At 43.4% G+C, this 288358-nt stretch overlaps 1 protein-coding gene and 1 long non-coding RNA gene across 2 annotated transcripts; one reads left to right on the top strand and one right to left on the bottom strand.

Moving 5' to 3' along the window:
- Positions 1–59224: 59224 nt before the first annotated feature.
- On the bottom strand, positions 59225–212487 carry LOC121157504. Its single transcript, XR_005884034.1, has 4 exons — positions 212445–212487; positions 128534–128637; positions 103677–103773; positions 59225–59292 (listed from the first exon to the last, which is right to left on the bottom strand). It is a non-coding gene; the product is annotated as an uncharacterized LOC121157504 (long non-coding RNA).
- Positions 168219–287950, top strand: SPTLC3 (serine palmitoyltransferase long chain base subunit 3). The gene is made up of 12 exons (XM_040981834.1): positions 168219–168335; positions 195825–196007; positions 209683–209837; positions 210374–210522; positions 228633–228757; positions 229735–229828; positions 243043–243148; positions 249621–249840; positions 257392–257518; positions 277290–277425; positions 283294–283423; positions 287746–287950. The coding sequence occupies exons 1-12, from the start codon at positions 168219–168221 to the stop codon at positions 287857–287859; spliced, it is 1656 nt and encodes a 551-aa protein (XP_040837768.1). The 3' UTR covers positions 287860–287950.
- Positions 287951–288358: the final 408 nt, after the last annotated feature.

Genomic DNA, 288358 nt, shown 5'->3' with positions numbered 1-288358 from the left:
CCAACTACAGAGTTTTCTCCCTGTAAATCTGCGTCTTCTTCCATGAAAACTGCTTTGATTCCAAGTCTCTCCCCTGAGGCTAGAGCCAGTCCAAGTCCCAGCATGGTTCTCCTTCCTTAGCAGGGTCTGAATAAACAGATCATAGGCCCAGAACGATACTTATGGCCATTATCAGCAATTTCTTCATTTAGGTGCCCATGTTATCAGGGTTAAAAACCCACCATTTGGCAGCCAATTATGGCCTAAGCCCACACCTGGGAGCCACTCTGGAGTGCCTGGCTAGAATCCTGGTATTCTGCATTTCCATCAGCTTCCTAAAGCTCAAGCAGCAGGTGATGGCTCAAGCACTTGAGTCAGGGCACTCACATGAGAGACCCAAAAGTTGCTCCAGGCTCCTGACTTTATCACTCCCCAGTCCCAACTGTTGTGGGCACCTGGAAAATGAACCTGTACATGGAAGATCTGTCTTTTTCTGTGTGTCTCTGCCTTTCAAGCATATTTTTAAAATTAAGGAAAATAGTCATTCCTCAAGAAAGATAATATTCTGTTAAGAACAGAATAAGTTAGGAATTCTGGATCGTTAGCTCTTGAATTTTTTTTTCATTTTTTCAATGCTATGATAAGAAGTGACGCAACTGGCAGCATTTAGAGCTTCAATCTGATGTGATGCCATTGCTGCAAGTAGCAGCTTACCCTGCTGCACTACAACACCAGCTTTGCCCTTGAATTTTGTAGAAATGTAATTGAAATGTCTTTTTTTTTAGATTATCCATTTCTTTGAAAGGCAGAATTAAACACAGAGAGAGAAATCTTCCATCTGCTGGTTCACTCATCAAATGCCTGCAATAGCTAGGACTGGGCCAAGAAAAACAACAAGTCAGGAAGTCTACCCAGGTCTCCCATATGGGCGACAGGGTACCAAATCCCACTGTTTTCCCAGGCAAATTAGCAGGGAGCCAGATGGGAAGTGGAGCAGCCAAGACACAATCCAGTGTCCATGTCAATGTCAGTATTACAGGAAGCAACTGGACCTTGCTGTGTCGCAATACCAGTTCCAAACTTACGCTTTAGTGGTATTGAAACGCAATAGAAATCCAGGAAGGATTCATTCATTTGGGTTTATCCTCCACACTTGGGAACCAGATTTGTAACAACTGCTTGAAATGAGACCACATATTCCCCACCATGCTACCCCAGAGAGCAACGTCCTCCCCCAGAACATCCTGAGCATGTAGCAGCAGACCGGGCAGCGATAAACATTCCTTAGGTAGGTGTCCAGCTTTCAAATAAAGATATAATTAAAACCACAGAGGAGGAGAAAACAAAGTTGTTCATAAACCGAAGGGATGTTTAGCTGACGTTCAGCCTCACGTCTCACAAAGAACAGGATATAGCTCCATGCACGGGCCTTGCCATAGAGAAAGAGCAATACGGCACTAATATAAAAGCTGTTTCTTAAAATACTGTTGTGTCAAGTATACTTTTCCAGCAACATGTTTGCTAATTAGACAAGCTTATGCAATCTTCATAGGAATGGAACACAGGGTTCCATTAACTCCACTCTGCTATCCAATAGAACCAGCTTAGGTCTGTCCAAAATAATCATGAACTAAACACAAAGGACCCTTGACATAGCTAAAAGCCAGAATTCCATGTGATTTAATCAAGTTCATTTCACATTTATGGCTAAGGGCTGGGAAGACTGGCTGTGCTCTCCAAGAAGGTTCTGAAAACCTTTTGATTTTTGCCTGTGGAAAACAAAGCAAAATGCAAAAGTTGCCTGAGATGCCATCACCAGAAAAGTGAAAATTTTTATTAGTTCAACTCTAGTTTCAACATCCCTTTCACCGTCAAGAGGTTTTGTAAATGAGGACTTACAGAAATGTTTTCTACTAGAATGTTCCAATTTTTAAAGGATTTTTAAAAAAGAAGTATTCATGAGGGCACAGTGTGGTAGCCTACTGGATAACTCTTTACCTTGCACTCCCAGGATCCTATATGAGTGCTGGGGTTTGTGTCCCAGCTGCCCTACTTCCCATCCAGCTCCCTGCTTGTGACCTGGGAACGCAGTCGAGGACAAAGCCCAAAGTCTTAGGATACTTCACCACACAGGAAACTCAGAAGAAGCTCCTGGCTCCCGACTTCAGATTGGCTCAGCTCTGGCCATTGTAGCCACTGGGGAAGTGAATCAGTAAACAGAAGATCTTTCTGTCCCTCTGTCAACCTGACTTTCCAATAAAAATAAAATACATTTTTAAAATATATATTGACATGACAGAGACAGAACTCCCATGCCATGATTCACTTCCCCAAATGCCTCCAATGGCCAGGAATGAGTCAGGCCAAAGCTTAGATCCAGAAACTAAAATCCAGGTCTTCCCCATCACTGGCGGGGACCCAATCAGTTGCCCTGTCATCTGCCACCTCTCAGCCTAGGTACTGGCATGCTACTGAAACCAGGAGCAGGAAGTAAGAATCAAATTCAGGCACTTAAGTGCATCTTAAATGATGTTTTAACAAATCCACAACGAGCCACCCTTTCCAGTGCTCAGTGTCGCTTTTCACCTCTTAGATGATTGTAGATTATGATGCTGCAACTGTTGAATCCATTAGAGCTTGGGGGCTGGGGGTGGGAAAGGCGGCTGTGAGCACACTGCCTGTGAGAGAACATGAGGACTTCAAGTGTCACGCTGTCTTTGGCTCCTTATTAGTTCGCCATGAATCATCAACCACCTAGCTCCTCTTTTCTTAACCCTGTTCAGCAGCATGATTTGTCCACACTTACTTATTAAGGATATTACATTATTAGCATCTTGTTCATCGACAGTCTGTCTCCAGAAGTGACAGAAAAACAATATAATTCATTGTCCTGCGTAAATATCTAAAGGCAGGGAAAGCAAGTACCACACGGAGCTTTTTGAAATTCACAAATGAGGCAGGATGAAATCTCTGCAGAATTTATAAAGTCTGTGTGAAGCCTTGATCATGATGTGTTACAATGCCCATCCCCACTCTCCCATCCATGGTGATGCCCGCAATATTTACTGAGCTGAGCTAACACACAGCTCGCAATTCTAAACTGACAAATCTAAGAGCATAAATTTTGGATGCTTTCTGCAGAACAGCAAGGCTGAGGACAGACTGTACATTCAGAATATTACAGATTGTCCTAATTCATGCCATTTCCACACACTTTTTTTCCCCCTTTTGAGGCTTGTGGGGCATATTTCAAACAAATATCAGTGCTTTGCGTTTATGCCATGTAGTAAAGAATACCCGCGCCCGTCTGGAGGAGAATATCTGTTTCCCAAATCATCTCAGTGATGCGGAGAAAATGGATTCTATTTTGAGTTCAGATATAAAAGTAGCCTCACAAGCAAGCATTTAAATCTGCTCATTTGGGGATTTTCTTGGGGACATCACTCTGTTTATTATGAAAGATGGCTCTAGCCACAGGTGCACATGATGTGATAAAGCATGAAAGGACAGAACTAGAGCTGCTCCCAAATATCCCCCTCCCTCACCAACGGCTTTGCCTCCCTGACACCTACCGGAGTCTCTGACATTTAATTAGGCTTCCCTGTTAGGGAAGCCGTAACAGGATGTCAACGTCCCTGGGAATTACGATCTATTTTTCATGGAAATAGCTTAAATTAGCTGGAGATTAGCCATCCTTTAAAGAAGTCAGGAAGGAGCAGAACACAGGCAAGCAGCCTGGCAAGACACATTCATTGGACATACAGAGTGTGCAAGGAAGAACAGCTACGTGGCCTTCTTGCTCATGGCACCTGCAAGAGCAACCAAAATACTCCTCTCCTCCAAGTCCAATGTATCTCAGGCTCCTTGTCAACATTTTCAGCTGCCACAACTGACCAGTAGGATGGATGTGTAGTTGAAAACACACCTCCAGCCAACAGGAAACATCAGAAAAATGACCAAAGGGCTAACAAGAACGAGCTTGGAGTAAAATAAAAGAATAGACAAGATTTGGGACTGGGTTTACAAGCTAGCCTTGCTTCTTACTGACTGGTCTGTGCCAAGAGCAGCAGGGATCCTGCTGGATGGAAAGTGGGCATTGTTGCCTGGTACTCTGCTGGTTCTTTAGTGCACCAGAAACCTTGAGTTCTAGGTTCATACTTGTAGAGTTCGAATCTTGACAGAACAAAAATCTGGATATTCAACCAATCTTAGTCCCTCCTTTGCAAAGCAAGGTTCATAATTATCACAATCTGACCAGCTGACTGCAGGAACAAATGAGACACAGGATCTGTCGTCAAACCTTAGGTTGCTCTTGACATGTGATTGGCACTCTATAACATACGACTATGCAGCAATCCTTCTTAAATTATACATGCAAATGCTTCCTGAACCTTTCCCTTTCCTGTATTCTCTCATGATGCCTTCAGGGCAGAGATTCTTTCCTTGCCACTGCAAGTGGGTGTAAGAACTCCGAGCCTACTGCGTACCTTGTCTCCTAGTTTTTTCTGTCCTAGAGATAAGTCGAGTGTGACTGCTCATGGGAGAGCTGAGAGGCTTCTAAGGGTCCTCTGCTAAGAAAAGTGTTGGAAGATTGGGTGCATTCAAAGCAGGTAGCAGTGGTACAAATTTCACTGGGAAGATCCAGAACCATGGGTAGAGAGAACGAGGCTAGGTTTTAGTGCTCAAGAAAAGGAGGGGAAACTTGGATTCATTCCATGGGAAATGGTAGCACGGAGAGATGTGCCCCCAGCCTTTTCTCCACTTCTGTGAACCAATAAAACAGAACAGGAAGAACCTGGATGTGACAGTGGAGTACAACCATGGATACAACCATTAAAACCACCACCAGAAACATAATACAAGATACATATATAAAGTCTATCTACCTGAATCTAATAACATTTCACTCAACTTATTCAAATCACCAGTTTAACTTGTCATCAATTGTATCATCCTCTGAAACTCACCATGTATGTTAACCTAAAAGCACATCTCAATTTGAGCAGACCACATCTTAAGAGCTCAGCAGCCATATGTCACCAGCAGTGCCGGTGTCATAATGTAGGTCACTATTTTTTAAAAACCACCCAGAAACAATGAGATTGTCACCTCCATTTTACACATAGGGTAGTGCATAATTTGATTTGTAATTAATACAGAAAACCAGTTCTGGCTCTCTCTAGCTTCTGAGTGATCTTTTCAACCTGCAGTAATTACTAGCTTTCTCTGTGAGAGTACATGAGGAAGGTAGGCCTTCCTCAGATAGTGAGGTCAGTGAAAATAGGGAAGTGTTATTATACTGTACAAACAGCCCCACATCAGCACTACACAAATTTTATCTTCCGCTCGGAGTAGTGCTTACTTTTTAAAAGTAACCTACTAAGCACTGATGTGATTCAAAATGCTTAGATGGGGAACAAGACAGTAGTAGTCTGCTTTCTCAAGCCAAGCAGGAATGTCCCAGGCTGTATATAGGGAGGATATTGAACTAGGCAGGACTCCAAAGGAGCAAAGATTGGAAATGGCTTCTCAGCATCCAACAAGGGAGTAAATACACCTGAACATGAATTCCAGATGTACAGTGGCTACATTTTGATAGGGTAAAATTAAAAACTGGACCAGCCCTTGAGATGTCATCTATGCTTCTATACATTTAGCATTGCTCTCTTGTTAATTTGTATTCTACTTGGAACCAGGTGCAGGTTCAAGAAAAAAAACAAAGTCCCATGATCACATAACTTGCAAGCTTTTGAGGATTAGGAATCCTTTCAAAAGAATATCATTAATGCAGAGTGATATAAATTATTTCTAATGCATATATTCAGCAGGAACTCAAAGCTAGAAAAACGGTCTATTATTCAATCAGAAAAAGGCAGGAGGAGGGGACGGCACAGTGGTACAGCAAGGCAATCCAACACCGTGTGTAGCCAACATCCCAAATTCGTGTTGGTTGGTGTGCTGGCTGCCCTGCTTCCAATTCAGCTCTTTGTTTACAGCCTGGACAAGCATCTGAGGATGGGACAAGTCATTGGAACCCTGAATCCACATGCGAGGCCCACAAAAACGGTCTGGCTACCAGCTTTGGGTCATCTTATCTCTAGCCATTGTAGCCATTGGGATGGAAAACCTCTCCCTCTTCCTCTCTCTTTTTAAGATTTGTCTCACAATAAAAAGAAACAAATCTTTAAAAAAAGAAAAGAACAGAGGGGATTGACACCGTGGAATAGCTAATAAAACCACTGCCTGCAGTGCCAGTATCCCATGTAGGTGTTGGTTCAGGCAATCCACTTGTGATCTAGCTCCCTGCTAATGTACCTTTGAAAGCCATGGAGTCTGGTCCAAGTCTTCAGGCTCCTACAGCCACATAAGAGACCTGGATGGATAAAGCTCCTGGTTCCTGGCTTTGGACTGGCCCAGCTCCAGCTGTTGCAGCTATTTGGGGGGTGAACCAGAAGATGGATTCTCGGTCTCAATCTCCTATCCCTCCCTCCTCCACTGCTCCCAATCAAATTCTGCCACTCTAACAAATAAATAAATCTTTAAAATAAAAAGAAAAACAGGACCCAGTGCTATGGCAAATGGGTAAAAGACTTCAACACGTTATGTTTGAGAATATATAGATAGCAAGGAGGAAGCAAGTGTCTGGCCTAGCAGTGTAGTGCCTAGACTCAAGTCTTACTCCAGCTTCCTGGCATGCTGATGGCTCAGGTAACTGAATTCCTGCTGCCCACGTGGGAGGCCTAGACTAAGTCTCAATTGAGCTCTTCACTCCTAGCTTTGGCCTGGCCAAACTCAGCAATTGTGGGCATTTGCAGAAATGGGCCACTGGATGGAAATGTTCATAGCCACTCATTCACTCCTCTGTCTCCCTCCGGCCCTAATAAATAACCTAAAACTAAAATAGCCATCAAATAATCTGATGGGCCATGACCAACAAAATCATGCCTAAAAACTTTCAAAGAGGCTTTCTGGATAATAACTAAAACCTGGAAATTACCCAAGCATCTATCAGTGACAGAACGGATTACAAATAATGGTGAATTCACAGAATAGAATGGAGAAGAAATGAGAGTGAATGAGCTGCTCCATGCACGACACAAACACATATTAGCCAGAAAAGCCAGAAATATTTTATAATAATAGTAACATAAAGTTATAAAGCAAGTGGAAGTCTTCCATGGCATTGGAAGTCAGGTTTCTGATTAGTCAGAGGGAACGGGTAGGTGACTAGGGAACACTTATAGTCGCTAGAAGCAAGCATCCGGTGGGAATGTTGAGGAGGTTGCAATACTATTTCCTTTACCAAAGTGTGATTACAAGAGAGCATTTTTTCTGAAAATGTACCACATTACACATTCCTAAGTGTCTTCTATGCTTATTAAACTTTAGTGAAAGACTTGAGAAAACGGGGGGGGAAAATTCTTACCAAAGTGAAGACTTACCTTTGCTAGTAGATTTGGGAAATCTGAATGACAGTATTTCCCACCCTACCACCTAATAAATGACTCCAGATAATCTAATGCCTCTGTCGACAAGCACCATGGTTTAGGAAAAACCTGTCCTGGTGCGGTCCCGATGTAATAGAGTAGTGGTTAAAGTCCTCGCTTTGAATGAGCCAGGATCCCATATGGGCGCCAGTTCTAATCCCAGCAGTACCACTTCCCACCCACTCCCCTGCTTGTGGCCTGGGAATGCAGTCAAGGATGGCCCAAAAGCCTTGGGACCCTGCACCCGTGTGGGAGACCCAGTTCTGGGTCCTGGCTTCAGGTTGGCTCAACTCCAGCTGTTGTGGCCACTTGGGGAGTGAACCATTAGACAGAAGATCTTCCTCTCTCTCTCTCTCCTCTCTGTATATCTGACTTTCTAATAAAAATAAATAAATCTTAACAAAATAACCTGTCTTGGTGGTACAAGTACAATTTGTTGAACATTTTACAGCAAAAAGTATAGGGAGGACACCTAAGCCTCAAACTGCTGGTGAGTCAGTATCAGGGTGTTAATTGAATGTAATCTTTCCTTCCTTTTTCACAAACAAGAGCTCTCCCTAAAAAGTCCAAACAAAAGCATGTCCCAGACATTTTTGTACATGTACACACACACACAAAATTAGCTTCATCATCTCAAGCACTGTCTCAATCCATAGGTAGCACTATATATAACTGATGTTGATATATAATCATTAATATATCTTAATGTTCAGATGGCATTAGTAAAAGTGGCTGACTTCAGCTTTGGGTTTCCTGTAACCATAGCAATATTCTCACAATGTGTAAGCACAAATTGTGTTGTTGACAATAGCTAGAGGATCTTCTGTTTCAGGAAAGGTCTTTGGAGTGCTGAAACAACCCTCTGGGGTTAGCTCTGGTAGCCTGCAACAGTGACAAGGCCTGGATAAACGTCCTTCATAAAAGTAGGTCTAGGAGTAGGTTCTCAGCTGTACCATCACTACCATGATGGAATAAAATAGAAAATAAACTGGCTCTCCTTTCCCCAGTTCCTGTCTCCATGGCCCCAGCATCTGGATCATTTCTCCCTCCATAGTATCACTGAATAATGAAAAACAAGTTAATTTTCAGTCCTCATTTTCAACTTTAAAAAGATAATGGAACAACATTAGTGTGTACTGAACCCTTCACATCAAAGTAGAACTGCTGGAATGTTTAGCACATCCCTGGTCATCCACAATGACCCAGCATAGTCTATCACAATCTCCCACAAGGTGTGGGTGGGTGGTTGAGTGGATGGCACTGACTGGCAGATCTCCTGGGTCACTAAGAGAATGTGGGCTGGTAGGCTTCATTAAGAATGACTGAGCAGGCTTTCTTCTTTCAATAAGGGGATGGAAATGTGAGAGCTGGAATCCAAGGCTGCAAAGTGTACCCCCTGGCATGGGTAAAAATGCAGGGTGAGTCTCAATATAACTATTGCTCTACACACAGCTCAGCCTGTCTGCCAGCAGCATGGAAACATTTTCTGCCATCCATGCAAAACCAACAAGGTGATCCTGTATGCTGAGCTGAAGGCCTCCTGGGATCAGTCATCACAGTCAGTGATGAGCCATTACCCTCATCTGCAACCCTGAAAAGCATAGCCCTAATGTTAGCAGAGCAGGTTAAGCTCTCCCAGCAGCAATGCCAGAATTCCATCTGAGCACAATGTTGAGGCTGCTTCACTTCCAGCCTAGTTGCCTCTGTGAAAACAACCAAAGACAACCTGAGTGCTTGGGCCCCTGACATCTGCATTGCAGGATGCAGGGGAGGTTTAGTCTCCTGTTTCTGGCCTGGCCCACCCGTGGCTATTGCATACATTTGGAGAATAAATCAAAGAATAAAATATTTTCTCTTTTTTCTTTTTTCCTTTTAAGATTTTATTTTTATTTGAAAAGCAGAGTCACAGGTAAAGAAGGAGAGAAAGATCTTCTATCTGCTGGTTCACTCTACAAATGGTTGCAAGGGCTCGGGCTGAACCAATCCAACAAGGAACTTCCTCAGGATCTCATACATGGGTGCATGGGCCCAGATACATCAGCCATTCTCCAGTGCTTATGCCAGCGCAGCAGCCAGGTCTTGAACCAGAACTCATAGGGGATGCTAATAACAAGAGTAGAAGCAGCCGGCTAGGTCATGGCGCCAATCCCTTTTTTTCCTGTTCTTCCTTTATTTCCTCCTCATTTTTCTTTCCTCTTCCTTTCTTTCCTCGTCCTTGCTTTCTCTCCTTTTCTATCTTATCTGCCTTTCAAGCAAATGATGTGAAATGGAGGAAGGAAGGGGAAGAAAGAGGGAGGGGATTCCAGTTCCAGCTGTTTTCCCAATTTCAGGTTCCTGCCTGTGTTCACTGCTGGAGGCCATAGTGCTGGCTCAAGCAGCCGCTAGCTAGCTTGTTACCAACTATAGCTTCTGAATTCAGTTCCCACCTCCTACCTTTGGTCTGGCCCAGTCTCAAGCACTGTCTGCATTTGCAGAGTAAACTAACAGGTAGCAAATCAATCCATCTGTCCATCAATCTCTCTGTCCCTCAAGTAAGCAAATTTTAAAACTCAAAACTTATATTGCCTCATTCTAAAACAAATATTGATCTACTTCCTATCTTACAGATTAATACACATTATCTAGAATTTTACACAAAACTGCAAATATTGTTAGTACATTGCAAGATTTGAACTGTTTTGTTCATCCAACCATAGTTTGCTTTTATTGCTCAAATTTCATTGTAAATACTGCTTTCTCCTCTTTCTCTTCTCTCTCTCTCTTTCTCTCTCTCTCTCTCTCACACACACACACTCCATCACAGAAGCAACTACTTTGAAAGAAAAGGTTCTGAGAACGAGAATGAATCATCTGAGAACACTATGAAGAGTCACTACCCATCAACAGTTTACATAGGAAAATATGTTTCTCTAAAAACTGGACACTGTTTCCAGCCAGAAAAAAAATTCTACAGCCTATGAAGAGTGAAATTTGTCAGGAAAATTAGTAAAATTAACCAGGGGCTTCTCTTTACAAAGGCATAAAACCAAGATTGGAGAAGGACAAATGGGAGAACATTCAGATCGCCATATGGATCTCGGGATACTGGGTGTTGATATCCAAAGTCCATCTTAGAACCCCGTTATTACTATCACCCCACTAATGTGGAATGACAACTACCAAGTACACAACCTGTTAGTGACAGTCTGAAGTTAAAAAGAACAATATGAAGTACTAGCTGGGAGAATAAGAGAAATCTCTGAATTGAATGAGAAATCCCAGAATTGTCTTAGAGGGGGAAAAAAAAAAAAGTTTTGTGATTAAATGCACCATGAGCTAGCTGTGATTAACAGCTTTCTAATTAGAAATTAAATTCAGTTCCATGAAAGATGAAGTCACATCTGCACATTTAGCCCATGTAAGTCACATTTCCTACATCAACGGGTTATGCACCTGAGTGGTTATATGAGAGTTTCAACACTGGCCAGTGCTAACAAAACTCATGAAAAACCACAGGGGAAATGGTGACAATAACAATGATTTTGAAATCTGTATGTGCATCATCTTTGCTTTCTAATAGTCTCAACCTATGCCTGACCTTCCTGTCTATCCTCAGAGCCCAGGATCATCCTTTCAAACCCCGAGGTCACGTCCTTCCTTGCTCAAAATCCTCCACTAAAGAAAGCACAGGTCCTTGCAAAAACACCTAGCCCTGTCTGACTGGCCACGCTGCTTCCTACTGCCCAGCTTTCTTGCTTTCACTAGAACCCACCTGGCACACTGCCTCTGCTGGGGATTCCTATAACAGCTACCCCCACCCCTGGCCCCTCACCCCCCACAGACATTTCCTCAAAGGCCCTCTCCTCAAAAAAGGAAGTGCAGCCACGGCATAGCCCTTCACCCCTAACACATTTAAAGTTTACTGCCAACACCCCAACATAGGCAGATGTCCTGCGAGTTCTGTATTTGTGCTTGTTTTCAGTCACCAGGTAGATTGGTGAAGACTGGCTGAACCACCAGCAACCATGAGATGGAAGAGGATTGTGAAACACCCTGTCAGGAAGATGAACTGCTCCATCCACCGCCTCCTCTACCTCTAAGAAGACTCGGTAGGTAGGTGAACTGCCATCACTCTGGGGAGTTCATGGATCCCCTTTGGGAGGGTCCAGAGCAAATACTACCCATAACACCCTCTGTATCCCACACCTACCCCAACATCCAGAGGGAAGCAGTTTCCACAGGGAATGATGCATTGCATCTTCTAACTCCCAGGGAGGGGCCTGTGCATAGTCCACTGTTGAACCGACTCTCCTTTTTCAATGTTTTCTAGATTCGCCAAACTCCTTTTCCCAAGGGGTTCCGGTCTTAGATACATCACTGCGTTTAATGGGGTCTCAGCAACATCATGGGAGCTCTGAATACGAACTACAGTGCTGCACATCTCTACTCCATTATACTTACCAGAGTTTAATTCTGTAAATAACACATTAATTTAAACTTGATGAGAGAATAACAGTGTAACTAACAAGACATCCATCAGCAAATACAGAAAAGCATGCACAAGGGCTGATGAAAAAAATCGTGCATGTTCAATTTCATCAGTGCCAACCATGTAACAGGGAATGAACACTTCGTATGTGGCTAATTATTGAAAATGCCAATCCTGTGAAGCAGGTGCTCCTGTCTGCTGTATTTTACCAACAAGGAAACTGAGGCACCGAAAAATTAGCCAAGTTAGCAAAATCGCACAACAGTGAGAGACATATTTTTATGGAATATGATAAACTAGGGGAAAGGTAAAAATTAAAAAAAAAGTTTAAAATGTTTAAAAAGTTAAAATTATTTAACAATCAGATGAGCGATACAAAGTAGTATAAAAACCAATTTATAGATCAAAACATAAAAGCATTTTATTCTAAAACCAACCTAAATTATACATATGACAATCCTGCTTATTAAGTGTTGGTTTGACAAAAGAATTCATCAAAACAATGCAATCGTTCCCAATTATTTATTAACTCCAGAAACTGTTATGCAATCTTCTGTGCAATACAGTCATCCCAACTGAGTCAATCTGACTGAAAGAGAACTGCATCAGATTAGTCCAACGCTCACATTATTAAATGAAGAGCAGGTCCTCAATGCCACGCATACTGCAGCAGGAGAGCTGGCTGTGCACTTTTACCTGCTTATACAGTACAGACCCAAGGAAGTGGCCCCTCAACCACCAGCAAACAAGCCTCTACCCGCCTCCTCCTTTCTGGTCTCCCAACCAAGCCAAAACAGGAGTGCTACACAACAGCGGCATGGTTTCTGTTGGGCCCTATACTGGAATGTACACCAACAAAGAACTTTAAAGATTTACATACAACTTTCTAATCACAGATGTTCTGGATATTAATGGAGGCAGATAAAATGGATCTCTGATCCACCTGAAAACATTCCAATGCTATTATATATGTGCTACTTTCATCAATAATCGTTTATATGTGAAATGTCCAATGAAGTAGAACTTTCATAAAGCCACCTTTGCAAAGTTACATGGTTATCTAGAGAAAAACAGATTGGCAAAAAAAAAAAAAAAGGTTAGCCTTATCTTTAATACCAACTAGGAGGAAAAGTGGGATTCAGGAAGGGTAAAGGTGGGAAATAACACTGTGGTCTTCAAATCACGAGAAATATATTCCCTGTCTACAAGTTAGGAAAACTTAAACATATTTTAGGGAACACCTACCATTCGCCAGGCTGCAAGCAAGGTCATGAGCGTAAGATGTAAACACAAAAGACACATGTTTTAGCTGGAGATGTGTGTTTTAGCTGTGGCCAATAAAATGCTTTTTTTTAAACCTGTGGCCCTCAGGAGCAGGGCAAAATAAGGATGAGACTTCAGGAAACGGAGTATGAAACGAATACGCAGGGCGCTGCTGGCCGTCTAGACTTCTAACCCTATTTAAAAGGTCATGTGAGGTCACTGACAAACCTTCAAGAGTCAGGCCATCCAATGACGTTTACCTTTAAGAAGCAAAGCCAAACATCAACACTAGGCAAAAGGATTTGAAGGAAGCAGCCTACGCCATGCCAACCACATGGAGTTTTCCTATCTGCACAGGATTAACATAGAATGAAACACAGTTAATGCCAGCACTCCACTGGAAAGAAGTAATCCTACATAACTGGGAAATGATGGACAAGTCTCAACCTTAGAGTGCCAGGTGATAGAATCCCCCATGAAATTCTAACAAAGAACTGAAGCAGCAGCAGCCCAACACTGACCTTTCCCTTTATAATTAAAACATAACTTAAGGAAAAAAAGGGAGAGTCAAGTGTTGAGTTCTCTTTGGCCGGGTTAGTTACAAGAGTATGACTAATCACTCCATGGTGAACCACAAGAACCCTCCCAGCAGTGTCTCCACTTCAGCCTTCCCCTACCTCCCGGGATAGGCGAGACCTACATTCCCTGTGTTCTTACTGGTGCTATTTTCTGCAATTTCATCGGTGATCAAAGTTACTATGATCTTTTTTAGCAGATGTTTACTTTGCGTGTTTAAGGCTCTTTGGACCTAATTTCCAATTCTAACTTAACCAGCTACCATATGTTTCCCTTTTTTAGACTGAGTACTCTGATAAAGCATCTTATAAGACCTGGAGCTCATAACCCCTGAATTACAGCATACCAGGCTTCAGTAAGGGGTGCTCCCTTAGTGAGATGGAGATAATGTGCCTTTACCACACAGCTGACAGAGGATATTCTGTACTTGCTTCATAATGAGCGTCCTGCTTACTGCCCAGTGGCACCTGCAGCTCTGAGGAATGGTAAGTTCTATCAATTTACCTATACATGGATGTTCACCTCACATGTTCCCCTTTCATAAGGAACTCTGTATCCACTGCCATGCCATCTAGCTCCAACAAGCACATCAAGTAAAGGGCCATGACCAAACAGTCTTGTGTAATTTACGGAGTTCTCCCTTTTTCATTTTACGAGGTTTAAAAGAGATGAAAGCAATATAAACATGAAAGGTGCCAAGTAACCAGGAGGGCCGCTTGTTTACCCACCAGAGTTTCTAATAAGATGAATTTGAATGTAATCTCTGCAACAACTTGACCCAGCACTGTATGCACAGCAGCACCAGGAGGTGTCTAACTGTGCAGACAGCTGGATGACGGCCAGAGCAAAGGAGAGGTGCCCTCGAGCAAGATGCACTGCATCATTTTGGGGACCCAAAACAAAATGGCAGCTGGAAGTCCCTCTTCAGAACTGATTAAGAATTATAAGAGTAATTTAAGATCTATTTTATTTTATTTTAATTAAATATATTGAGAAGAGGAGAGACAGAGGAAAATCTTTCATCCGATGATTCACTCTACCAAGTAGCCACAATGGCTGGAGCTAAGCCAATCCAAAGCCAGGAACTTCCTCAGGGTCTCCAATGCAGGTGCAGGATCCCAAGGCCTTGGGCCATTCTTGACTGCTTTCCCAGGTCACAAGCAGAGAGCTGGATGGGAAGTGGGGCCACTGAGACATGAACCGGCATCCATATGGGATCCTGTCACATGTAAAGCAAGTGCTCCAGCCACTAGGCTACCATGCCTTAATGGAGTCCTAAATTTAAGCTCTTTTCTCTGTCTTTATATCTCAAATTGAAATAATAATAGACAAGTTGGGGCCGGTGCTGTGGAACAACCAAGCTCTGCCTGTAAGAACAGGGGCAAATACAACACAGTGCTCTGCAATATCTGAAGGCAAGAGGCTGAGACCCCCTCCACTGGGGGGTGGGCAGGGAAGGTCAGTCTTTTAACAGGCTGTTCTTCCGCAAAACATGTTATTTTCTTGGTGAACAAAAGCAGCAGAGATCAGATGCCTATTAGAAATGAAACTGAATTATGATCTTAAGCAACTTATTTCTCATAAAAAGTACAGAAGAATCAGCCAAGTGACTAAAGCTAAATCGGAGGTTGAGAAGAAGGAAAAGGTTGCAAATTGCAGGTTTTCCATTGAGACTAAGGCAGGCGAGAGGCCTGCCTAGAAACAGCTGGTTGCCATGGTAAAGGAGGGGAAAAAAAAAGCTTTTCTTCACATCTCTCTTCTGGTTTGCAAAAACAACAATGAGAATGAAGCCAACAAGGCAACTCCAAGGGAAATCATTGCTCCTGAAGCTCACGGGAAGCAGCAAGCATTGCTCCCTGAGAAGGGCTAGATGAGATGTCAGGGCTAGTAGAAGCAGCTGGGAAGAACACCACGCTGTGCAGAGCCACCAAAAATTGAAATAAAATTACAGCTGCGGCTTACTGAACCTGGACCCAATGAGCAGAGCTATGCCAGACACCTCCTGCACATGCCTTCACTGAACGTGGACATCCCCACAGCAAGCAGGCATGTCACCTAAGATCGTCATCATTTCGCAGAGGAACAAATTGAGGTTGGGAAGGTCACATAATTTGGCCAGAGGTATTGTTCTAAAGTGGTAGACTGCAGCTTTGAATCTTGAGAGGGTGTAGCCTGAGAAAGGAAACCTGAGCAATTGAATTAAGAGGAGGAGCAGGCTGCGGAAATTGTGGACTTTGCAGCAACAGTCAACATTAAATGTAAGATTCACCAGGAGATTCGAGTCTAATAGAAACAATAATTTTACATTAGTCCTTATACCTTAAGTTGCTTAGAGTTGATATTTTTAAAAAGAGATTTCTATTTTATTTAAAAAAAATTTACACATTTTCATTGGAAAGGCAGATCTAGAGAGGAGGAAATACAGACAAATCTTCTATCCACTGGTTCACTCCCCAGATGTGATCATTATTTCCTTGGTTGCACTAGAAATGTGCCTATATTTTTATTTATTTTCATTTTATTCCATCTGCTCCATCTACTGGCTCGCTCCAAGGATATTTGCAACAGCTGCAGCAGGGCAGACCAAAACCCAGAGCTGGGAACTCAACCTAAGTTCCAGAAGTGAGAGTAGGAAAGACTCGAGGCCTTGAGCTCTCATCTGCAGCCTCCCAGGGTGTGTGGAGGCAGGAGGCTGGAACTTGAGCTCAGGTGCACTGAAATGGCATCCAGGTATCCTAACTGCTGAGTCACAGGTTTGCACCTAGAAGGGAGTTTCACTTGGTAAAACTTATGTCTTGTATCACAAAATAAATTAATTGAAAGAAAAAAACACTGTCCGCTTTGCAACAAAATGGATAGGCAAACACTCCATCTAATAATGATTCAAATAGATGCTTAAGGCATTTCTTGTTTTTCATCCGTAAAGAGCCAATGCAAGAAGGCTTCCACCTGGGATAAAGGGTACAAAATAGCTGATGAAATCAATGAATGACTATGACGTTTCAGAAAATTAGTATCAAGGTGTGTGATGCTAAAATATTACGAATCTCTTATTTCTCCAATCTTAACACAGAATTCCAATAAACACAATCAGGGTTCCTAAACAGGCATCTGTATGCTAAAGATTAAAACCTCAGACAGTTCCTTCCTCACCAAAAACATGCGAGTATACCTACCTTTTTTTTTTTAAGATTCACATCTTATAGTAAAAAGAAATTGATTGACACTAAATATCCACTGAAAATTCTTTATTTTTGAGAAGAGTTTCAATGCATATTGATTTTGAATTCTGTATGACAACAGAAGTACCTTCTTTTATTTTGGATTTCTAGCCCATCCTAAAATAATGAGACAAAAAGATAAATATGACTCCTGACCATAGGATGCCAACAGGGAGCCTCTGTAGAAATCAGTGACTGTCCTAACTCCCCTAATGAAGTCCCATAGCGCCTGGCCATGGCAGCTGCCAGCCAGCGTTCAATGTGTTCCTTTAGCGCTGGCAAGTACACCAGACTCTCTCTACTGTTTCCCTGACCCATACTAGAATTTTGTACTTCACCCCCATGGGGCTGTGTTCTCAGGCAGCTTTCATAGTTGATAAAAGATCTCAAACTAATCCTTAAAATAAGTCAACTTTTGACAACAACAGCACAACGTGTCGCCTGCTCAGGGATGTTTGCATTTTGTGAAAGTGTTAGAAATCCCCCAATCTCACCTAGACAATGGCCAGTCACCATTTCATAAAAAATATTTCAGGAAATGTTTGGGATAAATTTTAATATCACAGTGACTCACTAGTGCTGGAAATTCAGGTACCTGGTCAAATCAGCTATGGAAGATAGTCTTCAAATGAATGCCATCCAAATTAGTACAAATCCACATAGAGCTAACTTCAACTCCAGTTCTTGAATTTGCAGAAAAGCTCACAGGCTCATCGACAAATTAAATGTTACAGGGAGCTTAGAGATACACTCTTGAATCTAATACCGGTAGATATTTCACAAAGTTTTACAATGGGAAAACAATATTCTCCTCAATAAATCAAAATTCAAAAATTAGGTTCCTATGTTCAAAGGAGAACAATGAAATCAAATATTCATCTTATACCAAAAGTAACCCAATTTGATTAAAATTTGCTGTGTAAGACTTGGAGCTATAAAGCTCCTAGAAGAAAAATGAAAATAAAAGTTTCTTGATTAGGCAATGAATTTTTGGATGTAACACCAAAGCACAGGCAACAAAGGCAAAACAAAGAAACAAGTGTGATCCTATCAAGCTAGAAATCTTCACGGCAAAGGAAGCAATTAACAAAATGAAAAGACAAGCTCTAAGTAAGGAAAAAACTTTACAAAAATAATTCCCAAAATATATGAAGAACTCTAACTCAGGGCACGGTGCTACAGGCTAGTGGCTGAACTCTCACCTTGCATGTACCAAGATCCCATATAGGCACTGGTTCATATCCTGGCAGTCCCACCTCCCATCCAATTTCCTGCTTATGGTCTAAGAAAGCAGTTAAGGACAGCCCAAGTCCTTGGGACTCTATACCCACATGGGATACCTAGAAGAAGCTCCTGGCTCAACTCTGGCTGTTGCAACCAGTTGGGGAATGAACCAGTGGGTGGAAGATCTTTCTCTGCTTCTTCTGTTCTCTGTAAACCTGACTTTCCAAATAAATATTTAAAGGAGGAGGAGAACTATAACTTAGCAGGAAAAAAAAAAGGGACAAAGGATCTCACAAATGGCCAGGACATATTTACCACGGTACTTGACATCACCAATATACCAGAACAAAGGAGGGATATCACGTCACACCTTTTTGGATAATAAGAGCTGACATGAGTTGGTGAAGATGTAGAGAAAAGGAAACCCTTGAATACTGTTAGTGAGAATGCAAACTGGTGCTACAGTACAGGGGCCATATTTGTGTATTCCCTAAGGGGGCCAGTTCAAGTCCCATCTGCTCCACTTCTGATCCAGCATCCTGCTAATTTGCCTTGGGAAGTAGTGGGATATGGCTTGAATACTTGAGTCCTTGCAATCCATGGGAGAGACTTGGGTAAAGTTTGCCCCCCCTGCTTTGGTCTTGTGCAGCACTGGCCACCAAAGCCATTTATGGAGTGAAGCAGTGAATGGGAGATCTTTGTCTCCCTAACTCTGTCTTTCAAATAAATAAATCAATCCTCTCTAAAATTACGGAAAATAGTAAAGAATTTCCTCAAAAGAATAGAACTACCACATGTTCTACAAATGCTGTTCCTGGGCATATATCCCAATAAAATGTGAAGAGATAGCCGCCCATCAATTAAAGAATGGATGCAAAGCGTGCAGTAGAACTCACTCCAGACAATATGGACAGAGCTGAAGAATGTTATGCCAAGTGAAATAAGCATAATACCACTTATTTGTGGAAACTCATAATGCCACAGTCACAAAAACAGTTGGACAACAGCTGCTGATTAATAGGGACTATTAATCAGAAAAAAAAAGGAAATGCTGGTGAAAGTGTACAAACTTCATTTTTAAAAGTTCTGAGTATCCAATTTACAGCATCACAAATCTCATGAATTGAACTGGATGTAGACCCCAAAACTAACACGTATTTTTAATCCTAACATCTTTGTTAGCAGTTAAGGGACTAATGCCAATACTGGATGGATTCATGTTAGGTACTGCTGCTCATATATGGCATTTGAAGGAAGTGATGCCAGTGGGAGGTATTTCAGTCACTGTGACCTGCTCTCAGCAGGTAGTTCTGACATGAGTTTGTCATCAAAGCCAAACGTGATTCCAAGCATATCTCTACCTTCTGGGTCACTGAGCAGTCCTATCCCGGGCCTGCCCAAACACTGCCAGCCCCCATCAGATGCCAGTCCAAATTGTGACACTGATCCTGAACTATGATCCTTCCAAATTGTAAGCAAAATAAAGCATACGCTCTAAGAGGCACTTGTCTGGTATTTTGGGTACAGTAACAAAATGCTTATGCCATGACTAAGGTTAATAACAGGGCCCAGCATGATAGCCTAGCAGCTAAAGTCCTTGTCCTGCAGGCACCTGGATCCCAGATGGGAGCTAGTTCATATTCCAGTGGCCCCACTTCCCTTCCAGCTCCCTGCTTGTGGCCTGGCAAAGCAGTGGAGGACAGCCCAAAGCCTTGGGACTATGCACCTGTGTGGAAGACCCAAAAGAGGCTCCTGGCTCCTGGCTTCAGATCAGCTCAGCTCCAACTGTTGCGGCTGCTCGGGCAGTGAATCAACAGACCAAGATTTTCCTCTTTGTATGTTACTTTCTAATAAAAATAAATTTTAAAAAGAAGAAAAAAGGTAACACTGGAGTGTTTACTTGAAATTTGCTAAGATATACAATATGTATTAAGTCTCTTAACTGCTGCCCTGACGCTCCCACAGTGGCAATTTTGGGCACATGACAGACATACGGTCTAACCTGTGGAAATCTTTTCATAACACGTTTATCAGCTCATGTTTCACACCTTGTTTTATCCATCAGATGTCAATGAAACTGGAAAAGAAAATCTCCATGCTCTACCTGGCTGGACTTCAACAAAATTTAGCTGAATTTTTTTTTGTTTTGTTATGTTTTGTTTGCTTTTTTTCCTACACTGGTTCATGGAGAAAAGACGAAATGGATTGCTTTCCTTTACATAAAAACTTTTCATATATTTGAGAATTATAGTCCTGGAAGGAAGGACAGAGACATTGATTTATTATCCAAATGAAATATTTACCTACAAGATACACTTCTGTGAAGTATATGCAGCAATCCAAATATATAAAGCTAATATTGTTTTAAATTAACTTGTACCACATATTTAATTGCTTATGCCTTTCCAGTAATTAGTTGGTAGTAATTATGTCTCCCCCCAAAATTTTTCCAATCTTCATTATACACTGTATTTCAAGAAACCGTTGCACATAATTAGCTTTCTTTTTCCAGTTCTACTTTAACAGCTTTTAAAGTTGATGGAAATGTAGCAAAAATCTTGCTTTGAATTCCAAAGAGTTGCTTAAGAGTTCTGGAGTCTCAGCTGCTTGACTTTGGCTCATAAATTTCACCTCCCTGAACTTCACTTTTTTTCTTGTCAAGATGGGAAATTTATTTAACCCGATGTAGCAGTTACTCTGGGCAAGGCACTGGTCAGACTGCTTTGCAGATGTGTATTTATTAAATCTTACAGAATCTGTGGAAGACAGCACTATTGTCAGAACTGTTTTCAGGTAAGAAAATGGCTAAGTAGCACCTCCCATGTCTTACTGTTGGCAGGCAACGGCCAGGATATGAACCCAGGAAGTGCAGGTAATCATGGTATTCCCGGTATTCGTAATCATGGTATTCCCGGTCATCTTTCCCAAGTTTGCCTCTTGGCCAATGCAGTTACAAAGGTCTACATGCTTAGGCAAGGATGAAATTATAGGAGAAAGGTGCTTTGCCTGAAACACAGAGGCCTTCAAGAATTCATCAGGGGGATTTTTTGGCACAGGCATGTCTGGCTTCCCTCAGAAGCAGGCCTTGAGAGAAGAATGCGATTCATTCAAAAGCAGATCACAATAAACCGCAGTAGAGTAGGGGAATAAAAAAGCATGGTGGGTAGAGTATGGAAATGAACCCCACATAGCTTACTGAGCAGGCTGTCACTCGGGCAACCAGGACTGTATCACAGAGCAGACCTTAGGAGCGTGGACAGATATGGGTCAGTCCGGGTGCATGCAGCGATCAAGGCAACCTCAAACATTCAACCACACCCCGTCCCCCGGTGCTTCTCATCATTTGAAGATACTTGTAGGTACTCCTGGAGGTATTAATTCCATAGCATGTTGAGCTGATGATTGCACTTTGACCCCTCCTCTGCTTCTGTGAGCAAAGGAAAGTTCCATGCCGACAAACAGGTACTGAGACTGAAGGGGCAGCACCTACTGAGGCACCTACTGAGGCACACAGGGAGGACTCTGGCAGCATGCATGTACAAGTGCAGGGTTGCAGCATCAGGTAACAAATCTACCTAGCAGACATTACATTTCATTCCCAGTACAAAATAGCGCAGGTCCTCCCCTAGGAAGGTACACTTTCTTCCCAGATTTTACACTCTTTCTAATGACGACATCACTTGTACCCACAAGTAGGTAGAGGAGTAATGAAGAGATTCTAGGGTTCACTCAGTCATTCAAATCTCTGTTGAGCACCTCTCTGCAGCAGGTATGCATTTATGTATGAAGGATCCATTAGTAGAAACAGAAGATTAAAAAGAAAGTAACCACATGGAGCCTACATTCATGTGGATGAACGCAGGCAAGAAAAAAAAAAACATACACATATATTAATTATAGGTTACAAATTGAGTGCTATGAGAAATCAGGGCACAATAAAGAGGCTGAAAAGTATCTTGGGGTCAATGTAATTTTTAATGTAACAGTATGTCTGGAATTGTAATGGCACGGACTTATATACCATTCAGAATGTCCACACCCTGTATCAGATTACTGATTCATGTCTTAACTACTTTCTAATTTTTACTTCCAATTTAGCTTCCTGCGAATGCAGTAAGCTGGGAGGCAGTAGATGATGGCCAATGTACTTGACTTTCCTATCACTCAAACTGAAAGCAGGTATGGAGTTCCCAGCTCCTGGCTTCAGGAGGAATGAAGCATCAGATAGAAGCTATCTCTTTCTTAGTATGTGTCAATATCTAGATAAATATAATGGTTAAGGATGGGCTCATAGATGGAGGTGATATTTACAAAGAGATTTAAAGAAAATGAAAGAGTCAACCATGCAGTGTCTGGAGAGAGACAGAAAAGCACTCAAGTCAGGTATCAGATGGGGGCTGGAGATGATTAAGCAGGTATGTGGCTACATGACTGAAAGGAAACAACTTCACAGGACCAGCACAATGAAGCTGGGTGAGGCCTAGTGGCTCAAAGAAAAATCAAGAGAGAAATAAAATTAGGCAGTATGTGGCATATATGCAAGGAAATCACCCTGTCTGCTGTGTTGAGAACAGAATGTAGGGATAGAAGAGAAAGTGGATCAGTCCATTCAGAGCCTTCTGTGCTCATCCAAGCAGGACAACAATGGTACCAAGTGACAGATGAGATGGGAATCAGCCTTGTTCTGATCACAGGCAGGGTTCCCCAAAACCTAGATATGACATACAAGACAGCCACTGAGTGTCATAGAACTAGAAACCTTAAGGCTGGCCCCAAACGTTATGGTACAGTGCAGTAATCTTTGTCCAGAAATCCAGAAATACAGTCACTTGCCCAGGAACACACACTTGACCTGGGAATAGATGCCAGGGTTTCTAGTTTCGCTGACTTTTGACACTAAATGATAGCCTTGTATTGATGAAATTCAAAACTTCAGGCCAGTCTCCCTGGAACTGAGTCAAGACTTAGCAAAGCGAAGGTCAAGATCAAGACTAAGACATGAGGAAGGGCCCAAAAGATATGGGTGTCTTATTAGACTCCACCCCTTCCTCTTCTCCATTGCGAGCAGTTACAGTTTTCTTGGTAACAGTACCAGCTCACAGACATGTTCCCACTAAGGTGTGAAAAACAAGCCCTCCTGTGAATGTACTAACCAATAACAACTCTTATTAAAACCTTGCAACTTTCTGATGATGGTAACACCGCATGTACTTCTGGAAAAGTCCCAGCTGCAATGCAAAACATATTCTGTTCCTTTCTCTGTCACTTTCACATTCCTCACAAATGTTCCTGCTCTTCTCCAGAGGTGTGTACAGTTTATATTTTTTGTGGTTTTTCTCCCTAGCAGCTAGTTTCAAATACCTCTTGGATAATCTCAAAACCCTGAAGGGGGAGGGAAAAAAAAACGAAGCCCAGGTCTCTCAGTCTCTTTCATCTCAGTCTGGACTCCTCACCAGCAACACTTCTATTTGTGTTCTATGGAAGAGATCGTGCAACAACACCCAAAGACCGAGAAAATGGCGTTCCAGACACACAGGGATAAATTAAAGCATACAGTCGGGACTGAAGCCAAGATCATTTGCAAGGAAAGTCTTCGTCTTTCCCCCATTTCCTACCACTGCCATGTTTCCCTTCTCCTTTCTTAGGAGATGTATTTAGTTAGTAGGAATGCAAACTAATCAAAGAACATATTGGTATATAGAATGCAATAGGTACAGGTGTGCCCAAAAATATCTGACTAGTTGAATTCTTCTCCATCTAGTAACAACCAGTTGGCATTCCCCAAACATGTATCCACCGGCTAGCTGGAGAAGCCTCCAGAATCCTGCTGGGAGACAGAAAGAAGCCTGCCTTGATTCAAGGCTACCTTTGTTCATTCCATAAAAGCTGCTCATTCAGAGATAACAGTTACTTTAATATTGGGTTCATCCATGCAAGTATTTGAATATCACACTTTATTCCAAAGACTAACTTCCAGCTTCCCACGCATACTCCCAATACTGATAACATAAATATCATCTTGAATTTAACAGATTTTTCTAATTATTCTTCCCTGTTGTTGCCTTGAGCTCTGATACCCTTGTCATCACATTCTTTTCCGGAAGCTAGGAAGTGGCCCAGCAGTGTCTTTCTCAAGTGATGAGATGCTAATATCTAGCTCTTCTAAGAACTGAAATTGTATTTGTTTTGCAAAACACAAATAGAAAGTTGCCTTTCCATCTGCCATCTTCACTTACTTGACACCCTGGACAGGGTTCCAGGAAGATTCTGTGGGTCACATTAACCACTGCTGTTGAGGGGTGAACTTGGGGACCAAGCAATGCCACCTCCATTTCACTAACGCTTGATTAAAATAAAGAAGTCCAAGGACATTCAGGTCTGTGTTAGAAAACAGGAGAAATATCAAGTCTCAACAAAGAAATGAATTCCCACAAGAGGAGTTTATGCATAAGTGGGAGCAGATTTTGTATTTCTAAGTGACATGTTTACAGGAAGATGAGATGCTCATGCCTACTTAACTACTTTTGGGTGGTTATTAATAATCCCCAAACATAATAAACTCACACAGCATATGTTTCTGTTAGAATGAAAGCAAGCCAGTGCTTCTTCATGCAGAGTAATACACAAAGCATATCTGGAACCATCTGGCATTGTGGGTAAGCAGCTGCCCTTGGACATGGAGGAGTAAGGGTGCTGCTTCATATTATAGAGCCACTACTCAGGAACCTGTCACTGAGGGCCCAGGCAGGAGAGTGAGACTTTGCAACAGCAAACTGAGACCCAGGGGAGAGCAGGTGAGCTCATTTTGGTCAGTTCCAACAAACAGGCTGAGTTGCACAATACACTTTCATTTTTTTTTAAACAATTTATTTATTTTTATTGGAGACATGAAAGATATTACACCTGTTGGTTTACTCCCCAAGTGGCCACAATGGCCGAAGCTGAGCCAATCTGAAGCCAGGAGCCTGGAGCTTCTTCTGGGTCTGCATGTGAATGTAGGATCCCAAGATTTTGGGGGCATCCTCTACACTTTTCCAGACCACAAGCAGGGAACTCATGCGAAATGGAGCAGCCAGGACATGAATTGACAGCCCGATGGGATCCTGGCACTTAAAGAGGGGAAGATTAACCAACTGAGCCATTGTGCCAGGCCTTTGAATTTCAGTAAGACAAATCTGTGCCTCAAGAAGGAAAAAGAGGGCAGTCTTGCCCTTTCAACAGACTATCCAGCTGCCCACACCCTGGCTGGACACCTTGCCCATACCTCCCCTTCTGTGATCATGCTTTAACGGGGCTTTGCTTTCCTTCAGAGAATCAGACTAGATATAAAGATGTTAACTTTGAAAACAGTGGCATATACGCTCATCCACTTCAAGCAAACAGTGGAACACTAGAAAAAAATAGGCATAAATTTGCTGACAATGACCCTTAGCCATGAGCCACCCTATGTCCTGCTCTACAAAATTTGGTCTGTTTAAGCAGCTTCATTGTATCCTGTCAGCCCATTAGCAATGCAGGATCTCAGGTCCACAATACATCTGCTGGACAAGGATGCGCAGTTTATTGGCGAGGTTTTATTAATTGATTGATTGATTGATTGGAAAGAAGGATATGCAGTTTAACAAGACTCCCGAAGATTCACATGTTAGTCAATGAAAAGCACAGCAAAGAGAAAATATAGATTTGTATATATTATCTATACTATATGTTATTTATATACTATGCAATATAGTGTATATTATATATGCTTTTATAAATATTTATATACATACACTGCCATAGAATGAGATTCCCATAGATATAACTGTAGGAGGACATTGTGGCCACAGAAAGTCAGCAAGCACAGGATTACTATTGATTGGATAATATTTGTATGAGAATGACCGAATGAATGGATACCTTTTGTATAACTAATTGGATATCATTTGTACGAGAACACTTGAGTGGACAACACGTGAATGAGAATACTTGGTGGAATATACAAAACAAAAGGAGTTCCAAACAAAAGTATAGAAACAGTTGATGGATTTTGTTGATAAGCTCAATACCTCCTCCCATATCCCATATGACCCTCAGTGTACAAAGTCTGATGCCACTAATCAACTTTGACTTTTGACCATCAGTCAGAGTCCACACGTGTTATTATCGGCTCTGTGCACCAAGTCCATCGCTGTGGGACAGCGACATGTAACAATCTCACACTCATTGTGAAGCATTTCTTCTCAATTTCTTCCTCTAAATGAGTACCACATAAACAAAAATCCAAATTAGACCCATCAGTAGGTCCAGGCTCACATCCTGATAGTTTTACTATAGTATCGAAAGTACAAACCCATTCCTATCCTTAAACATAGTAATTTAAGTGCACATTGTAGTGAATCTGGCTGGGCCATGGATATAGCTACGCATCTAGTTGGTCAAGTCAGGTCATGTGTGTGCTCCTTAGCCAGTGGGGTAGAGTGACACCCCCTGACTTTGGAGATATTCAAATATGATTTTTTTTTTCTTAAGGAAGAACCAACTGCTTTCACTTGAAAGAGCAGGAATGACTATCAGACAAACAGCAGCAAATGGCTAGACCATTCGCGGGAGGCAGATTGCTTGAACTATGGGTTATTCCTTGATAAAGGTGCCAGTCCTCACTGTTGTCCATGATGGAGACACAGTGGCCCCATTAATGACTATCCAGTGCTAGGCGAAGCCCAAACCATGTGTTGTGAATTCCAGAGACAGAAGTAACTTCTTTCTTAGACACATGGAAAGACTTTATGGGCTTCAAGAATGGCTGGGCTTCCATTACACAAAACAGACAGACATTAGCAGTTAACATATGGAGGCACAGACTAAATCTTAAACCAGGGGAGACTGCAGCCAGATATTACTTATGGGTGTGAACCTGTTAAAAATGGAGATGCAGAAAAACTAAATCAAGAACCTAGTATTGGCATAAATTCTTGGAGGATAAGAGTGTACAGGACATGAAAGCTATGATTTTAAGTACCTTTCAGATGAGGAAATTAAGATTCTGTAGCCCAAATATTTAGATTCAAACTAACCCTCATTGGTCTTCAGAGATCCGAAGCAATTGCAGAGGAATTATTAGTTAAGGACTGATTTCCATTCGGAGATAACGGGCAGTTGAGTAAAAAAATCAATACACAATGCATCTGTCTTAGAAAATTAAATATTTCAATAAATCTTAATTCTGCTTGACACAACTGAATCTCCTACTGGCATGGATTATATTTAAATAACTACTTATCAACAATAGGAAGAAAAACAGAAATTTGCAATGCCATGAAGTTAAATAATGCACTACTAGATATGATATGGCTTTTAGATAGATACATATGGCTTTTTCATTTAAGGGATGTACAGTAACTATATAATGGAGACTATCACATCCAGATGTGAGAATACAATGCAGCATGCGTCTCTACTTCCAGACAAAGATGGACTCCCAATGAAACTGTTTACTATATCTTAACAACAGGATGCTGGACTCTGTCTTTGTCCATGCCCACAATGATGGACATATGATTGTGTATGAAGAACTATACTGTAGTAATGATATAGGGGAATGGGCTAGGTGTGGTGGCCTTGCCTTCAACGAGCTGGGATCCCATGAGGACTCCAGTTCTTCTCCTGGCAGCCCCGCTTCCCACCCAGCTCTTTGCTTGTGGCCTGGGAAAGCAGTCAGGACGGTCTAAAGTCTTGGGACCTTGCACCCGCATGGGAGACCTGGAGGAAGTTCCTGGCTCCTGGCTTCGGATCAGCTCAGCACCGACCATTGCGGTCACTTGGGGAGTGAATCATAGGATGGTAGATCTTCCTCTCTGTCTCTCTGCTCTGTATATCTGCCTTTCCAATAAAAATAAATCTTAAAAAAAATGATATAGGGGAACTCAGAGAGGGGAGAGGGAACTGGGGAGGGGATAGGGGAAATCCCACGATCTATGAAACTGTATCATAAAATGATAGAAATAAAACATTAAAAATAAATAAATAACTACCTAGTTCTCTTCCTCATGGAATGTACCACAGTAATGTTATTTTGGTCCTAATAAAAACAATGTATACATACATATATACAATGCAGGGAGAAGATGGAAGAAATGAGCAGAAGGGAGGAGGGGAGAGAGGGAAGGGAGGAAAAAAAAATCAATCAGATGGGTAGGCATGGAAGAACAAGAGGGGTTGGACAGTGCCAAAGGTGAGCAGGAAAGTTATTTTTAAAGTCTAATGGTGCCCACCGCATTTTCTGTGAATTGACTGCCCGTCAGAGCAGACTTTAAACAGCCCTCAAACTTGTGAAGGCAGGTGTCACTCTGAGCTCCAGCCTCCTCTGTGTGTGAGCTTCATGCTCACTCACAGTTCTGATGGCGGTCTGCAGGGCAGCTGGGGCCTTTTTTGAAGGGCACCCTGGGAGAGAGTTTCCTAGGCAGGCGTGGGTGTGGGCTGTGAACCTGCAGGGGCTGCTTGGCCTCCTCTGAAAGGGGTCTGTTGATTCTTTGAGACTCTTTGATCACTCTGCTGCCTGGCTGGCCTTTGTTCCCCCTTAGGGAGCTGTGATCCTTGTCCCCAGCACAAGGTTCTCACCCCTGAATGAGCAGCGCTCCAAGCAGCACTAGCACCCTGAAATAATCTGTTTTCAGGCACTTGGAAACAAACACTGCCAAACAAAGGAGTCCAAGAATTTGAGGCCAATCCATTCCAGAAAGTGCTTTCAGACAGGCCCCACTGTATTCTTAGAGTGGCATCTCTTTCTTTTAATAACACCTACATTATTCCCAGTTCATTCAGAAATTAGTATCATCAGTACTGCCCCCAGTCACCAGCACATGCGTGTGTGTGTACTTGGGGCAAAATTTGTTTCGTACTTGAAGATTTGCCCTTGACCTTAAGTATCAATTTAGCACAAAAAAAGCCAGAGTATTCACAGACAGAAGATGAACAATAAAAAAAAAAAAAAACACACCTGATCAAAAACAAAACCATTGAAGACTAGCCATGTATGCATATCTGTGTCTGTATTTACGTGGATCATACGTGTGTGTGGTCATGTTTGAGGTACATGTGAGAACAGGAGGTCTTGATGTTGATATGTGGTATGCATGTGACCATGCTGCATTTATGTAAGTACAAATGCTTAAGGTTGTGTATTTGCGTGTGTGTCCATGACGTATATGTGTGAAGTTGAAGTGCATGACCTCATCGCTTCGCAGCCTGTTGGCTAAGATCAAGTGAAGAGCATGTATTAAGAAATAATATGTATGTATTTGTGTCTCTGTGTATGGAGTACTAGGAGATGTGTGTGTACATAGATTGGGTGCACAGCATGCATATGTGTGACATGCGGATTTTTGTACCTTCATATATGGATGCATGGATATAGTGTTTGGAAGACTGTAGGGAGTATGTGTGTGAAAACTCTGTATGGGGCCTGGAGTGGTAACCTAGTGGCTAAATCCTCACCTTGCAAGCACCAAGATCCCTGACAAGCACGGTTCATATCCTGACTACTCCGCTTTTCATCCAGCTCCCTGCTTGTGGCCCTGGGAAAGCAGTAGAAGATACCCAAAAGCCTTAGGATCCTGCACACGCATGGGAGACCCATCTTTATTTCTGTCTCTCCTTCCCTCTGTAAATCTGCCTTTCCAAAAAAAAAATAAATAAATATTTTTAAAAACTGCATATGTGCACTTGTTTACACTGAATTTCTTGATCATGTTCTGATTCAAGCATAAAACACTGTAACATTTTAAGAATATAAAAGGGACATTGGTCCATTCCATATTTAAAAAAAAAAATCTGTTTGAAGTAGCCTGAATATTTGTTTTCAAACACAAAGCAATTATTCTAGTTCATAGCCAAAGGGAGCCATCTTGGACTTTTGGGGAAATGTCCAAAATACTATTCCCTAAAAGCTATTTAAAATTGAAGTGGACATGCCATTTTTAGAGGCCCAAAGGGATGACAGAAGATTGTTGATGGTGTATTATTTTCAGGGGGAGAAAAACCATTAAAATGTTTCTGACTGTAGCAACAATAAAATACTAATGAACCAGAGGAACAGATGGAAATTGAAAAGCATGTGCAATGTCAAAACCAAAAACACAGTGATTTGTTAAATTACAAGGCTTATTCCCCAAGAGAGGAGCTGCAGTTCACTGATAACAACAGGATTAGGACTGTAACACAGCAACGCCATTTTCCACCTGAATCTTGCAAGACCTAATTAATGATACAGCTTTGGTTACTAGTTTAGAACCAAGCTTTGCTGTCCAAAGACCGAACTTTTACATTGTCAGAGGAACAGCATTTTCCTAATTGTCTGACCATTGCAGATAATGACAAAGACTACCATCAAGGGCCAGAAGGTAAATAAATACACACACCCCCTGGTAAATTCAGTTTGCTATTTTGACAACATAGAAAGACATTGCAGCTTTTTAAATCCTGAAGCCACCCAAGCTTCCTCAGTGAACAGAAGTGTGTTGTATGGAGTTGTAGCTTTAACTAGGATGTGTTAGAAGGGTGAGGGGCTCCTCAGAAGGACTTTGTAACCGTGCCAGCAGGTCTTATGGGCTACATCAGTGAAAGGGGAAAAAAATACTTTTCTCTAAACAAAATACCCCAGTCTACGTCTCACCAGTTCAGAAAACTCCTGAGTACAAACCAACAGGAAGTAATGTTCTGCCCATGATGGAAGAAAATCATCTCTGTACTGTTGAATTTTCCCCCCAGACTTATCAGAGAACTGGAAACTAAACTGAACCCTGGGAGCTCAGTGAAAACTACAGCAAAAGGCGCCTCCCCGTTTCCACTCCCACCTTACCCATCACACACCAGTACTTGTGCTTTCCTGATGGCAGAGAGAGAAAAAAAAAAAAAGCCCTTCCTCAGCTGGTGGCAGAATGAACCATGAACCCAGAGAGAGACCAGGAAACACCTTCCTGGCATCCTTTCCGATTATAGGAGTGCAAACTCCATGGACCAGCAAGTTGCCTTCACAGCATGTACCCCACAGAAACAAGATCCACGGGGGTTTTAGTAGGATGGCCCATTTTGTTTTTCACAGCGAAGAAACACAAAGGTATGTTCATATCTACCACTAGCGGAAGGACTGCATGATGAATGGAGCCAACTGTTTGAAAGACTTTACAGAAGGTAAACCCTATGAGTGGCACCAGAAGACTTTCAAAATACAGTGACCACGAAAAAAAAAATGAAACACTAAATAATATGTGGCTAGAATGTGGCATTTTTGAAATGAGTACCTGCACACCTGTATAAAACAATATTATGGTTTTTTAAATAGAATTATGAATATACAGAGAATAAACTGGAGTTAGTTCCACATTGAGATGATGTGGAAGAACTGGTGTGGAGGTGGTAGTCACGACAGATTCATCTCACTACGTAAGTCATCCTAGAATAGTTCTTCTGCTAAAACCGAAACTTATTTAGAGCCCTGTAAGGCTCTGAGACTTCCTGTATACTTCATTTGGTGTGAAGCAGGTAGATTCCTTACGTCCATTTCATAAACCAACAAACGGAGGCAAAACAAAGCCACCTTGCCAATACCCTCAGATTTTCTGGGAAAATTGCAGTCCTCAAGGAGACACAATTAGAGGCAAAGTGGGAAGATTAATGTTTGAAGATCATTCCTTAAAGACCCTGTGTCTTCTTACATTGGAGGGGGAAAAACTTTTGGACGTATACCAGAGAAAAACTCCTTACATTGAATTACTGATCCACCCTGTATGTCACAGCAAGTTTAATTCTCAATATTTAACCCAGAGAGATACGCATTCTTGAGCACCATGTGGAGTGCCCTGGGGTGGCCTGCAAAGAACTAGTGATAGCAACACTGGTAGTGATAGCAAACAAACAAAAAAACTGAATGGAACTTCCAGACTCCCACGGCTCTAGCATCTAAGAGAAGACAGGCAGTCCTCCAGTCTGTCAGGTCTAAACTCCCGGGGTCCATTTGATTTCTCCTTTTATTCCCAAACCACTGTGACTGATCAATAACTGATCAACATTTCCATCAAGCATGTTTCTCCATGCTAAAAGAATCAATAAGGACAGGAAAATAGAGGTGAAATAGATGAACGGGAACTTATCAGGGGAATTGGCTCACATGATTATAGACAGGATGAGCAGTGTCCTAACACGGATGAGTGTGCCTGCACGGTGGAGAGCCTGAGACACTGGTGTGGCTCCATTCAAATGCAACATCTTCAGAACCAGGGTAACCAGTGTCAGAATGCTCAGTAGGAAGCCAACAGTCCAGGAATCCAGGAAGCCAGAGGTGTAAGGTACGAGAAATTCAAGGTAAACGCAGCTGGAAATCCTACTTCTAAGGGCAAGAGAAAGACTCTACACCTCTTTTTTTTTTTTTTGCCAGAGTTCTCAGCCAGTGGGATATGCCCGCCATATTGAGGACAGACCCTCATTACTCATTCTGATTCACATCCCAACAGGCTCTGGAAACATCCTGACAAATCCACAAATAACATTTTATGGGATCACTGGATAGTCTCAGTCAAATTGACATCTAAAATTAACCAACACACAAAGTGTAGTGCAAGATGGGAAATATGCCATTCTCCAGTCTTTCACCTTGAGCTTGTCTGTGTGAATTCATTACCCGTGTGACCCTTCTGTTCAACACGCTTTAGCTGTGATATCAGCCAGGTCTTAAAACCTGCTAGCACAGTCGGATTTATCCTCCTGCACTTGTGTCATTGCTGTGAGAGTAACATGTTCTCAGGAACCACCTGTTTTTCATGCAGGGCTCTAAAGAAATTTGTATGTATATGTTAGAATACTACTAAGCCATAAAAAAAAGGAACTCCTAGCATTCACAACACATTGGATGGAACTGGAGGTCAGTATGGCAAGTGAAATAAGCCAGATTCAAAAAGAATAACAGTACATGCTGTTTCTTGTTTGTGGAATATATAGAGAATAAAAATTATGTGGCTGTCATATCACTTGGTATAGTTATAAATATTGTTTTACTGTCATGAAAATGTCAATAAACTTGTATTTTTTACATAAAAACCAATATCATGAATCCTTCCGATTGTGACAACATTGCTATTTATAAAAACAAAAACAGTGTATGCACATTTACTTTGTCTCCAATGGAAGTAAGGTGGCAAAGTGACAATGACATCTAAAACTAAAATCAAGATTTTAAAACAAAATAAGACAAGCAGGAAGCTGGATGGGAAGCAGAGCCACCAGGATTAGAACTAGTGCCCACATGGGACCACAGTGTGTGCAGAGTGAGGGCTTTAGCCATTAGCCTACCACATGAGGCACTTCTCTGGCCACTGCAGTCGTTTGGGGAATGAATCAGTGGATGGAGGATCTTCCCCTCTGTATATCTTTCCAGTAAAAATTATAATTAAAAAAAAAAGTGGAAGAGACAAAATTGACCTTCAGATTAGAGCCAAGTCCCATTAAACCCATCCAAAATCAGTCAAACCCTAAGTAGAGAAAAATGGCACAGCTAGAAGCCACTAAAGTGTATGTTTATTCTCTTTGCTTGTGTAATTGACAGCCGTTCAGAAAATACAATTTCTCTAAATGTCTCTGAAAGCTGCCCCTTCCCTGCGTGAGAGATATCTTAAGATTTCATACAGATACCCCAAGGAGTCCGAGCTCTCCCTGTTTGTAGCATCCTCTGAACTCCAGTCACTGACCAGTGCTGACACATGACTCGTCCTTCTGCTGCCTGTTTCTGCTATTGCCCTCCTACCACAAAGTCTTCAGTTATTTCATAATGTGAGATAGGAACTCCAAATTGCTTTAGTGCCAGAGTCTTGTGACATGTGCACTTTCCATCTTTCTGATATGTTCCTTCTTCCCACCATTTTTATGTCCTCTCCACGAGGCTAAACTGAAAACTGTAAATTCCATGCAACCTCACGTTCCTTCAAGTTTTCTCTTCCTGAGACATCCAGTCTTTGACAGGCATCTGATCCTTTCTTCCAACTATATATGCATAACCAACAGTCCTCTGTAGGTCTCCCGAGATCATCATATTGTTTTCTAAGTGCTCAGAAGGTCACTGTGTTTTCTGAACTGGAAATCTCCTAGCTGCTTATCTTCAGAAATTATTACAGACACATAGAACAGGCTACACTAGACTTGGCTATATTACAGAAAACAAAGGAGCCACTAAATGCCTGAATCCACTCTATGCCACAAATCTCTCATTGTACATGTAAGCCTTTGACATTCTCTGTAAAAAAAGAAACATAGGTTAATTCACTTTCCTGTCATGGGATGTGTCAGCAGGGGTTCCACATCCAAATTAGAGGGTCACTGACATCCAAATTAGAGGAAGCTTCATCCTGGCCCTTGTTTTCACAGTGAGGAAAAAAAAAAAGATGCAGGAACTGGGATTTGAATAAGGCAACTACTCCCAAATCAATGCTTTAATCATTATTGTGTATACCTATTTAATTAAACATGGTCAAAATCAGGTATAGAAAAGGGAATGCCACCTAATGAACAATGCACAAAGCATGTTTCATTTTTCACTTAAATATTATGGTGTTTCTGAGAGAACTACTAATATATTCACTATTTTGTTATAAAGGTCCATTGAAGTTAGCCATTTTTCCAAAGGTCACATAGCTGAAAATACTCATGAAACAGGAATCAAGACCAAGTGATATCATTTAGGATATTTTTAACAATTACCCAAAGAAACTTTTCTCAAAAGTTAAAGATAAGGGAATGCCAACAAGAATAACTAACGAAGGAAGGCACCTGCAAACTTCCTATTCCATTCACGTTAATTTTTGACAGTTTGCAAAACAAATGAAGATTCTGTTTGAACTATTTCAGTACTAAGAACTACGTAACAAGAACATACAGTTGACCCTAATTATTCTGATTCTGTATTTGCTAATTCACCTATTTACTAGGATATAGTAGCAATGCCCAAATCCACTCTCTTGGAACTTTACCAGTATTCATAGACATAAAAATCCAAAATGTGGTTATCTGACAAGTATCTTTCAAACTGAGGGCAAATAAATTCTGTTTTCTTATCTCATTTCAATATTATAAGCAAGTATCCTTTTCATGCACTTGGTGCCATGTTTCTCACTGTTTTTCTCTTCTTACTGGCAATTCTCTTTGTTTAAAATATCCCCAACCATGGCGTTAAATTACTAAGAGTTCCTAAATGCAAGAAGACTCGATGCATCTTGTGGAAAAGATGCAGTGGTGAGCAACATTTTGTTCAAGCATAATTTAATGCTGCTACTCATGGTAGCTGCAGCGTTCATTCAATATTAATGAGTCAATGATAGTGTACATCTAGAAAAAAGTAAAGTCTTCATGCTGCACGTGGGGCTGCTCCAGAAAGTGCCAAACTGATATCTGTTAGTATGTACTGAAGCTACAGAAAAGCAGCTCAATGTTTATATTCATAAGACCAATACCAATTAAATAAACAGTGGACAGCATTATTATGAGGAATTTTATGGCCATGATAAGCAGAGCTAGGAAAATGTCAGAACCCACTCAGCTGCTCCTGGCTGACTTGCATGTTTCAGAATGTGTTAGGGCTTCAATTAGCATGGGGGAGGGTTGTTTGGGCTTAGCCACAGCATCAGCTGGTAGAAGCTGGCACTGGGGCCTAGTTCTGCCAGGTCAAACCACAGAACTACCTGGAGAGAGCATAATCTGGGAGTGGGAGAGGCCTTGGAGAGAAATAGTGGGCTCCTCCCTCTTGGGTTACCGCTTCCACGGGAAGGCACGAAAACCAGGACAGGGGCTGGGGTGGAATGGGGTATGGGACAGACTGGACTACTGCTACACCTATTGGCAAACCAGGGTAGGGGGCAGACTTGGTGGGGGTTATTGTGGGTCACTCCAACTAGGCTGCATCTCCCACTGGTTTATGCAAGGGCCGAGTATGTGCTGGGCAGAACCAGGCTGGACTGCAACACCCACTGGTTCCAGTGGAAGTCTGGGCCGAAAACAAAACCAACCCAGTGATCACAATCACCAGCTGATCAGGGCGATGTACTATGCCGGGCCCTGTACTTGCTAGTACATACAAGAATCTGGTCTGAGAACACCTCAAAGTTTCTTTGGAGATCTCCCCAATTGAAATGCTGGACTCAGAACCCATACCAGAAAAAAAGACAGAACAGATCAATCAACCATCTCAGCTATATGTTGGCAGCGAAATCCTGGGCAAAAAGAGACTCTAAGATGGACTATGTCAATCAGTGGATTTTTCAAAACCACAAAGTGCTTGGAGTGGCAAGGTTGGCAGCGATTCCTAACTGGTGAACTATCAAAACCACTTGAGCAAGAACCTCGGAGCATGCCCTACATCCGGGACCTGGGGAGGGTGGGAAATTGGGTGGGCCTTTTCCCTTAATACCCCCCTTTAAACATGAAGGAAACAATGTGGAAATAATAGTATTACCCACTTTCCTATAGCCCTTGAACCTTTTTACCCCAATTAACTATATAAAGATTGTCAAAAATATAATTAAAAATTCTTTTTAAAAAAGTGTTAGGGCTTGAAAAATTATAAATTCGTGATTTCTGCAGCTCAAGAAACTGAACAAGAATTTTTCTTAAATATTTGCTATGTGTTATACAGAAAAATGGCTTTGAGGAAGAGCAGGTTTTGAATGATGAAGAGAGAAGCCTTTCTTATAAGAATGTCAAATAAAGCTGTCCATAAACAGGGATTTGTTGGGTCAAAATCTGGAGACTAAAGGCTCTAAGGATTTGAACCCAGCCCCATGTCAGGAACCGGCCCCACATCAGGAACCTGGCCCCATGCCTCAATTCAATGTCCATGGTGACTTACAGCTCATAACTACTAAGCAAGATGGGAGACATCTGCATGTGCATATAACAAATTCATATTAGAATGGAAAGAGGTAATCACTGCATTGCAAAAAAAAAAAACAGAACACAAAACTATGACATCCTTATTTAAAACCACTGTTTACAACGGTGACAAAAATACACACTTATGTAAGAGTTAAATTCCTTGCACCAAATGGAGTCTTTGGACTCCATTTTCCATGATTTTTCTCTTTTAGATTCTGTATGTTTGTGTGTGTACATATGTATGTGCGTAAAATCATCACCAATGAAAATGTCTTTTCAGGTATGAATTCAATATTACAAGTTAAAATTTCCCACTGCACTATGTGTTATCTTTGGACTTTTTTTTCTTTTTAAACTTTTAATTGCTTTTTCATTTCAAATGTATTTGTTAACTCAGCTAGCATGGGAATTTTGGCCAAGTCATAAATTACTTTAGCCATTTTTTTTTGAGATTTTAGAATGGTTAACTTTATACCTTTTTTTAATAAAACAGAGAATAATTTGGCATCGACTGCATCCCTACACAAATTATTTGGATGGGATAGTCAAGTCTCCAAGGGTAGCTGAACATTTATTATTTCCTAAAGGAGAAATTGGATTTTCTTCATCTACTGCAAAAAAAAATCTCATTGAGCTCTCCCAAAGAAATGATTAGCAAGCTTTTTTATAACATTGCAGTATGTGTGATACTAATATAAAAACAAGCATGTCCCTTTTTACAGAAATCCTATTTTCTTCTAATAATTTAAGAATTCTTTTTAAAAACTACCATGGAATATAAATTGAAAATTGAAAAGCATTAAGAAGAATGATAATTTCTATTTCAGTTCCATACACATTTCCCATCGTGAAGCAACTCGCTGGCAGCTTAAAGGGCTGTGCAGAAATCTAATTGTTCTACTTGATTGCAAATCATAGAACACACAAGGAGAAGACAAATCTATTTTGGCAAATGTATTATTAAAACCTTTTAAATGTGCTTGCACAGAGGAGATGAAAACTTTATATACCTGCATGGGAAGGAAAGGAGGAGAGAAAGCCTTTTACTCCACACACCCTGGATACCCTGGCTGGTAATTAGAACAGGACTGCCAGGTCAATGTCGTTATCTTGACATGCTTGGTAATCGGGTGCTAGAGAGGGAGGATAGATGAAACTTTGAGAACAAAGCCATCATTTGCATAAATGAAAAGCAAGGTACTCTTGGCCCATTTGTTGAGGCTTTGAGAACCGTTGTTTTAAAATACAAGATTCCAAAGCAAACCTGGGAGGAAATGTGAACTGTACTCACACAGCAGCCACTGCCAGTGCTTGCTTTCCAGCTGTCTAAAAACTCTCAGATAATCAAAGCCCACTTTGGATGCAGGTGCATGAGGTTAGAAGTCCTAGTGTTCCACAAATTAATGGCCAGCCTCTTTGGCTCAAGTGGCTGCTCTTTGCCTCCTAGCACTCCCCGGGGGGGGGCAGCTCTACATATCCACACACTTGACATCACATACTTTATTTGGCATCTTCCCCTCCCCACTCCCAAAATAATGCATCCTGGGGTTACCTAGCAAATAAACGGTTTATAACCACTTCCTTATCTCAGGTCTACTTCTGGCAAAATCAAAACCAAGCAAACCGATTTTCCACGTTCAATTCTATAAAAGCATAGGAGAAGTTTTTGTTTCATCTCTAGTTTCATCTCATTAGGCACACAGAAATTAAAAACTCAGAAACAGGGATCAAGAAATTTATCAATGAGGCAAGCAACTTGGGAATGCAGTGAACTCCCAGTTAAAGCACTTTGCTGCAGTTATGAGCTTCCGTCTTTCATTTCATAACGTGACCCTGAGTTTGCCAGGTCCTCTCTTGGGAATTATTAAAATACTAAGAATTAATCCTAGTATTTTACAGAGACAAAACGTACAGAATTTTAGAGAAAAAAAAACTACTAGGTTAAATCTACTAAACCCCAGTATGAGCACTTCAAGAAAAGTCCACTTTTTGAACACCCAAATATAGGTAATGAAATAATAAAATACAGGTTAAAAAAAATAAGATAGAAAGGACACACTGACTCACAGCTATCAGGATGAACAAGGGTGTTGTGCACAACCATGATGGATGCTGTGCAGCAAAGAGGGACAAGCGAACCTTTACCAGCCACCAGAATATGCACACACCACCCAATGATGCTTTCAACTTCATGTCAAATGTTACAAGCCAAAAGTCCCAGCAGAGGCTACACAAGCAGGCAAAACAATGCCATGACTTTTGTGATCATATTAGATTTTCATTTCTACGTGAGCTACTTTGCTCACCTGCTGCACTGCTAGGGTTTCCCTGGTAGTTACATATGCTTTAAAGCTAAATCACTCACCTTTTCTGGGAAGGGTGGTAACATGAATTAGTCAGCATCATGAGTTCAATATTAACACAGCCCATTACTGAAGTTCCTAGCTCTGGCAAGTACAGAAAACTCAGTGCATGGAAGACAGCCGACTCCCCAGCCACAGTGCTTGCCTCAGAATGCCACTCCTCTTTAATAATAATTTAAAAAAAAACCCAGTCTTATCCCTGCCCTTCTGGATTCCCCAGAAGATGTAGTAGGTCAATTATTATAAAGTTTTGGTCCTTCTTAGAAATCAGAGTAAAATGGGAAACTCCATTTCCCTAAGATGATTCCCATTTTCCCCAATATATTTTGGACAGACTGCCACTAGTTCAAAGCTCAGCTCTATCTTAAACTATTAATTGTAGTCAGGCTGTCTGAAGCAAAAGCCATATATATATATATGAACAGCCTTTGCCACCTCATAGGTTGCAATGAGTGTTAAATATTACGATAGCTTTGGTGCTTCCTGCATGCTGCAAGTGCTCAATTAAAGACACTTTTCTTGCTCTAAAAACACATACCCTTAATGTTTGTAAACAATGAACATTCTGAGGCCCAGGGCATCCTTTCTCACCTCCCCATCTCATGAATGCTTGCCATGTATATTGCATACACACACACACACACACACACACACTTTTCAAACAGCAGTGGAGACAGCAATACAACCCATCATTGGTAGACACAGAAAATAAGAACACTGTTTTATCAGGGATGGAAGACTCCACAATTCCCCAGCTATGTCCCCTAAGTTATCCTAAACCCTGCATGTAGTTTGAGACTGGACTACAAAAGCTGCCTTCACTCCTGCAAAACGTAGCATTTCCTCCTTCCTTTCTCCTCCTCGATTCTTACTCAATCTTGATGTCAGTTGCAAACTTCTCTTTCCTGTGCTAGCCTATGGGTCTTAAATTCAACCAAACAACGGCTGCGATTTTTCTTTAGCATCTTGGTTGTTTAACGTTATGCCATGAGAAAACAGGTGCACAGCAAACAGCAAGCTAAGTGTAAGGAACATCATGTCAATTGGAAAATACATTTGGGTTATCATATGGATGGTACCTTGTTTCCCTTAAGATGTAGAATTAAAAGAATGTGGAATTTTGCTCAAAGTCTTTTTATACATCTTATTGAAGCACAATAAATAAGCAGAAAAAATAAACAAATATATGGCTTGATGATTTTTTTTTACAAACAGAACAAAACTGGATAACAAGTCTCCATTCAAGAAGGGAATGCAAAAGATTTCTGTGTGTTCAACACAAGTGATCCCTAAGGGAAAACTGGTAAGACTCCTAATGGATTCTTTTTAATTCACTGTAAATTAAATCATCTACAATAAATGTTGTTCTGATTTCACTCACTGAGTATTTTGTTTGCAATAAAGATACTGATGTCATAGTTCATATGTTGTAATAATTTTGTATTTTTCTATGAGTATGCCACAATTATCCCTTCTATTGTTAAGGAGCATTTGTCTCCAAAAGGAGATACTTAATGAAAATTTATACCATGAAAATTCTGGTACATGCCTTGTGCTCTACACGTATGTTCTCCTAAGTATAAACTTCAGAGAAGAACTGCTGGTTCATACGGTTTCCATCTATTCCACTTTACTAGATTGCAAATGTAATTAGATTGTTAATGCTCCCATCATCATAGCATAAGAATTCTAACTGCTTCAAAACCCTCACCAACACAACATTAGTGTTAATTGTGGTGTTTAAGTTTTCTTTTGCCTTATTTACTTTTGTCGTTGTGTTAGACATGTATGTCTATCTCATGTTTTTAACATGTATTTTCTATGCCATTAATAATGTTGAGTATTTCGGGGCATTTTCATTAATTATTTGGGTATCTTTGTGGGCAATCGTGTCCAGGCCCTTGTCTGCTACCTGGCAGGCATGGCTCAGAGCTTACCTGCCTATGACCTAAGGCACAGCTTCCAGGTCTACATGGGGAGTGTGACCTCCAAGATGGTTAGAAGGTGAAGGGGAATACACGTGGAACATGACCTCTCACATGACCAGAAGGTCAAGGGAAATAGACGTGTCATATAGCCAATTACAGTGTTTTTGGTGGGTGGGGGCCGGCCAGAAGATGCCCTCCTGTCTTCCCCTTCCTTAAACTTTAAAACCCTGGAATTCGCATTGAGTAAATGGACATTCCTCACCAGCTTGTCCCTGGTGGTTCTTCAGTTGAAGAACACCGTCGCCTCACCTTTGGTGATCTCAGGGCCTGCTGGCAGGTTTCAACCCCGAGATACCCTTTTTTTTTTTTTTACAAAGTTCCTGGTCAAGAATTTCATGTTTTAAATTGATTTTGTTTTAATCTTTTCTTGATTTACTCAAAGATTTAAAATTTTACAGCATACAAACTTTGGATGGCTGTTGTCATGTTGTGCAATTATTTGGCTACTTGTCTGATTTTATGGTAATTAAAGGTATCTGCAGTTATTAATGACATCTGAAATGGACTCTAAACAATTTAATTTTACCCCAAAATCATAGCTTATGGTAATTTTAGAAGCGGTAGATGGAGATTCGAGAATGTATTTTGGTTTTATCACTAAACAGGTCTGACCACACTCTCCTTCAGTCATGATATTCCCAACTGCAAAGGGAAAAAATTGAATTTGAGATAGCCCTACTCCAGGAATCCATAAAACACTATAATGTAGGTCACTTGGAGAAACAGGATAAACAAGACAAACAGGATGAAAGGGATTCTATAAAACTTCACTCCCTCAAATGTGATAAGCCCTGCTCCTAAAGTTAAAACAAACTTTCCATTGACCTCTTTCTCAGATCTCAAAAACCATGAGACCAGTGTATCTACAAAGGAGGCAGGGACAATAAGGTAGCAACAGTTCTGTCTCTGTGAGCTATGGGCCAGATACACAAGGCTGGGATGAATTTGTTTTCCTTTTGACTTCTTCCACCTCGGGACTTTGTTCTCCAAAAGAGAAAACTAAAAAGGGATGCAGGAAGGGCAGTTGGTCTTTGTAAAGTCACATCCGTGGTAAGTTCATGCTTTTAACTCCATTTCTCAACAATTCACCTCATTTTTCAGGACCCTGTTTCATCATGTGGACCATCACTACAGGCAATCCAGCAAGCACTGTATCTACTTTCCTCTCTACTCCATCTGTTCATTTGCACTTTTACAAAACCATACCCTTCTCTTCCTCTTTGTCTTTAGTTATCGTTGCATAAGGACTCCCTAAAAGAAAACCCTAGCCATGTCCATTATTCTTGTAATTTTCTTAGCATTTATCCAGGAGGCATGTTGCAAACTTTTGTCTATTTCATGTTTGCCTTCTCACTCAAAATGCAATATGCAAGATATCCAGGATATGCTCAGTTGACTTACGTACTCTAGCATTTTAACCAAGCCAGAAACATTCCATGTACTTAAAAAATACTGGACGAATAGAAAGTAAATGTGATTTGCACTTTCTTGTTTTGCAAAGGTGCAAACAACTGGATTTCACAGATGACTATTATTGCATTCTTAACATTTTTCTTGAATTGTTTTTCAGCTTAAGATAGAAATTTTGTGTTGACCAGCTCTGTGTAATCCTCCCCCACCCCTGCCCTGGAAACTTTTTATTCCAAACAGCCTTTGGATCACAACTGACCAGAAAACAATGCCAAGAGCAACAATATTGTGATTTCTTGAGCGTGTGAATGCCTGCAATGGAGCCATGACTTTCATGGCTCACCAGTATTCCATACCCAAGACTATATTCCATTTAGCCTCCTTTCCACACACTTTCAACTCCATGCCCTGACTGCTGCAACTATCCCAAAATCTGCATTTTATTTCTTCCCTTTCTTCTTAGTGAGTTAGCACCAGCTTCCTAATGCTGAACCCATAACGGACCCAACTTGACTTTTTGTAAAGTTTTAGAAAGCAATTCCTAAAAAGCCTTCACAGCTTCAGTAAAATGAAAGCCATTACACAACAAAATAGACAAATAACTCTAAGATGAGTAAATAATAAATTAGACAACTCAAATTTAAGATCTTACATGCAACAAGAATGAACATAAGAGAATGAACAGAGGTTGAGCACAAAGGGAAAAGAGATAGGATACATGTATAACCAAGATCGAGTTTGTAACGAAACGAAACTATTAAAAATCCTATGTGTAGACATGTGGTACTGTGGATGAAGCTGCCACTTGGGATCCCCACATCTTGTTTCAGAGTTTCTGAGTCTATGTGTTAGATATTCTACTTCCCAGCTAATGCGTCCATGAGAGCAGCACGACATGACTCCAGTATTGGGACCCCACCACCTATGTGTGAGTGCTGAATGGATTTCCAAGCACCCAGCTTTCACATGGCCCAGCCCTGGCTTTGCTTTGTTTCACCAAAATGAATCAGTGCATGACAGATCTCACTCATCATGTCTCTCTCACTCAAAACAGCAAATTTACATTTTATAAATCAATGAGGAAAATGGAGCTTCCTAAAAATGAAAAATAGCTTTGAATAAACATCAAAAGAAAAAAACACACCAACAGATGTAGCTTCATTAATAATGAAGTAAATGCATGTTAACTCCTCAGTGAAATACCGCTGTATGTATATCAAACTATACTATACTATTTAGGAATTCTAGAGAAGTATAGAATAATTTTAATTTTCTTGCACTGCCAACCCGAAGCTTAAACCCATGGGTTCTTTCTGCTGATTTGTTTGAGAGATAAGTAAGGATAGAAAAAAAAAAAACAGATTTAGAGTGAGCTCCCATCCCCTTGGTCACACTTCATTGTCTGCCATGCTCAGATCTAGGCCAATGCCAGATCTGTAAGCCAGGAATTCAGTCCAGAAAAAGAAAGAAGGATACACACAGTTTATGAATTATTGATGGTGGTTCCTCACAACATTCTAGTGCAGAACAAGTTCTTACACTCTAGAATGATATTAACACCTAGTCTATGCCTATATATTTTACATTTTACAACATAAAAAGGCCATGTGCTATGCCTATCATATAATAACTGCTTACTAAATAGCAATTATACAATTACATAGTAATGGTCCTGTTATTTTTGTGACTCTGTGCTTTAGAAACGCCTTGTTTGGGGACCAGCATTAGAGCATAAGGGTTAGGCTACTGCCTGCAAGGCCAACAGAATCCCAGATGATCCACTTCCAACCCAGATGAAGCTGCAGGCTTTGGCCTGGCCCCGCCCATTGCAGCTAATTGGGGAGTGAACCAGAAGATAAAAGAGCTCTCTCGTGCTCTTCCACTCTTTCCTGCTTTAAATTTCAAGTAAAATAATCTGTTTTAAAGAGTTGCTTTAACCCCGAGGATTGTTTTAATTCTTGTCTCAAGGATGAGAAAAAGCATTCTCATTGTGTTCACAGTATGAATAACTAGGAAGGTCATGTCACTGGGCTCAAGCTTCATGCCTGTTGTCTAGGTTTCTTCCTACTGTATTGTTGAATCAAAGTACAAGCAGCCAAGAACCGAATTAACTGGGTGACTTGACACTAAATCTTCAGCCATGTGTGCACCTTGATATTCCCAAAGGTCAAAGGCAAATGTAGGCTTCCTATAAGCTGCAGAAAGCAAGACAACAAAACCACATACACAATCAAATGTACAAAATGTTATTACCCAAGTTTCATTTTTCCAAGATCTAGCCTGAATGGGTTAGCCTGTCAGTACTAACCTAGCATTGAAATTGGTCTCTCATTCTTCATGTCACTGTTGCCATCTATTCACCTACCAAAAGTAAACTTGGAATAATGAAATTCATCTATCTTGGATATTGAAACCAATTGTACCCAAGCTACCCAAAGCTAACCCAGCACAAACTATATTCTTCTCTTCACTGAAAATTAATACAAAACATTCTTCCATTATTTCACTCTGAAGAGTTACACTGCACCAACAAGGGAATGAAACCTATTCTCAGCCTACTCTGAGCAAAGACAATCTCTAGGACTATCGCATATGTCTTCTGACAGGGGGGCACCCATTGGGAAGATTACGTCTGTTATCAAGGAAAGCAACCGACTTTCCATTTACATTGGACTTTTATAATCTGATGTTGGGGAAAAGGTACATCTATCTAGTCTTTGTAAAGGGAAAAGGAAATTCTACAAATCTGTCCATTATACCTGCCGAGAATCTAAAGTGAGGTCAAGACAAAAGCAGATTACTTTTGATAGTGTTAATAGCAGTTGATTGCAAGCCTGCCAGCCCGATCTCCCTGTGCAGATTGGCTGAATGGCTTTGGGAGCTGGGCTATTCTTAGAGTAATGAGCAGGAGCCTTATCACACACCACAGGAAATTCAAAGATCCATGAGGCTTCAAAAGTCGTATGATACACTTCAGCAGAAATTAAAGTCAGGCTGGTTTTCATCACAAATACCTATCCAATGTGAGGGTTATAGAAGGAATCCTAAGAAGCACAGCTTGTAACTCCCCATATGGCATATTAACAGTATTCCAAAAAATCATTATGAAACTGTAGTTGTTTCCATATCTGTCACTCACCAAGGTGTATTAGCATAACTGAGTTGGTTAAAGTGCAGGCACCAGACACCGGATCTGACTTAAATATTGGAGTCTATACCAGGAAGACACTGGGGGCTAAAAAAATTAGTGGACATTATGATTTCTGAAGTGGTAGAAGCCAAGAAAATGACAAACAAAAAAGCCAGAGGCACAGCAACAGCATGTTGCCTGCCAAGCCCTAGTCAGGACATTATTATGTGTGACTACTTTTGCCATGCGTATTTTATTCTGTGCTCTTGGGTTACCCAAGATACAAATTCCTAGGAGAGACCATCTGATTGGCTCAGTTCAGATCACACATGGTATCTTTCCAAAAAAGGAAAAAGAAAAAAGAAAATTATATAGGAGACAAGGAGATGAACTGATTCTTCTAAGCTTCAATGGTGGACACCAAACAACTGGAATTATTCTTACCAAGACTGCACATTAACTTTTTCCAAAAAAAAAACTCTATTTTATGTCTGATTTAAACCCACAGGTGAAATTCCATCATAAAAACTCACTTTTTAATGCATACACATTCAGTGTTCTTATGTATGTCCCTCAGTTTTCAGTCCTACATTCTTCACTAATCAATGTGCTTTACTTTCACTTTTAAATAATAAATGTCTTAAGCGCAGATTGCATTTTTTCCTTCTTAAGGAGCCCAGAAGATGCCTGGCTTATTTTCTTCACATTTCTGGTACAAGAAATGCTAAGTCTTGTGGAACCTTTGTTTTGTGAACCTCATCATATGAGCACCTGCCAAACAGAATGGATATGGATGGGATGGGGAAGAGAGTGCGGTGGGGCTCAAGGACTGTTTGGGCCACCACCCAGTTTTCATGCACTTGAGCCCCTTGCCCTCTGCAAACCTCATGGCAGGCTCCTTCTTCCCAGTTCCTAAGTGGGAGAGATGTACAACTGAACCGATATTTAAGACACTGCATTAGGTACCATAACCTTAGCACCTTCTGTCCCATTGCCATCCGTTGGGCTTTTGCTCCCACTAAACGATTTTCTCATTCTTAAGGGCAAGTGACAAATTCTCATTTCACTTTGACCATGAGCCAATATTCTGTGCTGAGTACTGAGTGAAGTGTTTCAAAATAAATAATTACCACATTTAGTTCTCGCAGCTACAATACTAGGCAAGAACTGGTACCATTTGTGACTGCTTAGTAGCTCAGCCCACCTTTTCCCTCTTTTTCACTATTTGCCTTTCTGGAGATGTACAGGGTACAAGTTCAAAGAATAAAATCCAGAGTTAAGCATCTCTGTCTCCTATTTTATCAGATTCCTGCTATCTATATGAACTTGGGAAAGTTGCTCCACTTCCCTGTATGTTCATTTTGTCTTCTATAAACAGACGCAGTGATGGTTCTTACTTTGTAATGACACTGTAAGAACCGAAGGCAAAAGCACCAGAACAATTTCTGAAACGTGAGCTGTTGGGACACGTTCAAAGGGGCCATACAATCCTCCTTCTATCTACTCACTTCTTACCTTGCAGGGTCCCAAGTCTTTGGGCCATCCACGACTGCCCTCCCACACCACAAGCAGGGTACTGCATGGGAAGCAGGGCTGCCGGGATTAGAATTGGCACCCATATGGGATCCCAGTATATGCAAGGTGAAGACTTCAGCCACTAGGCTACCATGCCAGGCCCAATGTGAGATTTTTAAAAGAAAAAATAAGGAAACTCTTCAGATCACTCATGCATTCTTTCCTCACATATTTTTCTTCACTCTCCCTCATCAGGAGCTGTCAAGAGACTAGCAAGTTATTTTCTTATCAATTTGATGACTTAAGCCAGTTTCAATTATTTAATATTGTGAATTTGACTGCTTAGAATTTTTGTTCTTCATTTTAGCCATTTATATCTCATTTTCTTAATGAGAACATTTAGGAATTATAGCCTTATTGTCATAGTTAGTAATATTAAAATAAACGGCAAACAATGAATTGGTGAATTAACACACCTAATAATTGGATTGGAGAAATATAAAGATTCTGGATTCAGTGAACCAGCACCAGTCTAATTTAAATATCTAATTAAAAGTTATTTGGAGGCTAGGCATACACAAACTGCATTGCGGTATTCTATGACTGGGAAGAAAGTGTGGTAACAAGAAAAATTGGAATTGCATGAAGAAACGGGAATGAACTGTAATATTTAATCAGAATACTCAATTTTAATCAAGCACATCTAACTCTACATTCCATTACTCCTGCCTCAGAATATGCTGTCCCTGGTGCTGAAACTGTGGCTCACTGTTGTAACAGCAGAGCAACCAAGCTTCAAGCTAGGCAAGCAATGGTTTTTTTGTTGGCTGAAGTACTATTTATCCAAACTTGCCAGAGTGATGGAAGAAAAAAAAAGAGAAGGTTTGTGATCAGACACGTAGAGATTAGAGCTGATTTGACAGGAGCAAGCCCGTCAGTCGGCAAGCTGATTCATTTGAATGCTATTTATAGCAGAGGTCCATTTAGCACATTGTCAAGTACGACATTCTAAGAACGCAGCATGATCATTAGCACAGACAGCTAATGAACAATGACATATTTAGATTACCTACGTAGTGGTGATAGGGTATGTACAAGTAGGCAGGAAGAATTCTATCATCACGTGGAAGAAACACAAAATATCTCAAGTTCGAAAGTCAGCCTTGCTTTCAGAGGCTTATCAAACCTGGTGCTTTCAACTCGAAAGTGTTACCCTTTGCCTCTGTGTTCTCACCTGTAGGGAGAGTGAGTGAGTCTCTTAGTCCTGCAATATGGACTAAGAAGAACAACTGCACATACTTCACTGCCTCGTTGTGAGAATTAACAGGAGACTACGAGTTTAGAGAAGTAATGCAATTAGGACCAGCAGCCTGGAAAGCACCAAACTCTTAATATTACCAATGCTAATAAAAATTTTGATTATCGTTGATAAGCTTTTCCCAGCTAAGGATGTGTAGAGTCATCATTTGCATAAGGCTCTCCAAAGTAAACCCAAGCGCTAAGCTAAACCCGGTCAATAGTTTTAGTTAAAAAGTGGTTTCTCTTCTGGAGGGAAGGTATCATGGCTCCCTTCTCTTAAAGTGTTTCCTACATTTAAGATTAATAACAGTCTAATCTTCAAACAGCTCCTGCATTTTCCTTTGCTTACATTTTAATATCAATGCTTTGGCTCATTCATCCATTTATGCAGCCATTTTTTTAAAGATGTATTTTTATTATTTTTTTATTGGAAAGGCGGATATACAGAGAGGAGAGACAGAGAGGAAGATCTTCCGTCCGATGATTCACTCCCCAAGTGAGCGCAACGGGCCGATACTATGCCGATCCGAATCCAGGAGCCTCTTCCGGGTCCCCCACGTGGGTGCAGGTTCCCAAAGCTTTGGGCCGTCCTCGACTGCCCTCCCAGGCCACAGGCAGGGAGCTGGAAGGGAAGCGGGGCTGCCGGGATTAGAACCAGCGCCCATATGGGATCCCGGGCGTGCAAGGCGAGGACCTTTAACCACTTGCGCCACCGCGCCGGGCCCTATGCAGCCATTTTAACAAATTTCTTTCTTTACCAAGCTCCTTTCATGACCCAGGCACTGTGGGAAGCTCTTAGAGAAGCCAGTCAGGGAGCTTTTCAAATCCTCTGCCATGGATGGAAGGAGCTACACTCAATATGACTTATGCTATGCTTGCACACAGACACATGCACACGCACATTAAACAGGTTTGTTTAATTATCCCCATGTTACAGACAAGGAAACAGGCCCGGGAGACGAAGATCTTCATTGGGCATACTGCCTAGGACTCAATGCCAACGGTGCAAGTCCCATCTCTACTCAGCTTCATGGCCGGACACTACCTGTCAAGGTGATTCCTACCCTGTCTTCCCACTTTCCCTTTCTTGGAAGGGTGTCAAGAACATAACTCAGGGAAAGAGTGTAATTGAAGGACTAAGCCTTCCTAGGGAAGGGCACAGCCCCACCTTCCCCACTCTTCTTGCAGACATTGTGTCAATAGTGTGAACCAAGAAAAATCTCTGTGCTCAAAATGAGGTGAGCACAACAGATGAATTGACTGCTTATCTTTAGTTTTGCTTCCCTTCCTAATGAACAAATGAGTAAATCAATAAAATGCCAGGTGAAATGCACCACTTCCACTCCAATAAAACAGTTTTGTTTTTGTTTCTTTTCCCTAGAAAAATCTAAGCAAGCCAAACAACCAGAGGCTATTTTCACAGTTTAACATCTAACAAAACACAGCAGTGGTAATTAAAACAATCTGGGGCCAGGGAAAGATGGGAGGCAAATCTGTCACCATTGCGGTTATCAACAAAGGTTTAAAAAAAAGAATCCTGGGGAATGAAGCAGAAACATTGACAATTTGTTAGATCTAACCCCAGAGTGAATCACAGGGAAATAAAACAGCAGAGATTGTCGCTAGGGGAAATGTCAGCTTCGTGCAAAATGTCCATGGAACAACAACAACAAAAAAAATTAAAAGATGTGCTTGTGGCTTTCATCTTCTCCCAAGGCCAGGAAAGACCTGGATTCCCTTTGCACAAATGGGGATTGTCTCTCTCGAGTCATTTCCACAGATTAACTTTGGAAAGAGACTGTTCTGGTACATGGAACTAGTGTCTTTAAGGCTTAACTATGTCAGTTCCTATCCTGACTTGACCGTATTTTTGAGTTAACTTAAAATTAAGCTTTGAGTTAACTTATAATTAAGAATGCTGTAAGCCTTTCATGTTCAGTTGGTGCCCCTTTACTTGTTCCTCAGAACTTCCACCCACTGGCTGAATCCTTTCAATCCTCAACTAGTGTAACATTCCTTAGCATCTTCCACCTTACAACCAGCACCTCTGAGGGTGAAATCAGCAAGAACCACTCTACAAGACATTTGAACCCCTGGCTGTTTTTCTTGACCCATTTTGTACCAAGAAAAACCAAAAAGCTTTCCCAGTTTGAAACATGAAACCTGGAAGAGCTTTCCGGTGCTCTGGATCTCACATAAGGGATGTGTTACATTCACAATTTGATGAATTCTCACAAACAAGAAAACCACTCATTAAATTTAGGGCGGTTCTGCTAACCTCGTCTTTCTTGTCTTCTCTGCTGGTTAAGGGATGTCCAATTACACAATATCACAATGGCAGGAGGAGGAGCAACAACACTTTTATGCCACTGTAAGGGCTTACTGCTTAAGGAAAACACTGTCATTTTGATCCTTAAAACAACTCGTGTGAAAGCAATGGTTTCTCCAACCCCGAAAGCAAGGAAATGCTTTTAAACAGTGAAGGCATTCAATACTGAAAAACTAAAACTTCATTACTATTTAATAATACTGTTTAAACATTTTAGTAAATGCTTGATCTGTTAAGTTGCCATGACAAAAAAAAAGTGTAACAGAAGGTAGCTTTCTTGCACACTGAGCAGAGGTGTTCAAATATTTAGAAATTCACTGGGTTTTCTCAAGTTTGCCAGAAAAATGGAGAGTGGTAGATGACTCCTTTCTGTATCACCTTTGTTCCATTTTAACTTATAAAACACTGCAATTATAGTACCAAAAATACTAGCTTTAGAAACAACAAAAATTAAGAAAAGGGATGAAAAGGAAAATAAACATGCATTTTAGTGACTTCTTGTCTAGAAGTCACTGATATACCAAAAGAACCCTATTACAAGTAATTAAGAATAGTAGCAATAACAACAGTTGCATTAGTAATAGTAGTAGTCATATTGAATGAGGGGCTACCATGTGTTGTCATCAACTCAACATCACTCATTTGCAGAAGAGGAAAGTAAGGCTCAGAGGGTAGTCACTTGTCACAGCTACATAATTAGCAAGGATTAGAGCTGGTTTTAAGCAAAATCTGTCTAACCATGGAGCTAAAGTTTACTCCTTTAAAAAGCAAAATGCACATATTAGGCACAGTGTTTAAGATTCCACAATCCAATAACAGAGTGCTTAGGTGCAAGTTCCAGCTTTGTGCATTTCAATTCCAGCTTTGTGTTAGCCTGCATCTTTGCAATCAGTGCTTGCTGCTGGCATCCACATGGGAGACCCAAATTTAATGTCAGCTTGCTCGCATAAGGCTGGCTGGCTCCAGCCATTGTGGACATTTGGGGAGTAAGTTGGTAGATTAAAGGCCACCCTCCACCATAAAACAAACATGCATCAATAAATGCACTGCTTTCCAAAGTAAAATGGGATCTGTTATTGCCAGAAAGATGGATTAGACACATTGTTTCTTATTTCTGCTAGATATAAAACCCTGGAAGTTATGTATAATACAAACTAGTAAGGATTTTGCAAAGAGAAGAGAATACAAATAAACTATGGAACTCAAGGCCCCACAGAATAATGTTTCATAGCATATTCCCTGGATTTTCTTTTTGCCTTGTTATATTCCGCATGTGGAGCAGAAAATGTGACATGTAAACAACGCTGAACAGAAACCAAGAGAGTAAAGATCAAAAGGTAAAGCCACATCCATCTAATGAACCAAAAGATTAGAATAGAAAAGGAAAACTTTAAACAATAACCATACTATTATTACCAACCAACCCAGAAAAAACTAACAGCCTACCTATGGCAATAACTACATTAAATGTAAAGGATACAAATATATCAATTAAAAGATATTGATTAGAAGATGCATTTAAAGTATCTCCCAAATATGGTATGGGGAGGGAAAGGATATAACCGACCAGTTGAGACATTCTTGTATCCTAAATTGAAGTACCTGGCTTAAATTCAAGGCTGTAGCTTCCTGCTAATGCATACGTTGCAACAGTGGGGATGACTCCAGTGACTGGGTTCCTGTTAGTCACAAGGCAGGCCTGGATTAAGTTCCTAGCTTAAAGCCTTGATCTCAGTCCAGCCCCAACCACTGGAAGCACTGTGGGAGAAAAGCTTTCCGTCTAGCTCACTGACACTCAAATAATATTTTAAGTTTCTTAACTGTAAGCTATGCGTATTTTTTAAAGTCCTGTGCAAATAAAAGAATACAAGTATGGTAAATGCAAATGGGTGAAAAAAGATGTCAGATGCAAATAGTAAATAAAAAAAGAACCAAAGGATGGTTATATTAGTAACAGATAAAATACGCTTCAGAGAAATAGAAATTGCTAAGATCAACAGGGCCACTATCAATGACAGAAATGTGACCCAAGGAAACAGAGCGATATTATAAGTTTGTCACAAAAGATGAAAAACATTCAAGGCTCAAACTGATAAATGAAAAACAGACACACCCACAATCAAATCATAAAATACAGAAACAAATCCAATGTCCTCTACTTGGTAAACAAATACACTGTACCTACGCAATGATGGCTACTCATTAACAATGGAGATGGATTATTCATGCACATAACATCAATGAATATTCAGACTTATACTGAGTGAAAAAAAAAGCTAATTCCAAAGGGTTGGTTATATGCCACATGAGTCCATCTGTGTGACATTCTTCCAATGGTAAGTTACAGATTTTGAAAACAAAATAATCATTATCAAGAGGAAGGAAGAGACGGACCATAGGAGACCACAGATGTAAGATTATAAAAGGGCAAAACTGAGAACACTTTGCTGTTCTAAGTTCTCTGCATCTAGATTATATCAATATCTTGAATGTTATATTTTATTACAGTTTTGCAAGACATGGCCACTACAGAATTGGATAAAAGTGTTCTGTTACTTCTTTTAGAACACACATGCATCAACCCTTTTCTCAAACTAAAAAACAACTTTTACAAAATAGTCAGCATGGGCTTGGAGGTAATCCTATCACAAGCTGGCACAAGAGGCCACTCCTCCATAAGCTTCTCTGGTAAATAAGCAGGTAATCTGTCACCTGTACAGAGATCTTCCAGGAAACCCACACTCCTGTTTCCACTTACAAGCCCATAAAGCTTTGATTCAGCATTTTATTTGCACCTCTAGCTCTAAATATGAATACACATGTTAATTCACGTATATACATGCTAATGCACAGTCATCATTATTCCTATTTTCCACTGAATGTCTTTTTTTTTAAGATTGATTGATTGATGAACCAATGGGAAAGTCAGCTATAAAGAGGAAAAGACAGAGAAGGTGATCTTCCATTGGTTGGTTCAATCCTCAGATGGCCACAACAGCCAGAGCTAGCCCACGTCAAAACTAGAAGTCAGGAGCCCCTTCCAACCTGAAATACTGGTTGCAGGGGCCCACACACTTGAGCCTTCCTCTGCTGCTTTTTGCAGGGTATCGGTAGGAGTTTGATTGCAATCGGAGCAGCTGGGATTCGAGTATGCACCAATACGGAATGCTGACATCACAGACGATGGTTTTTAGCTGCTATACCACAATGCCAGACCCACTGAAAACTTAAAATCAGAATGATGGCATTGACAAACACTGGGTTACTATAGCAGTACATATGGCACAACAGATGGCTCACATGGCATTGATATTACTGCCAAAGCTCGTCTGCCTAGCGACCAGTCAGTAAACGTTACCAGTAAACATTGCCACATGAAAAAAAGTTTGAGTTATGAGAACTCAGTGCAAGAATGGCATCACACACAGTTTTACATGGAGGCATATTCTACAGCTTACAGACCCCAGAATCATGACCCTCAATAAACTGCTTTTGCTTTATTCAACGATCAAGAATTCTATCTAGATAATATTTACAACTGTGCTCTTACAAACACCATGAGGTCATCAGAATCATTGTACAAGCACACTAAGTAGAAGCACTACCAGTTGTACTGGTCATAGAAACGATCTCAATGTCGGGACTCTCACCTATGTTTGAAATATTGTCTATGAAGAGATGTAGAGCTTTCTCCGTGTTCTCTATTTTTGGTGCAATGCATGTTGAAATCCAGACAACTCCCATCAAATCTATAAGTGAATTTTTATTGGACAATCCTTCATGACATACTCTAAGTGTATTACTGCTTCAAAGTCCATCTTAGTTCAAGCCAGTCTTCTCTATCCTAGACCATTACAATAATCCAAACTGATCTTCAGTTCCAGTTCATCTTCTATGAGTTGTGCAAAAACCAGCACAGTGAGCCCTACGTCCCTACTTAGAGTCCTCTAACCGGCTCCTACCAACTTTATAAGAAAACCCCAAGTCCTCTCAAGGATTAACAGACCTATGTCAGCTGCAGATGCACTCTGCTCTCACCTATAGCCCTCTTTATAGCCATTTAGGGAGTGAACCATAGGATGGAAGAGCTCGTGCTGTCTCTGTCTCTCTCTTTCCTCTGCCTTTCAAATAATAAATATTTAGCACAAATCAATGAATATTAAGGGATTAAAAATGAAATATATTTCTTTGTAGCCAAATGGGCCCAACTGGAAACCAAAATGCTAAAGGAAGTGAACCAATCCCAAAAGGTCAGATAGCATATGTTTGCCTTAATATAATATGGTGTCAATTCCAAAAATTGTACCTGTGAATTATAACTTATCGCACTTGTCTGTACTACGTGCAATAAGATCTTGTGATGTAACCTATTAATTCATGAGACTGATCGCATATGATCACCTGAAATTGTTAATTATTATTACTACTATTCATGGGTAACAACGATTTAGTCTGTGCTAGAAAGCATTACTGAAGTCACTGTAAATTTCCATCATTGAATCTTTGGTTAAGCAGTCCATTCTAGAGATAAACTTCAATCAGGCAAGGGTCTGTTGGTCTTTCTTGCACTAACAGTTTCATCATACTCAAAAGGGTTAATGATTTATTGTCATTAGAGAACACATTTTCTCAAAGGGAAACTGAAAAGTGAGAATGTGAAAGGATGAAAGCAGCCATCCTTGCAGATTCTTGGCGTGCTTGTCAACTATTTTCACTTTAGAAATTGCCACAGGGAGAAAAATGTCAGGAATGTTTGTCTAATAAGTTGGAAATGTTAAGTGGAAAAAGCTATATGTAGACCAATAATTAGTGTGTCATCTAAAAATGATGCCTGCAGTGCTATCATTTGCCTGTGAGATGAATGGTCTTGCTCACCTCAATAAAGCCAACTGCATGGTAATTCAGGACTACCAGAATTCTGAGGAGTTCCTCACAGTGTTGGCGATCAAAGGGCTGTGCCTACCACCTGTCCAGTGTTGGTGATCAAAGGGCTGTGTCCACAACCTGTCCTGTACTTGGATGGCTCCAAGACAATTGTCATCTTGGCTACTCTGCCATGACAGTTGCATTTACAGCGGTTGAAGATCTCAAGTCATTTATGCACTTACTACTCAAAACTGTAATTGATCATCATTTACATGTCTTCTAAAACACCCTTTTTAATGAACCACGTAAGTCTCATTGGGATATACCCAGTATCTGGTATTCTGTAATAACGGCACAGAACTGATGCACACACATTTCTAGAATCCTGTCTGCCACCTCAAACCGTGGGGGGTATGGGAGGCCGCACCTCCACCAAGGCTTTATGTCTCTATAAATTTCTCTTAAAAACTCCTTTTAACTCCTATATATGTTCAGGGATCATACAGTCTTGTCTGCGATAATCCTCCCTCTGAATATTAATGAATTACACAAAATTACACAAGAAGTCAGTAAAAGTGAAGATAAGGGGATACTGTAGTGGGTAGATGGTGGACATCAGAAAAGAAATTTCTCAATTTAATATCTCATTGTGAAAAGTTATACAATCAGGACAGGCATTTGGAGCAGTGATTAAGATGTCATTTCAGATACGAGTTGAAGCAGCAACTATCAGAGAAGAAAGAAGTATAAAAATAATTTAAGTAAGTATCACACAATTTCCCACTGTGCTCCAAATTTCCAATCATGGGCTTGAAAATGACAGCAACTGTAAAGATGGAAACACTCCAGGTGTAACAGCAAAAACATCCCTGAAGTAAAGCAGCATCACAATGATAAAGGATTGTACACAGGTTTTCTTAAACAACCCGTTAGGCTGCAATCCTCATTGAATCTGAAAAAGTTTTTTTTTTTAAACCCGGAGAAGGAAATTAACTACAAAGAGAAATTTCTCCTGCTTATGTGCAACAGAAATTTAAATATCCTACAGATGGATTCCCTACTGGAGAACTGAAAGGTACAATTTACATATTTCTCCTAACTTTTTATAGCATAGAAGAGGAGACAGACAACTAAAAGGGTAATTAAAATACCATGTGATTAAAAAAAAATAATTCCAGAAATTTATCTAAATAAGAAAGGGAACACAAAAAAACCTCTTGAAGAAAAAATGGGAAGCATTCTCATCCACTTTATGGTAAGAAAAAAAAATGTGTAGTAAAAACCGTTTCCAAAGAAGAAACAAGGAATAAATCAGATAACATTAAGAATGAAAAATCTTCATTGTAAGACACAACAAAAAGAATGAAATGAGGCACAGAAACTGTATTCTAATAACATGTACAGAAAAAAAAAATCACTCCTACAAGTAATGCAAGAAAGGTACTCCAACAGACAACTTTGCAAGACACAAACTCATCCACAGAAGAGCTTTGCAAAAACATTTGTAAAGTACAACGAGGAAATGATAGCCACAGTGAACCACCACCACCACATGGCCATCAGAATAGGAAACTACTGATAACACTCCCTGTTGATAAGGACTGGAAATAATTAGGATCTATACGCAAGCCTAGAGAGGAAATTGGTTAGAAACTACTTTGGAAAATTTTTAATAATATCTGCTGAAGCCAAACATCTACCTATTTTGAATTCCAACATATGTACCCATGAAAAATGGAACTTTCACTGAAAGAAGGGGACAAAAGTTTCCACAGCACATTATGTGCAAAAAAATAAACTAAAAACATACATGTCCATCAATAGTAGAATAGATAAATAAACAGTGGTCTGCTCATACACAATACTACCAGTAACAAAAATAAAATGTCTGCTATGGACACAGCAGAAAAATATATCAGAAAAATCATACATAAAATTCTATATACTGCATGATTCCACATATATGAAGGTCTACAACAGGCAAAATTAAGTAAGACGACCACCTTAGACCTCAAAGAACTACACTGATTCCGAGGAAATAGAGTGGTTTGAGGAAGCTGCACCTGTCCCATCGTGGCCTGACAGGTGGTTATGTAGGCATACAGATTTCAGGATAAGTAAGCAGTGCCATTTCATCTGAGAATCTTCATGAATGGATATTACACTTACAGGAGATTTTAAAGGGTAACCCATCATGAGTGCTCCCCAAGAGTTCACGAAGGATCACATATGGGGAAGCCCAACATTGGTTTAGGTAACTGTAAGGATCTGCTTCACTAGGTGACTACACACAACCCAGAAGATGAGTAAGAGCATCCTCAATGCCAGTGAGAATGCTCCAGAACAAAAAAATGTGCATGTAAGAGAGACTTAGTACCTTCTAGGAAGGGTAACAAATTTTACACATAAAATCATACTGCTCCTGAATCAAAGATGAAACACAACTTTGCATTATGAGGGAAAAAAGAGCAATGAGGATGAAGCAGAGATAAGAAGATTCAGATTTTTAAAGGTGTCTTAAGCCTCATTAGGAAATTCAGACTTAGCCCTTGGGAACTAAAAAGGAGCCGTTTTCAGAGAAATGTGAGTCGTTTTGCACTTGCAACCACTGAATCTGCACTGAGTATTGAAAACAGAAGATGGGAGAAAGGCTGAAATCTCAATCAGGGAGACCAAAATAGAGGCTTTTAAAAATGGACATTTCCCAACAGTTCTTAGCAAACGATCGCGTATGTGCAAAGGAAAATGTCTGACATGACTTCCACCTCATTTTCTCAGGAAAGAACAATGGAGGAGGACAATCTTGGGGAGCAACACTGCTGCCCACGGGCCAGCCACAATGGATACTTCAGATGCCAACACCACAAGAGTCTAAATGTCTCGAATGGATTATTACTTTTCTACGTCTCTTAGCCTTTCATTTCCCATCAGCCACCTCATTTCAGGGGTTCAGTAGAGACTCACATGGTCATCCTTGCACATTCTCACTCCACACAGAAAACTGTCTCCACCTCTCATACTTGGGCACCTACTGAGACTCAGCAAAGTGTCTGATGCACAACAGGGCAGCATGGAGGTGAAACGCACCCCGCTTCCCTCCTTCCTGTAGGGTATCAAGGAAAGCTACTCTTCATGTTTCTTACGACAAGGTTTCCGTAGTTATCATGTTCACTCAGCATTGTTTCTTATTCCATGACTTACCTGGAGCTCTGTGAAGACCAGTCAAGAAGCCACACTCACTCATGTGCCGAAGCATTAAGGACCAGACATCTGTGAAGCAACTCTGAAAGAAAAGCCTTCAATGAGTCATGAGTCACCTCCATGAACTTCCCACAACCCTTGTTTTTTCTCAGTCTAGGCAACAAGTGACTGTCCTGGGCCTTAGCTGGTGGGGCTGATTTCCATGGCTCCCAAGGCCTGTTCCACTGATTTCTATAAGGGCCAGCTGTGTTCACACAGACAGATGGCATCATCATTTGTCCAACAGCATTGAAACAAACGCACTGACAGCTTCATCTCTGTCATGGACGCCCAAATGCAGACCCTGTCAAACAGTGGGGACATGTTGGCATCCCATGCTTAATGTCCCCACTAACCCACAGATACACAGTAGGGTGATGAATTCTGTGTCAGCTCATTTTATTTATCACCTCTAAGATGAACTGTTAAAGGACCACAATTGTCAAATTTCTCATATATCTGCCATGAACCAAAGAGTAAACAGAAGTCCACAACCAACTGACATTTGAGCATTTTCTTTCTGGAAGCTCGATAGCTGAAAGTTGTCATTCCTCTAATACAAAATCAAGTTTAAAACTAAACTAAATGTAAAACATACATTAAGAGCTAAATATCAGAATCATTGCAATGTTTGAGTATAGGGTGCTAAATGGAATAAGAGAAAAGATGTAATTACACATTAGCAGATCTAAAAACACTTAAAATAGGTCAAATCTGAAACCCTGAAATCTGATATTAAAATATATAATAAAAAAATGTTGAAATATGAGACTTTATATGAGCAGGTCCTCTAAAGCACAAAATTAAGGATTGTTATCAAAACCTATATTATGTTGATTTTCCTACCATTTTAATAGATCTACATGTGTGAGAGGGTTCATGAGATTCAGTCTTTTTAACTATATACAACCAATAAACCCATAGCAGAGTCAAAATTAGAAGCACTGAACCAATTTCATCTTAAAATCAGCAATTGGCGAGTTTCAGTGGAGGCTGTTAGAGGGCAAGACACAACACAAGCGGAGTCCCCAAGCAGCCAGCTATCAGAAGACAACTCACCCAAGGGAAAGCACGAAGTAGCTCAAGCTCTAACCCTTATATGAAGATGCCAAATCACAGACAGCATTCCCAGCAGGGTGTTTGAACAGTTCACGGATGGTGCATGTTGTATGCAAAAGTTAAGCCATAGCCGCCCCTTGAGTACAACACCTTAGAGTGTTGTGCTTACCTCTAGACTCTGTTCCAGATTCCTGCTCATTGGTACCAAGGGAAGCCCCAGGTGGTACCTGTCACCCACATAGGAGATCTTGTGCAGTTATGGGTCTGAATCTCTGGCTTCAGCCAGGTCCATGTCCAGCTGCTGCGGCCATTTGGAGATTCAATCTATAAATGGAAGTATTTTCTCTCTCCCTCTCCATGTGTATTTGTATGTGTGTGAGTGTGAGATAGTCTGACAGCTTTTTAAATACATAAATGTAAGGCTTTTGTTAAAGTTTACAGAGAAAGAATTAAATGATGCATTTCTTTTAGTGAAAAAGGAAATTGGAATCCATGCAACAAGGACTCTTAAAAATCCTCAAGACAAACATTACGGCACAGATTATTATGTACCCATTTTCGATGTCCACATTGCATATTGTAGGGCCAGTTCAAGTCCTAGCTACTCGATGTCCGATACTGTTTCCTGCTCAGGCACCCTGGCTCCTGTTACCCATTTGGGAGACCTGGATGGAATGCTGAGCTGTCAGCTTCAGCTTGTCCTAGCCCTGACTGCGGTGGGCATTTATGGAGTGAGCTCACAGATGCAAGTTTCTCACTCTCTTCACTTCCAATCGGTTAAAAACAAATGCACATTTTGAAAAGTTCATGATAATTCACACTATAAAAATTGTGCATGAAGATTTCAAACTTTTATAACAAATGTCTCCCTTAGTGTTCAAAGCTATCCTTTTAAATATAAATATTTCTACAAGCATTAATACAGCGGATTGCTAATGTAAATGAGCAGATTTCCTTCTTCCTCAACAGGCAGGAGAAGTGAATTACGACCCTTGCACACCAGTGGCGGGGTGGCAAAAATCCCTGTGGCAACCTCCAGTGAGTGATTCTGTGAAAGGGGAACTTGGATCTGAAAGAACAGCAATTCTGTGCCGACAAACTGGCTCTGGGCAGCCTTCTCCGGGGTGATAATAACCATAATCACCCTCATAATCATTAAAGCAGTTGATATTTATTGGGGACTTATTCTGCTCCAGACACTTAACCGAGAGGATGGTGCTGCCGAGGCCACAGGCAGGTCCCTTAGAGAAGCTTTCACTTTCAGCTGTGACCCCCCACTGGGGGTTCCTAAAGTTTCTAAGCAGGTATGTACACATGCCTATAGGGGTACACATACCCCTATAGAAAGGTAGACCAAATCTCCGCTCCATCAAATTGTCAGGACAAAATACATCATGGTGTGCATACTGGCATGAGTTTATGCTTCAAAATTCAGGTTCGCATGTAAAAAAAAAAAAAATCAGGCTGAACATACAAGCATGATTTCTGTTCTGGTGACCAAGTTTTTTTGAGCTTGGATCTCAGAGCAAGACTGTCTCAGACACCTCTCTGGCTTTATTTTCTTCAACTATAAAGGATACCAAGTGTCGTCATCAAAGTGTTATGGAAGCCTGCAAAGTGACTGTCATATGGTACCTGCAACATAAGGGCTGGCTCATTTATTTACATTATTATTATTATTATCCACAATGTTGGTGATGTCGGTCTCCGTAGAGCCCTGGCAGGGTTAGAGGCAGGGAGGGATAACAGGCACCAAAGTCTTGTAACAAGGCATTGCAGGAAAGGAGTATTGGTCATCTCCTCTGAGAAGCATACTAAAACATAGTTCAATATAATAGTGGTAAGAGGGGTGGGGCTGGCACAGTTGCACAGCAAGTTAATCCTCTACCTGCGGTGCTAACACTCCATATAGATGCATGTTCTTGTCCCAGCTTACCCACTTTCTGATCTAGGCCCCTGCTTTCTGTGGCCTGGGAAAGCAGGCAGGGGAAGGGGGAATTAGCTCAAGTCCTTGGGACTCTGCATCCATATGGGAGACCCAGAAGAAGCTCCTCACTCCTGGCTTCAGATGAACTCAGCTCCTCCCATTGCAGCCATTTGGGGAATGAGCCTGTGGATGGACGATTTTCTCTGTTGCTCCACCTCTGTGAATCTGCCTCTCAAATAAAATGTAGATTATCTTAAAAAGGCTTTAATGATCCAGTCAATAGAAGGTTAGATGAAGTTCTCATGGGACTGGATTAGTTATCACAAAATGTCAGAGGTTACACAAAGCAAAGCTGTCCTTTTTTCTGTTTTCTGAACCTGCCAGCTAACCCTTCCACTGTGCTACCACATCAAGACAAGGCAAAGGGCGCTCACCAAATTCAGCAGCCTGATCTAGAGTTTCCAGCATCTACAACCATGGGCCAAATAAGAGCCTTCCTTACTAACCACCCAGTCCATTAGAGCAATAGAAAACAGAGTCAGCCTTGGGCAGGGAGGTTTTTCAAACAGCCTCCCATTCTAGGAGCCACATGGGATCCAGGAACCCTTGTGACAGGTGGTTCACAAGCCCATCTTCTTCCCACATGTACAGTCTGGCCACTTTCTCTCCTAGGCCTCACAAAAGCTTTTCTAGAGGTTTAACCATAGACCTGCCTCACTCTTTTTCCCTCTCAGAAAAGATCATGCTTTTCCAGTCTAAAGATGGGAGCAAATATCAGATCATCTGTCTTTTTCCAGTTTGCAAATGTTCAATTTCCCTTAATAGTGTGGAGTTTGAAAACAAACACCTGGGTGATCCGAAGGTCATTTCTGCTTGCATGGCCTTGCCTTGGGGGCAGTACTGGAAGGAAATGAGAAAATGTGGAGAAAAAGAAGAGTATATCCATGTATTCCCTACATTCATGAGAGCATGTCTCTCAAGCATGTCGCTGGAAGCACCTGTAACTTGTTTTTTTTTTTTTAAAGATTTATTTTTATTATTTTTTCATTGGAAAGGTGGATGTACAGAGAGGAGAGACAGAGAGGAAGATCTTCCGTCCGATGATTCACTCCCCAAGTGAGCGCAACGGGCCGATACTATGCCGATCCAAAGCCAGGAGCCTCTTCCGGGTCTCCCACGCGGGTGCAGGTTCCCAAAGCTTTGGGCTGTCCTCGACTGCTTTCCCAGGCCACAGGCAGGGAGCTGGAAGGGAAGCGGGGCTGCCGGGATTAGAACCGGCGCCCATATGGGATCCCGGGCGTGCAAGGCGAGGACCTTTAACCACTTGCGCCACCGCGCCGGGCCCAGCACCTGTAACTTGTAATCAGCCAGGTTCGCGTCATCACACCTGAGGGTTTCCAAGCACCTCCCCCCACCACTGCTGCACTTCCATGCTGTATCCAAGCAGTGGCCCCTGCAGGGGGTCCAGCAAAGGAAAGCAGACATTGCTAGGTAGCAAGTGCTGAGTGGACAATGCCTCTTGTTTCCAATTCTGCTAAACGTTCACAGGTCAGGGACTCTCACCCAGTCTTGCTTCCAACCTTCCTCCCAACTACACACATAAGGAATAGACAATGACAACTTTTACTGCTGGACTCCAGGCAGGTGTGGGTGGTGCTGCTGCTTCTAATGGTAAATGCCAAGAAACCATTCTTTGCATCAGTCAAGAAGTGGCGTTCAAGCGACCCTATCGCCCTGTGATTTATTTCCTTTAAGATACCTCCATCGAGGTTCTGATGGAGGAGCCTGGGCAACTCCTCTGGCAGGACACAGACCCGACAGGTCAGCGCAAGAAACATGATAGGAAACAGCCCAGAAAAGGCCATGGAAAGCTACCCACTGGCATACACTTGGCAGACGTGGGGGCAAGACCAGGCTGAATCCACGTCATCCACTGGCAAATCCAGGCACCAGTGTGGGTTGACCCAGGTTCGGTCGCAACAAAGACTAGTGCACAATATGGAATGCCGAGGTGAGGTTGCCTGTACCAGAGGGGACCGCAGCGTCCAACCAGCCTGAGAACAAGAAAGGAAGTAGGCAGAGCCAGCAGGGGAATAAGGGAGGGTTCCTTTGCAGGATAGCTACTTCCGCAGGAGAGCATGGGCTGGGATGGGGGCAGACCAGACTAGGCAGAGCTACCACACCTGTGTGCCTCATGTGGACTAGATCAGGGAAGAGCCGGGCTCGGCGGATTATTCCTACTGGCGCAAACAGAATTAAAGTGGGCGAGGTTTGTTTGGGCAGCAGTTACTGGAATCTGGGAGTGGGAGAGGCCTGGGAGGGTAATAGTGGGCTCATCCCTCTTGGGTTACCACTTCCACGGGAGGACATAAAACTAAACAGTGGCTGGGGTGGAATGGGGTGTGGGACAGACTGGACTACTGCTACACTTACTGGCAAACCAGGGTAGGGGCGGTCCTGGTGGGGGTTATTGTGGGTCGCTCCAACTAGGCTGCAGCTCCCACTGGTTTAGGTGAGGGCCAAATATGTGCTGGGCAGAACCAGGCTGGACCGCAACACCCATTGGTTCCAGTGGAAGTCGGGAGTGAAAACAGAACCAACCCAGCAATTACAACCACCAGCTGATTGGAGCGATGGACGGTGCCTGGCCCTGTACTTGTTAGCACATACAAGAAGTTTCTTTGGAGATCTTCCTAATCTAAATGCTGGACTCAGAACCCTAACGAAGAAAAGAGAGAAGACAGAACAGGCCAACCAACCATCTCAGCTATGATGGACTATGTCAATCAGTGGATTTTTCAAAGACCTCATAGTGCTTGGAGTGGCAAGATTGACAGCGATTCATAACTGTTGCAATATCAAAACCACTCGAGCAAGAACCTCAGAGCATGCCCTACACCCGGCACTTGGGGAGGGTGGGAAATTGGGTGGGCCTTCTCCCTTAATACCCCCCTTTTAAACATGAAGGTAACAATATGGAAAACATACTAGTATTATCCACTTTCCTGTAGCCCTTGAACCTTCTTACTCTAACTAAGTATGTAAAGAATGTCAAAATAAATTTTATTAATAAAAAAAAGAAAAAAGAAAAAAAAGAAAGTGGATGCCAAAAAAAAAAAAGATACCTCCATCATGCTTGCATGCATGCATGTTCCTACAAACAGAGGCAGGGGGGATGTCTGCATCTGATGCTGCAGGCTGACACCCACCAGGTATGAGGTGGTTGGGGAGGAATGCTATTTGTAAAGAAGTAGAAAAGAAGGGCAAACTGGAACCCACAGGTGTCAAGTTCCTATTCCTCTGAGCTTAGTGCTAGGAAGGCTTGCAGAAATCTTTTACACGAAGCCAAATCCAGGCACTTCACCCCTGAAACTGAGCAATTAGAGGATTCTTGGATGAGGGCACAATTGCACACCTGATCACCTCACATTATCTGCTTCCTCACCCCCATACTCTACCTGTTAGGGCTCCCTCTGGGATGCATCTTTAACTTGAGCTGCACAGGCAAGGAAATCATGTGAGACAAAACTCAGTCTGACCAAGATGACAACTTACCAAACTACCATGGAGATGCCCATCGGGCCATACTTTCCAAAACATGAACTCTCTGACCAAGGCAAAAGCCAAGGTCCTTGGAAAGGAAACACTAGACCCGAGTGTGTGTGTGGGGCACATACACGTGTGTACATGTGAAGTACTGAGCAGCACTTTGCTGTCATCTGTGTAATTCACAAGAATCCTACCCGCATGAACTAGATCACACCCACTCTGTCTAAAGTAACTGATCAGAGAGTGAGAAAGCAGATTTGAATCCATACCCATTTCCATAGTCAAGAAACTGAACGTACTGCCACTTGCCACATAATCTTTCATTGCCTAAAGCCCAATGTGATGCATCATTGCCTGACTTATAACGTGTGCATGTGTGTGCTCGCTATGCATATATTGTGTGTATGTGTATACATATATATTCATACACATACATAAATATGCATATATACAGTAGACACACATATATTATAGGTATACAAACAAACCCAATGGAGAGTTTCAGAATTTCAGCTCACAACTCCACAGAAAGCCAGTCCCTCCCTCAGTCTCATTAGCTTTCAGTGTGCCCTGGATTTCGCTGCCATGTGGAAGACTCAAGGTAGCCAATTTCCTGAGGACTATGAAGGCTGTCTCCTCAGGGCCTTGGCAGCACACAATCGCTGTAGCCATACATGCTTAATAAAAGGATGATCTGAAGTGGCAGGGCCAGGCTGAAGACAGCAAGGGTCAGCCAAGGACTCAAGGATTAGCAGCAGGCTGAAGTGGATTCCCTGTGAGGAAGCAGAGAGAAGAAGGCACAGCAGTACCAGATTGTTGGCAAGAGCCCCGGGAAAAGTCAAGCCTCTCTTCCAGGCCCATCATCCACCAGTGCCTCCCGAAGTGGAAAGCAGTAGTCTCCAGGGGAAGTCATCTTTTCAGGACAGCTTTGCAGAGCGAGGGCAGTGCACAGGAAGGGTGCAGAGAAATGCAGGGAGCTTACAGGCCATCTCAAGGAACCCCGGATTCAGACGGCTGGAGGGCCCATTCCAGCCCCAGCAGCAGAGAAGCAGAAATAGGGGTAGAGTACATGGAAAGAACACTGCATGACACAAAAACCTTCCTCCAATAGCAACACAACATCCCAGTCCTATGCAATGCTGACAGAGGCTGAAGCTATGTCTGCACTTTAAATAATGACCCAAGATGGGTCGTCTTTATGCATGGGTCTAAACTTTATTCCTCCTCTTCTACTACAATATTGTAGAAACCCTCAGGGAAACCGCAGAGTCAGGAAATTCTTAGCTACTTCAATCACCTGCAAATCTCTAGGCAGATCCCTATCTATCCTGGGGTTGCCACATCCAAACCCACACCCAGTCTCTCTCTCTCTCTGTCTCTCTCTCCCTATCTCTCTCCCTATCTCTCTCTCCGTGTCTCTCTCTCCGTGTCTCTCTCTCTCCGTGTCTCTCTCTCTCCGTGTCTCTCTCTCTCCGTGTCTCTCTCTCCGTGTCTCTCTCTCCGTGTCTCTCTCTCCGTGTCTCTCTCTCCGTGTCTCTCTCTCCGTGTCTCTCTCCCCGTCTCCCCGTCTCTGTCTCTGTCTCCCTGTCTCTGTCTCCCTGTCTCTGTCTCCCTGTCTCTGTCCCCCTGTCTCTGTCCCCCTGTCTCTGTCCCCCTGTCTCTGTCCCCCTGTCTCTGTCTCTGTCTCTGTCTCTATCTCTCTGTCTCTATCTCTCTGTCTCTATCTCTCTGTCTCAACCTTGCTTTTAAGAATGCATAGCACTGTCGTCTATTACAATGTGGTTTCATGTGAACTGTTCATCTGCCCTGGCCTCCCAGAGAACATCCAGGGCAAAGAAGTGGGCAGAGAAGGCGGAGATCTCACATTTCACACAGTGGCCTAGATCTGCCCAAGCAAGAAGCTATTTCCCCCCAGGTACATGAATTGTTGAGAAACAACAAAAGCAATCTTTCCAATCCCGTGAGGGTGATAGGATAGAAAAATAAACAAAACACCAGGTGCTAATTAAAGAAACACATGTGCTTGTGGATACTGCAAAAATGGTTTGTGGAAAAACGGAAAAACAAGTTTATTTTTGGTGCAAAACTCTTGATACACTTTCCATAAACTTTTAGAAGTACGTGTGAGTGTGTGTTGCATGGATCAGAGATACAAAATACAGGTCCTAATTGAAAGTTTAGGTGTCAAACTTACTGCATGGGAAGAGCCATTTTTTACAACCTTTCCCTGGAGACAACTGATAGAAACAAATGGGGATGCTTCCCCCTAAGAGGGTCATTGTAAGACAGAAATGAGCCAGGAGGGAGAAGAAGGAACAGCAGCATTACCCTGCAGGACATGAAGGTGTACCCCACACTGATGTCACAGTACGATACTTACTGTTCTAAACTGCAGGGGCTAGCCAGTCCTCAGGCCTGGGTGTTACTTTCCTTACTTATTTCTCTGTTTCCTGTGCAAATGATGATTCTTCCATGGAAGAAGCATCACACCCAAACTCAGAACAAGCAAGACTAACTTTTCACTCTAATCTTGCCTTTTTCCCAACGTTTACTTTTTCAATTTTTTTTTCCTAGTTATCATAGGACCTTGCAATAAAAAATCTGCAATGTTGTCTTCCACCATTCTTCCTACCATCACAAATCTACACCGAGGCAACACAGCCTGCTGGGAGATGGGCTTGGTCCCAGCCTCTGACTCAATCCCATTTCTGCTACAGAGTAGGGCAGTGAAGTGTATCAGAGGCAGGACCAGCCTCCTTCACTGCATGCATACCTGCACTGCAGAACTGAAAGCTCCTTTAACTCCTGAAGACCTCAGCATACAGGACCCACTTCTGCACAGTCTCCCTGCCGACTCACTCTTATCACCCACTGGGGACATGTCCAAGCAATGGAAAGAAAGCCTAAATTTCCTTCTGGCCTGTGCTTCAGAACCTATACAGGAATCCTGTTATCCAATGTACTGACTGCAAAAAGAAAATATTATATGGTCATTATATTCTGTAGATTCATTCTTTCATCATGTCCAGCAGTTTTACGCCTATTGACATTTATGAGACTTCGGAATCTCCATAAGCCCTACTTTCTACATTGCTCAATGCTATTGTTTGAATGTAATTTGATGCTACAATTGATGCAGGATTTTAAATCACAAAATCCTAAGCTAATTATACAATCATGGTGTACAGAAGTGGGGCCCAATCAGAGGTTCTTAGGTCACTGGAGCTTGCCCTCAGAAAGTGCCTGAGAAGGTAATTACCAAGATGTGACTTGGGTCCAACCCCCTTTCTCTCTCTGCCTCCTTGCTTTCCTCCTTCCTCTCTCTAACCTTCGATCTGCATATGCTCACCCATTCCAACCAGAAGAACCACCCTAACTTGATCTTGACCCTTTAAAACTTTTATCTTTATGAAGATTGCGTGCTGTTATAAAGTTGCCATCACCAACAGCTGACTGATGCACTCTGACCCTTTCCTACTTTGCCACTCTCAATTCTGTAAGCACAATCTGATTATTTGGCCACATTTCCTCTTCAAAATCAGTTACAAACCCAACTCTTTCCTTTGCCTATGCACTCCGCTAAAGCTTCTGCACGGAGGACCTTGCAGAACACAAGGAAGGACGATGAATGATTTGTCATTGACCTCATGACACCAGAAGAGAAAATTGAGAAAAAAACCGAAGTGGAGAAAGATGAGGCAAACATGGTTTCAACTGGCAAGGCTACTTTAGGGAAACAGACTCATTTATTCTGCATGGGGTTAGGTCTTGTCTTCTAGTACACAATCAAGGCCACCTTCTGATCGAATCAATGGACACAAGCCCTTCTTAAAGACCTTGTGCAGGCCAAGGTCCTTCTACATAAACATTTTTAATTAATAGATGCCTTCATCAAACATAAGAATTAAGCATCAACACTCAGACTCTAAAATTAGATTGGTTATCTGCATCTTAATTTCCTTTTTCGACAGCACTAATTTATTCATTAGAAGCAAAGCTTACCTCTTTGCTGGGGATAGTACAATTGTGAAGCATCAGGAATATTGTCTCAGATGTATGACCTATGGGGTGAGGTAAGTACAGACATTGTACAACTCAGGAATGGTGCTGCAGGACAGCTTGTTAAGCTGCCACCTACAAGGCTTACATGCCATATGGGTGCCAGAGCAGGCCCAGCTGCTCCACTTGCAATACAGTTCCCTGCTAATGGCCTGGGAACAGCAGAAGAAAACGGCCCAAAGTGTTTGCGCCCCTACAACCCACGTGAGAGATCTCCTATCTTTGCCCTATCTCTCCCTCTCTTTCAAATAAATAAGTCATTTTTAAATTATTTTAAAATATTAATTCCTTCAAGTCCCTTTGAGAGTCTATACCATGCAGACTATATGTCAAGAATTGGTTCTGGAAGCTGATATGATAACTCAACAGGCTAATTTTCCACCTTGCATCCTATACGGGATCTGGTTCATATCCCAGCTGCTATATTTCTGATCCAACTCCCTCATAATGTCCTGGGAAAACATTCAGGGATGGCCCAAAGCCATGAATCTCTGCACTCCCATGAGAGACCCAGAAGAAGCTCCTGGCTCCTGGTCTCAGCTTGCCCCAGCCTGGGTTATTATGATCATCTGGGGGTTAAACCAGAAGATGAATGGAAGGCATTTCTCTAACTCTTTCCTCTCTCTGTGTAGCCATGACATTCAAACAGATAAGTCGCTAACCAAAAGTATTGAAAGAAAAGTGTAGGAATTTGGACTAGCCATCAGGACACCTGCATCTATACAGAAGTGCCAGAGTTCAACTCCTGAATCTGGCTCCTAAGTTCCAGTTTCCTACCAAAACAGAGGCTAGGAAGCATCACTGATGGCTCGGGTAATAGCAATAATGCCACCCTTGTGGAGCCGTGACCCTAGCTTCCAGCTCAACCCCTAAACAACCTGTCATGGGAGTTTGGGAAATGAAACAGTGGATGGACATTTACAAATATTGAAGAGGAGACAGAGACGCCTCTCCACATCCCCCATTCAAGTGTTTTTTGAACAAATACATAGAAACAAACAAAGGTGTGACCCAGGGTCTGCCATTCTTAGGCTCTCCATACTTCTACCTGCTTTGGTAGTCTCATTATTGACGCCCCTTGACTTTTAAATTCCCCATGCACACCCATCGCAATGCCTCCCTGCCGGTAAAGCACCAGCCTGGCACTTTTGAAACAAAACCAACTGCATCACATCCAAGGTTAAGACTTCATCAGTGGCTTCCAACCTTCTGAGTTGAACCAAATTCAAACTCTGTCAGGCATTGGAGAATGCGCACAGCAAAGCATCAGTTCCCTTGCTCAGGGGGTCTTCCGTTTGTTCCCCAGGCCCTCTATTCTCTCAGCTAAGACACAACAACTCTCTCCCTCCAACATTACACTTGCAGATAGTAGTCTCTGTGTGACATCATGGAGCATCTCAGATTTTTAAATGTTTTGCCACTTTCCAAAGGACCTTTTCAATCCCTTTTCATCCTGACGTGAACACATCAATGTCAGAGAACCGTCACAGAAGGAAGTGTGAGTGAGCTGTCAGGATCGCAAACATTGAAATGCTTGGGTGTCTTGGCAAGTGAAAACAAAAATAGCCAACAAATTATGGCGTTTTACCTTGAGGTGAGGGGTAATTATAACAAAAAGTATCATGGAAGGGACTGTGTATGGTGAATTAGAACTGCGAGATGTGCTAGGATCACAACTGCTTTGTGACGCTACAATTGAAGTATGAGCAAGGAGGCAAATGCATTAATCAAGTTCATCATTGTCACTTCCAAAGACCTGGTAGCCGACTTAAAACCCTTAACATCCCAGATAGGTCTTAGATCCCCCATGAGCATCATTGATGAACTTCTGGTAGCAGGCAATTAATCCTGGCTGAACGCATTCACCTCTGGCTTGAGTAACAGGGAAGGTGGTTTTCAGGCCCAGTGCTGAGAAGGGTAATAATATGGGAGGGAAGGTGAAAATCAAACATTCCATTCAAAAGGATTATGCCTCATAGGTCTGAAAGACAGCCAAATGGGAATATCAAGTAAGCAATTGAAAAGTAAAAACTGAAGCTCGGGGGGGGTCAATGTCACGATGCAATTCTTTTAGCCATATCTGCAGTGCTGCCAGCACTAGTTTGAGTTCTCAGTTGCCCAACTTGTGATCCTGTTCAATCATGGAAAAGCAGCAGAAGATGGTTCAATTCCTTTAGGCCTCTGCCATCACATGGAAGCCCAGGACAGATTTCTAGCCTCCTAGCTTTTACCCTGATCCAGCCGTGACTGTGGCCACCATTTGGGGAGTGAACAAGCACATGAAATGGAACAGCCAGAACTCAAAGTGGCACTTATAAGGGATGTTGGCATCCCAAGCAGCAGGTAAACCTGCTACGGTCACAAAAATGGCCCAAGCTAGTATCTTTAAATGCTCTGGAAGGCAGGAAGCAGAATGTTGAACTTTGAGAGCAGGAATTACCCTTCATAGGAAATGAAGTCTTCCTCTACAGTAATAAGAAGCAAAGCCTGATGTGCTAACAGATCACCCAGTGGGGACACTGGCTCACAGGAGCAGCCCTCGCAGAGAGTAAGCAGCAAAAGATAACCTCAACGTGACTCCAATGGCTGCAGTTCCCGAGACTTGGACCTCCAGCTAACACCATCAACATACTTTCCATAGCAAAAAGGTGCGAATTTGTCTGCAAACCAAGTCAATTCCTTGAGGAATAAATGAGGCTTTCTTCAACTTAGCATTCTGTACGTTACCCTGCATAGCATCCAGCTAGGAATAAATCCTCAATTTGTGCTTTTTGAGATCACAAAATTAAAAAAAAAATCACATAAAAATTCCTAGCATTATTGGCAGATTACACAGGACAAAAGAATATGATGTGGAAATTAGGAAAGCACAAATGAGTTAACCTAATACAGCACTTTCTTAATTTTAGGAAACAGTCTCCAAAAGCTAAATAAAAGCTCAGTTCCTCGAAGGATAGGATTGTTTGGTTACATTTGTGACTGGATAGAACCAGAGCTCACAGCTCAGTGCTTTTTTTGTTTCCTTGATTAATATACATGGAGCAAGCCAAAATGCAAAGCCATCATGTTTGCAGAAAATACATGTATGTTACAATAACTTCTTCCAGGGTTTGGCATGGTGGTGCTGGCTCCCAACACAAGAGTTTTCAGCTCAGGAGTGGATATGTCAGATGATGGTTTTATATCTCATACAGACTGACTCAACATGACCATTTGTTTCACATATATCACTCGGTTTATATTCTTAGGAAGTATTCCTGAGATTTATAGAAGAAGTTCATGCAAAATAAACAAAGCCAGGAGTAAGAGAAAGATTTAGGGAGAGGGTTGGAAGTAACTTTTTTAAAAAGAGAAATCAATCAAGCCCAGATAAACAATTTTAACAGTCTTAGAAAAGGAAAGAGAAGCCAGAGACTTCAAAGGAGCTTAGGGTAGTCACCGACTGCAAATATCACACCTTGTGCTTGCAGAGTAACTCAATATCCTCGGAGTCATCACTTTTCTCAAGATCTGAAAGCTCACTTCCTCCACTAGAACTGAACAATTCCCTGCTGTGGTTCCCTCGTCTCTGGACAATGATGGGTTCCAGCTCTCCCATGTTCTGGCATCATTGGGAGCCTGTTGTCACACGGGCTTCTAGGCTTGGAGGAACACCAAGAGCCACAGAATCCTCAGAGCGGATCACAGATGCTCCAGAGAATACTGTAAATGTTAGAATCTAGAACGTGCCTTGCAGAACGCACAAAAGCCCTAGTCTAACTTGTGTTTTAAAAAGAACGGAGCACAGAAGTAGGTCCAAGCTGAATGCTACATCAAAAAAGAAACCATTAACCCCAGCATGTTCTTTCGATATTTCTCAGCCTGTGTCTCAATTTTTTATTGGTAAGTAGGGATGATAATGACCATTTTGCTTGGTGCTTGGGTACCAAATTATGAGTGTAAAACACCTAGCACCATGATTGGCTTGAGTGACACAGCAGATGTTTAATAGACTCTGCTTCCCCCTTTTGCTCTTTCTTGTACCTGCAACATGTTTCACCTAATGCCAGAAACAGGTCTCCAAGAAAAAACCCAGTTTTTTTTTTTTTCCAATTTTAAGCAAACCAATAAAAGGAAAATTTCAGACTCCATATTTCCCATGAAGTATGTTTCTCTTTGTTCCAATCGCAAAATATGAAGTGGTTTAGGCACTCTTTATGTTGATTCCAAAATATGAAACTGCTTTCTCTTCATCTACCCTCACAGTTGTTCTCTCCTAGGAAATGCCAGAGCCTTGGGTAAAAGCTACAGGGTCGGTGCTAGGCTCGCAGCAGCGCCCTCTGTATGACCCTTTCTCAACAGCTGGAGGAAAGGTTATTCCTCCACAGATGCAAACTGAATTCCTTGCTCTCTGCAGCTAGCTCCCTGGGATCCAGAAGAAATTTTGGTCACACTTAGTAACCAGAAAGACCCACCAGAATCTTGACGATTTCTGTGTGCCCAGCTGGGACAGCAAAGCAAAACACATATTTTGCACCTATAAATCTTGCCAGAAAAGAAATGGCAAAGGATGCCAGAAAAACCAAGGATCTTTAAAATCTACAAGACACCAAAAGTCAAGTTCTGCTCCTTTCCACCTGCTGACTTCGCTCATACTGAGTACAGAACTGCAGAAGCCTTATTCACCATCTTTGCTTCTAAGTCCCAATCATCACTCGCCTACTTTTTTTAATCTTGAAAAACAGTATTTAATATCCCAAAGAATAAAATATTAATAAATGGTTATAGAGCTTAATCCAATTTGATCTTGCTTCCTAGAAAGAATCCCCAAACTTGCATTTCAGGAACCCAAGCACAGGAAATCCCCCAAGACAAGAATTAAAATGATTCATCATCATCCTGGTTGTACATTTTTTAAAAGCAGCAGCACAAGGATTTACCAAGGTTATTTAAGTTTCATGGAAGGCACAGTGGCTTCAGGTGTGTCTGCTATTCGTCCAATTTGAAAAAGGCTTAGATTTCAAAAAATGAAACTATGCAAATGACAAGTCAGTCATTTTGGGTAAGTGCTTCGGGCTTTAGATGTTACTATGGAAAATAAAGTAGAAATAAAACCGCTTTAGTACAGCCCCAGTAAGCTCAGTCTGTGGATAGCACATTAAATCCTGAATTACATACTCCACCAAACCCATCCTAATGAGCCGTCCAAGTCTCTGATGTATATAATATAACTTTTTAAAAATGCATGAACACGTATTCTACCCAGAGGTTCGGACGGCTCCTTTGGGTTATTTAAGTTTCAAAGGAGTCCATCAGTCTCCCAGGTATAACATCCTATGAATGCCTTAAAAATGAAAATTCAGAAATTAGAAGCTCAAAATACCTTGAAAGGAAAGCTATACATCAGCCAACAAAGCCGCACCATTCCAAGTCAAGGTTGATGAGGTCTCTGCTTCCTGAACTTGCTTGTCTTTGTCAGGTTGGGTGGCAAGCTTCACAACAGTGACTCTGTTTCCTCCATTCTCTGCAAACCTGGCATGCTTTGTTTATCATTAGCATCATCCAAGAAGCTCCACTGACTTCCACCTGGGTTGCTGTCATGGGGATGTTCCTGGAGGCTGGCTTGTGATGGCACAGACAAGAGCATGAGACAGGATGTTCAAAGCACCAGGATGTGGGTCCCTGGAGACTAGTCTACAAAGAAGGCTCGGGGGGCGGGGAGGCATGTGAGCCTCGGGAAGCTGCTCAATCTAGAAAGGAAATACTTGGGTGTGAGAAGAAGAAATCACGAGAGGTGCTTATGGACAAGAAGCTGCGGAACACCTTTCTTCTGGGAAGCACAGGAAACTAACAGTGCAAGCCTGAGAGAACCTGGGAGGAGGGAGCAGTGAAGCAGTGACGGAAGCAGGGGAAAGGGAGAAGTGTTGACCGGACACCCACTGGTTGAACCTGTTGATTCATTTAGCTCCTGTTGCAACACTGCCAGATAGAACGGGATGGTACACTTTCTACAGAGAAGGACACAGAAGTTTAGGAAGCTTCAGAAATGCTCCCGTAGATTCACAGCTCAGGAGGTGTGCGGTCAGAACTCGCACCCAGATTCTGACTCCAAAGCCACGAGCCTTCCACTGGATCCCTAGCTAGTGATGCAGTTCAGGGAGCGTCAGGCTGTAGACAGTTGTCTGCAGAAACCCAAAGGCACCAGCTCCAAGTCTGCCCAACTGTCCAAAAATCCTTTCAAAAGCCCATTTCCCAGAGTTGTTGGAAGGATGCAAAGAGTTCATACACATAAAGCCGACGACACCCACACTGGACACGCTGACAGCCTCTGCAGGGAAGCCATTTGTTAGGCTACTCTCCTGAGCATTCATTTCCCTGTACTTGCTTTGTAGGCTTTATGTTACAAGCTTAGAGCTCTGCGTATTTGACAACAAGAATTCGATGTTGTTTCAAGTTCTTGCAGAAGCTACTTTTTTCCCCCTCCAAAGGTAGAGAAACAACACATTAAAATGGGCTGCTTTTTGACTTGAACAAGTCAAGCTGGTGAGAAAATTGCAGATCGTGACCCAAATTTGATCAATAAGAACCCGGAAAGCCGGTTAATTTCAAAGGTTGAGGCCTAACACAGAGACGCCATTTGTCATCCCTGCATACGTTGGATCTGTAAAGAACTGATGTGAAGTAAATCAAGCTTTTAGAAAGAAGCGGGCAAAGAGCTCCCCTAATCCAATCCTGTCCCTGTCTGGCATGAGGGGACTTGATGACTCAGAAGAGGCACCCAATCTATCGAGGGGGTCATCAAGTCTGACTGCCCACCTCTAGGATTCAGACACAATGCACATCCCACCCTGCAATGTGGGAGCAGTGACGCAAGTTATGCTGTAACACACTGAGCCACCATGGCATTAACAGTAAGAGTGCAAGCTTTCCACACTAGCAGCTGATGGAACATTCAGTTCAAGTATATATCCATAGCCTTCAAGGCCACCTTCTCTAAGACTACTCAGAGAGCAAAAACAGAGCTAAACAGCTTTATCACAGCCTTGCTTCCATGTCCAATGAGAAAAGCTGAGACCCAGCAGCTGCCTCTCCACCAGCTAACAGGTGACTTTACCACAGCAGGATGGCTGGTCATGAAGGAAATGATGAGAGCAGCTCTTAGCTCACCACATGCTGTGCTACCGTCAGGGTACACTGGAGACTGGTTAGCTCCTAAACAACACAAGTGCGTTTGTCACAGTTTGGGGGAGATGGGAAAACCCAGAACTTGGTGCAGAAATTGCACAGGGGCTCTTCCTGCTGTGTTATACAATGATAGAAGGGCACGAGCAAGACAAAAACAAAGAGGGGGGATGACAAACTCACCCTAAAAGCAAACCCACTCTCTTTGCAACTAATGATAAAACATTAACCCTTTCATGAGAACGGAGTACCCAACGCCAAATCACCAGAAGCAGCTCCTGGCTGCCGGCTCTGGGTTTGCTCAGCTGCAGCAATTGTGGTTATCTGGGGAGTTAACTAGCAGATGGAAGACCTTTCTCTCCATCTGTCTTTCCAATAGAAATAAAATAAGTCTTTAAAAAATGAAGAAAAAAAAGACCACTTGGAATGTCCACAACGATGGGGAACCTACATCACAAGGTCTGGGTTCAAGCCCCAGTCCCGTCTTGAAGGTACTGTTTCAAGTCAGCAGATCCCAGATACACAGGGTGAGCTTCCAATTCCAGGTTTGGACCTACCCATCCCTGGCTCTGGTGGGCATCTGGGGGAGGGAACTAGTGGGTGACTAGGAGGTTCTCTTTTCATTTTTTAAGATATTCAGACACAGAAAAGCTCAGGCTATTATCCCACAAAAGGAGAAGGCCATTTGCCTTCACCAGCCCCCACCATCAGTGGAGTTACCTGACACTGACAGCAGAAGCAGTCTGTCCCTGGAGTTTGTCAGCTCATTATATGGGCTGTTGTCACCGGTGGCTCTTCATTGTCCTTCTGAACATCAAGTTCTTCAGGGTGTTCTTGGTGGCCACCCAGCCAGAATGGGCTCTTGGGTTCTGAGAAGTATGTTGAAGCAAAGATGAAAATTTGCCGCTGTTTTCCCCGAGGCTTGAGAGCCTATTCAAGAGGACAGAGCGACTTGACAGCCAGGGCCCCTGGAGTGACAGTCCAAGTAGTTCATGAGGTGGAAAAATCCAAGGAGAAAAAAAAAAAAAAACTACAAAGCTTCAGGAGGGATCAGAGAAGGCTGGACGACCGGCAGCAACTCGAGACGAAATGCTACAGCTGGCAGAAAGCCCCCGAGGGTTCACGTGGCCCTCAGCTTTCTACGGGCACTGACAAGTTCTCCCACCTGTGCTGCCTGCGTGGGTTCTGCCCTCAAGTAGAACTGCTTGGCCAAGCCTCAGATTGGATGATCTCAAAAGCATTCCATGCACCTGCAGCCACTTAGGAGGTGGGGGCCTGTTCGAGTGTTCTCCACTCCATTTGGATAGAGTTTTTTCTCTTTCCTCTCTGGGCTAACCCAATGCTGTCGGTCCAACACGAAGTGTTTGGAAGCACAGCCCAGTCTGGTTCAAACTCTAAAAGATTGAGTTAATTAACCTTTCACCAGCTGATTACTTTCAACCTTTTTGCTGGCACATGGGGGAAATGTGCTAGTGGTTGATAATTAAAGGTATTGAATACACCTTTATACTGCCTCAGATTCTTAAGACTCCTGAACGAAGTTGATTAAGAAGAAAAGGGGAAAGTTTCTGTAGGATTTTTTTTTTCTTCAAAATGACTAGGACAGATAGCAAAGAAGCCAGGAAATGGGAAGTCAAAACCATTGCATAATCTATACTTAACACCCTTATAGAATAGTAATAGCGAAGATTTGAAGGCCTATGGTATATGAGAGTCACAATAAAAGATTTATATGCACGCTCATTTACACTTTCAATTATCTGAGATACATGTGGCTTGCAATCCCATACTAGAGATTATAAAAGTAAACGTTTAGGGTTAGGGATTTTGTCTAGAAGTTAATATGTGAGTAGCTCAGAGTGCCCGGCTGTGAATTCTAATTCCAGCTTCTTGCTGACATACACGCTGGGAGGTTGCAATGATGGCCCAGGCACTTCAATTCCTGCCACCTATTTCAGAAACCCACACAGATCTCCTGGCTCTTGGCTCCTGCCTTTTGATTTTTGCTTTTTGCCTTTTGGCTCCAGCCTGATCCAGTCCCAGGTGCTGCAGGTGTTCCTAGATGGGAGTAAGCCGACAGGAGATCTGGAGCATTCTCCCTTGCTCTCACTCTCTTCCTCTCTCTACCCTTCAAATTAAAATCAATCAATGATTCATGTTTAGATACCCACATGAGGCTATCTGGGTTGAAAGTCAAGCTCCAGCTCCTGGCTGCAGTTTCCTGCTAACACAGACTCTGGGAGGCAGAAGTGATACCCAATTCATTACATTCCTGATACCCACAGTGGAGATTCAGGTAGAACGTCCAGCTTCAGGCTTCAGTCCTGACCCAACCCTAGGTAGTATAGATTTTTGGGTAGTGAAGCAGCAGATGGAAGCCTGCCTTTCTTTCCTTCTCTCTCTCTCTCTCTCTCTCTCTCTCTCTCTCTCTCTCTCTCTCTCTCACACACACACACACACACACACACACACACACACACACCTCATTGTTTTAATTCTTACAAATTTCAGAAGAAATATGTTTGGAAGTTAAGAAAATCATCCAAGATGACAAACTAGATACGTGCCCAAGGGAAGACTTAATGTGAGCAGTCTCCACAGGCAATGCATTTCATCTTAACTATGTTGACCTAAATGATGTAATCACAACGTCTAGAGTTGAAAAAAATCGGATAAACCCATGTGCAACTCCAAAATGCATCTTGCTTTCTGCAGAGGCTGTTCACTGATGCACAACATATTAAATACATATGACAACACTTAGTAGGCTGTGGAATCCAGATACTGCACCAGCAGGTCGAGCTCAGGGTTACTGATGAAGTTGAAGTTCTTAGGTGATCAAGGTTACAGGTTCCCTGCACTCAGCTGAGCTGGATGATCTGCTCACTGGCTCACCCACATGGCTGCCGAACGGCCTCAGCCCCTCACTTGGCCAGAGACTTAGAACCCAGCAGGTAGCTTGGCCACGGCAAGGCATCTGCATTGCCCCAGAGCCTGTGACCTAGATGGGCAGAAGATGGGCAGAAGTCTTCTAACCAGTTTGTCAGGTTTCCTTGCCTCGACTCACCCTCAAACACTAGTTTCAAGTATAATTTTTCTGTAAAAGAAATCCTATATTGTCTTGTCCCTGATGAATATATCACACTGACAACATTGTCCTGTGATTACTTCTTTACAGATTGTCTTATATTGGGATGTCTCAAAAAGGAAATAGAAGACCTCAGGTCATTTATTTTGGAAAATGATTCCAGGAATGAAATGCAGAGCTGAAAACCAGCATGAGAGGACACCAAAGCAAATCAGGGAGTGACTACAGAGCTGGTCAACACAGGCCTCTGGGTTCCATCACTGAGAATGGCTCCCTGGAAGAAGGAATAAAGTATGCCCATAATTATCTCCCTGAAAATAAAAGGGCATTTACCCATGAGACACTGTCCACTATGATCAAGGATGGGTTTAAGGGAATCATGACACAACTGGAGAAAGTGAGAGATATGATGTACGGCAAGTGTACTTGCGATGCACAGGAATCCACAGCAATGTGCACAGCAGAAAGCTGAGAAGGGAGACAGTGGCTGTCCGAAAGACATTATGGATTCTAAGTAAGGCCAGGCACAGCGCCTCGTTTCTTTTTTCTCCGAAGACTTTATTGATTGACTGACTACAAAGGCAGATTTACAGAGAGAAGGAGATACAGAAAGATCCTCCATCCACTGATTCACTTCCCAAATGGCCACAACTGCTGGAGCTGAGTCAATCCAAATCCAGGAGCCAGGAGCTTCCTCTGGGTCTCCCATGTGCGTGCAGGGTCCCAAGGCTTTGGGCCGTACTCGACTGCTTTCCCAGACTGGATGAGAAGTGAAGCAGCTGGGACATGAACTGTGTCCCTATGAGATCCTAGCACTTGCAAGGGGAGGATTAGCCAATTGAACCATCATGCCAGTCCCTGTCTCATTTATTTTTGTCCCACATTGCAGAGAATGGAGCCTCACAGCTGAAAAGTGAGTGCAGCCCAATGCAACCACTCAGTTAGGAGTTTCCTACAGCATTCCATCAATAGGTACTGAACATGTATCATATGGCAGATACCCAGCAACGTCCTGATAATCTCTGGTGGAGACATTTATTAAATATTTTAAAATCCAGTATTACTACACAGATACTGACTAAACAAAATGCAAAGCCAGCACTTCATAGGCAGTAAGCTTACCCTGGATTACACTTTCTTAATTCAAGTGCAGAAACAGTTGAATACTGAGACCTAAACCTCATTTTCAATGAGCAGCTAAGGGATGGGTCTCTTGGGATTCCAAGACGAAACATCCAGAACCTTCAAGAAAGGAGAGGGAAATGGTCGCTGAATGAACAATGATCTGGGTGGGAGGAAGGATGGGCAGAGATAATGCCCATAAGGCAGAGAGCGATCACTCCACAGTTCACAGAGGCTCCCTTTATCTAGCTGAGAACAAAGCGATACAACAACTACTAAAGAAGGGAGCTGGAAGTACAAGATACAAAAATAAAGCAAACCTTAAAAGGTCTGCCAAGCCAGATGATCAGACATGGGAAGTCATTGGGAGAACAAATTTATGCTTCTCTCTCCTTAATTGTTGAACCTTTTAAAGCATTTCTCAGAGATGCTGATGGTGTAAGCAAACAGAATCTAAACAACTCACCTTTAAAAAAGAAGATGAAATTCTAGACAACTTCCTTCTTTTCTTTCCTACCCTAACCAAGAACGAAAATATATAATCCCTAAAACTCACCTTTAAACCTTATCAGGGGACAGGCATTGTGGTTCAGTGGTTTGCCCACATCCTTTATCAGCAGGCCTGGGACCCCGTCACCTAAGTGGGAGACCTGTATGGAGCTTCTGGCTGCAGTGCTGCCAAGCCCTAGCTGTTACACTTTGGGGAGAGAACCAGAGGATGGATCTCTCTCTCTCTCTCTCTAACTCTGATATTCAAATCAATCCCTCAGTCTTAAAAAAAAAATAAAATATCAGTTGACTGAAACAAACATAATAGTAGTATATGGTGGGCTTCACAGTGCACAATGGTAAAGCAAGTGGCAGCAAAAGCATTCAGGGCCTTTAGGTGTGTTTCTGACAAAAATGCACAGTATGCATGAAGAAAGCTATCAGATGAAGATGCATTGCAATCACTTAAATATTCTTAGTTCTCCAGACCAAGAAAATCAAGAGATGAACTAAAATGTAATACTATGAAAAAAAATATTGAAAAGAAAGGAGAAGCAAAGGAAAAATAGATGGGACAAATAGAAAATGATTTTAAAAGATAAGCAGAAACCCAAGTACAGCAATAATTACATTAAATTTAGATAGAAAAAAATGGAAATTCAGTGTGGAGAGAACCTGAAAGCACTACTTGCTATCTGAAGAGAATCATACAAATACGACACAAACGTGCTGGGGACAAAAATGAGAGAACCCATCAAGGAATGGCTATATTAACATCACCAAAACAAAATTCACAGCCAAAAGTACAACAAGAAACCAAAAAGAAATTTTATTATGATAAAACGAGAAATTCACACAGAGGACAAGAGCAATCCTGAATAACGCATGTATCAAACAACGGACCTTCACAAAACAAAGCCAAAGCTGCTGTAGCCAAGATTCCAACACTCATCTGGCTATGGGCAGAACAATGTAGGTTAATGCATGCATCTGACAAAGGAATTATATCTAGAACATACAAAGAACTAGTACAACTCAAGAAGGCAAAAGTCCAAGTTAAAGCTTGGGCTTTAACTTGTCAGACATAGAGACATCATGAAGGAAGATCTACGGATGCCAGATAAGCACAGGAAAAGATTCTCATCACCATTACTCACTGGAGAAAAGGAAAAAGCAGAGTGAGAGGCCACTGGAAATGCCAAACAGACCGGGACTGCAAGGCACTGAGCTAGAATTCGTAGTTCATCAGAGCTAAAACAGTACCTGTAGTGTGGAGAGCAATTTCTCCTGTTACCCAGTACTTCCCTCTCTGGGTTTGTACTAAAATACATACAAACATGTATTTTGAAAGCAAAGCAGCTTTCCGCACAAGAGCCAAAATACAAAATTAGCACAAGTGGTTATCAACTGTTAAATGTAGTCACAAATTGTGGTGTTATTTATAAAGCGGAATACTGGTTTGCCATCAAAAGAGCAAACCGCTGATAGAACCTCAAGGAATCTGAAAAAGCGCATTGATCAAACTGTGATCAACAAAGTGATGGTGTTGTGTGAATCTGTTTTGTATGAAACCCAGGAATGGGCAAACTAAATGACAGTGCTAGCAGAGAGAAAAGGGCTGCCCTCGGAGGGAGCCGGGGTGGGGCCTGAGAAAGTTTAGGACAGGGACAGATCATGTCCGCTTCTTGTTGTACATGCCTTTTACATGGATGTCTAACACTGCTGGATTCATCACACACAGTAAAAATCACACCTCATACACAAAGAAGTCAGAGCAAAATGAATGAAATTGAAACTCTTTATGTTAATGAGACATCACTTGATGATAATGTCAAGTGCCAAACAAACTCAGAGCTCAGCGTCTTGCCACAACAAACAGTCACGCATTGCTCATGAGTGTGCAGGTGGACCGGAAGTTCTGTGACTGTCCCCAGCGGCCCACTCAAGGAATCCTTTTCTCCTGGGTCTGGCGAGGGCAAGTGAACAGGGAGCAGTGGTGGCAACATGACCCCTGCTTGGTGGTAGCATCCTGTCATGTCCATTCTCCTGGACCAAATCAAGTCAACCTACGAAGCCTAAAGCCATCAGGGCAGGAAAGACACTCCACTCGCAGTGAGCCATAACGTGTTCACAAACACCAGAGCCCCCCACTCTGTATGAACTTGCCCAGTACCTCTGCATGAGAGGCCATGGGGCCGCCTTGGAGTCGTGCAGTCTGCAAGTTCAGCCCCAGCTTTGTTCCACTAGAATATTCCAGCACACCTTCACACTGCCTGACAGATGGGCGTGACTTCCACATAAATCTGAGTCGGGTTGTCTCCCTCTGATGTTCCCGATGTTTGTTCTCCCCAAAACTGAGAGGCTAACTCTGGCAAGTAGCTAAGCTCAAGGCTGGCACTGGGAGAAATATCTGTTAAAGGAAAGAAATGCAATACAGCCACCTAGTGGATCCTGCCTGCCATGAGCCTGCTTCCTTAGGAACATCACAAGCAGATGCAGGAATATTTTGGCCCCGCTTCAGTGGTTTCAGTTTGAGCAAAGGAACCAGCTGCTTAGAAGGGTACCTGCAAGAGTAGGCAGCAGGTTCATGAGCTTGGTCCCGCTGTGTGCTTAACGGTTTGCAGCAGGTGTTTTTCAGTCTTTAGGGGGGCCACGGCTTCTAGCACCTGCTCCAGAAAAAGCGAGGTTATTACCAAGGTTCCCCTATCACTCACATGGTCAAGATCAGACCTAAAGACAGGTGCTGCCCATGTCAGTAACATTTTCACATGGACCAACCAGAAACTCCAGCTGCTCTGTCCCTTGCCTATACATTAACCTAACCAAGGACACAAAGTTAAGCACAGCAGGGACATCAAGGCTCAAAGAACCTTCTGATAACCTTGAAAACTGAACCTTGCCAGAGATCCAGGCTTTTCTGAACCCTCTTGAATATATCTGTCTAGAGTTCCAGGCAGCTGAAGGAGGAAATTATTTGATGCCATTCACTCTTCCAACAATGACTGCTCGCCTGCTGTGTGTCAGGAACTCTGCTAAGTTCTGAGGCTAAGGCTGTGAATGAGGAAAACACGATCCCTTGCTTCCTGGAGTGTACACGCAGAGAGCCAAGATCAATGTGGACTACCTGTCCAGTGTGATGGGAGTTCAGAAGCCAAATTCCCCAAGGGGATCTTCCAGTCCTCTGAGCTGCACAGTAAGGACTCCGGCTTCATCCCAAGAGTCGGGGGCGAGGGGGAGGATGGCCATTTCAGGGGCTGTGCTGTATGGCCACCTGTTTGTGTTACAGCTGCCATGTCATGGGACCCTGATCTGGCTTCTCCATCCTTTAGCGGGCTCCATTCCACCCTGCAGGCTTTCCAGAGGAGAGTGTTTAGATACACATTCATTTTCATAGATGCAGCACATGGCAAAGTTGGCATACATGTATGTATCTCTGGCTATCCCTCCACAGATGCAGGGGACCCTCGGGGGCCTTTCGGGGACCGTCAGGACTGCTGCTTGGTGAGTAGTCGTCTGTCTCCACCAACGTTGCACATAAGCCCTTCTACTCTCACACCTCTGCCTGTACTTTCCCAAGGCTGAGAAAGAACAATATCCTACAACATCCTTAGATGGTGATGAGACAGTTTCTCTGTGCTGGGCCAATGCTCCTGGCTCTCCAAAACCAAGACACTTTTGAAAATCATCCAAATCAACAGAGAGAATTCATGGGCACCCCACAGGTTGTACCCCCAGCCTGCAGGGTAACAATAGCAAGGTGACATAAGTCCTCATATGCTTTTTGTGTTCTCCGTGAGTCAAATGTTTGGGACAAATCTGAAAGCCTCTGAACTAGCAGGCATTCGTGGGAATCCTAGCAGGCAGAAAATAAAACAACAATGTAGTTTCCACCAGGAAAGAAAAAAACATCATTGAAAAGTATCTCCTGGTTTTCATTATTTATTTCTTAAAAAGCTTTTCCATGTAACAGCTCAGAGCCAGGGCCACAAAAGCAATCAAAAGTAGCGGTGAGTAATTATTTTGGTGGGTGACGGGGGTGGGGAGCTTCAAGGGAGGCTGGGGTTTTGCCTCCTACCCACAGGGTTACATTTAGAAGCCTCCATCGTTAGCCAAAATTTAGACAGCAGAGTTTCGTGAATAAATATACACAACCGAGGCATATTTCCTTTAGCCCTCTAAGTAGGACTGGGATCACAGAGGTCAGGTTTGGAAGGTGATGGCTGCAGGTGAGGAGTGCAGAGGAGGAGGAGGGATGCTGTGTGCAAACTGCAGAGCGGCTGAGACGCTCAACCCCAGAACCAGTGGCACGGCGGGGACCTCCCCGCCTCTCTTCTGACTTGCAGAAACTGTCAAGACAAGCGAATGTGAGGAAAGGATTTTCACAATTTGTTCCCAGAGCTACCACAAGGACAGCTTTGTCTTGCTGCCAAATCCCAGCCACACGGGATCAGCAGAGACTCAGCATTTTTGCTCCGAGCCAGCTCAGCTTCTGCCCTGAGCTGAGGGCTCCTCTGTCCCACAGTGCGGGGTAGGTCAGGCCAGAACTCCCCGGCTCCTCTTTCACATCCTTGGTGCCTGTACATCAGCACCGCAGAAGAAGCTTCATTTATTCAGTATGTCTGCCCAGGGTTGACCCAGAATAAATCTGCGGGTTCCTGTGCAGGGCTAACTCTGATGTCAGAGCAGCAAACACTGGCTGCTGGTCATTATTTACTTTCTTTCCTCATTTCTGTTCTCCAATTAATCATTTTGAATACCATGCCTGGGCACTGAGCACTTGATCTGGAAGCCAAGTGTTCGGTTGGGAAGTGGTGATAGAAGTGTTGACACAAATTATCAGTGGGAAGGGCCCCAGACAAGCTGAAAATCTTTTGAGGGACACCAGATCAGTGTGAAAATCTTATGAGATCTTTAGTGCGACTGCCACAAGTCCCCTGGGCTTGCTGTCAAACCATTTCAAAGGTTAGATGAAGAACAAACAGCTTTTGGCCTTCCTCATCTGACTTCATTTTTATTAGTATTTTTACAATTTGATTATTTAGAGACATTCAGGAACAAACAAAAACAGAGCATTCCCATCTACTGTTTAAATGCTTGAAATAATTGGGCCTGGGCAAGGTTGGATGAAGAAGCCAGGAACTCAATCCAGGGCTCCTACAGGGATGGCAGCGGCTCAGCCACTTGGCCACAACCTGCTACTCCCAAGGTGCAACCGGATAGGATAGATGAGTTATTATGTAACAATTTTTCTCAGTAGATGAAATCTGTAACTTTTTTGTTGGTCGGAATCTACTGCATCTCCCCAATAGCATCCTCCTGCCCAAGATAGAGACTAGCCAGCCTCAGAGTCTGTGGAATTACTGAATTAGACTAGTTCACCCTCGGTGAATTAAAGATTGTCCACATACCATCTCTGGAACTTCGTCATCTGTTGCCATACCGAGACATGCAGCAACTCAGTAGATTCTTCAAGAAGTTCTTAAGATGGTCAGATTCGCTCTGAAGGATCAGGAGGGATCCAACATCATCATGAGAAGAGAACAGGAGTAATGAGAGTCAGAAGAGAAGAAGGCCATGTGAGGACAGAAGGAAAGGGAGAAGATACTACTGAGAGTGACCATGAGCCAAGGAGTGTAGGCAACCTCTGAACTGGGTGGAAAACAGCTAACCTGCGGGTCAAACAAGGCAACTTAAATCATCTACCTCACCCTGCCAAGCAAGCACAAGCAGGACTTGACATTTCAATCTGTCTAGAGCTAGGCTGATTTTTAATTTGGTCATTGTGAAGGGAAGGCCCGTGAATGAGGTTATAAATATCTATACGTGCTTCGGCAGGAAAAATATCCACCCCCCCATCCTCACATCTAGAAGCTGAAAAAAAAAAATCAGGAAACACCTTCTCCCTCTAAAACCGCCAGAAGGAGTGAAGCCCTTTGTCACCTTGGTTTCAAATTTCTCAGCTTCCAATTATAAGTGAAGTTGAGTCTTGGACCATTACATTTATGGTAATTAGCATAACTAGAAATTAATAGGAAGACAGCACGTTAGTGTAAGACAGCTTGGCTTCCAGCAAGCAGCCTCTGCTTCTCTTTCGGAGAAAACTGGAGCTTGGTGGAAGCGTTTAAGGACAGGCGGCCTCTCCCCATGCCCAGCAGATTTCAAGCAGTGGCTGCTGAGAGCTGCCCTGTGTAAGTCCCGAGTCTCTTGCCTTTGAGTGCAGTAACTCTGCAGCGAGTTTTACAGAGGCTCCCTGAAGTCCCCCTGTGCTTTACAATCCAGGAGCCAGATGTGGCAGCTAGCCAGGATAGGCACCTGTTAATCGCTGCATTCCCTTCTCTGTCATATTTTCCTAGTGACTTCTAAGGAGGAACCACCTGCCAAATATATTTCTTTTTTTAAAAAATGTACTTGTTTACTTACTTGCTTATTTTAACACTTACTTTCATTGGAAAGGCAGATTTACAGAGAAGAGAGACAGGAAGAAAGGGACAGATCTTCCATCAACGAATTCTTCACTCCCCAAATGGCCACAACAACCAGAAGTGAGTCAATCCGAAGCCTATTCCAGGTCTCCCACATGGGTGCAGGGCACAGTACCCTGGCATTGGGCCAGCCTCTGCTGCCCTCCCAGGCTACTGCAGCAGGGAGCTGTCACAGAAGTGGAGCAGCCAGGACACGAACTGGCACCCACACAGGATGCTGGTACGTATTGGTGGAAGATGAGCAAGTTGAACCAACGCACTGGTCCCCAAATATATTTCTGGTACCTGAAACCTTGTCTCATGGTCTCTTCTTCAGGAAACTCGGAATGAGATTAGGCTCAAGCAGAACCAACTTTGAGCTAGTACCCCTCACTTGAGTTAAGTGCCTCTGACCTGCCATGCCTCACCCTAAAACATGAACTTCAATACATGCAAGAGGAGACAGGAATGCTTTCTCTGTTATTCTGGGTAAATACCTGGGATGGATTGAGCTCAAAAAAAAAAAAAAAAGTAGTTGGAGGCCCAGCAGAATAGCCTAATGGCTAAAGTCCTCACCTTGCACACACCGGGATCCCATATGGGTGCCAGTTCTAATCCCGGCCACCCTGCTTCCCATCCAGCTCCGTGCTTGTGACCTGAGAAAGTAGTCAGGGATGGCCCAAAGCCTTGGGACCCTGCACACATTAGGGAAACTTGGAAGAATCTCCTGGCTTCAGATTGGCACAGCTGTATCTGTTGCAGCCACTCGGGAGGGGTGAATCAATGGATGGAAGATCTTCCTCTCTGTTTCTCCTCCTCTCTCTCTATATATATATCTGACTTCCTAATAAAAATAAAATAATTCTTTAAAATAATGTAATTGGATCTTTGGTATCACAAAAGTAATGGGGATGCAAAGATAGGTGTTATCCTCAACAACTTTGTAGAAAACTTGCTCAATAGTTTGGGGATAACAGGAACACTTGGGAAATAAGCAGACGTTCTCTTGGATTCTAGAGAAGCAGTTTCTAGATACACTATTAACACTCTACCAAGAAAGCTCACCTCCCTAGGTTGCTGTTTCTTTCCCTTGTAAAACAAATGCTCCACATGACAGCTCAATTTTTGGACGATCAATCCCCCATGGCCAACGTCGTGGCGATGCAACTGAATAAAGGTACTCGCCCAGGCCTGTACGGTTGCCTCCTCATCACCCCAGACCTCCAGCAACCTATGAGTTCTCTCCCAAGTTATTTTCTCTCAACAATAGGGCCCAGCAATAGGAATTCAGCTCTCAGCTTACTTTTATTTCCAGCCAACTGATTCAGTATCAGAGATGAATGCATTGGTTTTCAAAGAGCAAAACGAGTGAAAAAGAACACTCTATTTCCCACCGGATACAAAATAAAAACCACTATCTCCCTTAAAAGAAATATATGTTCATTTGGGGGGTACTTAAACTTACTGCTTTCCATGAAACTGCTACTACTTAACACTGGCTAAGCCCCTAACCTGCTAAACAAATTCGTTTAGCAGAAGGTTTGAGGACTTGCTAGACACACACTCAGCTAAGCAATGGAACTATAAAGCCATATAACATATAATTCCTTTTATTTAAAACCCCATCCTCATTCATTTGGTCCACAGCTATATTCTGGATGCCTACATTTTTTGTGCTAGAAACTAATTGAGTTACTGGAATGCCCCCAAATAAACAAGACCCACTCTTAGCTTTCACGCACCTCCCGGTATCTGCAGTGGCATAGGTGTGAATATGCAAATCTGCTGAAGAAGAGTGATCAGCTGTGTCCAGAGGGGAGCCCGCACCAATGCTACACACACACATACTCACACACACACGGGCAGCTGTGAGCTTCAGGCCAATGAACTCAACTGTGTGCCAAGGCCAAGGCCAAGGCAGGTGGCACTCTAAGGCCTTGTTTTTATCCACCAACCAATACCACAAAATGCCCATGATCATTGCTAAGAGTGTGTACTCTCCACAGCTATTCACCAAGTGAATAAATGACCTATGAAGACCCAAAGTTGATCACTGATGCTTACACGGGGCTCCCCTCATCTCCATTTTGGTCCATGAGGCAAAAGAGCCCGGCTTCAAAGCCTGAAAGCAGGATGAGAATCATGTAAAGACTGCCTGGAAAGGAATTCACTTTCAAAACATTGTCTTTTCCAAGACACACATGGCAGCTTGTCCCTCCTAGCAGAGTAATCAAGTTACAGCAGCCCCTTGGGCACAGAAGGACTCCCCTCACCCCAGGGCAGCCAAGGCAGCAGCAATGCAACAGGATAATTGAATGCCTGGCTGCTGCCTTAACTGCACCATTTGGTCTCTCTCAACCCGTAGAAGAAACTCAGAAGGCCAATGTGCAGGCTGCTGCCGGAGGTCATGTGTAAGGCTCCTCTGCCAGGAGCAGCGCTCACAAATCATTCGGGGTTGGACCTACTTCTGATCCCATCCTGTCTGTCTACCAAGAGGGGAGTTCTGTGCAGAGCTGCTAACGAGCCCTGCTCTGTGAAGGAACTTGATGCTGTCACCCAGTGATTCACTGTGTGTCCTTGTACAGGAGCCTGGGGAAAAGCTTCCTTGGCTGCTGTGTGCATTTACAGGGGAAGCAAGTGGCAAGCTTCCCACGTGCCTCAATGGGGAGAGGAAGGAAACAAATCCTGCACTCGGTGCCAAAGACAGCAAGGCTGGCTCCTGGCTGCTTATGTGCCAATTACCCACAACACCGCATCAAGCAAGCAGTCGTGGTGCTTGGGTGAGAACAAACCCATGGGAAGACAAAGGACACACACACAAAAAGTGCTACACAGAGAAACACTTCACTCTCTCAAACCTGAAGACGTTTGTGTCAACTCTGACCGCACAAGCTGAGGGAAGCTGGAAACAGACCCCAGTGATACATCCACCTTATCAAGAGAGTGAAAGACATTTTACTAAACAGAAAACAAAATCAAGGCAGAGAAAGAATTGATGACTCATGGCAACCATCCACACTAAATGTTCTGTAAAAATAGATTGAATTAGAAACATCTAGAGAAGCATGAAATATGCAAAAATCTAGAAAAGTCTATTAACACATCCTCAAGCAAAAAAATAATATACTATAAATGTACTATGTGGTATGGGTCCCTTCCTAAGTTATTACAAAAATCCCACTCCCAAATTACTTGAAGAGAATAACCAGTTTGTCTTCATGCAAGTGCTCACTTATGGGACTCCAAAATGGCAAGTTTTATCCATCCATCTGTGATGTGAGCCCTCTGTAACCATGGCTTCCAAGTCTATGGGTTCAAAGATGCAGGCATAGCAATACTTTGAAAAATATTTTGCATTTACACTGAGCATGGGCAGATTTCATTTGTTACTCTTCTCTAAACAGTAGGATAGAATTACATAGCACTCATAACATGATTGGTTATATGCAATCTTACAGATGATTTAATGATGCACAGTTTAAATGCAAATACGGCATTACTTTATATAAAGGACTTAACGTGTGTACATTCGGTATTGGCAGTGGTACCAGAACCAATCAGCCAAGTGTGCCAAGGGGTGACTATTTGATTTGGTCACATGTTTGAATACATCTAAGTATATTTGATTCTTAGAAATGTATGATTTAAAGGAAAAATAATGCAATAAGCCCAAATATAGCAGACTAACATACTCCTCAATTTGGTGCAACCTGCTGTCTACTTCACTGTCTCTGTGCACAGGAAGGAATCACATCTTCTCAAGCTTTCAGCACATGAGAGCTTCCCGAACCTTGTAAGGATTCTTTCTTCCCATTGTGCCCCAAATACAAGACAAGCTTCAGCCGAGTGGCTCCAGGTAAGCAGGCAAAAATTTGTGCGGCTGCGTGGACACACACATCTTTATGGTCCTCATGTCTGGGGATCCTGGGCCAACATGGAAACACTGAGTGTTTATGCAAAAATGTGCAGAAGTGGTCTTAGTAGAGAGAAAAAAAGAAAACAGTTAAACAATTGTGCTTCTCTTCTCAAAAGTGTGTTTTTTTTTTAAATAGCAAAATGTCTTTATCGAACATTAGCCATTACTGGCCATCATGAAATAAAAGTGTATTTTTATGTTACAAGCAGTGGTATTAATATTCTCAAAAGCCAGCATTTGAGTGAAACTCTAAGTCATGGCCATAGGTCCACTTAAACAAACATAATAACCTTGCAAGGTAAATAGTAATAATTATTGTTTCTATTGCAGATACTAACTTTTGTGAAGCCTTTATCCATGAGGCAAGTAGATGGAGAACAAAATTATAAGATCATAAAGTCTGTAAATGGGAAAAAATTTAAAACTGCAGCTGCACTATTTTATGTCAGTAGATGTGATGTTTATTTTACATGTCAACTTAAATTCACCATGGAATGCCCATTTTTAAACTCAAAGTCTAATCCATCTATAAAGATATTCCACAAATAGAGTAGTGCATATACAGCTAGGCTAAGTAAGGTGGATCGCCCTCCTTGGTGTGAGGGGATATCAGCCAATATTTCGAGGGCCCAAAAAGAGCAAAGAGGCAGGGGCGTGTTGCAGCCGCTCCCCGCCTGTCTGCTTCAACTTCTTCTTGTTTTAGCTCTCCTGCTTCTCAGACGTGAGACTGGAAAGGGAGTGTACAGAACCAACGCCCTGGCTCTCAGACCTTTTAGACAACTCGACTAGCTTTGCTGAGTTTCCGGCTTGCAGTCAACACATCATAGGATTATTTATCCTTCCTGAGTACGTAATCTGGAGACTTGCACTATATCTGGGAGAACAGTGACTAATAGAGTGGATGAAAACAGCAAGGCCTGGGAGACCAGAGGACGGGCAAAGAGGCGTGCGTTAAAGCTCATGTTGTGGCACAGCAAGTCAGGCCTTCGTAAGCGAGCATTCTAGTTGGCAGCGCTGGTTCAAGTCCAGGCTGTTCTGCTTCTCATTTAGCTCCATGCTAATGCACCTGATAAGACAGAAAATGGCCCCAGCATTTGGGCTGCTGCAATTTCTGCGACAGACGCAGAGGAAGCCCACAGCTGCTGGCTTCAGGCTGACTCAGGCTGGCTGTCTGGCCATCTGGGAAGTGGATCGGCAGCTGGAAGACTCATTCATTCATATTCATACTCTCTCTCTCTTTCTCTCTTTTTCTCCTTTGCCCCTTCATCTTTTCCACTGTAATCCTGCCTTTCAAATCTATCAATCCATCAATCTCAAAAAAAAAAAAAAAGCAAAAGTTCCACTTATAGCTGCTAAAAGGGCCCACAACTAGTTCTGTCTAGTCTATTCCAATGCTGAACAGGAGCCCTCAGCGGTAGAGACCTAAGGTTTCCCATCCTGACGTTCCGAGGCATTGCGCCTCCGGCACACTGCTTGCAAGTTGGACTGTCCTAGCCTGCGTGACACAGAATACACTCAAACACTGTTGTACTGCAGCTGTTCCTCACTGTTTTTTCTCTTGGAGGAACGCCACCTTGTGGCAATCACTTTGGTTGTACGTTTATTTATTTTTTTATTTATTTTAAATTACATGAATTCAAAACAGGAAAGAGAGATCTCTCAGGTTCTGTGAAAGCAATGAATTGCCCTGGAGGACAGGTCACAGCCTGTTGACCAACGTTTATATGTGAAGTTGAAAGATTAAACTCCAGCACCCTTGGGGAGAAAGAGTCCTAGGGGTAGAGTCCCGAAGGGCTGGGCTCCGTTTCAGCTCTCACCCCTCACTGTGCTACTGCAGAGCCCAGCGGGACACCAGAATGGCTCTAAGTCTCAGGGTCGTCACCTGTAGATCTCACGGTTGACAGAATAACAGAGTGTCAGTCCAAAAATATTTTATCAAATATGCATTTGAAATAGAGGACAGGTTTTGTCACAGATATTAGAACATACTCGATCAATGTACTACAGCACATACCATCACGACTGATAAGCAAAATACACAACAGTGGGAAGAAATGAGAATGAAGATCAAAAAAGACAAGAGCTAAAAATAAATACATAAATAAAACCGGGAGTCAGGGTAAGATTCTCTGAAACAAGGAGCTCCTTGTCTCAACTGTGCCGCTGTATGCGCCCTCACCTGAGTCCAGGGCTGTGCTGGACACAGGAGGGGTCCCCAGGAAAGTCAGGGAGCACACATCCAGGACCCGTGCTTGAGTGTTGACCATCTACACCAACAGGAACTCATGCTAAGAGGTTAGGACATATCTGAGCAGGGACCATTTTGATTCACAAAGAAGGAGCAGACACTGGTTTGAAAACAATGTCTATCAAAGCTTCGTGAACTCTGGTACAATTGAAGGGAAAAGAAAAAAACATCAAATTGATGATGGTGACATCATTGACGATTTATAAAAATGTTATGCAGAATGATACCCCAAATAAGTCAGAATTTTACAAATGAAAAGATCATTTTCAGAAGGAATGACTCTGTGCACACTAACATTTAAAGAAAAGAAAAGCAAACTTGCTATTAACTGGAGACCATTTATTCACAGCAGAAGCAATACTCACCTCCATTGAGATCTCAGTCAGTTCAACGTATTCAATGACTGAGAAATTGGAATACAGCAAGCTTTTTTTTTCTTTCTCTATGCCTCTTAAAAGAATTAGTAAAAAGAATGGACTTAGAAAAATATCTAAGATGGTCTTATTGGTATATCCAATATTAGGAATTCAGATACTCAAGAAATTTGGAGCATGGTTATCTGCTAGGAATATAAGAAATTGTGATTGGTAACTCTATTGTGTTTTGTCATTGACAAGAAAACAATGAGAGTGAAATCTGGTATTTAGGACGTGACACATACCTGAGTCTGACAGAAAGAAAATAAACGTGAAAAAAGTCAACTTTATGCTCAACTTCCTCAGATCAGCTTCAGACAAGAGCACAGGTTTCAGCGGGGCACTGTAAGAAGTGGGGTCAGGATGCTGAAGCATTTCTTACAAGTATTGGAATGAAATATGAAATGTAAGTATCCCACAGACAACCCATAATCAAAGCAGCAGCAACCAGAGAGGTGGACAAGACAAGCTCCAATTACAGCAAAAGCAGTTGGAGGGGGAGCAAAGGTCATGTCACAGTTTCTCAGGATGTTCAAAGCGTTTTACTCACTGACTTTCTGGAGGTCCATCTTCCTGTTAGGAGAGGCTATTGAGAAAGTCAGCTAAAGCTCTAAATAGTGCCAGACTCAGAACCCTAACCAAGAACAGATAGAAGACAGAACAGGTCAACCAAGCATCTCAGCTATATGTTGGCAGCGAAATACGGGGCAAACAAAGACTCTATGATGGATTATGTCAATCAGTGGATTCTTCAAAGACCTCATAGTGCTTGGAGTGGCAAGATTGGCAGCGATTCCTAACTGTTGAAATATCAAAACTACTTTAACAAGAACCTCAGAGCATACCCTACATCCAGGACCTGAGGAGGGTGGGAAATTGGGTGGGCCTTCTGCCTTAATACCCCCCTTTAAACATGAAGGAAACAATATGTAAAAAATAATAGTCTTACCCACTTTCGTGTAGCCCTTGAACCTTTTTACCCTAATTAACTATGTAATGATTGTCAAAATATAATAATAATAAAAAATTAACCTAAAAAAAAAAGAAAAGAAAAGAAAACTTACCCAGACAAACTAAACCAGAGGGTCCTTCACTCGTGACAGCACTGCTGTCATTCCACTGGGCAAGCAAGAGTAACTTCGTGAAAGCCTCCATGCGAAATCACTCAGCATCCACCTTACCGCCCCAATCTCATCCTATTGTCTTTCTTTAAAACTTGAATTCATTCTTGTTCAGTTCATAATGTCAAACAGCCTCCACTGACAGGGCTACGTTCCCAGGCCCCTCTGTTCTTTAGGGGGCTGATACCACCACTTCCAAAAAGGTCCTGAACTGGATGGAGACTTAATTCTACTTTTCCATGATCTTTTGGACTTCCATGATATTTGGCCTTTCACCATCTTTGGAGTGTTCTTTCTGTGTTGGAGAACTTTCCAAGACTTCCTTGTAACTTGGACAAAAACATACGATGGTTAACCTGTTTGTCAACTAAGGCTTTCCAGCTACTTAAGACCTAGATGGAATGGATCCAAACCCTCTCTTCTTGCTCTGGATAGCTGCAAGTCCTATTCCCTCTCTCCCCCATCAAAATTATTTGTCAATATCTAGTTCCTCCAGCTCCTTCTTCCAGCCTCCCATGCAGTCTACACCATTTATTTTACACTTTGTGACTGATTAAAACCATATGTGGAATTCATTTCTTTCCCTGATCCCCACCTTTACTGCCAAGGAACCCCAATTACACGAGACCTTTATGTGTACAGAAGACATGGGAGAGTCTTCCCCTCGGTCTCAGCTGCCTCATCACCTCTCCTCCCTTTCTCCTCCTTTTTGTCCCTTTGTCCTCTAATTCTTAAATATTCCTCCATAATAAAATAGCTACAAAGCAAGCTTTCACCCTAAGCCTTCTAGGCATAGTTCTACTTCTTAGAGTCCGGACAAACTAAGACAAATTACTTTGCATCTACGGGCCATATTCTGAGGAGCACCCTTATTCCCAGTGTTGCTGTAATGACATGGACAGTCACAGAAAGCAAGTGAGCATGTGCAAGCATCGGGGCTCACACTGCCGTTTATGTGTAGTACCTCCCTACAACTGGCATCACGTGCACAAAGCCCCCTCATATTCTGGTCTGATCAATGTTTTCTAACTGTTGCTTCCTCAGGAAAGCAGTTCTGTTTGCATTTACTGCAATCCTATTTGTTACATATTGAGTATCCCTCATCTGAAATGTCTTGGATCAGAAATGCTTTCAAATTTGGATGTTTTTCCATCTTAGAATATTTGTGTCTATCCTAAAATAACATATTAAGAATGAGATTCAAATCTTGGGCCAGCATCCTGTATGGATACCAGTTCTTGTCCTGGATGCTCCACTTGCAAAACAGCTCCCTGCCTGCTGGGTGGACTGGAAAAGCAATCAAGGACAGCCCAAAGCCTTGGGACACTGCACCCACGAAGGAGACCCAGAAGAAGCTCCTAGCTTCAGATCAGCTCAGCTCTGGCCATTGTGACCACTCGGGGAGTGAACCAGCAGACTGAAGATCTTTTTCTCTGTCTCTCCTTCTCTGTGTAAATCTGTCTCTCCAATAAAAATAAATAAATCTTAAGAATGAGAAAATAATCTAAATAAGAATTCCATCCATATTTTAGACACAATGTATGCATGGATTTTGTAAGCAATTTTATACAGTATTTTTAAGACTCATGTGTTTCACCAGGAGTAACTCATATGAGGTCAGGTGTGGAATTTTTCACTTCTAGTACCATATTGGCGCCTCCCAAACTTTGGACTTTTTTTTTTTTTTTGTTAGCATTAGGAATGCTCGGGGATTAGTGTAAAACTGCAAAGTGTTTTGTGTTGAAGATAGATTGTTTAAGCTGAAATCTAGCCCATGCCCCCACACTCTCCTTTAGACCATCATATTTGATGGACTACAATTATCTACTTCATAGGACAGTGCTAAGAAAGTAAGAATTAGCTTGAAATGAGAAAGGTAAAACTCCAATTGCCTATCAGACTTGGATAACAAAGACAGGCTGCTTTGGGACTGGTGTATTGTCTCAACTGGCTAATACTCCTCTTCCAAGTGTTGGCATCCCATATGGGCACCAGTTTATGTCCCAGCTGCTCCACTTGCCATCCAGTCCCCTCTTCATGACCTGGGAAATTAGCGGAGGATGACCCAAAAACCCTTGGGATACTGTACTCATGTGGGAGACCTGGAAGAAGCTCCTGGTTCCTGCTTTCAGATTGGCTCAGTCTCAGCCTTTCAATCATTTGGGGTGCAAACCAGTAGATGGCAAATCTTTCTGTCTCTCCTCTGTAAACTGGTCTTACCAATAAAAATGAACCTGAAAAAAAAAAGATTAGCCTGGCTGCTAAGCTGACAGTAAACAATGTACCTCGCAAGAACACAGGACAATAGTAGTGGACGCCAGAGCACACTCTTCAGGGCCAGCACTCTCACCCCATCCTTCCTGGGTGCCAGTTCATGTCCCCTGCCACCCACATGGGAAACAGGCTTTGATGTGACTCTGCCACTGACCACTGAAGCTACTTAGAAAAAAACAAAACCCACTCATTGGGCAACAGCTGCTTTCCTGCTCACTGAAAAGCTGTGCTGTGAAGTCACAGACCGCGAGAAACACTGCTTCCAGAATCCATCAGGATGAAAGCCAGCTCTCACACCGCCTGCTTTTGCTGCTTGTCTTTGCTTCTCCGGAACACAAGCTTATTCTTGCACAGACCCTGTGGCTCAGAAGTCCCCCTTTCTGGGTCCTCCTGCCGAGATCAGGGCGGGCGGCACTGCCTCTCTTCCCAGAAGCTCTGGAGAAGGATTTCCAAGCCCATCTGTGCTGTAGACTGGATTCGTTGCTTTTTCTTCTTCATGGGGTGGGAGAGGGAGGGCAGTTGTCTGAGACTTTTTTTTTTTGTTGGCCTTTGTTGTTGTTGTTGTTTTGGTTTTGGCTTTGGTTTTCCACTAGTGATGATCCCGCTGTCTCCTGCCCCTAGAGCCCACCCACAAAAGCGTGTTATTCTTGACCTTGAGGATTTTACTCAGTTACGCACAGGGAAGCATCCTGGATAATCAACTCATACACAAACCATTAAAGAGTTACAAGAAGCAGCTCCTTACCTCACTCTTTATCTTCCTCTCCCTGTGCTGTCTCCCCTCCGCATCTCTGAGTCTCAGACTTTAAAAACTGCACTCCATGCGCCTCCCCTACTGCACATAGCAGCTGAGCCAAGCCTGCTGTAAACACACTAACTACACTTAGGGTATCCCAGAGTGGAGCATCACGGGAGTATTTTTCTACATTTTGCTAGCTCAGGACAAAGTCAAAGTGCAAAGAACAGTTTCTTCTGAAATGACATTGTTTTCACACTTTCGGAAAGCAAAACAAAAAACGTCATAAATCGAGCCATCATAAACCAGTGACCATCTGTACTCTTAGTCTCCTCTGTAATATCAAATACAATAATAATTACAAGTATTATCATAAGCTCTGTGTATACGTAAGAGGACAATGGGGCTGTGCCAGGGGTACCAGCTGGGAGCAAACCAATTGAAGAAAATAGAGACCGCTAGCACTGTCTGCCCGGACGTTCCAGCACGAGCCTCCACTTGGCAAACCTTTGCTGTCACACCACCCTAGCCGCTGGCAGAAGCGGCTGAATTGTTTAAAAGCTCCTTCAGTTCTTCAACATGCAGTGTGGTTCCAAATGACCCCTTCTGAACTATGAATTGGAACAACAAAGCCACAGTAAGGCTTTTTCTTTTCCTTTTAAAAATGTATATTAAGGGAATAAATTACATGCATTTCCTAAAGACAGTTTTTACAGCATAATGCCAGCTCCAACCCAACACTCCCTCCCATTCTCAACCCCCTGCTCCTTTCTCCTGCTTCTCTTTCTTTTAATGTTTCTATAACATACTTTCAGGGTTTTTTTTTTTAATCATCATGTTTAACCCTCTCCACATTCTGCACCATATTAAAGGGACAGATATGACTCTCACAATGATTTCTTTCTCTTACTAAAATTAGAAATGTTTATAATTTTAATAATGACTATCTTTATTCCCAGCTTCAAAACCTACCAGGCACCTCCAGCGTGGGGTCCTTCCAGGAGGGCCTGCTGAGGAGGGAGGAGATCAGGCCCCAGGCACCAAAGCGTATTTCAAACACCCTTCTCCTGCCCAGCTCTCTGGCCCTCTTGGCCACATCTCTCATTTGGACAGTTCACATTCAGTGTTTGTCACATACTCTGTTCGCGAGGCTTGACTCGGTGTCTAGCAATGCTGGCACTGAACAGACCCTCAGTAAATGTGAATAAGAGAGCTGGTGCTGACGCGTGCTCCAAAGCGAAGTCTGCCCTCCGCACAGACAAGGGGAGAAGACGCCACCGTGGAAATGGCACAAGGCAGCCAGACAACAGTGTAAGCAGATCAGACCTCTGCGGACACAGTTCAGACCCCAGGACCACAAAGAACAACACAATGTTTACACTCAGGACGAGAAAGTAATTTGCTCACTTTTATTGGCAAAGTTCATCACGTGTCGGCTTTCAGGTAACTCACCTGTCTTCCAAAATCCTAGTCATTGAGCCATAAATCTCCAATGCGTGAATTTTCATGGGATGTTTCATTTCTTCCCAATCTTAGCACAAGCTCTGCCCATCCAGCTTTGTATAAAGACCCCAAATACTCAATTTACAAGGCCTTCAGAAGCTAACAAAAAGGTATTGATCAGAGCAAATGCCTAACTATTAACATGCTGCTTGCTTTTTCTTTAAATGCAATAATTTATTTGGGTGGCAGCATTTAAAAATACATCATAATACACAGTGATGCTGTGAAAACCAGACTTACGAAATTAAACACCCAGCTACAATCCCCATCTCTGAGTCCAAAACCTTCCACTCCCATCGGAGGTAATCAAGAATTCCGAATGGAAGAATTAGCTTTCAAATATTGTTACTCATCACAAACACCCATGATCATCTCTTCAAAAGTCTGTATAGTACTTAAAAATTTGGCTTCAGTATAACTTTATTAAAATTTCATTTTTTTGGAAATTGTGTTTTAGTCAATGATATATTTTTGCTCACTCATTGTATGACTATACCACAATCTGTCTTTCTGATGAGTGGCTATTTCCATTTTTTTACTATGATAAACAATGGTGTTAGGAGCATTTTTATGCAGATGACCTTGTGGATATGTGGACTTTTCCAAAGTAATAACTAATAAGAACAATAAAAATAACCATTATCATGACTACAAGTAGTACCACTAATAAGAAGAGTTACTTTTATGGCTGTGCTCGTCTGAAAGTTATTAACTCATTTATCCTAAGACTTCCATGAAGGAGATAAAATTATTAACTCAATTTTCCCATAAGAACAGATTAGAGACAATATTTATCTACAGAAAAAATTGTGTGCCTTATAAAATAAGGCCAAATTTTTCTAAAAGGGAACTTGTGCAAATCCGCACGCCCTTTACGAATATACAAATTGAGAATGTAAAAAGTGAGTAAATAACAGTGAGTATGTTAGTACTACCCTGCTTGCCCTCCAAAACATAATGTTGTCAGACTTAAAATTATGCTCCAACTGTATAGATAGATGGGTAACGTAGCATGAATTGAAGGAAAAAAATGTAGAAGAGAGATGGACAAACAGGGCTTGAGACTAAACAGAAATCAAACTTAAGGTAGGTCTATTGGGGAATAAGAAAATGTGGTCAAAGCAGATAAAGATTTAAAACTCAGGAACAAAGGCGCTCACTGGGGCGCTGAGTGTCCTGAACATGTCTGTCTGTGCGACAGAGCTGCCCTCTGCTCATTCTTCATTTTCCCAGTGTCTGCTTCTCTGTCAAAGATTATAGTGGGGATATCTAAATGAAATGCCAGACAATGGAAAATTCCTTCATCTGTGACTCTCAACTCTTCCCTACTTTTACCATTATGACTTTGCCATATGTGTTGTGTCCCTAAGCATCTCTGCTTTCTTTCTATTATGAATAATTCACCTAGCACAGAACAAATCAATAGCCTTCCTGTAACCTAAAGTTATCACTTTTCACCAGCTTTCATTCCTTATCTCCCCCAGGAGGAAATGTTATTATATATGACTGATCAATAGAGAAACACACCCAAACTATGGATGCAAGGAGATTAAAACCTCTTAGTACAAGTCACAAGGTCCCTAAGGAAGAAAGGAAGGATGGGAGGCAGGGAGGAAGGAAGGAAGAAACCAAGGAAGGGAGGAAGAAGGAAAGAAGGAAGAAAGAAAGGAAGAAAGTTTCTAAGTTAAAGACTGGAGGAGACCCATCCTCACCAGTCCATTAGTGTTAACCTTATAAGTACATAGGAACATTAAAGCAGTACAAATTGGAAACCACAGCAGTGTGAGAAGTGGAACTCACCATAACTACCAAAAACCCTTCCTTGTGAAAGAGCCCTTTCTACATTGCCTCCTGCAGAAATGGGGACATTTTTGTAAGCAAGCTATGTTAAAAAAAAAAAAATCAGGCCATGAGACGCATCTAGGCTCCAAAAACCAAAAGACTACATTTCCGTTAAACATTTGATTTTCGTTGTTGTGAATTCCACTCCCCGCTGACTCCTCTCCCTACTCAACAATGAGGCCTCCCTAAAACACTACACTCTAATTCTCAATGGGAGAACTTCCGATCTCTGAAAATTCTACAACCTTATTAAAGTGAACCTAGCCCAGTATGCTCCATTGCCCTACAGGACACCTCTTAACCACAAGCAAAATGTATACCATGTATTCTGTTTTTAGAGTTCTGTTCCTCTAAGAAAATAGGTCAGATTCGAGTATGAGAAAACATTTTGCAGCTCACTTTTAAAATGCCAGAAGCTCTACTCGCAAAAGTTAACATTTACCAAATGTTCAACCGAACAAAAGATTTATGCATGTTACTGATATTTAATGTAAGAAAAACACTTGTGAAAATAATTTTCTGGTTCTAGGGTGTCATTTTATTTGGAGGAATGCACTGCATTTCAAACTAACACTGTTCAAAAATAGATGCACCACGATATCTATACTATGCATAATAGAGAGATATGTCATAAATGGCACCACTGTGTGACGAGCTCTAATGTATTACTACTCAGGGTTGTTTGTTCACCAATTATGACCTATGTACTTAAGAGTAAGGTGGTCCTGCAAATGACTAAAGTGCTAGAAAAGCCACAATCATCCTGTTTTTTTCCATGATCTATTCACTGGTTACGATTCGATACATCTTGGAAATACTGGATTCTAAGGGAAGGCAGATGAAGCAACAGTCCTCTGAAACTGACAAGACTGATGAAAAACACACAAAAGGGTTTATTATTGCATGTTCAATATGAATGATAATCTCCTTGTGGTGTGATTAAATGACGACGAATGTGTCATTAGGGGATTGATTACAATAGAGGGGAACCATCTGGCAAAGTTCAACTAAGTACAAAAACAGAAATAATTAGTAAAGATAATGCGTCCCTATCAAATGGATAGGGGAACAATAACAAGTTCAAAGGCAGTATAGATAAATCTGACAGCTTCATTCCCAATTAGTTCACTTCTAATAGAAGTAGAAATAAATAGGAATAAAATACCTATTGGTTTTCATTCAGTCAAATAATTGAAATGTGTACCACAAATATATGGGTTCTTCGTAACTTTGTGAGCAAAGTACAGAAGCTATCAGATTCAGGTTGGCCATGGGTCCATGAGGGGTACCCCGGGCAGCCGCCCAGACAGCTCCTCCGTGAGATTCGGGTGTACAAACCGATTGAGCTGGCTGCAGGCTCAGTCCTGTGGCTCTCAAAGAGGGGGACAGGGTCAGCCCTGCACCCCAGGCCATCTTTATAGGACTGGGAATTGGGGAACCAGGTATCAGTACTTACACGGCTCTCAACCAGGTGGTCTTCAAACGGGCACTGTCAGTGTCTTCCCCCACTTTGCCACACAGGATTCAATGGAGAACATGAGGGCCTCATCATTCTTTAGTTAAAAAAAAAAAAAAATTGTAAGTCACCATACAGCTCAAGACAACTATAAGAGAACTGCCGTGCTCAGGGCAAGCAGAGACCCACCATCTCCACCTCCACTGGGAAGCAAGACCTTGACCTAGAAACAGCTTTTGAGCACAGAGCCCAGGACGACCCTCTCTACCGAGTCGGGGGGCAGGGGACTGAACTCATACAAAGAGCAGACCAGCCCGGTGGACCACGCCAGGCACACGCAGGCTGAGTCACAGGTTGGTACCCGTCCTCTTGAGCCAGCCTCCACATGCTGAGCCTTGGCTTTGCTCTGAGCAGGTGTTCCCACCCACAGCCAACAATTTACAGACTCATGTGAGGCTCCTTGAACGGGGTCTCATCTGATTGGTGCTCACTCTTGCCCACAGTGAGCAGGTCACCCCATGGTGCAGCTGTTACAAGCCGGTAATAGACTAAGTCAGTAGTTATCATTCCGGGGTTGGGAAACCACCCTGGCCCTGACTCGAAGACATTCTCACGTTTTCTGTCCTTCCTTTTCCTCTCTCCTAATGGATTCAACTCATATCTGACATTTTCCCTCCACCGTCCCTGCCCACCCAGCTGACTCAGGAAATGAGGCCTGAAGGCCAGAGCCAGCTCTGAACAGTCAGAATCGGAGCCACATCTGCCACAAGGGTGAGGGTGCCAAATGGGACATTGTACAGAGGCGAGGTATTAGGGCGTGGCAAGGTAGGGGGTGCTGGGTCCCTCCATGCTTCCCTCAGGCTCCCGTTCTCCATACAGCAGAACCCTGTACCTTCGTCCACTGTGGCAGAGGTCTGCATGGGGAAGGTGGAGCCCTCTTGCCTGCCCCAACCCCAGGGAACGCAACAGTGCTGCTCAAATGTAGACAGAGGACAGTCAAGCCCAAGGCATATGAGCAGGAGTGGGGGCCATCTTGGGTTCACGGAGCAGAAACAACCTGGGACCCCTGGGCAGGTATAGGTGCCAGGAGAGGTGCTGAGCACTCAGAACTCTCATAACCCTGTGAGGGGTAGAGTAGGGGTGGCACATTCTGCCATCGGCATCGTCCCCCAGCCCTGCTGCCTTCCTCCCCATGCCTTTTCCCAGCTTCTTTCTGAAGGGCCTGTTTCAAGAAGGAGTAGGAAGGAGGGGAAGGAGCTACCGGCAGGACCCACTGCACCTGCAGAGCTCTGAATGGAGGCCAGGCAACCCCAAGGGCCCGGGCTGTGCCAGGGGCACTGCAGTCACAGGATCAGGTCCACTGACACATCCCTGAGCTGTGCTGGCTCCTTCACCCTCATGGATCCCATCTCCTTCTGCCCTCCATCACCACCTGCCCGCCTCATCCACCCCCGCTCCTCATCACAGAGAAGGGGTGTCGCTGCCTTCTCTGCTCCACTCTCCTGCTTTCCCTTGCCCACCTGATCCTCCCTGAGGCTCGCTCAGCTCTTCCTGCCTGTCCCACCACAGCTGTTTTGCTCCCCTCACCTGTAGGATGCGTCCGGCATCCCTGACAGCCTCCTCCTCCTCCCTAAGTTGAGTCTGGTTCCTTCCATGGTGATGCTGGGAGCACCTGCACCTGACTTCCCTAAAGCACTGAACCAAACGAGACAGTAACCCCTTCAGTCCCCAGCTCCTCCAGGCCCCAGCTTCCGGTCCCTCCCTACCCAACTCCTGTTCTCTCTCGGATGCCCCCACACTGGCCTCAGGCATCTGCTGTGTGGAGCAAAACTGTGGGCAGACGCCTGTGTCCTCTCAGAGCAGCCAGTGGGGGCCAAGGCCTCCTGCTGAGAGCACTGCCCGAGAGGCACGGGACACTGGCTCACCCAGGCCTGGCCTGGTGTACAGTAACCCGGAGCCTCTGCTGACACCCTGAGCCCAGCCGCTTTAGAGCACCACAGCCCTCTCCACCCCAGGTCCTCCGTATTTCAACTTGAGCACCCAGAATGCCCAAGATCATTCATGGTGCTTTAACTCTGTCACTGGGTGTATGCATTATATAGATATTGAGTATATAGATTATTATTGTCAATAATACATATAATGTGTGAGATACAGTATGGCACATTATAGTAAAATTATATTCACATATGTAACAATGAATAAAATGTATATACCTTCATTCTTCTTACACACAATTCACTACATATATATACATACAGCTGGAATTATATTTATGTAACATGTATTTCTCAAAGGTGAACTCATTGAAATAAACAGCTGTAATCGGCTTTGCGCTTCTATTGCTGCCCGTGGTCGAGTTCATCGGAGGCTCTGCCTGCCCAGACATTACTGAAGCTCCCTCTTAGGAGCTCACAGCTGTTGGATTTCTTTTTCCCACCTGGATCTCCCTCATTTTCCATCTTGGAAACATTTGGAAGATTCAAGATGATTCCAAGTCATTCTCATTCTCACTCATTCTCTCTCTCTCTCTCTCTCTCTCTCTCTCCTTTCTCCACCCTCCATGTCCTCACATCCGTGTTTGACCTCAACAGTCCCCGAAATGCCTTCCCACATCCTGGACGGCACAGCTCGCAGCCTTGGACCTGACAGAAAAGGACCCTCCACCTGGGACCTGTATTTCCATCCCCGCAAAGGGGCTGACCCGACCTGGATTGTTCGCTCACCCTGCCCGGTCACAGTTACCCGAGGGGAGGGCGCCCCAGGGGCTCTACCTGGTCCCACACCTTTCTGGCCATGGATGAGTGTGGCATTCTGTGCCTGGCTACCCTGTGACAACAACAAGTGGTAGACAAATTCTCTTTGGATGAAGAATCCGGTTGTCACTGGCTGCGCACTTACGCTCCAGTACGATATCCTCCTCAGTAGACATTAGTAGCATACAGAGAACTCAAAAGCTCCGTCAAACACGTTCAATACACTCAGCGATCAGACCTCCGCATACCCCGTGATGCCAGGAGCCACCACATGCCGTGGTGCTGCCTTTGTCTGAGGCACCAAAACTCCTTTGTTTCATAGATGACAGATTTGGAGCAAGAAGTGGGAGCTTGGTTCTTGAGAGCTGATGTTATGGCACAGCAGGGTAAGCCACTGCTTGCCATGCCAACATGCCATACTGGAGTGCCAGTTAAGAGTCCCGACTTCCACCCAGCTCCCGGCCAAGGGTAAAAACAAAACGTGGACGATGTAGCAAGTACCTGGACCCCTGCCACCATGTGGGAGTACCGGATGAGGCACTGGGCTCCTGGATCTGCCCAGACATTTGGGGAGTGAACTATAGAACAGAAGATACTTCTGTCTTTTCCCTCTCACTCACTCTCTACCACCTCTGTCCTTTCGATTCTCAAATAAATAAGGAAATGTGTGAAGAAATTTTGCTTGTTGAAAATTACTGCCATTCCTACAACTATACAAGAGCTGGCTGACAAGAGACGGCTTCCGTCTTGAACTTCACGTTGAACTCACACAAGGACCCTGCTGGCTCCGCTGTCCTTCGGCCACTCGCTGGCTGGGCCGGAGCAGCTCAGGGGGCATGCGCACTCACTGACCAGTGAGCAAACGTGGGACACAGGAAGTGGCCTGCCCTCACGTCACTTAGCAGAGGGGCACGGAGTCGGGGATTTTCAGAAAGGATTCAAAGGTGACTAACGCCAACACTGCTCCACTCCACTCCTCTTTCCTCATGTGAACCATTCCAGAAACATCCTCCCCTGCTCAGATTTCAAGGCTGCTCCGCCCCTGGGACAATGCCGAGGAGCGTGGGCTGTTGGGAGGTGACCTGTCCTGTGTTCGGGCGGACTGTTTCTCTCCTGTATCTCTCTGAGGATAGAGCCGTCCTGTTTCCAGCTTCTGTCTTATATCCGAAACATTGGCTGCCGCACCTTGGCTGTTTGTTTTTTTATTAAGATTTATTTTTGTCAGAAAGTCAGATATACAGAAAGGAGGAGAGACAGACAGGAAGATCCCATGGCCAGAGCTGAGCCGATCTGAAGTCAGGAGCCAGGAACTTCTTCCAGGTCTCACATACTGATGCAGAGTCCCAAGGTTTTGGGCTGTCCTCAGCTGCTTTCCCAGAACACAAGCAGGGAGCAGGACGGGAAGTGGGACAGCCACGATAGGAACTGGCACCTATATGGGATTCTGGTGTATGTGAGGCAAGGACTTTAGCTGCTAGGCTACCGCACTGGACTCGACTGCTGCAACCTTTATACCCAGGACTCATGACTCTCCTTCTCCTCTCCCATCTCACTTCCTGCAATAAAAGACAAACCCTGAAAGCCCCCCTCAGAAAATACAGCCATGGACAGTCCCTCACCTCGCCTGCACAAGAGGAACCACTCTCTGTGCCCTAACCCTGAGTGCAAGCCACCTTGGGGGAGGGCTCATGGGTCATCAATGAGTTTGTGACCACCTGGCTGGTAGGACAGATCTGCCTTAGGGAAAGCTAATCTGGGGCCACCTCTTGGGCTTAGAGAGAACCCACTGAAAACTCCATTTGAACTTAGAATGTGGGGCCTTTGTGACGTAAGACCACGTGGAGATCACCCTCTGTTTAGACTGACCAGAATCTGAAGTCGAGAGGCCAGGTGAGGCTGCTATGCCCGTGGCTCCGGCATCCCACACTGCTCTGCTTCGGATCCAGCCCCCTGCCAATGGCCTGGGAAGGCAGTGCAAGGCGGCCCAAGTCCTTGGCCCTGGGCACCCGTCAGGGACAGCTGGATCAAGTTCTGGGCCCCTGGTTTGGGACTGGCCCACCCCAGCTCTTGCAGCCATTTGGAGATTCATCCAGTGGTTGGAAGAGCTCTCTCACTTCCTGTACCTCCCTCTGTTACTCTGCCATATTGATAAGTTAAAAATCAATCAATAAGCATTTCATCCACGTACAGTAAACCACAGGATAATCGCTGATCATTAAAATTATAGTGGTGTTCAAAGTCTATATACCTATTAAGATTGTTTTGCTCTTTGCTTGTTAAACTTATCAGGTGAAGTAGAAAGCCTTTTAACATGATGCAAATGCAACCTATCTCACAAGTTCGGAGAGAGGAGGAGACAGGAAACAGAGGCAGGAAAGGAGCAGGGGAATGTCACCTCAGAATTGGATGCCATGTGCTAAACATTCATTACAAGTTAGAATTAAAAAACAGGAGCTCGTAGCTTCCTTTGGCATTTGAATCTGAATTGCTAACGATGCCCTCATCCCTTCCTCTAAACACAGTGGGTACAAGACAGGTCTTCATGCAGCATGCCCAAGCTACTGCCGGGCAGAGATGGGGAGAAACAGTCTTTGCTAACATTTTAATTTTTTTTAAAGATTTGCCTATTTTTATCAGAAAGGCAGGATTACAAACAGGAGGGGAGGAGAGAGAGAAAGATCTTCCTTCCGCCGATTCACTGCCCAAGTGGATACAGAAGCCAGAGCTGAGCCGATCTGAAGCCAGGAGCCAGGAACCTGCTCCAGGTCTCCCAAGCAGGAGTAGGGTCCCAAAGACTTGGCCCATCCTTGACTGCTTTCCCCGGTCACAGGCAGGGATCAGGATGGGAAGTGGAACAGCTGGGACACAAACTGGAAACCTTATGGGATTTGGGGACACATGCAAGGCAAGGTTTTGCCATTAGTCTATCACGCTGGGCCCCTGGCTGACATCTCACATCTTCTCTGGGGAAGGTGCCTTTTAAAAATATTATTAAAGATTTATTTTATTTTGTTATGGGATATATACAAAGTGGAGGAGAGACAGAGAGGAAGATTTTCCGTCTGACATTTCACTCCCCAATGGCCGCAGCCAGGTGCCAGGAGCTTCTTCCTAGTCTCCCACACGGGTGCAGGGTCCCAAACCTCAGGGCCATCCTCAACTGCTTTCCCAGGCCACAAGCTGGGAGCTGGATGGGAAGCCGGGCTGCCAGGATTAGGACTTTAGCTGCTAGGCTACAGCACTGGGCCCAAGAAGGTGCTTTTTAATAGACACAGGTTATGTAGCTGCTCACAAAAGGACCTGGGGTGGAGCAGTGTAAATAAGAGGTGGCAGCATCTCCTTTGTCCTTAACGACGTGACAACCCAGTCCGTGTGAGAACTCCTTCTGGCTGCTGCAGCCATCTGCGGAGTGAACCAGCCGATGGCAGACCTCTGTCTAGCCCTCTCTCTCTCTGTAACTTTGCCTTTCAAATAAAAACAGAAAGAAGCCCATGCTGAGATTGCAAAAGCACTGGCCCCTAAACAATCTCTTAATAATTGGGCCAACCTGTGTCTCATTCATTTTATCTACCTTAGAAAAGCTCAATCGTTAGTAAGCCGTGTTTGGGCTTGTGCTTAGAAGGGAAGCACGCTAACAACATCGAGCTTTATTTACCAAGGTTTGGTTTTTGTTTTTTTCAAGGTATTAATAATAGACAGAGAATCCCTGAGAAGGAGGCCCTGGAGGAGGGGTCGGGACTGTAGGATGCCCTAACCCCCCGGTCAGTTCCCCAGGAAGGAGGTTACTCTCCAGGGGCCCAGGGAGTGGGAGGTGGGCACAGAGAGGGCTGTCGGGGGACATTGCAGAGGGGTCCCTAAAAGGCCGTGCTGGCCCAAGCAGACCCCCCCCCAGGAATTGCCCAGAAAACCAACCTCTTCCCACTCGGGTGGGTGGGGGCATCACGGTGGGCTAGAGGGCTCACTTCCTACCTTCCTCCAGCCTGTGGGCTGAGCACCGAGCGGTCCCACACGGAGCCCGAGCCGAGTCCGTGGGGCGGCCGGCTGGGGAAGCCGCAGCCAGGGTTGGTTCCTTTCACCAAGGGTTTCTTTGGAAAGGCAGCGTGGTTGGTCCTGCTGAAAGGCCCCAGGGCCTCTGGGGGAAGAGACAGCAGGGGCCCGCTGGCCTGCCGGCCCCTTTCAGGTGTAGGGCTTGTACTCTGCACAGCTCAAGGTGGCTGTGGGGCTCCTGGGCCTGAGCCCTGTGGCATGGGGGTCCTGAAGCTAAAGCCCTGGGCCCAGAAGATACCCAGCTGGCTGCCTGCCTCTGGGGGAGCCAGGAATGAGCCTGCCAACCTTCCTCATGGGGAGGACACGGACCCGCAGCCATCTTAGGCCCTTGGTGGCCGCCTAGACTACGTCTGCCGAGTGCTTGCCAGTCCGCAGTCCTGTTTGGTCCTGCTCAAAGTCCCCAGACTAGAGGGCCCTGCCTGCCTGCCTGCCTGCCCTGTTCGCGTGTGGGGACTCTGTGCAACCCGAGGCAGCCATGGGACTCCGGGGCCTGGGCAGCGGGGTACGGGTTCTGAGGCCCCAAGCCTGGCTGCCCGCCCCTTCTGGGTGTGGGGACGGTCTCTGCGCAGCCCAAGGCGACCACAGGGCCCAGGGCCTGAGTATCAGGCTCCTAAAGCGAAGGCCCAATGCCGGATAAGTATCCAAGAGACTGACTACCTGCCGCCTGCGAGGACGGGCGTGAGCCCTTCAACCTTCTGTGTCTGTGTCAAGGGCACAGGGACACGAGGCCGCCCCAGGTCCCTAGCGGCCACCTCGCCCATGCCTGCTGAGTGCCTGCTAGTCGTAGGGCCTGGTTGGTCCTGTTCAAAGTACCCAGGAGTTCTAGGGGACACATTGGAGGGGACAGTCCTCATACCTGCCACCTGATGTGCGGGGGCTCAGCCACAGCAGGCAGGAGTGGCCGTGGCGTGGGGGGCCCCATGGGTGAGGGGAAGAAAAACCTCGGAATGATTTTTTTTTTACATAAGGCGAAAAGCAAGTGCGGAGACTGCAAATTATACCCAGTTTCACAAATTTTTAAAGGCTTATTTATTTAAAGAGACAGAGCATGCGCGAGGGTGCCTGCATAAGCAGGCTAACACCTCCCATGGCCCCCAGGAGACAGAGGGGCTATGCCAGGTGGAAGCCAGGAGCTTTCTCTGGCTCTCCCACATGGGTGCAGGGACCCAAGTCCCTGGACCTCCCCTCTGCTGATTGCCTGGGGCATGTTGGCAGGGACCTGGATCCCTGTTACCAGCCCCCTCTCCCCCGCATGCTGCTACATTTGTTTCCAACAGGCTTCAGAAATAACTAGTCACCAGTCCCTCGGACCAAGTGTGTCTGGCTGCAGAGGGAACTGGGAAGATTCCCAAGCCCCCACAGCCCAATTTCCTTCCTAGCTGGACTCACTGTCTTCACACCTCTCATGTCTGTTAGAGCGAGACCAGAAAGCAAACAGAGGAGTCAGCCCCAGAGCCTGGAGAGCAGACCATTCAAACCACTTGCGTTACATGCCCTCATCGCAATGCAGGGACCAGGGGAAGAGCTTTGTTCCCAGCCTTTTCAGTTCCCTAGTTTTTTTTTTTAAAGATTTATTTTTATTATTTTTTTTTTTATTGGAAAGGCGGATATACAGAGAGGAGAGACAGAGAGGAAGATCTTCCGTCTGATGATTCACTCCCCAAGTGAGCGCAACAGGTCGATACTATGCCGATCCGGAGCCAGGAGCCTCTTCCGGGTCTCCCACGCGGGTGCAGGTTCCCAAAGCTTTGGGCTGTCCTCGACTGCTTTCCCAGGCCACAGGCAGGGAGCTGGAAGGGAAGCGGGGCTGCCGGGATTAGAACCGGCGCCCATATGGGATCCCGGGCGTGCAAGGCGAGGACCTTTAACCACTTGCGCCACTGCGCCGGGCCCCAGTTCCCTAGTTTTAAGACAAGTCTCCTCCCATGGTGATGGCCTCCTCATTGGAGGAGTCCAGTGTGGGGGATGGAGAGAACCCTGCCTTCAGACCGCAGGTGGAATATCCTGGGTCCAAAATGCCTGAGGCCAGAGTGATTCAGGAGAGTTCATAGTTGTTCTTACTGTGGGCTCTTCACATCTAGGTAATGAGGTATCGTGGTAGTTTTGTTGCAGAGAGCATGAGATACCCCGCAGGCACAGGTGTAGGACATAAGGAGGAGCCTATTAGTCAAACATGGCCACAGCAACTCCAGCTACACTCCAGGGGGCCACTCCAGGGGCCACTCCAGTGCGTTGTGAAGGTGCAAAGTGGGGCTGGTCCCGTGACACAGCACCTTAGGCTGCAGACCGTGATGCCAGCATCCCAGGTGGAACCCCAGCTACTCTGCTTTTGAGCCAGCCCCCTGCTAATACACGTGGGCAAACAGTGGGATGTGGCTTGGGTCCTTGGCTTTGGCATCCACAGAGGAGACCCGAAGGAAGCTCCTGGCTCCTAGTTACAGCTCAGCTCAGCTCTGGCCATTGCAGCCTTTTGGGGGACAAATCAGTGAACGAAGACCTGTCCTTTCTTCTCTCTCTGTAAAATCTGCTTTTCCAAATAGAAAACAAATCTTAAAAAAAAAAAATACCCTCAATGTTGTGTAAGATTCTCTGCTCACTGGGAGTTGACTGAGGGGTCCCTAGACTACCCACCCACCCCATCCCCTGAGTCTCCAAAGACCCTGTCCCACTGCTCCTGCCACCGCAACCTCTTACAAGTTTTAAAATCTCAAGAAAAAAAACATCCTTCTTTATCAGCCACCTAAGCCAAAACCCCCTTGGGGTCCTCATTGTTATTAACATAGAAACTTCCTGAAACAAACAAACAAAAAAATCCCTGTGTAGTGTCTGTAGCCTTGATTGGTCCATTTCTTGCTCTGACTTCATAAAGACCCACTGTTAAGGGATTTCAAATGCGTGCCAGTCCCTGGTGGGACCGTGATTGGTCCACCTGTTGCACTGACTTCATAAGGTCTCTCTGTTACACACCACAAAGGTGGGCGAGTCCCAGGCTGGGCCGTGATTGGTCGATTTCTTGCCATGACTTCATAAGGTGCCTCTATTGTGATAGAATCCCCAAAGTGTATATATAGCTGCTGTGGGGGCCTCATTTTTATCTGCTTTTCCAGGAAGCTTTCGGTTCCCGGTGGAGTGAGTGCTTGCCAAAAAAGCCACAGTCGACTGACTGCTGCTCGCGGCCTTTAATCTTTTTCTTGGTTGGTTTGTTTCTGGTTTTATTTAGTGTATGGTTGTTCCCAATTTGTTTTAGTTTGTTTTTTTCCCCCCACTTTGTTGTTTTTGTCCCGTTGATCTTTTTTTGCCCTTATGTTGATTTCGTGAAGCGCCCCAACTTTGAGCCAGGTAGCACAATGACAGGGACCGAGCAGGGTTAGCGTAGCCAGGGCCTCGCTTTTGCTCTTTCTTGTTTTCTCGTTCTCTTAAGCTAGTTTTGCAGGGTAATATTGAGCAGAGAGAACCTAGTTAGTGTTACCAGTAGTCAGATTAGTGGTTAGTGCCCCAGAGTGTTCCTTTTCAGTTTTAAGCTAGTTCAGTTAGGGTCAGTAGATTAGGTAGCTTCCATCGTCAGGGTAGAGAGAGTAGTTGAGCTAGGGTAGTCAGGGGAGTCAGCAGCATGCTGTGTCACTATGAGTATGAGCCGACCCTGCAGGGTTACTATTTTCTCGATGATATCGGCCACGGCACCTTCGGCGTGGTGAAGCGGGCCCACGACTTGGTCACGGGCAAGGAGGTGGCGATCAAAATCATGAGGCGGGATGTTGATTCGTCCAGAATCGCAGAGCGTGAGGTGGCTATCATGCGCGGCTTACATCATAAACATATCATACGCCTTTTGGAGGTAAGACACAAAAGGAAACACGTTTTCCTTGTTATGGAGTTCGCAGATAAAGGTACCTTGAGCGACTATGTGCAGCACCAGGGCGGTCTGGGCGAGGAGGAGACTAGGTTTCTCTTTAGGCAAATCTTGTCTGCCATCACCTATTGTCACAGCCGCTGGGTGGCACACAGAGACTTAAAATTATCCAACATATTACTAGATGGCCAAATGAATACGAAGCTCGCCGATTTTGGGCTGAGTGCCCACTTGGAGCAGGGGGAGCTGGTCACCGGCTTCTGTGGGACCCCTGAATACTGTGCCCCTGAGCTCTTTTTGTCCAAGCCTTATGATGCATACAAGGCAGATCTTTGGAGCATGGGAGTGATATTATACACAATGCTAACAGCCTCCACACCCTTCTATGGTGATGACAACTCGGAAATCCTGGCCAGCATCTACGATGACAGTTTTACCCTGCCACAGTTTACCACCGGCCCCCTACAGGAGCTCCTGTCCTGTCTGCTTTCCCTGGATCCTGACAAGAGGCCCACAGCAAACAATGCATGTAAACACTGGTGGTTTACCCACTGCCAAGTCACCAGCCAGGAGGATGAGGAGACTCAAGTGCAGCCGATGGGCACCCCCCAGGACCCTGAAGCACGGCGATACCTTTTAGGTCTCGGCCTACTGCCAGACAACCATGCCACTGCGCCGGGACCCAGGGGTCTAGAAAAAATATCAGAGATCTCAGAGCCCAACACTGGGGAGAACACGGGATCACGATCCATCTCTGTGCAGGCCAGGCTGGAGGAGAGCCACAGCTCCTCCAAACCCCAAGATCCCATACAAGAGGCAAGGGCTGAATGTTCCCCTCCAGGAGCCCAGTCCCTGGTAGGGCCCAAGGGCCTCCAGGAGCCAGTACCTAGGGCTCGCCCTGAGGTCAATATCGCTAATTTGCTGCTGCTTCACCTCCTGGAGGAGAAGGAGGGGGAGGAAGACGAGAAGGAGCGTGATTCACTCTGCCTCAACTGGACCCCCAAGACAATCCCCGTGGGGTTGCCTTGCATCCCCAGTGCCCGAAGTGAGGCACAATCCACCACAAGGGAGCCTCAGCAGTCAGGGTCCAAATCTGCCTGTACAACCACTGCTGATGCCGCCGCTACCATCATATCAGCCACAGGTACCAGCAAGCCCGCTGCCACAAACACTGCCGATGCCGCCACCAATACCAGCAAGCCCATGGCAACAACTGCCGCTGATGCTGCTACCATTACCAGCAAGCCCACTGGCACAAAAACTGCTGATGCCACCACCAATACCAACAAGCCCACAGTGACAACTTCTGCTGCCACTACCAGTAACACCAAGCCCACCGCCACGGCCACTGCGGATGCCGCCACCAATTCCAACAAGCCGATGGCGAAAATTGCTGCTGTCACCACCAGTAATACCAAGCCCACTGTCATAACAACCACTGCTGCTGCCTCCAGTACAACTACCGCCACCACAACCACCGTCATTGCCACCACCGCCACCACCACCAAATCAAGTGCCACAGCCACTGCTGCTATAGCTACTACAAGCACCAAGTCAGACACCATAACCACCACCACCACCACCACGACCAACAGTTCCACTACCAGTACTGCCAAGTCCACCGCCAAAACCACCATAGCCACCGCCACCACCACCAAATCAAGTGCCACAGCCATTGCTGCTTTAGCTGCTACAAGCACCAAACCAGACACCATAACCACCACCACCACTGCCACGACCAACAAATCCACTACCAATACTGCCAAGTCCACCGCCAAAACCACCATAGCCACCGCCACCACCACCAGAGCTGCCACAGCTGCTGCTGTTGCCACAACCAGTGCTGTTGCCTCCGCAAGAACCACTTCTGCCGCCACAACCAGCACTGGTGCCACAGCCGCCACAGCAACCGCCGCCCCTGCCAACGCTGCCACCAGGAGAAAGCTAGGCCAGAGGGGACTCTGTAGCCGCATCGCGAATTTCTTCCTTAGGGCCTGTTGTATCAAGCCGGCACCAAGGAGAAGTGCTGGCCCCCGGAATAGAAAAGTGGCCCCCCAGGAGTCAGAAGGGCAGCCAAGGCCCTGACTCAAACAAAAATCACAAAATTAACATCTTTATTTCTAATTTTTTAAGATTTATTATTTTACTTTTTATTATTTCTGTTTCAAGGTTTATTTTTTCTGTTTTTTTCAGATAATTTTTTATTTTTGTTTTTCAAGATTCTTTTTGAAGATGTATTGTTTCTTTAATGCTTTCTTTTTAAATTTTTTTTAAGTTTTTTTTAAGATGCTAGTTAAGATTTTTTTGAAGATTTTTCTGTTCTCAAGATTATTTTTTAAAATTTATTCAGTTTCCTTAAGATTTTTTAATTTAATGTTTTCAAGATTTATTATTCATTTTTAAGATTATGCTGTTTCTTTAAGAAAGTTTTTAAGATTTTTTTTTGCTTTTCAAGATTTATTCTGCTTTAAGATTTTTTTAAGATTTATTTTTTAAAATTATTGTTTTAAGCTTATTAAGATTATGCTGTTTCTTTTTAACTTTTTAAAGATTTATTTTTCTGGTTTTTTTTTTAATTTTATTTTGAAATAATCCCAAACACGATCTCATAATAAAGGTTCTAATGATACACGTGGGTTGAGTCCCTCCCATGATAACTATATCTTGACTCCCCACATTGAGCAAACAGGCATCACCGTGGGAAGACAAACAGTGCCAGTCTCACCTGGGTGGGAGATTCCTGCAAGGTTGTAAGTACAGAATGGAGGAGTGGGAGGAGGTGGACCTGCCCAGAAGGTAAGGTGGACCACTGTGGCTGGGGGAAGCCAGAAGCAGGCTGGGCTAGGCTGGGGCGGGACTGGCAGGCCCCTGTCGGGTCCCAGCATGTATATTCCACAGCCTAGGGACTCCGCTCTCAGAACTGCTGACCTTCAGTTTCGTCTGTACCAGGCTCTGTGCCCTGGAGAGCAGCCCTCAGCTCTACCTCCAGCATCTACACAGGCTGAGCCCTGTCTCTCTTAAGTAGTCACCCCCGGCCTTTGCACGTCATCCAATGAGAAGCCCAACTGGATGGGTTGCCTAAGCCAAAAGCCTCAAGCTCAGCCCAGTTTTCCATGGGGGTATCAGGGACCCAAGGGCTTTATTGATACCTGTGGCTCAAGCAAATCCTCCTATGAGGTGAACTTGAGCATGTAAAAGCTTCAATTCTAGCTCTCCTAATCGTTTTTTCACTTTACATCCTCACACAGTGGCCCTGGCATTTAGAGATGGCCAACTTGCAGTTGCTGAGTGTGAATGGTAATGTGACATGACCATTTTTTTCTTCAGTTCTAGGTATGGATCTGATTGGACAGATATTTTGAATGAAATTACAAGAACTGAGAGCTGAAAAGGATCATGAGCAAAATCTCTGAAGAATGTAACATCTCTTAAAGGGTAAAAATTTACTAAAATGGGGCGTAGCCTAGCGGCTAAAGTCCTCACCTTGAATGCGCCGGAATCCCATATGGGTGCCAGTTCTAATCCCAGCAACTCCACTTCCCATTCAGCTCCCTGCTTGTGACCTGGGAAAGCAGTCGAGGACAGCCCAGGGCCTTGGGCCCCTGCACCCGTGTGGGAGACCTAGAAGAAGCTCCTGGCTCCTGCTTCAGATCGACATAGCATCGGCCGCTGCATTCACTTGGGGGAATGAATCATCGGACGGAAGATCTTCCTCTCTGTCTCCTCTCTGTATATCTGACTTTCCAATAAATAAATCTTCAAAAAAAAGATATTTTTAAAAATTTACTAAAATGTATTTGGCATTCTTGATCTGTTACTACTGATAATTTTTCTTTGCACTTCTTCCTATACTTCTCCCAGCTTGTCCTCTGAAGTTTTTGGAAAGAATGAAATTTACCTAGTTGAATAGGGAAAAAAATAGAGGAGGAGAACACCACTGACACCCAGTCTCCATGGTGACCGAGGAAAGCAGCTGGTGGGGGAGGCAGGCTGTGCCACCAGCTGCCCGCTCCCTGCGCTGCCTTCTGATGCAAGGCTGGCCCACACACACGGTCTGGGCTAACAGCTAGACAGCATTGTTTCTGTGTAGACCTTAATGGGAGTGGGATTTAGAAATCTAAGAAAAAAAAAATGGGGTAAGCAGGTGGAAGATGTATATTGTATTTTCACATTTCTGCACAGCGCTAAAGTCACATGATGTCTGACAGGCATCGGTATGGCTTTTTTACATTCTTGAGATACTGAAAATGATTCAGATTCAGGACACTTGGCGAAGGAAGGATGACAGCTTTGGGGAAATAAGTGAAAACGATATCATTTTTAGTGTCTAGGGGAAGCCAAACGTAGCCTCAGAAAAAGGAGTAAGACAGGCATTATTTGAAATGAAAAATTGCTAGACACAAGCATAAGCTGAATATTTCTCTTGTTCTACCGACTGTGTTTCTAAAACTTAGACTCTATACTATTTTATTTGGATGAATGGCAGAGGGAAGAGGAAGAGATACAGTAAGAGAACTCTTCCAGCCACTGTTTGAGTCCCAAAGGGCTACAACAGCCAGGGCTGGCTCAGTCCCACCCAGGAGGGCAGAACTCGACCCAGCAATCCCTGATGGGTGCCCAGGGTCAAGGCCCTGGGCCAGCCTGTGCTGCCTTGCCAGGCTGTTAACAGGGAGCTGGATCTGAAGCAGCACGACCAGACTCAAAACCAGCACCCCAGTCGGGCAGTGGCTTCACCTGGCCTCTAGACCGCAGATGCTCATCATTCAAAGGCAGAAGTGTCCCTTGCGAAGGGAGTATATGATTATTATTATGAACATTTATTTATTATTTATAAGATGGAGAGAGAGAGGAGAGACAAAAAGACACAGTCTTATCTCCTGGTTCTTTCTCCAAATGGCTAAGTCAGGTTGGTCCAAGGCTGGGAGTCTGGAGCTGTGTGGGTCTCCCAAGTGAGTACAGGTGGACCAAACAATAATCCATCCTGCACTGCTCTCCCAGGTGTGTTGACAGAGCTGCGTCGCCAGAGGAGCAGCAGGGACTTGAAGAGGCAGCCATCTGGGATGCTGGCAAAGCATGCAGAGGCACCTGGGTGTTAGCCTCCTGGGGAGACCTTACAGGGCAGTGGGCACACTGGCTGGGTCCCTTGCCCTTCCTGGAAGAAAGTTCTATTGTCAAGAGGGGTGCTCCTGTCCAGCTCTCAGCATCATGCAGCCCGGGGCAGACTCTGGGCAAGGACATTGCTGGCCTTCGCTTCTGGGCCATGTCATAGTGGCAGGGCCATGTCACAGTGGGAGTCTGCCACTATGATATGGATGGGCAGGGGGTGGGGGGAGCAGGTAAGGGACTTTGCCCTGTGTACACAGCCTGGGGGAAGGCTCTGTGAGCAAAGGAGGCTCGTTCCAGGTCCTGTCTAGGAGAGATACATGCAAAGCCTAGATGCTCCTTGAGAGGAAAAGGAGGCAGGCATCCAGACCCCTCTTCCAGGCAGCTCACCTGCACCCCTTGTGGGCTCCCCACATTTCATCTTTCTGGGAAGAGTGCCTGGCACAGATGCTGCAGGCAGTGTCCACCTGGGGGGACATGAAGCTTGGGAGTCTCCGTGGGGTCTCGGGAGCCCAGAGCTAGCCGCCGCAATGCCCTTGGCATCCACACTCTCCGTGGATGCAGACCCACCTGCCAGCTCCCTGTCCACCCACTCCTCCACCTCCTCCTTTTTCAGAGCACCTGAGAGTAAGCTGAGCTCACACCCCAGCTGAGAAGCCGCTGGGGTGTCATCAGCCTCCATAGGGATGCTCCCTGGCATCCCTCCCTTCTGACCCCTGCCTGCTCCTTTGCCCACTGCAAAGGCCTTGGTCATCATCCTCTCACGGGGGTCCTACCTCTGGCTGCAGCCTCTGCTTCCTGGAGTTCAGCACTGTCCGTGTCACTGTTCCAGAAGACTCTGACAGAGCAATTGCTCACAAATCCTTGAGATTATCTCCTCCCATGTCTGACCTTGGAAAGCCCCGTGATCTTGTCATGACCACTGAGGACTGTGCCCTGGCCCCAGTTCTTCTAGCAAAAGCTGATTTTGCATTGCCAGACCCCCATCCCTGGGAGGCCTCTCTCCTGAGCTGTGAGAAATAATGGTCAAGATGAGTGGTCCTTTAAAGCAGCTGGCTCACTGGGTTCATCAGTATGTCTCCCCTCAAGGTCAATGACAAATTCACCTTCCCTGTCTTGTTCCCAATCTCCCCCAACCTCTGTGTGCTTGACCATGTTGAATTCTCAGTCCTGTGATAGCCATCTTTAATATCCTCAGAAGCAACCCAGATGAACCACGAGAGACCTCTACAGCTGCTCACAGGGCCTCCCAAAGCTTGGGCGAGTGAATGTCGCTTTTAGCTCAATCAATCCAATCTCCACCTTCGATGTTGCTCTCTAGCTAACAGAGCATCCAGATGTCTGACTCTACAAACTGGTTGCAAAAGCCCTCCTGGCCACCTTGGCTCCCTCCCCTCTTCATGTCCCATAGCAATGTTTCCTTCTCTTTTATTACCATTGGGCCATTCACACTTGGGCTATTGAAATGATCCATTGGTTCAACAGTCCAGAACATCACTCAGACCCACGTGGACATCACCCATCTTGCTAAGATGTCTAATTCCAGCCACTGCTCACTGATGTCAGCACTTTCCCCACCGCCCAGCTTCCCTCTCTCGGCGTGAAGTAGCCATGGAGACCGGCAGCATCCCCGGCAGCATCCGGCAAGCTTCCCTCGGGGGTCTTGTCCGTGTCACATCTAAAGTTCTTTTTCTTTCTACAGATGTATTAAAAACCTGGATTGGTTGGAACACTGGGCCTAAACCCCAGATGAAACTGAGTATAAGCAGTTCATCTAAAGACTAATGGAACACTTACTGCCCCAGAAAGCCACCCCCCACCCTCATCCCTGCACCTGGGGACATTGCTAACTGCTAAGACAATTTCACCCAGGAGCCTTTCTGCAAATGTCCTGCCCACCTTATCAGAGTCCTCAAATCTGTTCTACAGGCTGCTTAAAAGGAACTCTACCTGCTGCTTCCATGGGGTAAAGCCTAGTTTCAAATTCCCTGGCCTGTACCCAGAAAAGACTCTATCACTTTTTTTTTTAATTCCCTTCCAATCTGTTCCCCCTAAAATCAAGTCATCTTAGGTTAATTGCCTCCTCTCTTTCTTTGAATCTTAAAATCCTGGAACCTAATCTAAAAACATGAATAGTCCTATATTTCGAAATGAGTCTCAAGAAAAACAATTTCATATCCAGAGTGCTTCTGTCATGTTTCCTAACCAAACCAAGCCACTAACTAAAGGACTCAGCAGTATGGAGTTATTCTGAAAACAGAGTAGTGCATTACATCTGCATAGTATTTCACAGCTCCTAGAGCCCTTTGAATACTTACTTCTTAAAACCTTACAACACGCTTGTCAGACACATTATGCTCGTCTGGCGTTTTGGAGCAGCTCAACGATTTGCCGACATAGAGCAATGATGTGAGAACAAAGCCAAGGTATGTATTCTCACTCACTCTGTCTTGTGTTTTTAAAGACAGAAATGGATGCTTGGGACAAACTTCTTTGCCTTTCTAAAGAGACATTTTCAGCAAACATTCACCCCTGTTCTAGAGAATCACCCAGCAGGTGCAGTTCAACTAAATGACGCGTGTACATGCTGGGAAGAAGTGTCCTGCATAACAATCATCAAAGGCCACCGTCTGGAGGACGTCCCCGCCAGCAGTGTGGCATAGCAGGAAGCCAGCACCCAGTGGTTCTGACTTTGGCATGACAGCCATTCTAACTGGGATGAGGTGAAACTTCGCTGTGGTTTTCATGTGCAACTCCCTGACGCCTGGTGATCCCGAGTAATTTTTTTCACGTGTCTGTTGGTCATTTGTATTTCATCTTTGAAAAGTGTGTTCAGACCCTCTGCCCATTCTAAACTATTGGCTCCCCCAGTGGACCTGGAGTCCGAGCGACCCACATCCAAGGTCACACAGACTGCTGGAATCACAAGCAACAGCCTCACACACTGCGGCCCAATCCTGACACGGAAGAATTTGTGAGAACAGTTTCTGGTTCTCAGATCTCCTGCATAACCCTCCCGTAAGCCACAAGTGGCTCAGCTGATTTTTAAACAAGATGTAATTCTGGCACTGTATCACTAGATGGCAGCCCAACCCTAGCCCATTTCTTCATCTTTGTAGATCTCTATTCCTTTCTGCTTGCCTGATTTATCTTCCTCTTTCCTTTCTCCTCTTTATTCATTCCTTCCCTCCCCCTTCTTCCTTCATTTCCTTCCTTTCTCTATCATTCCCCCACCTCTTATCTCTCTCCTTCCTTCCCTTCTTGTCCTTTTTAAGTTGTATTTGAAATACAAAGAAATAGAGGCATCCTCTCCTGCGTGAGACAGGTTTCAGCGGGATGGTAGAATCTCAGCAGCGCTGTGGTTTTCTGGCAGGTCAGGGCTTGCAGACCCCGCCCGTCCTGCTGGCACCCTGGTCCCTGATTGGCTCAGAAGTCTTGGGAGTCAGGTGATTGTCTCAGGGTCTTGACGGCCCACACTACTGATCACTCTAGCCCAGATCTTTGAATTCCAAGCAGGATAATTCCTGGTGTTTCATTTTCTTTTTAAATTTCATTGCTTTTATAAATGTTTTAGCTTTGTCATTTCTTCCAATTTTTATTTATCTTATCTGAAAGAAAGGGAGGTAGAGACACAGATAATTATCTTCCTTCCAATCCCACATGATTTCTCTGTGATTTCTTTATGAAAGTAGAAAGTTGGGGACGGGGGGCGGGGAGAGACTCTTCCAGAAACTACCCCAGAGGACATGCAGTTAGAACTCACTGGCCAGGGGCCAGCGTTGTCATGCTGCAAGGTAAGCCGCCACTTGTGACACCAGCATCCCGTTATGGAAGTGCTGGTGGGTGTTCTGGCTGATCACCCTCCAATCCAGCTTCCTGCCAATGCCCTGGGAAAGCAGCAGAGACTGGCCCAGCCACCTGCATCCGTGCTTCCACATGGGGATGGAGACTGGGGCTCCTGGCTGCTGCCTGTGTCAGCCCTAGCCACTGCTTCTATCTGGGAAGGAAACTGGCAGATGGAAGATCTTTCTGTCATTTATGTCCTTCTATTGAATCTTGAAAGCAAACAAGCAAACCGTGCCTGCGCCCGAGCCCAGCAGAGATGCTACAGGTGCTTTTAGGTGTATAGATTCATCCCTGGGTTGGGATGGGTCTGCCATCCCTGAACACATGGCTGTTTGCAGAGGCGCAAGACAGAACTCCAGGCAGCCCTGCCCTGCAGGAGCTGTGCACATCAGGCCAGTGGGGGCTCGCTCTCGTAGTCCAAACTCAGCTAAAACTTACGTAAGATTCAGAATGTTTATACCTCTGCTGTGTTAACCTGAAGCTGCCCTCCTCTACTGTGTACAAGTCTTCTTATGTATGAATATTAGATTTTTTAAATTGCTGTTCCTTCGTCCGTGAGTTAATCACATAGTTTTATTAATAGGGCATGTTATTTTAATTGGTTTTTGCCTGATAAACCTAGCTTGTCATCCTGAGATTAGATTCTATTGGACCATGGCTCATGATGCTTTTCTACATTGCTGGATCCAAGTTCTCCATCATTCTTTTAAAATCCTTGTGTCTAGGACCCCGGCGCAATGGTGTAGCAGTTAAGGTCCTCGCCTTGCACGTGCCAGGATCCCATAGGGGTGCCTGTTCTAATCCCAGTGGCCCCACTTCCCATCCACTCCCTGCTTACGGCCTGGGAAAGCAGTCAAGGATGGCCTAAAGCCCCCTGCACCCGCGTGGGAGACCTGGAAGAAGCTCCTGGTTCCTGGCTTTGGATCGGCTCAGCTCCAGCTGTTGTTGCTGCTTGGGGAGTGAACCATTGGACGGAAGATCTTCTGGTCTATCCTCATCTCTGTATATCTGCCTTTCCAATAAAGATAAATCTTTTTAAAAAATCCTTGTGCCCAGGTCTGTGAGGAATATTGATCCTTGTTTTATTTCCATACAATATCTCTACTTCCTTTGCATCCGTGTGAACACTAGCCCTATACCATGAGCTGGAGTGTTCCCTTCTCTCCTGTTTCCTGGAGAAATCAGTAAGAGACTTGGAGCAGTTCATTAAATATCTGATAGAGTTCACTGATGAAGTCATCTGAGAATAGGTTTACTTTGTAGCCAACTTGCAACTACTTACTTCAATCTCTTGTGAAGAACTCAGTCACATCATGTATTCTTCCAGTCCGCTTTGGTAATTGGTTCCTTTTGAGGAACTCATCAATTTTTTTTCAAAGTGTGCAATGTATTGGCATAAAGTTTTTAACAATATTTATTATATTCTCTTCTAATCCTAATTTTAATTGTATTAGTAGTGCTGTGCCTCCCTCTCTCATTCCTGATTTTATGAATTTGTGTTAGGCACCAGCACGAGGGCCCAATTGGCTAATCCTCCACCTGCAAGCATGGGTAGTACATCTGGATGCTGGCTCATGTACTGGTCACCCCACTTCCCATCCAGCTCCTTGCTGTTGGCCTGGGAAAGCACACGAGGATGGCTGAAAGCCTTGGGACTTGCTCAGCTCTGGCCGTTGCAGCCAATTACGGAGTGAACAAGCAGATGGAAGATCTTTGCCTCTGCTTCTCTCTGTAAATCTGCCTCTCCAATTAAATATCCATGTATACATTTTTGTGTTCATTCTACTTGGGATTTGTTGCGGTTCTAAAATGTGTCGGTAATGTTTCTCATCCAATTTTGGAAACTGCCAGCCTTTCGTTCAAATAGTGTGTCTGCACCTTCCTCTTTCCACTACAGATATCGAAATTCACTTGCTGTTGTCCCGTAGGTTTCCAAGACTATGTTCATTTTTATCAGTCCTAGCTGTCTTTTTTTTGAAGACACCCCTACTTGTTACCAGAAAAGCTCAGTGGATTCTTCCCTGTGCTTAGCATAGAAACAGAAAGCCAGACTCCGTAGCAGACAGAGAAGTTGCACTTGTGAAGTGGCCAGGTGAGCATCGAAAGAAGAAGGCAGGGGGAGGGATCCAGAGGGAGAGCTGGGAGGTGGGGCGCCTCTTGAAAGGACACAGGGAGAGGCACCAAAGGTCTGTGAAGGGTTTGAGGACCTTAAGTGTTTCCTGACCCCTCGTCTCGGTGGGAACCTGCGGGGAAGGTCTCCCAACACGTTAGGAAATGGCTGGGCGGTTCTTGTGCCACCCGCTTGAAGGTGTGGCTGAGATTTTAGTGGGGTCAGAGCGCCTCACTTCCTAGGCACACACTAACAGGACAACAGACAAGCATCGAAGCCGTGGGAAACCGGTATTCACACAGAAAATAAATTCACTGAAGAACAACGAAAATCTCATTACAGAAACCAAATTACTAAATGACTTAATAACGAACACACACAGGAACCTGCAAGAAGCTATTAAAGGCTGGCTGTACATTAACTTACGACCTAGCCAAGTGCACCTGACACTCAACAGCTACACACGAAGAGGTCTCAGGTGAACACGTGCTCACTGGCTCAAGATCTCTAGCACAAAACGATGAAAGCATCGACTATCTGCAGCCGGATCTTGGTTGGGCCCCAGGGCTGTCAACACCTTGCGAGCAAAGCCGCTAAGGAAAGCAGCCTGTGGTTGAACAGGTCTGGCTTGTGGAGTCATTCCAATTAGGGAGACTGTTTATCAGGTGGAACTATGAGCTCTGACAGTCGACAGAAATCGGGAAGACTTCAGACATTCGGCTTATGAGATCATTTTCGAGAACATTCCAGAGAACAAGGATTTGTTCCGCGCTGGATACTGTCAGGAAGTTGGGGGCGGGGGGAACATCAGTACATTTCTCAGCCTCCCCCAGAAGATGACAGGCACGGAAGCTCCAAGCCGATTTGAGAGCACATAAGCACTACTGATAGGGTGACGAAGAGGAAAATATTTGAGCGATATTGAGGTTTGAACAATTTTTATGTTTTCATCTCCATTAAAATGAAAAGTGCCCCCATTTTTGTTTTTCCTGCCATTCTGTGGTCACAGAGTGGCGCTGTGTGGCTCTCAAGTGCTGCTGTTTTTCAGCACGTGCCACTGCTGCCCAGCTGTGCCACTGCGATCATGCATGCCTCAGCCAGCCCGCTGTTGCTATGCAAAGTCTCAGAGGGGTTCCTTGGGAGTGGGGGTGTTGAGGGAAGGAGTTATTTCAGTTTATTGTTGGAAGGTTCATGATTGAAGATGATGCTGTTTGCTCTGTCTGGGGCCCTGGGGAGGCTGGCCGTGGAAAAGCAGGTAAGCAGGAGAGTCCATAGTGAGTCAGGAGGCAGAGAGAGGAGACAAAGGAACGCTGATAAATAGCTGACATCCCCAAAGCCTTTCAGCCCAGGGTAGAGGGCATGACCCGAGATCTCCCAGCATTCTCACTTCCTAGACCTTCATAGTATTCGCATCAAGTCATCACCCGAATCCACCGTCAACTTCAACCTGTTAAACATCAACTTAAAACTTTGGGGTTTAAACAGGTGCTCGAGCTTAGAGACACAGGTCCTGTTCAGTCCGTAAACAGGGCAACGGGTCGCAACATCTGAACCTAACAGCCAGCCTAGGTCCTTTGCTCTTGCACTCCTAGGATTGCCTGGTATGCTAGAAGGTTCTCCGTTCCCACAGCTGAGGAGACAGGCCAAAGGACTCTGTGGGTATGGGCTTCCTCCAGGGAGAAAGACCTGGCTGGGCGTTTGGAGGAACGTCCTGATGTCAGGGGCACCCGTGGCAAGGCAGTCCCTCCTCCGGAAGTACCAGATGGCACGGGGCTATGGCCGTGGCCACAGCTCACCCGGTTCCCGGAGCACTTCGGGTGAGGCTTGGAGACATGGCAGTAAACATTTTCAGTTTCAATGTAAGCACTCAAGAGACCCTTTGAGTTGGAGGTCCTCCTTGCAAATATCCCTTTGGGCCATGAAGGCTGCAGGACCCTCTGACTGAGGCTCACAGGCCCATCTTGGGTGGCCACCTTCGCTCTCTGAAGGACGAGATTTTCTGCAGTGCAAGCTACAAGCAAAACCACACAAACTTTCCTACTTAGGGCCCTAAGGTGGAACGTGAATCCTAGCCTCTTGGGTTTTTGTTTTTTATACTTTTTCAACTGTTTCGTTTTTTAAAATTTCTGCCCTTTTGAGCAAAGACCTAACCACCCACCCCTCCCCACAACCTCCATACCCCAATATCCACCACCCCACACCTCCGTTGAGATACCACTACTCCATGGCAGCATCAGGTTCGGATCAGAAAACAGGTTATAAAGTTTTTACCTTTTCTAAAAGTTCCATACTCATATTGACTGAACTGGCAAATAAGTTCTTTTAGACATTCTTTCAGCAGACAATTCCATCTTCCCTTTTCCTTTGAAAATTCAAGGGGCTGGACCCAGTGTGGTAGCCTAGCAGCTAAAGTCCTCGCCTTGCATGCACTGGAATTCCTTATGAGCACCGGTTCTAATCTCAGCAGACCCACTTCTCATCCAGCTCCCTGCTTGTGGCCTGGAAAAGCAGTCGAGGACGTCCCAAAGCCTTGGGACCCTGCACCCGTGTGGGAGACCTGGAGCAGGCACCTGGCTCCTGGCTTCAGATCAGCTCAGCTCCGGCCGTTGCAACTGCTTGGGGAGTGAATCAATGGACAGAAGATGTTCCTCTCTGTCTCTCCTCCTCTCTGTCTGACTTTCCAATAAAAATAAATAAATCTTAAAAAAAAAAAAAAAGAAAATACAGGGGGCAAACAAACTCGGCCTCAGTTTCTCCTGCTGTGGGCTCCTAACACAGATCACTCCTGCACTCCCCAAATGTCCTTCTTCCTCTTCCTCCTCCTCTTCTTCTTTTTGGATACAACATGTTCTATCAAGTTGGGAAGGTTTATAGTGGCAAACTGTGCCATGTATGTGATATCAATGGCACCTGCACTTTACTGATAATGGAACTAAGTAGTGAAGCTCCACCGAGGGGGACGTGGCTCCTCCAGGCTTCCGACTTGGGTCTTTGTCCTTTGAGGTTATCTGCTACGGTTAGATATTTTGAACTAATTCTTGGCAAAGCAGAATTAAAAATCACCAAATCCCCCAAAGTTTTGAATGAATAAGCAAGAGTGACCGTTCACATTCATCTTCAAGGCAACATTGAACCGATTGCTTACCCGGCAGAAACACACTGAGTTGGTTTCACAGTTCAAACATTCTTCCCCAACAACCACACGCCTTCATGCAAGTGGGCAATTGTTTTTCATCAGCCTCCACATTCCTGTCCACAAAAAGAAAATCTTAATTCAGCTTATTGTCCTCCATGGAATGCATTTATTTTTACTATTTCCCTCTTTAATTTTAACAGGAATTATCTCGCTCATTTTTTTTTAATAGCAAGTCTCACATTATACTGATTCATAATCTGTCTCAAACTTCTTTTTTGTCATATTAAGGATTTATTTACTTTTATAAAGTCAGATTTACAGAGAGAAGGAGAGACAAACAGAAGATCTTCTGTCCCCCAATTCACTCCCCAAGTGGCTGCAATGCCAGAGCCAAGCAAATCTGAAGCCAGGGCCCAGGAACTTCTTCTGGGTCCCCCTTGCGGGTGCCAGGTCCCAAAGCTTTGGGCCATCCTCAACTACTTTCCCAGGCCACAAGCAGGGAGCTGGATGGGAAGTAGAGCAGCCGAGACTGTCACCGGCACCCTTATGGGATCCCAGCCCATGCAAGGTAAGGATTTAGCCACTGAGCCATCGCACCGAGCCCAGAAACTTCTTAATTTGGAAAATCATTGCAAGATATTACCTTGCTATGTTCAATAATGACAGAGCTCCTTTGTTTGTGATATTCCTATATTCAGGCTTTTTTTTAACTGACACCCAATCCTACCAATGGGTCAGTATAATATGATGCGTAGTTTGAGCTGATAGATATGTAGATTGCCTATATTCGATTCGGCACACATTGTATACAGGGTTCACCATGTGAGTCGGACAACATCGGATAACTGTACAGGACATTTGGTCAGGCAGTGGCACAGCCAGGCTGCCAGAAAAGTGTCTAAATACCTGCTGTCGGGTGCCGTGTTAATCCTGTCTCAGACCACACACAAAGCCTGCATTGTCCAGCTGTGCTCCACAGAACACATCTTGATTTTCACTGATTCAGTCATTCTTTTCTCCCTACAGCAATCCTAGAACTGCTATTTACTTCATTTGCTCAGTTTTCAAATTCACACCATTGCACACAACAGTATTCATGTTGGCGTTCAACAAGTAATTTGCTAGAATTTGATGTAATTCACAGAATTCAGGGGCACTGCTGAGGTATAGTGTGTAAAGCTGCTGCCAGTAGTGCCAGCAGCTCAAACAGACACCGGTTCACGTCTGGCTTGATTAGCACTCTGCGATACTACAATTAGGCCATAACCATCCCTTACAGTGAATCTTTTTTTATGAAAAGGGATTCACTGTAAGAGTCCTTCCCAAACATTCATTCACAGCCCATAGAAGTCTAAAGCACTACAAATACGAAGTCTAGCAGTTTCCTCGCAAACAGTATTATCTGAAAAGTGGCATGTAGTTGCAACCCGACCCTCAGAGGAAGTTTGCAGATTCCTTAACGGGGTGCTCCATCACGACTCGGTTCTTCAAAATCGGACTTTTCCACCGCCGCTCTTCTGGGGAGGAACTTGAACCGATGCAGGAAGACAAACAAACCCTCGCCATGACTACAGAGACTGTCCCGAGGCAACTTTCCATTTCAGAACCCCATTGCAGTCACGTGACAAGACCACAGCCCTGGCAACCCCAGTCACACTTTGGAAATGTTCCTTCCACCAGAGCCACATGAACTCCCCTGTATTGTATGAGCTCCAACAGTTAAGTCCTGGTGTCGAAGATCACAGGAGTGCTGTTAAAATCGGCCCATAGCTAAAGCGGAGTGGGGAAAGGAAGCTGAGCTCAGTTACCACTTGTTTGCTATGTTACTAACAATACGTTCTTTGATGTTTTTAGTATTAAGTGTGGCGGACAGTTTTTTTTTTTTTCTCCATTATAGGTTATTGCAAAAAGCTTTAGGGCGAAGCATTTTAAAATACAGGAAGAAGAAATACTTTGATACTAAAGCAGGGCTGGTGAGAATGGGACTGAGGACTCTACAAGATTTACAGGAATTAAGTCAATGTCTTATTGTGTGCTGGGCGACTAGGAGGTATCCCCTAAATAACAGCCTATTTGGATGACTAGACAGAGATAGTTATAATTGAACCCCATCTGCATTTTGTAAGAGAAAAAAATGATTAACATATGCACTCAGTTGGGAACAGGCAGACCTGTGAATAAAGTTGGCACATGGCTGGACGACGGATGACCACACCTCCAGCCCTGCCGGGGGCCCACAGGCCAGGGGAGCACTAAGGGAGGAGGACGTGGAATGGAGAGCTGGCTTCACTGAGATCTCATCCTTAAAGTCATCAGCTTGCCTGCATTAATGCCATCAGGAGCCAGCAGTAATCACCCACTCTAGGAATTCTCACACTGCTGCTGGATTTCACTCCTCTTCAACTCTTGAGCAAAGGTTTAAGCTAATCAAGACACCATTTCCTTCAACATCTTACAGCGATGCCCAGGGGCCTTTGTGAGTGAACAAACAGCCAGTTCTCTCAATAAATGTACAGGTGGAAATCGGTTTATGGACATGCTTTTCATTCTTTAATCTCACTACTTGTTGCCTTTTCTGTTTTATTGGACCATGTATTTACGAAAGGGTATTTACTAAAAGTATTAAAACAACTAACACCCACTTCTACCCTATTCAGCATGGGAAATCAAAGATTTTCAACCCATCTGAAGCCCTGGTCTCTTTATCCCTGTTCATAGACCCCTCTCTCCCTGCTGGAGATAACTCCCTCAACTTTGGGAAATTATTAAATACAACCTTCAGATTTTTCTCCGTATGCATTCATCCCTAAAAACATATAATACTGCTTACACACATATGGCCTACATATAATAGGTATCCTAAATTGAAGATTCTTCACAAATTGTTTCATGCTAAACGATTGTCTCTATCGATAAATATAACTTAAAAATTAATTGTATAATTTTAGCATATCTTTATCAACTGCATTTTTATTCAGATTTAGACTCTTTGAAGCTTTTGTTGTGGTTACAGTCATTTTTAGAAGCATTTATCAGCATGTCCCCCGGCAGACTGCAAGAGCTTATCAAAGGCAGAAAACTTACAGTAGTAACAAGGGTGCCACTGCAAATCCACCGATCATTGCGAGCTATTTCATTTTCATTCAAAGTGAAATCTTTTTATCCTCACATTAACCCTTTGAAGGAAGGTTATCATCATTTTACATATGTGGAAAAATATGAGGGCGATGTTGTGGGTAGCATGAATTTACAGCTTTACCAAATATAGCTGATTATTCTTTGAAGTTATAATAATTTCCAATGTTCTCATTAATGCTAAAAGTTGTTATTCATCCATAGATCAATCATATAAATTCATATAATAAAGACTGAGAGAGAGAGCAAAATAAATTCTGTCTTAGAAGTGGAAGGAGGGGACCCAGCAAGGTGGCCTAGCGGCTAAAGTCCTCACCTTGCACGCGCCGGGATCCCCATATGGACACCGGCTCTAACCCCATCAGCCCCGCTTCCCATCCAGCTTCCTGCCTGTGGCCTGGGAAAGCAGTGCAGGATGCCCAGAGCCTTGGGACCCTGAACCCATGTAAAACTCCTGGAAGAAGCTCCAGGGTCCTGGCTTTGGATCAGCTCAGCTCCAGTCATTGCGGCAGCTTGGGGAGTGAATCAATGGACAGATCTTCCTCTCTGTCTCTCCTCCTCTCTGCATATCTGACTTTCCAATAAAAAGAAAGGAATCTTAAAAAAAAAAAAAGCAAGGAGGTCACACGCAGAGTTATGCATTACAATACACAGAGAGCTCCGGAGGAGAAGGAGGAGGCGACATGTTCCTGGTCTCCGGGTGCATACCTGTCTAAGGGGCAGAGACACAGCACTGGTCTTTGTTTTTCCAATGTTCACAGGGCTCTGAATTAACATCTTAAGAACAGATAGCCAATTGTTTCCAACCTCCAGCTTTTTTCTCAGTTTAAACATCATTAACTTGTCCGTGAGTGTCATTATCGCCTCCAACACATCTTTCTGTGTGAATCATGAAGGAGTTTTTCCCAGCCTTGGTTCATTTCCTTATAGCTCCCCTAGGAGGAAATAATATAGGCAGCGTGTTTGATTGTTGGAGAAACATGCTTGGAGTATGAACACAAAGAGATGAAATATTTTTGCAACTGTGGTCAAATCAAATAAAAATCAAACTCTGCAACTCATGGAGGCTGTGGGAAATGTCATTTTTCACAAACACGCTGACACTAAGGAGATTTCAGAAGTTCACAGAAGATGGAATTGAATTCAGGGTAAGGTTAATTTGGTGAAAAATATTTTGAAATTCATGCATAGTTTATTCATCATAGACACATCCCGTTACTGTTTCTGAAGGGCCCTCAGATGAATGCTTGAAGCTACAGTGATTTCAACATCCCACCCAATGGAAAATTCCCACAATGTTGGGCATGGGCTTTGTGCCACAGGACAGCTGATTCTTTCTTCATCAAAGAGATCCTCTGTCTGCAGCAGGATTTAGAAACTCTGGCATTTTTGTAAGGGAGCTATGCAAACACACTTGTCTAAGTAAAAGGGTAAGGCTGGCTTTGTAAATAAATACAACTTCAAACCATAAACATGTTAGGCTATGCTTGAAACAACAAAACTGTATTTCAGTCTCACATCCCACGCTTTCATAGCGACTGCCTTTCCCCCCAGAAAACGTAGGCATCCCATCACCTCCCTAAGACACTAGCCTCTAGTCCCTGGAGGGAGAATTCAAGAGCTCAGGAAGGTCTGATCTGTTGCATTGAATCGAGCAAGCTTTTGGAGACAATGAATCATGCCTTCTGATTATGTCATTTTAGAGAAAACATCAAAAGCCACAACAGAAATTCCCTTCTTTTGTTTCTTTGACACCTCCATTCTGAAAAGATCTGAGTTTCTTAAATATCAACCTGCATTACTTATTGTTCCAGCTTTCTGCTATTGCAGACCCTGCAAAGCAAAGGTGACGTGAGAATAACTGGATCCCCACCGTTCACGTGGGAGACGTGGACTAAGCTGGTGGCTCCCAGCCTTCCCCATCCAGCCCCAGCTTCTGTGGGCATCAGCAAGAGAACCACTGGGTAGATGCTCTCTTGCCTGTCTCTCTCTCCTTCTCTCAAAATTTAAACACTATTTTTAAATTTTCATTTAAAAATGAGATTTATAGTGGCCTTAAATCAATGAAAACGAGTTTGAAAACATTTTTCTGTAGCGGATGGGAAAACAGAAGCTGGGATTGTGTTTTGAATTTTCCTCTTTGTACGTTGTTCTTTCCTCTTGTTATTAACAAGCATCAGACGCATCCCATTCACAACCCTGAGGGGAAACTGTTCCGAGGGATCAACTGGGTGCTTGGAAAGCAGATCAAAGAGGGTGATTCCATTTTAGGAACTGAATCCTAGACCTATGGCAGGAGGCAGAAAGGGCAAGACCGCATCTGAATCCAGGGCATCAGCTGATGACAGGGCACTGAGTGCTCCCCCAGGGTCTGCAGAAACACCTGCTCATTACCAGGTGTAGGATTAAGCCTCTGCCTATAAAATAGGCTGGAAGTAGATTTAAAAAAGAAAAGGAGAGAAAACATAAGGAAGGATGAAGGAGGTGGCGTCCAGGAAGCACGGTAGGAAGAGTGATAGGATGGGAAATATTGCATTTGAAACTATATGTATAAAAAAATACATGTAATTGGTTTACCTTGCAGAAATAAAAAATGCTTAAAATATTAAATTCACATAAAAATACCTGTTGGTATCTGCAGAATGCTTGCATTTTCTGTTTAAAAATTGCTTAACACATAATAATCATATAATAGTGTGAGATAAACTGCACTATTTCAACACATGTTTACAATGTACACTGACACTGACAGAATCAAATAATTAGCATGTACGTTTCCTTATATGGAGCCAGCCAGCTCTTCACGTAGTGTATATAATGTTATCAGGAGCTATAATCACCCCAGTATCCTGGCGGACACCAGAATTTATCACTTTATGACTAATGGAAAACCAGATCATTTTACATGAAGGATCCTGATAGAGGGGACAGACTGAAAGTCGAATTAAGTCACATGTAGCTTTACAACTTTTGCCTTCACTGGTTGTTTCGGCCGACAATACATTTTACATTCATACTTACTATAGCTAAATATTTTCTCTCTCACAGACACCCTTTAAAAATGCAGTCAAGCAGGGCCAGCACCATAGCTTAGTAGGCTAAACTTCCACATTTGGCAGCAGTATCAAATATGGGCAAGTCCCAGCTGGCCAACTGCTTATGGCTTTGGAGAATAGCAGAGGATGGCTTGGGCCCCTGCACCCATGTACGCAGGAGTTTCCTGTCTTTGAATCAGCCTGGCTCCTATTGTTGGGGCCATTTGGAATCAGCAGATGGAAGACTTCTCTCTCTGTCTCTCTGTAACTTTGCCTTTCAAATAAAAATAAAATAAACCTTTAAGGAATAGTATCACCTTGTCCAAAGCGGTGGTTGCTTTTTTTTCTTTGCTCCCTGGCTGCTGTTCTTCTAGTCAGCTGGATAATTTCTTGACCACATGCTCGCTTCTTGCTGGGCCACAAGATGTCAGCCTACACCCAGTTAATTCAGATTTCTCCTGGAAGGGCTACACTCTTCCTTCTCCTGACCAAGTGAAATTTTGAGATTCTCAAGGTGTGAGACTGAGCTGCTGCTTACCTGGAATGCTCGTTGCACAGCCACCTGCCATGAACAGCCAGCAAAAGCCACGGTGACTTTCAGTGTCCTTCCACCACCCCCTAGCCCTTCAGTTAGATTCTAGGGAAGAAAGCCTGTCTGCCTGAGGGTCAGCTGTCTGGCAATGAGATTCTGCATTTCTTTTCTCTGCCACCCCCTGTGTTCACCCTGAGTGAGAGTCTCACATTCCCTGGAGCTTCGCTTCAGAGAATACATCATCATCATAGACACTTGCTCCACCAAATGGACACACACATTTCCTATGAATAACCCCATTTCTCTATGTTGTCTTTTGTAACCTGGGAAGGGGCACTGGGTGACCATTGCAGATGACAGAGATGGCACATCGCAGCCAGCCCCACGCTGTCTGCGCCTCTCCTTAGAATGTGGGAAAGGCCATTCGTTGGTGTTGTGCTTGGATTGTTCCAGGAACGCTGTGCAGATATCAAAGTCTACAGATACTCAGGTCCCTTCCAGGACATGGCATAGAAATTGACCAACACTTTAAATCCTCTCTAGGTTACTTATAATACCTAATGCAATGTCAACGCTACGTAAGCAGGTACATGGTATTGCTTTGGAGAGGGTAACAAGGGAATAAAAGCTGGGTGTGTTCAGCATAGCCACGGGTTATTCTCAGAGTCCATTTTGTTCTCTGTGGGTTCAGTTTGCTGGTGCAGAGTTCGCATATAGAGGCCAACCATGCTTGGCTCACCCTGTCCTTTGGTTTGTTGACGGCTGGCAATGTGGAGCTACAGTGAGCCTCCTCTGCAATGTCCTTGGAATTTACATGAATAGCAGTGATTCAAAAGAATGTGAATCAGTGTCCAGGACAAAAGGAAAATTAACCTGCCTTGGGTACTCATTTATCTGATGGTGGTTACATTAAGAAGTAATAGCAACCTCCCTCGACAAATAAGAAAACTTCAACCTCTGTGATGGGTTGCCAGCTTCCTCGGGGACTTACAGCCTGTAAGGGGAACAGGACACAGGTCTATTTGCTTTCCCAGCTAGCTACATCTTTTTGGCCCTTTATTTCTGCTGCTTTCGGTATAATATTCTATCTGGTCACTGGGTTTAGTTTGTAGACCGACTTAAGCTCTTAGGCACAGCTGATTTTCCGCAGCCAAGTCCCCTTTTCACAGCAAGTTTACAGCAAGCTAAAATGCCAGACGCAGCTAGGGGCTTAATAGGTCCTTTATTCCAGCAGGGTAGGGACAGGAGCAGGGAGGAGGGGCAGGGAACAAGAAGGGAAACATCTCCCGCCACTGTGGAAGGATGGGGGGCTGCCAGGGCAGGGGTTTGGGACAAGATGGAGGAGGACGGGACAGGGGAGAGTCAGGAAAAGGAGGAAGAAGGGAAGGGGGTGTGGGGAATTGGTTGTGAGGGGCTGTGGGTAGACCCCAAGGGATCGGTCACTGAGACTGTCACAGGTGATTGATAGGTGGGTGGAGATTAGGGGAAGGGGAACAGTGGGTGAGGTTCTCAGGTAAGATGCCATGAGCTTACATTTCATTGGATAACCAGAATGCTCCAAATTTTGCAATCAGTGGGAAGAGGGAAGCAGATATGAAATGGTTCACTCCTCACAACTGGGCCAGGTCATCTTTCTGAATCACAGGTTTTACATAATCACAATGGAGAAAAACTTTATATAAACAAAAACTCCTTGAGAAAACATAAATCCTCATTCACAGGGGGCTGCCACAAGGCATCGTTCCCACCCTTCTCAATCATTTAAGCTTCCAGGTGTCTCTGACCCAGTGGCTTAGCACTGCGGAGTTCATACTGGAAACAGAGGACGCTCTTGGCGCTAACATGAACAGTGAGCACCTGGGAGAGAACTGAACCACATTTCAAGGTCTGGACAGAGCTAATAATGAATGTCCAAAAGGAGCTGCTAACCCTACTATCTGACCCTTGGTGATAACGGTTATGCAAATCTTTTAAACAAAGATAACATCAGTAAGTCAGTCTGTGGCCTACTATGTACAGTTCCTGTAGGTATTCTCTCCCAAGCTCTACCTACTCCTTTCAAACTTACATGAAGACTTTAGGATCTCAAATGATTCACCATTCTTTTTTTTTTAAATAACCGATAACCTTGACATTAACTTTGCAGATATCAACATCTAAACACAAAGTCTTTGAACCCATCCATTATTTATTTATTCATTTACAGATATATTTGCTTATTTGAAAGGCAACATTACAGAGAATGAGAGAGAAAGAGATCTCTCCAAATGACCACAATAACCAGAATTCTAAAATCCTATCTGAATCTCCCACATGTATGCATGCAGGGGCCCGAGCCTATTTGTCATCTGCCATTGCCTTCCAAGGCACAGCAGCAGGGAGCTAGATTCAAAGTGGAGCAGAGATCAATGCCAATGTATAATAGGTTAAGCATACACTGCAGATCCAGCATCCCCCACTTCCAATCCAGCTCCCTACTTACAGCCTGGGAAAGCAGTAGAAAATGGTCTGAGTATTCAGGCTCCTGCACCCATGTGGTATGCCTGGAAGAAGTTTCTGGCTCCTGGCTTCTGATTGGCTCAACTTGGCCATTCTGAATAACTCTGCCTTGTCCCGCTCCCACCCTACTCTGTCTCTCCTACATTTTGTAATTCTGCGTTTGAAATAAAAATAAAATAAATATTTTAAGTGGAGCAGCCAGGATTTAAACTGCTACCTGTATGGGATATTGGCATCACAGGCCAGTAGCTTAACTCACTGTGCCACAATGTCAGCCACAAGACTATCTGTTCTAAACTATAACAATAAGCGTAAGATAAATTTCTTATTAAAATAAATTAATATAAACAAACAACAAATTGGGAGATGATGGACTGTTCTAAGAGTTGCATGTATGAATACAATGCACAGTTCCAAATGTGGATGCATCCAGCTGTGTTCAGCGGAGACTAAATTACCACAAATATTTGTGTCTTGATACAACTATTTTCCTTTTGAGACTTTTAAATTTATTTTTCTCTTACTTGAAAGACAGAAAGAGACAGAGAAAACTCCGTCATCCACTACCACCTGCTGCATCTCAGGGTGCACACTGGCAAGAAGTTGGATCTGAACCGGTCACTCTTTCATGGACTCCAACTGTCCTAAGCAGTGACTTCACCCTGTGTCACACACCTGCCTATTGATGTTAGTTTCCAAAATGGTAAAAATAAGATGTATAAAATTCCAAGCCGAAGAGCATCAGCTTGCCCTGTACTAACTTATTTCTAACAGATGCAGGGAATATTAAATTACCCTTGTACCATCTACAAAACCAGTTTCTAAACTAGGAAGATGAGTGGCCAGGTGCTCATCCTCCTGAGTGCGTGAGACCACTGGCCATCTGTGGGATGGTGCCGTTTTTTTGCATCCCCTCTGAAGTGCACGGGTCAACCCAGATATCCCAGTCAGTGCCAGCGGCAACACCCGTACAGCCTTCACAGGTTCAAAACCCTCTGGAGGCAGTTGTACGCTCACTGCGAATTTGAGGTATCTATCTCGTTCCCTGCAGGATGATGAAATGCACTTAACAGAATGGTCCCTGCTCGTTCTAAGAGGCACTTGCCCTTGTCACTAACAGCTCATTCAGCTTCTCCTTCCTTCAGTTAGCCTAATGAAGCTCACAATAGGTGAACAGAATGCTGTTGGCACCTACAAACTCTCTCCCAGCTAGGAACACACCTAACGGCTTATGGGAAATAAACTATAATAAAAAGGGACATGTCCATTCATATATACCCTCTATAATGATCAAAGTAATTATCATATCCAGCATGTTAGATTTATATCATTTCTTCACAGTGAGTACATGCAAAAAAAAACCTCTTGTTTACTTTTGAGATATGTGAATATGCACAAATGTTGATAAAAATTAATAATTGATAATTTTTAAAAATTGAAAGTGAGGGCCTGGTTTGATGGCTCAATGGCTAAATCCTGACCTTGCAAGCACCAGGATCCTATATGGGTGCTGGTTCATGTTCTAGCTGCTCCAATTCCAACCATGCTCCCTGCTTATGGCTAGGAGTGCATTAGAAAATGGCCCAAAGCCTCGGGACCCCGCATGAGCACAGGAGACCTGGAGGAGGTTCCTGGCTCCTGGCTGTGGATCAGCTCAGTTTCAGCTGTTGTGGCCACTTGGGGAATGAATTGATAGTTGGAAGATCTTTCTCTCTGAAAACCTGACTTTGGAATAAAAGTAAATACATCTTTTTTATTAAAAGTTGAAAATGAGATATTCTAAGCCAAGCAAAAGCCTAGTCCCCAAGGAATCTCGAGCCTTGAGTTTATGCTTTGGGGAGTGAATGTCAAGAAAGTGACAACGTGAGCTAAGTCTGGTACAGAGGGGGTGGGCAGGCGTTGGATAATAGACATGGTGAAGGAAGAATTTGGGGGTGAAAAATAAAATAGCACGCAGAAAAGCAGAGGAACACACAGCCAAGCAGGTTTGGGGAGCAGCAGGTGTAACAACCCCTATCACTCGTTTGGCTGGAATGTAGGGTGTGTAGAAATTGTATGTTAGAGATTGGGAAATAAAATTGGAAATTTAACCGCAGATGAAATCAGAGAGAGCCTTCACTGTCAAGTAAGTTTGACTGTAAACCACTGGGAGAGTTTAAGCTAAGTATCACCTCACGAACATTGTGCCTTTGACTGGTGAGCTATAGGGCACAGCACAGGACCCAGTAGAATGAGAGAAACTAAAAACTAAATAGTTATGTTGTGACTATGCTTCTAAGACTTGCTCCTTCATTTTTCCTAATGAACATATCAGTATGCCTTTTGAAAGCAAAATGTTTAGGTCTTATCAAAGTGGTAGAATGTATTGAGGTCAGTTTCAATTTGAATTTCCGTTGCTACGTGTGAATTTGTCTAATTTCATAGACTTTGGACCATCTGTTTCCTGCTGTGTGAGAAGCTTTGCTTGTGCCTTTTGATTTCTATAGGATTATTGTGATATTTCTGTTAAAGTCTGTCATTTAACTCATGATCTTTGATACCCAATTGCTATAAAAGCTCCACAGGAACTTCTATGTTTCTCAATTTCCATGTTGACAGATTGGATATCCTGGTCCATCTACTGGCAAAGGTGTGAGCGGTATCCTTTTTAAACTCAAGGCATGTATGTGTTGGCCATGATTGTCTCACACTCGTTTCTAGCCATGCTGCTATGACCAAAAAGGCCACAAATTCTTGAAAGTGCCACTTTAGGAGTACAACACTTCGGATCAGAGTACATGCCCCACCTGCCACCCAAATCAATCAAGTCACATTGGATTTGTGGTCTGTGGGATGCAACGGGTAACCTCCTCCTGCCATCTGCCTTGGTCTAACCTGAATTTTGCTTGCTTGTTACTAAATCAAATTTCCATATAGTTAGAATTCTGTTTTCACATGCACAGCATGTTATCTCAACACAAAATAACAAAAAGTTTTTTATGTTCAGTAGGAAAATTTCTTTTGGACCTAAATTCTATGTGTAACTAAATTTTATCTATACTTATGCTTTCAATGATAATTCCTACTGAGATTTAACACATAACTGTATTTTCCAAAAGTTTAGTATTCATAATCATTGCATTTGAATGGCAGAGAGAAAGAGACAAAGAAAGATCTTCCATCCAGTGGTTTACTTCCCAAATGTTCCCCATAGACGTGGGCTATGCCAGAGCCAGGAGCCAGGGATTCAATCTAGGTGTCTAATGTTGAGACAGGCGCTCACACACATTCCTTACTTTATTTAGATTTGCTAAAACATTTTTTTTCAATTTATTTCATCAATCATTCAAGATTTACTTATCTTTGATTAGATTATCCCTTGAATGTTGATAGCTTTACATGTCTTTATTCTGAACAGTATCATTTAGAAAGCTTTTCATCTAATTGCTTGCTTTAGTTTGTGGATATACAATTAATTCTGTATTTTTGACTTATGTCTATACACATTATTGACTTTACTATTTTTCACACATAAGTTCTCTTTCAATGGTATTTTAGTTGGATTTTTCATCACTACAATGAAATTAGTTGAAAGAATTAATTTTTTTTAAAAGAAGTAGAGTTGATTTGGACCACAGTCCCAAATCAGGAACACTCCATTAATTTCGCCTGTGATGAGGGGAATGCCAGGGGAGAGCAACGAGACAGTGCAAGTGGGTTCAACCGAAGGCTTTCCATTTAGTTCTCTGGAGAACTGTCAACCAAATTCGTGTGAGCCCAGGGCTTCCTACCATTTCAACATAACTGGACTTTGTCTTCTCAGTAGCATGAACTTACAGTATTAAACTTAGGGTTGAAATTTCTGCAGCAGCACAGTAGCCAAACCTTGCTCCAATAGTAGTTTTATACAGACAATCCTATCCAATTTGGTCTTGTTTGTTCAGGTATTTGTCTTACCTTATCCTTCCAACCTCTCCATTGCAATCCTGGAAAGAAATTGAAGCAATGCACAGCTTTTCTTGCTGTTAGACCTATAGGAAGTGCTTTCAACCTACCATCCTTAAATACTGTGCTTCCTGTACCTTTTTGTAAAATCAGATTAAGGGGAGTTTCTTTCCATATGAGTTTGCTGAGCAGTTGAGTGTGCATTGTGCTTTGTTTTCATGAATATGGAGTACTAGCCAGTTCATCTGACTGCATATACCTGTTAGATGCCTTTTCTCCTTCAGTCTACTTAGGGGAGATAGCACACACTGTGGAGACGACTGACATTAACCCGAGATGGAGGGAAAAAAAAGTATTTTTAATAATTCTCCAGACTTGGATTGTTACTATTTAGTTGAGGATTTTGTATCTGTGCTGATAAGTAAGATGGCTCAGTTAAGCTTCCCTTCCATAATGGTATCAGGACTCAGCATCAAGGTTAGCAAGTCTCATCAACACGTACGATAGCATTCACTCTGTGCCCTGGGACGGACTGTTTAACAGATGGAGGAATTATTTATCCTAGCAATGCCCGATGTATGCTGAAATGCTGTTATTGTGATGAGGCACAACTCTAGAACTGAATGTAAATGAAGAGATAAGATTCTTGGCTGCCTGATTCAGAATACTATATCCAAGGGAGGCAGGGGGAGGGGGAGTTCTATAAAAGGAAGTTAAAAGGGCAACAGTTTCTGGTACTGAATATGCTGTCTCTGGCCTCATTTCCTTTTTTGTAAAAGAAGAATTTCTGGATATGTGGCATCCGTCTGGATGTCACAACAAAAGATTTAGTATAGATTATGGGGTTGCAAAACCCCAAACAGAAACAGAGCCTGAGAACTGGCAGGTGGCACTCCCCACAGACTTTATTAGGATACATCTTATCTCAGCCACAGGGCCTGGCCTCCCAATGCTAATGAGCCAGCTCTGACTCAGCCTGGCTTCTTTCCTGAACACCAAAGCCCATGGGCACTCAGAGCAGGCACTCACCATGCTGCCTCTGGCTTCACCTGTGGCATTGAACCTTTCCATGAAACTCAAATGGCAGCCATCCATAGTTGCTCCCACAGCTGTTGCTACTAAACAGACATGTGTGTTCCATGTACGAATCTAAGTGAATATTTAAATCACATTTCTTTGCAGAGTTTTATTTTGCATAGGGTAAGTATGTTTGTGTGAAAGAAGACCTGGATTTGGGGTTGGAAAAAAGAGTGCTACTCTACCTCTGATAAGGGGGAACTTGGCAAGGAGTTAGTTGGGGGCAAATGAGGTGGAGGAGTCTCCCACAATTTCTCTCTCACAACCCTACACTTTAATTATTCTCTCTACCTTTCAATCAAGTAAGCCCACTTTCCCATGATGCACCTGTATCTCCTACACCAGAAAAGAGGAGATACCATGAAAAACATGAGTAAGCTAGAGTCCAGATGGAGGTGCCATGAATATCCCTGGAAACCACACACATGCTAAACCCTGCCCAACCTGCACCCCATATGTATATTCAATTAGGGCACAACTCCACATCTCGCAAAGGTGGCCAATGGACACTTGTCAGCTGTGTTTGGGCCACTTCTCCTGCCATCTCTCCAGCTCTCCTCAAGGGCCCTTTCACACCAAGAATCTCTCCTAGGGGGTCGCCTGCTCTCACAGAGTCTGCATTTCAATAAATCCTCTCGTGTAGTCACTCTCCTTATTCATCACTTTTGACTGATTCTCCCCTTCCAGGGCTGAGACTTGAGATAAAAACCGGGGAACGCTTCCTGGTAAGAGCTCTGCTCTAAGTCAGTAGCACATATAAGGCACACATCTATCCCAACTACAAAGAGTAAGTGTCCAACTCCTTTGAAATCAAGATTCCTGCCTCCAATCAAAATAGGCGGGGAGCAGGCTGAATTACCCAAAACTGACAGATGTAACCCGGAGATGGGAGGGGTTGAAGTTTCTCTTTCTATGTTGCTCGGTTCTTCTAACTGGGTTAATTCCAGTAGAAGGAAAAGCAGCCCTGACCGGTACCTGGGGACACTGTGAGGAAACTGGTACTAATCACAGGCTCTGGAGACACAGTCTTGGTCTACATTACTCAATGCGTCACAGTGCAGCATGAGACTTTCTTCACTGAGAAAGGGACTGGCACGGCAGGTTTGAATGGGATCTAGTAATTCAAGTGTTGTGTTGTTTGGGTTTGCTGCATCTACAGCTTTTCATGGAGGATGACAGTCCTAGTCTCCAGTGTCAACCATGGTCACTTGCCTTCCAGAGCCATCATTACACCTATTTCTCTTTGGTCCTTTGATCTTCACAGGTCTGCTTCTGAATTTAGAAAGGAGTATAACATGAACATGAGAGTGTTTCTAGCTTATTCCCTGACTCTTTAAGAATGTTTTTCCCCAACTAACCTCAATTTTACATCCATAAAGAGAAACTCCTTTTTATCTATAAAACCTCTGGAATGGTGGAAATGGTGACATAAACTTGTTTTAAAATAGCATGTCTGTTGTATTTTTTAATAATAGGCAATTTAAAACTTTGGGCTTCATGGCTAGTTGGAAAACAGTAAATGAAATCACTGCTGAATGCGTACAGACCTGGAAATACAGGGAGAGCTATATATTTACTGTATGCTATCCTAATGGGCAAATCACATCTCAGAATAGCCAAGTCGGCAGAGTTGGTCCGGAGTGGATCAGATTCAGAGGACAAGCCGCTGTTGCTTTGCCTCCAAACCTATGCAGATAGTTTCACATTAGGTAAAAAGATCTCAAATACAGACCACCTTCCAGTGCCTCTAAGACATTTATTTATTTATAAATACATAAAGAGAGAGACATATATACACATGTACATAATAATATATAATGATCTAAAAAACAGATCTAAGACACCAAACATCCCTTCAGCAGGCTGATTAGCTGAGGTGGACTAGATTTTTTAACTATATGATTAGAGAAGTGAATTAATTTTTTGGCCAGTTTAAGATATTAAGTAAATACAAGTTTCTTCTGATGTTTTTCCTAAAGAATTTTCTGAAAATGTTTGTGTGTTTATCAAAAGGAAAACCTCTTATTCTTAAGCCAAGTCTGTGTCACTGAATGTAGTATAGGTATGTCAACATCCTCTACTTAAGGCAGGAGTTTAATGCCAGGGTTCTGTCGGGTTTAACTTGTTTATACCATGTAAGGCCCAGGACCGTGAGTAGCTATGAAGGTTCAGGCTTACGCAGTCATCAAATATTTGGGCTGGATGAGACCTTAAACTAGACTCTTCCAGCTTTCCCATATCAGTAAATTATATATGAAATATTCACCTACCGTGGGCCTTTGAAGGTGAGGAAAAAGATGAATAAACTGAAAGGAGCCATTGATAGCCCAAGAGCTCTTGTGAATCCATATACACTCTAGAATAAGCTAACTGGGGCACAGTGATGGAAATGCTAAGGATTTAGATGGAACAGTGCACAGCTGGCATGACGCATGCAGGCGTTGATGAACACAATTGCGGTGACTGCCAAGGAAGAGAAGTCTGAGAAATGTTTTCAAATAGCCAGGCCAAAGGACTTCCAAAAACTATTTCCTATTTCATGAGCAGTAACTAAAGAGTTCTCAGGAAGTTCATATGAGAAAGAATATGTGTGGGCTACAATATTCTTCACATTTAAGCAATCTGTCCTTTTGATCCTATTTTTCCAAAAACTTATATGCTATATCAGTGCCACTTAGCTTGAAGGGACATGACTTGATGGAATAACTGAGGATTTAACTGGGTGTTATCCACAAAGAATAAAAAAATCAAAGTGCACTGTTGGGGTAGCAAGGCATCCAAAAGCTCCTAGGGTAGAGTACAGTAGACTCTCCGGTCTTGAGACATCAAGAGGGTGTTTCTGCCCTGGGTGGAACCAGTTTCTTCCAGACTCATATCTTTCTCTGCTTCATTTTACTCGGCAAGTGAAATGCCAGGGCGCACCTATCTAAACAGATACTCGAAGCACAGATGAGATCAGTCCATCATCCTCGACTCAGTGGAGAGATGAAGTGGGGAGAACAGCAAGGAAAAAGTTTGTATCATATCCCTAACAAAGCAGCAAGCCCACAGAGAAAAAAAATAGAACATCAACACAAGATTGTAACGACTTGTTTTGAGTTCAGCCACAGGCTTTGGTGGCTCTTGGGGTATTGCTGTTTCTTGCAAGGACCTTTGGCCTCTGGGCACACCCAAGGTACCCTTTGGGAAGAATGTTGCCATAAAGAGCTTAAACTGTGCCTGTGTTTATTTCCAAGGTCTACAAACCATTCATGTTGGAGTGGACGAGAGGGGCATGTGACCTCTGAATATGCTTGCGACCTACGGACGGTCACAAAAGAGCAAGTGAACAAGTAAGATCACGTTGTTACGCTCTGAGCCTTGGCAAGAACAACAGTGTCTGGACCAGCAAGACACGCAACTGGCTCCCTTGGTAAGACATCAGCAGCTTTCTTGAGCAGCTTACCAGATGCTAGCACTACAGGCCATGCACTGGGAACAAGAAAGAAGGAGTCCCCGTTCTGATACAGCCTCTCCCGCAAGACAAGGAAATGTATGTCTGTGTGGAATGCACGTGAGAAAATGAGAAGATGCCAGAGGAGTCTGAGAGAAGGTGTCCTTCTCGCAAAGTGGTTGGGTGGAGTGGGGGAAATACCATGTGGTGGCTCTTGTCATGACTTTGATTCATTTATCTGTTCCCTTGTGCAATCTCAAAACTACAGGTTAGATAAGAAGAACCTGTGCTATTGTTTTCTTAAATAAAAGGTTGTAGAATGCAATAGCTTAATAAACCATAAAATGCGGTTTGAGCCTTGGAATACTGCTGTGGTGTCTTCTCCGTGTAAAACCTCCTAAATTTCATTAAAGTCTTCTCTTCATAAGAGACTCCAGTCAAGAAGAGAACAATAATTCCTCTCAGAGAACCAAGGTCATTCAGTTGGTTCTAAATCGAAGGTAGAGCAATTTCTGTTGCACTGAACCATGGCTTTAGCAGACACCTAATTTATTCCATCCATTACTATCAAAACATTCCTTACACCTGTAAGAAATCAACTGAAAAATCACCTCTCTGAATATTGCATCCATGATTAGGTTCAGCCTTGATGTGACCTGTTTGTGTAAATAAATGTCTCATAAATATATATTCCTGTCTGTTGTTTCTCGTGGTAGGTGTGCTGATTCGGGCAGTTTCATCCATGAACTGCAAACAAGCAATACATACGAAAAATAAACTAGAGCTTAGAGGTGGAAAGCCACACCTCTCGATCCAGCTCACAGCACAGGTGAAGTTACAAAATCCGAGAGGGTCTGGGCCTCATCTCAGAAGAGAGAATCAACAATTGATCAGCATACAGAAATATTGTCCCTGCTGCACCACATGCTACAGAGCAGCAGAGACTAAATCTCGTAGTCCCAGGAAAAACAGCATTCATAAAGTGAAATTCTTAGCCAACCGTTTGCTCTCTTTGGCCTCAACTTTCTGATTCTTGAAATAAGAATAAAAGTACCTGCTCTTTTCCTCAGCCATATGGTTGCAATAGCATTACATGTCATAGGAAATCATATGCAAACATGTTTCTCTTGCATTACAATTTCCCTCATTAAAAAAAAAAAAGTGAAACCTGAAGTCTTCTAAAAATGCCATCTCTTACAACCCCAAACACTATAATGTGAAATTTCAAAGATTTTCAGAAGGAAGGTTTGGGAACAAAATCTTTTCAATAACCAAGGGCATTCTATGTGGGACAGTCCGTGTGGTTGGGAAGACAGAGTTTGGGGCAAGAGCCAAGGCAGTAATTCCTTTTTATTTATAATCAGGGCACTTTCTACATAATTCCACATACTAAACCCTCTGAATCTTTGTCTATGTTTGGAGGATAAAGAGATGAAAACCACATACTAGAGCTTTCTCATTCGAAATATAAACATTAAAGAAGAAGTGTAGGTTTTGAAAATAAATGGCTGTTAGTCTTGATGGACATTCAGTGCTCAACATGGGAACAGGGCTCAAGCCTGAGGTTGCCAACTCCACTTCCAAAGCCAGGTTCCTGCTGATGAGCATCTCAGGAGGCAGTAGACGAGAAAGCAAATGAGGGACTGAGGGTGAGTCCCTACCTGCCAGTTCTGGCCTGGCATAGCCTCAGCTATTGAAAGCATTTGGGGGGACCAGCGCGGTGGCGCAAGTGGTTAAGGTCCTCACCTTGCACGCCCGGGATCCCATATGGGCGCCGGTTCTAATCCCAGCAGCCCCGCTTCCCTTCCAGCTCCCTGCCTGTGGCCCGGGAAAGCAGTCGAGGACCCTGCACCCGCGTGGGAGACCCGGAAGAGGCTCCTGGCTTCGGACTGGCATAGCATCGGCCGTTGCGCTCACTTGGGGAGTGAATCATCGGACGGAAGATCTTCCTCTCTGTATATCTGCCTTTCCAATGAAAAAATAATAAAAATAAATCTTTAATTTAAAAAAAAAGATGTAACACTAATGTGTTTAAAAAAAAAAGAAAGCATTTGGGTAGAAACCAATGGGCAGAAAAATCAATCTCTTTCTCTCTCTCTGGATTTCAAATAAAACAGATATGGAAGGTACATGGCATGTTATGTAGTTGTTTTTTATTTTCTCATCTGAAACAGGCCATTGGCAGTTTTACTGGGTATCTTTGATTCTACAATTACCATATTTTTCATTTTGATTGACCCTGACTTGGTATAACACAGACTTTTCTGGCACATTCTGGCCTTTTTTGAATGCTGAGGACTTTGTCAGATAATCTTTTGACAAGGACAACATACGTAATTTAGGACCTTTGTCCTCGGGCTCACACACAGTTTCTAGGCTTATGAGAAGTGTTTCCTCTATTCTCTGTAGGGCTTCCAAGCCATAGCTACCAGAGAACCAACAACTCTTACTTCATATGTTTCCCCATGATGCAGGTGGCTGCTGGAGACAAGACTGGTGCAGCCCCACCCCTTCAGTAAAGCAAGTTGGACTGGTGTGAATGGTGCTAACAACCAGGGAGCTGCCAACATCTGTTTCTGGGTGCTAAGTTTCTGCCCCACCCCAATGAAGTAAACAGATGGAGTTGCACCATTTTATTCACTGCAGGGGAGGCTAGGATATCTGTTGATGTCAGGAATCAAGAAGGTCCTCACCCTTGTGCTTTGTCTGATGAAGCTGTTCTTGGATGACATTTAGGAAGATGCTGTGCCCAGCAAAAACATAGAGAACACTAAACAATTCTACCTTTATAAACATCAAACATTTAAAAAGCACCACTCTATGATAAAAAAAAATTCTTACTGGGTCTTACATTCATTTTTTGATATTTAGATTCTTCACAATATATGTATATTCTCCTAAGTAGAGTTTGATGTGGATGAAATAACCCTATTGGTAATATTCCTATACTTCGCAGTTTGTCACATCAGAGAATTTCAGGTTCTGTTCAAGTTCAAGGGCTTTAGGAAAGTCATCGACCTTGGAAAGATTGATTTGCGTGAATTTGGTTGTAAAAGATTTCAGGAAATCTGAGATTTCATTTACTTTTCAAAGGAGGAAAGCAGCCAAGCATCATTGGCAATATAGGCCCCAGTGATGGCGGGTCAAGGCTTAAAGGGGACCGGAATGGATAGGCATTTGTGTGTGTGTGATCACAATGAAGCAGGATGCTTATCTTTGGAACCTCTTGTGTTAGCACCCAGGATGTGGGGCAAGCCAGTGTAGGTGGGGTTCATCAGTGTTCAGCTGTTTTTGTAGTAATCAACTGTGTGGCTACAAATAGTCATTGGACCAATACAGCAGAGAGATCAACAGAGAAAGGTCTTCCCTCTCAGGAGTAAACTAAACTTTGTAGAAACTGGATTGGCTCTTGAGCACACATTTTCCTCTGCCAGGATCCATGTCGTAAGTACTGATACTTTGAGAAGTTCTTGAAGGCAACTCCTGTTATTAGGTGGTTGAGGGCTGGAGGCTGGACATCCGTAAGTGCTCCCAGCTAAGAAAGGACACAACATTGTCCCTCTCTAAGGGAGGAGTTTGGTGGCGTTGACAAGGATTGGGACTAGAATATTTGAAAAGCCATTTGCTTGGCAGGGAAATGAAGGGTTTCTGTTTCAGAGGTAGGAAACCCTTATTTTTTCTGCCAAGTGACATTTGGATCTTTATAACAGCATTCACAGGTCATACAGGATTATAAACTGAAAAATTGCCCTGCTATAGATTCATTCAATTTTGAGTCTGAACAGGGATCTGTGTTGTGGCTCAGAGTATCAAGCCACCATTTGCAACAATGGAATCCCACATGAGTACCAGCTTCAGTTCCAGTAGTTTTACTATTGATCTGGCTCCATATTAATGCAACTGGGAAATCAGCAAAAAAAAAAAAAAAAATGTCAAGTGCTTGGGCCCCTCCACCCAGGTGGGAGACCTGGATGGAGTTCCAGTCTCCTGGCTTCTGTCTGGCCCAGCAATAGCCTCAGCTGTGCAGCCATTTGGGAAACAAACCAGCAGGCAGAAGACAGAAGACTCCTCTCCTCTCTTTTCTTTTCTACTCCTCTTCTCTCCACCCCACTCCTCTCCTTTGCTCTGTTTGAGTGTGTGTGTGTGTGTGTGTGTGTGTGTGTGTGTGTGTGTGTGTGTGTGTGTGAGTGTGTGACTGTGAGAAGATCAAGGACATCTATGAGTGGGCCCACAATTACAGACAGACGTGAAAAGAGGACAAAAGTAGAGTGTTGAGAGATTTAACCTAAATTTACAAGGAGTCACAGATGTCACTAAGGGTGTTTTTGTCACTGGGACACGAGGGTCTCTTTTTCAGGTAGAAGCATGATGCCTCCCACCCGTCTGCTTTGAGAGGCACATAGAGGAATGTGGGCCAGGGGAGGGGAGATGAGGTGTGACCTGGCCTTCAGCTGAGAAGTAGAAAAATTTGTCTTTTGGTTTTTGTTTGTCTTCCTGTTTTTATGACATCTAAAGGCTGGGTCTTTTGATGTATCCAGCTACTTGAGAAGGGAGTCGGGCTATTTGTATAAGCTAGAGCATGGGGCTGTTATTTTTGCTAAGGGATCCCTCAGAGGGGAGGAGTCCTAGCTCCTTTCCGATGGCAGCGTGCAGGAGTAGGATTTGGTGAGCATATTTAGAGCCAGTGTATAGAATGACTTTTTGGAACTGTCCTGGTTGGAGGGCCCTGCTGACAGCAATCAGTTTAGCTCTTGGTGCAGAACTGCTGGAAGGTAAATGGGAACTCTCTGTAACTGATGAAGAGAGGGCAGAGACAACTGGATAGTCCCCACCTGTCAATATTCATCACTCACAAAGCTGCTGCCACTTACATGCCAAGGGCAGTCAGGGTCAGAGGAGGGTAGCAGGGCTTAGCACCGCGCAGGAAATCAGGGTTCAGGACTGTGTGATATAGCTGTTGGGCAGAAGCAGGTATATCTTGCCATTCAGGACACCAATGACCTTGTGTGAAGTGAGGACATGTGTGGTTTGTCCATACGGGAGCCTCCTCATTTCTGATATGGACACAACTTTGAGCACTAGTGTCCACCAGCGTGGCAACTCCTGCCTTGGCAGTGGCGTTGGATGTCTTTGAAATCATGTCCTGTCTTCTGTCCTAATTCCCCTAGAGCAATGCCCTTTTCTTTTGTGTGTGCGCAGAATGAAACACTTGTTTAAATGTTGGAGGGAAAGTGTGGGAGCTGATAGGAGTGCCTACTGCGAATGAGTGAGAGCTTTTTGTGTCGTGGGGTTCCAGTCGAGGGGTTCAGCAATTCAGTCATGTTGTGGTATCCAAAACAGAAAGGGTCCTATAAGTTCTAAGAAAGCTCTGGATTTTGTTTTTTCAAATACCGGAGGTCTTAACATTTTGTATTAGTTTTTCTCCCTTCTGGGTAGTAATGGCCCTTTGTCCAGAGGACAAGAGAAATCTTAGATATCTGACAGTACAGAGACTTTTGGTCCTTGTTCGGAGAGTCTTTATATTCCTTGTGTGCTAAATGAGAAAGGCGAAGAATGGTGTTGTTGTTAGAAAACTTTTTTTGTTGCATTACAGAGGAGCAATTTATCCAGTTATTGAATGAGCCAGCTTTGGGACAGGGTGAGAGAGGAAAGGGCTGAAGCCTGTTTGAAGTGATAAGGACTGTCCAGGAAGCCTTAAGGAAGGGCAATCCAAGTTAACCGTTGACAGTGCAGGTGGCAGTGTTTGTCTAAGTGAAACCAAAAGAAAGGTCTTGTGAATGAGCTGGGGGAATGACAAAGAAGGCAACGGAAGGTCAAGAGCAGTCAGGAAAGCGAGTCAGCAGCAATGCTGCTAGGGAGCATGTGGGGGTTGGAGTGCACTTGAGAGACTGGAACAACAGCATTCTTGACAATGTGGAGGTCCTGTACTAGTCTTCAGAAACTCTCGGGCTCCTCCACTGGGAGGATAGAATCCTTGTAGGGAGAACTTGTGCGTATGAGCAGTTCTTTTTCAAGTAATATATGTGTCTGCAGTTTTCATCATATTGAGGTCTCTAGTTTAAGGAAGCATTGAGAGTTGGGGCAGAAATAAGGATTCTTAGGGCAGACAGGAGCAAGGTGGGATGCATTCCTGGGAGCTTTGCTGGTTTGTATTTTAAAGGAGAACTGCTGCTTTAGGGAGTAAGACCATCCAGGCCTGCTGAGGTCTTGGCCACACTTTCAGGTGGGCGGCACCAGCATTGCCCACCCATTTCCAAATTAATTAAGAGACCACCAATGGGGAACATCTTACCTGTAGGTTCCCTGCCCAACAAAGAGGGGTCAAGGAAGGCTGAAAACCCCAAGACCCTTCCTCAAACCTTTGGTATCTCTCCCTCCCTCCCCTTTCGAGAGGCAACCCCACCTCCCGGCTTCCCTTCCCTCCCTTCGCTGCTCCCCTGGTCCCTTCGCAAATAAACTTTTCTGTTTGCAACAGATTCCCAGCTTTTTATTTCTATATGAAGCTGAGGAAAGAACCCACTGGGCATTTCTGGTAACAGGAGGAAGGGAAGTGTGGAGAGAGAGAAACTCCAGGTGAATCCTAATATCTTCACCAAGGCGGAACTCTGGGTTGGCCAGAAATGAGTGTGTAAAGTTTGATTTCTCTGGGCACGGAACAAGAAGGAAATCCTCAGAAATTCTTTGTGGCTTTTACTAATAATTATTATGTGTGAGAAAGAAAGGAAGCCTAAAAATGTGGAGGGAGTAGAATAAATAACTACTGGATCCAAAAAGAAAAGTCACTTTCTTACCTTCCCTGGACAGAGTTCCCCAAGGCTTAGGCATCTCACCTGTGGATGCTGGAGTCTGATTTACATTGGGATCTGTAAGTCCCAAAAGTTTAGTAGTTCCTGAATTTGGGGCACAGCTGCAAGGGCCCTCACTGGAGTGAGTCTGGAAACTTTTCTTTCCTGTCTTTGAGGAAAGGGTTAATTTTCATCTAGTGTTTCTAACGTGGATGTGGTCCCAGGGATTATGTTCTCTGAGGGCACCCCTTACTCTCTTGGCCAGATGAGGTCTGGAGGGGGCCACTGGGTGACTGGATTGGTAGCAGGGGAGCCTTGATTTGGCTTGATCCCTTAAAATCCTTACCATAAGGAGAGCCAATATTTGGAGAGATTGTTGGTGTTCTTGTCACTTTTGATGGTCCCTTACTTGTCTCTCCTGTTTTGTTTCTGCTTTTCCTCATCTTTGCTAAAACTTTGAATGCCAGGTTAACTAATTCTATTTTTTTAAAGATTGACTTGCTTATTTTTCACTTGAAAGGCAGATTTACAGAGAAAAGGAGACACAGAGAGACGAAAATCTTCCATCTGCTGGTTCACCCCAAAGGCCATAATGGCTGAACTGAGCTGAGCTGAAGTCAGGTGCAGAGCTTTTTTCCAGTCTCTTATGTGAGTGCAGGGACTCAAGGATTGATCCATCTTCCACTACTTTATCATGCCTAAGCAAGGAGCTGGATGAGAGGTGTAACTGCTAGAACACGAACTGGTGCCCCTTTTTGATACTGGTATTGCAAGGTAAGGGCTAGCCTATTGAGCCACCGCACCAGCCCCACCCTGCCCAGACGAGGTTATTCTCTAATAGAAATCTAAAGTTCATTATTATTTTGTGTACTTGATGTCAAATATCTGAGGCTGACTGAGACACGAAGTGCATGGCCAAAGCAGATTTTCATTTTCCCTACCAATGCAAGGTTCAAGCTTGTAAACAGGCCAAAGGGTGTCAGTTCAGCAGGAAGGGGAGAGCAGGGGTACTTTTGTTGTTGTTATCTGAGTAATCAGGAGCAGGGATTAAAGGAGGAGAGGGAGCCTGAGAAGAAGAAAGTGGATTGGCAGGTGGCAGATCCAAAGGAAGATAATCCGGGGAGGAGGATTCTGGGGGAGAGAGAGTCAAGAGCAACACTTAAAAGGAGGCCCAGTGGTCCCCATTCGGTGTGTGTGTGAGAGAGAGAGACTGCATGGTGTATGAGAGAGAGAGAGGGAAATGCTTTAACACACAAAACTTAGTAACTTGCCAAGACAGTGACCATAAAGGTCAGGCTGAACAATAGCATTGACATTTAGAGAGCTGCCCTGGGCCAAAGAGCCTGTTGCTCCCAGTTTACACTGAGGCCAGGCTGTATTCAAGCACCAGATCTGAATCTTGCCACAAGGTCAATCAGTGCGAGTTTCTTCCAAGTTCGTGTTTTAAATGAGGTTGGAAGACAGATTCACAGAGAAGGAGAGACAGAGAGAAAGATGTTTTGTCCACTGGTTCACTCCCCAAATGTCCGCAATGGCTGGAACTGAGTGGATCTGAAGCCAGGAGTCAGGAGCTTCTTCCAGGTCTCCTTCATGGGTGTAGGGTCCTCCCCCCCAAAAAAGGGCAGGGGAGAATATTTACAACAGACACATCTGATAAAGGGTCATTTCCTTTTCCTTTTTTGTTTTTAAAGAGTTACATATATTTATTGGAGAGGCAAATCAAATTTACAGAGAAAAAGAGAGACAATGATAAAGATCTTCCATCCACTGCTTCACTCTCCAAGTAGCTGTAATGGTCAGAGCTGAGCTGATCCAAAGCCAGGAGCTTCCTCAGGGTCTCCCATGTGGATGCAGGGTCCCAAGGCTTTGAGCAGTCCTCAACTGCTTTCCCAGGCCACAAGCAGGGGAGCTGGTTGGGAAACAGAGCAGTCAGGACACAAACCAGTGCCCATATGGGATTCCAGCACTTGCAATGTGAGCATTCATCCACTAAGGCATTGGATCTGACCCTAATGGGGAGTCCTTTCCCAGGGTTAAGATGGTGTTGCCCATAGAGCAATCAGAACGATGAGTGACCAGATTGACAGGCAAGGGCATCTTTGGCTTTGATGTTCCAGGGGCATCTGACACAAGGATGAAGCCACAAGGAGGTTGTGAGGACATCAGTAGCCCAGAGGCACAGGGCAACAACCTCAGAGCCTTAGAGAGGATTGAAAAGGGGCGACCTCTGAGGCTGGCCTCACACCGAGGACTATGGCAGACTCAGAGGTTGGGGGCGCTGTTGTTGGAATCTTTAAGCTGAGAAACTCCTGAGAAATGCAATCCCTCCAGAGTTCTATTTATTTGTGTATTTTTTTTTTATGGCTAATTCTTTGCACTACAAACAAAGCTGCAACACTGGGATAAGTTTGATTCCCGTGCCTTTGTATCCCGGTGCTCTTATTGGTCATAAAAGCAAGACTTGGGGATCAAAAATATATGCATATTTATTTATTTTACTTGTCATTGCTTTGCTTGCTTTCCAGATCTCGTAGCAGTTTTTGTACGTAGCGTAAGTGTAAGAAAGGGCCCTTTGCTTGAATCATTGCCAACGTTGAGGATTGGTGTACTTTAACACTTCTGTCATTCTAACAGTAAGTTAGGACTTTGCAAGTTGGCAATTCTCTTGAATCTTCGTAATCATAAAGTTCTGACTATAATACTGTGGTGTTATAAAATATTGACTTTTAAAAGATGCTTATTATTTTTAAAAAGAATCACAGAAAGAGAAAGGGGAGGGAGAAACCCCTATCTTCTGTCCCTGGGTCACTCCCGGCCAAGACCAGAAGCCACCCAGGTCTCTCATGGTGGCGGGGGCTCAAGTACGTGGCCATCTTTTACTGAATTCCCAGGCACATGAGCAGGAAGGTGGATTAGCAGCAGAACAGACTGGACTCAGACAGGCACTCTATTGAGATATTGACATCACAAGCAAAGGCCCAACTTACGATATCATATCTGTAGTCTTCATTTCAAATAGAGAACCTCACATTTTCTTATATTTCTCATCAAATTTTTTATTACATTGTTTTTAGGAATAGATATAGACATCATCAAATATCTCTGGACCTGGCACCACAGCCTAGTGGCTAAAGTCCTCATCTTGCAAGCACCGCGGGATCCCACATGGACTCTAGTTCTAATCCCAGCAGGCTCCGTTTCCCATCCAGCTCCCTGCTTGTGGCCTGAGAAAGCAGTTGAGGATGGCCCAAAGCCTTGGAGCCCAGCAACCGTGTGGGAGATCCAGAAGAAGCTCCTGGCTTCAGACTGGCACAAGTCCAGCTGTTGCCGCTGCTTGAGGAGTGAATCATCGGGACAGAAGATCCTCCTCTCTGTCTCTCCTCCTCTCTGTAGATCTGACTTTGCAATAAAAATAAAATAAATCTTTAAAAAAATATATATCATTTTATAAATATTGTTCAGTCCTCACACATATTTATTTTGAGTTTATTAAGGTATGGTTCTAACATACTACTATTCCATATTTTAAATTTTTTTCTGGGAGTGGGTGGTTAGTCTAGCAGTTAACACTCCTACACCCCGTATGGGAGTGCCTGGGTTCAACAAGGTCCTGACTCAGGCTCCCTGCAAATGCCTGGCAAGCAGATGTGTTCCCCAAGCCCGTGTGGGAGGCCTGGAACACATTTCTGTCTCCCAGCCTTGCTTTTGGCCCAGCCTGAGCCATTGCAACCCTCAGGGAAATGGGAGCTTCCAATGGATGAGGTTTCTCTCTCTCTCTCCCCCTCTCTCCCTTTCTCTCTCTATCCCTCCCTAAAATAAAATGATCCACAGCAATAATTTTTAAAGAAGTCAAGATAAATGCTTTCTTTCCCTTTTACTGTCTGCTTAATGTCCCATGGCTTGTGTCTTAAAAGCTATTTAATCAGTCGTCTGTTGATGAATATCTAAGTTACTTTCTGGTTTAATAATTACAGATGTCTATGAAGTGAAGAATTATAAATAACACCATAAGCCTTTTCTGAGTAGTTTTCCTTTTCATAAATTTCTGAGGCAGCATACTATAGGCACATTAACAAATATTGACATACTATCAAATGGTTTTCCAAACATGCAGTTATTTATCCAATCACAAGCAAAATCGTACATTCTTTAATGATGTTTATAAACTCTTACTGTGTCTACTTGAATCATAGAGTGAGAGAGAGGTGGGGAGAAAGAGCGAGAGAGAGAGAGAAGTTTCCCATCCACTCACTGAGTGGTTACAGTGGCTGAGAGTGAACTGCACCAAAATCAGAAACCTGGAACTATAGTGGGGTTTCCCAAGTGGGTAACAGAGGCCCAGGTCCTAGGGCCATTTTTCCCATTGCTTTCCCAGACACTTTAACAGGGATCTGGAGGAGAAGCTAAGCAGCTGAGAACAAAAAAGTAAATAAACAAAATAAAACAAAAACAAACAAAGCAGTGTTCCTGAATGGGATGCCAGCATCACAGGGGGCAGCTTGACCCACTGAATGGCATTTAAACAACTCCACACAAAAACTCAGGGTTTAGTGATATTTTAAATCTTAAAATGATTCCATTCTACTAGAAGTTAGTAGCTATTTTCAAAAAGGGAGCAGGTGGGTCCTGGGTTCGGTCATGGTTCTCTCTTGAACTGATGGCTAGAGTGTATTCCAATAGTGACAACGGAGGAGTTGAGCACTTGTTTCATGTATGTTGCATGTCATTAAGTGTTCGTGAAATGCACTGCACAGAATTCATGGGAATGTCAAATATATTACAGGAAGACATATGAACAATCTGAAAGATGATACCAGGCACATCTTTGGTTAAAATTGTTACATGTTCATACATTTTGTCCCATAAACCGTCAAGGCCTGTAGAGACTAAAAAGATCATTTGGGGACTGGCTGGCACTGTGGTACATCAGACTGAACCACCATCTGCAAGGCCAGTATGCCATATAGGTGTTGGGCTGGGTCCACTTCTGATCCAGCTCCCTGTTAATGTTCTGGGATAGTAGCAGAGGATGGGCCAGATCCTTGGGCCTCCATATCCTTCTGGAAATCCAGAGAGAGAGTTCTGGCTTCTGCCTTCAGCCATGTCTGTTGCCGCCATCTGGGAAATGAATCAGTGGATGGAAGATCTCCATCCCTGCCTCCTTCCATGTAATTTTGCCTTTCAAATAAATAAATTTTAAAAAACATCTCTCTTAAAAAAAAAAAGAAAAAGGAATGACCCCAGGTCAAGGTGAACAAGCACGGCTTTGTTTTCTAAATGTAGGCAACAATCAGCTCCATTAGGAAAACCAGATCTATCAGCTTGGAGCTTGCTCTATTTTCCAAATAAACTTCGCTGGTGACATTGCCCAAGAAGGTTAAATGACTGGTTTGAAACACAAAGGGAACCTGTGATGGGGCCATAATTAAACTCAGGCTTCTGGGCAGGCATATCAAAGCCCCCCACCACCACCTCATCCATCGTCCACCTGGCCATCTACATTCTCTGATTCTGTCTCCAGTGCTTCCCCAGGGTGTTGTTCATCCCAGGTTTAATTTATTTCTCAACATACCATTTCAGGAGGAGAGTGTATCCTTCTTTTACGTTTTGCACCTCTTTACTCTTTTGCCCAAGAGGTTCTCTTGTGCTCCGGTTTTTGTTTAAAAGAATCAACAAAAAGATGTGTTCTTGTTCAAAAATCCCCAGATACTAAATTTTCATCCAGTTCTGTTTCACAACGCATGTCCTGAACCGCTCCTCCCTGCCACCTCTGGCTTTGCAATCCCAGCACAGTGAGTCTGGACGGTTACATGCACATTTGCCTCGAGCGTCTCTCTCTTACCTTTCTTTGGTATACCCTTTGAACTAAACAGTGCTGCTGTTTTCATTTGCAGGTGAATAAACGGAAGTTCAGAAAGAAGTGGGTTTCCCAAGCTCACATCTTGCTAATAGTCCATGTTGCATACATAATGAGTCACTGAGGATTTAGAAGGGCATTAAACTAGGTACTCTGGGAATCAGAAATCATTTCTTTCTAGGTCTTCATAAATTCCATCATGATGTATCTCTTCTAGCCATCTTACAAGAACTAAACAGAAGAGCACTTTTCCTGATCACTAATCAGCCTACCACAGTACTTAACTAAGCCGGAGGGGCCAGCTACTGTAAGACTACATTGTTACACTGACAACCTTGGTATCTTTCTATTTTGGTTGCCAAGAAAAGCAGATGCCACATATTAAAAAAAATTAGAAAGTAAAACTTTTATTCAAAGTAGTTCCAAGCATCAAGATAAAATTTCAACCCTTCAAAAACAGAAAATCTTGGATTAGTTTGCCATCCCAATCTTTCCCCCAAACAACTAGAAAGTGTCGGTGAAGATGCGGACAAATTAAATCCTGATACATTTCTTGTGGAATCTGAAACCACACACCTATATTGGACAACAGTCTGGCAGTTCCCAGAAGTGTTAAGTCTGATGTTGGCATGTGACCCACCAACTTCCTCCTTCTCATGGCAGGCCATGTACTGTTTCCTAGGGACCCAGATTCTGCAGGCACAGAGACAGAGAGATTGGAGCTGCTGGGAGGACAAGGTGGTGAGGTTGTGTGGGGTTGGGGGTGGGGTGGGGACAACTTAAATAAAGCTGCCAAGTTAGTTGAAAGGGCACTGTGTTTTAGTCTCAGTTCAGGGAGACAAACATGCCTGGGAGGTAGAGATAAAGTGGCGGAGGGGGGGGCGGGCAATTTAATCTTTTCCTTGAGCTGTGGGCTTGACCTCAGATAAAAGAATAAACTCAAAAGCATCTGTAATGCAGCCTACTGAGCTTTTCCAGGTATACCCCTCTGATGATATCAAGAAAACATAAATCTGCTCAAATTTGAGTTTCTCTTAATACATTCTAATCATTGAGGTCACTGTTATGATCCCAAACGGTGTGGACAGTTTTCCATGGGCATCCCCAGCCCCAGACAGCAAGTCATCCACGTATGGCAGACACCTGTTCTGTTTCTCTACTTTCACTCAGTCCTGAAGCTGTCTCCTTGGAGATAGCCCCATAATAATCCATTGAGAGGGCTCAGTCCCCAGGACCTTCCCACCCCTTCAGCTTGCCCAGAGCAGAGCAAGCCCTAGACTCTCACCTGGGCTCCCAAGGCTCACACAGCCCTTCACTCAGGTTTAACTAACTTGCTGGAGCAGCTCACAGAACTCAGGGAAACATTTATGCAAAGAATATGCCCTAGGGCAGGGATGGCAGGGGCACCCAGGGCTCCTGGGTCCTTTCAAGGGGTCATTCTTTGGGAACCTCCACGTATTCCACTGTTTAGAAGTATTCAAATTCCATCTTCGTGGATTTTTCCAGAGATTTCAGTGTGTTAAGTACAGTTGAGGGTTGGATAACCTTGTAAGCAATGTGAGCGAACAAAAATGCTAATAGACGGAACAGGGAAACCAGCAAGGCCTGTCTGATCAGATTCTTGTGGGGCTCTCTGGGCAGCATTCCTTCCCCTGGATAGGAGGCTATCTGAAATAAGGGTCTTCTGATCCCCTATCAGGCAAGGTAGGACGGAGGCTATCTTTATGCTCAGAACAAAGCGGAAAGATTACAGCATGCTTTTAGTGTCTACGACTTGCTTTGATGAATGGAAATTCTCGATTTTTACAAACTGCCTTGGGGAGAGACGCTAGCAGGTGTAAGCAAAACAGGAGAAAGAGAGGGAGATGCTGTTTTCTGAGGCCTCACTTCCCCCAGCAGCACTGCCCGTCACCTTTACTGCTCTGACCCTGTTCTGAAATGGCTTCCAGAACCAAGGACAAAATGCCAAATACTTCAACCAATGATCATGCTTATCATTTCTAGTCATTTAGGAAACAGCAAGGGCGTTGGGGCTATGAGTCAGGTACCATGGATAAAAAAAACCAACATATAAATATATAATAATGTGGGGGTGGAACTATGGTGTAGCTGATAAAAGCCACCACCTTTGATGCTAACATCCCACGTGGGATGTTAAAGTTCTGGCTGCTCCACTTCCGATCCAACTCACTGGTAATGCAACTGGGAGAGCAGTACAAGATGGGTCAAGTATTTGAGCACCTGCCACCACTGTGGGAGACCCAGATAAGGCTACTGGAATCCACTGTAGGCTTCTGAGAAATGAGCCAGCAGATACATTCTCTCTTTGGTGTCTCTCTCTCTCTTTTTCTCCCATCTTCCCTCCCACTCTTCCCCTCCCTCTCTGTGTGTGCATCTGCAGGTATGTTCTCTCTGTTGTTTTCTATGTGTGTATGTCTAAAGTATCTCTAACCATCTCTCTTTAACTCTGCTTTTCAAATGAAACATCCGAAAACACAGATTTATAGAAAGAGGGTGAGACAGATCTTTCATTTGCCGCTTTGCTCCCCAAATAACTGTAATGGCTAGAACTTAGATGTTCTGAAGCCAAGAGCTTCCTCTGGGTTTCCTAGACAGGTGCAAGGACCCAATGACTTAATCCATCCTCTGCTACTTTCCCAAGCCATAAGCAGGAAGCTGGATCAGAAATGGAGCAGTTGGGACTAGAATGGGTGCCCATATGGGATGCCAGTGCTTCAGGCAGAGGATAAGCCTTTTGAGCCACAGCACTAGCCCTAAAAATAAATGTTTAAAAAATATTCTGGGGCCATGATGGCATAGTGTGGAGAGCAGCTGCTTGCAATGCCAGTATCCCAGTGGATATCTGTCTCTTTCTCTTTTCTCTGTAACTCTGATTTTCTAATAAATAAATCTTTTAAAACTAAATACAAACACATTTTCTACAACTGACAGTAGTGATGGTCGCATAGCTATATAGAATCTTAGCACAATACCACAAAACATTAAATGGTATGCTAGAAATGGGTGAATTGTGTGGCATGTAAATTATGTATCAGTAAGGCTCTTATATGAAAGAAGTCTACTATATAAAATAATAAAATACTGTTAGAAATGTCAAAAACATTACAAAAATGTTTGATGACATATTCTTGCATTCCAAACAAGCTAAGGAGTCACTGAGGCATGTCTTATTTGTGGTTCGTTTCTGTTAGTTTTTCCATGTGTTGGGTACATGTGACTCCTTCATGATCATCCTCACACTAACACAGCAAGAACTAGAAGCCAATGACTCGGAAACAGAACAAGGGAAAGTTGTTAGTTTCTCAGAACTGGAAAAACAGGTTGAATGTAGACTGGGTACAACACCAGATACCAATTGTGCGCATTAGTGTACTCATGAGAAGGGGGGAAAATAACTATTTGGGAGAAAAGATGATGTGATTCAACGGGTCAGCAATATCTTCTGGCAATTTAACACATCGTGGTTACTTAGCAATCTACACTCTATTCAAAGGTCACAATACAGTTAATATACAACCCTCCCTTTCCTTTTATTCACAGTGTGTGTGTTGATCACAGTGTGTGTGTGTGTATGCAATTTGCACAAACATAAATTTACTGATACTACTAGTAATAATTTCAAGATTTTATAAAATGAGTGTTAGCCAGCACTAAGGTTAAACAAATTATAATTTAACACAATGCTATCACACAATCACAGTATTAAGGAAAAGATGTCAAGCATAAAAGAGGGCATCCCACAGGCTTCCATTACTGTAAAAGCAAAGAGAAGCCAGGAAGACCTGTGCTGTTGGAAGTCAGGCTGGAAGTTACTTCCAGGGAAGTTGAAACTGCACGCTGAGGTGCTGGTAATGTTCTTTTTGTTTTAGCATGGGGTCCACATTTTCATTTATGCTGGGTCTGTGAGCTTCACAGTCTCTCTCTTATGCACTGTGTCTAAACTGTCAAGAAAAAGTATTTATAGCAGCTTTACCAACTGTCAAGGATCACAAATTCATGGCTAGTATTGTGCATCATGCAGTACACTCATCCCCAGCCTTCAGTTTCGACATCACATATGGCACCTGCTTGAGTTCCAGCTGCTCTACTTCCTATCCAGGTCCTGATAACATTCCTGGGAAAGTGGTGGAGCCTGGCACAAGTCCTTGGACTCTGCACCCACATGGCAGACCCGGAAGAAGCTCTTGGCTTTAGACCATGCCAACTCTGGTTGATGCAGCCATTTGAGGAACGAAGTAGGGGATGCAAGAACTAACTTATTCTCTATTCTCCCTCTCTTTCTCTGTAAATATTTCAAATTAAAAAAAATGTTTTAATTTAAAAAAAAAACTGCAAATTTGCGACAGGGAAAATCCAACGGAGCTAAAATTTTCTGAACAAAGTCAGAGTTTTTCTGTACATGCTGAGCTGTACGCCACCCCTGCCCACCAGCACCTGTCTCTAGTGCTGCCACTGTTCAACGTTGAATAACAGCTTCATTGTGATTTGTGGAGAGCAGAAAAAAACAAGGATGATCTGGCCAACTTTGAAGCCGAGTATCAAGTTGACATGAAATATTTTCCTATGCTTTGCTGCTTCAACCAAGAAGAATACATCTAACCAGCAATGACTAATTGTAATGTTTTTTTTCCCATTAATCTTTAAGAAATTGTCCTGAGATATTTAATGCTATGAACTTTTTGTTTATTTTGAATTTCTATACTTTGCTTCTCTAGCAAGGTTCTTGACTGTTGGGATTTTTCAATATCATGAATCCTTCCGTGAGGCTGAAAGTGAATATTCTGCACACTGCCTTCCAGATGCAAGGGATGTAAGTTTCTGGCTGCAACAGTCAATTAAATATTAAGTATCAAAACATGCTGATTTTTCTCCAAATAAAAATAACTCATACAAATGCTTTATACCTTGTATAAAAACTTGCTCCTTACCAAAAAAAAAAAAAATAAATAAATAACAGTTCTAGCTGTTGTGACCACCTTACGGAGTGAACCAGCAGACAGATCTTTCTGTCTCTCCTTCTTTCTGCAAATCTGCCTTTCCCATAAAAATACAATAAATCTTAGTATCTAGTGTTAGTATTTTGGCTTTTCTGAAAATGGTCCACCAAAACTGCTCATGTTATAACCACTGCAACCCTCTAAATGGGCTGCTTTGTATAACAAAAATAGCTTGGCAATCTCTCAAAAAGTTGATGTAAAATTTCTGTTAGGAGAAATAAGTTCAAGAGATCTACTTAGAACACAGTGACTCTGGTTAATAGCAATGCACTATGTTCTTGAAAACTGTTGGAGTAGGCTACGCTGTTCTCAGCACACATAATGATAATTACAGCAAGGTAATACAGCCAATAACTAGCATCGGGCTAGTTGTCTGGCCAGACTTGGGCATGCACCAAGTGTACTTACAACAAAATTCTGACAATAGATGAATACAGTCTTATCTATACCTTATTCATTAACTTCATCTTTTAGTGTTTAAATAACGGAGGTAATTGGCATGATGCTCAGATTCTCTTGTCTGATGACTATAATCTATCACGTGTTAGCTTATGAGCAGGGAGATGGTCCTGACTGTGGGCATTCATGGCTAGATTCACAGCAAGCTCACCGGATGTAGCATTTCTGGCATTAATCAAGCAATTCAAGTATCCTTTACAAACAAAGAGTCAAATAAGCAGATTTGCTGGAAAAAATAAAAGCCTGGCTGATGCCTTGATTTTAGCCCAGTATGATGCATGTCAGATTTCACCTACAGAATTGTAGCATTTGCACTGTTTTGTCCACTGAGTTTGTGATAATGTATTACAGTAACCATCAAACACTGAGGAAAGTACTGAACATTTTAATTCTATTTACCATCCTTTGCTGGCTAAAAACATAAAAAGATTCTTCTTATCAAAACATTTTTAAAAGATAATAAGTTTCTTGCATGGACAAAATACAATCTAAAATACTTCTCGTGGGTTGGTGTGTGGCATAATAGGTTACATGGCCACTTAGGATGCTGGCAATCCATATCACAATGCCAGTTTGATTCCTGGACCATACACTTCCCCTCCAGCACCATAGGGACACAGACGCACATGTCAAGGTAGCAGATGATGGCCCAAGTACTTGAGTCCAGGCCAACTATAAGATGGAGCTTCAGCCCAACGCAGTCCTGGCTGCTATGGGAGTGAGCCATGAATGGGAAGAGCACTCTCTCTCCCCTTTCCTTAACCTCCCCTCTTCTCTGCCTATGTCCCATCTCTCTTCTGTTACTCTGCATTTCAAGTAAATAATTAAGTATTAAAAGAAATAAACCATGCTGTAGCATAATAAACTTTACTCTAAATAACACTAAGTCTTCATCTTGCCTTTCTACATTATCTGAGGCAGTCAGGCCAAGAGTAAGCCATCCTCCTTTCTCTCTCTCTCTCTCTCTCTCTCTCTCTCACTCTCTCTCTCTCTCTTTTTGTGTGTGTGTGCTTATATATGTGTGTGTTGCATAAGTCTTAGGAGGAAATAAACCAACACACAGGAGTTCTCACTTCCCAAGAAAATAGCCATGGAAGAGAAACCCGTGGAATTCTGGTTTTACTATGTAAAGATTGAGAGTGTCATCAAAACACTAAGCAGAGACATACTTGGTACTAATTCCATCTCACCACTTGGCCCAAGATCTTATCAAAGTTGTCCCATGTTCTCTGGAATGTGAAAAACTGGGGAACCTCACACACAAGTCATGGTTAGGATAAGCACGATCATCTCCTCCCTTCTGAGTCCCATCGCTTTGGAGGGGAAACAAATGCTGCCCACCAAGAGGCCAAGCAGCAGCTCAGGCCACGGGGAGCATTTCCGGCATGTGGCTGTGAGTCCTCTGCTTCTATTTTTCATTTGTTTTAACTTTGGAGGTCATGAGTGAGTTTCTTCTCTAGGCTCCCATGGAATTAGTATGGGAATGAAACAAGAGGTCATCCCCTGCCTGCTCAGCCCAAAGCATCCTTCAATCAAGAGAGTTAACAAGAGGAAGGCATGAGGAACCAATTCGGGCGCATTGTTTTTGTGCCAACCACATCTTCAGTGGAGACCCAAAGACCTGGGATGAACTAGTCATCTTTAGGCATATGCTGGAGGAAGCATGGCTAGCCAGATAGAAATATGATTGAACAAAATGGGTGTGGCCTAATGTTGATAGGTGGAACAGGAAAACCCATTAAGGTCTTTCTGTTGAGAATTTTATGCCTATCTGTGTAGCACTTCTTTCTCTTGGGTATGGGACAGGTGGACCCTTCCAAAATGGGGGTCTATCATCTAGTCTCAGACAAAGCAAGTAGGAGAATAGCTTTATGTCCAGCTCCAAGAAAGAACAGTGGGTGAAGACTGATCTTGGAAGATGAGTTAGGGGTTGGTAAACTGGAATCTCAATCCCTGTCAGCTCTGAATTACACCGTTTTCCCCTTACCTGTCAATCCCATGTTCCCATGATACACCTGGGTCTCATCTGGGACCAGAAAGAAAGAGATGCACTGATGACAATATGAAAGCTTTACTGTAAATGAAGGTAGCCTGATGCCCCCAGAAAGCCACATGAAGGCTGAAACCTCACTCCATTTGTATATTCAAATACGGTTTTCATCTTATCTCCTAGGAGGATTGGTAACCTAGAAGAAGCTTTTCTTCCCTCACATGTAGCCTCTGGACAATGCTCATAGGCCCGCCTCTACCCTCCTCCCCTTGTCTTCTCCTAGGTAGCTCTGGCCCCTCACTGGGTACCTTTGTGTAAGGTGGCTCATTCTCCTGTGCAAATGCATCCTTGCTCTTCCCCTCTCTTTAAAATAATCCCTCCGCTTATGTAGCATCTTTATGCCTCTGCTTTGAATTCTTATCTCTGTGGCAACCAGAACCTAGAAACACAAGAGTAGCATGCAAAAGGCTCATAATGAGATTAGAATATGTGTTTAGACTCAATGGTTCACTTGTGGGATAAAAAAAAGGCTTGGTTTCTGTATCCTTTCTCTCTTTGGGCAAGAGAAATTCTAGATGCTGTCATTTGTCTTGTAGGAAAAAAGGGAAGAGGGGGGAACAGGAGGAAATGAGAGGGTAGGAGACAATCAGACATTTTCTTGGTCAAAGCTATTTCTGGGCACTTTACCTTGAGACATCTTTTTTTTTTTTAAATCCCCAGTATGAGAAAAACATGAGGGTGGGCTTTGGGAGACTAGGCATTCTGTAAGCGATTGAGGCTCCTACAAATCATATCACAGTGCTATTTGAAAGCAAGAAAGGCCTTCTGATGATTGGCTCATTGAGAAGGTGAGTTACTAAGTAAGCCACAGATGTTTCGCCTTGGGACCCTGCACTAGGCACCCACCTGACAACGCCTGTTGTCCATTCCAAAGTTAAGCCACAGCACTATTTTCCCTACCACCTCCTCAGATGTTAGTTCACCAAACATAACTTAGCCTTGCTTTAAACGGAACACTCAGAGGCATAAACAGACATATAGTTCTCCCAGCGGCACATAGATGAGACAGAGAAACCCTGAGAAACCATATATTTCGTCTGCCAGAAATCTCTCTTCCAGGAAGTCTTAGAAGTTCATTACACCATTGGTTTTAATTGGAATGCAGTTGTTGTTTTAATGTTGATACTGCATTAAAAGTATAGCAAAGCAGACATCATATAAAACTCATATAAAAATCATATAAATCATTTTGAAGTGTACAGCTCAGTCACACGTTAGTGCACTCACACTGTTGTGCAATGAGCCACCATCATAACCTTCCTCCCCTGCCCCAGCTGAAACCCTGTTCTCATTAAACAATAACTTTCCATGCCCTCCTCCCTCTAGCCTATAGCAACCACCTGCAAATGCCATTTAACAGGAAAAAAAGAAAGAAGCATTTCTTGACTTTTGAGCTCTGTGATGCTCAAAGATGTAATTCCACGGACGGAGATGCGAGGAACTAGCTAGAACCGGAGATGTTTCGGCAGTGGTGGGAGTGTGCGTGCGTGTGTGCATGCGTGTGAGAGTGTGTGTGTGTCTTTAAAAGTCTCTCCACCTCCCAGCCCGCCTCCCAGAGGCTTGCCGCCGCCGGGTTATGCGTTTCCTCCTGCTGGCCCCAGGGGGAGCCGGCATGGGCCATTTCCTTTGCAGTGTTGTGAGCAAGTTTGTCTCCCGGGAGCTCTCTTTTTGACTGGACTTGTGGAGTGTAAAGGTAACCATTGGGTTTTCCTGTCAACGATTTGGGTGAAAAGACAGGCTGCTGCTCTTCTGCTGGAAAAGCCTGACTGGTCGGATTCCTGCCTGGACTCAGCATTCAAGTGCTTCGCTGCATCCCCTGGCGCCTGGAACAGTGTCGCACGCCCGCAGACCTCTGGAGGGAACGGCCAGGCTCCATCACTCCCCCCGCAAATGGCTAACCCTGGAGGTGGTGCTGTTGGCAATGGTACCCTGCACAACTGCAAGAGCCCGGGCCACGGCGTGCTGGACGGGCACTGCCCCAAGAATGGAATAGTGAGAACAGCCCAGGTAAGAGGCACTCAGACGCAGCCTGAGCGACAAGCACCTGAGCCTGACTGTGTTTCCTTGTACAGCTCTTTGAGGTGGTCCTTAACTTCATCTCCCTTCAGCGTTTTCTGGATTTTTGAGTGTTCACTGCAGCTTAATTAACGTCAAATGGTCGGCTACCTAAAAGGTTTAGTTGAGGATTAAGGAGGGAACTTCTTTTCTAAACAAAGTGAGAACACACAGAAACCCATACAGTCGGCGACTCCCTAAAACACACACCTTCCTTCTAGACTTTTCCCTTTTACTCTCTGGAGCAATTTTTGGGAGGGGGTAAAAATCTGAAGGCTTCCTACTGTTCAGTTCCATTGTTAGGTCTTCTGGGAAACCTGTCACATTCATCACACTTCAGAAGAAAAGGAGGAAGTGAAAGTAAATTTTGTCCAAACTCCGTGGTGCAGGTGGCATTTTCCCGGACTCGCCCAAGAAGTGTCCCTCTCATTTTTCCTCCATGGTGTTTAATGAAGCGCTGTCAGCGCTTGCAGCTTGACTTCAGGCCAGTCTTCTTTTTGGAAATTTAACGTTACTGGCATTCCAGGCTTTTTGGGATGTTCTGCATACAGAAACTACAGCAGCATCTTTATGACACGGCTTTTAAGGGTTTATTTTTGTTCTGGCTGTCGAAGAATGTTTGAGGGGAGGTAGCTAAGAGTTGAAGGGAAAGATGGGGGAATTTCAAAACAGGAGAATTCTCTAGTTCTCCAGTTCACACATGATGCCCCGTCACTCTGCACAGAGCAGAGCGAGCGAGTTCACCCGTGACAGGAACAGCCTCACTGTTGGGAAACTGCCCAGGGAACCCCACACAATCTCTCATCAGTCATTCATCTCAGAGAACCAACACCCACCTGGGGGAAAGATCAGATTGTTCTAAGATCTCAGGCCAGGTATGGCCAGTGGGGTCCAATGTTCCACTCAGGGAACTGAACTTCTGGGGCCAGCTGAAGCCTGGGCTGTGTGTGTAAAACAAATAGCTCTAAAGTATGAACCTAGCCTGGAGTGTCTACCAGCCATCTCAGAACAAAGCTGTTCCAACTGAGTGTCTGAAACCTGGGGCAGTATAAAGAAAAAAGTACTTAACACTTGTCATTCTGGGGAGAGAAACCGCAGTCCTATCCACTATCTATCTATTCATTGCTGGGTAGCCAAGATGCTTTATACACTGAAATGCCCGCAACTTGCTGGCTACTCTCTGGAGGCTCCCATTCAGTTGGAGATGCCTTCCCAACTTCTTTTCTGGTTTTGGTATTGTTTTGTAACCACATTCTAGTGCTTGACGTTAGAGATGGAGAGCTGATTACAGCAACTATAAGCAACACAGAACTGAGTCCTGAAGGCTTGTTCCTTAGTGTATCTATGGGACAGAAATGCCTTTGACACTGAAGTTTCCCTAAGAGCACCTCAAAATACAGGGCAGTTAGGGCTTTTACTAATTCTTTCTGAATGGTCATTCAGAGCCTGAGGGGGCTCAGATATATCTAGGTGTTACTAAGTTGAAATTGGCTTTCAGCGAGAGCCTCAATTACGGCTTACAAAATAGTTTCCCCAAAGAATAAACCCTTGTGAGATCCTAGTGTTAAGAGAGCAGCCCAGTTCCTTCCGCAATGGCAGTGAAGCTGGCTTTGCTATAGTGCTCTGCAGCCACTGGCCCGACCCCAGTTTGTTTCGGGGCCCTTTTAACAGACTCCATTTTGACCACAATCCTTGCTGGCTGATAGCAGCAATCCGCGAAGGCTTATGGACGTGCTAGGCTGCCCGTCTTCCATTCACCAGTCCACCTCCCATCAAGGAGCATGAGGCAGCATCTCTGGTCCCACCAGCTGCTGCAGAGCTGCCCTGGCCTTTTCTTTCCTTGCCTATCTACAACATTTCACTCACCCAGATGCATTTTGGAGGCTCCCTTCAGGGTTTCCTGGCATAACAAACAATATGAAAGCCAGACAATATGAAAGCTTCTCAGTCTTCCTCTCTTTGTTCCAATGCAGTCTAGTTTGAGCATCCTGGCTGTGGCATGCAGGCTCGCTACCCCAATCTTCAGACTGGAAAGGGGCCAAAATCTTCCCAGTGGAGTTTATCCACTTCCCCCCACCCCCAACCCCCGGCTTGAAGCCTCATATGCCCTGTGGATGAGCTGCAACTTGTCATCTCTGATCAAGCCACATACGGGTGCATTTCCAGCATGTGAGCCTGTCCTTGGAACAGAGCACTCTTGTCCTGAGGTATTCACTCTCCCCCTTCAGAGGCATGTCCGCATGAAAGACAAAAGAACTTCTTATGCTCCTAATCCATAAACATCGCGTTTCCTATAATTTCTCATTGACTCCATTCTGCATAATTACTTTGTAATTATTATCTGCATAATTGCTTTTTTTATTTCTCACTAATTATTTCTGACTTTGCCAGAAATGTATTAAGAAAGCGTGAGTCTGGGGAGGTCCACCCACCTCCTTCACACACACTGGTATGTTCATCTAGAGGTAGTTTTTTTTTTAACTGGACAGGGTCTGCATTTTCTATTAAGTTGATCCTATAGGATGGAAGATCATTTGTCACAATTTCTCTAATCACCCTTTCCTGGAAAGCAAAAATGTCCTGGGATTACAGATGTCTTCAATAGAACTTTGTATGGAACTTTTACCCTTGTTGTAGCATTAGCAGCAGAAGGCAGTGATTCTAAGGATGCAGCTTTTTTTCTTTTTCTATCACTCTTTCACTCATTCATCCATATTTACTAAGAATGTGTTCCTTTCGAAACAAGGTATAGGATTTCTACAGGCCAGGAATTCAGAGGGTAGAGGGGATGATAGCGATCCACTGGTCCTTTGTCTTTTTCACATGCACCTGCTGCACCTCTGGGTGTCAGCCTTGGCTCAGCTCTGATGAGGCCCTTCCTGATGGATGATAGCACAGGGGTGTGAGCCGGGTGGGGACAGAAGATCACAGTGCCACACGGGAGCCCTTGATAAAACAGAGCCTCACGACGCTCTCCGGGGACACAGCTCCAGTTGACTAATGATCTCCCACTAGGCCCTGCCTTTTCATAAATCCCACACCTTTCTCCAATATCACTTGGAGCCAACTTTGCAACGCATAATCCCTAGAGGGAACCATCTCACGCTATATGCAAACCACAGTGGAGGTTCACATCCTTCTCACCATTCAAACTGCACAGATTCCATCCCCAGTAGTTCCACAGCTAATTCTCACAAGCACCTGCACATTCAAGGCCAAACTCTCATTTAATATCTGAAGGAAATTCTTTCCAGCTATGAGCTTCTAAAATTGAAAAAATAAAATAAAAAAGGTACGTACTCCTAAGATAAAATAGCAGTATAGGGATATGATTAAGATTTATTTTAAAAGGGAAAAATAGACATAGAAAGGAGTAATTGACTAGAAACAAGACCAAAACCCAGCAAGGCACACAAGTCTTAGAAGTGCTGAGTCTTGCATCTTGGGTACACTGCATGGAAGTGTTGGGCCCACAAGGGGCTTGAATATTCCCAGCTTGGAGACTTTACTGGTCATAGTTCACATGATTACTCGCTCAGGCTGTATGGCACCTGCAACTTTCCCCAGAAGGTGTTGCTTATTGCTGGTAACTGGAAATATCTGGAGTCTCTGCTATAGATGCCTTTGCAGGATTCCACCAAACATTGTTTCCCTGGAGTCTGTGACAAACTTCTGCATGGCTTGAAATCTCAGTGGAAGCCACCTGGACCAACAACTTTCGCATTCTGTCTGTGAGATCAACCCCATATGAATGTGAGGGTGTCTATCCACCTGGATCTGTTGAGCCTCCAAGGTGGTCCTTAGGTAGGAAGCCCGCGGGCAGTGCCAAGGCTCAGTCCCTAAATAAATCTGTCCTGTCATGGCCAGGACATCCTCAGAGATTTAAGAGGTGCCCTCTAGGTCTTTTTTTATTTTTTCATTGTCCCAATTCAAAACAGTTATTCAAAGCCTTTGATCTGCACAGTTCTCTCCAACAAGTGGTTGCTAGGCCACAACTTTAAACACTTTCTTTGTATTCTTTTTCTGATCAGTTTGCAAACGTTGCTTCCTTTAGCTCCCACATCTCACTGTAAATCTGACTAGATGTAGCATTGTCCATGGTGCAACCTAAAAGCTTTGTTGTTTGGAAAGTTTTTTTTGTCAAATGAGCTATTTCATCATTATTAACGTTATTTTCTGGACATAATGCAGCTACATTCCTTGATACAGAGGAGTACCTATGACCTTAGGAAACAACTGTATTGTAGGTTACTACTGTGGAATTCATGCTAGTTGAGGTCCAGGCAGGAAATGTTGTAGAATAGACCTCAAGTTTTGTTTTTTTTTTTCTTCCAACTGAGACACAAGGAAACTGCAGTTTGCATCAAGAAACAAATGTCATCTGTTCAGGAATTCTCCCAAGGACATCAACCAAATGGTACTATAGGCCATGCCATAGCTACACTGAGCCAGTTTTTGTTACCAGATAAATTCCTTAAACTGAGCTGCAGGTGGTTTCTGAAATAAATCATCAGAAATTATGAGAGTCTGCATGTACCACCAAGTGTGTCCGTACAACCATATACACTTGTATTGGGAAAGAAAGTTGGTATAGCTGCTTTTCTCAGAATATTTGAGTTTCATTTCTTTTGATTTTTAGAGAATAGATTATGATTAGCTCTGACATGATAGGCTAATCTTTGTGGAGCAGTAGATTATGCTCTTAACAGAACACAAACAGGGCCTACACACTGCATGGCAAGAGAGAAAAGGAAGATGTCAAAGTTGAACATCAGTCTCATGATTTGCCTCATTTGTGCTCAGCCAAGAGGAAAAGGCAGAAATCACGAAAGGCTTAGCAAATTTTATGTCTTTATAGAATTACTAGAATTACTAAAACTCTAAGTGGTAGATTACATCATGGAAGAGAATAAGTATAAGTCAGTTGAAAAATGCAATGGAAGCAAAAATTCCTTAATAATAGCATGAGAAACATGAATGGTCTGGAACAGGTTTTTCTTTAAATATTTACTTATTTCAGGAAACATATTTAAGAAGAAAATTGAAGACCCATTCAAAGAGAGTATTAAAATGCACCTGAAGGAAAATTGGAATAAGTGGAAAGGTATACAATACTCATGGATAGGGAGATTCCAGATGAATTACTCTCTTAATTCTGCATGAATTAATCCATGCGATCCAAGTTAAATAAAACAACAGATCTATTCCACCAGCAAAATGACTTTAAACTTTAGCAGCAAAAATTAATAAATATTAACAATCAGGAAACACATGGAAAAGGGATGACTAACACTATCAATTATTTAATGTTAAGCAGGAAAAGAACTGAGACAATTTTGTATATCTGGTAAATATTTAAGTAACTAAATTAATCCAGAAAATAGTGCAAAGTGCACATTTGCATAATACTTACATGGATAAATTCTTTGTAAAGTTCATTTCTGGGTTTGTGTCTATAAGTACAGAATCAAGTTGAAATTTACATAATCCAGTTAGTTTCATCAGTTCAATAATGGTAATGAATCTTTCGCGCCGTTGGGAACTGTTCCATGCCAGGCCTTTTTACATAATTTGCCTCACTTAATTATCAGAACAAAACTGCCAAAGAGATGATGTTAGTTAGTTATGTTCATATGTACGAGGCAGTTGAGAAAATATAAGCTACTTCCCAAAGACATATATATGGAATAAAACTGAGACATCAACTTCAGACAATTCATCATAACTCTTCTTTTTATTTGTAACAACTGTCCCATTGTCCCAGGAACTGTTTTTGTTTATTATTAAAATAAGCCTAGGGACCCTTATTTTAGGAACAGCACATATCAGCTGTCTGCCCTATTGATAATACTTAAGAAAAGAAAGGGAATTATATTTGCATTGCTAACACACAGATTCTAGAAAATCATGCTCTAGTTCCTAGTAAAGGTTGGTCTGTAGTTTAAAACTTTGCAAGGCAGATAGGAAGATACCTACAACATGAACTGAGTTCTCAGGATGCCAGGCACACATCATCTCACAGTCGTCTGAGATGCTGTCAGGCCTGAAATTTCATTTCATTGGCAAGGAAACAAGAAAATTTCAATCACTTCATCAAGGTCACTGGCCTGAAGCAGTGTTTTGAAACTATGTTGGTCCAATTCTGCAAAGTAAATTCTTTTTTTAAAAATTTACCTTATTTTTTTTTAAGATTTACTTATGTTTTATTGTAAAGTCAGATATACAGAGAGGAGGAGAGAGAGAGAGGAAGATCTTCCATCCATTGATTCACTCCCCAAGCTGCCGCAATAGCCAGAACTATGCTGAACTGAAGCCGGGAGCCTGGATCCTCTTCTGTGTGGGTGCAGGGTCCCAAGGCTTTGGGCCATCCTGAACTGCTTTCCCAGGCCACAACCAGGGAACTGAATGGGAAGCAGGACTTCCCGGGTTAGAACCAGCACCCATATGGGATCCCAGCACTTGTAAGGTGAGGGCTTTAGCTGTTAGACTACTGTGCTGAGCCTGTGATGTAAATTCTTAATCCTCCCTAAACAGAAGATATTGTTTGCAGTAGCCTTCACAGGTTCTTCTGTGGTGACAGAGCCAATTGGTATCAGAGGTAGTGTAAGTTCAACATATGATGGGTTGCTTTGAAAATTTGAGCTTGCCTTCATAAATGATGCCAGACTGTCGCATTATCTGACTTTTCCAAAAGGCTACAAGATTGAATCGCAGGCTGCAGTGAGTTAAACCAAATCTACTCCATGTGTCCCTGAGTTATGTGGACTCAGATGGAACCCCACATGGAACTCCAGAGATGAGCTGGCTCTCAGAAGTGTTCTGCAAGTACACTTGACCTCCCCGAATAGGCAGCTTACCCAACACAGCAGTTCCTTGAAAATCTTAAACACGTCAAGTCATAAGTGTTAGCTGTAAATTCTTTGGGGGCATTTCTCATGGAAAGGTAGGATCTAATTCTACTCTTCTTGAATCTGGCCTGGACCTAATTACTGATCTGGCCAATTGACTGACAGAGGGACATTGCGGGGACTTTTGAGTCTTGTTACAAAAAGCCCTGAAACTTGAACCTTTTCCTCTTAAAACATCCACACCAGGCACCCAAACAAGATGCTTGGAAGCAGCCTACACAGCCCACAGCAAGCTGATGTCCGTGCTGGGCTCCGAGCTGAGAGGCTGCGTGAACACGCAGACTGGGAATGAGCTATCTCAGCAGTAGGTCCCCCGTGGCCAGAGTCCGTCAGCTCCAACGGACAGGCCTGGAGCTTCGATGAGCTTCCTTGGTGCACTCCACCCAAATCACAGACTCCTGAGGGAATGAATGATGGCTGTTGTACGTTCAGTGGTGGGGTTATCAAAAGCAACACAACACAAGCCCATGGATATTACATCTCCTTAAAATGCCCATGAAAGTCATTCCATAATTTCCCTTCACCATCATTTTCAATGCTTGTGTTGAAATATTCATGAAAGAGTTTGTTTTAGCCATAGATGGATTTTTTTCTGTTAGGGGAAAAAAAATGCCTTTCCCTGTACTGTAAATTCTTGTTTTGTTTTGCTTGGCACAAGGACTGTATGCTTAATGTACCAGGGAGTATCCGGATACAAAAGCCAAGGGAATGCATCCTGAGTGTTACCAACAGAAAAGTAGAATCATTGGAACTTTGCCAAATTAGTCAACCAGGGGAAGCCTGTCATTTATTGCATTTCTATGAACATTTGACTCAGCTCAAGAGAATGTATGTGTTTGTTTCACTGACTAAAACAAAAATGCCTTAAAGTGGCATTTAATATTTTTAAATTAATTAATACATGCTTTTATATTTATTGCTTTTAATTTAAAATTCAAATGATTAAGTGCAAAGTAATTTTTATCTACCAATTAAAGTTTTCTGGAAAAATTTTCTCTTTGGTATAGTGCGAGGAAATACAACTTGTGTTCACTGAATCACTTGCACGGAATTAGTCACATACACACTTAGCTCCTCATTAATATTACATTTGCCTCAGGAGACCTGAACAGCTATAGGCTTAACATGCATCCTAAAGGACACCAACCTAAAAATTCATGTAAAAGGAATTCGCTGCCTTAATATTAGGAAAGAAAGGATAAGAACAACCACAAAAGCTTTAGCTAGGCAACGTGCAATTTCGATGAAATAGTTGGGGAGCGACGTAAGAGCACATAAGCCTCGCTGAGAGAATGTTCTACACAAATCTCTACGTGTCATAGTGCTGTCTGGATCCTGCTGTCCCACTTAACTGTCCACATTGCAGACCATTGGTTTCCGTAGCGGTGGGGTTGCAAGGCCTGGAAGGGCTGTCGGGACTTGCTGGCATAGCATAGTAGGAAATAATAAGAATGAACACAACTCAGGGTTGCTGTGAGATTAAAATCCCATCTTAAGAGACGTTCTGCCTTCCAAAAGCAGGTGGAAATCCAAATGTGGGATGGTTATGCAGGGCAAGTAGAGACTGCTGTTTTTTAAGTATTGGCATATAATTTCAAAAGCTGAAATTCAAGGGCATGTCTGACACAGTGGGTCAACCATGGCTTGAGACACCTGCAGACCACAGGGGAATACTGGACTTTGTTCCTAGTCCCTGCTTCCTGCAAATGCATGCTCTTAGTGGTTGCTGGGTACTTGCTGTCCATGTGGGAGAAACATATGGAGCTGCCAGTTCCTAGATTCACACTGGCTCGGCCCTGGGAATGGCTGGTATTTGGGGAGTAAAAGACATAGAGAACACAAGATTCATATTCTCTCTCTCTCTCTCTCTCACACACACACACACACACACACACCACATATATACCCCACACAGTTTGCCTTTCAAATAAAACAAACAAGCAAATAAACAAATAAATGGATATGAATTATTTGGCCTTCTAAAGAATACTGCTACCAGCCACCAGTGTGTAATCTCTGAACTATAGGTACTAAGAGGCCATAAATAGAGTGCTATTTTCTTATACGTATATGGGAAAACTGACTCAGGAAATTCATGCTATCCCCCTTTAAACTGACTTCATAGTTTTAAAAAGTAATAGGAAAACCTGAGTCTTGTGACATAGTTATTATAATAACACTTGTTGCTGACACACAGAGGTGTGAGGGACTCTTAGGACCAGCTACACACCCTGGATTTCTTTGACTAACTCTAATTTCAAATATTAGATTCTTAAATGTTGAACCAAATGCCACAGACCTAGCAATATTTATTTCCAAACCTCATCTCTTGGATTTCATAGGAAGAACACAAACTTTGTGTCAGTTGATGCACTCGTAAAACCTGGCCACCACGTTTCTAGATCTGGTCTGACTGAGCCTTCAAAAGTTGCCCAAGGAAAAGGCTACATGCAAATTTTGATTATCCTCTTAATGGTAAATTGCACATGTGTTCCCTGACTTGTCAAATCTCCAGGTTACAAGCTCCAGCTCTGAAAAGCCTTTATTAATTAGACTATAGTTGCATTCACAACCCAACCAGAAAAACCAGTAAAACACTTCTTCACAGAATGAAGAATACACACACACATATAACCCATAGCAACTCAGACAGTGGGATATATGTGTTAGACATTTATTTTTAAGCAACATGAGAACTTTTGCATTATTCTCCATCATACATTCATATTTCTTTCTTTCCAAACTACCTTTCATATCCTTTCCTAGAACACTGAGTAACATTGAATTCATCAGAAAGACATGAAAATGGTAGCTTTTCCCATTGTGGCACTCCTTGACATTTCTTAGGAAAATATAAACCACTTAAAAGGGACAACAGTGGAAAGAGCATTCACTTTGATGTCAGACCGGGTTTGAGCCCCTGATCTACTGACACAGTTGTGTTGCATCAGGCTAGTAGCTTCATGTCTTGACCCATATCTAATCTGGTTACAATGAAGATTAAAGTATATAACATAGATAAGCCTTGTAATAAACATCAGTCCATACAGAAGATATCCAATAAATGACAGCTATTATGTATTCATCTCTTTATCCTCTCCTGCTGTTTGAAGTCTGCTCAGTTCACTGCCCGATGTATGATAGGTGTTCAGTGGTCATCCACTTTACACTCACTGGTGACCTTTCAGTCCTCCTTCGAGTTGGCCTGTTAACAGTATTTGATGCAAATAAATGCTCCCTCATTTTCAAAACCTTTTGTTTGCTTAGTTTTCAGGATCTGACATTTGATTTTTCTCCTTCATCAAATACCTGTTCCTCTGGGATTTCTTTTCTTGGTTCTTCCTCCAATTTTTGAGCAATACGTGATATAATGATCCCAGACCTCATCCTTGCACAACTTCTCTTTTTAAACTCTATCATTACTCATGATGATCTTATCATTATACAAAAATAATAAGCATTTCCAACTGACTACTTGATATGCAACACATGTGAATATTAATACACATTGAATCTGCAGGGGGCATTTCCAATAGCCAGTTGATCATTCCAACTTAAAGGTATCTCAAACTTCACAAGTATGAAGTTGATTCTGATACTCCCCCCTTCCCAAACATCCTGGCCCCCTTATTATCCTTCTCAAATCAATAAATAACAACTCTATTCCTGTGGTTCACATTAAAAAAAAAAACCTTAGCATCATTCACAACTTTCAGTTCTTCATACTGTGTAGTCATGCTGTCAGCAAAGCAAGAGCCTGCATTCTCAACAGATGCAGAATCTCACCTATCCTCATCTCCTCAGCAAGGTCTTAGTCATGAGTATGTCTCACCTAGACTACTGCAGAGTTCCACCTGTTTACCCTGGGTTCAGTATTCTCTTGCTTAGAAGATATGTGCCCAACATTTAGTAACACGAAACAACACTGACTTCATCATGCTCATGGATTCTTCCAGGCAGGAATTCAGGAAAGGCATGGTGAAGGTAACTCTTTCCCACACCAGGATATGTGAAGTCGCAACGGGGATGACACGATTATCCAGGCTGGAAGAACTGGAACAGAGAATCCAACTTCAACATAAAAGGATGGGCAGGCTGGGACTACAAACTGGCTTGAAGTCATCACAGACATGCCCAGTCAGGCTGCAGGCAAAGGGACCATCCTACTTCTCATGGGCGGAAGAACCAGGATTTCAATGACCCATTTTAAATACACCATGCTCTTCTTCTACCCCTTCCCAATCCTCTACCCCTATTTGCAGAACTCAGTCCAGCAGCCAATGGGCCTACTGAAATGAAACTCAGAGATGTCAGTCCTCTGCCCAGATCCTTTCCATGGTTCTCATTTTCTTCAAAGTTAAAGCCAAAATCCTTGAAATGAACTCTCAGGCTCTGTGGCCAGATCATCTCTGACACATCTGCTCTCCAGCTCCAGTTGCGTGCTGCTCGCTGTTCCCTGAGCCAGCCTTGCATCACATCCTCCCACCTTGTGATGTTTGCATTTCCTCTTCACCCTTTCCCCACATAGCCACGTGGCTCTCACTTCCCTTCCTCAAAGTCTTGGGCCTCATCATCACCTTCCCTGGGAGATTTAGTTTTGCAATTCTTTCTTCAATTGAAAAACATCCTCACTTCCTGCCCCTTTTCCCACCCTAATCTTGTTCCTTTACCATTTATCAACAACTGCACAACACACACAAACACACACACGCGGACACTTTGAATATTTTTGTGCTTTTGCCTCTAGAGGGGAAGCTCACTTGGGCAGGAATTTCTGTCTGGCTGCACGGTGAAACTCCAGTTCCCTGGTTCAGTGTGCACAAAAGGTAGTCGGTAATATGGAGGATCAAGTGAAGAGCATTCATTCAAATACTCACTCGCTTAGCATCACTCGTTTTAACCCATTTAGAATGTTAGTTAGCTTTCTGTTTGTTGTTAACATGGTTGGTTTTTTGAAAGACTAAAAAGCCCTGTTCATCTAGTACATACGGTTGTTTGTGAACTTCAGAGCACGTGTGATCCCTTATGAGTTAATTCACTATTAACAAGAAAATATAAAAACATTAACAAGAAAACAATAAAAAACCATCAGAAGACAATGTAGGTCAAAACTCTTTTGACAACATTGTTCACATTTTTGCATCTCTTTGTATATAAATTTTACCTCTAAGGGAAAAAAAATTACACCTAAAGACAAATATTGAAATCTAGTTAGTAAAACGCATGCTTAATGTACAGTGGATTGATTCTAAAATTTTTTGTGAAATGTGTAAACACGTGGACTAAAAGATGCACAGAAAGCTGAGTAAATGGGAAAACACACCATAAAAACAAAGAAAAATGTTGACTTGTATAATCTAGGTGGCAAATATGTGAGTTTAATTTTTTTTTTTGCTTTTTCTGCAAGTTTTCAGATGTTCATAAAAAATTTTGAAGGAAGAAACATTTTGTCTAGTGACAAAAACATATACAGTATAGACTGTTAACTAGATTTTTAGTCTTAGGCAAGTTTACTTAACTTTTGCATGACCCCAGTTTATACAACTTTAAAACATTGCAGCTTTGTAGGGTTTATTGAAAATCAAAATGGGTTAGTATTCACAATGTTTTTAAAGCATATAGAGTGATGTAAGCATTTGTTAAGCAGGTGCTAATTTTGATGTGGCAAGCAGTTTAGCCACAGATGGGTTCAGTATTGGAACGTCGTGGGTTCGAGTCCCAGCTGAGCTCACCACCCAGCTTCCTGGTATGTGCACCGTGAGCAGCGGTAGGTGATGAGGGGCCTGCCACCTGGGTGACACACCTCACTTGGCCACGCCTCAGGCATTTGGAGAAGGAACTAGAAGGGATATTATTGGGATCGCTTTGTGTATGTCTTTCTTTTACACATTATTTAAATGGTAAATAAAAAATGTTTCACATCTTTCATATGAGGTAGCTGATAAGAAAACAGTTTCTACTTTCTTTTCTTAGACGCCCAATGTTTGGAAACACAGAGCTTTAGTACCACCTGCTGACAGCCACGTGCGCTCTAAACCCTCAGTCTTTTTTCCCTCAAATCCAAGCATATTTCATCTCCAGTTAGGAGATAGTAAACATCATTAGAATGAATCAGTAGCATTTAATTTCTGTTTCGATTTAATTTTAAAAGTCCTGCTTCCTCAAAGTTTTGGTTTATTTGTTTGTTTGGTTTGGTTTGGTTCCCTAGTTTGGAGTATACTGTATAGGAACCCTCAAAAAGTTCTTAAAAAAGTGAATTTGAGAAGTAACTTTATTGTGGAAAAAAAAAAGTCTGGAAATGCACGCGAATAAAGCAGCCTTTTAAAATTCATGGAAAAATGTGTATTATGAAAAAAATAATAGATTTCTAGAATTTTCATGCCAAAATAAGCTTGTCTTTTAATTCAATTTTCACAGACTTTGACATTTCCTTATAATATCTCAATATCAACATTAAAGTTTGACTACCTAGTCAAACAAATAATATAATAATTTGACCAAGAGAGTACCGAATCGGGTCTCATAAGCAATTTTGACTTTGGTAAGATGTTGTAAAATTGCTCATTTGATGTTGGAGAACTTGGTTTCTGGAATAGAGACTTGGTCATTGTACCATTTATCAATCAATGGGGTAAAGAAAGGGGTCACGTGCAGCCAGTTGGAGAAACAGCCCTCCTGTACAGCCATGGTCCTAAAGATTTGAAGGGGCATTTCCCATTGTATCTATAGTATAACCCAGCTAGCACCAGGTATCTTAAGTTAGAAACCCTTAGACTTCCTTCTCCTCTGTCTTCTTCCACATTGGAAAAGGAGATTCAGTAAAGCTGACAAACCACCTTCAAGGTCACACCAACATGAGACTAACCCCCCGGGGGGGGAGGGATAAAAATCCACTGATTTATATTAAAGCACCATTTGCCATTGCAAATGTATTCAGTCTCAGTCTTACAAGTGGTGATGCAAAGCAGACAAGGTCGCTAAAGGTGGACCCTTCCTCAGTTTGTGGTATTCCAGCAATGGCTCCTTGGAGGAAGGGATGTGTAGTTAACACCCTGGAAACCTCTGTCCGTCAGCATAAAACATGTCATCTTGATCATTACACTTCCTTAGAACAGCTTTGAGGACAACTCATCATAAGTTAAAAAAAAAAAACCAACTCATTTGATTCTTAAAGCCTCAAAGAAGATTAATTATTGATTTCTACTTATATTATCATAGCCAGGCAGTTTTACATGGTACACCATAATGCAAAACTACCTATAAATCTCTTTTTGATAATCATTTACTTTTTCCTTCACGTCTTCATATTCATGGTTAAGAATGTGTACTCCATAGATTTGTCTTCCTCTTAATATTTGGACATCCTCACTTCTATTCTTAAAACACATTCATGTATGACCCAGTGCAGTGGCCTAGTGGCTAAATCCTTACCTTGAATGTGCCAGGATTCCATATGGGATCCCATATGGATGGCCACCCAGCAGTCCCACTTCCCATCCAGCTCCCTGCTTGTGGCTTGGGAAAACAGTCGAGTATGACTCAAAGCTTGGGACCCTGCACCCATGTGAGAGACCTGGAGGAGTTCCTGGCTCCTGGCTTTGGTTCAAACTCAGCTTCAGCTGTTGTGCTTACTTGGGGAGTGAGTCAGTGGACAGAAGATCTTGTCTGTCTATCCTCCTCTCTGTATATCTGACTTTGTAATAAAAATAAACAAATCTTTTCAAAACTGCATTCATTGATAAAGATGTGTTTATTTATTTAAGTCAGAGCCACACAGTGAGAGGGAGAGACAGAGAAATCTTCCATTTGCTAATTCCATTCCCAATTGGCCAAGATGGGCTAGAGCAGGCTGAAGCTGGGAGCTGCCTCAGGGTCTCCTGTATGAGCAGTATGGACATGAGCACTTGGCTCACCCTAGGTCGTCAGCAGGGAGCCAGGTGGGAAGTGGATCAGCCAGAATGATAACTAGCACCCCTATGGGATGCTGATGTCACACGTAGCCGCTTTATCCACTTTGCCACAAGGCTGGCCCCTCCATTCCATGTTTAAACACGATGTGATGAATGCTGACTTCCAAACCCAGCAGGAGAACTAGTTCCTGATTCCTGTGTCGCGTGTGCCCAAGGCAGAGACGTCGATAGCAGGATAGAGACTCCCAAGTTTTGCAGTATGGTATGGCTGTTATCCATCTGCTTTGACCTCAGATCTTCTCAAATGTTAGAGCAGAGATGGAAGCATAGATCTCAGATAACAGAGACTCGTGTTATCTGAAATTTAGATTGTGGTGACACAACTTTCAATAGAAACCCAAGTCTCTGTTCACAAACTATGGAGGTTCAGAGACAGCGGATGTTTGGTGGGTCAACTTGATGGAACTCCTACTTTACAACTTCATAGACGCGTGAGATCTGAAAGTCAGGTGCATCTTAGTAAACCCACTCTCTGACTTTGCTGTGATTTAAATAATCATGAAAGCCCATCAGCTACTATCACCATGAGAGAAATGACATTAGCTTCGACCAGCGCTGGGTTCACAATGTCTGATTCGCATCTAAGAAAGATGTGAATACGTATGCATAATACAGACACTCAGACATGGATGTGTCATGAATGTGTATGTTTTCACATTTCACCGCAGATCAGTGAACAGTTTAATAAATGTATTTTAAAGCTATAGAGCAGATTTGGGAGTCACTAGATTTCAACAAAAGGATACAAAAGTGGACTCTTCCCCCCCCCCCATTGGCTTTGTGTTGTATCTAAAGCAAAATCCAAGTCTAAAATAGTCACTGGCTCATTCCACCTTTAACATGGAATCCGGTTTTGTCTCTTTTATTCCCTAACCAGCCATGAGCTGCAATCATGGGACACTCACCCTTTTACTGCTAATAAGGCTAATGGGGTTTTATTTTAAAATATGAAAAAACTGACACTCAAACAGGTTTTTTTTTAAAATTTTATCTCAAAATAGCCAATCCTAGGGCAAGACCTGAGTCTATTACCAGTTTCCAGTGCCTCTATGCAACACACCATCTGACATCGCAGGGTCACAGTCAACCTGCTGGAGCCCGTGGCCCCACCACTTTCCGCCGACTCTGGGACACCTAAGGACATTTCACCACTGACATAAGTCAGGAGCCAGTCTGTTAAAGCCCTGCCATGAAGGAACATCCTTTCTGTCAATGAATTGTGCTTCCCATTGGCTAATTTTTAGCACGGCAACTGAGTCAGATGCGTACAGACTAGGTACACGTTGTCAGGCCTGAGAAAATGATTCAGAGGCTGAAATCAGCAAGTCACAGGTGTCAGTCTCCTTTTGCTAAGTATAATATCCGTTTTTTTTTTTATCCCAATTAGATGACTAATGATTTGCACCCACTCATTACTTTAGCCTCAGACACTGTGACTAAAAGAAAACGCTGGGACCCATGAAACTGGTTGATTGAAGAATACAGGTTAAAAAAAAAAAAAAAACAAGTCAAGCTGAGCCTGGCTCTGGGAAATGGTGGTTTTCCCCTTCATGATGTGCTTTATGGTAAGAAAAATGAATTGGGGCCTGGCACGATGGCGCAGTGGTTAAAGTCCTCACCTTGTATGCGCCAGGATCCCATATGGGCACCGGTTCTGATCCCGGCAGCCCTGCTTCCCATCCGGCCCCCTGCTTGTGGCCTGGGAAAGCAGTCGAGGACAGCCCAAGGCCTTGGGACCCTGCACCCACATGGAGACCTGGAAGAGCACCTCACTCCTAGCTTCGGATTGGCTCAGCTCCAGCCGTTTGCGGCCACTTGGGGAGTGAACCATTGGACGGAGGATCTTCCTCTCTGTCTCTCCTCCTCTCTGTATATCTACCTTTCCAATAAAAATAAATAAATCTTTTAAAAAAGAATGAATTGGATAATGATGATCATAGGTATTATTAGAGATTTTGAAAACAAGGCAATAAGTTGTTGTGATACCAACTATTAGTGAATTGCTTGTTTGGAGACAATGGGAGCAAAAGACTTCCCTAGAAAATAAAATGGTATGCCTTGATCAGAGAATCTGTATCCATTCAGTGAGGTGCTGCCTCTTGAAGGAAATCCTCTGAATTTAAAGAAAAGCAGAAGAGGAACCAGATTCTATGGGTGTCAGAGAGAGAAGAGGGAGAGAGAACCCAGGGAAGTAGGTATGGTCAACTAAAATCATGGCAGTTTCTGTTTCCGGGTCAGAAAGCTGTGTGCGTCCTGCCAAACAGGTCTCCTTTGGCCTCGCTTCAGGGCAAAGGAAGTTCTGGATGGAACCCAGGTACAGTAGCTCAGTGCAGCTGAGGTACATGAAGGAATTGATCCATTCTAAAAGAAACAGCATTATTTTAAACCGACTTCAGTTTACTGAACTCAATCTCACCCCTCTCCCTTTCCTATGCCAGCCCGCAGATCCCTGCAGGGCACTCCCTTCCTTGTAACTCCTGCGTGAGTCATCCAGAGCCGGGCAGCATGACAAAATGCTCCAGTGTGCAGTGCACTGTGAAGACAGAACAATCCTCTCTTGTGGATTTGTTCCTGTGCAGTTCAGCAGATAATATCGGTTGGATTTTTGCTCATAGGATCAAAATTCCAGAGTCAACTGAGCAAGCAACTCAATAGTGAAATGTGTAAGCCCCACAAATGGCTGGGGCTCACCGAATGTGGAGCTCCCCAAAGATCCCTTCTCCATACAGCCTGCCAAGGGCACTTTGGACAAATGTCTGACAGGCCAGGCTACCATCTGTTTAAGCTCATTAATGGCTCTCCTTGTTAGGACCAGGGCTGCAATCCTTAACTTGATTTACCAGATTTGTGTCACTTCCCCAGCCTACTCATGCAAGTATTCATTCTTTCATTCATTTGTTATCAGATGTCCACGGGATACCTCCTATGTGTCACACACAGTCCTTGATGCAGGCGACGGGCTGGAGCCCTGCTCCTGGACATGACTCTGGACCACAGTTAGCTAGCTCTCCCTATGTCCACCTCATAGTTCTTTAGTGTCTTCCTTATGCTGAAAAGACGTTTTTTCTGGTAAACTACTGATTTTTCAGATTTCATTTTAAGCAGCATATTCTTTCAGGAGATTGTTTCCTTTTACGGAACTACATTAGATCGCCTCTTGTTGAACTCTACAGCATCCTTACTCCTCAATTCTCTTTCATAAATATTATTCTGCATGTTTTTTTTTCACTCAAGCCAGAGTGGTCAAAATTTTCCTTAAAGTTCCAGACAGTAAATATTTTCATCCCAGGAGGCCATTCAACACTCTGTCAGGACCACTCAACTCACAGCAATACACAATACACAGCTACAAATGACGTAGCTGTGTTCTCTGACCTATGGCCAACCACTCACCAACAGATAATGAAAATGTGCATGCGCGCTTTTGCTCTCTTCCTCTCCCCTCTCTCTCTCTCTCTCTCTCTCTCTTTCACACACACACACACACACACACACACACACACACACACACACACAAAGCTAACTACCAACCACATGAGGACCTGAGGTTGTGGATCATTTAAGATACGGCTAGTGCAACTGAGGATCTAAATCTCTACATCAATTTCATTTTAATCATTTAGGTTTAAATGTAACTAGCCTTACATGATGAATATCGGGACAGGACAGGGACAGACTAGGAAGGGTGAAATCCTTGTTGGCCACCGTGTCACCTGAACCAAGCACAAACAGATGCACCGGATCTGTATATTGAATGAGTGAGTGAATAAATGAATATGAAATTGTCAAATCTTTTTGTTCTTGATATGGCACTTGATCCAACGTTGCCACATGGATACTCTTGCAGTATTATATTTCTACATGCAACTTTCATGTCTTGACTAGAATCAGCATCGCAACACTGAGAGCTGAAAGAGTGCACTGCTGTATGATCCTTCCTGTATCTAACATAGGAATGGTCACATGGCAGATACTTACCACAGAGCTCCCGCCAGGAAGTTGAAAAAAAAACAATCAGTATCATGGCTACTTTGTTTCTGAAATACATTTCAATCTGTTACATCACAAATTGCTAGCTAGCTTTTTGTCTTCTTCTGGCTTTAGTTTTGTATTGTGAGCTTGAGAAATTCAACTTGGTTCTGGATCTTCCTGCTTTATAACCTTGGGCAAGTTTCTCAATGTCCTGTGTGTCTCTGTCATTAAGTCAAGATAATTCTAATTCTATTATAGTTCTCTACCACCTACCTGTTAGGAATATCAAGTATATAAATAAGATCAAATAAATCTACAAAAGCCTCTGAGGGCCTTGGAGATAAGCATTGTGCTCTGCTGGCAGATTATAATTGACCAAGATGACAGGGGTTATTCTAGAGATGGTAAACTACGAGTGCATTGCTGGCTTATTGGGACAACTCAAGAGAAGCTTTTTGTTCTTCACTGAGCCAGAGGGTTGTCAACAAGAGCAAAGGAATGCAACCATTGCAAGGTGGTGAAGGACAGTCACTTAACTCCAAATTTGAACTATGCACAATTAACTTCAGATACCTTAACTGCCATCACAGGTAGCTCCAGTTTACACATGTTTCTGCCTTACTTTCCTCCTGCAGTTCTGATAAGGAAGGATCTATATGGTTTTGTTGTTTTTTGTTTTATTTTTTTCCACTTCTACCTGCAGGGCAAAGTCTGGCCCTAGAAGACCTTCCCTTATTCAAGTGACCTCTGTCCATCTCACCTCTAAATATACAGCAGGTGAAGTCCAGCCAGAGACCCATGAACGAGTCTCTCCCTGCGCTTCCACCTGGCAGTGGATGCCCACACTGTTCTTTATCCTGGGAAGGTTCTGCTCTGCTTCTTCTCGCCACTTTTCCTTATTTATTCATTCTCCTGCCCTGGCTTGTCAGCTGAGTTCTCAGGTGAGAGAAACAGAAAGCCAACATCGTGGGAAATCAAGTTGAGCTCTAAAATACTAAACTGGTTCATCAATAGGGAGGAAAAGGATAGAAGATGTTGTAGCTAATATTGAAACAACTTCCCATCTCTCTAAATTATGTGATTACTGAAACCTAAAAATTTCAATATACTTTTTTCATCATATATCACCTAACACCAAAATCTTCAATAAGAGTTGAAATTTCACTGAATTAATTTCTGAATTGGTTTTTTTTTTTTTTTTGCTTTCTCCTATACATGGTTAAATGTTTTACTTATTTTTCTTGGTTCTAAAATCTAGTTGTATCCTTAATATTTTTAAAAAGTGTTTATTCCACATTCTTAAGTTTGAATTATGGTTAGCCTGAGCTGCTGGTCCAGCACCTTCCTTGAGGAGGTAAATTCTCATATTTCTTACAAACTCGTGTATGCAAAATAGTTAAGAATTTTTAAAAGAAGTCTATCAATAATATTATAGTGTGTTTGTTGGAAGATCAAGCTATGTGACAAAATAAATTACATAGCAAATATCAAAAGCATAATCTAGTAGACACGTATTGCTTCCTCAGATTTAAACATAACTGCAACGACAGAAATGAGAAGAAGGCAACACTCCACATGGTTTGGGGGACAACACATGCTAACAAAGTCGCTACAGTCCTTCAAATATGATCATCAAGGTTTCTTGGCCATCAACATTCAGATGGCAACAGTGGAGAGAGGACTCTTGGGTTGGGTATGAAAGTGACAACACTAGACTCCTGTTTAATTCACAGTAGTCGATATTCAGTCTCCTGGCAACATTCATCTGCCAGGTAAATGTGGCCTCACTGTGGGGAGGGAACAAGGGAAATGAGTATGAACAAGCTTGCTATGCTGGTCATTAAATAGTTGAAAGATCTGCATGAGAAAGGAAGCTATGATTTTTACAAGTGATCTTTTTTTGTTTGGGTATTAAAACACATACAAATCACCTATTTTTCTTAATATTTTAAAAATCTCATTGCAATACAGTCTGAGGAGTACAACGGTGATGTTATACAGTGAGAACCTGTAATCTGAATCTTTCTAGGAAGTGAATCAAGAGCTGAGTTTTAAGCAGAGCTGTCTTAAGGCAGGCCAAGGTTATGTGTAGGGGGTATTTAAAACAGCGAATGGAAAACAGTATAAGAAAATGAGTTACATTGGTACAAATTGTTTTGAAAGTTATGTGTAATTTTTTTCATAATACATATCTTCTCTGAAACTTTTGAAGACCCTTTGAAGCAAAGCGCGAAGATGGGATGGGGAAGGCAGTTAGGCAAAGATAGGAGAAATTGGAGAAAACAGCAAAATAAAAGCATGAGAAAGCATTGGGATAGGATGTAAAAGCAGAATGAGAAGCAAGAATAATTTGATGCTTAAATAAATGAAAACTTGGGAATCAGAGCAGGCAAACCATTGGCTTCTATGCTAAGAAACTTAGTTTTATGCTGAAAGCCAACACTTTTTCCAAAGTGAACTTCTGTCATGGCCTGGGGTTTATTTATATGAAAATAATAAAATACATTAAAAATATGTATTGACATTCCCAAAGTTAAATTATGTTAAGGATTTATGTATGTTTACTTGAAAGGCAGATTTTACACAGAGAAAAGGAGAGATCGAGAGGTTTTCCATTCACTGGTTCACTCCCTAAAAAGGCCCCAATGGCCAGAGCTGAGCTAATGCAAAGCCAGGAGCCAGGAGTTGCTTTCTGAGTCTCCCGCCTGGGTACAGGGGCCCAAAAGCTGCAGTCATCTCTCTGAAGCAGGGAGCTGGATCAGAAGAAGAATAGTCAGGACACAATCTGGTGCCCACTGGGGAGGAGCTTTGTCAAATAGGTTCATCACACGTATCACTGCATATGTATATGGAATCAAATGACACATCTCAAACAGCAAAACTTTTCAATTTGTGAACAAAATGATCTAGGGTGAGACATGACTTCATCGTTTTAAGACTTACTTTTTTGAAAGACAGAATTTGAGAGATCTCCATGCACTGGTTCACTCCCCCAGATAGCCACAATGGCCAGAGTTGGGCCTACTCAAAACCCAAGAGTCAGGAGGTCCCTTGTGGGTATAGCAGCCTTGGCCTTGGGGCCATCCTCCACTGTCTTCCCAGATGCGTTAGCAGGGAGCTGGACCAGAAGTGGAGCAGCTGGGACTCGAACCAATGCCCACAAGGGATGCTGACACCATGGGCAGTGGCTTCACTTGTGATGCCACAGTGCCAACCCTGCAACATGACTTTGATGAAACATTTCTAAGTATTTGTATCTACAGAATACATGGCATGGGTTTTTGTTAAGCCAATCATTTCTTAAAAGTCTCAGATACAGTGTAGACATTAACTCATACTAATTAAGTAATCGATTTAAATTACATTAAATTCTCTTGCATGTGAGATGGAACTGTGCACTGCTATCATTCTCATATTATGGTAGTTCATGCCCTTCAGTGCTACATCACCCAGAGACTTTCAGTTATATCTAACGGACATCCCAGCATTCTCTGAAACACTAACAAACAGCAGCTTTGAAATCAACCAGACATTCAATTATTTTAGACTAACCATCCAGGATTCTACTAAGGGGAAAAAATACTGCTTTGAATTTTACCCACTATTAGCTTAATGATAAAAATGTTCATGTACTGGCAGTAAGTAATTGAGCCTTAGTAATCACAACAGAATGCTGATTTGCCAATGAAAATGGATGCTAGGTTTAAATAAGTGAGATATATTTGCCATTCTCTTGACTAGGGAGATCTGGCTATTATGGTTCTTTTAGCTGAAGTGAATGGAAGACTCTTAAAACTAGACTAAAATGAGGTTTTTGGCTTTTCTCCCATATTCAGTAAGGAGTTGCATGGTCTCTGGGTTAGTTGACTGAGGGACTCAGCAATGTCTCAAGAAAAGTGTTGGTCATTTTTGACACATAACGTAGTGTCTTCCCCTGGGAACCCAAAATGTTTGCTTGTAATTCCAGAAATTCCAAGTAGGTATAACAATATTTGGGAAAAAAAGTTTCTCCTTATCTATTTTAATATTTAGGCAATGCCATTCTCAAATCCCAGCTAATGTACTTTCCCTCCATACCCATTGGCCAGTACCCACATGGTAAGCATGACCATATCTGACTGTCATTGACCAGACTACTCTTGTTATCTTGAATTAATAAACGCTTTATTCCCTGAGGTGAGGGAAGGGTCACCTTCAACTGAACAGTAAGGCAGTCTCTTTCTGCAATCAGAGTGTAGAGTGTTTTCACAGGGTAAGTCACCAGAAACACTGCATTCTTCAAAACAACAACAACCACCACCTCTACCAGATTCTGAGTCACACACAGAATCCAGACTCTGTTAGAAACTGGTGATGGGTGATGATACGAAATGCTGGCCCTTATCACTTGTTGGGAGAATTTCATGGCAGAGGAAAGAAAGCTGTACAAGACAGGGAGCAGAGACGCACGAGTGAAGGGGTGAATGGGATGGCTCAGTGTCGTTGACCATGACTTTCCTTTTAATATTTAGTCGATTTTCTTGAATAAAGGTTTACTCATTTGTAGTACATCTTTGGACAATTTGCAGACAATATTCAAAGTTGTGCTGCTTCTACGTTTGATCAGTTATGAGTCTCTTCGAACTGTGAAGAAGTTCTTTGGAACTCTTCAATCCATTGTAAGAGAAATGAGCTCCTCCGGCAGTTTTTTAACTAGCACTATAGTATTTATAGAAGACTTTTGTTCCACATCACACCAAGATTCGGTTTCCCTGCTCAAAACCTAATTTCTACACAGTAATGGAATGTTTGCTTTCAAAAATGCCCATATCTTTGAAAGGTTGTGTTCTTTTTCAGAAGAGCGAATTTCTATGCTGACACGATCATAATGCAGTTCTGTAACTTCTGAGCGCACGACCTTCTTATCTCCAATTTTCTAGCTTGTCTTTGCCATTTCATTATCGGAGAGCCAGCCTCATTCCCACAAGTGTGTGTGACCGAGGCCTGAAAATCATTCCTGCCCTCTCCTTCTCATTTTGACTTTTGTTTCCAAATCAAAGAGCGATCCAGCAGCACAATGAAATGCGCCCTGCTACCTGGGTTGCCTCAAGACAAATTTGCTTGTGAATGGATGGTGAATCTGCAGAATTATCTTCTTTTTTTTTTCTTACTCATCCTTTACTTATTATACACCAAGAACCAAAAGGAGAAAAAGGGTCTTTAGCACAAGTTTTTCAAATGCTATGGACATGGTCTAGGTCTTTATGGTTGGGATTGTCACAGATGGTCCTCACCACATCCTTTTCAAGCACTTAGTTCCACGAATAATACTGTCCCCTATCTTTCACCCCAGTTGGCCTCAGTTGGAATTTTCCTTGGCTCCAGTACACACTCAGTGTATTCTTGCTTCAGCATAATAATCCCTTCTGACTTCTAGTGTCCAGAGCCACCACTCTCTTTCTCATTCCTCACTACACCACAGTTACTACTCACAGTTCCCTACTCCATGGCCACCACACTCCCTCTCTTCTGGACAAAATCTTGATGAAATCTGCAGGAATAGCCTGATAGAATCGATTGCTCAAGTTTCCCGTGATCTTGTCAACTTCAATTCCTCAACCCTTGGTTACTTCTCCCCTCCCAAGTCTCATGTATTCAGTCTTACTCTTCCTGTTTGCTTAGGGAGTTCTCATTTTCCATTTTTGACGACACTGGCCAAATAACTTCTCTTCTTCCCCAGTTCTCTAAAAGTTTCACTCTTACACTTTCATTTATTGTCTCTACACAGAAGATTTTAGGAAAATCATGATATTACATGCTGATGCTATGGCTGGTGCTTTGTATCTTGTCTCATTTAATTTTCAATCAGTTCCTTATCAGTCCTGTTTTACTTTGAGACATTTGAAGCCCAGATCAACTTAGTGATATGCACAATGGAAATGCCTAGATTTTAATTCAATACTCTGAGTCCTGCACAAGGATTCTTCACCATTATGCCCTAACACCCATCAAAATTGGGTTCTTGGGGCCAGGATTATGGTGCAACAGTTTAAGTTAACACCTGTATAGTAGCCTCTTAAATCAGAGTGCCAATTTTTAAAATTCATTTGAAAGGCAAAGTTGCGGAGAAAGCAAGGAAGATTCACACACACCCCAAATGGGCCCATAGCCAAGGCTAGATCAGGCTGAAGCCAGGAACCCAGAGCTTCATCTGGATTTCCCACAAGGGTGCAGGTGTCCAATGACTTGAGTCATCTTCCATTGCTTTCCCAGGTGTAATATCAGAGAGCTGTATGGCAAACTGGAACTGCAGGAAGTGAAAGCAGCACCCATTTGGGGTTCCAATATTGCAGGCAGTGCCTTAACCCATTGAGCCACAATGCTCCCCGCCCACCTCCACCTTCCCCAGAGCACCAGTTTGAGTCTCAATTGTTCCACTTCTGATCAGTGTCTCTGCTCATATGCTACGCAAGACAGTGGAAGATGGACCTCCCACACATGTGAGATCCAGATGGAGTTGCAGGCTGATGACTTTGTCCTGGCCCAGCCCTATCCATGCAGCCACTTGGGCAGTGAACCAACTAGTGGCAGATCTCTTCATGTTTTGTTCCTCCCCCTAACTGTGTCACTCTGCCTCTCAAATACATACAATAAATCTTTAAAATAGTTTGTTCCAACTCAACCTTTTTTCTGGAAACCACTCATAAATGCTTAATGGGATAGGTCCTTCCTTCTGTGTCACTACTGTGACATTTACATTTTGCTCTATTTTGTGTCCATTTGCACCAATCTTGGCCCAATACACCACACACTCCCTTGCATGATCTATTCCAGGAGAAACAGACTCCGCTTTTATCTAGGTTAGCGAGCTCCGTCATCCACCAGACCTCCAGGACTGATGGAAGGACACCTGGCACACAGGCTGTTCATGTAGCGTATGATCATGATTCCATACGCAACGAAGAGCATAACTTCTCTCATTCACTTTTCATTCACTGCCTCAGATAAAGTAATACTCTCTCGTTTTCATTAATCAAATCATCAGATAGTGTTGAGAGAAGCCAAATTAGACAGGAGCCAACACTAGCATCTATTTCATGACTAACTCACACAGAGATTCCAGGAATGCTGCCTCTGAAACAACACAGAGGAAAGAAGGACTGGAAGGCTTTCTGCTCTGGAAGTCTCTGTTAGATGTGGTCATTATAAACACTGTGGGAAAAACCCGCACAACTCTTTAGACTTGCCTTTACATAATTCTAAATAAGCTTAATCAACACATGAAATATTAGTACACATTTCACAATTTCTTGTAAATCACTAAAAGTTGCATATTCCAAGTAGTCAAAGCACTTTTTATGTGTCATATGGTTGGGTAATGTTGAATTGGAGAAGTGATATACGTCTACATAATGAAACAATGCGTGCATGCATTTAGTATTTTAAGAACTGAAGCTTAATTAAATCTTTGCATTAGAAATAATCTCTTTACTAATTCACTGAATAAATCTTGAGGTGCCATGTGCCGATCATACAATAATCAACATGATTTGGTCCTAAAATTCTATGTTCCCATTGAAATCATTCTACTTAAAATAAAGGGGAAAGTTTTAAATTATTTATCACGAAAAATTTCAAGCACACAAAGGAATAGAAAAATAATATAATGAAAAATCCAAATAATCACCATCTAGATTCAATACTTATCATTTTTGTACAGTTGTTTCCAAGTTTATATGCAATTTTGACAAAACATCTGAAATAAAATTACAACTCTCATAGTACCTTGTCCCTTAATACTTCATTATGGCTGCAAAAATCATATCTGTAAAATAGTCTCATTCTTAAAAAAACGCAATGATTCCTTAATAATCTATATTTGTAGTCCTCAGTTCAACTTACAGTTGTGTAAAATATATCGTTTCTCCTGCTTTCTCGTGTGAATTTTTTAAAAGTCTAGATCTACTGAAGGAACACTCACTGCTTGGCTGCTGTTCTTAAATTCCCCTGTCTAGCCTTCTTCTCCTTTGTGGTAATTCACCTTTTGAAAAGACAAGGCTAACTGCCATGAAGAAAAATCTCACATTGTCTGGTTGTTTTCTTGTGCATTCATTGACCATGCTCCTCTCTTTTGATATTTTGTATAAAATGGAAATTAGATGTAAAAGCTTGACTATGTTAAATACTGCACAGGTGATGCTGAGTATTGTATGTTACATCATGATAACAAAGTAGAATGACTAGTTGTTCCACCGTTTGCAAAACAATTTGCTAACTCGACTAATTGGGTTAATGAAGTGATATTTGCAATTAGGGAGTGAGCCAAGGAGCTGGACTTTGGCATGCTACAAAACCATATTAACTGCAACTAATGGCTTGAAGATGTGCTATGAATTTTTGCTTAAAACTATTCTCTGGTAAGGGGTTATAAAATAAAATCTGCAAGTCTGATTAGTCTCTTCAATGACTGATTTTGATTTTCTTTTTCAGCAGTAGTTCCTCACCTTAAATGTATTCTTGGAAATTGAAAAATTTGTAAGTCCAAAATTCTAAGTATCATGAGACATTGGCAAGGGAAGGTACTAACCTTGGATATTCTTTTGTGTTTTCAGCAAAATGGGAAGCCACATATGCATGCAGACATGGAGGACTTCTTTGAAGAAGCACCTCTTCATGTTATGGTGTTCACGTACATGGGCTATGGAATTGGAACCCTGTTTGGTTATCTTAGAGACTTTTTGAGAAATTGGGGAATAGAAAAATGCAATGCAGCCGTGGAGCGGGAAGAACAAAAGGTATGTATGTGTACAGATCCTGAAAAAATGACATATTCAGGACGAACCCCATCCATCTTTGCCTCTACCTTCTCTCCTTTCAAAGTAGAGAACTGTTCTTTAACAGGCATCTGTTGGGCAGCTACTCCTGGTCATATCCTGAATTAAGGATTTTTCCCACAAATCATAATATTTAATTTTTGTAACAATTCAAGGACATGAATGGATAAGTACAATTAGAAAAAAACAAAGACATCAAAATAAGCATATAAACACCCCAGTGGGACAACCCTCCAGTTTTCTAGTTGAACTGAATATTATGTATGCTCTGTCCTGAAATACAAAAGGGTGTTTGGGTGAAATAAGTCACTTTCATTTCAGCTATGTCAGTTTCTCAGCTTTGGCACTACTGGTATTTTAGACTGGATAATTCAGTGTGGGAGGCTGCACTGTACATTGCAGGCATTTTCACAGCGTCTCTGAATTCTATACATTAGATTAACCATTACCAATAATACACACTTGTAATGATCAAAACTTCCTTCAAACACTGCAAAATATCTTGTAGGTGCAAAATCGACCATAATCAGAATCACTGAGCCAGGTATAATTAGCCTAAGAAAGGATACATCATCTCTTTTTGCATAGAACTAGAGGACAACATAGAAAATAATTAGAGATCTATGAAGAATCTGAATTATGGTATTATATTTCCCCCAATTAATTAAAAGGATTTATGATGTCATGAAATACTGCCTTTGGGATGAATGAATGTGCATGGACCGTTCCGCATGGTTAAAGTCTTGAACACACAAACACATAGGTGATGCACAAGTAATATGATGAGAAACCCTCAAATCATGTAACTTAGTAACTAGTATCCACAGTAAGACAAGCATTTGTTATTGTGATGCAACCATAAAAGAAAGTTGTTTGAAACACAGATGCACAGAGAGAGAGAGAGAGAGAGAGAGAGAGAGAGAGAGAGAGATTGCTTGTCTGGTAGTCTGGTAGTTCTTTCTCCAAAAGCCCACAATAGCCAGTGGTTGGCAAAGTTGGAGCCAGGAATTGGGAACTCAGTGTAGCCAGGTGGGTGAGAGGAACTCAATGACTTCAGGGACCAGCTGCTGTCTCCCAGTTGGAACAGTGAAAGCAGAACCAGGATTCAAACCCAAGTGCCCTGATAAGAGATGTGGGCAATCCAACCCCAATGCCAGTCATTTGCAACATCTCTTTTCAAATTGTCTTAAGTCAAGTGCATTTGAGTATATGCTATATACTAATTGATGCTAATATTCATAACAGAAAAGGCAGGTCCTGCCATCAGGAAACTTGAAGCCTGCTATGCAAACGACTTTACAGCAAATCCTATGCTAATTTTTTTTATGGTCAGGAGGAGGGTGATGTGGGCCACAGGTTTCAATGCCTTATACTCGTTCTAGGAGTCAGGAAGTCATGGTGCTAAAGTGTGAGCCACGGTAAGCGAGAGTTGGTTAAACAAGAAAGGTTGCAAAGGAGAACATTTTCCAAGCCAATCACTGCTTGTGCAAAGGAATATGTTAATTAATTAGTAACGGGGGATCACTTTTGAGTGTATATTTTGTGCCACACACCATGCAACCAACTGTGGAAATCAGAATAACCATGGTAGACACAGTACCTGCCCTCAGAGAACCAGCCATGAGAAAGCAAGAAATGTGAAAGTGGTATAATACAGGTAAGTGAGAGCAAAGGGAAACTCCATCTTGAATTTGGCATTCAGGGAATGCTTCTGGGAGGAAGAGAAAGTTAAAATGAGAGCTAAAGGGTAATAATTTAGCAGTAAGTCCAACAGCGAGCCAAGATAGGGGAGGGAGTCTTTTGGGAGATGGTGCAAAGGTGAGAGAAAGTGTTATACATTCAAGAAAGAAAAAAGGATTCCAATGATCAGAGTGTTGGGAGTGAGTGGGAGTGTGTAGGGAGGAAAACTATTTGAGAGGCATTGGGGTCAGACTATAATGGGTTTTTATAAGCCATGAACATTGACCGTAAGAACAATGAAAATGCATTGAAAGACTTCAGGCAGAGGAATGCCTATTTACAGTTTAAAAAGATAATTCTCTGGTCTATAAAAAAAATGGATTGTAGGAATGCAGCAAAGAGAAGAAAATATGAAGAGGCTGGTGTAGAAATGTAGTTTAGACACATCTAGGTGAGTTAGTTTAGCTGGAAGCAGTGTGGAGAGCATAGAAGTAGTTACAGGGCATAAGGCCACAGGATGGCTAAGAGCTGAAGATAGAAACAATTGCTTCAGCTTGGGAAATTCAGAAGATGGAGAAAGAATAGGCCATCTCCAGGTTTCTGATCTAAGCAGCTGGGTGCAAGGTAGAATCACTCATGGAGATGAGAAAAAGATGAGAGAGATTGGAGGAGGGGACACTGGGAAGTTCTCTTTTTGGCAAATTGATTCTAAATAATTCACAGCTGAAGATGGAGCTCTGGACCCCCAGAGCCAAGTCCGCAATGGCTGCCATGACAGCTGTCACCTGGCTCCAACCTATGGAGCTGAATTCAGGCCCAAGAAATGGCATGTGAGTTCTCCCAGGGAGGACAGAAAGAAAAAAAACATGAGAAGATGGGAAAAGAAGAAATAATACTGGGGAATTTAATAGGCATCAGAAGTCACAATAAAGATCATTTACAAAAATGTAGGGAGCAGATCATCCCATCATGGCCCAGGTAATACACAGAGAGCTATAAGCTTGCCATGCTCTGGCAGCTTGAGCACGGGTACTTTAGTCCTAAATGATGGTCTAGGGCTAACATCATTGTTCCTTAACACTGGTCCCTATTGCTGCAAGAAGGACTTGCATCACCCCCACAGGGAGATGTTTACATTAAATCAGTATCTTTCATTTTCTTTGCAAAATGTATGCTTTACACCCTCTTTGATCTTCAGAGGTGGAGACCCTCAGTCAACAGACTCAGCATGGTATTTAGATCTGTATATGATACGCTTTTAGTGAGTATTATTTGTTTCATGTGAGCCCTTTTAAAAATTTAGAACCTTCGGTGGGTTCAAACTGCTACTGTTATGGAGGGAGGTGAGACTTGCTCACTCATGTCTACAGACGGACTCTTTATCCACTTACTGGGACTTGCACTTCCTTCTGACTGCACCTTTGCTTTTTATCAATGCATTGTCTGAGATCCTCGGGAAGTCTCGTGCTCCAAACCTGGAATATGCTATTTTCCAGTGATCTCTATTTCTTTGGATATTCTCCAGAAATGAGCATGCTTTCATGCAAAAAGTTGGTATATGCAGGTGCAGAATAAATGGCCCCACAAGATGAACCAGCAGAATGATACCAGAAAAGAAAATGCACTCATGAATCAGTGTCAGGGAACAAATATGGTTTCCTTTAAAGATAATAAGTGGATTTTCTTTCCATTTTGTTATTAATCAAGTGAAAAAAAATCAAAACACCTCTCTAAGAGAACACGGAAAGAAGTCACAGGTCCAGGGTACCTATCTAGGCAGACAGATTCCACTAGCAATAAGTTTACATTATCAACGAGAAAGAAAAAAAAAAAAACAATACTGATAGATACAAGCTTTAACTGTTTTGCCTAAATTCTCCATTTGGGGGCTTATAATGGCCCCTGTAGAGTGGAGCCACACTCAAAGACCTCCAAGGATTCAATTGTTCAATTCTGAAAACATTTGAAGGGAATGTCAGCAAGCATGATCAATCAATGGTAAGCATTCTCAGAAATGTTACAGGTTTGAAGCACAGTTCATTCCACAGATCCATGCTTCTCCAATATTAAACAGGTTCAGTGAGACCCAAGCGTGCCACACCACTGATGTGGCTCAATATTAGAGCCTGGTGGTGGACCAAGCATTGATTTTCTGCCTGGACATACATGGGGCCAAACTCAGAAAGCTTCACTTGGGTATCCCTTAAGTACTGAACATGTCATCCAGCAGCACAGGAGGGGCTGAGTTAGTTAGATCAGTGTGTCACACCTCTGTTATTCACTGAATCACTGAGAAGAGGATTTTCTTCTTCTTTTTTAAAATTTTATTTTCTTTTTTAATTTTTGATAATGTTTACAAAGTTGACCAGCGTGGGAAAGGTAGATTTCTAGGGGAGTGTGGATGAGACATTGTTTCCAAATCTTCCCCCACTTCCTCTTGTATCTGGGGGAAGAGAAAAACCTAGGGGAGAAGCTGCACCCAGCCTCCTCGCTGCCCCAGTACCCGAGGATGAGGAATGGCCATCCAATGTCATCCTAGGGTCCCTGATTGGGGCTTGTTCCAAGGGTTCTGCTCAAGTGGATTAGAGTTCTAAAATGCTGTTGATCTCACTGATCCAAGGATGGAGAAGTCCTTTCATGGCCCATCTGCTGACACAGTCCATCCCAGAGTCTCCATTCACCCAGATATTTGCTGTCAATGCTTTGCTGGAGTAGTTGAGCAATCTCTTCTGCTCTCCTTCCTCTGCCATGTTACCAGATGTCCTCTGCAGGTCCCATGGACTACCATATCCTCCATGTGCATCTGGGCATGCCGCCCACTGCTCTAAGACATTGAGGAGGCAGTTCTGACTCATGCACTCCACGGTCAGATCACAGATCTTGCTATTTTTCCCATGGTTGGAGTTCTGAGTTTAGTGGTTCAGTTGGAGGGATCCCCACTTCTGTTTGAGGCGATGCTAGGCCTGACTCTTGTGTGTGTTTGCCACTACGGGTTCTGACTCAATCTGTCACCCATGTCAGCCTACACACACACATACACTGGCAGCTGCAACTTCTGAGTCAGTTCTATCTTCAGGCTCATCTTATGTAAACCAATGGGTGCTGTGGCCCAGCCCAACCCTGCCCACCATCGACTTGACTCTCAGTCGGTTCACCAGTGGGAACTGTAGCCTTAGAAGATTTAAACGATACAAATGTCTGGGCTTTAGCTACAGTTAACCTGATTCAACTGTTCTTTGTTTTTGCTGTTGCCTCTGTAGTATGGTGTTTTTGTTTGTTTCTGTTTTGAGGGGGAGGAGTGAGATTCTTATAAGCCTCCCAGGTATACCCAAAGAAGCAAGCCAACGTTTTAAAACAATGTGCTTACACATTATCTGGGGGTCACATTTACATGCCAGTTCTGCTTCAACAGCCAGTGTTCTGCAGCTTATAAACAAGCTTCCACAGCAGGCCAGTGATGCTGATGCCGCTGGCATCCACTCACCTTTCTCAGCATGAACTAAGGGTGAGATAGAATTCAGGCCTGCTCCAGCACCGTGGAAGCAAGCCCTCATTTTGTCATGCTCCTTGGGTGAGATGGACAAACACTAAGGCTTGGGAAGCACTGCTGCTCTGAGGGTCCTCCCTGTGAAGTTCAGCCATCACCTGTGCTCAGGGGGAGGGTACCAGCCCCCATCACATGCACGACCAAATCTACAACAGGCAGTCCCAGCCTACAAGTACTTTATTGTGGGTTGCCCTTGAAAGTTAACCAGTACACATGAGCAGTTGATAACACTGGGTCCGTGCTTCTCAACTTTGGTTACACATTGTAAAGAGCCAGCTGGCCCCGGAGATTTGTCCCTACCAGCTTTCTGACTAGTATCACCTCCTCTGTCCAGGGACCTTGGCATCCCTTGATTTTTAAGTTCTTTTGATTCTCCTACAATTCCCTATACCTAATTTGCTTTCCTTCTGTATAGCTTAAATTTCATGGACTTTGAGTCAAGGATACTTCAACATGTTAATGGGAAAATGGAGTAAAAAAGATAAATCTAGGGGTTGAATTTCCTTGCAGCAGTTACACTATAACTTGGAATGCCCACATCCTGGTGTGGGTGCCCGCTTGACTTCTAGCTAATAATTCAGCTTGCTATCTCATTGAGAACATAGAACTTCCACTTGCATGTTCCCTCTACTCCTTTTATGCTCCTCCACCCACACAGTTGGCCTTGCGCCAGATGCCACTAAGGAGGAGATGACTCAGCCAGTCCAGCTGTGCTAGACTTCTCCCCTCTAAGTCATCCTGGACCCTTTGTTCTTGGCCCCAAGCCCAACCTGTTGGCAAGGAAGGTTCTATCTGGGAATTCCTTAATGTGTGTAGACGAAAAGAATTACAGGTATTTATTTTACTACAAAAGTTTACATCTGTGCATGGACACAGTACAAAGCCAAATTCTAGACAAGTATTATGACAAGCCCTAATGGGGCTGCTGTCATTGTCTTTTGTCTTTTTATGACGGAAACAAAGCCCCAAAGCAGGCCTGCTGAGGTTCTTTCCTGTCCCTTTTATGCACTTGTGCTCCATGTGTAACTACTCAGTCCTTGTCTCTCCATCAGTGGGACTCTAACATACACACTGTTCTGCAAGTTCTTTCTTTCTTTCTTTTTTTTTTTTTTTTGCCAAACCCAGTGCTGAGAGAGTTGGTGCAATATTGCTTCATTCCTTTGAATAGCTATAGGATAGTATTCCATAATATGAAGCTGTCACATTTTGTTCATGTTCTAATTGTTATTGTTGCAAATATTATGTCAATAAGCAGCATCTGCATTTATTCTAGAGAAATTTCTGGAAGTGGCATTCTCAACTTCCATAAAATGTTGTCATATTGCTTTTCAGAAAAGCGTGCTTAGCCAAAGTCAAGCAAACACTGTCAGAGATTGCTTTCCAATACTTGGTATATTGATTTTATCAACTTATTTTTTTTGGCAAGTATGAAAGATGCATATTTTTCACTCTTAATTTGCAATCTCCTGGTTAATAATAAGACTGAACTTATTTTATGCTTACTGTTATTGCCTATCCATATCATTGCTCACAACTTTCTTAAGGTATATTTCCATTGCTCTAGTCAAATTCTAAATATCTTTGCAACAATAACTTGACCAATAAATGTGTTTTAAATTTTTCGGTTTGCTGATCATTTACTTGTAAACAGTTACGCATACATTTTAAAGCACATACAATAACTTGTTTCGGGTTTTCTCTGTTGTTATTCTCTTCTCTTTGAGGAGAGAAGTTAGTGATAGTTTAGCAAGTGTGTAAACTTTTAATCTTAAAGTAATACTGTATTTGCCTAGGATTCATTCATTACTTCTGTGATCTCAGACACCTATTTTATAGATTCAATCGGATGGAGCAAATATTATTAAAGACATTTCCAGTTGTCTTAATATCATTCATTATATTTTTACCCATTGATATAAAATACTCTATTTTTTTTTTAGGTAATGTTACATGTCTTAAAGTAATTCTTAAAATTTTACTTTAGACTATCCTTTCAAATTGCTTCATCACGTACTGAATCTCTAAATCTGGAAAAAAGAAACTTGTCATTCTAATTGGGAATACCTTAAATTTATGGTAGCTTTAGAAATTTTGACATTTTTATAACACTCAAACAGGATATGTCTCTCCATTTATGTACTTCTTTTTATTTTTTTTCCCAATAAAGTCTTGATGATGATCTTTATCAAAGTTGCATCATTTCTTCCTTGTTGGGTAGGATCTCTTTAGCTTGACCTTACTGAGATGATCTTTTCTTCAATACTATCTGTTGTTGCAGTATATTGAAAAATACTTTTCTTTTTTCATGTTGCAATCGTACGCTATGGCTTCAATGGATTCTTTCCTTCCTTGCTTCTCAGAGAATTGTACTGGAACTTCTCAGAATTGTCCATGCCTTCCTGATGAACAAAAACTATACATGGGTATTTCCTGTTGGGCTGACATTTTGTATCAACTAACTTCTGTGGATTTAACTAGTAATTTGTTACTCTAATTTTTTAATGTGCATGTTAATGTATTCTACGGTGATTATGGGTTTGTCCCTTTTAGTTTTTGAATGTGTTACAGTGTGACTGGCAGATCCATAAAAGTTCTTGGCTCCCAGAGTTACTGGTGGATTTTCCCTTTGCCATGTGCCTTACCTCAAGCACTGTCTTACCTGACATTAGAATTCTCCAATAGCCATGTCTAGTTTCAATATTTTACATGTCCATAAAATGTTTGCCTCTTATGAGCTGTTTACAGACTGATTTCAAACAAGTATGAAAGGTTCCATATTGTAGTAACCTTGTCCACATTTACTTAGAGTCATTGGAATGATTGGTTTTGTAAAAGCTAGCCAAACTTTGCCAATCATGATTGGTTAAATACACTATTTTAATAACCAAGATTTTAAACTTCTTCCTGCTATCATGTTTCATGCTCATATTTTTGGTTGTTTTGTTTTTACTTCTTATTGTAAACACTACTTCTTTCAGATTTGGGTACCTTTATTTTGTTCAATATATATTTTAATATTTCCCTTTTTAAAAGATTTGCAGCTTTGTTGGGGCATAAATGATGGAGTTTTATGTACTGTGTATGTAGTGTACTGCTCTGATATGTTTTAAGCATTGTTGAAATGGTTACTACCACAAGAACTAATGGTCAACTCTTGATGGCTCTTCACTCTTGGCTTGAAGCTGCAACAATTAGCATACATCTGCATTTGTTTTCTCTGATAATGCTTGTGTGCTGTGACTTCCTATGGTTTTATTTCTTCATGTACTGTATTTTGTTTATATTCTGCTTTAATAATTCTTCAAAATTTCTGAATTGTTGGTGACTTGCTTATCTTTCTAGGTATCAGTAACGTTATTTTTAAAATATCATTTCATGAGAACATGCAAATCATGAGTCTGCCATCTTTATTTAATGCCCATATAATCCCTTGAGAAATCAAAATTTTTGCTACTTTTGCTTCGGATTTCTCATATTTCAAATTAGCTGGGTAATCACCCTTGCCATAAACTAAAGGGAAGAAAGCACGAAGCTGTTCTGTTATTTTGAGCTCCATTTTGATAAGAGAGAGAAAAAAAAATAGTTTCCTTAAAGAAATATTAAAAAATGTGCCGTGAGAGAAGGGTCAGTGTGGACAGGAATGAATATGGTGATGTTATCTCTTTGTATAAAGCCATGGTTCTAGCTGCTGCAGAATGGGAGTGTGGTTAAATCAAACAAGAAGAACACATTCTGGTATACCAGAAGTTCTTTTCAATTCTCTCTAAGCACCAAGTCCTGCAGCATGGTTTATTAGAAAAGCATTGGTTTGGGACCTGGGTATAATTCTTAATTTGCAAAAGTCCACTAAGGTACTGCCTCTTTATGTATGTAAATGTGGTAGAACCATCTTTAATACTTAGAAAATTATAAATTACAAGTATAAAGGTAGAAAAAAGAAAGTGTCACATTGCAAATTTTAAAAGCCCATTTTTTTTTCTAGATATATTTTTAGGTTGAATTCACCCTTTTTTCTACCCTACCTGTTAAATGGTTAAGTCCTTATGACTCCAAGTTCCCTACTATATTTAGTCACTTGTGTCAGAAAGAAAAACAAAAGGTAGTGAGCATAACAAATTACTTCTACAGATAAAGATATGTCCTCCTGCAATGCTTCTTGTTATGAAAGATCAAGTTCAGCTTCATTTTTTGCTCTAGTTAAAACACTGTGGGAAACCTGCCTGAGGCTAGAGGACATTGACCTTTCAGAAGTGTTGGCAGGTCCTGCAGAAGGCTCCCTACTGCTGGAAGGAATGGGGTGGAGTACACCCAGACGAGGGAGCAAGTCACACAGGTGGGAAGAAGAGGACAGGCCCAAACCGGATCTGGAAGTCGAAGCGAGTTCCCAAGCTCTGGTCTCCTTGGGAGCATATAGACGGCCTATCAGGTTCCAGCTGGGACTTGCATTGTGTGCAGAGAAATAACTCCGTGTAGCTAAACAAAAACCTCCAGCATTCCTTTTCCTAGGAGACTCACAAGCACTTTATTCATACAACTTCTTAAAAAAAAAAGATATATTTATTTTTATTGGAAAGTCAGATATACAGAGAGGAGGAGAGACAGAGAAGAAGATATTCCATCCACTGATTCGCTCCCCAGGTGACCCCAACAGCAAACAGAGCTGAGCCAATCTGAAGCCAGGAGCCAGAAGCTTCTTCTGGGTCTCCCATGTGGGTACAGGATTCCAAGGCTTTGGGCCATCCTCCACTGCTTTCCCAGGCCACAAGCAGGGAGCTGGATGGGAATCAGAGTAGCCAGGATATGAACTGGTACCCATGTGGGATCCTGGCACATGCAAGGTGAGGACCCTAGCTACTACATTACTGCACCCCCAATTCATATAATTTTGACAGAATGTGAATGTCTTTCCTAGCACCCTCATCCCACAAGACAGGTTTAAATCCCTGAAACTTGCCCTCAAAGCATTTGATACAGTAAAGAGGAAGCTGCTCACCTGTCCATAGGAACAAATTCTGAATCTGTGTGTGGGGGCAGAGATCCTGGGCAGGAGGACGTGGTCCTCATCCTCTCTCAGGTAGCCAGGATGATGTGTCTTAATAAGGCAGGATATGGGGACACCACTCCAACTTAGGGACCAGCTGTCACTTCCATCAGAGTCTAGTGAGCTGTGGGGCTTAGTTTTCTCGTTGGCATGTTAGGTTTTTATCTCTTCACCTGTGTTTGAATGGGGAGCAAGGTGAAGTGAGCCTGCAGTTGCTCTGAAGTCCCTGCCTAGCAACATAGGTGAAGCTAAAGGCTGGACAAAGTGCAGATCTCAGAGTCCCAAAATACTATTTATGGACCTATTTCTTTTTCCTTGTTAGATGTATGTATATGTGTGTGTGTGTGTGTGTGTGTGTGTGTGTGTACACATATATATATAATCATTTCAAGTAAGGCTTTTAAGAGTTATATATGGACACAAATAATGCTTAGCATCAAGTAATCCACAAAACACAAACAGTGTGAAAGAGACAACATTAAGTCAATGGGAAATAGTTCAGAAATGAGCCATCTCAGAAAGCGGTTTTTTGCAGGGCAGGAGGGCGAACTAACCCAGCACTTGTAACCACCAACATATGCATAGGCTGATTGGGGCGATGGTCTGTGCTAGACCCTCTATTGTAGATACACACAAGAATGAGGTCTGGGATCACCTCAGTTTCTTTGGGGATCCCCCCAACTGAACTGCTAAACTCAGAACCCCAACCATGAAGAGAATTGTAGGTTCCATGGTCTGACCGTGTAGTGCATGTGTCAGAGCTGGGCCTCCTCAGTGGCTTAGACAGAACGGTGGACAGCATATGCAGGTGCACATGGAGGATATGGTAGTACATTAGAACCTGCAGAGAACACTTGGTACCATTACAGAGAACAGAACACATTGATCAACTACCCCAGCCAAGTATTGGCAGTGAAAATCTGGGCAAGCAGAGATTCTAAGGTGGACTATGTCAGCCACTGGATTCTGGAGATATTTCATCGTGCTTGGGATGGCAAGCTTGGCAGCAATTCAGAACAGTTGAACTATCGAAACCAATTGAGCAGTGCTTTCGGAGCATGCCCCACATGGGGGAACCTGGGATGCTTGGGGGGTGGGTGTGGCTTCTCCCTTTGTTTCCCCTCTTCCACCAGATACACGAAGGAAAAAAGAAAATGTGGAAATAATGGTTTATCCACTTTCCTGTAGCCACTGACCTTTTGCACCCTAATCAAATATGTAAAGATCATCAAAATAATAATAATAACAATTTTTTAATTGGTCTTTTGAACTGTGAGAACATGAAAGGGCCATATAATTATCATGAACTTGTAGTTTGAAGTCAGAACAAAGCCTGTGTCAAAGCTGATTGGAGGGCCCACGTTTGGTGTAAGATTGTGAGATTTTCAAAGGAAAGGATGCCCTTCTCGCTGAAGATCAGAGGATGAAGTGATAGAAAGGGCTGTGGCTTGGATACAGCCTCCTGCCTTCCAAATCTGCAGCCTCCCTTTATTTTCCTCTGCAGTGAGTCACCCCAGAGGATGACAGGTCGGTCAAAGCCATAGCATCAGGAGCGCCTCTACAAAGACTTTTGCCACAGTCTTCTTTGTTTTTAGGAAAGCAAGTCCATTTCACAAAGTACAGGAGAGCAGGGAGCTCAGGAAAACTCACTACTAACTATTCCCTTTGCCCTGTTACCTACAGAATGGCTGAGACTCCCACCATCTGTTCTCAGATAACATGGCAACTTCATGCACGCTAGAGAGAGTAGACAGGAGGGGGTGCACAGAGATAACCAGAAACCAGACAGATCAAGACCTTGGAATGGAAGTGAAGTCAGAGCTGCCGTGGGCTCTGAGAAAGAATGGCCACAGATACCTTAAGTTTGATTCATACTCATTCTTCAATACACTCCATACTTCCAACCCACACACCCATTCACCCTGGGTGCCCTCTGCAAACATTCCTGCATGTCACATGGGACTCTTCTCCCCACTACCCTACTCACATAAAAGTTCAAAGCACTTGGCTTGGGCCATCGGTGTAACTCTTGGCATTTTTTACTTCACACTGTTTTAAGCCAGATGATAAAATTGGACATGCCTTGTGGATCACAGATCCCTCCAGTGGTGGGTTAACCTCAAGTAAGAGAGAGACAAGGTGCCTCCATTAGCTTCTTGCTTCTCATCTCAATCTCCAGGTCTTCAACCCCCGACAGCCAGCTACCTGCTTACAGCAATTTTGCTGGCAGGTCCAAAAATTCAGGTTCATCCACACTTCTAAAATGCAACAAGCAGGGACAATTCAGAATACAACAGTTAATACCAATGATTGTCTTGGCTAATTTTTGTATCAATTATGGTAGACAGAAACACCAGTTGTCATTCTTCTAGAATATTCCCCTGGTAGGGAGCCTACAAGAATTCTTATCTCAGGGCCCAGCACGGTGGCACAAGTGGTTAGGTCCTCGCCTTGCACGCCCGGGATCCCATATGGGCGGTGGTTCTATCCCAGCAGCCCCGCTTCCCTTCCAGCTCCCTGCCTGTGGCCTGGGAAAGCAGTCGAGGTCAGCCCAAAGCTTTGGGACCTTGCACCCGCGTGGGAGACCCTGAAGAGGCTCCTGGCTTCGGATCGGCATAGTATCGGCCGTTGCGCTCACTTGGGGAGTGAATCATCGGACGGAAGATCTTCCTCTCTGTCTCTCCTCTCTGTATATCCGCCTTTCCAATAAAAACATAATAAAAATAAATCTTAAAAAAAAAAAGAATTCTTATCTCTATCACTTCTTATGGGATGTGTAATGTATTGTACTGTCCTCATTGTTACTCTGATTTATGACATATATTACCTTCCACATCACAGGACAAGTTTTTTTGAGCATAAAGACCTCACCCATGGACCCCGTTTGTTACACTGCCCACTGACCCTTGTCCAAACCACAGATCTGCTGCTGGATTGTTTACACGGCTCTTCTACATATTGCCCTTGCCTGCGAATTACACGAAATGCAAAATAAAGAGAGAGAGCAACGAATGGGGCAGGCCTTTGTCGTAGTGGATAAGATACCACATTCCACCTTGGAGTACCTGAGTTCAGTGTCTAGCTCTACTTTTGATTGTAACTTTCCATTCATGTGGACCCTGGGAGGAAGTAATGATGCCTCAAGTGTTTGGGTTCCTTCTACCCACAGGGGAACTTCTTCATTTCATTACTTTTACCTCAGCCCAGGCCTGACCATTGTGGACGTCAGGGGAACAGAATCAACAGATGGATGTCCTTTCACTCTTTCTTTAAGATAAATACATTTCTGAATGTAAGGTTTTCCCCTCTTTTCCATTTTTTTTTTTTGTGAGAAACAAAAATTAACCTCTTATCTTTTTTTACAATAGGATTTTGTGCCCCTGTATCAAGACTTTGAGAATTTTTATACTCGCAATCTCTATATGAGGATCCGAGACAACTGGAACCGGCCAGTGTGCAGTGCCCCAGGACCTCATTTTGACATGATGGAGAGGGTGTCTGATGACTATAACTGGACGTTCAGGTGAGGCGGTCACCAGGAGGGGCTGGGAATCCTATCATGGATACCAGGTTAGAGATATGCAAAGCTAGTCCTTAGCACTCATGTAGCAAGCCACAGTCATCAAATGGCCAAGATGGCTTGTTTACATGTCATTGAAATGAGACACGAATCAGAAGGGACATGCGGAGCCAGGTGGACAGAGCTCCAGTCAGCACTTGTGACAAATTTCTGCCCTCATGTTTTTTGCTGAAGGCCACAGGGGTTACCAGGGCTCTTGTTCTTTCACAAGGTTCCCTGTATACACAGTTGTCATCAAAATGAGCAGCCAAGAAAATCAGGGCTGAAGTTGTACACCACGGCTCCAGGGAGCTTTCTGTAGTACTCAGGCCCGTGTCATTATGCAGTCACTTTCCTCTAAGGGAACACCATGCTATGCTGACAATAGTGCAAGTTAAAAAGAAAATATGTGATTTGGACCAGAGCCAGGGCCACGGGGGACTCAGCAGTGAAAGCCAATGAGACAGCCCTTTGCGTTCCACTCTCATGTCCCCCTGCAGATTTACGGGAAGGGTCATCAAAGACGTCATCAACATGGGATCCTATAACTTCCTCGGGCTCGTATCCAAGTACAACGACTCTATGAGGACAGTCAAGGAGGTTTTAGAAAGATACGGCACAGGTGTGGCCAGCACCAGACATGAGATGGGTATGTATATTCACTATTTTGAAATCTTGTCCCACTGAGTGTCAGCTTCCTTGTGACTATCTCTCAATGGAAATCGCATCTAGACTGTGTGCTTTGAAAAACTGCCATGAAATCCAGAAAGTAAGAGGAGTTTTTAAAAAAAAAAATGACTATTTTGGAAATTTCAAACATTATGCTGCTGCCAGGCACTCCATGAATTACATTTCGATCGTCCTAAACAGATAAAATGGCTCCCTCCTGACCATGTTTCTAAACTAGGAAACTGTTACAGTTCCTTTTAGGTGATCTTTAACAGTCTGTTTTCACTGATACTCAGCACTGAGTAAAATGCTTTGGTTTCCGTCTTTGGATACGTGCTGTCTGTCAGAGGGGCTGGCCTGGTGGAATGCTGCCTTGAGTGAATGAGTGATGTGTGAATAAATGGTGAGTGATGGAGCAAGATAAACAAACTTGGTAGCGCAGACTGCTATTTTCCTTTCCCTCTTAATGAAAACATGCTTCTGTTATCCAAGGAAGAAATGTCTGCGAGAAAATCTCTATCCTTCTGCTGCAGGGGCTAAGAACTTGTTCTTACAGGGGTCTCTGCGATGACTGTAGTCTTTTTATGTAGCTTCTCCTTTATTTTTTAACAACAAATTAAAAACCCCATAAAGTATGTAACCTGAGTTTTAAGCAGCATAGATGATGTGAGGCCCATCTTTTGGCAGAGGAAGCCAGATCACTGCATCTAAGTGATGTGCCCAGTGTAGTTAGCAAATCATCCTAACTCCTAGGTAACCTACTCAGCAATTCACCATCACCAGGACACCTGCAGGTTTCACCAGTTCACCAGGCCTATCTAACAGAACCAGAGACAAATCTAATAAAAAAGAGATTTAGCATTAGTGAATATCAAACCACATGCTTTTCTAAGATGAACAGTTAGTAGGAGGGTTTTAAGAACAATGCTCTTATTCAGACCTGTAAAACAGTTCCCACTGGACTAAGTATCTTTTTTAGCCAAGCATTCAGTGAATACTTAGCTAAAGCTCCAAAATGAATACTGGTCACCCAGATCTCTTTAGAAAGGGATCTTGCTGATCTTCCTGTTGAGGCACGAGGCTGGTGATGAAAACAAGGTGCTGCATTTTGAACTGAGTCACTGGTGACGCTCATCTGGAGATGGACAGAGCCTTGGGGAATAACCCCCTCCGCGAGAGACACAGTCAGTAGCCTTTGGACTGTTGGCTTTGTTCCAAAACCAGATGGATAATGAACCTATAGAAAATCCACTCCGTCGGTGACAACTCAGGGAGACAGAACATTCCTCCATCCTTGCCAGCAGAAACTGAAGGGAAGGAGCCTAACACAGGCAACAATTTGTCTCTACTATGGGAGCCATATATGGAACATGGGTCACAAATCTGCAGGTTCAGTCAACCTCAGAGAACCCACACGAAAGAAAACTCCCATTCAGTACACCAATGACCTAAGTTCTTTCTCTACTTGCTCACCCTTCTACGTTGCAAAGTTCTCAGTATTTACCAGTTTCACCCAGCTCTTGAGGCCAGATTCCAAGAAGATGTTGACAGTTTCCAAGTAAACAGTGAGAAATCCCAAGAGAAGCCACCCAAAGTAATTTTAGGCAAACAGACTGGATCATGAATATAAACAGTCAAGGCATAAACAAAGAGAGGGCATTTGCAAGCATGCTGTAATATAAATAATAATCATAACATGGCATGAAAAGAATTAGAAGGAACACAGTTCTGAAATGTACTCATTCCAAGATATAAAGCAGCCATTGGAAAACATTTAAAAAAAATATTTAACAGTGTGAATGGATGCACAGTGAGTTTTAGACAGACGGAAGCTTAGCAGTTTTGAGCAATGAAAACAGCTTCTTTAGGAAGCAAAAGTAAAAGTTTGAGAACATTACTCACTTGAAAGGAACTTCCTGGAGCTTTGAAAACAGTTTTCAAGGTTCTACAGGGGAAAAAAGTAAATACAATTCATGTTACAAAAGAATAATAAAACAAAAAGAGAAATCAAAAGGATACATCTAAGATATACAAAAGAATAAGAGACATGTACTGCTTTGGCAACAAAAAGTAACTAGAGCAGATCTGTCTACTAAGAGAACACAGATTGGCCAAAAATCTCAATTCACTCAAATGCTGTAAGTTTAAAAAAAAACAGCCACTGAATTAAAGTTATCTCAATAGTTGAAACATAGAGGTAGGTCATACTCAGCCAGTTGTTTTTTACCTCCCTGCTTCAGCCACCAGGATCCTGGTGTTGGTGCTCAGAGGGAGCCAGCACAGAGCAATGAACAAAAGTGCCCAAGAGTCGCTAACCTCAAGGCTGCGAATGCTAACCTAAGCCCATGACTGCTGCTGAAATGACATTTCCAGATAGGCACAGAAGTGCTACTGCCATTTGTAACAACATATTACTGTTCATTTCAGAGTGCAGTTGGAAAACAGTTGAATACAGAACCATGAGCAACTCTGATCTGCTGTGGGAGTAGTTTAGTATTCCACAGTTTAATGTAGGGGAAGGGATGCATAGTAAAACAATCAAGCATTTAAAAGGTCTAAAATGTTTTACATTATATTTGAGCATGAGGAGAGAGAGAGAGAGAGAGAGAGAGAGAGAGAGAGAAAGAAAGAGAGATTAACAGAGAGAACCTCACCTTCACTGGTTTACTCCCAGATGTCTGTAACAGCAGGAGCTTGGCCAGGCCAAAGCCAGGAATGGAAGCTCAATGCTGATCTCCCACTCACCCCTCCCACGTGGCACAGCCCCAACTACTCGAGCCTGCACCCACTGCCTCCCAGGTGTGCTTCGAACAGAGTCTTAACGCCTACACAGTCACTTCCACTGGGATGCAGGCAGCCCCGCTGGCCTATCAGCACTGCTCCAAATGCCCAAGACTGAATCGTCTCACATTCATAGCCTCTGCCCATGCTTCTTGCTGTTGTCAAGGATACTGTAATGACAGTCTAGCTTTTATTGATCATGTTGTTAAAGTGTTGTGGTACTTGCAATTCTTGACCAGTTCTGAGCAGTGAACAAGTGAACTGGAAACCCTATGACTTATACATGTTCTCAGAGGCCCTGGAACTCAAACTCGAAGTGGCTTGCATCCAAATGTTCTGTGACAACAAGTTATGCTATGCGATAGAAGAAGTTCAGAGGGATTCTGAAGTTAAACAGATTTTTAGATTTCCAGCTGGAGGAGTGAGAACTGTGCACAAATCATTCATAGTGACTGAGTACCCAACATCAAACAAAAAGAAATATTTCCATTAAGTAAGTCTTTTTCCACATTTAATCTTTGAATTTGTTTACCTGGAGAAAAAGTCTGGTTTTTTTCTATGTGGAAGGTATTTACTTTAATACTTTAATGTAATAATGGAAGACAGAGTGTAACAAGCCTTAAGGCAAAAGCAAAAAATAAAAATTTTTTTTTAACATGAGCCAAGTTTCACACAATTAACATGAAATGTTAAGAAAATGAATTGCCTAAATGTAAGATGTAAATATGAATAAAAAGGAAAACAGAAGCTCAAGTTATAAACCATAAAACAATTAAAAACCTACTTTCTAAAAGCTATATGAGGCACTCACATCAAAAATATAAATCATTTCTAGGCTTCATGCTCCCTAAATATCCAGCGGACACATGCCTGGCTTTGGATTTTGCTGTGCAACTAAAACCTAGAGGGACAGGGAATGGGTGGGGTGCACTCCAAGCATGCAGATTCCTTTCCAGGCCATCATGGGGAGAGAAGAAGCGAGAAAAATAACAAATGGCAAAGGTGATGTAAGACCATGATATACCACTTTATCCTTGACGATGAAGACACAAAACTAAAGACATAGATGATATTAACAATGTACCTTCTACTGGTTAATTCTGAGTTGATGTTGAACCTTAAGACATTATCGGTGTAATTCATCTTTGCAAACGCTTATCTAATCTTTCACAAAATTTCACTGTCTATTATTGTCACAAAGAAAAATCTCATTAAATTCCAAAAAGCAAAAGCTAAATAGGTGATATATTTGGGTCATAATGCAATAAAGCTAATATTTAGGACCAGAATTAGGGGGAAAAGCTTTCTTAAAAACTATCGAGTGTTTTAAATTTCTCTCCTATGTAACAGTTGAATCAACAGAGAAATAAAATCGTAAGGGCATCATATTGAGAAACCAGTACTTTTCCCGAATCCACACTTCAATACACAAAACATACAGTTTCCTACACAAGAGAAAAGGCTGAAGTGAGAAAACTGGGCAGCCGGCACAGTAAGGGCCAGTAAGAAGAAAAAGTTCTGAGCTATTACAGCTTAAAACAGAAATGCATGTATTCCAGAAAAGTACTAAGCTGAAACATCTGTCTCTTAAATAAACTGAGGTTATTCTGATAGGAAATCGCAATTGAATCACTGAGTGTTGATGCCAAGATTTGACAAGTATTGATGGAGGGAAAGTGTTCCGATAGGTGCTCCTAAGCATTTGTAAACGTCACCATCCATTCCTCGTAAGCATCTACATAGAATAAAAATGAAAGATTCCTGAATGGAGTCGACATCATCTAGCTCAAGCACAGCAGCGTGTTCTGCATTGTGGTGAAACAGCAGAGGCTCTCATGGTCAAGCTGGGAAGAGACAACCGCACCTGCTGTGACCACCACTCTAAACAACCTGCAAAGTACAACAGAATGTAATTATCCCTTTATTTTCTGATGTGTTAAGTTGATGAGCATCTGTTGAATGAGCACTGTATGACAGGATTAGTACATGCCTATCATGGGAGAAAGTCAAAGAACCATAGGTTGTCAGGGAACAAAAGGTTCACCTCTCTGGTTTTCCGTGATCTTAGCGAGGCAAGATTGACTCCTGCAGGGGCTGTTCTTGGGGCTACTGGGAAAGTGGGATGGGGGGGAAGCTTGAATCTACTTGCTTAAAACTGTCTTGGCTCATTTTCTCCCACCTTGTATACTTACACAATCTAAAACTTTTCAGCATAAGAAAAGACTTACAAAGTCTCTTTAAAGTTCCTATAAGCAAAATCAGTAATCAGCTATCATCAGTAAGAGAATATACAGGAGGGCGATGAGCTTAATCATTCTGAATAGAAATAGAAAGCACGGGGGGAATAAACTTATTTTGACTATGTTTAGAACCTATAGAAAAAAATTACAAAACTTTTATGAAAGACTTAAACAGAGACTTGAAGTGAAAGACTCAGTATTATAACTATCTGTCCTTACCCAAATGAAAATGTGATTGAAAAGTAATCCCTTATGTTATTTATGGATGGGATTGGCAATGGACAGATCTAAACTAAAAGTCTAGAAACACACACACACACACACACACACACAATTTTGGACTCATTTGTACACAACCAGAGCGGTATTTCAGATCATTGGAAAAGAATTATTTCATGATTCATTTGAAGATAATTGCTGACCAGCTAGAGAAATCAATGATGTCCCTACTCACATATTACAACTTAGTAAATTCTGTCTAGATAACGTCTATGTATTCGAGATTGAAAGTAAAGGGAAAAAAAAAGCAACCATCACCAACACTGACTAAATAAATACAACTGAAAGTGAAGGAGTGAATGAACTAAAACTACTGGGACAGTGCAAGTACAGAACACGTTTCTGTGTGTTGTCCAGTAAGGGTCCTGTTCGAATGGCAGAGTATAGCTTCCTTGGTGTGAACAGGGCTTCTTCTCTGGGTTGTCACATGGAAAACCCTTACTCAGATCTCCAACCCAAGGAGACCTTCCGTCCCATCCAGGTGACTCAGCTCACGCTGGCAGGACGCCCTATTGGGTGAGAGAACTCTGTTTTAAGTGACTACAGGCTGATTTGAAGTTACTGAGGGCGCCCGGGTCCATAGAAAAATGGGCACCCTTCCCTGCTTGGAGGAGGACAGCTTGCTTCCAAGCCAACCACAAGCCACTGGGTTTGTCCTTCAGATTTTTCAAACTTGATTCACACAGGAGACTACTGTTGTCCTCTTGTTCTTGGGAATTCAGCAAAAGTGCTCACAGAAATCCTCAGGGTACCAGAGCCAAGGGAGAGAAATATTTAAACCTCTCTACGTGGAAAACAATGTTAACAGAGATAAAAGCTAAGGAACCAAGTTATTCCTAACATAAAGACAGTGTCCAGTGGGGAGTGACCAGCAGGGAGTGACCAATGGGGAGTGACCAGCAGGGAGTGACCAATGGGGAGTGACCAGTGGAAGCACAAAGATGCTTTCCAGCAGCTGCAAATTCTCCATTTTCTTTTTATTATTATAATGTAACAGTTTATGTGTCTGTTTATTTTATGGAATTCAACAGAGCTTTGCATTGGTAATTTGCTTCTTTTTCTGCACATAGACTATAGCTCAGTGAAGTGTCCTGTGGAAAAAAAAAAAGAGACCCAGGGATGCTTTTTTTGCGCTGCAGCTAAGAGATGGATCAGGCTGCCTGTATCCCACATTGGAGCACTGGGTTGGAAACCTGGCTTCACTCCGATGCCACTTTCCTGCTAATACAGACCAGAGAGGGCAACAGTGACTGCTTAGGCGGCTGGGTCTTGCCATTCACATGGGAGACGTCTCCTGAGTCCCCCATCCTGACTCAGCCCAGCCATTGTGGGCACTGCGGGGATGAGCCAACACGTGGGAGATCTCATTCTCTCCCTTTCACTCCCTGCCCCCTCGGCCTCTCAAATGAAATCTTTTTAAAAAATGTAAAAGTTGATTCAGGAATTAAGACTAAAAGTAAGTAGCCAATGCACCCATGAAAAACATCCTGCCCTACTAGTTATTCATAATGCTGAAGACACTTAATTATCATACTTCACTAAGTTACGATTTCCAAGGAATGAAAGAACACCTTTATGCAACAAAGTGGAAGACAAATTTTAAAATGCCTCAAGAGAAAGTCATTTTAACTTAGTAATTCTGAGAAATTCTGCCTTAGAAAACGTGTCTAATTATTTAAAGATGTCCCAGCATGTCCCAGAAAAATGAGTTCAGTGATGTTAACAATGTAAAAATCAGGAAAATAAGTGGATTGCCAACACTAAGTAATTGATTAAGTATATCAATAGATCTGTTCAAAATAGTAATTGCTGAATTGATTTCATATATCATTTAATCACAAAAATTATAATGTGGTTACTGAAAACCATCATTAAGTAACTTGGTTCAAATCCTAGTTGTTCTTTTACCAAGCTAGGGATTGGGAGAATCTATATTCTCACAAGGCCTCAATTTTCACCTCTGTAAGATGGAAAATACATTGTTAGGAAAATAAAAAGAAGCGGCTGACAGAATATATAACTTTTTAAAAAGATTTGTTTATTTTTACTGGAAAGTCAAATATACAGAGAGGAGGAGAAACAGAGAGGAAGATTTTCTATCCACTGGTTCACTCCCCAAGTGGCTGCAATGGCCAGAGCTGAGTCGATCCAAAGCCAGGAACCAGGGTCTCCCACACAGGTGCAGGGTCCCAAGGCTTTGGGCCGTCCTCGACTGCTTTCCCAGGCCACAAGCAGGGAGCTAAATGGGAAGCAGGGCTGCCGGGATTAGAACTGGCACCCATATGGGACCCCAGTGCACACAAGGAAAGATTTTAACCACCAGGCTATCGCACTGGACCCCAGAATATATACTTTTTAAAAATATATTTCATATGGGAATATGCATCAAGAAAGGTCATATTTATTTTGTGATATTAGCTGGGGTTTTTTTTCAAGATAATCTCATGTTTCTTGAGTGAATAATTTTCTTGCAAGTGAATAGACTACTAAATGACATCAGATGTTTAGACAAAGTGTTATGGAAGACAGTTCTGACACTTCCAAAATGTTTCCACTGCATTAGACAACCTTGACCTTCCAGGCTGCTGGAGTAGCCGTGTTGCAGGCAGTGGGCGACTCTAAACCGAAACTCTCACACTTCACCACACTGCATCACCCCGGGGCTTCAAAACAACATGGCTTGCTGGTTCTACTTCCAGCGGTTCTAACTCAGTAGGTCTGGAAGAAGATTCCAAGCTTTTCTATTTCAGATGAATTCCCGAGGGATGTTGATATTGCTGTGTTGGGGAACATACTTTGAGAATTACTGGCAACTTTACAGCATGCCTGACTTTCTTGTCCAGAATAGACAAAACTTTTTCCAAAATGCAACTGTCCTTCACAGGAAAGTGGCTAGTTGGTGATAAATACAGCGGAAGATCCCTGAAGCGAGGAGGTTCGATCAAGGAAAGGCTGGTGCAGGCAAATCACGTTGAAGCTTTTCTTGCATTTCTTTCCCTTCCTAACACTTTCACCAGGATGCGTAGTTTCCTAATTTTTCCTCCATGAAGATGCATTGGTTAAGAAGTGCAGGAAGTGTATATCTTCTGTATGCATATAAGAGCTCTTTCTGCTGCTTTAGTTTCTTCCAGCAACTGGAAGCAAACTGGTTCACTTCTAAGAAAATAAACTCATGAGATGCCACGGACTCATTTAGATGCCAGTAAAAACTCACATCGACTTGGAGACTTCTCTGCCCTGAAGGGCTATGTTATGCTTGATTCTCCTCGTGGTATTTGAATTTGTGCACACCCAAAGTCGTCCTGGTTGAGAACATTCTTCCAAATTATTGCAGTTTGGAGAAATAGCCTACAATATTTTGTTTTTAAAAAAAAAGTCAGAAAGAATACATTGACTTGGAAATCTATGCAACGGTATGGAATAAGACATGCTTATCCAAAGTTCCGGTGTAATTTTCACGTTAGCAGCAATGTGCCAAGTTGCTGAGGTTTCTCCTCACTTGAGTTCCCTACCATCATTTAGTTGATCAAGATTCTTCCTGTGGTTTTGTTCTCAAAGATGTAGATACAGCCTCATCAACCCAAGCTTTTGGAGAGGATAACCAGGATTTACACTGTGTTTAAATTAATGCAGATTTTAAATAAACATCAGTCTGTGGCTTCTATCTGAATGCTTTCAGAAAAGCTGCTCCAAGAGATCATGCTTTCGGTTAACATGCAACTCTAATTAGCACTTCTTCTGTAAATGAATGCAACACACATATTTTAAAGCAATGGAGTCGACGAAATAAGCCTAAGTGGTAAGCATTCCCACACCAATTAGTCAATTTACACAATAAAACCATTCTTCACAAATACTGCCAATTCCTCTCAAACCAAATTATTGCAAATTCTGATACATGGGATTTCATTTCATGTCACTCCAACTTGTTTAGTTTTCCTTTAAGAGCATTCGTAAGGAGGATTCTCTCGGAGGATCTGTTTACGAGTGAGAGTGTGAATGTATATCTTTGTTTCTGAAGGCTATATGGCAATTTCCTGAAACTTAGGAGAATTCTGACAAGGTCATTGCCTTTCTCTTGCCACTGATGGATATTACAGTCCAGCCAAATTTTAACTAGCAGGGGTATTTCTGCAGGTGAATAACTGGCCTTGTAGGTGCAACAAAGCCAAGTCAGAACAGTGATTGACACAAGCCTGATAGTTGCCAACAAGTTGATGCCTGGGATGTGATCAGAGAAAGAAGCTCCTGCAGTTTGGGAATTCATAGACCACCTGCCTTGTTTTTTCCCTGGACACAAATACCATGGGATGAGGCAGAGACAGCCCAGAGATCTTTGCTTTGGTGATTTACCAATCAACGTCGCCCCGGTTTGCAGGTTGGGAAGTCAAGAACAGACATCAGCTTTCTCTTGAGTCCCATGAAAGACCTCTTTTCACTATGCACTACTGGTCATAGCTAAAGCCAGGGACCATTGAGACCAGAGATCATTAGACTAATCCTGCTCCCCCCTGCATTTTACTGCGATGAGAAAAACATACTCATAAAATTATATGCAATTGAAATTCCATTTTTCATAAATAGTCATTAGAACATACTGAATTCTGTGTATTTCTGCTTTCACACTATGGTGGCAGAGGTGCATGGTGGGAAAGCAACTGAGTCTAAACAATTTACTCCTCAGATCTCTATTAAAAAAACAGTATGTTCATCTAAAATGTACAGCTATCAAAGTAACCTGAGGAGAAAAATCTTTGGATTTCTGAATCACTGTGTATCAACAAGCATCAAGTTTTAGGCCCCCTTCTTTAGGCTAAAAGCCTTACAAAATTTATAAAGAATATAGAGTTAGTTTCATTCATGTGATTCATGTGGACACGTGTGATTGTCCCTTCAGACCCACTGATTATGACTTCAGCGAAATCAGGGACATCACCAGTGTCTACCCCGACCTCGCACGTTCAGACAATTCACAGTGGAAAGGCAAACATTTAGAACAGCAAAAGAAAAACTTGGCAAGAAAAGAAGGTCACCTATCCCTCCTTTGGATGCAAAAACGTTGTGACATAATAGAAGCCACTCTGGTCATCTTATCTCTAGCTTCTTCCACCAGAGCATCGCTTAATCATGTGACCTGACCTCACCTGATGCTGACTGGCAAAGCTGAAAAAATATAGGTTTCAGGGTCTAGAAGCTTATTCAGGTTTCCCCTGCCTCCTCTGCCTATTCAGGCGGTTTGTCATCATCCCTCGGGGGAAAAAAAAAACATATAAATGATGGATATGCTGTGTCCTTTGAGTGTCTTTTATTGAGCCATTAAGGAATAAGCTCTACCACTGAAGAACTGAGAACTCAAAAACCGCACAGAATATGCACAGTATCCTCCTTTACAGGCACAGTATAAAATCTACCCCTCTTATATACCACTTCCAGACTTAATTTTCTGTCCCTTAAGTAAGCTAAAATGTTAGCGATGAGAGTAACGAAACCACGGAGCTGAGTGCTAGCAACATCCCTCTTGGCTAAGTCTAGTTCCCTTTCATGAAACAGCATTTCAAAGTCCTGAAATCACAATGATTTTTCCTAAGGTTGCAAAGCCAATGAGTTAGAAGTTCTTAGGTTTCAAAAACTCAGCTGTGTGAGAACTGTCAGTTCGTTCTCTGGTTTGTCAGTTTTAACAATCCCAGCCTCAATCTAAATCTACCACTTTCAGTCCTTTTTGGGGGATGGTGGGGGGGCATTGGGGAAAAACTGTCATTCTTCAAAACTGAGAAGTTGTTTTAGGGTGCCCAATGGCTCCCAAACATCAATAGTGTCTCTTGGTCTTTGGTCTCCATCACATACTAGCTAACTGTTTCCGTGAGCACAGTCCCAGTCATCCAAAGCAGTCTCTGGTGAGGCCAGAAATCCAAACATGTAGCATCCAAACCTTGCAAATTGCCACTGTACCCTGGAAGCCACCCATCCCCCAGAGGATATGCATGGACCCATTGGCCACAGTCTTGATCAAATTCTCCAGCTTACTCTCACAGCTTAAGATACCCTGCCTCTTTTGGCAGAGTAAGTCTGATGAAGTTCCTTCAACTTGTGTAAACGCCTCTAAAGACAGAAGGAAGAAATTTCTACTTAGAACCCTGTATCATCAAACTCCTCCAAATTAAAAAGTTGAATAATGCCTAATTATATAGTAAATATAAAAGAAAAAAAACCCTAAGGGCAAAACACGTACATTAACATTTCAATAAAGTATTCTATTATATTCAAAATGGCATATATAGACATATACTTTAAAATATATATACTTATTTGTTTGAAAGGCAGAATAATTGAGTTCTTCCACCCATTGGTGTACTGCCCAAATGCCTCTGAGAACCATCATGGTGAGGCGAAGCCTAACAAGGAGCCAAGATCTTGATCCTGACCTCCTCAAGGGGAGAAGGGGCCCAAGAACTGGAATCATTTTCTGCTGCCTTCCCAGGTGCTTTAGCAGGTGACGCAGTGGGAAGTGGAACTTCTGAAACTACAATTAGCAGTCGCCATGGCTTGCTGCTACCACAAGTAGCAGTTTGACCTGCTATATCATACTGCTGGCCCCTCGATACTCATGCATCTAAAAACCTGCAGAATCTCTTAGGCTGGAAGCTGCTCAAGTTTCCTGGTGTGGAGATTGCCAAGGGATAGTGATAATTGCAGAGACAAGCATGCTGAGCTTGAATCTTGGCTTGAGACTAACTTTGAGCCTCCAAGGAGTTATGAGTGGACCAAACTCTCCAACTCGTGGAACCTCATCCATAAAATGAGGATAATGACTCTTGTTGTAGGAAAGCTAACTGAGATAAGACTCGGCGTGTTTCAGTGTGGTACACTGGCACTTTGTTCAGTAGATGGTCCATATTTATTAGCTCGGTCCCCTTTGGTCTCATCATCATTTTCTCTGCCTTTTTCTCCATTGGTAAAACAAGGAAAATTTGGCTGTTACATAATGTGTCTTGGTGTGAGGATTAGAAAGTATTTTTGTATATGCAGAGGTGAGTTTTAAATGAATCATGGTACTTTATGATATGAAGTAGGGAGGTAGGTATTCATGACACGTGGTTTTATCCCAATTCCATCTATTTTTTTCAAAATAAAGGTGGATTTTAACAGTGAGAGAAGAAGATCTGAATTAGGTCTGTGGTACAGAGGATAGTTGGTGTCCATGAAAATAGTACTCTTATTACATATAGAATTCCCCTGTTTGTAGAAAGAAGCAAATAAGTAGGGGTAATTGGACATCACAATTGCAATTAATTTAAGCAATTCAATAGAAGTTACACCTATGAGGCTATGTCAAGAAGTTTGTGGAAAAAGAACTTGAAAGATGTTTATTTTTATACAAAAATCTCTCTAGCCTTGAAGTTATTCATGGAAATATGTATTGTGTGGAAAAAGTGTACAGTTTTAAAAATTATTGCTCCAAAATAAAACATTGTAATATTATTTTCCCATGACCTTCTTGAAATAGCTATATGTGTGTATGCACATGTTTAAAGAACATGTGGTAAACATACCTACAGATGTTTGCAGAAAATATGATAAAATGATAATATTGGGAAGAATCGAGATGGAGGGTATTTTGGGTGTTATTTTTGTGACTTTTCTGTAAGTGTGAAATATAATTTGGAGGACATTATTTCAGGAACAACCAATCAGACCTAAAAAAAATATATATATGGCAGGATCTTATTTGTACATGAGTTCTTTTAAGAAAGTGCCAAATATAGAGTGGTTACCAGGGACCAGATGGGGTGGGGCAGGAAATGCGATACACAACAGCAGATATGTAGAATAAACAGATCTAAATTAATGTGAAACCTGAGAACTGTACTTAACAGCTTTGTGCTCTAACTAGAATGTATCAACTATAATTATGGAAGATGATACATGTAAATTTGCAGTATCTATAGGCATATCAAAACTTTGTACCTTAACTCCGTGCAGTGTGCAAGCGAATATAGCTGTTAGAAAAAAGAGTGAGACTATCTGGCAGGTAGAAACGTCCTTCTGTTTAAAGCTGTTATCTCCTAACAGGATAACCTGACCTGAAGGCCCGTCCTAATGATGGGCTTCACTGAAGGTTTTTGTTTACATACAGGTCTAATGATCTTCTAGCACTTCAACCTGCAAAGAGGTGATGAGTCCTTTGTTTTAAAACGAAGCTGTGGGTAGGTGGGCAAACACAGATTGTTTCTGCAGTTTGACCAGACTCCTTCAGGAGGATCTCTGAGCCCAAGAACACTTGCATCTGTTTCAGACGTAGGACTGAATGTTGGTCAGAAAACTAGAGTCACTGAAGAACACACACGACACCAGAATCTTCAACAGATTGTACATGAAAGGGTTAAAGAAGAGAGCCAGGGTGCCCAGGGGATCTTGAGTGATGCCTGCCAGTAGATGAAATTCCCTGGGCAGAAGGGTCGATGCTGGCTTTAACACGGGAATCACTAGTTCGGGCAAAGTGGACAAGAGGCAGAATGGTGGTAATGGCATAATTGAATAGTCAAAAGGGGTGGCTGGCAAGTTCCCATTGCAAACAATTGCATGCTATTAGGTAAAATCCAGGCAAGAGTCAACAAAAATAACAGTCTGGACCAAAAAGGAATAAAGCCACACACGTTGGATATAGTCTTCATATATGCCACCAATGAAGCATTGGTAGTTATGAAACAGGCTTGCTCATTACGCCCACACTCTATTAGCTGGTGTCAGTAGGGAGGCCAGCAAACTCAATGCTGTATTTGCTGTTAACTCATGAGCATCAATAAAACCCAGAAGAAGAAGGTAGGCCATAAGCAAAATTCTGACACTTTATCCTGAATCCAGTTTCAATTGATTTGACCAATGACAGCAAACCCAGTGGTTGGCATGTAGAAATATTGCTTAGAGAGCTGACAAGAGGATATGCCCAGTTTGTATGCATTCTTTAACTTATGAAGCATATTTTATGTATCTTCCTGGATGAATAAACCATAAGGATAAAAATAAGAGTCAATATATGCATAACAGAGCCATCTGGAGATCCACTGTCACTAGCCAATTTGCGACTCTTAATGACTGACACTCAAATTTACCAAAATGTCATTCAGAGAAACACAAACCAAAATACCGTGGATTGACTTGTACCTTCACCTAGGATTATAGACATGCTTTATTGGGGTTTAAAAACATGGCAAAACTCATATACTAAGAACAGAATGTCAACTGTAATTGGGAGATTTAACAAAATACCAACCCAGATCCCCACCGGCAACTTGATGCTCTTATGCAATCAGCATATGACTTGAGTGTTTGTAAGAAGCAAGTTAGTCAATTTTCCAATGACCAATTTGTTTCTCCCTGCTCTCCCACGTAGGAGGAAAGCGATAGTGAGCCACGTTCTCTTATTCTTTGATGAACCTTACTTCTGAGGTCAGCCCAGTCTAACTTTCAGAGGCATGGCTTCCTGTAGTGGGAAATATCCAGCTACCTTGGAGGGAGTCCCTCAAATTTGCTTCTAAATTCTGAGTTACTGTTTTCTACAAATGAATGCAAATTCCTCCATTGAAAACTGCTCTTAACAAACTCAGCTGTGAGACATCCGGTACTAGTAATTGATCTATTTAAAAAGCATTAACCAGCATGCACTGGAAATTCAGAAAAAGGCTGCTGTCTGAAGGGTTGAGATGGGCACCTGTCTTTCTCCTCCTACTCTTTAAATCAAGATGAATGGTCGATACTCAGGATGATTTTTTGGACACACCCATTCCTAGTCGGCTGATTGGCTGGTTCTAATTCTTGGCAGTGCATCCTATATTGTCTGAAAGACTTTCAGTGATGCAACTGTTACAGATTAAATGCTGGGATAGCAAGTTTGAAGAGAGCAAGCTGGAAGGAAGATACCATGCTGATTCATTTTGAACTCGTGCTCATGCATTTCTGGGAGATTGGTCAGGATACAGCTGTTGTGCTACTCTGAATGAGGAAAGACTCATGGGGAAGAGGACCAGGAAGGCTGAATTTGGACATGCTGTGTCTCACCAAGACACATGCTTTTAGGCTGGTGCACATGGCCAAGCTGTCTTGCTGCTTCTGTTCATCCTCCCTAGACCACCCCATATCCATCAAATAGCCTCAAGTAATTCTACAAGCCCTGATGTGGGAGAGCACTGTGCTCACCAAGCAGAACATCTCCAATGTTGTCGTGGCCATCTATGACACAATGAACAGCTGTGATGATCTTACCAGTACCTGTGGAAGTCCCGGGTTCTCAGATACTCTCTCTGCACCCCGGTGCTCTTTCTGCGATAGAGACTATTTAGCCAGTGACTTCCTCAGTTCAGTTTAAAGAATCTTCACATGATGGAGGTTGCTCATATGGGAGAAATGACCAATTCTGACAGGGAAAGTTGATTTTTAAAAAAAAATTGCAGAGAAAAGATGGTACATTGAGTGCATTTCCAGGATAGAATGGGAGCTGCCGCTATGGCATGAAGGCGATCTTGTGTAGAGGCAAGAGCATACAATATCAGAGAAGCCTAAGAATGCTTCTCCGAAATCCGTCCAAAATATCCATGGGGAGGGAGCCAGACTCCATTCTGTGGAAGAGGTGGGGCCACAATATTCTGCTCATGCCTAGGCCAGTGACCTTCCCACAGGCCACCCCTTGGGGTCTTCTTAGGGCTGGTGCCAGCCTAGTGGCTAAAGTCCTCACATTGCACACACTGGGATCCCATATAGGCACTGGTTCATATCATGGCAGCCCCACTTGCCATCCAGCTCGGTTTTTGTGGCCTGGGAAAGCAGTCAAGGACAGCCTAAAGCCTTGGGACCCTGCACTCACGTGGGAGACCTGGTAAAGCTCCTGGTTCCTGGCTTTGGATCAGCTCAGCTCAGCTCAGTTTAGCTCTGGCCATTGCAGCCACTTGGGGAGTGAATCAGCAGATGGCAAGACTTCCTCTCTGTTTCTCCTCTTCTTTATATATCTGACTTTTCAATAAAAATAAGCATTTTCTAAAAAAATTCAGTCACTTTTAGGTAAAAGCAAATCTGACAAATGATGCTCGTGTTTCACTTTTTAGATGTCAGTTTCCTTTTCTGCTCCGACTTACACATTTAGCTCCACCCCTACCCCCACTCCCATCCCAAGTCTTGGGTCAAACTGACTGTGCTAGAATCCTTGTTTTATTCTACCTTCTGACAGCCACAGAGATCAACGAACTGTGGTTAGAAAAGAGAGGACAAGCTAGCACCTGCTCCGTGTCAGTGTGGCTTGTCCGGAACCCTAGGAACTGACCTACACCCGCTCACGCTATCCCTCCCACTGCAATCCTAGCCACAACTCGGCCCTGCCGCGATGCCAAGGATGGCATCCTTCCACAGGTGCATTTTCCTGTTCCGTCAAGTACAGCATTTACAGGGAACTTTCCTAATAAAAATGTACAATACGTGATACTGTGTAACTTTCAGGTTTCTCATAGCTCTATCTAAAAGTTTAAGAAGTAAATTTAAGAACATGTTTTGTTTAACATGATATATCAAAAATATCATTATGAACCATGTATTCCACATAAGCAATGTTAGTGGATTATTTTACATTCTTGCTGCGAACCAAGCCTTCAGAACTGCTATTGCCCCAAGTCTTCAAAATACAGTGTATGGTGTTACTTACTTTTTACTTAAGAGTTTTTACTTACTCAATTCAGATTGAGATGTTAATGTGAAATACAATCCTGTATTTGGAGTTGTGTTGGTTGAAAATATTTGGTGGTACTTTAGTGATGAAAAGTAAATGAAGTGAATTAAAATTCCATAAAAGTTGAACGTAAGATGAACTAAGGCTGTCGCCGGTGGCTATCCTACAGGGAAGTGCACATCTGGAAATCTCAGGGATATACACAGGAAGCAGAAAATATCCACACTTTTAGAAAGCACCAAAGAGGAAGCAGAAGAAAGGACAGAGAAAGGTCACGAAAATGGACTTTGAAGTTAGGCTGCACTATCTCTGTATTTTATTATCTGGCCTTCATTAAGCTTCGACTTTCTTATCTGGAAAATAATAAGACTTGCATTATCGGCCTTCTAAGAGTAAAGGAAGTAGCTTACACAGCAGGGTGAGTTCACTATCTAATACGTTCCAAAGGTTCAATAAATTATAACTGGTTTTATTGGTCCTCGTGGAAGTCACGCGATCTGCTCGCATTTAGGTGTGGTGAGAACGTCAGAGAGAGAAGGAGAGAGGGTTAGAAGGGAAAGCATTTGTGGCATTTGAAATCTTTTATTGCATTTTAAGTACATATAGAAAAAAAAAAAGTCCCTAATCATAAGTAAAATGGACTGGAAACACACTTGCGTAACCAGTCTCCAGCTCCAGAAATAGGATGTTAAGAGGAGTTCAAAACCATATTCACAGAGCGAAAGGAACAGAAATCCTGATTCCCAAGCCAGAGCCCGACTGTGTGTGAGAGAGCTTTGCACACATCAGTTCACTCAGCCTCTACTCTCGAATGACTTCCCATATCCACATTGCTGGCTGGCCCATCAGTCTCTCTTCTCATTGCTGTCTTTAGTTATTTAAATATTCCACAGTGTAGTCTCACATTCTTATCCACTGTGAGTGAAAAACATTCGGATTGTTTCTAAACTGGGGACGAATGCTTTCCACACATAGCCTTGTGCAGGTCTTTGGGTGATGGCTACGTACTTGAATTTGACTTTTTCATGTTGTGTTATTAGAAAAACACCTGGCTCACCCCTTGCCTGATTTTTTGAACAGGTACCCTGGATAAGCATAAAGAATTGGAGGACCTTGTGGCTAAATTTCTGAATGTCGAAGCAGCTATGGTCTTTGGAATGGGATTTGCAACTAATTCAATGAATATCCCCATACTAGTTGGGAAGGTAAGCACCCGTTAATTATTCTCTGATGTATCACCTATCATTTAGAACTCTGAGAATGTTCTTTGTTACAGGTTTGGCTGAAAGGATCATTTTTGTAAGGGAGAAGCTGATTACAAAGCAAAGCTTGAAATAAAGGCCCCCGCTGAGTCCAGCTGATTTTCTCATCATATTACTTCTTATAGAACTGTAGCTCTATATATGGGCCAGTTCAGTAAACCATCTGTTGAAAATACAGGTCTGGAGATGAGGCAAGACACGGGCCACGCACTGTCTTGCTCATGCATGTAGATGCAGTTTGCAGTCTCCTGGGAAAGCAAGACGCTAAACCAGAATGGGTATCCTAGGGAAGGGAGCCACACCCAGGAGCAAGGATAAACAGTTGCCCTGAACCCTTCTTTGAGAAAGCTGGTGGTTCCTGTGGACCCTGGGTGATAAGAGAGAAGCATTTTGCAAAAGATGGATTGCCACAAGTAAAAGAGGCTTGAAAGAACTGCAGCATGTTGGTGGCTAAGAGACTAAAGATGGCAGCAGGTGTGAAAATGCAAACAGAAAAAAACAAGCAAAATCTTATGGTATAAAGCACAGCGAAGTATCAGCAATCAGTTCACTCATTCTGAGTACGCTGATGACAACCTGCAATGTTACAGTGTAGGGTCTAATGTTGAATCTTAAGGTGGATTCTACACTGAAAAAAAAAAACCAAAAAAATAATTTCTATAAAAAAACATTAAGATGTTTAAAAAAAAAAAACTGAAACATTTATCTCACCCACCTACCTCCACGTCTGGACCCTCCCCACCCTAATCAGAGGCCCACATGGGCATGCATCCCTTTCAACTTAATAAACAAGATTAAGAATAGCATTCAAAAATTAGGATGACATCATGGACAGTTGAGGGAAGCGCTTCCTGTTCCCACAATGTGTTTTCCCTTCATTTGCTGACTGGCTGCACGCTGTGTGTTTGTTTTGTGCACAGGGATGCCTCATTTTAAGTGATGAATTAAACCACACGTCTGTGGTGCTTGGGGCCCGACTCTCCGGTGCTACCATAAGGCCCTTCAAACACAACAGTGAGTATCAATACAGTTACCCGACACGTCCGGTTTGCCCCTGCCAAAACATAAGGATTATTCATGGGACTTTATCCTTGCTGTTGCAACTGGGATCTTGGCCTAATGAAACGCAATTATGTTTGTATTCGCGACTAGCTTGTTAAACTCTGGTGACCTGGAACAAATGGTTGAAATGAATTACACAAGCAGATTTCTAAGTGCTAGCAAAACGCATTGGTGGCACTGTTAGTGGTCGTGCCGTGTGGCTTTTGGAGTCGTGATTGCTCTCTTGGAATTGTCATTTAATGCTAAGAAGTGTTACACAACTCTTCCCTCTCTCCGGAGTGCATCCTTAGGGAAGTCTAAAGATTTGTTTAAGCTTTTTTGTTACAGTCAGGTAAACAATGAGCTTGTTCCTTGGATTAATACCTCCTTCCACCGTCCTCACTCAGAAAAGGCCGAGATGTTGTGCCCTAAAAGCAGCTGCTGAACGTCAGGGTTGTCTGATGGAGTGGAGGTGACAGGGGCTCTGTTTCAGGGAGGTGAGGAGGCAGCGTGAAGCATGCTAGGGAATAATTTGAAGGAGGTGGAGAAGATATTTGAGTTCTCCTGTCTGACTCTGTTCCTGATGGCTTGTGTCACTTCATGTGGGCTGTTTAGCCCTCCTTGCATCCGGTGTCTGTGAGATGATTGGTTGAACTGTGCGATGTAAAAAGACCTCCTGTTTCAAAGATCCTGATCTGGTTCCTCTCTGTCATGGGACATCTCTCTTTCTTGGTACATTCGCATGTGAGCATGCATACACAGAAAAGTCCCCTCTTCCTTCTCACCATCTTTCTCCCCTGCTTTCCCTCCCCATCACATTTCCCTAAAACAACTGTGCCTTGTGAGAGGCAGATCACATCTTCCTCTGCGGTCCACCAACCTTCTCCTGCCCCAATCCCTGTTAATTTGCTAGAAGATGAAATGGGGAGCAAAGACTGAATGATCTGCTTGCCTCGCAACAATCTCTAGCCAAGCCACAGTGGTCCTCTGGGGGACAGAGGAAAATGTGCAAGGCTCTTCTCCAGTGAGCCTTCTTTTTGAACTTGTGGAGTTATTCAAATAAAAGACCCCCTGCTCTCCCTGAATGGACTAAGGTCTAAGCAAGCCTTTACCAAACCATTTCACACCTGTGTAAGGGTGAATCCTTGGAATGAGGTTCAGGGCCAGCCCCTGCAGAACAACACTGGGGACCACTCAGTGCTAAGCCCAAAGAACCCATTGATCTCATTTACCAGTTTTGCAACAGACACTCAATCTTGGCTTTAAACTTGGATAACCCAACTGAAACTCCTTCAGCTCTGTCTATTACTGACTTCCACATGCAGACTCGGATTACACCGGGAGTACTGCTCATTGATGCTTGGAGCACTCTTCACTGAGCTCACCAGCAAGCAATTTTATGAAGGGCCCACAGACCTTTGATATTAGCCGCACTGCGCTACATTCTCTGGTTCTTTAGCATCACAGATGCCTGGTGGCCAAAGGTCCTGTTGACTGGAGAAAGAATATAAAGGATAGTTGACAAGTGTTCCCGTGTAGTTTCATCCAGGTAAATGTTTAAACATGATAAACTCACTTCCTGAAGGAGACACAGTCACCCTGTTATCTCTATGAAACAATCCAACTGGATGACTGTCCATGTTAATCTCCTACTTGTTCATTCCCCTGAGGAGGGGAGCAGCGTGTGGTCCTCGTCATACAATAGACTCGCCCAGAAAACATCCATGCCAGATCAGAGACTGTGCCTACCTCCAAACCAAGGGAATCCAGATATCTGGCTTGGGGCTAAGATATCTACTTTTTTTTTCAGAGTTCCCCTTATGATTATGAGGGGAAATGAAACCTGGAATTTTAAATCCTTCATTTTTAATCTAAGTTACACTTGGATCTTGCCAATGTGCCCGGGCTTTATCACTAGACATGCACTACCATAGTAACAGTTGTCACTCTTCCTCTTACTGTTTTATCACAGTCCCAGTCCACAGTTGACAAAGATTATGGCTAAGTCATTGATCCCTAGAGTACAGAATACAGACGTGTATGTTTAGGCAGCCATATAAAATCAGCATGAAACCAACTCGGAGACTCGGTGAGTGCTAACTCAATCCCTGTTGCAGCATCCTGTATGCTTTGGCTTCAAGCTTATAGGGGAAGAGTTATCCACACTGGTGGTTAGTTAGCCCCACCTGCCAGTACCTCTCCCCCGTGCAGTCCACTCCTGCAACAGGGGACCCTGCATCAGCATTGGCATGTGTGGTCAGAAGAACACAGGAAGGCACAATGAGCCAGTTAGGGGCATAGAACTCAACCTAGAAAAATGATGTGTGTGCAGTGTGTGTAGGCATGCTTGTACATACAAACACACTAACACAAGTAGGCACAAACAGATAGAGATGACTAGGATAGCAGAGAGAATGGGGTGCAGTGTCCATGGATTAACCTGGGCGAAATCTATGAGACTGCTGTTTGTAGTATTATTCATGCAGTTTCTTTCAGTGAACTGTGAAATTACTTACAAATAAATTATTGTTTTAAAGATTTCATTCTTAACTAAAATTATAATGCATGAGTTAAGTTTTGACACAAGCATTTAGGCCAGCGGTTAGGACCCCTATATGCTGTATCAGAGAGCTGGGTCTCATTCCCAGCTCCTGCCCCTAACTTGAGGCTCCTGGGAATGCAGACTCAGGAGGCTACAGCGAGAGCTCGGGTTGCTGGGCTGTTGCCACCCCTGGCGGATGGCACTGAGTTCCTGACTCTTAGCTGGGCTCAGTGCTGCCACCTGCAGCATTCTTAGGGGACGTGAACCAACCAGCAAGTGGGAGCTGTCTTCTCCCTTAAGCCCCTTCCCTCCACTCCACTTTTCTCCTTTCATTACCTCTCCTTCCCTCACTTCTCCCCATTATGATCACTCAATAATTTTAAAAAATCATTTGGAATAGGAATTAAATCTAAAACTCTTTAACACTCAGTAACTTATTGCTCGTACCCTCCCTTTATACTTCTGGACGATAGATGATACTTATTATCTTTATTGTGACAATAAATGGTAGTTGTAATTATTTTATACCTGCCTCTAACACTGAAAATACAGTCAGTGCTGGACGCTGAGTCAGTGGCCTTTTCTTATTACTCAGCTCTGTTGAAAATTCCATGAATTAGGAGTTTACCAATGAGGAAGTTCAGGATTAAGCAACTTGTCCGAGATTGTACAATTGTTCGGTCCTAAGTCCTGGGACTGTGTAAATGCTGTTCTTCCCAGCTCATTAGGAACTCTGTGCAGTCAGGGCCAGGGTCTACCATCCCATCCACAGGAAGGTTAGCGCTCTCTGCCTCTCTAGACCTCTGCAGTCACGGCCACCTCTCGGCGTGTGCACATGCGCTGTGAGTGCAGTGATGCAAGGCAGCTGCCACTGAGGTTAAAGGAGGAGTTCAAATTGCCCATCAAATAACTGAAACAGATTATCCATTGGATCTAGTGTAATTATAAGGAATCTTAGATTTTATTTATCTTTGTTGGAAAGTCAGAGATACAGAGAGGAGGAGAGACAGAGAGGAAGATCTTCCGTCCATTGATTCACTCCTCAAGTGGCCACAACAGCCGGTGCTGTACCGATCCAAAGCCAGGAACCAGGAGCTTCCTCCAGGTCTCCCACACGGGTGCAGGGTCCCAAGGCTTTGGGCCGTCCTTGACTGCTTTCCCACAGGCAGGGAGCTAGATGGGAAGCAGGGCCACCGGGATTAGAACTGGCATCCATATGGGAGCCTGGCGTGTGCAAGACGAAGACTTTAACCACTAGGCTACTGTGCTAGGCCCGTAAGGACTCTTAAGTGTGGAAAAATGGAAGGAAAAAAGTGAGTGCTATAGTGATGTAAGATATGAAAGTTCTGCACAGCCGTTGTCGGGTTTGAAGTTGGAAGATGAACGTCAGAAGCCTCTTCAACGAGAGAAAGCAAGGAAGCAGATGTTCCCCTCTGGCCACCACGTGGCCAACACCTGGATTTACTGCCTGCAGACGCATTTCTGGATGAGCGCTGCAGAAGGGTAGATAGCAACTTTGCGTTGAATTCAGGATGCTGTGTGTGCCAACTTCATACAGCAGCGACACGCTCTATCTCAAACACCAAAAGCCTTTGATCTCCCCTGCCAACATGCTTCTCCCCACTTTGAAGCATTCACACATTCTCCCAGCTATCGTGTTTACTGCCTGAAAGAGTCACCTTTGAGAGCGAGTTTATATTCCGTGTCCTCTGGCTTCCCGACGAGTGCCGGGAGTGGGAAGGTCCACAGAGAGCGAAGGAACGAGGTGACACGCCCTCCCGCGGGGCGTCAGGTGCTGCTGGCCGTCTCTGCTGAGCTTCCCTGCCCAGGATAACGCTGAGCACTTGGCGGCACCACGTAACAGGGCGCCCACACAGACTGCAGTCATAATACGGAGATTGTTCAAAGATACACAGGTGGCAAATTGCCTTCCTGCGCGTGGATGACACACACAACCAGTCTAGATGGAAACTAGTAACTTGTGAAGCAGGTTCTGAAGGATGGCCACCTACACCAGAATGTTCTGGAACACTGGGATTATGGGATTTTATGCAACTCCACACTAGTTTTGCTTCCTTGTTAATTCTATGTGTCACGTCTTCTCCCTAGCCCTCAGCAATATTCCTTTGCCTGTGGCAGGAGAGGTGTTCTGTATTTATGCAATGCCAGTGGATTCCCCTTTCGTTTTTAGGGCAACTGGAAATTAGAATTCTGGGCCCTTGAACTTTTAGAGTAGAAAATATATATATATACCTAAGGCCGGTTTAATCTACTCAGATCACAGTAAATTCTCTGTGGACTTGGCTACTAATTCCAATTCATCATTCCTCTCTCTCTCTCCCCCTTCTTCCCTCTCTCATGAAATTAAAGAAAACTAGACAGAAGAAGGATTCAAAAAGGGGGAAAACTCAAAACAGTCAAAGGATATTACTAATAATTCAAAAGTAGGCAGCAGAACCTTCCCGAACAGTAAATGTGGACAGTAGCTGGGTCAGAGCTATCATTTACTCGGCTTTCACCCGTGCAGGCATTACATTAAACTACCCACATCATTAGTGCATTGAGCTTTTACAATGCAGGCAACTTTATGAAAGAGGAAACTTAAACCCAAAGCCGTTGAGTGACCTGGGGCAAAGGTCCCACAGATGGTGAGCAGTGGATATTAGCATCCCAACTGAAGTCTGTGGCTTTGGTCTTGGTTGGTTCGTTGCCGCCGCAGCAGCAGCAGACCCTAAGATAAGGATTTAGGCACAGGTGCAGGTCGCTTATTCAGGAAGTCCTCTACGGGAGGCACCAGCAGGTGTGTCAGAGAGATGGAAAAGAGGAGGCAAGCCAGGAGGAGTGCGTTATCAGTAGCTACCACAGTAGACAACTGGATTTCAAACTCACCAGGAAATTCTGGGTGCTGGTGTCAGCATCTTGGTGGTAGCCCACCCAAGCAGTGAGGCAACTGGGGTATTTGATCCTCAATGCCCAGTGTGATGAATTGAGGGCAGCTCCTCGGTAAGGCCAGTACGTTCCCACAGCCAGGAAAAGCACAAAGAGTGGCTTTTGTCTGTAATGAACAGCTTGAATAGGGGGATGTATGAACAGCACGCAGAGCATTTGCTAACATTCTTGACGTATGCCGGGCTAGCTGTGGGGCCCAGAAAGCTGTGGTCCCTTGTGCTTAAAAACGAATCCATTATCATGAGGCATGGTGCCCTTAACTGGTGGCAGCCACTGCGTCTCGTTGGCCAAGTATGAAAAATCTCTGCATTCTCTACTGTGGGAAACTTCAGGCACATGGGCCATCTTTAGGTTGCCTTGACAGCTCACGGGGTGTTACGAAAGAGTGTCTCCAGCCATTCCCTGCCTAAGCCCCAGGAGCCGATTTCAACACAGGGCAACGAGTTTGTTCTCTGCTTGTGACACTGGTGCACTCAGAGGGAGCAAGCAGGAACCTGCACTCAAGAACCTGTGATAAACACACCTGGGCTGAGTGTGCAAACACCCGGAGCCTCTCAGCACTGAGGGGGTCTTATCCCTGAACGGAGACGCTAGGACACTGTTCACAAACTCTGGTGTTCCCAGGCGTAGGTCTTGGTGCAGACACAGGCTCTGATTCAGTGGATGTGAGAAGGGGCCAGAGAGTTGAATGCTGACAAATTCATGCTTTTGTGCAGGAAAGGCTTATGCAACCCCAGTTCTCAAGTGGGCCACAAAGAGAAGTGTCCCCAGCTCGGGGTGCCGCCTTCCGCTCAGAGGTCCAGGCAGGCCAAGAATTTGGAATGTGTTAAGAAGGAAAGTGGAGAGGAAGAACCAAAATTGTACCTAGCGGCAAAAGAAAAGCTCAGAGGAGGAAGGACAAAGAGGCCGGCGTTAGTGGGAAAACTCTGCACACCCTAAAAGTCGTTCAGACAATCTCACAAGCCAAGGCCCTTAAACCTGAAGGCACCGCAGGGGCCCCAAGACAGAGTGTTACACGGACAGACACAGCGATGCCATGACGGCAAACAGAATGCAGCCTTTCCATGGATCCACTCGTTTTAGCCTCACAGGCATGCAACAGGCAGGTGCTATTATTACCCCCTTCGTACAGATAAAGAAATAGAGGCACAGACTAATGAAGTGACCTTCTGGAGGCACAACGCCAAGCAAAGGCACAGAAGGAAGTTCATCCTAAGGAGTCAGACTCTGGAATCCCTGTTTTGCAGTAAGATGCTGTTTTTCTGCCCTTTTTGGCTGGTTTCACCCTCTGCTGCCCCCTTGTGGGTAAATGATGCAAACACTATTTAGTAGCATCTATCTCTTGTGTCTCTGCCCCAGGGCGGCAGGTGGGGTTCAGGGGTGCTGCCAGCATCCTGCTGCCTGGGACCCCGACAGCTGTGTTTTATATTGTTCCTGCACTAAGCACATCCACTCAGGAGATCCAACCTCAGTGCTCCGTCTACTCCTGCATGCTCCCAGAGGGTCGGAGCCCCAGATGCAATGGACACTCTCTACTCACATTCTAGGCTCAGCCATTTGTCTCATGTCCCAAAGTTTACCCGCCTCCCCCACCACCACGCAGGATAAGCAGATCCTGCCCCTAACACCTTCCTCTTCCTCATATCTGGCCCAGGTCATCCGCTCCTACTGATTTTTGCACTTTTCCCAGAGACCCATCAAAAATCATGCAACACTTCTCTGTATCCTGGTGTTTATAGATGCACAAAGCAAGCCTGGAGGAAAGCATTTGTGCGCGGATGTTCAGTGCGTGACAAATGCTCTCGGTGATCACATAAGGAAGAGACGCCATGCTTGCTGTGCCTTGCCAAACTTGCCCATGAAGGTTTTGCCCCCTCCCCGCACACCCCCCCACCCTTACGAAGGCAGCACAGTCTTTCTCATCACCCTCTTTAAAATGGCAATGACTGCTTCAGTATGAGTCACAGGTGTTTACACACTCACAACTTAATATTTTACATTTTGGCTGAATTTTCATGGATGAAAAACAGGATAAAACCTGGGAAGCAGGGATGCGGAAACAATAAACTATAGCGCCTGCCATCCACCCATCTTTGTACTTATGAAACATCTGGGACATCCGTTGAGTACCTACCAGGCAAAGGCATGGGAAAATATTTTTATTGAACAGCCCATGGAGTGGGGAACATAAGTGTGCCTTTCAAAGTGATTGCAGGGGCGGGTCTAGGGGTGACACTCAACTCCCACACCAGAATGCCAATTCCAGAATCCTGCAAGTGCAAACCCTAATAGGCAGCGGTGATGGTCGGATTCATTCATTCCTGCCACCCACAGATGGGATCTCTATCAACCTTTTAAATGTTTTTTAAAAATAAAAAAAAAATAAAATAAACAGTTGCAGGTAGCTTCCACAAACTACCACCCACACCCAGAAGCAAATGGAAAGTGGAGACCCAAGTTCCAGCCTCGACAGCCTTGTGTTCCTGGTTCCAGAGAGGGATGGAACACATTGAGTCACAGGCCAGGAGGGATGACCTGCTGTCCAACCGGGGCTTCCAGAGAAAGCACAGGTGCACGAGAGACGAGGGAGGAGGAAGCCGGGTGGGAGCTGCAGTGATGCCGCTCACAGAACAGAAAAGCAGAACCTACTGAGCCTAAGGACAGCACCCTTGGGATACACTCCGCTACATCCTTCCCAGAAGATGCTGGCTCTCTTGTTTCCGCATGCCCTCTTTCTCTAAGATCCTAGCTGTGGCTCTCCCAGACACAGAAGGCTTGCTGCTACCATCGGGACTTGGAAGTTGGGGGCAGAGTCAGGCTTGCCAAGCACATTGTCACCCACACCTGCTTGTAGATTTTGACCCCAAGTTAGATTATCCCAAGTGCTCAGCGATTCAAGGACCCCAGGTAATGATGCGTGCAGAGCCAAGACCTGCTGCCTACCTATCAGCCACTAGGTCAGAGCCTCCACGCGCACAGCCTACTTTTTTTTTTTCCTTTATTCTCTTATGAAAGATTTATTTGAAAGTCAGAGCGACACAGAGAGAGAATCTTTCATTTGCTGGTTCACTCCCCAAATGGTCACAAGAGGCAGGGCAGGGCCAGGCCAAAACCAGGCGCCAGGAACTTCAGGTGGGTCTTCCACGTGGGTGGCGGAGGTCCAAGTGCTTGGTTCGTGTTCTGCCTCCTCAGGCACGCGAGCTGCATTCCAAAATGGGATGCCAGAGTCACGGGTGGCAGCTTAACTGGCTGCACCACAACAGCAGCCTCCGTGCTGCCCACCCTGACATCTAACTGTTCCTGACACCGTCCATTCCACCTCCTCATTGATGATTCAGACTTAGGGTAAGCAGCCTGTAAGGCTGGGCCGATAGATTCGCGCTGATCACTGATGCCATGACAGCTTTGCCACAACAAATCAGCAGCATATGTGTGAGCACAAATACACGCTCACACTGTGAACCTTGATGGCACCAATGATAGCATTTTTTAAAAAAAGATTTATTTATTTATCTTGGAAAGGAAGAACTCCAAATAGAAGGAGAGACAGAGAAAGTTCTTTGACCCACTGATTCACTCCCCAAGTGGCCACAAGGGCTGGAGCTGAGCCGATCTGAGGCCAGAAGCCAGGAGCTTCTTCCGGGTCTCCCAGGCAGGTGCAGGATCCCAAGGCTTTGGGCCATCCTCTGTTACTTTCCCAGGCCACAAGCAGGGAGCTGGATGGGAAGTGGGGCAGCCAGGACACCAACTAGCACCCATATGGGATGTTGGTGCTTGTGGGCAGAGGATCAGTCAGCTGAGTTGTCGTGCCAGCCCCCAGATTTATGATTTTAGTTTGTTCTCCATGCCTGAGATTTCTTACAAGGCAATATGGATCAGTTCACTGACGGTCACTTGTTTTGTTTTGAATATGCAGCTAGTATCACTCCGCTCATTGGAAAAATACGAAAGCTTAATAACCGCTCCTCCTACTTCTCAGAGTTGGCGTGAGGAATCATATCATGTGAGCACACGTGCTTTCAGCAGCAGCACTACTGCACCTGTTAGCACGGGGCTTGCTGAGGGAGCAGATTCCCACCGGGCCTAACAAACACGTGCTACGATGCTGTGGCTCTTTGGGTTTGAGGTTCACAAGGCTGTAGCCTGGCAGAGCAAAATTCAGAGAGAAAACTTCCCAGAGGCAGGAACAGGTGCACAACCCATGCTGAGAGCAGCCCTCCCTCTCCCTGGCTGGCTTCTCAGCCTCTACAAGATGGGTAAATTCCATCCTCCCAGCAGGGAGAGGACGACACACCCCTTGTTCCCCACCACCCATGGACTGAGGGGTTCACTGAACCCACCCACAGCCTCTCAGGCCACCCAATCAGAAACAACGAGGTCCCACCTGGGAGGGTGCTGGGCTTCCGCTTGCCTCCATCAGCAACCCACACAGAACTTGATTTTATGCCTTGCTGGTCATTGAAAGAACAGAAAGTTCTCTTTAGCATGCATGGTGTTTCTCTTATAACCAAGTGAAGACAAATGCTGTGGTGTGCTTTTTGCACACTCTTGCTGCAAAATCTTCTGGACTTACAGATTTATTTCAAGGTGATTGTTATTTAGGTTCACTGGAGTCAGACTCATTCCATGTCCTATCTATGCAGAGACGTACAAATCCCAAGGCGCAGGAAGGAAGATACTGTTAAAACAGGAATCCTTACCTTTATTCCATCCAGACGCTATGAACTGGCAGATTATATAAAAGGCCAGTGGGTTTGCCCCATCCTATGATTCCCTTCAACATTTTAGAAACTCAAGCTAGAGGGGAAAGGGAAGACTCACATACCGGTACAAGTCATGATTTACTTGGCCGCCATCTAGTGGTCAATGTTGGAATGTCCCTAAAACCAGTTCCCAGAAACCTTCAGATTTTAGCCAATCTTTAAAATTGAAAAACAGAGTGGATTGAGAAACATTACAGCCATGAGGCAGTTCTCCTCTTATACATATCACAAAGCGGGGTTTATTCCCTTTCCTGTAGGCTAGTGTGCATTCATTCTCCATAGAAATAAAACTGAATTGTTCAATATTAAAGTAGCCCTTGGTACTAGGACCAGAATAGAGAGGATACGGCCCTTGCCTTCTATGGAGGGCAGTTACAAAAGCAAATAATGAATTCTGTGATGGTGGCTTAGCAGAGGCATCAAAGGGGCATGTGGGACAAGGAGGAGAAAATTCAGCTCTCCCACCTGAGACCCCCTGAGTTGATCTGAGTGATGAGAGAACTCCCCAGACACACACTGGAAACGGCACGTGGGAGCGCCGTGTGTGGCGAGCCAGGGAGAGACACCATCAGAAGTACCAGCAGAGGCCACATCGGGAAGGGCCTTGGAGGCTGCATTAGGGCAGGATTTTCAAAACACACAACCTCAAAACCTTGGCAGCGTCTAGTGAGCAGTCCTTGTTTCTCACTCGTGATCCCGGGGAGTCTGGGGGGCAGTATCTCATGTGGCTCTCATCCCGGCCTGGAGCCAGCCTGAGACCCGGGAGTCAACCTGGACGTGCTCACGTCACTTAGGGAAACACAAAGGGAAAGCGAGAAACACGCCAGATCCTTTCCCATCTGCATGTGGAGCTCATCAACTGGTCTTTCCGACCAAAGCAAGACCCTCAGCTGAACCCATGTCATGGGGCAGGGCAACGCCTGTTCAGTAGGAAGACTTGTCGAGTCTAATAGCAAAGGACTCGAATGGGGGGGCGAGGTTGGGACATGCTCCAAAGTTCACCTTAGAAGTGTTGAGGTCTGGCACCTCCATCTTTGTCTAAAAGATAGCTTAAAAAAATCACTGTGGGGCCTAAGACAGAAGCCTGGGTCTGAGCTGTGGTGGGTAACCCCAAGAACGCGAGTGGACAAGTTTCTGGGCTCCGGCCCCCTACCAACTAACTCACAGTCTGAGTAGACCGTGTAACTGATCCTCCATCACACTGAAGTTGGAGAGAAACTGATGGGTAAATGACAAAACAGAGAGAAGGAAAAGGGGAGAGGGATGGTACGCAGTGGAAGGAAGCTGGGTGACACCAAAGAGAAAATGATTCTTTTAAAGATCCTAGTGGGGGAGAGACGAAAGACAACAAAGTGATGAGCAGAGAAGAAACCTAAATACATGTGTGTGCTAAATCGGGAGCTTGGAAGGTGCTGGGCCAGCAAGGGGGCTCTTGACAAAAAGGTTTTGATCTTGTACTATCAACAATACTGACACATCCCACTCAGCTGGACTGCATAGGAACGCCCTTGTATTTGAATGTTGTTCCCTCAAATGTACTTGATCATTTAAACACACACAATCTACAAGAAATATTTTTTGGATTTACCCTGCTTTGGAGAATGCTCCACAATGGGTCCAACCACAGAATAGGGGCTATAAGACAAGGTGAGACCAAGAACCAGGGTTCACTGGAGCCTAGACCAGTGACTGATAAATCAGTGAACATCGGCCTCCTGAGTGTTTTGTCTACACGTGTCGAAATCGGCATCAACTGCCTGGGTCCCATTTCATTGCCAGCTTTCTCCCTCAGAGAGCACTTGAAGTGATATCTTTATGTCCGGTGAACATGATAAAACAGCCATGAGAGGCATTCAGTAGCATTTCTAACTTTTAAAAATTAAAACTGAATTCTAGGCCTTAAATGTTGCTTCTTCAGATTCTTGGAGAAGGAAAACCTAAGAAATATAGCAAACTTAAAACACAGAAACAGATCTCCTCCATTTCTCTTCCTCTCCCTCTCTCTCTCTCTCTCTCACTCTCTCCCTCTCTAGACTTTAAAAACTAAAAACAAAGTAACTCCCTCTGCCACCAGCCACCAGATAGATTTGAGCCTATCTGCTTGCCATGCCTCCTCCCCTTTTCTGCATCACCATGGAAGTTGAAAAGGACAATACTTCTCATGCAAGACAGGAAAAGGTGGTAACCCCAAGTGCAGATTATGGTACAAACTTCATTGGTTCAAATCCTGATTCGGTCATTTAGGACCACAGGCCTCCAATAATTCACCAAACTCACAAAATGGAGAATAGCACTAGTACCTCTTCTAGAAGGTTCTTCTGAGATCAAATAAAGTATGGCTAAATTAGAAAAAAAAAAAGGAGCTTGACCAACAGATAACACAAAATAATTGTGAAATACTATTACTGTGTGCAAGGATCCTTTAACCAGTCTGTATGGGAACACTTATTGCCCGATTGTTTTCAAGTATGAAAACAACTGAAGTTGGGGCACGTAAAAAAAAGTCATGATCCAAGCTGCAGAAAGACCTCGGATTTCAAGGCTGCTTGCCCTGGGTAACCTCAGCCAAACTCTAAAAAGTTGTATCTCTAAGAGTGCATGACCACCTGACAGCAAAACCTCAGCCAAAGAGATGCACTTGATGCAGAGTTTCAATCTCTCAGGTAGAGACTTGCGAGAGCCTTGGAAAACATCTACCTTTGGGGAGAGCTTGCTCTGGCTCATCTTGTCGGAGTCCAGCTTTACTAAGAAATACACTCTTTGGTAGTTTCTGATTGGTTTTGCTCGTTGAGGCTTTCAGTCTGAACATGAGCCTAAAAACTAAATAAATAAATTAAATAATTGGATGCCTCTTCAAGGAAGCATGTGAGGCAAAGAAGAAAAACCCCTCTCGTGACTCAGCCTTGTTTTTCCCCCCTCGGTATCATTTGCAGACATGCAAAACCTGGAGAAGCTGCTGAGAGAAGCTATCATCCAGGGGCAGCCTCGAACCCACAGAGCTTGGAAGAAGATTCTCATTCTGGTGGAAGGCATCTACAGGTATGCAAATAGCGGCGGCACATTAGCATCCAGCATCCAACATCCGGCAGCTGACCCATGGGAAAGGATGCCCTCTCCTAGCTTCCTGGAGGAACAGGTTAGAGATGGCTGTTGCTGAGGGAACAGAGCTGGGCCTGAGTTCACCTGTGCTATGACAGCTTGATGTATCCAGCCGGTGGGGCTTGGCATCTGGCATGCTGGCAAGGGCTTCCTCAAGAGATCTCCTCACAAGAGATCGCCTTGATCCTTTGTCTTACTGTCCAGATACCCCAGCATGGTCCTTGCTTTTATGTCCGTAGTAAATATTTCAATGGGGGACCCAGAGTCCCCAAACAGGACAGTGCGCCCAGCGTCCCACTGCTCACTCAATTTTGGCCAAGGACTGGCTTCAAGATACAAAAGGCTCGCTTACTTTCAGCAAAGGAAGACTGTCCTGGAAGGCAGGTCTTGCTCCAGAGATGGGGAGGGGGAGGACCGATGATGTGAGAACTTCAAGACGGAGGCTCTACCTCAAATTTCCCCATCCCTTTCATGTCACGCATGCAAAGACCCACTACACCATCCAGACCAGTATTTTCACACCGCAGGTCGTGCTTGAATGTACTCCAGTCTGTGTCCAAATCTGTGGCCATTACTCCCATGCACAGTGTGGCCAAGCATTCCTAATCCAGAAGGCGAGGAAGCAACATTTCAGAGTACCCACCCCTGAATAACTTCTCAGAATACCTTTGTATTAGAAGAAAAATGTTATTTCCTACGAGGCAATTATAGACAAGTGAACACTATTAAAAAGAAGGAAGTGGGGCCTGTTGAAATTTCCTACTCAAAAAAGACTGTAGCTGTACGTGAGACATGCGAACAAAACTCCGATTTCTCCTTGGGATCAGCTAATCTGATCGGTCTCTAAATGCCCATCATGTGTGCCATGAATCCCAAGCAGCAAATAACAAGCCTGGTATAACTTTTTTTGTTTTAGCTTTAAAATGTACTGCCCCAGCGGCTGATGTTTCACATGTGCCCAGTGCTATCATGTGGTTCTGAAGTTCATCTTTCAAATTTCTAGTAATCCATTTTCCGTATTGTTAGTCAATAGCTCCAGAGGTCAGATCAGAAAAGACGCCCTGCTGATAATGTCTTTATGATAATGCTGTGCTAGTAATTTTCCATTAAGATGATTTTGTCTCTCCCCTTACCCTGGGCATGTTTTCCATGATGGTGGTAGGGATGCCACTAAAGATACTACTGTGCCCGAGAAAGCCCTCCAGCCCAACAAAGTTTTCTCTAACTCAAAACTGCAGTGGTGCTAATGTCGACAACCCCTGCTCCGGAATCAAGTACTCAGTGGCCCTACACTTGCTGTTTTCAGGAAGTGACTTCAGTGACTTCAGGTATCGCTGTAACCTCAAGCATGGGTCATTCACCCTGTGTGATCTGGGTCAGCTGCCAGCCCCCAGCTTGGGTAGGGAGCCAAGAGTCATTGCCTAAACATTTGTCATTCAAGCTTGGGCTAGTGGAAGAATGGATGGGCTAAGTGAGAGCAGACTGGGCATCTTCTTTAACCAGAGTAAACAGAACCCAACTGCAAATAAACAGAGCTTGGCTCCACTGAAGGAAAGTTATAGCTAAGCACTTTGATCAAGGCTGAAATGAAGTGGACCACCAGCATGCTTCTGTCCATAGAAAACAGGGACTTGTTGAGGGCATGCTGAGTGTGTCCTGCGGTGACATCAGGACAGGTGATCCAAGTGCACACTCTCACTCCTGAACCACCACAGCACCCACACACAATTTAAGTTGCACTAGCAGCAATGACTGCTTGGGCAACCTTTCATGTATCCCAAACGGCCTAGATGCATAAGCAATGGCTTATTATTCCAGTGCTACCATGGGTTGTCTGAACGAGCTAGTCATTTGCCCCACATGCGTTGGCCGGGGGTCAACCGAAAGCTTAGCTGAACTCGTTCAATGGTCTCACTCCCATGTCTGTTCCCTGGTACTGGCTAGCAGACTGGGGTGCTTGATTCTCTTCTACATGGTTTTCTATGAAGTGCCTTTTCTCATTCAGTTCTCCTGGCTAGACCCTCTTTACAACATAGAGGCTGGCATCCAAGAGAGCAAAACAAGAAGCCAGCAGTGTCTTAAGGGCTACACTTTCATGTGCTGTTGGGTGCAGCACCCCTTCTGCCATGCGCCACTGCCATGGCCACTCAGAGCATGAGGCCAGCCCATAGTCAAAGGCAGCGGAAAGAAACCCCGCCTTCTGATGGCAGTAGAGCATGGGTAAGGGAAGACTTGCAACTGCTTGTCTCTGGAAGCCATCTGCCTCAACATCTCCAGCAGCCAGTGCAGTCTACACTGACCATGAACTTTGTAAGGGGGTTCCTTTTTATCTCCCTCCCAAGGAATTTCATCTTTAAATGAGCTCAGAATCTGAGAGACCTCACTGACAGGTGAGAGTCAAACTACTGCTCCAGTAGGCCTTGTTGGCACTTAAGAGTTTGCTTTCCTCGTCGGTGAAATAAGGCTAGCCCGGCAACGGGCCAGACCAAACTCCAAAGGAAAAACCTCCAGTTGAGGGTTCTGATTTTCAGCTCTCACCAAAATAGTTTCTCATAGGGCTCTCCGGAGGGCTTGGGTTAGGAATGTGAAATCGGCAGTTTACAAATGCACTTTCACTTTTTAGAAATAGATCATGGACACACACGTTTTAGATGCCTGCTCAAAGTTGCCCTCAAAGTTTAACTCTCACATTTTTTTATGACTCCTAAAAACAGCAGTCAGGCAAATCAGAACATTTTATTCATGGACAGATACTGAGATCAAGAAGACAGTGAATTGCATAAAAGTTAATCATAATATGAACAATGCCACCCTCCATTGGAATTATGATTTGTATGCAGAAGAGAGAGAGGGGTTAGAATGTGGAAGGACCAGGATTTGAACTCGAATCCTGGTTTCTCTGACTACACTTGTGCCCCACCCTCCACAAGTACTTTTAAAAAAATCATTGAAAATGGGACTTCAATATTCGTTTGTTTTGTGCAAAAAGAGATGTGAAATCCTTGAACACAAGGGCTCTTCAAAAAGCTCATGGAAATTCTATATTATGAAATAATCACTCCTGGACGTCAAAAAAACTTTTTTTGCACCAAGATAAACTTAGCTTTTAGTTCCACTTCCCAGGAACTTTTTGAACTACCCTCATCCATTTGTGGGTATTACATTAGGTCACATAGAGGTACTTAGCAGAGGCCTAGTGTGTAAAAAAAAAAAAATCCCACATCCAAGGGTGACTTCTTTGTTACATTTATTTTCAACTGACCAAGTTGCACCATGGAGGACAATTTTGTAACAGGACTGTTTGCTCCCCATCTATTCAAGGACTTAATGATTTAAATCTAGATTTCTTGTCAACTCACAGTGGTTGAAAAACCTCAAAATCAATCCAGAATATTCCACGGCAAACAGGTCAATGTTAACCTGGGATGTGAGCTGGCACTGCCAGAAGCAAAATATTGAAAATGAAAAAAAATCAAGGAGTAATGATCCTTTCTGAAAATGCGTAGATGAACATGTGCTAACAACTCGGAATGCCATGTCCTCTGGGAATGTGAGCCAGTCTCCTCCCCAAAGCAGTGTGAGCATGGGAGTTGATCATCTCAGCAGTACGCACACCTCGATGTCAACGTGAAAACAGAGAAGGGCAAAGCAGTGTTAACTTTGTTGTTAATTAGTCTTGACTCCTGTTTTGCTCTTTTTTCGCCTGCCTCACCAGTTGTGGGTTAGACTTTGGGCCCACCAGAGAGATTTTTCCATCATGCAAGTTGGCCAACTGGTTGGTTAATTCCCAATCCTGCCAGTGGATAATGCAGTTTACACATAGAGGAAAAGGTGGCGAGAGGGAGGTTTCGAGAAGGAGTCTTGTCACTTAGCTAACACAGTATGTAATAGAAAAGATGTGAAGAACCAGCTCACTGGTTTGCTGCTTTAAGAACATGTCGAGGCCCTGAACAGACCTTCAAATTAACTGGGAGAATTATCCTTGCCCTACAGTTGTACTTTGGTCCTTTTTCTTCTGTTGAAGTCAAAAGAAAAACACAACTTTCCATTCAGGAAGAGAGAATAAAGTGCTGTGTTTTGACAGAACTTCATGGGAATATCACAGACAGCCTTTTTATGCAAGTGCCAGACTTGGTGTGCTAGCATAGGAAAGGGTTTGATTCGCATCTGGTCACCTTGAGCAAATGAAAACTTTGTATGAATGCATGCAACTTTACAAAAGCTGAATTCTCCCTAGGATTCGCACATGCCTCTGCATGAACTCCAGAAATCAGCAGTATTTTACAGCCATTAATCTTAGAGAGTGAAATAGAAACCAGGTGGGCAGGTCCCTAACATGAGCTGGACCAGCCCCACCGAAGGATGGCTAATTAGCTGCCCAGGGTGTCTATAAACACTGCTCAACATTAACCTTGGTTCCTGCCACCATTCAGTCCCAGAACAAAGACGAGCTATGTGCAGCCTATCAGGCTCTAGTATATTTGTGTTAAAGATGAAAAGAAAACTCGAATTCTGAGAGCCTGAAGCCATGCGTTACCCTTGACACGCACAATGACACCCACAGGCCTCATTCCTAGAAGATCCCGCGCACAGCATGGCCAGGAGCGCCCTGGTTTCTTGGGTTAGGCCCCCCAGCAGGCTTCTCCTACGTGCTCCATCCTGAGAATAACAACTGACTGAGTGGTAATTACAGACCCGAATCTGACTTAACACAACTGATTTCCAGTAGGCTTCCATCATCATGCTTATTTTTTTTAAATATTTATTTTACTTGGAAGAATTAGAGAGAGAGAGAGAGAGAGATTCCATTCTTTGGTGCTTTCCCCAAGAGAGAGAGAGAATCTTCCAATCTTTGGTGCTTTCCCCAAATGGCTGCCATAGCCAGAGCTGAGCCAGTGTGAAGCTGGGAGCCAGGGCTTCTTTTGGTCTCTACTGTGGGAGTGAGGCCCAAGGACTTAGGCTATCTTCTGCTGTTTTTCCCAGGCCTTTTGCAAGGAGCTGGATCAGAAGTGGAGCAGGTAGGACACGAACTGGCGTCCATGTGGGATGGCAGTGCTGCAGGTCTAGGTTTAGCTTGTTACACTACCACACTGGGCCTGTATCATGCTTATTTTATATGTGAAAAAAATCTAGCCAGGGAATACTGACTTCTTTATTTTTGCTAGAACCAACCTACCCCTGAAGCTTATTTTAAAGAGAATTTAAATCTCATACACTACTCAGGAAGTAGTTCAATGAATACATAACTCATACAACCAATTACTGCATGAACGGGAATCGAAGGGCGGTTGGACCAGCTTAGAAAGTTCCCTTGTGTGGTACGTGTGCAAGTCTGTGTGTTCATGGCACTTGCTTGTCAGTTTGGTCAGAACCAAGCACGCTGGAGCACTGATTAGAACTGCAAGTTCTTTTTAAAGCCATTGAGTTCCTGAGGTGCCATAAAATATTCATGCTAATTTTACTCTTTTACTGATTCTACATGTTTCTCCTTGCTAGAGCTCTTGGAGTGTTTGGCAGCTTTATTATACCATAAAAACTGAAATACTTAGGGTACCAAAGGCCTCATCTCTGGGAACAGTCCTCCAAGTACTGTCCCCAGTCGCTGGGAAAAGCAACACCAGGAAGTCTGGGAAAGATGTAAATTTTCAGCTCAGATGGATTCAGAACCTCTGGGGGGACAGAGCCAGAATCCTGCATTTTAGAAAGCCCTTCAGGGAATTTACATGTCCAACTTCTATCCCACTGTTGCTAAAGAGTACGAAAGGGAGACAGCATCAGGTACCTCAAGTTAGCTTTTGACTTTCCTTTTCTTTTTTTAAGATTTATTTATTTTTCTTGAAAAGGAGATATACAGAGAGAAGAAGAGACAGAGAGAAAGATCTTCCATCTGCTGGTTTACTCCCCCAAGTAGCCACAATGGCTGGAGCTGAGCCAATCTGAAGCCAGGAGCCAGACACTTCTGGGTGTCTTACATGGGTGCAGGGTCCCAAGCTTTGGGCCATCCTCTGCTGCTTTCCTAGGCCACAAGCAGGGAGCTGGAAGGGAAGTAGAGCAGCTGAGACATGGACCAGTGCCCACATGGGCTCCCAGCACCTGCAAGGCGAGGATTCAGCCATGGCGCCATCACACTGCGCCCAGCTTTTGAGTTTCAAAGGCTAGTGAACAGGAGGACCCTGGGACTTTCTGACTGTGCTTCAGTGCATGCTAAGGTCTGAGATGATTTCCTTTTGCATTGTTAATCCCTTCCTTTAATCTTAGGTCCATCCATGCAGAGTTTGGCAGGTGGCAGGGGAGTCACTGTAGAGCAAGGACCCAGCATCCCAAAGTGTGGAGCAGGAGACTGACAGAACACACGCACACACCCCGCTAGGAGGGTACTCTCTAGTTCTGAGCATTTCTCCTTCTGCCATAGCATGGAAGGTTCCATCGTGAAACTGCCCCAGATCGTGGCCCTGAAGAAGAAATACAAGGCTTATCTCTACGTAGATGAAGCACACAGTATCGGGTCAGTGGGCGCAACCGGCCGGGGAGTTTCAGAATTCTATGGAGTAGACCCTGGAGATATTGATGTGCTCATGGGCACATTCACCAAAAGCTTTGGCGCTGCAGGTGGTTACATAGCCGGAAAGAAGGTAAGAGCGAGAAGTGTCTTGTGTCTGCTACCTGAGCACCTGGGGACCCAGGCTGCAGGCTGCCCTGAATCCTGGGAATGTTTGCATTTGGTCCCCTTCACCTTGGCTGAGCGCTGCAGCTCAGCAACAGTGCTGTCAAAGCCGGGTGAGGCCCTGAACTTCAAAACACTCACTCTCCTTGAAGAGGGCAGCATGGAGTGAATACTCACTTTACAAGAAGGTGCCAAATGCTCCCCAGGAGCCAGGACAAAGGACAGGCCTAACCGACTCCGCAGGGGTGAGTGGGGAGGGAGGTCTCCGGGATGCCTTGCTGTAGACTAGTGCATTTCACAGAGAGGAATCAGCCCCCCCCCCAACCCCGGTCATGGGAGCGACAAGGGGAAGTTATGGGATCTACAAGGAGTTCCTATTGCGTGATGAGCACGAAGCATCTGTAGGCAAAGGCTGGGTATTAAGGAGGCTCATCTGATGCTACACGCTCTCCGTGTTGAGGATTTTCTTTAGAAACCCTAACCCTAGCCCAGCATCAGGAATGTGTGTGGGCACTTTCATGGAAAGTGGGATTACAAGAGGAGTGCATTTTGCGCAAGAGGAAATGTTGACATCCATACGTACAAGGGATCTTCAATATGTTCACGGAAGTTGCATATTATGAACAACCTATGCAGGAGTTTTAGTATTTTATAACACCATAAATTTATCTTTCAATCTATTTTTAATAAACTTTACGAGCTCCCCACTGTACTTTAAGGCTGTCTCCTTTGAAAAAAATAAATAAATAAATAAAAATTCTTACCCATAATAGTGGGTAAGAATTCTCTAATCTGGTACATGTATATGTCTTTAGAGATTGTATGCAATGGAATCAGACTTGTTAAATGAGTGCTAGTCCTGTTGCTCTAGTGGCATTAACACCCAGGGGTCTGTGACTTTGAAACTTTGTTTCAAATATTTATTGTCCTGATGAGTGCTAGTCCTGTTACTCTAGTGGCATTAACACTCAGGGGTATGTAACCACAGGACAATAAATATTTGAAACAAAGTTTCAAAGTAGCAGGGCTGGCAGGGAGAGGGTTTGGATACAGCATCCTCTTGGGACTCCCACTTCCTGTAGCAGAGTGCCAGTCCAGTCCCAGCTGCTCCACTTCCCATGAAGGTCTCTGCTAATGTGTTCAGAAAACAGAAGATGGGCGCCTGCTTCCCACAGATGGAGCTCCTGGCTCCTGGTTCCTGGCCCAGCCCTGGCTAATGTGACCATCAAGGAGTGAACCACTGCATAGATCTCTTTCTCTCTCCCTCTCTCTCTCTCTCCCTCTGTCACTCCATCTTTCAAATAAATAAATGTGAAAATCCTAAAAATGAAGATGGAAAAGGAGGAGATGACAGAGATGAAGAATAAAGAGGAGGAGGAGGCGGGTGGGAAATAGAGAAGAAGGCTTAGTATTCAAGTCAGGCTAAGAGGATAGGGGAGTCAGCAGTCCACCCTCTGACATGCCAGCCTTGTCCAAATCTTGACGGCAATTTCATACAACCCTACGTCTGTCCCCAAAGACTGTGTGACAGTGAGGTTGGTCACCCCAGATGGCATAGCAGAACCCAAACCAGAACACACAGATAGCATCCATGTTTAATCTAAAATCCTCCATTCCTTGCCCATGGTGGCCAACAAGACTCCTGACAAATCATTTTCATAAATCAAGGAATGGAGCAGAAAACAGGCTCATCCTTTAAAGCCTGCAACTGATAACAACAGATTTTGTTCTGGCCCACCTGCCCTGCTGTGATCCGTGCGGATACTGAAAACACTCAGAGTTTTTAGCGGTCTTTGGCCATCACTGAGCTCTGCCTTCTTCCAGGGTCCCGGCTTTCGGTGTTTGTCCTCCCTCCCTGGGCCTGTGGGAATTACCTGGGTCATGCCGACAACACAATGCCCGCCCAGGTTTTAGACACATCCGCTGAATCTGCCTGGACGCTCCCTTGCCAGCCGTGGCATCCCTCAGACTGCATTGCTTTGCAAGCATCTGGCTGTGTGACTGCTAATTCTGGGCACACACACAAAAAAAATTTAAAGAAGCATGATCCTGTCTCCTGAATCAAAGGCACCTGAATAAACTAAAACAAGCAGATCCTTGAGATGTTGTCAGATTTGGTAGATGCCACATTTTTCTCCTTTGAGTTCTTTGTTCTGCACACACTTTAAACCCAGGCCAGGGGCAAGCAGAAGTGAAGGCTGACTCCCCAGGGTCCTCGCGCCCAGTCTCCACCCTGAAGTCAGCTGGAGGATTTAAAAGTATAGGCGCTCTTGTCTATCATCCCGTGGATTTAGGGTGGATACTGAGCAGCTGTAAAAGTTATGATTATTTACGTTAATGTGGACACAGAGAAAGAACATCTGTTCCGGTTAGTGCCCCTGAATGTACTCATTCTGATCTTTGGTTCCAGAGGGCTACAAAATCCATCCCTTCTCTTCCTTAAGTCCCTCCTATTCTCTGGTCCTCCCACTCTAGGTTCCCATGCAAACTCTGATCTTACCACTAGATGGCAGAGTACCATTAGCTTACACAGGTACCAAGCCTGCTCCCCCAAATCCACAAAATAGAAAATGGTGAAAAAGTGGGGACCTTTCAGACCCGGATGGTAAGAGACAGCAAGGCACTGGAGAAAGTTGTTTGTATGTGTGATGATTTAAAAAAGCAGTCAGGAACACGCCTAACTGGAATGGTTTTGGTGAGACGGAAAACCCAGATGAACTGGTTTCATCCTGGTTTAATGAGCCAAGAAACCTATGATGTCATAAAACTTGGGTAACTTCTCCTGGGTAGCTTAATTCTTTTAATTATGTTCATTTTAAAGTTTGTTTATCTTCAGTTCCAATGATTCATTTTACTCACTTTGAGGTTTTTGTTTTTGTGTTTTGCTGTTTTTCAAACAGAAAGAACATAAGATTTGGCAACTAAAATGATTTTAGTTTGAGGACCACTCTTTCTGCTGATCTGTTTAAATACAGTTGCCAGGGCATCATGTGTCCCGACCATACCTCTTAGACATTCTACAGTATCTGCAACATCTTCAAAAGCTCCTAGCAAATACCTACTTTGAGAAAACTATGCAAGATTTTCAGAAAAATCTTGCATCAAAATAAGCTGTTATCTCTTAATTCCATTCTCCACAAACTTTTCCATGTACCTTACCTTTGCATATATTATTTTGGCAGTTATTGCAAAATATCCAGGATTCTAAACAAACAGATACAAAACAACCAAGTGGACCATAGAAGTGTTCAAGTGCGCACACACACACACACACACTCAGACTTAGCTTTTTTCTGAAAACCTACCTAACTCCCGTTTCCTTATGCTCATGAGGATTTTAGTAAATCTTGAGATTTGACAATAATCACTGGAGTTCAAAAACCTAGAAACACACACACACACACACACACACCTGGCCCTTCTTTTCTGAAAGATTATGTCAACATTGACTAGAGGGATTCTATTCCTAGTAATATTATCCAAGAAGTTCTAGAAATCTCTATGCATTGGGCTGAGGCCAGAGCTTTATACAACAGCAACCAGAAGACTCGGCTGAGAAAACTAGCAAGGGTGGAAGGCATCATTTTGATGCCGTGATGCTGCCAGAGTACAAGTTCTGTTCTAACTGAAGACTTCCCTTCTCCAAATGCCATACAAGTTCATCTCTGCTAATTACACCATCTGCAAGCTGTAGCGTCCTTCCACCTAAGGGAAAATGACAAAATTGTCTCTCAGAGAGCCAGCAAGGAGCATCGGTAGTCAGGATGCATTGTCCACAGTCTCCGTACGAGTGGCTGGCTGGCTGGTGACTGGGCCTCCTGCCCATGTAGAGCCTGGGAGGAGTGCTGATGGTTCCAGCTGCTGGGTGCCTGAGTTTCTGACCTTCAGCCCTACACTGCTGGCATTTGGGGACTGAACCAGGAAGTGGAGTCTCCTGTCTACCTCTCTCTCTTCTCCTTCTTCGCCTCTCCCGCCCTCTCCCTTCTCCTGCTCCTCTCTTCCTGCCCCCCTCCCGCCCCTCCATGAGTTTTCATGTCATTTGCCTTGAGGTTAGAGCTGCCGCAAGTGCACTGTGAATAACCCTACTTGGTGGATTCTTGATGATTCTGTCCATTTCAAGATCTTTCAGTGAACTGCCAGCAAATTCTCTCTACCTGCAGAAGTCCCGGGTCATGAGTGGCATCTCTGTAGAAGGCTAAAGCATGTGGGGCCAGGTTGTTGTCATTTTGATTAGTTGCTGTGGAAATATGGCTATCACCAGAGAACGCCACCTTTTGGTCCAGCCGTGGATCCGGAGTTGTCATGCATACCTGGTACTAACCACTGGATCCCGTGGCCTCAAGAGGCTGCCCAGAGATTTGCAAACGAAGTCAACAAAGGAAACTGAGTTTTCTGGGCTGGAATTCTCCAGGCGGGAAGTGAGGCAGAGCAGCCAAGGTTGGGGTGAGCATTAGCCCCAGCACTGGGCACGCCAGGCCCTTTGCTGAAGGCAGCTCTGCCTTGGGAGCTTGGCCCCAGCTATGGTTAACAGCACTTTGAAGTAAACAGGGGTCATGGAATGAGCACCAAGATGTTTATTCTAAGAGCCTCCTGTCTGACTTCCTGCCCAAAACTCACCCTTGCCCTGAACTCCAGGACTATGAGTAAAGAAAATAATCTGAGCTTTGAACTTAAACATGGACTTGCAAACCTCAGGCTTAAGGAGACCTCTAACCCACACATGGAGGAAGACACAACCCAGACTCACCCTGGCGCTGAACTCAAGGCTCACCACACCCAGTGGGGACATCAAGGAAGGGAATGAGAAACGAAGCATCACGGCTTTTCTTGATGAACTCCAGCAGTTACCCCAGAATCAGCTACCACCAGCAAACAGATCCCCAGGGACAGCCGACTCAGTCCAGAAGGAAGATAGTGGTCAAGTCTTGATGTTGAAATGGAGGGATCCTGGGCCAGTGAGCACTGATCTATGCCAAAAATGCTCAGGCCCTTGACTTCAAGATATGTCTCGATTTCAAAACAAATGTAGCTTTGTATATCACCCCACCCCAGCCCCACATATACACACTGACATACTTCAAGGACCCTCGCCATCCTTCCTCTCTCTCTGAAGCCTGTCATCTGCCCTGCTGAGACCATCAGGATGTGCCAGCCTCTGCCCTAGTCCCCTCCACTGTGGATGTTGAGGGAAATGTGTAATGCCATAGCTGCTCCCAAGGACACAAACACCTGGACCTCAGGTGCCACTGCGTATGGTTCCATATTAACTACATAGATCAGCATAAACCAGAAGTTCTCCCCAATGCCTCTCCTCTCAAAAGGAGAGGAAGAATGTCCATGAGCTTGAGAAAGCATCACAGGGTAGGCAGGTGTTAAGCTTGCATCTGTGGCCTCCCAGCTCCCCCGGTCCCTTGGCTTGGGGAGGAAAGTCAGGGTGGTGCTAAGAGTGGGAAATCCTTGCCCTGTCATCTGTACAGGATAATTTTTTGAACGTGTCTGTGACTCCTGTGTCCCATCTGCAAAAATCAGGACGGAGAGACATGCAAAGTCCTTGAGATGAAACCATAAGCAAGCAATGCATCTCAGCTGTAATGTTAGCTTCCAAGCCCACTGTTGTGTCACAGCCTTTCTGTCTGGGCATTCTTTTCCTCAAAATGGCTCTCTTCTGCTTTCCTCTCACTCTCACTGCCACCACCCCAATAAGGATTGAGGAGCTGAATTGTAAACCATTGGTATGACATTGGGGTCTACCAATATGCAGTAAGAAAATCGTAGCACAGAGACAGTGATTGGCTCATGGTTACATGGCAGCAGAGTCAAGCCAGGATTCGAACCCATGCATTTGGGTTCAAGATCCTGTGCTGGTTCTCCTGGGCCATGTGTACATCATCACCTTATCTCAAAGGCCCAAGCTTTTATGCTCAGCCAGCTCCTCTGTGCTTTGCCTAGAAGATGCCATTGGTATTCCTTCTCTGCTTCTATCCGGTCCCTATCCCTTCCAGTGCTCCTGTCCCTGGAGAATAACTCCATGGGACAATATTTACTCTCCATAGAAAAAGACAGTGCCTGCCTCTGCCTATTACAGGTGGAACATCACTGTGAAGGGTGGCCAGCTGCCACAGCTGATTGCCACATAACTGACACCTTAAGTGGAGCTGGCATCATGCCCATCCAAGAGGTCTTCAAGAAGTCCATTCAAAAAAGCACACATGGATTTCAAAAGAATGTCCTTCAAAATAACTACTTTTTAATTCCATTTTCCATGAACATTTTTTAAAAAGCAGCTTATTCGAAGGTAGAGTAACAAAAAGAGAAACAGTGAGATCTTCTATCCACTGGGTCTTACTCTAAATGCACGCAACAGCCAGGGGTTGGCCAAGCTAAAGCCAGGAGCCAGGACTCCATCTGGGTCTCCCCCGTGGATGACCTGGAATTGAGTACTTGAACTGTCTTCCATTGCCCTCCCAGGTGCATTAGCAGGGAGCTGGATTAGAAGTGGAGTAGTGGGGACATGAACCAGCACACTGACATGGGATGCCAGCAACACAAGCAGCAGTTTAACGAGCTGTACCACCACAACAGTCTCTCCATGAGCTTGCTGAGGCAACTTCATGCTCTGCAAATATGACAATAATCTGCCTCGCTGTTTTATAATTCTTTTCACCAAACAAAAAATAGGTAGAAATTTAGTTTTACTAATATACGTAGATTGTGGATGCTACACACTAGCCTTCTTCATCCTTCCTCCCCCTTGTGGACTCCAGCAGCACTGTTCAGAGCAACATTTTCCTGGTCGAAGCAGATCATGTGACCAGCCCATATTCATCCATCTCTTGGAAGTTCCTGCCTACTTGGATTGCAAAGATGGATGGCACAAGAAATAGAAATGATGCAGCTTTTTTTTCGGTGGCGGGGGGGGGGGGGACAACAAACAATTTACCTTCTGCTCTCGCCTTTCCCCTTTATTCAACCTCTCCTTCGTGCCATTCCATTCCCTCACACTTTCTAAACTCTGGTTGCAAAGTGAAATCAACCCCATCTCCTCCCTGGAATCTTTGCCATCTCCTCCAGCAGCAGCCCTCACTCCTCTGCCCCCGGGGACCCCGCTGTGGCTACTTTGCCCACCACTACTTCTCCATGGGGACAATCATCTGCAGTATTTCCAAGGACAAGGACCGTGTCCTGGAGGTTTCTGGTACTCCTTGACACCAAGTCAGCGCCCTCGCACAGTGGGCCCTTTTGCAGACTTCAGAAATCACTCCTCCTTCACACACCTGCTTTGGCCTTGCAGACTTCGACTGCAGATGTGCAGCCTGCCATTGTTTGCATGGCTTGTAGGCTCCAACGGGAGAGACGAAGAATAAAGGGACAGAAAATAGCACTTTGATGATCCCCATTAGAAGTCATCTTTGGAGCTTCAAAACTCCAATATCTTTTGTTTGATGGATGGAGCCGAGATTAGATGCAGTTCTCACCACTGAAATCAATTTGCCTTTTTTTGCTCCCCCCTTTAATTAAGGATCTTGTGGATTATATTCGGGTTCACTCACACAGTGCTGCATATGCAACGTCCATGAGCCCTACAGTGGCAGAGCAAATCATCAGGGCAATAAAGTTCATCATGGGACTGGACGGCACCACGCAAGGTAAGATGGCCTGCTGAGCACCCAGCTCCCGTGACTCCCCTCCCTGACTGCCCATCTCCAGTCTTTTCAAATTCACGCCTTTATCTGACGTAGACTGGGCAATGTGGTTAAAGTATCAAAACTGCTATCAGCACATACAAACACACACACACACACAGTTCCTTTGTTAAAGCCAACTTTCTAATCCATCACTTAAGGTGATCAATAGGTTTAGATCATTTTTTGTGATTAATTATATTAAAACAAAGTAAACATTTTATGTGCATATGTAAATGCACGCATGCATGTATTCATGCATGTTGGACTGTGGATATGCCTGTCTGTGTACATGTGCTTGAGGTTCAGTATGTTTATGCTTGTATTTACTGTGGAGGACTCTGTGTGTGTTTGTGTGTGTGTTTGTGTCTGTGTGTGTGTGTGTCTGTGTGTGCCTCAACTTGCTTGGGATCGTCACTTATGTTTCCCTGAAACCAAAGTAGTCAATTTCATTTTCAGCTTTTTTAAAAATCTTTTTCCAACCCCCTGGCCTCCGGAGGATAATTAGGGAAAACATCCACAATAACTTTCTGGCCACTTTTTGCCATTAGGATCACCTCAGCTAATGTGTATGATAATGAATAGATTAGAACTAACTCCTAAAAAAACAAACCAAAAAAAAAAAAAGCCTGTTTCCATCAAAGCTTCTTGGAATTTCTTCTATCTTTCACACATGCCAGGGAAGACAGAGATAAACCAGCCTGTTATTGCAGTCAGGCAAACTGTTGAATTTTATGGAGCAATAGTTCTGTCCCAGAACTAGGCCTTGGGCAATACAGTCCTGTGCTCCGTGCCACACGCCAGCTCATGCGAAGCCCTACACCATTCGACTTTCTCAACAGACACATGAAGCTCTCAGCCTTTCTCAATATGACAGAAGCAGCAAAAACGGTCTTCATAGGCGAGTGTGGCCAGAGACCTTCTACAATCTGAAAACCTGCAATCTAAAATGCTCGAAAATGTAAAATGCTTTGAGCGCCAAGGTGACTCAAGTGGGCAATGCCACATGACATCATGTGATGGACCACAGTCCAAATGCAAGAGCCCTAAAAATATCGTATTAATTACCTTCAGGCCCCGTGTGTAAGGTAAATATGAAACAACTGAATTTCATGTCTAGACAGAAGGATCTCATTGTAAATATGCAAATATTCCAAAATCCAAAGCACTTCTGGTCCCAATCATTTTGTGTAAGGAATAATTAATCCATAAAATATACAAAACCTGGTCAAAGTGGCGCCTCCCTTTTCCAACTGCTAGCACCCAAAGGCCTTCTCCCTAACTCTGTGCTACTCAACACACTTGGTCCAACCCCAATATAGAACCTGCTCTTTTACAAAAGCAGGGGAATGGAAGGCATACACAATTCCATACACAACACATCCTTCAAGGATCTGATGACCATGCCTCTGTGTGAAAAGGAAATGACAGCTCCAATCGGGAAGGCCTAAAGGGACAGACCAAGGTGGCTGCCTGGACTCAGCCCCTGGAGTATACTCACACACTGTGTGGTCGCAGACAAGTGACTTCTCGGTTCAGCCCCTACGGAGTTACCAGCTTCTCTGTGTTTCCATTATTCCAGCTATAAATAAGGAAAATGATACCTATGACTCAAGGTTTTTTCTGAGAACAGGGCAAATTAATCCATGTGAGGCACTGACAATCCTGTCTGGAAATCGTTTTTTGTAAGTGTAATATAATTGCTTACCCCTGAAGTATTTGCCATTATTTCTAAAGTGTTCTGGAAGAATCTTTTAACGCATTTATTTACTTACTTATGTATTAAAGAAATGAATAGAAACAAACAAGTAGATAAAAAAAGAGAGAGATCTCCCAGTTACTGGTTCACCCCCTGAAATACCCTCAACAGCCAGAGCTGGAACAGGCAGGGCCAAGGCTATATTCCTGGAATTTAATTCAGGTTTACCATGAGAGTGGCAGAAACCCAGTCCTTGAACCACCACCACCTCCTGCCTCCTGGAGTGCACACTAGTAGGACGCTAGAGTCAGAAGCAGAGGAAGAACTCTGACTCAACACTCCCTGATGCAAAATTCACGTGCCCTAACCGGTGTCCTAACCACCACGTCACACAACTGCTTCCCAAGGAGAACTTGATCACATCTCAGGGATGTAACAGGAACAATTCGTAGGACAGAATGAAACAGGAGTGGATCTCCTCCAAGCACCCAGATTACTCCGGATAAGCTGGGTCATGCTGCTTGAACAAACCCTGGAGAGCTCAGTAACTTTTCAGAACCAGGATTTATTTCTGGCTGGCATCAAGGCAATTAATTCCTGGCACAGTTCTTGTGCATGGGGGCAGTGATGTGGACTGCTCCCCGCTTGAGGCCAGGCCCTCTCAAAACTGAAAGGCTGGGTCCACCTGGAAGGGATGCTGATCACTGCTTCCAGTCCCTTGGCCAGAATTGTTCGTATAGCCATGCCAGTGAGAGCTACTAAGGTGTGAGACATGGACATCAGATAGGCAGTTATCGCCCACCACTTAAAACTGAAGCCACACAGAGCTGTGTGAGTTGGCAGGGGGTATAAAGAAGCTAGTGTGGGGCCACAGGCTCCTTCCAGGGCTGTGGTATCTTCTGAACTTCCAAGGGAAAACCAACTATGTGAGATTTATGCAAAACTGCAGATTACATATACTGTACATAATGACCAGAACGATTCTTTGCTCTTATTTTAAAATGAATAACGAGGGGGGGAAAAGTCCCATTCCAAAAATTAGCTTATGTGTCAGGAAGGATTTTTCAAGAATTTCTTAAAGCCCTTTAGAACTTTTGTTATTAGGATCCATTGATTTATATGCTTGCGGTTTTACAAGGGTTCTCTCCCCTCTTCTCGTTTGCTTTACTTATTCATTGCAGACAAAACTTGTTCTGTTTGATCACCTTGGAAAATCAACAGAAAATTGCATTTCAAAATATGATCATTTGTCCCTCCACCATCATCTATTATGCGTGCCATCTATCAACTCTGCTACAGTGAGAGCTACTTCTCCTGCTTCTTTGTCTTAGCTTTATACTTAATTACTTTGATATTTCTCTTAACCTTGCCATCAAAGCTTTTCATTTCACTCTTCTTTCCATCATGGGGCACCAAAAGCAAAATAAAATCAGAAAATGCTTTGTGTGCAGTTTGTTTTCTTAGAATAAAAGCAGGAAGACTATAGAGAAAGACAGTACAGTTTCTTTTCAAAGAAATGGACAAAGGAAAGTAATAGACTAGAAGATCAAGACTCGAGAGCCAAATTTCAGGTGGCCCTGCCTGCCATGCCTTTGAAAGAATTCAAAGGAACAAAGTGAATGGTCATGCTGGCCTCGCTTACAACAAGGGCTGTTTCAAGTGAGAAAGACAGGCTGGGCATATCGCATGAGCTGACCCTCTGTCCGCAGAGATGGGCCGACTCTCCAGTGGAACACATCTAAAGCTCAAAGGGATGCGCTGTGTCCTGCCAGAGCTGGCTTACAGGCTCTGAGAAAGAGACCTGCTCCAAGCCTTCATCTCGGGCCCACTCCGGCACAACTGTGACTGGAGCCTTTCAAGGCTTTGTGTCGAGTTGAGTTTGGGGAGCGCTTGGCCAGATCTGTTTCTTGATGAATGTCTTAGCTTTAATCTGCATTGCAAAGCCATAGGCTTCAAAGAAAAGCGAGCTACAGGAATAAGGTCAGTGTCGCTTTGATGCCAAGGTTCAAAGATGAAATAGCAGCCCCGGTGAAATGACAATGTTTATGTACAAACAGCCACCTTTGCTCTGCAGCCAGCCTGCTGGCACAGTCAGTGCACGCGGGCTGAGGGGCGGCAGGCCAGGCGTGCACTCCACACGCACCAAGGCCTCTTTACAACTGCCGGCTTGTCACTTTGTAGGGTGTAAATAGCTCAGAGTGAAGATCTGGTCTCTACATCCATCTGCATACTGGGTGATTCCCTTGCCTGAGCAGTGCTTTCATCACTCCCCATACTCACTCTATGTCACAGCTGGGTTTCTGTAGCAGCATCCCAAATGTTTTCCCCACTTCTGCCCTTCCCTTGAAGAGAGTTGTTCTCTACACAGAAGCCAAAATTAACTTTAAGAAAAAAAGGAGAGGAGCTAGCATTGTGGCACAGCACGCTAAGCTGCTGCCTGCAATGCCAAGTCTCCCATGTAGGAGTGGCAGTCTGAATTCTGACTATCTTGCTCCTGAGTCAGCTCCCTGCTAAAGCATCTGGGACAACAGCAGAAAATGGCCCAAGTACTGGGGGACCCTGCCACGCACGTGCAAGACCTAGATGGAGTTACTGTCTCCTGGCTTTGGTCTGGCCTACTCCCAGCTGTTTCAACCATTTCCAGAGTGAATAATTCCATGGGAGAGTACGCTTGCCCTCGCTCTGCTGCTCTTTTAAATAAATAAATAAATCTTTCTTTAAGGGAGAAAAAAAAAATCATCACTCAGACCACCTTATTACTTCACTCAGAACTTCCTGGTGCTTGCTCAGCACCAGGTTCAGCCTGGGGCCCTCAAGGCCTCCATGGTGTGCTCAGCCGCACATGGGGCCCTTGCTGCTTGCGCCCTGAAGAGCTGACAGCCTGCACTCCAAGGGCACGCCAGGCAGCTCCCATGGACCAAGGCCCTCGCACCTCGGCCCTCCAAAGTTGCTGTTCTGGCTTATCTCAAGAAATGAACATCTCTCACCTCCTTTGTGTCTCTGCGATCCCATCGTCCCCCTTTTCTGCCTTCTAGAACCCACTGGTCTCTTTCCTTAGCCAGGAACTTGGTGGTTTCCCAAAGCCTTCCCTCCCCGCTTCTTTCACTTCCAGGGGCGACCAACAGCGGTGTCTCTCTGGAGTGACGGCTCCCTGACTCAGCTGCGAGCTGCGGCAGCCTGGCCTCTGCTCCTGGACTCCACAGCCTCTGCCTCCTCTCACACCGGCTCTCCTAGCCCACCCGCCTCCGCTCCCCGCCTGGGGCCTGCACTTGGCCTTTCTGCTTCATCGGTTCTCTTAGAAATGGTCTCTCCTGCTAGTGGCGGAAATGCTCTTTGCTCTTCTGCCCTTGTTTGGCTTCTATTTTTCTGTCTGTTCCTCCTCCTCCTTTTCTGCTTGGCTTCTTCCCTGCCCGAATTTGCCGGAATTCTATGCCCTGTTCGTTCTGCCCAAGTTTCCGCACCTGTTTCTTTTTCTTTATCTAGAGACATGGCTCTTCCATCGGAATCACCTGGAGGGAGGGTTAAAACAAGCTGACTCCCAACCCTCAAAGATTTCTGCATGAAATGCACACTGCCATTCTAATAAACTTCCAGCTCATACTGATGCCCCTGGCCCAGGGCTCTCCCTTCAAGAACCTCTGCTGTATAACAACCCCTCCCTCCTCCAGACGCTAACGAAATTGTGGCTTTCTTAGGGATAGAAACTGTCATAGCTTTCCAACATCAGCCAACAGCACGGTGCCTGGCCTTCAAACAAGTATGTTCAAGTTAAATGGAAAAGAAACAGGTTGGGTTCCAACTATGTCCTGATGCAGACGCTGAAAACATCTGTCCAGAGCCATCATTTTATTAACAGGAGCAGAATCCCCAAGCACTCAGCTTTCAGTCAGTTGAGCAATTGAACCTGCTTACCAAGGTCGGTCTCTGCCTTGCTGTTCTTGCCTGTGTCTGCAGTTCTGCCCATCATATTTATGTGGTTCCTATAAATGCCACCTGTGTTGGCAAAATTTTCCCGTTTGTCCCGTCATCGCTGCTGCTTCTGTGAAGGTGGGAGTGCCTGCAGGGAGGGCGAGGACGGTGCCTTAGCCAGCACCACAGCCTCACAGGGGCTTGTCGGAAATGCAGGAAGCATGACTGAATCAGAAGCTCTCGGGCAGCGACCGGCAGGCTGTTTCAACTACCTGTCCAGGTGGTTCTGATATGGGCACTAAATTGAGAATTGTGTTTCTATATAAAGCACAGGCTGTGTGTGATAGGGTTTTCTATGATGGAAAAGAAAAGGAAAAAAAAAGGGATGGGCTTCTGGAAAATTCAGTCTGAGGGATAGGACGTAACAGCAAATGAGAGGGCAGAAAAAGCAGAAAAAGCAAATTCCCAAAAGAAAATCCTGATACAGACTTTGATCCATTTCTTTGAAGCCTATTTAAATGAAAACATCAACCTTGTTAACCAAGTCCCAAGTACCTCTCTTGCTTTTCCCAACACCTGTGACTAGTTTGGCACAAATGAAAGCCAAAAGCTTTTGCCCTCACAAAGTACCTGTGTCTCCCAGCAGACTCTCCCTTAATTCCGTGCTTTCCACTGACTTTCTGAAGTGTTTCAGGTTCAGGGCATTAAGGGCTCGTGATTGCAATATTAGTGAAATCTTTTGATTTGATGCTAGGCATCTGCTGTGTCTTAGATGTGACTTGTCCCTTTCTCTCTCCAGGGTTCCTGTGTTAGAGGCTTGTTCTGCTCTGCAGCAATATTCCAAGGTGGTAGAACTTTCCTGAGGTGGTCACTAGGGGAAGGTCATTAGATCTTGCTGGTGGGACTGACCTCCAAGGAAATTAAGACAAGGACTCTGGGCCTAGTGGCTAAATCCTTGCCTTGCAATGCTGGGATCCCATATGGGCACCAGTTTGTGTTCCAGATGCTCCACTTCCCATCTAGCTCCCTGCTTGTGACCTGGGAAAACTGTAGATGATGGTCCAGAGCCTTGGGTCCCTGCACCTGCATGGGAGACCTAGAAGAAGCTCCTGGCTCCTGACTTCAAACCAGCTTAGGTCTGGTCGTTGCTGCCACTTGGGGAGTGAACTAGTGCATAGGAGATCTTTCTCTCTCTCTCTGTAAATCTCCTTTCCAATAAAAATAAATAAATCTTAAAAAAAAAATAGGGACTCAATTATCCTCGCAAGAATGAGCTGGTACAGAAAAGCAAAACTGACTTCCCAAATCCGGGCCTCCATCTGGCCATGTGATCCCACTTTTGCACAGACCCTCATCATTGAGATGTTGTCACCATGGGGTTCTTAGCAGCCAATGCCAACACCAAACCCTCCAATTTCCCTAACTGTGAGCTAAAGAAATCTATTCTTTATTAATACCCAGCGTTGGGGATTCCACTGCAATAATGAGAAATAATCTAAACCGCTGACAGACACTGTCATCTCTCTGTTCACTCATGTGAGATAGACAGGTAGTATTCGTATAGTTACTGAATTTCTCTACCTCTGCAATGCATTATCGATGCACAGAATCAATTTTGTCATAAAGGATCAGTGGGAAACGTTACTAAGTATTTTTGGTGAGAATAACTGATGCCAAAATACTTTACATTTATAACTTAGCAGGAATGGCTTTCCCTATGATTATGTGGGATCTGCATGACCATGCATTGTAATTTTCACCTCCTTGGAGCTACTCGTATTCCTACCATGATTGTTATAATTTGGCAGCATGGTATCGAATAGATATTGGCAGTTTTTATATATTAAAAAAAGATCAGTTCAACCTAATACACCTATTGATCAGTATCATCTATTATTTCAGTATCTTACCATCTTGTTATAGTTTCAATCTCTTATCACAATGAAACAGCATTCTATTATCAAATACATACCTTAACTCCTTTCTAATATGTAGCTTGTGGCTTGAAGTACAAAAACTTAATCAGAGACAGAAGTAATTGGAATGGCTCTAATTAATAGACCAGTACTTAGTTTGGCTTAGTCCATTGACTACTTCATTCCTGATTTAACAAAAACTAGTTGTTAAATAAAACTAGTTGTTAAAGGTCTTCTGTCCTTCCTTGTAAGCTCCCTGGTTCTTGTCACTGAGAACATCTAAGCGACCATACATGAATGATATCTACACAACAGGAAAAAAATAGATGCATATCCTGTTGAAGAAGTTCAGGTTAAAAAAGAGGGAAGACAGATGTTACCACTGATCAATTGTTTTTTCAAAAAAATCAAAGAAAGTATCTCTATAAAATTCAAAGAAAGCAATTGGACTATATCTGACCACCCAGAGATATACAGACTTCCTCACTTGACCTCTCCAAGGCCTTCCTTGCTCCTGAAGGCGAACACAGGTGGCCCCAGGCTCAGACAGTCTTAGGACCCAGATGTGGCATCCAGAGGACACCTGGACTCTCTGGAAGCCCCAAAGGCCTCTCCTAAGCAGCCTTTCTAAAGCACCCTCCCCTCCCCTGTGAATCACTCCATCTTGCGTTATTGTCTTGGTGGCATTCTCGTTGTTTGATCCAGTCATTACTGTCTGTCACCCCTAGGAGAACAGAAGTACGTATGTGCTGGATTATTGTCCCTAACCCCAAGCACTACATGTCAGTTGAATACATAGCCCCACATATTCAGCAGGGCCGCAGCCCACCAAGAGCCCCGCAGCAATATGTGCTTTTCCACATGTCCTCATGTGTTTTCCTCTGAGATTCTCTCTTTGCAACACAATGCACTTATTCCTTGTCTCTGGGACCCTGTTCATGGTTTTTGTTGACCTCAGTCAGAAAACAATCCTTTTCTCCTCCAATATCCTGCAGTTGCCTGCTCTGCAAGCAACATATGCCTAACCTAACCCTCCAACTAGTGATTGGTCCTTTGTGCTTTAAGTATCAAATATGTGAGTGAATTGACTGAATGTTGTATTTGGAATTAAGTAATTTCTTGGACAGATAATAGAGTCCATGCATAATTTGCAATCACAGCATCATTTCTTTCGGGGTTACCTTATAGAGTTATTTTGGCCTAAATGCTTCATGAGTGATTCTTTGTGAGACAGTATCCAAAGTCCCTTTCATATTCTTTTGATACATGAGTAATTTTAAAATACCTTTAGTAAGGATTTGTCTAGACATCATGAGATACAGGGTGAGACATGTCTGGATAGTTCAAGCAATTCACAATATAACAGAAGCAAAAATGGAGTTTGCCTTTAATTTTTTAAACTGTTAGCTGTATACATTAATTATGTTTCTTATGGGGCACCATCTAAAAGCTCAGTATGCATTTGACTTTTTATTATAGAAAGAAATTAGCAGGTGTAGGGCACCATATCCTGTGACAACGCTGAAATATATCTCTAAAATATAGCAGAGCCAATTTGGCTCTTAAGCATCCAAAATGGCATTACCCATCTTCCCTCCATTCCCTTCCTCATTTTAATTACACTTTGCACTTAAGATGTTTTTCAGTCAAGAAACTCTATACTTTCATGGCATTGCTTGACAACCAGTAATGAGAGGTTGAAAAAGCTCTCACAGAAAAGTGTAACTTTTCTCTTAAACTATTTCGTCAATTAAAGAAGAAAGCTTTTGGCTTTTGCATCCTTGGAAGCTTTCCATGGTATTCTTCTCTGGAACATCCGTATTCGTAAAGGCACATTAGATGTTGTAACAGACAAATACAATGGTTTATCTGAAAGAACTTCACTTATCCCTTAAAGCCCAAGGAGCTGGTGGTCCTTACGGGAAGGTGACTGTCTCGCAGCAAACCAGCCCCTTCCATTTTGTGGCCCCTCCCTTTGCCATCGTAGTTTGCTGAATAAGTCTGATGAGCATGGGGGAACATGAGTGTGATGTTTTCATGGGCCGTGACTATCCACATTCCATATGACTATGCCTAAACACAAAGTTGTCTGGAAACTGAACTGAACCCTCTGCCTTGGAGGAGACGGTGGGTCTGACAAATAAGTAATGTCTTTTGTCACAATATAAAAGCTCCAGCCAGGACACAGACTTGCAGGTAAACTGATAGGGTGGAAAGATAAGGTAGTCTTTGGACAGTTTCTGAATCTCTTCCTATTGACCTAAGTTAGGCAGACTCTTAACCTGAAATAGAATAAAAGAGCCCAAGAACAAGAGAGTAACAGAGTCGGAAAGACGGTAGATGAATCTCCTTTAAACAGGGACTCTTGGTGACCAGACTGACGCTTACTCCAAGCATTTCAGGTTGCTTTCTCATGGAACTCAGTTCCAAAACCTGTCAGGCATTAATATCATTAGCATTACAATGCTGGGAGATCCCCCAATGCTGTGTACTTTCTGGAAACTGAAAAGGAACTCTAAGGACAATGCTTCCCCCAGAAGAAATGCAAATGACATAACCTTGGGACAGCTCTGGAAGTCAGGCCCCAGGAGGAGAGAAGGCATCTTCTGGAAATAGTAACATACTCACAGAAATAAAGGACATTTATTTTGATGTTTTTTCCTCCCTTTTACTTATGTATACAAATTTGAAAGGTAGAGCAACAGAGAGAGCAATCTCCTAGCTGCTTCTTCATTTCCCAAGTGTCTGCTAAAAGCAAGGAACTAAATTCTGGTCTCTCACGTGCCAAGTGCTTGTTCCATCATCAGCTGTCTCCCAGGTACACATTAGCAGGGTACTGGACTTGGAGGCAGAGCTAGGACTAAAATCTCAACACCCCGGTATTGGACCTGGGCATCCCAAGTGGCAGCTTCCCTGCTATACCAGCAGCCATCCCAAGGATGTTATTTCTGCAAAAGCATACATGATGACACAAAAAGTGCCATCCACATCATAAAATCAGAAATTGCTATTTTAAATCATGCAATTTAGATGAATTATCTGAAGTACTGAGCTTGATTTTGAGTCATCCCCAAGTCTCCACTCTTTGAAATCTTTGGGAACTCTATGCTAAAAGGAAGATACCAGGACTGAACAGCGATCGCAGCTATGGTGTTGATCGTATTAGCACCCAGCCCTTGACTGGGCTGTGCAAGTAAACAAAAGAGAAGGCTGTCTGATAAGTCCTGGTGGAGAAATAAAGCCAGACATTTCATAGGAAAATCGAGTTGATATGAAAAATAAATTCTGATCATTGTTAGCATAAGCATTTGAATTACTTCAGAAACAACAAAAGCCGTTTGCTTTTATTCCTATAGGATAACATACTTCAGTCCATGTAACTCATTGCATCCTATACCTGGAATATTTTTACAACTTTTTTTAATGATTTTTAATCAATTTTTAAGAGAAGGAGTTGAGGAAAATATCAAAGTTTTGCATGTAACTTCATTTTTTTTAAACCTAAATTATTTTGGTCTTCTACAGAGAAAACAGAAAGGAAAAGAGAATGGCATTTGAAATATGATGATAGTGTCTTTGCATGCCTCATTTAAAAAAAATCTCTGTGGTGGATTTATTTCATTCATTCCGACCATTGGTGAAAGTGCCTCACAAGACTGACAGGTCAGGCACTGGTCCTGTGGCTAACCCAAGGTGGACCTAGGGAAAGAGGCACCAGCGTCTTCCAGCTGTGACCTCCCACCTTTGCTTGAGTCCCTGGAATGGGGCACACACATATTTTCACACTTGAGTTTGATAGGTTTAAGAGCCAAGACTGACTGAGTAGGAAGATTTAGGGCACTGAGGAGTGAAAGAAAGGAGCACAGTGAGGGACAGCACTTGGCTCTCCAGAATGTTCTCGCTTTCCTACCATTTGTTCGTGACATGAGACACATACGCATACTTCTCAAATAGATTTTTTTTTTTAGTGCTAGCTGACTGCAAAGTACACTTATACCATCACATCACCAAGCTTAATGTGTGTGCAGTTGTTACTTCTGAAATTTAACTTCCTCTGGAATTCCATCTCTTTTTCCAAGCAAGACAACGAAATGCAAAAGACTGTGATTAAAAAAAAAAAAACAAACACACAAAGACAAAGCATAATTCAAGCTGTTCTAAAAGGTCTTCTCATATTTACCAGTGTCTTCCTTGGTAGAGAGTTTAATGAATACAAAACTGACTTCCTACAGGTTGTTTTTTTCTTGCTGTCAGACTTATCCTTGACATGTTGTTAGTTCCGACCCTCTAAGGACCTTCCATGAATGTAAGAGGCCTGGACAGAGAATTCTCCCCAAAATACGCTGTCTGAGGGTGTCGGGCATTGAAAGCTCCTGACATTGTTGAGGGAGGAAGTAGCTGCTGCTTCCTAAATGTATTTGCCACTTGGTTACCAGCTGGAGACACAGAAAAAGGGCAAGAGAGACAGAGGGCATGCAGGGCTGCATTTTCTAAATGGTTTCAGGCCACTGGCATTTCAGTAATAGCTAATACAAAACAGATGTCAGGTGCAACGCTCCACTGGCTTTGCACTGAGGGCCTGTCTGCCTCCATGATTAATCACCTGTGCTGGGGGTAAAGCACTTCTACCTGGTGTGTGTGTGTGTGGTGTGTTTGTGGTGTGTGTGTACACACACCTAGGGTCAGGGCTAGCTGTAAAGGAGACACCTTCTTGCTCACATATATGGGGGATAACTTGAATCTCCTAACTGCAAAATTAGCCAACAAAATGAACTCCAAAGAAGTAAGTTCGTCTGATGGTGCAGAAATGGCTGGCCAACGCTTCTAGAATGTTCCACCACTTCATTAACTTCACATTAAGAATTAGCCAAAGGGGTCGAATATCACGGAAGCTCAGTAAATTTTTTTACTCTCTTTGAGTCCTTCAAAATATTTCCTCAGTAAGAATGTAAGAAGAATTTGTCTTTGAAATGGAACCGGGGCAAAAGGATAATGTGGCCGCTTTGTGCAGCTGCCCTATAAGCAAGGTATCCTCTTACACCATGCATCCCATGGAAGCTTCCTTTTCACGTGTGTCTCCTCCATGTGTGTGTAACTGAGACGGGGAGCTGCGCTTAGGGAATGGCATGGTGGTTCAGCATAACTGGAGAAGGAAAGACCATCACCGCATCTGTAGCATCTTCCAGGGTGAAAGGGAAGCCGGTATTCCACCTTCGTCTGTTCTTTCCATCATCCACTCATTTGCTGGAATTCAGAAAAATTCCAGCCACAGCTGGGGAGCATTAAGCAGGTGGATTTGTGCCTGAGGAAGCCGTGTGCGTGTGCGTGTGCGTGTGCGTGTGTGTGTGTGTGGAGAATGCACTAGCTTTCTGTTTTTACATAACAAATCTGCCAGCTTAACACAAAGCGTGTTTACTACCTGTTTCCTTGGGTCAGGAGTTTTTTTCATTTGTTTGTTTGTTTTTGTTTTCTCGAGTTTTCATATAGCTGAAATCAAAGTGTTCAGTAACTGCTCTTTCATCTGTATTCAGGTGCCTCTTCTGAGGTCACATGACTGTGACAGAATTCTCATCTCTCTCTCTTTCTCCTTCCTCTCTTTCTCTCTCTCTCTGTCTCCTCACCCCTACAGCCCAAGGGCTATCAGGGCTTACCTGTTAGATCTTAACGGCTGGTTCATGTCTCTGAGATTTCCTCCAACAAATGGGAGGACTTTAGTAGTTAGATGTTCCCAGTGAACATCTGTTTCCACTTGAGCAATGTAAAAAAGAAAAAATATTCTGATAAATATTTGATTCTGGTAAATGAGAAAGATATTGGAGGACATGCCAAGGGCACCAAAAAGAGATAGAGGACGCAGAAACGACCAAGTATAGGCCATAGGGGTTCCTAGGCCAGTTGCATTGCTATCTGGCGACCAGCCTGAGAGAGTAATTCTGGGTCAAACAAATCTTTGGTTCAGATAAAGTTTTCAATATTTTGTTAACCGTAGAATTTTTCCAGAGAAGATATTATGAAAGTCTATTCTGTAGAAGATATATTATAACATGCAATTTATGATATGCTACGAATTGCTTTGTGTTTAATGCTCATCATTATATAAAATGAGCATTAACGTGATGATGACCAGTGTCATAATTCCCATTTTACAAGTGAATGGTTCGAACTTTGCTCAAGAAGGCAGAGTTAATCATGAACTCAGAAAACCAGCATGACAATCCCTGACCTTGACGCTGCTTCGTGGGCTTCACCCAAGGTGCAGCGTTCATGGTCAAGTTTCCCCCACATGCCCTTCTTTGAGGCTGTCTTTGGTGCAGCCCTTTCTAGCAACCAGACGTTTCAGTTACAGCCATGGCTGTCATGGATGGCACTCCCTGATTTCCCACAGTCCTTTCAGGAGCCTCACATGAATCCTGTTTCTCAGCCCAGGGTCTGTCCTGGCCACCTACTCTGTCTCAGAGTTGACACACATCCCCTCCTCCGCTTCGGATGTTTGCTGCAGTTCTTTCCCTTGTCCTGGTCCATGTCCTCTATGGTACGAGCTTTTCCTTTGTGACCTCTCTTGGAAATGATCATTTTCTGCTTATGGTGCTGCTGTACCTTTCCTATTATCCACCAAAAACTTCTGACATCAAGGTGGCATTTACAGCTCCCAACGGTCCGACACAATTGATCTTAGCTCTTAACTGTGATCATATTCTTAGCTGTTCTATGTTCCACCCTCCAACAAGCTTACATGCCTAGGATGACAATTTGCCACCTCTAGGTCATTATTCCAAAGTCCCAGAACACTTCTTTCTCGGGGCACTTAATTTCCAACCTTAAGACTGTATGCATGTTTCTAGCTTCTATATCCCTAGGAAAATAGAGCAAACACACGTTATTCCTCTGCAGAACACAGCATCCCACCTGCGTGTCATAGGCAGTAAACAAGCAGGTGCCAAATTAATTATTCCCCTAAGTCCTGGAAGGGTGTATCATCTCCATTGAATAGGTGTATCATCTCCATTGAACTGATAAGTAAATAGAGGCTCAGAGATGATGAGCTACCTGCTTTTTTTTTTTTGGCAGAAAAATTGGCTGGACACACAACTTCTTTGAGATCCATTAGTTTGCTAGTGTCCTCAATTATGACCAATCATTATTTTTAGAGAATTAAAAACCACAGTGTTCTTAACTGGAGGTTCATACTGCAATTACTAGCAAGTTTCTCTAAAGGTCAACCCCAGTCCTTCTAGTACAAAGGGAGGTTATTGTATGTATTCTAAAAGAAATAAAGAAATAGAAAAAATAAATAAATAAAATTTCCATAGGACTCTGATGCTACCTCTGCTTAGGAAATGCTGACTTGGGCAGCATCTGGTCCTCAGGTCAAGATGCCAGTTAGGATGCCAGCATCCTCCATCAGAGGGCTGGGGTTCTAGTTGCAGTCCCCACTCGGAGTGTGAGAACCACACTGACTTCCTGCCCCTCAGCATTGGCCTGGCCAGCCCCAGCTGGTGTGGGCATCTCAGAAGTGACTCACTACATACCAGGGTTCTCTGCCTCTCAGATACATTTAAAAAACATTTTTTAAAGAACCACCAATTTGCAAGGGTCTTCCAAAGTTCCCTTAACTCTCAATTTTGCCTCGTTGAAAATTCCATAACTAATGAGTTGCTAAGACATCGCTCTCTATTTAAATGCAAATTCATGTTAAATCATATCACTCATTCTATAAATATTCATGAGCAGCATTATGGAAATGTCTGTATCTGTCCTAAGGCACTTATTTTCCATTGCTTAGTATTTGATATCTTCTCTGTTTCCTAATAGACCTTTCATTCCAAACAGTCCCAGAACAAATCCCAATTGCTCCTCCCTCCTTAGCAGCTGACCTGGCTGCTGCAGCTAAAGAGTGCTTTTCATTGATGCACTATGTGAGCCATGGAATTTGTGCCCTGTCATGGATGAGTTCATCAGCTTTCCACACCAAGCCCTGCAATCATGTCCTAAGCATGGCTGATTTGGGGGTCGGTGGGTAATGCATCAACGATCTCCATGTCTCAGGTACCTCCTCTACGTGAGGGGGACTCAGAATTCAGTTCCTGGGGCAGAGCAAGCAGGCAAGAGATAGCCATTCCCATCTCTCCTTGTAGGTTAAATCCTAAACAGTGTGACTGAGGAGCTGGTGGGGAGGTGAAGACAGAGGCATCTTAGAGCGCTTGACATGAGGCGGTGTAGAAAGCTGTCCAGCACAGGGGCATGACTGAGTGGCCTGGTGAGCCCTTGGAACATGTGTATGTGACTATAAAACATGCTGTAACCTTGGAATGTGGACATCAAAAGGGAGAGAGTCGGTGGCTGCTTTTAAAAATGCCCCATCTTCTCAGTAAACCACTCCAAACACTGTTTCCTCTACCCCACTGGGCAGCTTGTCACTGCTAATGTGATCCTTGGGATTCTCAGCACCCCACATCCTCTTGATCTTTTCTAAGATCTCTCTGCCCTGGGTGTGCTGGAAACAAAATGTTCTGTGTGCTCTCTGGTGTTTAAAATAACCAGTTGGGTTCCTGCTGCTACTCTAATGCCAGGACCTCTCCCTCCCTGCCCCCGCCCCTTCAGGCCTTTCTATGCCAAGGAGAACACACAGAGAAAAGGGGTGAGGAAGGGGTCTGAGCCACATTCCTAGTCCATTGCTGGCATCCTTCATTCAGTAAGTTACATTTTTCAGAGACTTGGTGGTACATCAGAAAGTTGGTGGGGAAAGAAAAAGTGGAATTAAATGATCAATTTATCAGGGTGCAAAAAAAAACAACCCCTAAAGCCCGTGAACAGTTTTTCATAGTATTTGCTATGATCTCGTTCAAGATCACTTGTAGGCATGGATTTCAAAAATATTTGGCCCCTAGTTTGGGCCAAGTAGTTAAGTTCATTTTCCATGAACTTTTTGGTATCCCCTCTTATCAATTTCTTAAATTGTATGAAATGTTTTGTGAAAGAGAGGCATCCCATTTCCGGTAGCAAGAACCACATTTTTTTTTTCAAGAAATGCAGATCCTTCCTGAAAGTGTGTTTAAGATCAGCCGGTCTGTGTTCCGAGAAGGGAGGTATGCTAAGTAACTTAGGAAGAAGGCAGGAAGCATGGATACTTTGATCCACATCATTTCAGGACTGAGAGATAGGAAGTTGGTCACCTCGTGGCTTCTGGGCACATCCATGTCTCCCCTGGGAGCAAGTGAGCTTTCAGAGTCCAGAGCAAACAGAAGGGGGCTCTGGGGATTGACCCAGAAGCTTGTCCAATCATCTTGTTCGCTCAATCTTACAGAGGAAAAGGCTTTCTTATTTTTTCTTCATTTTCTTTCCCATTATTTTCTGTTTTCTTTTACGTGCCAATGGACAGAGAAGAAATTCTGCCTTTCCTCTCCCCCTGCCCCATTTCAGAAGGTCAATCCAGTAGTTTCCACCATCCATGGTTCCTTCTGGGCCTCGGAGACACTTGATTGGTCGCAGGCGTATTTTTGGAAAAGCCACAGATCATTGTTTTTATTAGGGTACGGCATCGCTTTGTAGTAAGATGCTTTGTGTTTTATTTGCTTTCCTTCCTCTGCCCCAGCTGTTTTTGTTTTTGCAGCATTGGAGGGAAGGTTAAAGTGCTGCTGACCTCTGCTCACCTCGCCTATCTCTCCAGCCCACAGAGCTGGAAATCTGAACGAATGGAATGGCAACATCTAGACCAGAAGCTGGGGTGGGCTCACCCATGATTTTGTCCACCTGGTAGAGAGGATGAGGTGGATGGGGCAGATGGCCTCGAGCTGAATGAGTGCTTTGGAGAAAATAGCTATTGAGCAGTAGGTCTCCCTAATAAAATGTGTTGCTTGAGAACTTCAGCAGTCAGTAAGTGGAATTATGCTAGGACATACTCACTCATGCCAAGGAAGAGGTTGCCATGTGTGTCCTCCTCTTATTTTCTACATCTAACCCAAGAGCATGGTATAGCCAGGACCTAATTAGGCACTTAACACAGGGAATTTGCAATCTTAAGTATGGACTAGAAATGGTGGCTTTAAGTTTTAAGGCTTTAAGTTGTCCAGGTCAAGTTCGATTCTTAATCCATTTAGCTTCAAAGCCCATTTCTTCTCTACACACACACACACACACACACACACACACACACACACACACACTAGCCTTCCCAGAGAACTCAGAATATAGCAAATTTAACACTTCTGTGACCATTCTGGAAGTTGACAAAAGAGACTGTGACACTCAGCAACCATCGGACTCAGAGTCAGTGTGACTGCAGTGCCCAGTCTCCAAAATGCCTCGGGCCAGCCTGGCCCGGCCACTCCTTGCAAGGGGTCATGTCCTGCCAAATGTTCCGTCTGCTTTTACAAAGCACACTGCAAAAGCAAGGATCTCAAAGGACAACATAATTAATAAAATCGCTCACATCCTGTCTAGATGAGGAGCGTTTTATATCTACAAATTCCCCCTCTGCCCTCAGGCTCTCCAAGAGTATGAGAATGTTTCCAATTTTAAAAGAGGGAGCAAGAGAGTAATTGAAAGGAGCTGTATCTTGGCCAATCCAAAGGATCTCAACAGGATTTATAGTGAGGAAACAAGGTGATCACCAAGTATGTCACCATGTCCCAACAGTCATGCTGTGCTAAGCTTCAGAGAAAGAATAAGACATTCAGTTCTCACCAGTCAGACGCCCTGAGAATCTATATTAGGAATATTTTGATCAGGTCTCAAAGGATCTAGAGGCAGCGAAGTGATAATGTAAATTGGTGATCCATTTATGTGGGTTAATCAAGGCAAAAGGGACAGAACGGGCCAATTAAGTAGCTGGGGCAATCCAGTGATAGATAGGCATTAAAGGCAAGTGCAAAGATAATGCCACTGGGAAAATCAGTTGAAGTCATTCGTGCATTTCCAGACCAGGAAATACTTCTAGTCCTGAAGGGAGAACATTTAAGAATCACTGGGCTGAACCCAGTGAAGTTGTGTGATCACTGTGCAGCCAAGAATCAACATAAGAGGCGAAAGGTTTAGCCTTATCTTTTGAAGTAGGCTGCTCTCTGTACACATGCTTGTTTCCAAGGTGTATTCTTCAGCATGCTAAGACATGTCTATACAACAAAATGTATACGGAATACCTCCCACTCCCTGCTAACTTGCAGCCAGTCCTTCCCAAGGATACCAAACTAAAGATTATGAATACACTCACCAGCTACATCTTGTCTGCTTCCTGACCACTCTGTTCTTCCAATTACAGCAATGCTGCCTTCATTTCCTAAGCCTGGCACCCTCTCCTTTGGCTTTTCCCCTGGCTAATATGTTCTTGTCCTCCAAATCTCAGATCATTCATCTTTTATTGATCCTTGGATTTGGTCTTAAGGTGAGTCATCAAGGCAGCTCTGTTCATCAGAGTTACAGTGTCCTATCTGTTCGTGTAATTATTTGGTTAATGTCTGTCTCTCCCACTAGGATGTAAACATTTCTGCTTCTATATCTCCCTGTTATTTCTGAGAAACCTCGCACTGCCCACTTCCCATCCTCATAGGCTGTTACTGCTTCTACCAATTAACACCTTACTCTATTTCATAAATCTGTTAAGAAACATTCATTTGTCTTTCAGTTGTTACTCATACTATCAACTGTTGGATATTTCTGAATTTTCCACATCCACGTTCTACTAGCAAGAGGATCTGAGAGTTTAATACATCTTTTTTTTTTCCACTCTATGGTACCCTGGACAACACCCAAATGGGCTTTGATGGAATATCCTCCATCAATTGGCTTGATCAAGGTTTGTGATATTAAGGGGCCTGGTTCCATGAATAAGGACAACAGACAAAATGCTTTCCCCATGATGATCTTGTGAGGTGTTGACAAAGTTGAACAGGGATCTTCTGCGAGAAATCAGGTTGAGTGAAGAGAGTAACAGGAAACAAGAAAGGATGTGCAGGTATTATCTTAAACTAAATCTACATCCCTCTGTGTATATTAGGAACACAATTAAGATGCAGTGGTTAAGCCTGATAAACAAAAACAGACAAAAAAGGCTTGAGGGAATATGTGCACTGTTTTAGTTGCGATGGACCCTATGGAAAGCATAACAGATGACTGGATAAAGATGGGACCATTTTGGATCCTATATACTAGCTCACTCTTACTGCTGGCATGTTTCTGGTGAGGTCTGATCAATTTCATGCCTGTCTCATTTCAGGGGTGCAGCGAGTACAGCAACTTACAAAAAACACGATATACTTCCGACAGAGACTGCGGGAAATGGGTTTCATTATCTATGGCAATGACTACTCCCCTGTTGTTCCTGTGCTGCTTTATATGCCTGGTAAAGTCGCGTAAGTATCCAAGGACTCTCAGAGTCATGCCTGTACCCCAGGCTGACCCGGGCAGGGTGGCTCTTTCAAGACTGTATGCTTGTCAGCAGGGCTACGGGATGACGCACTTTGAACAGACTGCTCAAGTTTAGAATCCGGAATACAGATGCCACCTGCCAGCCCATCGGTAGGACTTTTTCAACATGGCTTACCCGAAAGGATTCAGAGGCAAAGGCCAGCTTCTCACAGGCTCTGTGAACATGGGATAATCACTTCTATCCCCCAGTCTCAACTGTAAATTAAGGATGAATTTTCCTCTTTCTTTAGACCCACAGTCTTTTTCAGGCATAACTTCTGAAAGCCTTCTCTCTGTGCTATCTCCCACTGAGTGTTCATGGCCACCCTCAGAAGAGGAACTCCTCATTTATTTTAAGCATGGAGTAGCTATGACTTTGAGCAGTTAAACAACTTAGCCACAGTCAAACATGACAAGCAGTAGTAAAACTAAGCTGGAAAAGGTAAACAAGCTTAGGTTCTCTCTGAATCCTGTGTTCTTGACACCAAATGTTAATATCTTTATTATAAGCCGATCACGGCTTGTTTCCCACTGATTGCAACACTAGAATTCTGAAATTGAGCCCTAGCAATTGCAAAAAGATTTAAGGAAAAAAAGAACTTTTTCATTTTCACACAGACAAATCTATATGTGAGCCACTCCCCAGATACTATTTCTGTTTTGTTTTAAGAAAATTAACTCCAATATTTTCTAAATAGAAATCTTTATTTGGGTTTCTACCCAAACACAGCATAGGAAGTAATGTTAAACATGGTATTTCTCAGATGCCAGGGGTTGTAGCCCATTGGCAGCATAACGCCTTTGCTGAAACGCCTCCGTTCGTTAGGTTTGACTCTCTAACAATCAGAATGGTGGAGTATTTGAAGGACAGAAAATGTGCCGGCGTTAAGAGGTGTAGGCCCTGTGGTGGAGAACTCATGGGGTAAAACTGAGTTATAAGTTCCCTAAAGACTGACCCTTTGGAGCATTCTTTTGTGTCATTTTACCACAGGAAAATAGACAACTAAAACGTACGTGAGGTTTTTAGCGTGCCCCTTGTTTATGACTCTAAATTTAGAAAACAGTGTTTGGGGTGTCCAAGAAGATAGTGTAAGGCAGGAATATTGCACAATGCACAACTCTGTGCCAATGGCAGGGAGGGGTGACAGTGTGATTCCAAGTAGAAGACAACCCAGAACCCTTCCCCATCTGATTTTTGGAAGGCACAAAAGGAAACCAGTGTTTATTCAAAGTGGTTTGGAAAATGGCGTGTCCTGAATGAAAGATTTGAACCTTGATATTTTATCGCTAAATAAAAAAGGCACCGAATATAAACTTGTTTAAGATGAAAATTTAGAATGTTGGCCTGGAGGCAGCAGGGAGTGTGCTCATTAGTTTCAACTCTGAGGGTGGAAGCAGAATTTCTCAATAAGTTGAGAAAATCAGTTTGGAAATCCATGAATAGTGAAGATAAGTGCACTGAAATTGGAAAAGTCAACATGACAAAAATACTTTATGTAAAAGTTATGTAAGAAGCTTAAGGTCTACTGACTTTGCCTTTTCCTACCTAGAAGAACCTGGACAAATTACTCAACCATCTGACTCTCCTATTTCTAACCAATAAAATGAGATATAACACTACCTGCTTCACAAGGTCATTGTGAAGGCTGAACAAAAGGAGATCTACACATCATCTGGCATGCTTCCTCCCCTCAAGAAACTCCTGTTAGTTACTATTAATAATATTGATCATACATATAAAATACTTAACCTAGTGCCTGGGTACCATATGCATTCTTCAATCTTTGACAACAACTTTGAGAGCAATCCAGAAAGTTCATGGAAAGGTGGAATTAAGGGATAAGTTTATTTGGGAGCAAAACTTCCTAATAATATATGCTTTCCATGAATGTTTTGAAGCCCCCTCATATTACTACTATTCTGCTACAATGATGGGAATTAATTTCAGTGGGATGCAGTGTTGAGTCTCCGTGATGGCATGGCTCTCCAAAATAATCCTTGCAGTCTTTGGTTACATGAATAAAAATATAACTTCCAGAAAAACATTATGTAAAAATTCTGCTACACCTCACACATCAGTTTTACTATACCAGACACTGGATGATAATATAAAGTATCTTTTAAAAAAAAAGATTCATTTGTTTATTATTGGAAAAGCAGATTTATGGAAAGAAGGAGAAAAAGGAGAAAGATCTACCATCTGCTAGCTCACTCCCCAAGTGACCACAATGGCCGAGACTGAGCCAATCCAAACTCAGAAACCAGGAGATTTGCCAGGTCTCCCACGCGGGTGCAGGGTTCCAAGGCTTTGGGACATCCTTGACTGCGTTCCCAGGCCACAAGCAGGTAGCTGGATGGGAAGTGGAGCTGCCAGGACATCAACCAGCATCCTTATGGGATCCTGGTGCTTGCAAGGCGAGGATTTAACCACTGAGCCATTGTGCCAGGCCCTGTCAGTCTTATTCCTTCCAATTTAAGGGGTTTTGTTTGTTTGTTTGTTTGTTTGCAAGAGAAACAAACATTGATACATTCTCTTTTTAAAGATTTATTTATTTATTTGAAAAGCAAAGTGATGGGATGGTTAAGGGGAAACACAGACACACAGAGAGGGGGAGAGAGAGAGAGAGAGAGAAGAAAGAAGAGGGCTTCTCAGGTGGATGTCGAGGGTCTAGGTAATTGGCCCATCATCTGCTGCTTTCCCAAGTGTAGTAGCAAGGAGCTGTATTGGAAGTGGAGCATCAGGGACTCAAACTCACACTCAGGTATCGGGTTCCTATCTCACAAGTGGCAACTTAACCTGCCACGCCACAAGACTGGCATTCCAACTCTATGCAGCCTAATATTGCTAGACTCCAGTGGTCTCACACCGAGGCTGGCATGATTATCTCCAGGTATAAATAAAGATTCTGAGACTCCTAAATGTTCCAACGAGTCAGTTTCTAGAAAACATCAGAAAACTGCTTTCTAAGACTCATCAGTGGTCGCGAGCAAAAGAGCCCAAATTTAAAGTCCTTTCCATTTGTGTCCTGAACAAGTTCTTTTCAACACATGACAAAGTTTTAGTCCTGGGGGGAATAAAAAGTCATGTCTCTTTAAGGCAACACTGTATCAATTTAACTCTCTTTGATGTCATCTTGGGTGATTATAAAGCATCAGTCACTATGATCGGGGGGGGGGGGGGGGGGGGGGGGAACCTAATTGTTTTAGTTACCTAAGGAAACTGTGAACAGGTTAGTTGCAAAAGGTATTGTCATTTGTCGCTGGCACAATGTATTAGCAAGAGCCTACCTGGCTGCCTGGCTTTGTGTCCTTCCATAATGCTTCTTCCGTTGGGAGTTTACTTGTAGAAAAGCCTGCGAAACAGAAAATCAATTGTAGAATTCAGAGCAGATGCATGTCTTTCATTTGCTCATTTAAAAAAATTTATGAATGAACTGTGATGTCTTCAGATTTCCACCTAAGCAAGAGCGAAAATAAAATCTGCCGTCAGGTATGCTTTTGAGCCAAGTCCTGTTACAACTCTATCCTAGGAATGTCCTGTGGAGTTTACAATAATGTGATTTCACCCATAAAACGTGCCCTCAAATCCAGAATGCACTGTATGTAACTCCTGGTGCAGAAACTGCATTTTCCATCCACATCCATGTTCTTAGAAGAAGGTGATGCATGAGACGGACGGATGGCTGCTTACAATTCAAAGCTAATTATTATTATTTCACATAGTGTAGTTTCTTTCAGCCTACGCCAGCTCTAATTTGCTCTGGGGAGTGCAAACCCACTCATTATATAAACACCCAATGCGATCATACACACTCCCTGAAAATGCTAGTTTTAGTAGCATACGTTTGAAACTCAGAAGTACGACAGTGAGTTCCTAAATTTGCCTAATGAATCAACAGCCATCTCCATTGTTCTCCGCTCTTTGGCAAAACTGGCTTCCTTTGGCACAAAGAGAAACATGCAGATGGAGAACAATGCCCCCCCCCGGGAGTACCCCCCCACACACACAGGCCTGTGAGCTCCTGTCAGGTGATGTGTACTCCAGCAATAAAAGCATTTGACTTGTTTCTCAGAGAGTTAGGGGCGCTCATCCTGGGCAGTTCCGTGGGCAGCCTTCCATAGGGTGATCAAGAAGGGGAAAAAAAAAAAACCAGCCTCTGTTTTCAGGCTTTCTCAGTGAGAAAGCTTCCTCCCACTGGAGCCTGCCCAGTGGGAATCAAAGCGCTGCTCTCACCTTGCCCGTGGAGGGGTGGGAGGGGACAGACAAGTTGTGCGTTTCTGTAGATCTTGCAGTCTCCTGGGCTTTGTGTGATACCCTGCATTCTGCGGGAGGCAGTCAGCAGGCAGAGGACTGGACAAGGACACTTCCTGTCCACATCTCGCTCAAGGATTCTGACTTCTGACTGGACGGTTTCTGTGGTGCTGTCAGCATCTAGGCTAAAATAATACACCAACAACCGCTTGGTGCCGAGAGCAGATCTAAAGCAGTGACTTCATTTCCGGGTACAGCCACTCAGCAATTAAGGCTTCCTGCAGAACCACAGAGCCCCAGTGAGGTGGCAGGAAGACTCGGTTGGGGACACATGCCTCTTTGTCTGACTTTGACTCTTAGCACAAGACATTTACATAAATTTTGAGCTGGATGCTTTAGAATCATTACTGGATGACACTGAAAAACAAAGAGACTAGGAGGATGAAAAGGAAGGAATCCTAGCTTGCAATGGCTGTATCCTGAGGCAGATACACAGTCACGTGACCCACACCTCACAGGTTGTGTGCACACAGCAAGTCCTCTGTGGGTGCAGGCTTCTTAACCTGCGTCTCTGACACACACCGGTTTAACTCAGGAGTGGGTTAATTATCAGCCCCGTGGCAACCTGGTTCATTCCCACCCTGAAAGTACTGTCTCTTACACCTGTTGCTTATATCTGATTTGCTGTTTCTTATATCCAACTTGATGGAAAATATAATAGTTGGCACTTGAGTGGCATATTGGCTTGGTATTGGGTCCTGAAGCCCCTCTGATCCTCAGACTGCAGTCACTGGAGCAGGCATTTCACGTTGTCATGAAGATACCAGTTGGGGAGCTTGCATCCCACAATGGAGAGCCTAGGTTTGTCCCTTGGCCCTGGCTCCCGACTCCAGCTTCCTGCAGGTGCAACCCGTGGGTGGCAGTGCATGTAGGTGTGGAAACCTGGGGCTCAAGCTCCTGGCTTCCAGGGTCAGCCTTACCCAAGCCCAGCTGATAGAGGCATTTGGGAATCTCCTGCTCTCCCTACCCCTCTCTCTTTGCCCTCCAAAATAAAACATTAGAAAAAAAAAACTATAGTCATTAGAGACCTCTTGAAATGCCCTCATTACTGAGATTAGTTTTTATAGAGATATGTAGATTTGTGTTTCATATGTGCGCTTTATTATGTAACTGCAGTGTATTAGTTATTGTTTTTTATTAAAGGAACCCTTCAGATGAAGGGTTTCACATCAAAGCTGACTTGTTAAGCTAGAGCCACATGCCACATACGTCAGCATTTCTGCTCCATTTCAAAGACTTAGTACCTTTAATTATCTAATGAATGTGTCAGGCCCCATAATGTCACACACTCTCTAACAAGCAGCATCAAGTGTCTGCCCATTTCTTTGTCAATTTTATTCGATAGAAGTTTAACTCCAATCATCTTCTACTTATTATGAAAAATAAAACTCAATCATAATATTCCCTTTCTGCAGGCAGGATAACTTGGTCTTGTCTCAGCTCAACTCATTTAAAATGTTGTGTTTTTGTTTGTTTGTTTTGTGTTTGCTTTTTCCCTAAGGGCTTTTGCGAGGCATATGTTAGAGAAAAAAATTGCGGTGGTGGTCGTTGGATTTCCAGCCACTCCTCTGGCGGAAGCGAGGGCTCGGTTTTGCATTTCAGCATCACATACCCGGGAGATGTTAGATACGGTGAGTACTACCCAAGCCAGCAGAGCTCCAGGCCTGGCCCTTTAGCTTCTGCGCAAGCCTATGCAATGAGGCAGCCCAAGGTTTTAGAAGTTTCTCTCTGGTGATTTAGAAAATCACTGAGGAAACTCACAGGGAAAAAGTAAGGGTGCACCTGCAGCTACTCAACAATGGGACCGTTTCAATAGACAGAAAATAAAATTAGTTCTCAAACATTGGAGTCAAGACAGTGTTTCGGCTCTACGGTAGCCAATTTTTCTGCTACTTACTTGTTCTGAAATGTAAAAACTGTTCTTACATGCCTTTAGCTGCTGTCATCTTTACATTTTTTTTTTGCAGCTAACAAATCGACCCTAATAAAACAGGATCTGCTTAGTAAATGTTGGAAAACCAACAGTAAGACAGATCTATATTTCATCAGCCAAAGAAAGATGGAAATGATTTAAAATCTGCATTTTATTGCCCTTTGTCTTCAATATTATGTTAATGCATAACATCAGAGAATTAAGTCATCCCAATCAGTTTGGGCTTAATTGTAAACACTATGGAGGGCTTACTATGCACAAACTAAGTGAAAAAGTCTAGGGAAAAAAATAGTGAAGTATGCAACTAATAATACCACGTACAGCAAATCAACCTTGAAAAAAAAATATAGTAGGGGACCTGATAGTTCACAATAAGCCAGTATGTGTTGTAAAAACAAATAGAACAGAGCCCCAAGTCCACAGTCACAAAACAAATGTCAAAGAAGATGCTTGGCCTGTTTTGAGCAGTTTACGCCGTGTATAGCTATAGAAATGTCACACCATAGCCCATTCATATATCCAATTATTTTAATACATTTTTTAAAAAACATGGAAAAATTTGGAACCATGAAGATAGGGATGAATTATTATAATGGGGGAAGTCATAGGCATGCCTTTTTATAAAGATTATGGAACATCTTTTCCAAGTTTCTTAACTAGTGCTGCCGCATAATCTTGCTATAATGAAACTACTATGACAAATGCATTACAGAGGATAGAGACAAGGGATGTAAAATGTAGCTGTTTGAATGAAATAGGAGATGGCAAACTGATGGCTGTAGGAACCAAAGAAACAGATCTATAAGCATTCATCACAAAGGCACAGAGCAGCCTTGAGCTGGTACAGCATTGGATGTGAGGGACACATGGAAATAGGGAATGGAAGGTGAGGTGTCTAGCTCCAGTAAACAGAAGCGTGGTGAAGTGGTTAAAGAAACAAACTACACAGTAAGGGCCAGCGCATTGTCAGTGGGCATGGGGGAATAAAGTGAGCATAGTGTGGGACCCATTGAGATGACTCTTCTATGGGCCCGTAATCAGAGACAATCAGATGCTGAAGCTGCAGGATTATACAAGGCCAGACATTCTACAATCTAGTCAACTGTGGTTAGAGCTGATGGGGAGAGAGATATGACAGCCAGTGAGAAGATCAGCCAAGGCAGATATCTGCATGATGCCCACATCCCTGAGTTCATACAAAATCACAGTCAAGGAAATAGACTTGGGGCTAACTAACATATGGACTGATGTTGTGTTAGACACTGCGAGAACTCCCGGGAGAAATGAGATCAAAATATCCGCCCCTCCAAAAAAGTAAAAGGAAAAAAGTGTAAGTGGAGTGACAGGGTGACAGGAAGAAGAAAGTACTGGATTTGCCATTGGTAGGAACCTGGTATTCCTTACAGTAGGAAAATGCAGGGAAAGGAAATAAGAATATAAAGGATAAAATGGTGAAGGGGATAGTTTGAATCTTAATCTCATACACACACATACACACAATGCCCCTTGTGTCTTAATTTCTTCACCATTATTACTCTAGGACCTAAACACGAGTATTTGCTGTGTACTTGTTACGCATCAAAATTTACTGAGTGACACATTTACAGCTGGGCTAATTCCAGGCTTTGAGATGATCCATCAGCAATGCTGAACTCTATTATTCTTCTTCATATCCCTCTCTGTTTTCCACCTAGGTCAGATATTTCCTTTATATTCATTAAATAAGTCATTTTTTTCTTAAAGTGAGATAACTTGATGGTTACAAGGAATTGGCAGGTATTACAGAAACATTGCTTATGAAGAAGGTCAAACTTAGAAACCCCAGCCTGCAATGGTTGGACACCTGCATGTGTTGGCACATCAAGGGAAGAAGATCATGAGAAGGCAGACTATAGGTGCACATGAGGAAAAGGCATAGCTTGGGTGTAAGCTCCTCAAGATGCCCAGAGCTGATTGATGGGCCACATAGAGGAGTCTGGTATTCTCAATGATTTAAGGAGCACTGGGGGGCCCACATAGACTCAATTCTGTAGGTATCAGATCTCATGATTCTTTTTCTAGGTTCTTAATTGCTACAAAACTGATTTGAAAGGAGCCCCAAGGCATCATCCATACAAATTCTTCTAAGCTTTTGGGATCATACACCCAACTCAAAGAAAAAAATTGAGTAGCTCCTTACTATGTACATGAGAGAAGGGTAAAGCAGAGGCCCTGTTGAACAGACAAGGCGTTAAGATAGCAACCATACATCAGTGGCCACAGAATGTCAACTACACCAGACAGGCGCACTCAGCACCCAAACATACAGGCCCTCAATGAACTGCTCATGCTAAGTGACGCTGGCAGCCAAATCAGAACACTACCTCCTGGGGCTCAGACACATGGACCAGTGCAGTAACAAGCCCCTGTCCTCTTTCACTCATTAAGATTCCCTGAGTTCTTCCTTACTCAGCTAAGGAACTCTGACTTACACTAGAGGTGTGTGCTGAGCAATATTTCTTTGAGCAGGGGTGGTTTTAACATGAACTGTTGTATTATGTATATTCTAAAATAGACACAAAAAAAGAAGTGAAAATTTGGACATAAAAATGGCCAGAAATCCTAGTAATTTCCTCTTGTTCCCTCCATGAATTGGTTCACACATTGGTTCACAATTGTGGGCATGCTGTTGCAGATCCCACCTTCCACAACAAGAGAAACTAACAAAGACAGACGGCATTTAACGTGTAACTGCTTTGATTTCTTTAGCCCTTAGATCAAAAAAATCTAGAAGAAAACTGAGAACACTTTAAACACCTCGAGTCCAATCACACCCCCCCCCATAAAAATAACTTTCAACATGTTTGTGGGTATCTTCCTCTTTTCAAATATAGCTCTTTATTTATTTGTAAGGCCAAGTGAGGCCAGGAATAGCTTCCATTTGCTGGCTTAGGCCCCCCTAAACACCCGTCACAGAGAGGGCTACACCAGGCTGGAGCCAGGAGCCAGGAATTCCAGCATGATCTCACACACAGCTTGAAGGAATTCAGGTGCTTGGCCATCACTTGTTGCCTTCCCACGTGCATTAGGAGGAAGCTAACTCAGAAACCGAGCAACTGAAACCTAAACAAGCACTCTGATACGAATTGCAGGAGTTCTAATCAGCATCTTACTTGGTTGAGCCTTGACACACACTCCTTGGAATCTTAACTGAGAGTAACTTGAAATATTGCTAAAAAGAAAATTCTGTGAGCTCATTAATCATTCACGCCAATGTTGACATTCACTTTACCTTTTTGTTGTGTTAGACCGTAATACTGTCTTGCTCTTTAATGAACCAGTTAAGACAAACAGACTCAGAAGGGTTAAAACAAAAGTATTCCAAGTACCATAGAATTTGTGGTATACTACAAGTAAAAATTACACTTTTGAACCTGTTGACTTGAAGTTGTTTCATCTGTACAACTGGGAATAAATTTACTCACTAAAATCAGAGAACTGAGGCAGGTGACTCCATGATCCTTTGTACGTTGAAGCCCTTTAATGTCATGGAGCATAGCGATGAGTCTTTAAAACCAAGAGTGGCATGGGAGGAATAGCTCCCAGAAGGATATAAGCTCATCAGTTCTCACAGCGATCCACTTTGCACTTGACCACGTGGCTTCGCTGTGTCACAAAGACGCGATTTCAAGTGCATTCTGCAAGCTTTTCTTTGTCTTCCACAAGAAAATATCTAAGTCACTAAATTTTCAAAAGTAAAACCTAAAGGGATAGGCTCAGGTCAGGTGTTGATATTCCTCTCCTCAAACTACCCCAAAGTAAACAAACATTCATAATGTGGAGCTTGACCATTAAGTGAAAGGAATTAGCAACTAACAATCCTTGTTGGGTTTAAAAACCACAGCCTAGAGATGCATATCTGGATCCCTTCCCTTAAAGCCCAAAAAAGCTGTCTGAATGAACTGAGGGACTCCACGAGGCTTGCCATTTACCTGCACCCTACTTGGGTTTCATGACTGATAGAAGGCCATCTCGTTACAGGTTTTGGAAGCCACTGATGAAATAGGTGACCTCCTGCAAGTGAAATATTCCCGGCACAGGACATCACCACGCCCTGAACTCTACGAAGAACCGAGCTTTGAACTCAACGATTAAGTTGCCTGGGCCTGAATGGCAGGACAGTAAAGAATGCCAGAAAGATCTCCTTATTCAGGGGCAAAACAAACAGTCCTTAATTCCAGACTGAGAAAACAGAGATATAGTCCCTGATTTAATCTTCTCTTTCAAGTTTTCTAGTAGAAACATACACACATCCACACAGATGCATACACACATGTACACACATGTACATTATGTGGGATCTTCTTTTCAGTGGCAGTGAGCCTACGTTTGAGCTGCTGTTGGGCAGCCTTTTTGGTCCAGATCCTTTCAGGGGATCCAACCGAATGAGAGATTTTGAATTTTAATTTTATAATCTCACGATGTGTTTACTCATTTCACCTGCAGATGTGAGGGTGCTGGATGGTATCCAACTTCCATGTTCCATCCATAAAAGGACCAGCTAGAACACATTATACCGGGGAGACTGCAGGCAAGAGGGAAAGAAACATTGCTTCTACAGTCTGCCACATGTGGACATTTTCCAAGGACAAGT

Source organism: Ochotona curzoniae, unplaced genomic scaffold, assembly GCF_017591425.1.
Source record: "Ochotona curzoniae isolate NIBS_2020 unplaced genomic scaffold, NIBS_Ocur_1.0 contig_3520, whole genome shotgun sequence".
Lineage (NCBI taxonomy): Eukaryota > Metazoa > Chordata > Mammalia > Lagomorpha > Ochotonidae > Ochotona > Ochotona curzoniae.
This window is presented reverse-complemented; position numbering and strand designations above follow the sequence as displayed.

Bases quoted from the DNA above. Each gene is read 5' to 3' on its own strand.
- SPTLC3 (XM_040981834.1), top strand. From the start codon at position 168,219: ATGGCTAACCCTGGAGGTGGTGCTGTTGGCAATGGTACCCTGCACAAC. The intron at 229,829-243,042 runs GTGAGTATCAAT...TATCATTTGCAG, and splicing joins AAGGCCCTTCAAACACAACA to ACATGCAAAACCTGGAGAAG. The intron at 257,519-277,289 runs GTAAGATGGCCT...GTCTCATTTCAG, and splicing joins ACTGGACGGCACCACGCAAG to GGGTGCAGCGAGTACAGCAA.